This window comes from Cnephaeus nilssonii, assembly GCF_951640355.1.
Source record: "Cnephaeus nilssonii genome assembly, chromosome: 21".
Taxonomy (NCBI): domain Eukaryota; kingdom Metazoa; phylum Chordata; class Mammalia; order Chiroptera; family Vespertilionidae; genus Cnephaeus; species Cnephaeus nilssonii.
This window is the reverse complement of record NC_137092.1, coordinates 23,111,198-23,399,555: the sequence shown is the minus strand read 5'-3', so window position 1 is coordinate 23,399,555 and position 288,358 is coordinate 23,111,198. Positions and strand designations below refer to the sequence as shown.

The 288,358-nt window shown below is 43.3% G+C and overlaps 2 protein-coding genes across 3 annotated transcripts; one reads left to right on the top strand and one right to left on the bottom strand.

Moving 5' to 3' along the window:
• The first annotated feature begins 70,154 nt into the window (after positions 1 to 70,154).
• Positions 70,155 to 230,734, top strand: ACBD6 (acyl-CoA binding domain containing 6). 2 transcript variants are annotated; one of them, XR_013812924.1, is made up of 15 exons: positions 70,155 to 70,840; positions 77,327 to 77,391; positions 80,170 to 80,266; positions 118,703 to 118,785; positions 134,531 to 134,636; positions 147,585 to 147,674; positions 198,156 to 198,186; positions 212,759 to 219,144; positions 221,015 to 221,179; positions 224,795 to 224,872; positions 225,621 to 225,708; positions 226,269 to 226,361; positions 227,557 to 227,878; positions 228,823 to 228,983; positions 230,597 to 230,734. XR_013812924.1 is itself a non-coding variant. In XM_079760829.1 (8 exons), the coding sequence occupies exons 1-8, from the start codon at positions 70,619 to 70,621 to the stop codon at positions 212,911 to 212,913; spliced, it is 849 nt and encodes a 282-aa protein (XP_079616955.1). In that variant the 5' UTR covers positions 70,155 to 70,618; the 3' UTR covers positions 212,914 to 219,862. The 2 variants fall into 2 exon arrangements, 1 of the variants encoding a protein (XP_079616955.1); XM_079760829.1 differs by lacking the exons at positions 221,015 to 221,179; positions 224,795 to 224,872; positions 225,621 to 225,708; ... (2 more) ...; positions 228,823 to 228,983; positions 230,597 to 230,734 and having other exon boundaries at positions 212,759 to 219,862.
• On the bottom strand, positions 227,900 to 267,840 carry LHX4 (LIM homeobox 4; the record flags this gene model as incomplete). Its single annotated transcript, XM_079760827.1, has 6 exons — positions 227,900 to 228,752; positions 230,761 to 230,932; positions 231,275 to 231,429; positions 234,828 to 235,030; positions 251,193 to 251,364; positions 267,765 to 267,840. The coding sequence occupies 6 exons, from the start codon at positions 267,838 to 267,840 to the stop codon at positions 228,358 to 228,360; spliced, it is 1,173 nt and encodes a 390-aa protein (XP_079616953.1). The 3' UTR covers positions 227,900 to 228,357.
• Between the last annotated feature and the right edge of the window lie 20,518 nt (positions 267,841 to 288,358).

The window sequence follows — 288,358 nt, the reverse complement described above, 5'->3', positions numbered from 1 at the left end:
ACACAGTAGGCAATTAGTGAAAAACGTAATTGTTTTTCAACTTCCAATTTCTAAAAGTTTGGGGTGATGGCCTCGAGTTTTGCCCAAAGTAGGCCTGGAGGCCTGCTTCAAAAGGATTTGTTTCTGAGAGCAAGAGGACAGCCCACATTAAATCCACACTTGTGGATGTTAAGTAGACAGTCTGGGTGTTAACTTATAAATCTAGAACTTTGGTCTCTATCTCTCTCCAGGCCATCAGACTCACAGCTGAACTGTTGGGCTCTGGGGGTCCCTCAAATATTGTGTCAACATTGCTGGTCAGAAGAGTCATGAGGCAAATGAAAGAGTGGGAAAGGCTGCAGGATAAGGAAGAAAAAGTCATGAGTGGCTTCTACAAACAAGCCATCAGATCAAGTTATTTTTAAAGAACAGAGATTTTCCCTGGATCCGGGTGAGGCTGGTTCCCGGGTCCGGGTGAAGCTGGATCCCGGGTCCGGGTGAGGACGTGCGCCCCTGGATCCGGGTGAGGCTGGGTCCCGGGTCCGGGTGAGGCCGCGCCTCTGGGTCCGGGAGAGGACACGCGCCCCTGGGTCCGGGTGAGGCCACGCGCCCCTGGGTCCGGGTGAGGCTGGATCCTGGGACCGGGTGAGGCCATGCGCCCCGGGACCTGGGTGATGCTGGGTCCCAGGTCTGGGTGAGGCCGCGCGCCCCTGAGTCCAGGTGAGACCAAACCAGAGGGAGTCGGACCTGCATTACCACCATTTGTCCACCATCCAGAGCTGAGGGGTCAGTGCCGACATGTACACACAAGGAACTGGTGGACATTGAAATTGGGTCTCAAAAGAACTGTTGGTCCAGAAAGAAACTTACTACAGACTGATTCATTTGCCTGTCAGCATAACTATTATTGCTCGTCTCACATTCGGTTCTTATAAGTATATTTCTAGTAACACATGATCATCTAGGGGAAATGATGAACAACATAGACTGATGAACAAGAACAGACCCAGAAACAAGGAGGCATCGATTTGACTGTCGTGCCTCTGAGGGAGGGTAGGGGAGGGTGGGGGGAGGGGGGAGAGATAAACCAAAGGACTTGTGTGCATGCATACGAGCCTAACCAATGGTTAAGGACAACAGGGGGGTGGGGGCATCCGTGGGGAGGGGTGGGGGATGGGAATGGGGGGATGAGGACAAATATGTGACACCTTAATCAATAAAGAAATTTAAAAAAAAATAAAATAATAAAATAAAGAACAGAGATTTTAACCAGGGTCACCCCAATACATTTTAATTAATTATAAAAATAAATTAGATAAATACATAATAAATAAGAGAGCAGAGATGTTTCCATTTCTCTCTGAGGTGCTTACACTCTCCCAAGCTACCTGTTAGGATAACTAAGATAAAATGCCCTTGAGTATATGCCTGACTTCACCTCTGTCCTAACTGTGGGACCTAGAGTGGATTCAGGCCCTAGAACTGCCACTTTGGGGCACTTTCATTAAGGGACTCACATTGTACATGGGCTTCTTCTCTCCAACTAGCAAATTCTTTTGATTCTGTTCATTTTAATTCCTCTGAAAGAGGATCTTCTTGGCACATCTCATCTTGTCATGCCAGGCCCTCACTGGGAGGGAGTTTCTACCTCTGCCTTGGAAATCAGGAAAGGCCTCGAAAAGGCTGTGACATTTGAGATAGATTTAAAGGATGATAGGTGCTGCGTGTAGTGTGTGTGTGTGTGTGTGGGGGGGGAACTGCAGAATTTTGCTGCATTATTCTAAATCTAGGGGCTTCGTGAAACTATTGTTTACTTTTCTCCTTTTCTAAATCCAAGAGTCACTTTCATTCTTAAGAAACTCCACACCTGCCCTAGCTGGTTTGGCTCAGTGGATAGAGCGTTGGCCTGCGGACTAAAGGGTCCCAGGTTCGATTCCAATCAAGGGCACATGCCTGGGTTTCGGGCTCGATCCCCAGTGGGGGGCGTGCAGGAGGCAGCCGATCAATGATTCTCTTTCATCATTGATGTTTCTATCTCTCTCTCCCTTCCCCCTTCCTCTCTGAAATCAATAAAAATATATTTTTTTTAAAAAGAAACTCCACACCTGAGAGAACTAGAATGCATCTGTCTCTAAGTCTCTCTCTCTCTCTCTCTCTCTCTCTCTCTCTCTTTCTACCTCTCTAACCCCTCTTCCTCTCATTTTGATATGGACACTTAAGAAAATCTAGAATAATCTCTTATTCATTCATTCACTCAATATTCAGTGTCTGCTCTATGCAGAGCATTTTACAGGTTATAAAGTACATTTTACAGATCATGCTATACAGTAATTATTGTTACAAAATACACTTAACTCATAAAAACAAGGCTCAAGGGGGTTAAATAACTTATTCAAGATCAAATAGCAAGTATAGTGAGGAAGGAAAGTTTTTTATCCAGGCTGACTCTCCAAAACCTATGTACTTTCCACTACACCACACTGGGATGACACAAAATAGTATGTTAGATCTGATATAATTGACTTACATATCAATAATTTGCCATTAAGCACTAGCAACTAACATCTGACACACTCTAGCTAAACATTTTCCTAAACTGAGAGTTCAGATTATGTACCCAAAATGAATACCCATAAAATAATTCTATGAGTTTGCAAAAGTTCTCTAAGCAGATTTTTAAAAACAAGTTTATTTTTAATGTGTAATACCTATAGAAAATTCGGTCTCTCTGGCATCTGTCTTTTTCCTGAGAAGCATATATATTTATTCATTTATTAGAGGTCTAGTGCACGAAATTCGTGCATGGGTAGGGTCCCTAGGCCTGGCCGGCGATCAGGCTATCAGGGCCTTCTGGCTGCCAGCCGGGGCCTCCCTTTATTCCGCGCCGCCCCCCTGGTGGTCATTGATATCATAGCAAGTGATAGTACTCCCAGTCTCCTGGTCGAATTCCCATGGGGACACTTTGCATATTAGCCTTTTATATACTAGTATAAATAATTATGCTGCCTTCTACATCATGCACTGTTCATTCCCCGCTAAGCTCTTTATGTTTGCTTTTGGTTAGCTCAGCATAATTTATTGTAGGACTAAGAAATCAATTCAATTCTGAGTAACTTTATTTTTGCACCCAATCTTTAGGATTGGAAAAGCAACAGATGCTTATTGTATAAAAGACAAATCATACAGATGTCTTAGAAAGTTAAAAACCCTGACAATTCCACCCCCAGACATAACAACTATTAACAATGTAGTACATAGACTGTCAAATTTCCTCTATTCATATAACCAACACATATTATATTTATACATATTTTTACATAAATGGGATCTGCCGTACATACTGTTTGGTGATTTTGTTTCTTTTGGACAAACATCTTATTATCTTTCTTTGTCAGTATCTATAGCTTGATCTCAGCCTTTAGGTAGCTTTTGACAAAAGAGAAAACATCCCTTTCACAGAAATAGAATGAATTTCAAATGTTTTGCAATGCTCGCCTTAATCAAAACAAAGTCTATGTGATAAAGTGGGGATAGTGCTATATATTGAAAAAAAGTCAAAGTAGGTTAATAGTTGCTGCTAATAAACAGTATGTTGTTGTAACTAACTCAGCCTTTTAAAAAAAGCGGAGGCTGGGGTGGGGGGGGGGGGGGCTGTTACATCCACTTTTTGAATGAGCAGCCAATGGACAAGAGGGGAAATGAGGAATGTTTTGGAAAATACCCCTTAATGGGAGTTGCCTTCAGGTAGTGGATTGTAAACTCTGAGGCATTTTCAACAGCTTGACATTAGCTGGAAACACACTTCGCAACACCTCAGTGCTGATCTGTTAAAGCCTCTCATTTAGTGAGAAACACAAGACAGATGATTCAGTGTGGTGTGCAATTCATTAACCCATCAAGGACTTTCTTCCTGAGCCCAGGATAACAGGCAGAAAAAGAAATGTAATCCTTAATGAATAACAAAGGGCGCTGCTGGAGGGATGGGAACACACACATACAAGGCATGCGATGGGCTCTCCTTTTTCTTCTGGAGCAACCAGTTTTCTCCTGAACAAACAGATTTTCACCATAGATTGATCCTGCCTGGGAGCGAGATGAGTTTTTCCCCCCAGCTGTCTTAGAAATGGGAAGTGACACATGTGATAGATCACACGCACAGAAGGCCATATGTCTAGTATCCCAGGTCTTGCATGGTGGAGTGAACCAAAAAAGTGGTCAGAGCCTTGTCAGCATTTTATAGGACACCAAAGAGAATTTATGTGCTCAGGTCAAGACATAAAAGTTAGCCCTAACCGGTTTGGCTCAGTGGATAGAGTATCGGCCTAAGGACTGAAGGGTCCCAGGTTCGATTCCGGTCAAGGGCATGTACCTTGGTTGCGGGCACATCCCCTGTATGTGCAGGAGGCAGCTGATCGATGTTTCTCTCATTGATGATTCTAACTCTCTCTCCCTCTCCCTTCCTCTCTGTAAAAAAATCAATAAAATATATATTTTTTAAAAGTTAATATTAGTCCAGGGATTACCTGAAATTTGCCCTTCTGGAACCCAAATAATAGTCTTCAGAACACTGAATATGCTATGTTCTTTTTCATGTTTTTTACATGGTTTTTGGGCTTATCAGGGAACGCTGAGGCTAGATTTACAGGAAGCAAATGTTTTGTAATAATATTTTTATTTTTTAATCCTCACACGAGGATATGTTTTTACTGATATTTACAGAGAGGAAGTGTGGGGGAGAGAGAGAGAAACATCGATGTGAGAGAGAAACATCGATCAGTTGCCTCTCACACGCTCCCGGACGGGAAATCTAATCCACAACCTACATATGTGTACCCTGACTAGGAATCAAACCTGCAACCACCTCGTGTATGGGACGACGCTCCAACCAAGTGAACCACCTATACAGGGCTTGTGATAATATTTTATTGATTTTTTTTCAAAACACTTTTTTCTTTTCTCCATAGTATTTCTTTACTCCATGAGATATTTTGATATCCAACTATGATTCCTGGCTTGGGAATCTTCCTTTTTCAAATGAAAAGTTTAAAAGTGCAAAATATTTAGAATCTAATCCTTCCTTCTTTTCCCTAATCTTTTGGTTCGCTGTTATTAAGACAAGATCCAACAAGTAGGTTACTGGAAAATTCGTGTCCTTTCTCAGTGTAATACTGTGGGAGTTAAAAAGTAGGTTTGGGAAGGATAGAAGGAGGATAATTGAAATATCTTAAGCTATTTGCAGGGCTGTCTTACATTTTCTGCAATATTATTCTCATTAATAATCTTTATGTTAATAATTATTAGGGTGACCAAATGTTCCAGTTTGCTCAGGAGACTCCTAGTTTGTGCCTGTAGTCCAGTATAATAATTAGTAGCATCCACTTCCTCTTTCAAAAGGGTTCTGGTTTGGGCACAAAATTATATGATCACTCTATTAATCATGTAAGACAGTATTCTGCCATCACAATAGAAGTAGGGTCATGGAACAACTGTACATTGAACTGTATATTAAACAATGACAGTTTTCTGTCAAAATTTTAAGTGGACATATTTTTCATCCTAGAAATTTTTCTTCTATGAATTTATTCTATAGAAATTCTCATGCTATGAGCAGATACACACATACACACACAAGAATGCTTAATGAAAAACAGAAAATATGTAAATGTTTATCAATATTCTAATCAGATACAATGGAATCCTAGGTAACTATTATAAAAGAAGGTAGTATGTCTCTATGTGTTGAAGATATGGTGAAATGTCCAAGACATGTTTTCAAATTTAAAAAGCAAGTTGTGGAGGGATATATACGGCACTGCTTGTTATGGCTGGACCTGAGAAGCCTTTAAATTCTCCCATAATCTCCAGCTCCCGTCCCCACAACCCACAACAAATCAAAATCAACCTAAATACTGGTTACTATGCAAATGGAATTTCCTGTCTAACCAGATTGCCCCTCCCAAGGCTTTCCAATATAGAAATTTTGGAGATGCCATAACCTACAATATAGTCCTGTTGTAATATGTATATTGGACCAAGATTCTCAAAGCTCTTGACTGACTACTTCTGGGGAGTGACTGTTATTCCCTTCTGTACTTTTATTTTAACCCATAATCATATCTACACTAATACAAGAGAAACATGCTAATTGACCGTACCTTTGCAACACTCACCAGCCAATCAGGAGTGAGTATGCAAATTAACCCAACAAAGATGTAGGGTTAATTTGTATACATAGGCTCCGAGCGGTTGGGGGCGGGGCGGAGTGGGACGCTTGGGGCCTCTGGACAGCGTGGGAAGGCGGAAAGGTGGTTCCGGCCAGAGCAAAGGCAGTGCCGGCAGCCAGGGGAAGGAAGGCCCATTCTTGCACGAATCTTCATGCATTGGGCCTCTAGTATTGCTTATAATTTTTTTTAAAATTTGTTTAAAAGAAATACATGTCAAGTCAGTTTGCCAAGTAAGTTCAGAAGTGCATCTGGAGCATCTAGGACTCCTTTATTTACAGAGCAAGATTAGAGAGCCAGATCTTTGGTATCTTTCCTGTAAATATACTTGGGAGTACATGCTATAGTTATCTCCCAATTATCAGGATAATTGAGGAAATAAAAGTTGAAATCTAGCTTTTTGTTTCCAACCTTTTCACAATCATTTTAAATGGATCAGTTAAACAAATACATTAGTTGCTTCCTCTGAATCTCTTGTGGAAATAGATTATAAAATACAAACCAATTGTTTTTTAAAAATGGAGTTTCACTTTTTCCCCCGTCATTTCTCTGCTCTATCTTCTAGGACAAGTGTGACTCCAAAGGCTCACAGAAGATGAATGAAGGTTTGAAGAAACTTCACTGTGAAACTAACAGATCAAATTGCACCATTTCAATTTTCAAGGATTACAAAATGTTCCCACTCAGTTTTAATTTTGGAGTGAAATAAGAAACTAAAGAAAAATAAGCTAATACAAAAAAATCTAGAGTTGGAACTATCTTTCATAGATAAACATGCTCTAATTTTCATTTCTCCCTCCTCACTTGCACCTCCCTACCTTCTTGGTTAACAATCATCCTCAGAGTGAAGGTTTCCCTCCAGGGTCACCTGCTCTTCCCTGCCTCCCAGCCCCCCTCCCACCCACTAATCCCCATATCCACCTCCTCCTCCTCCTTCCTGGCAGGAGGACTCTTAAATTAAGCACTTCCTCTCTGTTCTCCTGTATTCTCTTATGGGGTCACATTTATTTTATTTCTGTTTGTTTCATCATTTGCTCCAATCCCCTCTGCCACCCCCTCACTAGATTGTGGCTTCCTTCGGAGCAGAGGCTGATTAATATTCATATTTGAAGCATCAGTGCCTGACACAATACTTGGCACATAGTAGGTACTTTAAAATGTTTTTTAATGCATAAAACCTTGATATAAATACAGAAAAGAAAAGAAAAAAAAAAGTCCCATCTCTACTCCACAGAAAGAAGCTACAGAAAACACTCCAAACCATTTCAAGGTCCCCCAGGGAGGGATTCTCTTGGGCAGGTACAGCTTTGTTTTCCGTTGACTCTTTGGCTGGAGTTCAGAAGCTTGTCTGCGTTTCTTCCCCTAGTGGATATTGGTTTGAAATGCTTTAATAACTACGCCCTTTGCAGTTTTCCTAACCATTTTTTTTTTTCTGGGGAATCAGAGTTCCATCCTTGGAACTAACCAAGTGAGACAACATGCATTCCCCATATACCTGTTGTTATTGGTTGTCTTAGCTGTGCACAATGTTCTGAATGAACTGACTCAGGAGACAAGTGACTCATGCCATTTTCCCTGCAAACAGCGGTGACCTAGAGCACTTTAGGCCGGGGAGAAATTAGTTCCTCGCACTCCAGCTCTGTAGCTCTGACTGTAGATGGAGTCTGGGTACCCTCTCGGCATCCATCAACATGACTGAATTAGTTGCTGCTCTATCTGATAGTAATGGCGATGGCGCCTGGCTACAGGAAACCTTCCTGGCTCGGCTAAAAGAGATTGTGACCTGCTTCCACATGGTAGAACGGAAGCATGAAAAGCTGCACTTAACTGAAGCTTTAGGTTAGAGACAATTAGAGACACAGCAGCATTAACTGGGCAACCTCTTTTAAAACCCAGGGAGTATGAAGCTATTAGCTATTCAAATGATGTGAATTAATTTAACATTTATTGACTGTTTCTAACATCAAACAGAGCTACCTGGGAAGTAGGCACTTGGATGGGAAAGTACAGGAAATGCCAGACAGAGAAGAGATTGGGGAGCACAGACATTGGTTACTGAAGACCACAGATGGGGCACTGTAGAGAAGATTGGAGCGCGGGGGGGGGGGGGGGGGGGGGCTGTCCTGAGCAATCAGAGAACAGTGTGAGTGTTACAGAAGGGTTTAGGAAAGAATTCTGAAAGGGAGAATCAAAAGGCTCCTAAACATTGTGTGTCAAGTAGTCCCTTGTTGTATTTGTGATCTCCTAGTCTAGTAAGCTAAAGAATAGGAGGTTGATCTAAGGTGGAACCAGGAGGAAATATTAGTATTGATAAGAATGGGCAAAATGGGATGAAATTGTCAAGGCCTGATGATTTTTAACTTAACAGTTGCTTTGTTCATTTTCAGAAGTAACATACATGCAAGAAACTTGGAAAACATAAAAAAGCACAAAGGACCCAACAAACAAACTAAACCAGAATTAATCCCTCCCTTCAGAGACAACCTTACCATTTTCGCATGTATGCTTCGGATCTCTTGTCTATGAACATATTTACTCCTGTGCATATCTTTTCTAGAATGTGAACTATACCTTACTGCACATACTGTTCTACAGGCTGTGGGGAAATTTTCTCTATCTTTCTATTGTTCTGTACACTCCATCTTTCCCACCCTGCCTCACTGCCCTGTTTCAGGGAGGTTAAATGCTGTAGATGGACCCGGCTCACCCAGGGGCCTCTTTGTTCACTGACAGGGCACAACGGCTCTGCTTAAGATGACAAGGCTCTGCTGATTTGTACATATCTTTGCATATATTTTCTTTCCAAGTATAAGAGGCTTTTAAGTGAGCATGTAAGATAAAACAAAATAGATTGATTAATGTAATCTATAGCCTAGCATTTAGGGCCTCCCATTTGTGGAACTAAACAGTGTAATTACAGCCTGGGATAAGCAGACTCTGCACACAGAGAAAAAAGCTGGGATATGCCAAAGGAGACATACACACACAGTGCACAGGGTTCCTGCCCTGCACCTTCTCCTCCCATCTCTAAGACTTAGGCTTCAGGCTCCCGATGCTGGCCAGTGGGGCAGAGTGCTGAGCCCTGTCTCTCCTTCCTACTACTGCTGTCTTAATTAAACACTTTTTCCACATGTGGATTACTGCAAAAGCCTTGTACGTTTTCTTTTTGCCCCTAACCTTGCCCTCTGCTACTCCATCCTTACCATGTGAAGATAAATGAACTTTCTAACACGAGGTGGAGCTTCATGGCCCTTTGTGGCTGAGTCTCCCAAGTCACATAGCTTCATTTCCACTGTATTCCATTGGTCAAAAGTCACAAGCCTGCCTCAATTCAAGGGAAGGCACATAAATTCTACCTCTAGATGGGAACAATGTCAAAAATTTTGGAGTTATGTTTTAAATCATCTACCTATCTATTTTCTAGATTTGTATATGCACAAATTAAAAAAGACACACCAAACTGCTAAAGATTAGAGGAGGGGAGGAGACATTCACTCTTTATTCTCCACACTTTCAAAGGAGGAGAAACTAGTGGGATTATAGGTGATTTTTATTTTTTATAGAAAATTGCTTCTCCTATTATCGCAAGCCCCACAAAAGCTAAAAACATGATGGTAGGTCCTAAGTGAACACATTCTAAAAGCAAGTGCCTGACCACCTAGCTATGCAGGGCATGCAAAGACAGTGCCAGCGTGTTATCCACCTTCAGGTCATGGAAGAGAAGCTAGAAGCAGCCTGTGGGGGTGCCAGAGGCCAGATCAGGACTTTGTAGAGCGTGGTCCTGGTGCTGTGTGCCACAACTCACCTCATCCCCCGCTCTGCCATTGGATACAGCCCCTCATCTTAAACCATGTGAGAGGGGTTCACAAAAACCATTTGGAGATCGTGACCTGTGTCTCCTGGAGTTTGAGGGACACAGGGACTGGAGACTGACTTTCTCCAGAGAAGCCTAAAGGTGAAAGGCCGGCTGGGGAAGAATGAAGAAAGAGGACTCAGTGGTAGAGAGCTGCACTTTCACTGATGGGTGGGCCATCGAATGGAGGAAGTCCATGGGCCACTGAATGGCATGAAGGATGCCACCCAAGAGAACCACCTGGGAGGTGAAGAGACCTGGAGGAAGTGCACTATAGCCAGGGGTCCCTGGTAGGTGGATCTGCACAAGGTGCAGGTGCCACACCAGATGACAACTGTATCAGTCACACAAGTCTGGGCCATTTGTCCCTAATCCTTCCTCAAGGGCCCAAGGAAAGAGCAGCCAGTGGTTACAAAAAGGAAAGATTAACCAAAGAACTTATATGCATAGCCCATGGACACAGACAATAGTGCGGTGGAGGCCTGGGGGTGGGGTGGAGGTGTGGTGGAAGGGTCAATGGAGGGAAAAAAATGGGACATCTGTAATATTTTCAACAATAAAAAAAAAATGTTTTTTAAAGGAAAGGAAAAGACAGACCATGCAGTCCTCCTCTACTCCAAGCTCCCCAGATTGAAGCAAGCCTAGCTGGAGGAATGAGAGGAGTTTTAAAATAAATAAAAGATTGGAGATGTAATACTGGGTTTGACATGACCTTTACAGTATTCAAATGAGAATATTCTTGTGATGGAATAGGGTCAGAAAAATTATGCATGGGTTTTCTAGAGCAGCAGGAGGAAGAGTAAAAAGTTGCTTCTTTCTAGAGCTATGTCTCTATATTGAATGTCCAGTACATTCAATAAATCTACTATGTGTTTTTTGTGCTTTTCTGATTTTCCAATTTTTATTTGGAACACACACTGCTTGCTATTATTTAAATGCACATCTAGTCATATCACTTCTATGCTTAAAACCCCTCAATGCCTTTGCATTGCCCTCACGATAAAGGTTAATTTTAAAACATGGCTTCCAAGGCTTTTCAGGATCTAGCCCCTGCCTACCTCTCCAGCCTCCTCTCTTAGCCTCCTCTCAGCCACACACAACCTATGGTCCAGCCATGCGGACATACAGGTTCCAAATGCATCATGGTCTCCTGTGTCTTTCCTCAGATCACATTGTGCATTTGGCCCCGATCATCCCTCACCACCACCCTTGTCTGAAGGATTGGCTCCGATCCACCCTTCAGCTCAGCTACCACTTCTGCAGGTTCCAAAAAATTTCAGTTGGCGAGTTCACTTAGGTCAGAAACTGGGCTTTCCAGTTGGTATTTCTAGTGCCTGTGACCAAGTAACACACAGCAGGCACTTGGTTTCTGATCCTATAAATAAACCGTCATAAACAAATGATGGCTGATGATCAGCCCAAGTTTCATAAGTGAGTGAAGTCAGGAGAGGCCAAGAAACATAGTCATTGGTCATCTTTCTGAGATGATGAAAGGATGTCAGTTGTCTGTGCCTCGCTGACATGAGGCAGAGGACACCATGGAAGGCTTTGGAGAGATGATGGCTCTCCAGTGTTGATGAAGTTCATCCTCTGCCCAGCTGCAGGTCTGGCCACTGACCTGCCCAAACAGTCACCACTTTTACTTGAACTAGACCTTGAAATCGGAAAGATTTGTCCTTGGTGTAGGCTGCTGCTCTGTTCTAATTTGGTCTTGGTAAACCACTCTTTAGGTTTCTGACTTGTGGGTCTTTCTCCTGAACCCTGCTAAGGGGATTTGATCATATTTGGGGTGATGGACTTGGGGTGCTAAGGCTCCTGTGGGACCTTTTCGATGAGCATGAAAGCTCTAGAAGTTATATGCAGACAAAATTGAATCACACCAAGTTCAAGTAACTGCTAATTTTGCTTCAGAACTTCTATCACTTTTTTTTTTTTTTGCATTTCAATCTAATGAAACACGTTTGTGGGTTTTGTTTTGCTTTCTTTTGTTTTGTTTTGCTGAAAGCCATATGTCTTTATTAAACAGGTGGTTGTTATCCTTCTAGAACCAGCCACTGAAGTTGCAGGCTTCATTTCTAACTTGATGTAGACCTGCCTGCTTCTTGGCACTCTCCACTGTTAATATTAATAGGTAGCCATGAGGTCCTCAGATTCTTAGATCAAAAGGACAATAATCCTTCATATTTATGCAAGGTTTAAAGGTTTGCAGATAGATAGTCTGGAGTTTTAAAATACATTATATCATCCAAATTTCACAAAAACCTCTGAAAGAAGTGCTATCATCATTTTAAAGGTTTTATAGATGAAGGACGTGAGAAGCAGCAAGATCAGGCGATTTGTCTGCGGTTACAGAGTTAATTAGTGCCAGAGTCAGGACTCTGTTAACTCTAAATCGAATGTTCCATCCTGCAGTGAGCACCATGGTTTTCTCTATCTTACTTAGTACATGGCCCTGTGTCAGTATGATAAGGCCATTAATAACAGACTTTATAGCCACTTGTGGTCGAGAGTTCAGCACAAAATCAACAATGACCATGCCTCTTGGATGACTGTTTCAAAATTCTTCCAGGAGGCAGCTGAGCCATCTGAAGTATCTAAGAAAGTAAAAATTATATCAAGAATTCACTTCACATGTTGATTTTCTTGAAGCGAGCAGAGTTTTTGGTTCAAGTCATTCTGATAATGACGTCGGAAGCGTGTCCTGTACCTTTAATAAATGGCCACACCCCCTTCCTTCCTGGGCGTAGAACTTGGCCAATGGCATATTGGAAAAAGAGTTATGCCTCCTTAGAGAGCTTCCAGCTTGTCCCCTGGGATAAATTTGCAGGATAAGTTGGGCATAATTTTCATTATGGAAAATTTGCCATTGATTCATTTACTCTAGTTACACATTCTTGGTTTTACTTCTTTAAAGACTAAACACATTTCTTCTGAATGAGTGGAACAACAAATATGGCTTGTTAAATATGAGAGACAGGATTCAAGTCTCTGCTCTGCCAATTCCTAGCAGTGACCCTGGGCAGGTTACTTAAACCTTTGAGCCTCAGTTTCCTCATTGATGAAACTGGAATGACCCTGGAGAGACTCTTTGTGGCCCCGGCTATGAGACCTACTTATGATGAGCATGTGATCCCATCTAATCCGAGTGCATCTGAGCATGCAGGAGAAAGGTCTCGATTTCCTGCTGAGAACAGAGACACTGGAAGACTGTCTGGTGCAGCTCCAGCCACCTGCCCCCACATTGAACCTGAGAATAAAGCCAAAATGCACAAAGGAAGATGGAGCCATCCCAGGAGTTGGAGGGAGACCAGGTTCTGATAACATTGTGTGAGTCCCGTCGTGTCTGAAGCCAGCCCTATACCTGGACTTCCCAGTCCGGTGAGCCCATAAAAACTCTTTGCATTTATACCTACTTGGTTCAGGTAAATCAAGAACATCCTAAATGATATTCTACCTAAATTTGAGGAGAAGATAATGTAAGGTGCTTAGCAACATACCTGGTACATAGTAAGTGCTCAATGAAAGTGAACTTGATTGTGCGTCTTCTGGAGTTCAGTTCAGAAAAGAAGAGACTTCATACTTTTATTTTGAATACCAAGCGACCTTTACCAGGAGAACAGTTGTGTCAATGAGTTCCTTAACTCCATTCCCGAGGACAGGTTTTCTTAGTGGCCCATAGAGGTAATGGAGGCCACTGGGTGCCCTGAGGGAGCACGGGGACACGGCTGCTGCCAAAGGCGACTGCAGGACCGGGAGTCCCGTTATTGCCCTGCGCAGTTTTGCTTTGGTTCCCTTGCTGAGCACCCTCAAGAAGCTCCCATCTAAGATTTTTAGAAGGCGAGTCCTTTTTCAGAACTTACACAAGAACATTTAGCTAAAATGGCCAGACAAACCTTTATTAAACAGAAAGCATCGCATGTGACCCGGTCCTCCTCTTCTGCCCACGTGGCCCCCAGAGCCAAGCCCTCAGCTGCGGACGTTCCAAGGGAACCAAGGACCACAGAGGACGAGGCAGATGAAAGCCCGGGGAGGCAGCCCAAGCTGGAGGGGCTGAGGAACGGCGGCGCGATGAGAGAATTAAAACGTTGCCCCTGTCAGGTGTGCATGCGCAGGTATCTTGATCATCTGTGATTCTTACCCACAAGGGAGATGGCTGGATACGAATAATGGAGAGGCTGCTGGACGGAATATGGAGTAAACAGTTTAAAGTTCTGTCAGAACAAGAACAGACATGCCCCGAGGGAAGAACCTGAGTCACATTTCAAAGAAATTAGGCAGAGATTCCAGGAAGTGACAATCTAAACAACTTAGACGTCTTATTTAACGCTCAAAGCTTCAATCCTTCTTCCTCCCGCCCTCTCCTCCTTTCTCCATTCTTCCTTTCCTTCCTTCTTTTCTTCCTTCATTTCTTCCCTCCTTCCTCCCTCCCTTCATTCCTTCCCTTTTTCTTTCCTTCCTTCCTTCCTTCCTTCCTTCCTTCCTTCCTTCCTTCCTTCCTTCCTTCCTTCTTTCCTTCCACCTTTCTTCATTCCATTTTTATTTTTTCTTACACTCTTCAACTTAGAACCTGTTTTCTTCCTGCTTTGGAGGATCAGGAAAAGGTGCTACAAAGCTGGCAACATTTCAGCTGAATTTTCTGAGAAGAATGAGAATTCAAAAGATTATCAAGGGGAGAAGGATATTCCAAGCAGGGGCAACAGCAAATGCAAAGTCATGGAGGACTGTTCTGGGAACTGTGAGTGGTTCCATATGGCTAGAGTGAAAGGCAGAATAAAGGCGAATGGCCGAAGATGAAGCTAACGGGGTAGGTGGAGGCTAGCTCATAAAGGCCTTAGGGGTTGGGATGCACATTGTAAGTGTGCCATTCTTTTTCCTTGCTAACAGAATTTTGATTTTGTTCTGGTGGTAAAATGCCTAGGGCCAGAACATAAATCACAATTAGCCTCCTAAGCCAAAGACAGCAGTCCCCCTTACATTTGATGATAACACTTGGTCTAGGACTGGGTATGGCACTCAGTTCTAGCCAGAAAAACAGAAGAAATCTGATGGAAGGTAGTGAGGAAAGAGTTTCATCCCTGATTTTAATTTATTTTTGTTAATCCTCATCTGAGAATATTTTTCCATTGATTTTTAGAGATAGTGGAAGGGTGGGAGAGAGACACAGAGAGAGAAACATCGATGTGAGAGAAACACATCAATTGGTTGCCTCCTGCATGCACCCCGACCAGGGCTGGGGATAGAGCTTACAACCAAAGTACGTGCCCTTGACTGGAATCGAACCTAAGACCATTCAGTCTGAAAGCTGATGCTCTAGCCACTGAGCAAATCAGCTAGGGCTATCCCTGATTTTAAGAAAGAAAGAAAGAAAAAAACTAATTCTGTACCAGGAAGAGTTTTCTTTTCCCTCCCTCCCTCCCACCATGTGGTTTGGATGTGATATCTAGAGTTGTCATCTGTGACCTTAGTGAGAAGCCTGAGGGTGGACACCACACACGGAGGATGGAAGAGAACGGACAGGAAGTCAGAAATTGGCCAAACCAATTGTAAGACTGCCTGCCTTAGGACTTTTTCAGGGGTGGGGAACCTTTTTTCTGCACGGGCCATTTGAATATATGTGTATAACATCATTCGTGGGCCATACAAAATTATCAACTTAAAAATTAGCCTGCTGTATTTGGTCAAGCATTTAATTAACTCACTCCTAATGCCTTGGCAGGGCCAGACCAAATGATTTCGAGGGCCTTATATGGCCCGCGGGCCAGACTTTCCCCGATCCCTGAGCTAAGGGAACACAAATATCCTATGGTGAAAGCCACCATTAATTGTGCTTGCCATCAAATTTGTCACAACTGCTGTCATGCCAAGGATGACATTTGTAGGTATGGCTAAGGAGTTTGGACTTTATCATGAAGACGAATGAGAGCTACAGAAAGCTTTAGGCAAGGGAATGAGTTGTTGGCTCTGTGCTTGTAAACCAGGACTCTGGCTGCGCTGTGCGGAATGGGCTGCAAAGGAAGAAACCAGGCAGAGACGGGTTAGGAAGCTACTGCAATTGTCCAAGAGATTAGAACCTACGCAAAAGAAGTAGCAATGACAACTCGGGAAAAGGGGATACGTCTGAGAGCTATTTTTAAGTCAAACTAACATAACTTAGTGACTAAGTGGATGTGAGAGGTTGGGGAAGGCAGGAGAATCAAGGCTAGCTCGAGGTTTCTGGCTCAGTTGACTTGAGAGAAAGGAGATCTGACTCTAATTCTGGCTTTGCCGCAAGTCAGTCCTAGGCTAGTTTCTGCATTTCAAGGAGGTCAGATTGAAAACATGAAAGCAGATAGGTCTCATGTCTCCTGACGGCTCTGACTTCCAGGAGCTCATTTGCTGAGAGGACTGAAAGGGACCAGGAGGACCACCGTGGGGAAGGAAAAACCTCTCTTTTCCTAGTGGATCCTCAGATTTACTTGCCAAGAGCTGGGTGGTGGGCGGCTTTGAGCTTTTGTCTGCCTTTTCCGGGTTTAGACTGACAACAATGTGAGAAGTGGGGTGGAGAGCTCCGTGGTGCATGAATGATGCCCAAGCATGTAAATTAAAAACAGCAAAACATCATTTCCCACACACCCTCAAGACTTATTCTTTATTAAAGTTCTCATAAAAAGCCTTGTCCGCATCCCCTAGGATTCAGGGAAGTCTTTCCCTTCTGCAGTTCCTTTAGCATCCAGACCTTGCCAGGTGCAAAGGGTAGCCATTTGCTTCAGGGGGAAAAAAAAATGGAACAGGTAACAGTGATGTCTTCACCCCAGTGGCGAATGATGCAAACCAGGCATAAAGCCCAGAGACTGTTGCCAGGATACATAGCTGCTAGGTTGCAGAGGTCACAGAACCATGGAAAGGGTTTCACAGATGACTAATTACTTTTGTTTTATTTCTCCTTATAGAATGACTAGTTTTGTTTTATTCTCCTTATAGAAGGATTGCCTTGGGCTCACCAAGACTTACTACAGTTCAAATACTTAATCTCTCTCACTCCTAGACCACATTTTAAATTTCACACATTATCTCACTTGATGGGGGAAGGGTTGAGGGACGCAAGGGTCCAGATGTTTCCCTGTCCTCAGGGCCATTCTGAAGGGCCGCCCCAGTTCCAGAGCTTCCCCATGGGATTAGCTGAGGCCTCCGTGGCAACTGCATCATAATTCAATGTCTCCCTCTGCTTATTTCACTCCCCGCTTAGAGCTGTTGTTTCTGGTAGACACCCCCCACGCTCCCCAAACCCAGTAAAATCCCTGTATGTGTCAAAGAAAAAACAGAGCTGGACAGTAGTTAAAGGGGTATTCAGGATTATTGCCATAGGAGAAAAGAGATCTCTGTATAAAACTGGGCTCAGCTCTGAATATAAAAAGGACAAGTGGGGTTTTATAGCCAAATAGCAGAGGGTTGGGGGTTATGGCATGGAAAATTACTAATAGGAAACATCAGAGGTAAGAGGGAGTTCTAACCAAACCAACCTAACAGAATTCTTGCTGAAGGCAGGTTAGGATGGTTACACATCACAAGGGAGATGCTAGGGGATGAAGAATTTGATCAGATATTGAGGGGAATCAGGTATTGGAGCCGGGGGGAGGTCTCTAAATTAACTTAACAGGATTCTTGCTAAAACTAAGTGCTGCCAACCTGACAAGGACAGACCAAAGTCAAAGGTCAACCCCTAGTTGAGAAGAGACCTTGGAGCAGACTCAGTAGGATTTGGTCAAGGAGAGATCTGTCACATGCAAATTTATGTCTGTCTCCTGGGGAACCTGACCTGTGACACCAACATAATATCATTAATCAACTCTATTTTTTCTAGGCACACACACACACACTTCTATCTATTCTTACTGTCATCATTTTATGATAGCATTTTCAAAAAGGTACTTTCATTCCAACAGAGAAGCAAAATCTCAGAATAAATTTAAAATGCTTTGAGTTACTAGTAAATAAATTTAGTTTAAACAAAAACTAAAACAACTGGTTGACAAACATTTCTTAGAAAGGATACAAAAAGCATAAACCATAAAAAAATTGGTAGATTGGACTTTATCAAAATTTAAAACTCTGCCCTTTTGAATGTCGATAAAAGACAGGCACAGGTTAGGAGTATTTGCCAAAAACATATGTGACAAATGGCTTGTTTCCAGGTTATATAAAGTACTCCCACAAATCAATAAGAACATAAACAACTCAATTTTTTAATGGGCAAAAGATCTTTTAATTAAAAAAAGATATAAATGGCAAATAAGCCAACAAAAAGATGCTCAACGCCATTAATTATTCAGGATAAGCAAATTAAAACTGCAATGAAATATCACTACAATCCCATTAGAATGGCAAAAAGCAAGCAAGCAAGCAGCCAATCAATCAACCAAAAAAAGAAAACAAACCCTGATAATAGGAAGCATTGACAAGAATGAAGAGTAACTTGAACTCTCATACATGCTAGTAGTAATGTAAAATAATATTTCCATTCTGGAAAAGCAGTTTTTTATAACATGAAGCATACATTTACCAAATGATGCAGCAATCCTACTCCTGAATATTTACTCAAGAGAAATGAAAACATATGTTCACACAAAGACCTTTACACAAATGTTTAAGCAGCTTATGTATAATTGCCAAGAACAGAAAACAATCTAAATGCCCATCAACTGATGAATGGATAAACAAATTGTGGTACCACCATATGATGGAATACTACTCAGCAATTAAAAGAATGAACTAATGGCAGCAATTCTACTCCTAGGAACATACTCAAGAGAAATGAAAACATATTTCCACACAAGAACTTATACGAAAATGTTTATAGTTATTTATAATAGCCAAAAAGTAGAAGAAAAAACAACAACAAATACCTACCAACTGATGAATGGATAAATAAAATCTGATATATGCACACAATGGAATATTATCCAGTAATAAAAAGGACTGAGGTGCTGATACAGGCTACAACATGGATAAATTTTTAAAATAGTAGGCTGGAAAGAAGTGAAAGAGGCCAGCCACAAAGGACCACATATTGTATGTTTCATTTATATGAAATGTCCATGAGACAGTTTGGTACTTGCCTAGGGCTGGGGTTTGGGGAGAATGGAAAGTAGCTGCTTTAGGATTTCTTTTTGGGGTGATAAAAAATGTTCTAAAATTGATTGTGCTATTGGTTGCACAATTCTGTAAATATACAAAAATAACCCTACTGAATTATATACTTTAAATGGGTGAATTGTATGGTATGTGAATAGCTATTTTAGAAAAGGAATAAATGGGGAAATAAGTAAAGCATAGGAAATATAGTCAATAATATTGTGATAACTATGTATGGTATCTATTGGGGTACTGGGAATATGGAGGGGAACACCATGTAAAGTATATGATTGTCTAACCACTAAGCTGTACACTCAAAACCAGTGCATAATAAATTAATATTTAATTAAATAATTAATAAATAAAGGAATAAAAATTATTCTACTATTCACCAGCATATCCTACCTAATAATAGACAAATATGCAAATTGACCGTACCTTCGCTATGCTCGCGATTGGCCAGGAGGCGCGAGGGGGCGGGACTCGGGGTGGCCGGGGTGGCCGATTGGGCCGGCGGGACACTGAACTCGCATCGCCAGCGGCGGCTCAAGCTCAGCGTCTGTGCCATGGCTGTGCTGCAGCACAGAAGGGGCCTCTGGGGCAGCGAGTTTACGTCCCACCACGGACCATCAAAAACGGGGGAGCTGGGTGCCTGTTTGCTCAGGCACCAGGCCTTTCAGAAGCCTTCGCCACGCCGGAGGCTTCTGAAAGGCCTGGTGCACCAGCGGACAGATACCCAGCTCCCCTGTGATCGAAAGCAAAAGCGTGGGAGCTGGGTGCCTGTCCGCTTGTGCACCAGGCCTTTCAGAAGCCTCCGGCGCGGCGTGCACCAGCGGACAGGCACCCAGCTCCCCCGTGATCGAAAGCGAAAGCATTTAGGGGACCCTACACGTGCATGATTCAATCATGCACTGGGCCTCTAGTATTAAGAATTTAAAAAATCACAGAGTAAAGAAAAATGAACAAATGAAACACACAATAACATGAATGAATCTCAAAATTATAATACTAAGTAAAAGAAGCCAGATGCAAAAGATAAATTACAGTATGATTCCATTTATCTGACATTCTGAAAAAGAAAACTGTAAGGACAGAAGTTAGATCAGTGTTGGCCAGGGCCTGGGGGAGAGGTTTACTTTAAAGGGGCAACAGAGAATTTGGGGGGGAAGGTGATGACAATCCTATATAATAATCCTATATAATAAAAGGCTAATATGCAAATTGACCACATGGCAGAATGACCAGGCACTATGATGTGCACTGACCACCAGGGGCAGACGCTCAACGCAGGAATTGCCCCTTGGTGGTCAGTGCGCTCCCACAGGGGGAACACCACTCAGCCAGAAGCCGGGCTCACCAGTGAGCTCACGGCTGGCAAGCACAGAGGCAGTGGCGGGAGCCTAAGGACCCCTGGGGATGCCTAAGCCAGCAGTCAGACATCCCCCGAGGGGTCCAGGACTGCGAAAGGGCACAGGTCGGGCTGAGGGGACCCCTCCCCTGCCCCCAGTGCATGATTGTCATGCACTGGACCTTTAATATACCATATTTAGATTATGGTAGTGGTTATACACTGTATTTCTCAATATTCATAGAACTATATATGTAAAAAGGTGAATTTTTAAAAATTAAATTTATTGGTAAAAGGGTGAATTTTATTGTATTAAATGGTACCCTGGTAAACCAACTTAAACCTCACAGCATTGTCCCCTCTCTTTTTTTTGCTGTTGTTTTGCCACAGATTAGTAACAACTTTGTCACCTGCCAAGCCAGGCTTGTGGACGTGAAGGGAAGCAGGAAGAGCAGGCAGTGGCTATAGGATCCAAAGAGAATTTTCCTGGGAGGTGGAGTCTGCAGCATGTGTATAGGCTGAGGTAAGGAATTTGTTTTGAAGGGAGAGACCAGAGTTACTGGAGGGAGGGGGAGCTGATTGATGGAGAAAGAAGACTACTTTCATCAGAATTCGTGATGGTAAACAACAGAAACCCAATTCAAACATCCTTAAGCAAAAAGGAAAGTATTTGGCATGCATAACTGAAAAATCCAAAAATTTCAAAGCAATGTTGTCAGCACTTGTCTTGGCTCAGGCTGTTAGAACAAAATGGCATAATCTGGGTGGCTTAAACAACAGACATTTGTTTCTCAATAGTCTGGAGGCTGGGAAGTCTGCGTTCAGGATGCCAGCATGGTCGTGGTCAAGTTCTGGTGAGAGCCCTCTTCATGGTTTGCAGATGGCTGCCTGCTCACTATATCCTAATAGGATAGAGAGGGGGGAAAGGACTTTGGTCTCTGCTCTTCTTATAAAGAACACTAATCCCATCATGAAGACCCTACCATGACCTCATTTAAACATAATTACCTCCCAAAGGCCCCACCTGCAAACATCATCAAATTGGAAGTTCAGGCTTTGACATAAATTTTGGGGGACAGCAACATTCATCCATAGGAAGGAAGGAAGGAAGGAAGGAAGGAAGGAAGGAAGGAAGGAAGGAAGGAAGGAAGGAAGGAAAGAAGGAAAGAAGGAAAGAAGGAAAGAAGGAAAGAAGGAAAGAAGGAAAGAAGGAAAGAAGGAAGGAAGGGAGGGAGGGAGGGAAGGAGGGAGAAAGCAAAGACAAGGGGGAAAACAAAACTGTGCTAGATGCTTATGATGGACCCACAGATTTGGGAGGGAATGAATTTAAAGGACAAATGATGAGGTCACTCTGCTAGGGGATTTCTTCCTTTGAGATGGATGGGAATAAGATCCAGATGGATGGAACATAGAAAGGGTGGGTGGATGGTTTTTATTGGACAGAGGAAAATACGGTCAGGAAAATGAAGTCATTTGCACCTGTGAGCCCCTCTCTTCTCTATGAAGTAAGAAGTAAGGTCAATTGCTGGAAGTGAATGAGTGGGGGGAGTAGCGGTAGAGACCTTGAAAGAGTGGCGAAAGGTTTAGAAGAACTGGTAGGGAGATTTGGAGAGGGAGTATGTAGGGACAAGTAAAAAGATTGCCAAGCAGCACTGAGGTTGGAGATAAGAAATTCTACCCATCTTTCAGGACTCGAAAATGTGTTCTCGACAAAATTGTGCTCCTGTTGGAAGATAGCACACACTCCTCCAAGCTCCCTGCTATTTGGGGCCATTCTTACAGCCCTTATTATGTCTCCACAGTACCAAGTATTCTGCTAGCTACATGGAACAGTTTCCTGGGTTTGGAGACTGGCAGTTTGCATAGGGAGGTTAAATACTGATTGCCTGAGGTTTATGAGTTTTGGAAAGTGAGTAGTAAAGTTTGGAAAGAGAAGAGTTTATTTTAAAATGTGTCTGAATCTATTCAGTTCCTGAATTTGGTTAGCAAAGAGTTTGAATACTGAGGTTAATACAAGCATGTGCATACATGTGTGCATGTATGCATGAGTGTGTGTGTGTGTGTGTGTGTGTGTGTTCACCTGTTAATTTGCCTGCTGTATTGTACTCTCTTGAAGGCAAAAGCCTTGTGTGAATAATTTTCATGTTTCCACAGGTCCTAATGTGGTGGGTCCTGAACATTTGTTAAATGAATAAATAAAAACCAGCTTTCTTTTCCCCACTTTTCCTTGTTCCTATTAAACCTGATTGCTCCGTTAAGATAATTTAGGTGAGACTAAAAGGACAACTTAAAAAAACTGCTCTTCTAATTGGGACTGCTTCCAACTGCAATTATAAGCACGTGCCTTTCTTTTTCATTACCCTTCCCTCCCTCCCCCTGCTCCTCCCCCCCACCCCATCATTGGGTAAAACTTGAATCAATTCCAGGAGATGGATTTTGCTGCCTGTGTAAAATGTTCTGGCTTCTAATCAAATGGACATTGCAGGAGTATATAAAAATAGTTCTGTTCTCCACACAAATGAATTCATTTAAGCAGCACACAGTTTCGATTTCTTATTACCTTTTGGGAGGGTAGAGCATTAGGGAATTTAAAGGTATCATTAATGTATGAAAACTGCTGAATAAGGAATACGTAAGTGGTAAACAACTGGCTGAACTGCTCAGGTACATCTGAGATAAGGGAGCACATTCTTTATTGTGCCTGAAACCTGTTTCCTATACGAGGACGGTCCACGCCTTGCTTACAGAGGAACAATAACATGTAACCTTGAACACACAGCACAGCTCTGCTGCTTGCTCTTCGTTTGCAGCTGTATCCTTAGACAAGGCCGATTCTCAGGGACTCCAACAAAAGGATTAAGATTCTGATGGCTGAAATGTCTTTGTTTCTGTGTGTTTGCATGTGAACGAGACTAACATTAACACATAGCTGGTGTTTAATAGTCACTGGGAGAGTGGATGAATAAAGAAGCAAACTCCCCTGCTAGAGATTCAAGCTTAATAAAGGCATTTTCCCAGAAGGAGGCAAAGAAACTGAGTCTCTAGACTCCATGCTTTGTAAGTACCCTAGAATTGTGTTCAGGGACCCAGGGATTTGGGGGAAGAGAAGAAATAGACATTCCTGACAGTGGACACAGGAAGGAGGTCAACCCATTCCAAAGTGGGTGCTTCCATATGTCAGTTCATAACAGCCACAAATGTGATTTGTCTAAATAGGAGCATGGGGAGGTAAGACATTGGATTTAATTTCCATTTGCACTTCTTACTAGCTCTGTGGCCTTTGCCATGTCTTGCTATTCTCCTCAGCCTCATTTCCCATTTGTAAAATGAATACATTCTAGGGCGTTATGAGAATTAAATACTATATATAAACATGTGTATTTACGTGCCAGGCACTAGGGATGTAAAGGCATAAGAGGCATCATCCCTTAAAGAGTTTATAGTCTAGTGGGAAAGACATACAAATAACGGAGATACTTATGGATGGTGCATTCTGGGAGCAAGAGGAAGAACGTCTAAATCAGATTGGGGAACCTAGGAACACTTCCTGGGGAGGCCGTGCTCCAGCTGAGTTTTGAAGAAGTAGGAGTTACATAGACAAAAATGGGAAGGTCATTCCAGACGGAGTGGACCGTCTGCGCACAGGCAGGGTGGTGTGAAACCGCTGACTGTTTAGGGAACAACAGATAGTTCAGTAAGACTGGAGCAAAGGTATGTGTGTGGGGGAGAGGCAGCAGATGGGGTGAGGCAGGCAGAGGTCAGATCATGAAGAACCTTGGGTGCCCTGCGTCAAGAAAGTGAACTTTACCACCCAAGGTATGGGCAGTGGAGGGGTGGGGCAAACAGTGAATGTTTATGCTGAGAAAGAGTACCCTGAATGGAATGTGGGGAACAGATTGTAGGGGTGCAGCTTGAAGGCATGGGGTACAATTTGAGATCCCTATAGTAATCCAGACCAGAAAAAAAAAAAAGAGAGTCTGAGTTCAAGTAATGGGAATGGGGAGGAGGAGATGGATATAAGAGCCACTGAGGAGGTAGAGCTTGCAGGGCAGGCATATGGGGAAGGCAGTGAAGGAAATGAAAGTGTCTAAGATGATTCACATCCAACCGGGTGGATGACATGGCCATTCCCTGAGACGGAGATCACAGGAGAAGGAGCAGGTCTGAGAGGGGGTGGAGTGGGTAAACACGGTGCTTTCCATTCAGGGCATGTTCAGTGTTACTGTCTGTGAGTCATCCGGGTAGAGGTGTCCAAGAGACAATCGGCTATACGCATCTGGATTAAAAGCGTGAATTGGAAAGAACGACAAAGTCCGCTAGTTGTTCCGGTGGTTCTTGCTAATAATTCTTCGGTACTAGAATTCCTCACCTTTCCCTACTCCTTCCTTCCTTCCTTCTGAATATTGTTGCTGATTACATGACCACCTAGAATAAAAACTACATTTCCCAGCATCTTTTGCAACCGGGTGTGATCATATGACTAAGATCTAGACAATGAAATGCAAGTGAAGTTTCATGTGAGAAGTTCTGAAAACCTTACTTTAGCTTCAGTCCATGTGTACCCTGTGCCCCTCCTTTTGCATACATCCCTTCCTCCTTTTTTCCTGCCTGGAAGACGATAGATGTTGCAATCTTGGACAGTGAGGTTGAGGCCATTTAAAGGAGAAAACAAGAGAGAAGGCTCCTGGGCAGGGCCACCCCTTTGCCCTCCTCCAGAAGGGATCCTTCATACTGGATATGCATAATGCTTGCTGTGAGGCTGTAAATGGAGGCCCAGGTCCTGGGTGTCTGATATCACGGAGCTTCCTAAAAGCTCTGGACTATTTACTCAACATTTATATGAGAAAGAAGAAAATCCAAAACTCTTTGGTGTAAGCTTTTAAACTAGTCGTATTTGAGTTTTCTCTCGCTTGCTGCAGCATCTAATCCTAAATCGCACAAAGAGTCAGTCAGCTATGGGAGAGAGTTGAAGCCACAGACATGGATCCTGTCACTCAGGGGCTGTGCACAGAGTGAGAGGAGCAGAGGATGAGGACAGAGCCTGGAAGGCAGGCACTTGGGGGTCCCTGGGACTGTGCCTTCTGAAAGATTCCTTTGCTGCTTGTTCTTTCCTTCCTGCCTCTGGGATAAGAGTGAGTCTTCTCTACTCATCCAGGTATTAAACCATCACCAATGGCATAGACGTGCCACTCTAGCCATAGAGTCACAGCTGGGAGTGGGGTGAGGAAAGGAGCAGCAATGGTTTTTTTAACAGCTTTATGTGAGAATTCACATATCATATAGTTCAGTCATCCAAAGTGCACAATTCAGTGTTTTTCATTATTGTCACAGCGTTAGTCAACCATCACCACATTCTCATTTTAACAACATTTTTACCCTGAAAAAAAGAAATGGTATTTGAGCCCTGGCTGGTGTTGCTCTGCGGTTAGAGCATCTGCCTGAGCACCGGAGGATCTCAGGTTCGATTCTGGGACATGGGCACATGCCTGGGTTGCAGGTTTGATTCCTGGCCTGGTTGGGCTGTGTGCAGAGGCAACTGATCCATGTGTCTCTCTCAGATCGATGGTTCTCTCTCTCTCCGCCTCCATCCCTCCCTTCCACTCTCTCTGAAAAATCAATGGAAAAAATATACTAGAATGAGGATTAACAAAAGAAGGAGAAAAAGGAGGAGGAGGAGGAGGAGGAGGAGAAAGAAATGGAATTTGATGCCCTTTAGCAGCTGCTCTCATTCCAGGCAATGATTTTTTAACATTGCCATTGGCTGTCCCTTTTAAAGCTGAAGTAAACCCATTAGTGATACCAATGCCGTAGAGAGGGAGAGAATGGTAAGCGGAGGACACCGAGGTTCACAGGTGACACACAGTGGCTGGACTAGATCCCTGCCTTTCCCTCCATTGCCCATTCACTTTCGTGAAGGATGCTGTGCACATAAAGACTCTCTGAATGGAAGTGACAAGGTAACATGATAGAACAATGACCTTCTTTTTTCTTTAGAAGTAATTTCAAATTTACAAAAATGGTGCAAGAACACTCTAAAGAACTCCTAGATGCCCTTCACCCAGACTCCCCAATTGTTAACACTTTACCTCAGTTGTCTTTCATTCTCTCTGAATAGTTATATAGTTTATTGTTTATTTTTCCTGAAAATTTTAAGAGAAAGTTGAAGACATAATGCCCTGGTATAACTTAATCCTTTAGTATGCATTTTCTAAAAACAAGGACATTTTCTGACACAACTACAGTACAAACATTGATACAGTGTTACCATCTAATCCACAAACAATATTCAAATTTTACCATCTGTCCCAACAATATCCTTTATGGGTCTAGAATCCCTTCCAGGATGATGCATTGCATTTTATTGTCATGTGTCTTTGGTCTCTTTTAATTTGGAATACTTTCTCAGCCTTTCTTTGTCCTGCATATATTTGATATTTTCAGGAAGTACAGCCAGTTATTATGTAGAATATTCCTCAATTTGGGTATGTCTGATATTTTCTCATGAAATATTTTTTAAAATATTTTTAAAATTGACTTCTAAAGAGAGAAAGAGAGAGCGAGAAACATCCATGTGATGGCAAAACATCTATTGGCTTCCTCCTGCACGTGCCAGGAACCCTGCAGCCCTGACACGTACCCTGGCCAGGAATTGAACCAAAAACGCTTCAGGGCTTGGGACAACACTCAACCAACCAAGCCACACCAGCCAGGGCAGTTATGCATTTTTGACAGAGCTGCCACAGAGTAATGCTTTGTTCTTCTCAGTGTATCATATCAGGGTACATGAGGTTGATTTGTTTCATTACTGGTTAACCCTTTGCACTCGCTTGCTTTTTTTCTCAATTCCTTTATTCTAATGCTAACCGTGTTGAGTCACACTCGACATCCAAGTGCAAAAGGTTAAATTTGGTCACTTAGTTAAGCTGGCTTTTGCCAAATTTCTCTACCGTAAACTCAATTAATAAGCATTTTGTACTTAAAAATAAGGAATTAACCAGTATTTTATTGGGAGATACTATGAGTTGTTGAAAATATTCAGTTTCCCATTAAATTTTCATCCACTAGCTTCAACATCCATTGATGATTCTTGCCTAAATCAATTTTTATTATGATGGTTGCCAAACAGTTTTATAATGTCATTATTCTATATTTATTAGTTGGCATTATACTATGAGGTAGAGTTTTCTCTTATTTACTTATTTATATCATTTTATATGGATTAATATGGACTCATTTTATTAAGAGTGGGTTGTAATAATTAGTCTTGCCATTTATTTTGCTTCTTAATTTTTATTTATTTTGATTCTTAATTGCCCGCAATTTGGCCAGTTGGGTACCCTTCAAGTTGGGTCCTTTTGATATGTCTTCATCATTCCTCAGCATTAACTCACTTTCTGGCACAACAAGATGTTCTGGATGCATTCACTGTCCTGGCCTTATCTATATATATAAAAGCCTAACCTACCGGCCGACCAGCTGACAGGCTGACCTGCCGTCTGGTAGCTATGACACACAATGACCACCAGGGGGAAGATGCTCAATGCGCAGGCATGGAAATATGGGACAGACTGATGAATCTCAGAGGGAAGGGGGGGGGGGAGAGGGAATAGCGGGAAGAGATTAACCAAAGATCTTATATGCATACTAGAGGCCCGGTGCACGGATTGGTGCATTGGTGGGGTCCCTCAGCCTGGCCTGCAGGGATCAGGTCGAAACCAGCTCTCCAACATCCTCTGAGGGGTCCCAGATTGCAAGAGGGTGCACCAATCCGCGCACCGGACCTCTACTATACTGTAAGTTCCTGTGGCTGCTGTAACAAATTATCACTGACTTTGTGGCTTCATCCAACAGAAATTTATTCTCTCACTGTTTGGAAGCCAGAAGTCTGAAATCGGGTCATTGGACTAAAATCTAGATGTCAGCAAGCCCACGCTTCCTTTGGAGACTCTAGGGAGAATCTTTTCCTTGTCTCTTCTAACTTCGGATGGCTGTCAGCATTCCTTGACAAATGGCCGCATACTTCAGTCTCTGCCCCTGTGGTCACACTGTCTCCTCCTCCTCTGCCAGCAATCTCTTTCTGCCTCTCCTGTAAGCATGCTTGTGATAGCTTTAGGGCCCACCCAGAGAACCCAGGGTAATCTCATCTTGAGGAGAAACATAGTCACATATGCAAACATCCCTTTTCCAAAAAAAAAAGTAACACTTACAGATTCCAGGGATTAGGATGTGAATATCAATTGCTGGACCATTTTTTAGCCTTCCATACTCTGGAATGAAGTCCTGCTATTCCTATTAATAGAGAATGATATTTCGTAGCCAACATGTGGATGCTAGGTATGCTCGTTGTTACTTGTGTGCTCTCTGTGCACCAACAACCAAGAAGTTACACAGACAGAAAGATAGATAGTATATATGTCTGTATATATGTGTATACCTATGTAAGTAAGTGTATATCTATTTATAGACACACATAAGTATACATAAATATAATTAATCTATTTACATCAAACCCAGGAGATCATACAGATACCTTCAATTCCAATCCAGCACCACAGTTTATCCTAGCCTCTTCCTTTCTGTATCTGTAACTCAAATATAGATCTGTCTAACCATGAGACCTGGCTCCCATTTTTCTCAATATGTTTACTTATTTGCTCAATTTCCCTGTAAACAATCTCCTGACCATGTCGGTTAAATCCATATAGCCAACCACACCGGCTATAGGAGATGAATCCCATCAGCCTAGGGAAGGGAAAGATGGATAGGATTGTCTAATGAAAATAGGCACACTATGATTTTAATTACAGAAATAGAATTGTCTTTGTTAAGGGTAAATCTTTCTTTCATTAGTCAAAGCACCTTTAGTTGTGATCTTGCATTTGTTATGCTCAGAGAGAGATCCTCAAATCCGAGAAATGAGAGAATGATTTTTATAATCCAACAGCCTCAAGAGCTTCTCTCCTAAAGACTTTAAGATGACAGTGAAGGGTTCAGAAGTTCCCTTACATAGCATACATATTCACATTTAGGACTGCATTTTCTCATCCTTTTGAAAAAAAAGAGTGAATTGCCAGACATGCTGAAGTTTAAATTGCTAATAGACATAAAATGTTTTCAGTTGGATGAACACCTTCATATTTTAAAACCCTAGAAGACCCTGGGGGAATCAATTTTAAAATCCACTCAGAGACACTAACAGCTGGTTTTGCCCCTCACTCCTCTTCTGATGTTGTTCACGGGAGGAAGGGTGGAGTTCTGCAGTGCCATTTAAATTCTAGACAAACACTGGGTTTATAGTTCTATTGTGTAGTATCATTGTCTAACACCTAAATGGTTTTCCTATCGGGAAACAGAGACTGAGTGGGGGGGGGGGGGGGGGGTGCCAAGCAAGGGGAAATTAGTGGATTAGAATGCATTTGGGTGACTCTTTCAGACAAAGTTCCTCACCCACAATTTTGCTCTTTACTCTCTGGATTAAAAGAAAAAAAGCGGGTGGCGGAGTGCTATCTTAGCTGTTGCAATTCCTGGACTGCATACACATTAATAATGTTCCAAAAATGCAACAGATTTTGTTTTTGCTGCTATCGCGTATGCCAGGCATCTGGGGTGAGACGAGGAAAATGGGACCTGAAATGAAAGCCTTCTGAAATTGTGGAATGATGACAGTAGCTTCTGATAGCAGGACTGAGTCTGATATCCCTTTCCAGTTACAAAGGTTCAAAAATTAAAAGGAGTGTATTAGAAAAGGGGGTGGGAGGACTGGTTACTACACACCATATTTTTAAAAAAGGAAGAACACAGGTCAGGAACTAGAGGAAATGACAAGGCAGATTTGCAATAATTCGGCCTTTAAAAAAAATTTTTTTAAACAGGGTCCAGCTATGTGGTGTGCTTTACTTAAACATTCAAAGGACTTGTATCCACTTCAAAGTGGCCACCCGGGGAGCCCATGCACAACTCCAAGGTGCCTGTGGGCTTTCAGAGCATTTTGGAAGCATCTTTTGGAATTAACTTCAGAGTCACTTAATAAGCCACATCAAATTTCGGGCTCGTGACTATAGCAACAACCATTCCTCCCCGCGTCAAACCCTCCCCCCGCCGCCCCGCTCCACCCCCAAAACTAGAATTTCCAGCCCCATTTTTTTTATCCACTTTTATTTTACTAATTTAACTTTAAAGACTTGGAAATTCCCCCAAAATATCACACTCAGAGGCCTTTTAATGCAATTCAAAAGCACGTGTCATTAGTGCTAATTCTGATATTAATACTTATTGGGCTTCCTGGGATGTGCCAACACTTTACATACATTTTTTTCTTATCCTTCTTCCCATTTTACCAATGAGGAAACTGAGGCTCAGAGAGAGAGAGGTTAAGCAACTCGGTCAAGGTCCCACAGTTAAAAAGTGGCAGAACTTGATTTGCAGCCAGGTCACCTGCCGCCAAAGCCCATGCCTTTGGCCCTGTGCTACGCATAAATGAGCACACCACAATTTTTTTATTTTTTTAAGCAATGGCTTTAGCCCTAGAAACAGGTATTAACCCACAAAGTGGGGCCATTTCAAAAGCACAATGCTCATTGGGTTGTACACATTCCTACTCACGTGTCTAACGTCTGTCACATTGTATTACTGGTCACGTCTCATCTTTTATGTTGCAGAGAAAATGTTTACAACTGAAAATGCCAATGGGATGTTACCCGTAAACAAATGCAATAATTGTTAATATTACCATTTAGAACAATGATTCTTAGGAACTGGCGGTGGGGGGGCGGGGGAAGGAGTTTGGACTCCCACGGGCGCCCCCATCAGCACCCAGCATCTCAAAGGGGCCGGGTTATGGGCCTGGTTCAGAAACAAAGCAGTGCTTTGTTCTCTAGCACATTTGTTCCCCCGGAAATTTACGATGAATTTCAGAAAATGAAAGGAGAGCACGCGATGTTTTCAAGTTTATCACAGGGCTTTTAAAACGCAGGGATTTTTAAACTAAGTTTGGAAAATACTCCAAGAAGGGAAGGCCTAAGCTGTTGCAAGTGTTCTAGAAATCTTTGCCTCCGCACAAAGAAAACGCTGACGGGTAAAAGTCAGAGGTAAGGTGGTCAAAGAAAACACATCTTCAGTGCCCATTGTTTAATAATTCAATGCAAACCCTCCTGCTTAAGCCTCTAAAAATCATTATTGTTCTGAGAGCGGAGCCCAGCAGCAGCCTCTGGGCACAGACGAAGACAGAACGTGTGAAGTTCCAGTAGCTGCGGATGCTCCAGCCTGCTCCCTCCTCTTCGCTGAAACCTGGGTGGTGAGAGACAATTGCTCTTGAGCATCTGTTCGATATAGACAGTTGTAAATGGCAGGGGTTCTTTCTCAGCAGATTTGTAGCCTCCGTGTGAACAGTTGGGTTTAAGAAATAGCTCCGTGGGCACGAGCCTATTGTTTGATGAGAGAATTTGAGTGCGTGGCTTTGGCGGCTGAAAAAGTCAGGGTGGTCCATTGTTTGCTGGGTGAAACGCTACATTTGAAAGCACTGTGTGTTGCAGGCACTTCATTTCCACCCTTATTCCGCTCCAGGATTTCCACCCCAGTTTTTCGCTGTATTCATCTTATTTTCAATTTATCCGTGACTAGATAATCAAATTCATAGGCTTCGAGGACCGGGTCTGTTTTATTCACCAGTGTATACTCGGCATATAGCATGGTATTTGGCACATGGTAGGAACTTAGTGAATGAATAATCCAAAAGTCTTGCTGTATCCTGCATGGGGCTTTGAGTTGGTCATGACCCAAAGATCATCTGGGTTCCTGGGGTCAAATTCCAGAGAGAGTGGGAGAGTCCCTCCTTGCTACCGCTTGGAAAGCACCGCTGTTACCCTGCCAGCTTATTGAAAGGAAACGGGCGCTTTGAGGGGTCCACTGATTCTTGTTCTGGAAACACGAAATCTGGGTTTTTCTCTACAGCTCAATCTGGGGCGTGGCCCCCTGAGGCAGAAGAGCCAGTGCCATCAACGTGGTCTGCAGGGATAGTTCCCAGAGGGGGTTCTTGGTCCGAGCCAAAAAAGCCAGCCCTTAGGTGGGCCCGAGAAAAGGAGACCAGCTGCAACGTGGGAAATGATGTGTTGTGAGTAGAGAAGCATGAGGCAGGGGATGCCAACGCTAAAGAGAAGCAGGAGCAGGTGTGCGGCCTGGACAGAGCCAGGAGTCAGCTCCAGACAGGTCCTGCCTGGGCCAAGAACCCTCCTGGGGAATCTCATCGCTGCCCCCATCCTGACATGGAACACGTGTTCTAGTCCTTGTTTTCCGGACTACAAAATAGCTGATACGACAGGGAGAGTGTTCAAAAAAGAGAAACCAAGTAAGCAGAACCGAGGCCACTGGGATCAGAGTGAGGGCATAGGACAATGGTTCTCATTAGAACATTGAAATCACCGGGGGAGCTTTTGCAATCCGGGGATGCTGGACTCCACCCCTCCAGGTTCTTATTTAATTGGTTGGAAGTGCGGCCCCGGCATGAGTGGGTTGTAAAAGCTCCCAAGCTGATTCTCAAGCACACCAGCCTCGGTCAAGCCAAAGGGAGCAGGAAGCAGGGAGAATGCGCTTACCCACTTAACTTCTGGTCCTGACCCAGGGCACTCTCGCCCCAGCTCCTCCCAGGCACTGCGACCTAGTCCCAGCCTATTCCTCGTCCAGAGATCGAAGGAAGCTGATTTCAGTAGCTCAGGTGACTGGGTTCATTGGGATGGTCCCTTCTACTTTCTCTTTTTTGGCAACCAGACTATGCCCTAAATCAGTCGAAGACTAAAAGCTTTACACATCATCATCAGTATGATGAAATTAGCACATCATACAGTAGTAGCAAATAATAATATAGAACCCCCGGTTTAGTTCTAATTTCAAATAAACAAGGAACAGTTTTAGTGTGATAAGAGTGCACTATGTAATATTTGGAACATATTTTATGCTAAACAAATTATTTGGTTATCTTAAAATCAAATTTAACAGGGCGTCTGGTCTATGATCTGGCAATCCTACTTTCGACTCAAACGTTATGTTTTGAATTTAAGAGTGTGACTGGCTTCTTATAACAAAATCGAAAACATTGGGTTACTGTGTATGCGTAGGGTAGCTTTAGGTCTTGATTTGCCAGAGACGTCCAACCGAAGTACTAGGCCCCCCTCTCATCCTAAAAGATATCTAGTTTAAATGATACATTTTGTGGTCATCTATGCATGGTGACCCAAATGGAGATACCTGGCTGTGTGCAGTAAGGTAATGATTATACTTGGTTAGTCCTATGAAGGAGCTCATCTCTGCTTTTCTTCCTGGAAGCCTACGATTTTAGCAGAACATGAACCCATCTGGGCTGCTCCTGGGAGAGCCCTCGTACCTTGCTGTCTCCCTGTTGCCCTTCTCTGACTGGGGTGCGGGGGGGGGGGGGGGCGCGTGCAGGCTGTGTGGGGGCCTGCAAGAAGCAGAGGTGATAAATTCTTCTGCTACCAGCATGCCCTGTACCCTGGGAGGAGTGGCAAGAGCTTCACACTTTATTCTTCCCCGGGCTAGAGAACTCTTACTTGCCCACCAGATGCAGAGACCAAGGGAAGTAGCCGTAAAGTTGCTTTTGTAGTTTCCTTTCACTTGTGTCTTTATCTGTCTGGAGAGGGTCACTGGTCTAGAACAGGGGTCGGCAAACTCATTAGTCAACAGAGCCAAATATCAACAGTACAACGATTGACATTTCTTCTGAGAGCCAAATTTTTTTAAACTTAAACTATATAGGTAGGTACATTGTTATTAACTTAATTAGGGTACTCCTAAGCTGGCCTTTGCTAAAAACTCAAGGGGCCAAAAAGCCGCACGTGGCTCACCGCGGTTTGCCGACCACTGGTCTAGAAGAGCAAGAATATATTCTCAATTCCATGTTTAGAACTAGGAAGTTAGTCTTTAACCAGATGGAAACACTCAGTACTAAACTGACTGCTGTTTATGTCATTCTGTCCCTCTGTCTCTGTCCCTCTAACTATAGTGTACTGGCCATCATCACATCTTTGTGACCCCTCAGCATAATCAGCCACGGCCATGGCCCTGATTCAGATATTCTCGGCCTGCCTCCTTGTGCGCACCCCATCCATCACGGGATGGCGTGTGTTCCCAGAACACCTCAGCTTCTGTGCCCAATATTAGCCTCACTTTGGCCTCTTGCTTGGATCATCAGACTTGCCCCTCCTTCCACCTGTCCCTCTGCTTGGCTTAGGGCTTTCTAAATCCCTAAGTTCCAGCATTCTTAAAGCTCTAAGATGCACAGGAGATACAACCTCTTTTATCTTTGGTCTCCTGGGACCCCTCAGCACATTATACCTGAGACTCTGAATTACCTATTGCCTATCTGTCACCTAACTGGGAGCAACATTCTGTCTGGTGACAGCGTTCACAGCACAACCATATTACTCGGTGTCCCAGACCTCACCAGCCTGGGAGGACCATTCATACTCCTATTTCTTCTCAGCCAAAATACCAGCCAGTCAGTCTTGTCTCCACTTTCTCTATCTCTCTCCAAGAATGCCTGGGTTGCTTACCTGGTCCACACGTCAGCCTCCTTACAGCTGCCTCCTGAAAAGAAATTAGAACTTTGATGAGTCCTTGCAGGCCACCCTCCACACCTGCCTCGCTGCCACGACTAACGCTGCCAGGCCTCCCTGTAGACACCTGAACAGGCTAAGAAGGCCAAAGAGGAAAAAAGGGAACTCTAATTTGCAAAATCATTTTAATTATATGACTGTACCCAGTTGCTGGTCTTGGATTTGCTGAAGCAACTTGTTTGGGTGTCATCCTTCCATGGAGCCTTTGGGGGCACTTACAGCTTCTCACATCTCAGAATGGACAATGACAGGGAGGGTCCTCCGGACACACCCCAGCCAGGCCGAATACCCAGCCATTTCATATGGCTGGCCCATGCAAAACACCTGCTCCGAGCTGCCAGACAATCCGCTGCTGAGAGCTATCTGCATATGTGGATCTCCATGGAGCCCCTGTTCTCTAAATCCCTGCTGCGTGCTCCGCCCACCTTCTGCACCACCACCTGTTCCCATGGCTGGATGGTCCTGACAGTGAATAACAGGTCCTGGTGCCACCCCAATGGATTCCCAGAGATTCCCTTGGCCCCACTTCTTGCCATACAGGTAGCTCGGCTGCCACTTAGCATCTGGCCACCACTGTGGTTTAGCTTGGCCTTTCCAATAACCCTCAGCTGAATGACTTCTGAGCTTCCATTCCAAAGGCATGATGGGGTGGGGGAGGCAGATGGAGAAGAGGAGTGTGTTCAGGCAAGAGTAACCACTGAGGAGTGCCAGGAGAGAGCAGAACAAATATACCAGATAACCCTGCTTCCTGATAACCTTTTTGTTTTCTTTCCTCTTATCGCTAATTCTTTGGGCCTGGAACATGGTGACTCAAATCCCATGGTAGACCTGAAAATAGAAAGGCCCATGCAGATTTTTCCCACCTTAAGATGACTGATAATATGAAACCTTAAAAAGTGTAAGCATAACGTTTTTGATTAATCTAAAAAGTTAGATTAAGCAGATATTTAAAACAATTTAATATACCAAAAAGATTAATTTGTCTACTGTTTACATTTTTTCTTGATTCATTCCTTTTACTTACCACTTTTCAAAATAATGCAATGCTTTATTTTATTTTTCAATTACAGTTTATAGTCAATATTATTTTGTGTTATTTTCAGGTGTATAATGTATACACTTTTTTTTTTTTTTAAAGAGCTTTACTACCATGTAAGGCCAGATACTAACCTAACTTGTTGGAGGACATGGTTACAAGTTCTTACAAAATATGTAAATGCTACTGAACATTTAGTGAACTGAGTGTTCCCCATGTCAACTTTGCCAGCAAACGCATAGGTTATACAAAGTCATTTCTGATGTACATCAACCATGTAAAACCATAACTCAATTTCAGTAGTTGCTGGCCCAGAGAAGAAACATTTCTTAGGGAATCTGAGGTGTAGCCCAAAACCCTAATGCCAAGTATCTCTAAATGCAGCTTCTAGTATTTCTTTAGTTATCGAGACCCCATAGGAGGCCATTATTATTATTTCATTGCGTAAGTATCACCAAAAATAATTTCATTGTAAAAAAGAGGGAAGTGTTGGGCATCAGGTGAGTTGATTATGTATATCGAAGGTCAGTGATAGGTACTGGGTTTTATTATACTACCTTTCTCTGTTTCTTTCCATCTCTCCCTGTCTGTCTCTATTTATACACCTATCTATACATGTATATAAATTTTTCCATAATAAAAAGTATTTTTTAAATTCTAGAGTCCAGATGTAAGATATGAAGTGCCTGAACCTTGGAGGGATTAGAGAGTTAGGATAGTAGCCAGCAGTGGAATCAAACCATAAACAGAGATTGGACCGGAATAAATTCCTGACATCCCTTCCTGTGCCTGCTTAAGTATAAGTGAGTGAGATGGTACTTACATTCAAAGGTTCAGAGATGGAGCAGACTCAGGAAAATAATTGTCAATATAACTTTGAAAACGACAAAAGTAGCTCTCAGATCCTTATTACTACTGTGCATACCCCCAGGGATTCTGGAGACCCCAGGATGAAAGAATCCACAATAGACAATATATTGTTCTGTTCCTTTGTGGATTATACCCAAAAAGCTAATTAGGATGAAGGGAGTAGCAATAAGTGAGGCCCACCAATAACATCAGGAACTAAAGAGTTCTGGTGGCAAATGGTCTTTCTCTGGAGCCTGCTTCAATGAACAAGATCCTTTATAGTGCAATATTCTTGGATCCCTAAAATTACAAGCAATGGACCCAGGGCTGTAGAGCCCAGAGTCAAAGTCAGCCCAGCAGCAGGGATGACTTCTGCTTCCTCGCTTCCTCTCTGAAAAATCTTGTCATGTGTAGTGATTTCCAAGAACTTGCATTTGTAGGGCTGCTTGCTAAATTCAGGGTTTGCCACTGAGAGCTACAGAAGTGCAGTTGTTTTGTTTGTTGAGAAAATGAGCTATTTGTAAATGGATTTCAATGCAATGACTTTGGAGTTGGTTCTTTGAACCAACTGCTTAACGTTATATTTTTTTACTTCATGGTAATCTTTCTTCCACACCACCCCCAATGAAAGGCTGTTGGATAGCACTTTTACTGAAAGCTAGGGTGATGTGGGAGAGAAGTAAAATTACACCATAGCCCAGCCAACTCCTTAGAACTGAACAGTAGCTATTAACACTCATGATGGAATCACAGAACTATAGAGGCTAAAAGGGTTCTACAGCTAATTTAATCCAAACCACTCAATTTAACAGATGAAGGAACAGAAATCCTGTAAGGTAGGGCAATTGGCTTGCGATATATCAGCCAGGCCAAAGGCAGAGCTGGGCCTAACAATGAGGTCTGCCTCCTCATCGGGGACTCTTGCACAAAACTATACTGTTGCCATGGTTCTGAAGCTAACAAGTCAGACGACTTGAGGTGCTTAGGGATGGATGAATGCACAGCATCAAACAATAGCTCTCTCTGGATGAAAAGAAAACCTGGTGGTAATTGAGACCTCGGAACCACAGCGAAGAAAGAAGTAAAAGGCTCAGCAGGCTGCTGCCCTGCCTGGGGGCGGGTGGGTGCAGAAGATGTGGAGAGGTGGTGGACAGAGACTTAGGTAAGGCCCTGGCTCCACTGTGTCCCAGATGGGTCATGGGGGACATCCTTCAGTTGCATGACACTGTTGTAGGCACCCTGTGGATTTTACATCACCCAAAGCTATAAATGGCTTTGCATTATATATATATAAAAAAAAAAATTACAGGTCTCCCACAGCCCACAAAAATATGCTCCACCCAAAAAGAAGCCCATAATTTGGCTGCATCCAGCTGGGTTAAACAAAATCGGAGCCAAGGTTGCCCTGTATTGTCCCGAGAGATGGCCTAGCATTAGCAAGAGGAAAGAAATGTAAAATTACTCACAATGGGCTAGATTTTTCTCCATAGGGAAAGCTCTCGGAGTTACACAGCAAGACCTTGGCATCAGCCAGGTAAGGTCTGCGTAGAAGCTGCAGGAAAATCACTTCCAAGCTATTATTTATAATTGTATAGCATCGCACATTTGCAAATTGCCTCGCCATGAATTGAGGCAATTTCTTATAACAATTCTGAGTGGGAGGTTGAGGATGTTAACCCTTCTTTTACTAAAACACCAAGATATTGAGACCAATATGCATCAACCATAAAAATACCTGAAGAGTCTGAACAGTCTATTTATTTTGACCAGGGCTTGTGGTCTATGACGTGGCTCCCATTAGGATGACCAATGTTCCAGTGTGTCTGGGATGGAGGGGTTTCCCGGGATGTGGGGCTTTTAGAGCTAAAACCAGGACAGTCCCAGGCAAACCAAGACAGTTAGTCACCTTCTACACTGAGTGAAGTTGCCTGTGCCTGGTGCTGATTCCTGGCCATTTCCATCAGCATTTCTTAAATGAATATGGCTCTATTTTTATTTATTTATTTTTACCTAATCTGTTTTATCTTGCTGTATCTCAGAAGGCAGAACCTGAAATTGAATTTTTGTTGCCTTCACCTGTTAGAAACCCTTACCAAAGCAGGTTTATTCCCTTTTTCACTAGCTGATTGTTCAGGAGTGTTCATTTAAGGTGTTCACATGCCTACCCCTGACCTCTGAAATGTTTTTATGTGTCCTAAAGAGGGCTTAAAGCAAAACGCACATGAGAGAATGTGATTTTATTTTTATATTAAGTAATCTGATTTGAACACCATTCTCTGTCTCCCTGGACACACAGGTCACACTTACTATCTGGGATATTTGCTTTGACAGGAGAACATGTAAAGTTATAAGATTCAGATGGCCCACCAACTGGAGCCACAGCCCATTTTTATCACCAGTCAGGAGGATAGCAAAGAGCCAGGCATGCCAACATTTTTAATAGTAGGATGTCATAGATTGGGTGAAGTTTTCTCTAGAATTACAACATTAAAAATCCAGAAAGGTCTAAGTGAGGCAATATAACACACTGGCAGGACCTCCTGATGTGAGGCCTCAGGAGACAGGTTGGCGGGAGAGTGGGCCCCAAACACTCTGTGAGTTACAGGGACAACCACAGATTAGCCTTTATCGGCAGAGCTCTGTTACTAATACTTTCCATTGCCCACAGTGGGAGATAGCATGACCTCTTTTAAGAAGGTCAGAGAAGCATAGAGGGTGCAAAAAAGAAACCACAGATACAGAACTGGATTGAGGGTCAGGTCAGACAGACAGCTGACTTAGGTCCCAATTTCTAATGAATACTTTCAAGAATAAAGCAGAAACAGGGTGCCAGGTAAGTTCTAACACCAGATTCCACATATAACTGGTAAAATGTCAACGGGACCTTACCCCAGGGAAGTAGACCACGTCCTCCAGTGAAAATAAAACACCACTCTTCCCCCGTGTCAGCCCCCACCAGCATAAGGCAACTTAAAGGCACTCAATTCTTAACCCACCTGGGATCCCTGCATTTCTTGGTTTGCCATATAGAAAGGCCTAGAGGACTTCTCATGCCAAGTACATGCTGGTCCACAGAAGGCCCTGCTTCCACCTCTTGGGTACCAGGTTGTCTCTGGACAATGTATTCTCCAAAGCATTCAGGTGTAAACGGTACGGAGTAACACTGTGGGCCTTGAGGAAGGTACTTAAAAGTTATAACGGTCTATTCTATGTCTGAGGTGACTTCAGATCACCTTGAAGTATTTTGTTTTCTCTCTTGCCTGGTCCTGGCATGGTCCCTGCCTTGTTAGCCAGGTGTAATTGTATGCAGACATCTGTTACCCTGGGGAAAAGGACAAAAGGGATCTTTCTGTGATCTGCAAAAGCCCATCCAGGTGCTCCTTTATCTTAAGGGCATTTAGGTCTTGGCACAGAACCCAGGTCACCAGTCCCAAGTCCTCCTTTTGTCCTGGTGAGTTTCTCTTTGGGGGCACCTGTCCTCTGGTGGATTGGTTCACCCTTACCTCAGCAGGTCCAAAAGTAGTGTTTGAGGCCTGGCTTTGACAGCCACAGGAGCTTCTGTGGCCCTGGAACCTTGACTATGCTCTGGTCAGCATACAGCCTACCCAGGAGGGGCCTCAGGATGTAGCTACCCTGGCTGGGCACCAAGAGTGTTACCTTATCATAGAACCAGGGAACCATTGCACCAGACCAATAAGGATATCACTGCAGAGCAGACAAGTACTGTTGGACTGTGTGGTGCCAGCCTTTGACAACCTCTATTGGCCTGCACTGGCCATTTGTCTACCTCCAAATTAATGAGAAGGGTTGGAATGATGATGTCCTTAGATTAGTCAGCTTGGGTCAGCATACTCGCCAGGATAGCTAGGAGAAGGATGGGGCACTGTGGTTGTGCAATTGACAGCCTGCCTAGGATCTCAGGGGATGGGGAAAGGTAAGTCCCCAAAGAAATGAAGGACTAAGTTATCAAAACATACGGGGAACCATTTCTGGGTGAACTATTCTCTCAGTGCTCTCTCACAAGCCCAGTGTTTTTACAAGACCCCAACTTCTTGTTTAAAACAAGAGAGAGATCGACAACGAGATAATATATTCCCCTTGCTCCATGTAAAAGATAAACATGATTTTACTACAGCTCACTTGGAACATTATTCTATTGACCTGCTAGTGGGAACACAACCTAGCTTTTCTTTAAAAGTATAGTTGAGTTAGATAATAATATAGTGGAAACTAAATTCCTTTATTTTTTTTAAAAATATATATTTTATTGATATTTTACAGAGAGGAAGGGAGAGGGAGAGAGAGTTAGAAACATCAATGAGAGAGAAACATCAATCAACTGCCTTCTGCACACCCCCTACTGGGGATGTGCCCGCAACCTAGGTACATGCCCTTGACCGGAATCGAACCTGGGACCCTTCAGTCCACAGGCCGACGCTCTATCCACTGAGCCAAACCGGTTAGGGCCTAAATTCCTTTATACTCCTCAAAATCAGGCTATTAATGGAAAGGACATCTAAAGAAGTACGTAAAGAAAATGGCACCATTTCCACTACACATAAGGTATCTTTCACCAGGGGGCCAGGTGCAGTCACTATTTTATTAATTTTTATAAAATCCCAGAGTGGGAAGAGGCAACTACAGAAGTATGGTATTCTCTTTCTCTCTCCTTCTCTCTGTCTCCATTTCAGAAATTCAAGAAAAGTGACTAAGCCATGGTGACACACAAGGAATGTCCCTGGTTGCTATGTATATGTCCAGCATCCTGGTGATTCAGACAACTGTGAGCTGGAAGAGGGAGAGTGTGAGGTAGGTTGGCTCTTTGAAGAAGTTCATAGTTCGAGTTCTAAGGAAAGGTCTTATCCGTGAGGCATGCAGGACAACTAAGGTTGTCCGACTGCTCTCTCTATCCCAACTTGTCTGGTCCCGCAGCAATAAGAACAACAACAATAATAAGTATGCTGAATAGGAGAACATCCCTCGGATGAGTGTGTTGATGAGAGAGAAGGACTGTGAAATCATTTCTAGCAAGGTCAGAACAGAACATATCATGGCCAAGCAGGAGGAGCTGGAGTTCATGAGAGCGTCTCAGGAATCCCTGGAATGGAATGAAATGCATTGCCGAGTTCCAGCTACAAAGAAGAGCTAAACGTTGCATCATCACGATGGGCTAGAGCATGTGATTGCTTGAGTAGAACGAATAAAGCATACCAACAAAGAAGTCAAGCCTTTGGATTTATAAGTTGTAAAAGTAAATAAACTGAATTGCATGTGAAAAAAATGTTTTTGTTCGAAACAGGGCTTGGGAGAGAAGAGGGCCTCACGGTTGCCTGAGTCACTCATAAAATACATGTCCTCTCACACAGTCCCCTGTAGCCTGTATCATTGGCGCTTTCTGAGAACAGGCAAGGCTGCACACTGTCCATCTACTTTCATTTGTCCAGTAGATTTAGGTAAACAGCGTTCAGCAATGCTGTGAAGCAGGTCATTTAAGTTTGTCTTTATCCTCCTAGGGCCCAGGGCCCTGCTATGTGCTGGTTTCTACCAGCCTGGGAGCGAAGGATGTGATCTTGGTCCTTTTTACTTTAGCGTGAATGAGCTACAGCCATAACCTAAGTAAGAATGTCAACACTGTAAACTTCACTCTAAATAGCAAATGAAAGACCTTGCCCCTTTAAAATAGAATTCTAGGTAAAGAGCAGAGACAGCTCTACCCAAGCCTCCCAGAATCACATCATACCTATTCCTAAAAGCACTCTTCAGAGAATCTTGTCATTTTAGGGCATGTGGACTCCAGGAAAAGTGGTAATTCCTATTTTTTACTCCCTCCAAGTTTCCACTATTCCCAGAGGAAAGAATAGCCAAGGACTAGACTATAGAAAGAGGCTAGAAGAAAAGGCTGAAGGAAAAATGGCCTTGAATGCCACTCCATAAACAGAGGTGGTCTCCCTCTGGTCTCTCTGTGTTGGATCTCTCTCTCCTCTTCCTCAATCCTGCCATGGTGCTGGTCTCAGTTTACTATGCTTCTCTGTCCCCCAGACTCCAAGGATCCAGAATTCAAAGTCACCCAAAGCTCTCACCACCCACAACCCTGGTACCGTCCCCTCTGGTCCAGATTTCAGCATCCCTCTGCGTCCATTATTATCAGCTGCTTAATTAGTTGGTCATAGCCCCACAGTGTTAAAAACTTAAAACTAAAGATTATTGACCAGCAACATTCTTTTTGCATAAGTAGAGAAATATCATTGATATTCAATAATTATTAAAGGTGTGCCATATTTACTTGATTTATCCCCATTTTTGTTTATTTTTTTTATTTGCTGAAATACTTTAAAGCAAATCCTAGACATCACATTATTTCACCTCTGACTCTCAAAATAGTGACTTTTGAAAACATAACCACAATGCCATTACCACACCTACCAAAATTAACAACAGTACTTAGGTATCACAAATACCCACTCTGTAATTAACTTTCTCTTACTATCTCTAACGTGTCTTTTTACAGTTTATTTGTTTGAGTCAGGACCCAAACAAGGTCTCCACATCACTTTTGGCTATTATTTATGCATCTAAAATTAATTTCCCCATCCTTGAATGGTTTTGCTTTAAGCTCATTTTGAAAAGGCAACCTAAGTAGTATACTGTGGCATATCTATACTAATAAAAGGGTAATATCTATACTAATAAAAGGCTAATTAGACTGGATAGACTGGACATCTTCCGGACGTCCTTCCGGACAAAGCCGCAGCAGCTGTGAGGGCTGAGGGCCGGCAGCCATGGCAGCTACACTGTGAGGGTTGAGGACCAAGGGCTGGTAGCCATGGCAGCTGGCAGTGGCAGCAGCAGCAGGGTGATGGGGGTGGCGCCTTCCCAATTGGCTCGATGGCCTCCTGTAGGACATCCCCTGAGGGCTCCCAGACTGTGAGAGGGGGCAGGCCAGGCTGAGGGACCGCCCCCCCACAGTGCACGAATTTTTGTGCACTGGGCCTCTAGTATGATTATAATGCTTAGGGCCATTGTTTCTGTTGCTGTTATGGTTGTTTGTTTTTTGCATCGAGATGAACCCTGGTGGTGTGTGTGGTGGTGGGAGGGAGCAGCTGGAGAAGAGGGTGCTCCCTCATATTGGCGTCTGAGGAGGCAAATGGCACTGGATTATCTGCAGAAGAGAGAAAAAAATAATAATTACAGCTAGCACCTAACTCGATGCTTAGTTCGTGCCAGCCATTGTTCTAAAGGCTTCATATGTAATTACCTCATTTTTTAAAAAGGTAACTGCATTGGGAGATTTGAGGATGCTGGCGAAACGGGAAGAAAGGGCTGTCTGTTGTGGTTGGGTGAAGGCTATCTAAATGGCTTGCAGAGCTAGTGAGTGTGTCAGGTGAGGGAGCATGGGTGGCTGCAAAAGACTCTGAAGACTGGCTGAATTTTTCTCTCCACGCCCAAATATAAAATAATATAAAGGGAATGTTTTTCTCTGCCAAAATGTATTCTTGGGAGGTCAGGGGAGAGGGAGGAGTAGGTTGCTAGTGGCCTTTAATCCTTTGTTCGGGACAAGTCTCATTCTTTCTCTCCCCCATCCCTGTCTTGTGTCTGAAGTCATATGTGCATGGTCCCGAAATGTCACGTCCCAGGCGGCCGCCACGGTGATTCATCACCGGTGGTGGTGGCAGGGGCTGGCTGGAATTACTTAGCCTGTGAGTAAGTGGGATTGTTATTCATCAATATAATAATTTTGGTTTCTTAGCCCTGTAATGGCCATATTGCAAAACTTGGAGGCCATGTGCTGTTTAAATACTGCTTTCTACACTTTAAGGTGCTCCAAAGTTTGACCTTGAAACGTGAGGATCAAAGCAACTGAAGGTGGTGCTAAGGACTCCAGGTAGAAGTGCTATGGGCGATGGCCCTAAGCATAGGGAAACCTCTGGACTTGAGGTAAGTCAGGGGTAAGGGTGTCTAGAGGACACTGTGGAGATAAAGTCAGGGACAGGCTGAGTTTGGTGCTGGGGAAAGCTGGGGCTAGACACTAGACTCCAGTCCATGAGATCAATGTACAGTTGAGGCAGTCCAAGGTCAGGTACCTGCTTACATTAGACTCCCAGGTAATAAACCCCAGGACTAATCTAGCAGAAGTTGTTAAAATGAGGCATAAAACTAGGGTGACACCAATCAACATAGAACAGTTCCTTTGGGTAAAATTGTCTGCCATCTGGCCTCCGCTGAAGATCAGATGTGACGGCAGGACTCAAAGGCATTGCTCTCTGAACCGAGTGCTGTCCCCTCAGGACCGTCCTTGTGGGCAGGCAGTCCTGCACCTTCCCCAGCCCACCTCCTCTTGCTGTACGTGTCCACACAGAGCTGAGCCCTGCTATGTGGCAGGCGGGTAAATACAAGGGGAGAATTGCTTCTCTTGAGCAGTTCCTGGTCATCTTTATTAACTGGGAAATAAAACAAGAAATCATTGTTGGATGCTAATATTTAGGTGTAAGCTTCCACCATTGATTGCAGTCCTGGTTACACTATTCATTGGACCTTTGAGGAAATACATGTTTAAGATGCATAAATGTCACTCTCTTATTTTCTGCCTTAGGGCCACAAATCTATACAGAGATCCACCACCAAAATAAGTAGGAATTTAAATCAAATGGGTTTGCACACCTAATGACCCCCTTCGGTGGTAGAAATGTTTAATGATAGTTTAGTTTCTGGAAGCCCCAGCGACCAGGTTCCAAACAGTCTCAGCTGGGAAACCCAAGTATTTTTCTTTTGGAAATTCTCAATGATATGTTTTCAAAGCAGCTGATAAAACAGTTAATTATAGTGAGGTGTTTGGGCTCCTCTGTAACATACACTTTCTCCTACTCTATGATTGGAGCTTCTTGTCACGTACCCTGAGCAGGATTAGCTAATGTTACCATATATTTTCCCCCCTTGGGAGAAAACCTCCTTAAATTACCACATAGGTAGAACTTCAGATAAAAAGGCAAAATCTAGCATGAGAGCATTCAGTTGGTTTTCACCAAAAGTCTGGAGAGCTATGTACCACACTACCTCCATTTTTCCAAAAGCCAGGAGCTTTCTGAGGTGGAAGTTGCTTGGACTGAGCTTGGAGAGCTCTTAGCTGGTCAAGAAGCGAAACCCCCCTTTTGGAAAGGTGGACCATAAAGAAATACGCAGTGAAAGGACTAAGAACTCTGACATCACCCTTGATTTGAAATGAATCAGTTCTTAGTGGTCTTGGTGGAAATTGGCTCTCCATCTTAACAGAGAATGATGAAAAGTTGATTCAATACAGGCTCATATATCCAACTGCTTACTCAACATCAACATGTGGAGGTTAAATGGACATCTCAAACATGTCCCAAACTAAACGTCCAATCTCTGGGCCACCCATCTCCCTGCTTCTCACCACCAACCTGCTTCCACGGCACTTTCCCCCATCTCACTTGATGGCAACTTAACCTTCCAGTGGCTCCGGCCAGACACGTCTTTGCTATCTCCAGGGCAGTGAATCTTACTGGCTGCTGCCTGACGTCCCTGCTCGCTTAGGCTTCTACATCTATAGGAAGTTAAAGCTGAAAAGGAACTTAAAGTCACGAGTCTTACCCTTTGTTTCCCAAATAAGAAAACTAAGGTCCAAAGAAGATAAGCAACTTGCTTAAAGCCAAGCTAGGGGCAGAGTGAAACCAAGGTATGTTCTGCTCTCTGTGAAGACCTTGCTTTTGCAGAGTGACTTTTTGAAAGGCTTTGTGACAAGCTGGATGGACCTCTAGGTCCTTGTGTGCATGTGAAGCTGGTGGGCAATGCTGGGGCTGTCCGGTGGCACCTTCAGTAGGCTGGCCCTTTCCTTCTAGCGGCTGTCATCATCGCTGCTTGATGCTGCATAGATCCAGATTTACATCATGTGGCAAAATTCACACGTGGGGAAAGGATGGATAGAAGCAGCCACAGCACACACTGGTGCAGCACCCAAAGGTTCCAGCTTAGAGGACCTGACCGGCTCCCAGCTGGTGTTTGCAGAGTGTGAGGTCACGGACACAAGTTTCTAGTCTCCAAGGCATTTTCATATAAAAGGGAGATTCCCAAGACCCTTTAAAATGTCCAAAGAGCAATTGCTGCTGCCATTCACTGGAAGCGGACAAGGACATGGAATGACCACAGTGCTGAGGTCATTTCTGTGAAGACAGTCACATGACGCTGACTATGCTGAAGGTTCATATTTGTAAGACACACTGAAACAAAGGGGGAAGAGGTTTCTCAGAGCAAGTCCTGGTATTGGGAACAGGGCTAAGGCCTGACTGGCCTAAATTTGATGGGCGTTTGCCCTTCTGCCCACTCCTTCTAAAAAATCCTGGAAAGGCTTCTAGCCAATTCCTCAAACTGTTCTCTGGTTGATTCACACTTTAAAAATGGACCACAATCTTGGAGTAGTTTTAAAAGCAATCCTATTCTGCACTTCTGTATGACATTGACCACGTCAATAAAGCGGGCTCTAAAGCTGCTTTTCTACATTTATAATGCAGCAATATTTCCATTTGGAGCCTTGAGGTTTGTCAGATACCCCCAATTGCACAGAGTAGATGCTCAATAGACATTTGTTAAGTAACTTCTTGAAAAAACTATTTCCTCATCTGAACTGGAAGCTTATCAAAAGCATAGGCATTTTTTGTTGTTGTTAATCCTTTAAAAGTTCATCTCTTGTGCTCACTTGTGCAAAGCTCTTAGCTCAGTGCTGAGCATGCAAGAGATACTCAGTACATATGTTGGCAGGAGCAGAGGCAGCAGGAATGATCTACAGTCTTATTCTCGTGGGTCTCTCAGTATTCCTCTGCTGTGTCCTCCTCCCCCCACCTCAGGATCTCACACCATCACACACACATTCAGTGCACACCCTCTGCCATCCACCCTGGCCCTGGCACCAGGGAGGGCCACCTGAGCACTTTTCCTATATCGATGCACCCAGAGCCAGAGCCTGCCAAACAACTACTTTCCAGGAACCATACGACTCTGCTCTGCTTTTGTAATGCAGCCAGAGTGCCGTGCCAACAAGCTTCATGCAAGGATGGATCTTACTCTTCGTGCCACTCGATCAGAAAACTCCGCCACCGGGCCATTTGCCATTAATTAAATTGCCTAGCGTGGATGCAAGGGTGGGGAAAGGGGCTGGACAAGCCGTCTGTTCCATGTTTAAGTGAATTTGTATTAAATTTTGAAGGGAGAGTGTGATTTTTTTTTCTTTCTTGAGGTTGAAATCATTTTGTAAGTAGACACCGGAAAAGAAATGTGATTATGTGCTTTTTCTTTTCCATTGTGTTATTCCTACTGCTGTTTATTATTCTGATGTCTTCATTTAAAAGAAGTTATCGTCCTTCAAAATAAATGTCGGAGCTTATTCCAGAATGATTCCTTGGAGGAAAGATCCCTGGCTTTACGGAACGACTCAAGGTTTCACCATTGGCCTAACCTCCCCAAGCCACGTTGTCTGGTCCAAAAACTGTGAACGTAAGACCTGCCCTGCCTCCCTCAGCAGGCCCCTTGGAATAATAATCCTCTTGAATGCTCCTTGAAAAGCTGCGTGCGTGGAATGTCTTATTTTCCAATATGTTAAGAATGTGGCCCTTTGATTCTTTTTAAGAAACTGCTGAGATTGGTAATGACCATTATATTGTAAGACAGCCCAGAAACTAGGTCAAGGACCTCAGCATCCTGTGTAGAGAAGACAAGTGGGAAAATGGCGATGGGCAGGGATGGAGGCATGAGAGTGCCCCCAAGTGGCAATTTGGGCACGAGGTGAGGGATGACCCTGCTGGTGCGACCTGTAGTGAAAAAAGGAAACAATCTAATACTCCTCTCTCCGAGGAACATTTAAGTAGCATAAAGAAAACAGGAAACTAACGTATTTCATGCGGTCAGATTGTGCCCCAACTTGCTGGCTTCCCTTCTCAGACCTGCCACTTTGTATTCCACGCGCTGCTCTGGTAACACAATGAAGTGTTTAGATTCCATTAAGGAACCTCAAAAAAAAACAAGCAAACCTTGGACCTTCAGAGATGGCAGGAAAGCTTTTAAAAGCTCCTCACAAGCTATCATTTGTGCATTCAGAAAACCATTAGGACTTCCTCCTTTGAAAATACGTGTGATTTTTTTTTTTTTTTTTTTTTTTTTTTAGCTTCTGATTTTAAACATTAATGTCTTCCTACAGTGACCCTTACGCTCAAGAGCACATTTCCCATGCCTCACCAGACCATGCAATCACTCTCTGAGGTGCTGAGATGTGGACTGGATTTTTAACAGTAACATGACATCTTTCTATATGGATGATATGCAGCGATGGGAGGAAATTTGGAGGCAGGAGCTGGATGAGTGAAAAAGTGGGACACATAAGCATCTTGAACACTTAGAAATGCAGTAGGAATCACGAGGGCTTTGGGAGAGCCTCGTGCCAGAGAAGGGTACTTGCCAGTTGGGTGGTGGGGATATCAGGGGACCAGATGGAATCGCAGGTGGAAAACATCTCTTCACTCCTAATGCTCTCAAGAAATGGGGACTTGGGCAGACACCCCAAGAGGCATCGTGCAGTGGCTGGCAAAGGCATGCAAAGGCCGGGTCAAGCTCCTTGGCTTGGCCCCAGCTCTGTCACTAGCTGTATGAACTAGGGCAGCCGCTGTTTTCAGTAGCCTTAAAGCAAAATTCCAGGTAATTCATATAAAATTCCACAATCTCTGCCCTAACCGGTTTGGCTCAGTGGATAGAGCGTCGGCCAGCAGACTGAAGGGTCCCAGGTTCGACTCTGGTCAGAGGCATGTACATTGGTTGCGGACACATCTCCGGTGCGGGGGAGTGCAGGAGGCGGCTGATTGATGTTTCTCATCGATGTTTCTAGCTCTCTGTCCCTCTCCCTTTCTCTCTGTAAAAAACCAATAATATATACATATTTTTTAAAAAAATAAAATTCCACGATCTCCTATTGAACAAGACTACTACCTCTTCTCTACACCACAAGCCTGATTTTACTAAATGTATTAATTGGATGGGCCTTCCAACTACTTTGCAAAGGAGAAAGTATATATGTGTAGATGTAAAAAGTATAGGCTTTGGAGCCAGACTGTCAGGGTTCAAATGGCAGCCTCACCTACTAGCGAGGTGGCCTCTTATTGTCTTTTTAAACCTCAGTTTCTTCATCTGTAAACTGGGAATAATAATAATTTCTGTCTCAAGAGGTACTTGTGAGGATTAAATGCAATGATACATATAAATGGTAGCTACAGTATAATAATAATAATAATTTTCACCTTGTTATTTGAGACATGATATTATAATTCCTGGTCAAGTTGAGGGAGACAGGGACATCAAAGACATCACCTGTATAAAGATTTAAATCAGGAGATCTTTCACAGAGCGTTTGACCTTCATCTCTCTCTTTTTTTTAAGTATAATTAGTTGCTTTTATTCCTAATCACTAAAGTATACATGAACGCAGTATAAAATTTGGATATTTTATAAAAGCACAGAAATAACCACTGTTAATTATTTGATACATAACAATTCTTAAATATAGAAGTAAATGTGTATATTTTAAACAAAACTGAACTCATTCTATGCACAGTCCTATAATCAGCTTTTTTTCACTCAACAATATGTTGTGAATATTGTGAAACTTGTACTTTGGAAACATGATGTTTATTGGTGAATATGCAATCATTTAATGCTGTATTGTCCAACATTTAGATTCTTTCTAGTTTGTTTTTTTTCCTTTTGTAAATTATAATGCTTATTTCTTAAAGATAAAAATTCCAGTGGAGAAAGAGAAATAGTTTAAGGCTTTTGATTCATACTGCCAGGTTTCCAATTAGAGACACAATACTAATTTATATTCCCCTAGTGGTTTTTGAATGCTACTTCTCTGAGTATTATAAAAACGTTTGCCAACTTGGTAGGTGAAAATGAGATGTCTTTAGTTATTTTGCTTTTTTTTTTTTACTTCTAGGAAGTCTGAATATTTAAAATGTATATGTATGTATATATATATATATATATATATATATATATATATATATATATATTTATAATCAATCACATATTTCTTTTTTGGTGACTTATCTATTCGTGAGTTCTTTGTCTACTTCATTGAAGCGTTTCATTTTCCCCTTAATTGCTAAGAGCCCTTATCTGTATGATGTGAACCCTTCATCACATACGTTGTAGAGTTGGGAGAGGGGGTTAAAACCTTCCTTTTCCAATTCTCATGATAAGTGAAAATACGTGGAAGAAGCAGAATACAAAACTGTATGCATAGTCTGATAGCAGTTTTATTTTGTTTAAAGCACATAAAAATGAAGTAAAATACTATAAGGAACCCCTTTTAAAAGTTAACAATTTCCTTTTTTTATACTTTTAAACATGTCCAACTTTTTTTCCAATCAACATATTTAAGTCACAATGATTGTGTACTTTTTCTCCAAATTAGATTGTTAAGTTCCTAGGGAACAGAGATACCTATGCCTCGTTTGTTCCCTACAGTGTTTGACAAGTATTGGTCAAATAAATAAATCAGTGAACGCATATATTTGTCTTATTTGATCATAAAAGCTTTATTCTCAGTGATACATTCCTATGTTACTTCCACTGTGGTCTTGGCTAGCTGACCTGGGAAGCAGAGGAATTAATTTGTTTAAGAAACTAATTTTAGAAGAGGCAGTTGGTGGTGCTCAGGTTATATCTACAGGAAGCAATCTTGGAAGCTTTCAGTAAACATCATCAATTCACTCCCTCCCCCTCAGGCCTTATCTGAGGCTTGCTCCTGGGGTGTAGGACTCCATTGACACCAACAAGCTACAGGGAGGTGTCATAATCTCACTCATATCCCACTGCTAGTCAAAATCCCACTCATAAAAGTTTTATTATCTGCCCTCTAATAAAAAATCAGTCTGAGAGCTGTCACTGTGTTCCCTAAGGATGAGAAGGAGCCAGGACGTTAGACCTGTGGATATGAAATCCCAGCAGCTGGAGAGGAGAGGGCGGTGGGTGGAGAAAGTGGTACTTGGGTAAAACACTGCCCTCCCTCCTGGCATCACATTGCAACATGGCACTTCCTTCACAATACACGGCAGGAAGGGAATTTTTGGGATTACTTTGAATCCAGGCTTGTTAGCAGTGCAGCAAATGGGATCCCATCACTGTGTGAAAGAGCTAGCATAGGGTGTGATCAGTGCTGCTTGCGTTTGAGTCTCCTGCCAATGGGCAAAGGTAACTGTTAAGGAATATTGAAAAGTATCTGAGACCTGGCTGGGTAGCTCGCTTAGATAGAGCGTCATCCCCATGCACCAAGGTTGTGGGTTCAATTCCCCGTCCGGGCACATACAAGAATCAACCAATGAATGCATAAATAAGTGAAACAACAAATCTCTGTCTCTCTCTCTCTCTCTCCCCCTCCCTCCCTTCCTTACTCTCTCCCTAAAATCAATCAATAAATTTAAACAAGTAGCTGAAAAAGGATATTTCACTTAGTACAGTTGGGGTCACAGTGCCTTGCCTCGAGTGAAAATAAGGTGGGGACAGAGAACTGTTGGGTGTTTAGTGTCGTCCTGCTTTAGGCAGCAAAGCCAGGCATCAGGAAATGGGTGCATCGATTTTGCCTGAAGGGCTGTCTCTCCTGAATAACAAGGCCCTCTTAGGAAAGTGCTCTGTGCCATTCTTATTGGTCAGCCTTCAGAAAAGAGCAGAGTGGTGGGGAGGAGAGGTGGGACCAGTTGAAGCCCAGACACCTGCACAGGCAGATGGAGGCTTGTCGAAATGCTTCATTCACCAAGCGGGGCCTTGTCTATCCCACCACAATTCTGAAGATGCCCAGGATGGTTGCCTGATACTTCTCCTGGTCAACTCCCCTCAATATTCTTTCTTCCTCCTTCCCCTGCACCCTCTCCTCAACACCTCCCTTCATGTGACTTGCTGGAATACCCTCTATTTCTTTACTCTATTTGAAAACAATATACTATATGGTCAAATAAATCAGTGTGCACTTGAGATACAGCAGGAAAGGCCTGTGTCTCTAAACAGAAGAACTTAGAAAAATCTCACCCCGTTGTTTTCCAGGTAATTGGTCTTTCAAATACTTTTCTTCCACGGAGAAAATTCCAAATGACAATAAAAAGAGAAATGGTTCATTTAGAAAATACAGTATTAGTATAACAGTATTTTCTTAAGGTGCTAATTAATGATCCTCTAATTGCTACATTTAAATCACATACAATGATAGATATTAAAATCACTTTTTAAAAAGGAAGCTTTGCACATATCTCATCTTCCCCCAAAGAGCGACCTCTATGATTCCTTTAAGTGTTCTAGAAAAAAAATCTGGTTTACAAAGTGCTTTTGCATATATTTTCTCATTTGGTCATTAAGTGGTAAGGCACAATTGCATTTCCCCCTTCCCCCCTCCCCCCACTCATTTTTTAAATGAGGATACCCAGACAGGTGAGGTGACCTGCTCAAGGTCATCCAGCTCCCTGCTGCTCAGGTTTGATCACCACCGGTTCCCTGCATGTTCTTAGCAGCTCTGTGCTGCCTTCTGATGTTTAAAACAAAATGGAAAACAACATATTACCCTTGGCACTATATTGTGACTAGATTATACTTGACTTAGCTTTGCACGTAGGCACCCTTTGAAATGTGATTCTGAGCTGGAAAAAGGGGCTATTTTAATACATCCAAGTGGTGGCTTAGTTGGATTTTTCCTAGTATGTGCCTATGACTAAGAGAACACAATGCCTCAAGTAGTTGTTCCTTCTGCACTCTGGTAACCTTTGCTTTGCTACCATCGTGAAGTGAGAATTAATTTCCTTTCTAAATACACTGGAAATGTATGGTAACCATTCGGGAGAGGTAGGTGGGTTCAAAATTATTTTTAAAAGATGATCAATCAAGGAGAATGTCCCATCAGTCTGGCATAATAGGCAGCTAATATTCCTCAATAGAAAATACTAGGAAAACAAAAACATCTCCTATATAAAAGGCCAAAAAAAGCAAAAAATCTTCCTGCTTATATCTTAGAGGTGGACATGCCTCAGCTTGGCTGGGGAGCCTAGATGACGACCCCCCCACCATGAACGCATACCCGGAAATTCAGAAACACAGGCTAGCATCCATCAGAAACAGCACTCCAAATCCTGAGGAAATGCACCTTAAAGCTCACACACCTCCCCCACAACAACTGCTGACGGGACAGCACTCAGACATTTGTAGGTAATGTTACCGGGATTAGTTTCCTCATGGAGACATTTCCTGGCTCCCGGCAGCTCTCAAGCACTTGAACACGGCGGAAAAGTTTGCGATCAATTGTGGCAAAGCCAAAATAATTGCTGGACACTGCGCTTAGGAATCAAGCTAAGGTGTGACCAGGTTATGTTTCAGATTTCCCAGAGAACAGTCTCCTGTCCAACAGCATGAAATGGAGTTTCCAGCCAAACAAGGGTGAGAATTTTGCCAGGGTTCAAATTCATATTGGGCTCAGGAATTCTCGCCTCCTCGGTGTCACTGGCCAGTGACGTCACAGGCATATACTTTCTATATTGAGAATCTGGATCTCGCTTTATTTGTGCGGTTTTTAAAAAAAAGGGGGGGAAAAATTATAACCTGTTACATGCCCACTCTGATGTGGCAACTGTAAAGAAAGCCCAGGGGGTGACTCATTGTCCCTTGAACACATCATTCGCATTCCTGCCCCCGCACCTTGGCTCAGGCCCTTCTCCTAGAGATGCCCTTGCGCCTTCTGGCCTGCCCAGAAAGGCTGCGTGCCTGCCAGCCTCCTCTCCAGCCAAACCTCTCATCCTCCTCCCCCACGTCAGTGCTGTCTCCCTCCCCTGAACTCCTGTAGCCCTCACTGTCTGCCTACCACATTTACCGCCTGACATATCCTCTCTAACATGGATAATTATCTTTTATATCCTGTCCCCGGAAATAGGCTGTGAGTCCCCTCCGTCCAGGCGCATCTTTCTTCCTTTCCTTAAAAATGAAATGTCCCCGAGCGTGTGCCTCAGTCCAAATAGGTCCTCAAAACCACCTCTGGATTGGTTCACGAATCCCAATCTCTTGGTGCTTGGAGACAGGACCATCGATTAGTGTGGGTAGCCGAGCTGTCATTTCTCAGCACTCCCTGGTTTAAGGAGGCGGTGGACTGTGGACTCTGTGCTGTTACAAGTGTCTCCGGGCAAGGTCAGGGAGGAGAAGCACGTGTTTACTTTAGAACTCCATTTGAATGTGCGCTCTCTCCGCCAGGGCTGTCAGCGCACCTGGTGGCAAGGACGTCATGAAGAATTATGAGGATGCAGGAGGGCTGAGAGTCCTAGCTTAGTGGAGTGCCAAGCTCCGCTCAGCTCCAAGAAGGCCAAGGAGTTGGAAGGAGGAAAAGACAGCTTCAGGGTGGGGAGGGTCCCTGCTTCTCTCCCTCCCCCTTCACCCCTCCTGCTACGGGAGAAGACACCTGGGAGATTCCGCAACATCCTGTTGCCTTTTCTATGGGGCTCGATTCACCTGCTTTTAAGAAGGAAGGGGCAAATGGATCCAAGTTCCTGGGATTCACGGAGACCTTTTCCACAGAAGAGCTGGCCAAGCAGAGGCATTGGGAGGAGTGGGGCAGAGAGAGCAGAAAGTTATCTGTGGGAGCAAGTGAGCAGAAACAATCCCGTGGAAATACCAGAGCGGATATGACAATTATCCCGGGAGACGGAGGGTCGTTTTTGAGTAAGAGGTCTTGGGGGAAAGATTCAGTTGCATGGAAGAAAGGTTAGGGAAATGTTTTTACCTGACTCTACAGAAAACTTTGCTGAGGTAAGGGATGAGTAATAGAGTTGAATTCTGATGACCTAAGGGGTATGTGAAGAATTTAACTACCCAAGGAGGCAGCAACTGTAGCAGTAAGAACATGAACCCGGAGCCGGGTTCAAATCTTAGCTGTGTGTCCTTGGTCAAGTTACTACTTCTGAGTCTCCGTTTTCTCGGGTGTAAAATAAGTGTGTCTACCACGGTGTTGTCGAGAGGATTAAGTGAAATAATACAAGCAGGAAGTGCAGTCTCTGGCCCTTAATAAAAGGTTGTTTCATCCATATGGAAGGATGGGATATTTCTTGGTTTCTTGGGGGCAACTCGAGCTTTGGGGTGCCCTGAGAGTACCAAGGAGGGACACAGACAGAGAGAAATGCCCCGTGGGGGGAAGGGCAATGCCCTTCTAGGACTGAGGATGCCCGATGTTGCATTTGAAAGAATTTCCTGCAGCAGGCCCTAATAGCACTGTCTGCTCCCATTAGCCACCTCTTCAGAAAAGTCTGTTTTGTGCAACTGCTTTGTGTCAGTGGTGTTTTGCAAGGGAAAGGAGACAGGCAGGTCTGTGCAGAGGCCGCCTGCAGTGGGAGAGCAGAGAGCAGACAGCAAGGTCTGAGCAGGAGATGGACTCCGGAGCTGGAGCCGCTGGGGGTGGGGGGTGCGGGGGACGTTAAGAAAGGCAGTAACCTTTTTACAGGGAATGTCAGAGGCAAGACGGGCAGTGCACTTGGTAACATCCAGGTTCACTAACACATGCACTGTCCCAGGTCAAAGAAGTAGGGAAATGTCCTAACTGGTTTAGCTAAGTGGATAGAGGGTCGGCCTACGGACTGAAAGGTCCCAGGTTTGATTCCAGTCAAGGGCACATGTCTGGGTTGCAGGCTCAACCCCTAGTAGGGGATGTGCAGGAGGCAGCCAATCAATGATTCTCTCTCATCATTGATGTTTCTATCTTTCTCGCCCTCTCCCTTCCTCTCTACAATCAATATATATATATATATAGGTGGTGTGGACTAAGAAAAATTCATATATATATATATATATATATATATATGAATTAGGGAAATAACCTCTAGTAATTGAACTAACCAACACAGAGCCCAGAGTCAATAGAAAGGCTCTCCTGGGCCCTCGGCCCAGAGGCAGTTTATCACTTACTGATTCAATTAGGTGGAACTGACTCACCTGGAGCAGCTCTAGCACATTCTACTGAGCAGGCACCGCTAAGTGTACACAGCCAGCATCTCTGAGCGCCAGCTGTGGCTCTGTGCACACAGCCTTCTCCTCTGTGCGACAGGAAGTCTCCCCCGGGGTCTCCAGCCTCAGGGACAGGCAGAATAGAAATTCATACTAGCACCACAATGACTTGCTCGAAATGGGGAAGGATTTCTAGGACGGTTTCCAACTGCCGTCCTGTGTGTGTACAGGGCTGCAGTGACTCTCCCCAACTCCCACATCCACCAAAGAAATAATTCATGAAACCCCTCGGATAATGCACCAGGCGCTGCCACTACCCCCACCACTGGCTTGCCTCTAGGGCAGGGCTCTCACCTGCACAAGCTTCCTTCTTTTTTCCTTTTATAAAAAAATATTTTTATTGATTTCAGAGAGGAAAGGGGAGGGAGAGAGAGATAGAAACATCAATGATGAGAGAGAATGATTGATCGGCTGCCTCCTGCACACCCCATACTGGGGATGGAGCCCGCAACCCGAGGATGTGCTCTGACCTGGAATCGAATGGTGACCTCCTGGTGTATAGGTCGATGCTCAACCATTGAGCCACACCGGCCGGGCCAAGCTCCCTTCTGAAGGCCGGGAGCAGGGCCCACCCTCATCACCAGGCTCCTACTTCCTCGCAGGTGCAGCTGAGTCTTTGAGAAGGTCAGCAGCTCATCAAGGGCACCAGCTAAACTGCTGTCATTCATTTCCTATCTCATTTGCTCACACACGTGGCTTGAAAGCCCTTGGCAGCATCTGGCCTAAATCTCCAGAATTTCTCCAGACCACCCGCTGCGTGCTCATTGGCTACTCATTTGTTATTCTTAGCTTTCCCATCAGTGACCTCCCCCTTCCTGCTCACTGCCTGCATCTCCCCAGTTTCCATTCCACACCTGAGCTTCTGTCCTTCATGTTGGAACAGATCCCCAGCTTCAACCCCTGAACTCGTTTGAACAGCATCCCAGCTTTCTACCATCTCAAACACCTGGGGCGGGACTAAAACCTTTAAAACTCCAAGCAATAATCATAATTAAAAAAAATAAATCAACAATCATTTTAAAATTATAAATCATAAAATAAATATAAACTTCAATACATTAAATGATGACCATTCAAATGCTTTTTTCTTTCTAACTGTCAAATGCTCCTCCCACCAGGGAGGCCTGATTTGCTAGTGCTCAAAGCCTACGGTTAGTCTGCCTAATTGTGAAGCAAGTATGCTCTCCCAGCCCCACATCTCCCCTCCCAGCTCCACCCCCATGCTCTGTTGACCTTAGGGCCTGTAAGGACTGACCAGCACAGCTGCCAGGCTCAACCCTTGCTTCTAGCTCTTTCCTTTCAGCAAAGCTGCCTTTAACCTCCCCATCCATCCGAGACAGTGTGTACCAGTATATCTGTTTTGTCTCTTTGACTCACTCTCACTGAATGGATGGCTATTCATTGCTATTTCAACCAAGATGACTAGAACACCAAGAGATAAGCATTACACTGGAGATATGTGTTGACTCTTTGTTTAATAGTCTTTTCTTCCTCCAGCCAGGCCTGTCCTCCTGGGTGATAATTGGGATCGGGAGAACAATTTAAGCAACAGGCTTCGACAATTGTTCTGACCCCAAGCGAATTTACCCGGGTCACCAGAACATCCATCATTTCCCACGGCAAGTGTTTTAATGCCAGTGGAGGTGGTTATGCATAATTTATTATCTAATTGACTTGACCAAAAGGCCATGAGAGAAATAACAGGCATGCTCAGAAGAACCCCCTCTCTTTCCTTCCCTCCCTCCATGCCGCGGCTTCTCTTCATCTATTTTTTAAATCAAAGTGCATGCGAACATGAGTTTACTTTTTATGTATAACTCAAATATTTATCTCATGCCTTCACTCTTTGTGGCACAACCTTCGCCCCCCATTGCACCCCCCCCCCATACACACTCTTTCTCAGACCATCCTTGAATCAAGTGGAACAATTGGACCATATCTAGCTCTGCCTTTAACCATTAGTTATTTCAATTGCAAGCAGTTTTCTCATAATAGTGTGTCATTAGCAAGGGGAAGAGGCCTCTTTGCCAGGGAAACCAGGGAATTGTGTCTGCTCACCTGGGCCATGCTGCCTAGAGCCTCAACTCTGCCTTCAAAAAATTTTTTTTTGAATAAGCTCTTTTTGTATTCCTGGCCTACACCTTTCTTTTCCTCCCAGGTCTTAATGACCAATATGCTTCTCCCCTAATTTACTCCCTCGTTTTCTTTCTTCTAAAGAACCCTGATACCTTTAGAGTCCTCTGTTCAGAATTCCCCACCTGCTCATCACTTCTGGCCCACAGTAGACGTAGATGCTACAGGAGGGAGGAAGAGTCAGCCGGTCTCATGTTTTGGAGATGATTTAGACATTCTACCGAAGAAGAGATATTAAAGACGAACCATGGGGTGAAGACCAGATAGAGGAGGCAAAGCCGATAGGCCTAAGGAGTGTGTGAGTTTCCCAGGGCAGCTGTAACAAAGGGCCACAAATTGGGTGGCTTAACACAACAGAAATTTACTGTCTCCGTTCTGGAGGCTCCAAGTCTGAAATCAATGTGTCCGTAGGACCGTTCTCCCTCTGAAACCAGGAGGAGAGAATCCTTTGCCTCTTCTAGCGTCTGGTCAGTTGCTGGCAGTATTTGGCATTGCTTGGCTTGTAGCTTCATTACTCTAGTGTCTGCCTTTGTTGTCACATGACATTCTCTCCCGTGTGTCTCGCCATCATATAAGGACACCCGTCATATTGAATTAGGGGTCAACCTACTCCGGTATGGTCTCCTCTTGACTAATTACATCTGCAACAACCCTTTTTTCCAAATAAGGTCCCATTTTGAATTGCTGGGGGCTAGGACTTCAACGTATCTTTTTTGGGGAGGACAACAATTCAACCCATAACAAGGAGCAGGCCCATTCTGATAACAGTTGGTGGTTCAGTTGGGCTGGAAAATTGGGTATGACAAGGGAGTAGGGGGACATAAAAACAATCTAGCAGTTAAAATAATGGAGAGAAAAACGAACTGGTTAGCTTAGTTGAATGTGGAAAAGGTCTCTGCATCTCTCATTCCAGTCCAGAAGCTTACAATTTTTTGGCCATTGGTCAAAGAGAAATCGAGAACTACCATGCAGGTGAGCCAATAATGTCTTCTCTATCTAGCTGTGATTTCTTCTTTTATTAATTCAACTAGAGGCCCGGTGCACGAAATTCATGCGCGGGGACGGTCCCTAGCCTGGCCTGTGATCAGGGCCATCTTCCTGAGCTGCCCACGGCCGGCCCCGCCCCCCTGCCTGACAGCTGGGGAAAGGGACCAAGAGGTGGTCAATGCGCCTCATAGTGACTGGCCCAGCGGTCGTTCTGGTTGTTCTGCTGCTAGGGTCAATTTGCATATTACCCTTTTATTATATAGGATACTATCTATTGAGCACCACGTACCAGGATCCATCCCAGGCGATGGGGATTCAGTGGCAAGCAAAACAGACCTGACTCCTGCCCTTCTGGGAAAACAACTCAAGTGTATTCTTACCGGTCTTTATCCATGACCTTCCGCATCAACAAGTAACAATGTTTAGAAGGAATTCCAAAGTAGAGAAATTTAAAACCAACAGGTGGCAAAATGAAAAACAAATCAGGAAATCACTTTAGTAGCAGGAAGTAAGTAAACATACATGGGTGGCAAGCCTGTGCAAAGCTCTTTCTATGTCAAGGCCAGTGCCCTTGACATACCATAAAGTATCGGATAACTAACTCCTCCTGACTGGGAAGACATGCTCCTCATTCCCATAATGAAAACAGAAAACCCTCAAGTGACCCTGCAGGAAGATGACAACATAACGCATTGCCCAAGGACTCAGCCAGCCGCTGAAGTTCAAGATGCGCAGTGGGAAACACAAAGCTATTTCTTCCACGCATTAGGGATAATTGGACTATGCCTGGACAAGCACAATGAGTTGGAAGCAAGTCTTCAACTCTAATCTGGCAGCACACTTGTTGATAAATTGCAAACTGTCCCCTGGTTTCCATGGCAAAGAGGAAGATGTTGCTGACATGTGACCCGGTGCCATTATGTTCGCGACCGTTAATATTTTCCATAAACTACAGATGGTCTCTGAATTGGCCGATATTTGCAGAAATTATATTCTAGTCCTATAAAATACTGTGTAGAATTACCTTTCAAAGGAGGCAGCTCATCTCTTATCATTCAGCAAGTGACCTACCTGGCAGGGAGTTTCCCATTAGATGATAGAATACGTTTTCACAAAAGGTAGGGAGGAAGGAAGGAAGGAAAAAAGAGTAAGATAGTGAATGTCATTGCAGCTGTTCACAAGGAGCCTGCTTGTCGCTCCTTCCAGGGACATAGACTGCATTTCTCTGCCCATTTGCAATTGGGTTTGTCCATGTGATTTACTCTGGCTGGTGAAATGTGTGCAGACGTGACTTACATCACTCCTGAGTAAAAGCTTTAAGACCCGGCGCACCATTTTGCTACATTCTCCTCTATTGAGCTGCTTTTAGAAATTGCGGAAGCAGGTATCAAGACTGGTTCTGTCAGCGTGGGTCCCTGATGACTCTGACGAGCCAAAGAGCACAGAGTGGGTGAAACCAAAGATGTGTGGTGTTAAGTCATTGAAGCTTGGGGCGTTTTGTTACTGATATATAACCTGTCCTGTTGTGGTCGACATCAGCTGTTTCAGTTCTTCATGTCAACTCCTACTAACCAACTAATGAACACCCTCAATGTTAATGGGGCAGAATTCTCAGATGGGTGAATGGTGTCCAATAAAGGGGGTTGATTCTCTTAGGTGTGCGCCTGCCAGGAGAGATCTGTCAGGGAAGTCAAGGTTGGGATTTTTAGATAGATTTTAAAGGCTTTAGAAGGAAGCTACTAGAATATGTTTATTTTTACCACTCAGTTGTAATATATGCTTTGGATATAACTATGAAATATTTCAATATGATAAAGGTTAATATAAATTTTTCTGGTCAATACTAAAGAATATTGTGAAGAATAAAGGAAAGGGATAAAGGATTAATATGAAGAACAATGGGATAAAGGAAAAAGGAAGAAGGAAAACCAAGTCAACCAAATGCTAATTTAATAGGTGGATTGTAGCCATTGAGTTAATATTATTTGTGAATTTAAAAATACTCAAGAAAAGAATAAACAAAACCAACCATCAAAAGGGGGTGATGATGTAAATGCAAAGCTAAGTTTATCTCACCCTACTTTGTATGGCCTCCATTTATTACTGTGACATTCAGAATAGTAAGTGGATAGTCAGAACATTTTTAAAAAAATAAGCACATCTTAACAAAGCCAGTTTCCCTCTTCATTCTCCGTTCTTGGGTTCCGAGTTTAAAGAAGAAACAGAATTAGGGTTTGGCTGCTGTTAAAAAAAAAAAAAGAGAGAGAGATAATTGTTCCGTTCACTGTGCCATACGACGTGCAAGGTCTGTGTTCTCCCTAAGCATGAAGACCCTAAGGACAAAGATAATCCTGCAAGTCTGGCTCACTGATGAAAAACAAACCTGGCTCTATGCCGCCATCATGTGGTCAATATGTATATTACGCTTCCACTCGGAGGGTGCCCAGCAAGATGATGGGCATCTGGAATCTTGAGCCACCCCAGAGAGGAGACTCAATCTCACAGGACTTATTTTTCATAAAAAGAAATTATATTTCACAAAGAAACAATATGTCAGTTATGTTTTTATTTTCTTGCTCCTTTATTCTGCAAACCAGTAACTGTCCCTCCCCAAAAGATTACAGAGATGGATAAGAAAATTTTTAGTTTCTTACTTTCAAGTTCAAAGATACTTTACTTAAACATCTTGACTTCTAATGCATATGCAAATAGTTCATTTTAGCTCTGCCAATCGACTAATAGCTCTCTTGCCATTTAATGAATTCTGAGCACAGTGTGTTTTAGTAGCTATGAAAGGCCCTGATGTTAGATGCCCTTGGTCCCTGGCCTAAAGGTAAAGCCTATAGCAAATCACGTAATGTTTAAAGGGCCTCAGCTGAGGATTTTTAGGGGAGGATAGCTAGCTAAAAACACCTATCATTCTTTCACTTCAATGTGCATCACAAGATTTAGCACTTAATTTTACTATCTTATTTGATTGTTTCATGAATCCTAATATTATTTCTCCAACTAAAATTTAAGTTACTTGATGACAAGGATGATATCCGTCTCCCCAGCCTGCGTACTTTTTTTACTGTGTTACATTACCTGAAAGATTAATGTCAGCATTTTTTGGATTAATTTTTAGCAGGTCAAAATAACAATATGAAATTTAGAAAATACATTTACAAATGAAGAATACTCACTAAACTCCATTAATGTACTAGCTGCTATACTAACAACAGCCACCCAAATGTTCTAAATGTGGGCCAGACGTCACCCAGAACTAAGCTCTTAATTGAGCCCACTGATTTTCTGTCCTGCTTTGTGATCCAGATTTACCAAGCAAAATGGAACCTCTTCTGAACTAACATCTAAGAGTATGCTAGGATTTGCTTATTTAGTGGTGTTTTTGTTTTGTGGCATGTGATTTGCCCTTATAATTGTATCCAGGTAATGATACATAGCATTACACAAGACTCTACTATAGAGTTAGTTTCTCAACCCACAAACCCATCCCCCAGAACTTTCTGTTATTCATGTTGGATCAAGGTCCATTATTATCAAACAACCTCTCTGAGATGGTCTCAAAATTAATCACAGTTTTTTCTTAATTTTTAGTAAGAAATATCTTGCTATTCCTGAGAACTTGAGGATGTAATTTTTAAAAATTAAACTTTGCTGATTATATAGATTTCACAGACTCCAAGATCAAGAGTCTGATTTTCCTGTTGTGATCCTTCCCCCCTTTTTTTGCACTTAGTAAAATCCTGCTGGTTATTTATTTGAAGGTGGTCAAATGAACTTCAAGATTATGTAAATTAGATAATACGGTCTAATCTCTCTCTCTCTACCTGCTTATCTGTCTATATGCTAGAGTCCCCCTAATGTGCTTAAAGCATTGGATTAAAGGCCATGGGTTTCCTAGAAGATTATGTCCTAGATAAATACTGTCAATTTGATTTAGTGACAAAATAAGTCACTGACCTATAAGAATGTTATTCTTTTAATATCTGCAAAAAGAATGTAGTCTTTGTTAAACAAGGTTTTTCCTCTTAGGACTAGGTTACATATATTCCAATTTTTAGTTTATGCTGGGTCAGAGAGAAAAACAGCTAACTATATTTCAGCTGTTTGCTTATTGAACTTTCTTATTATTAAGTGAAAACCAACAACATTGCTTGCTATTTTTATACCACTGTGCCTTTGCCCATGCTACTTCTTCTGCCTGGTGTGCCTTTTCCACATCACTTGTAATATTTTATTGCCAATATTAATTTTCCATTGGTAAGCCCTTAAAGAACTATTACTGAGTCTTTTATACATTCGCCCATTTATTGATTCAGTAAAGATTTAGCTATGTGTCAGGTCTGGGGGATACAGAAATGCTGAAAACAGACAAAAATCCCTGCCTTCATGGAACTTATATAAAAATCACATAATAACTGAGTAAAATATATTGTAAGTTAGGTGGAGAGAAATGTTAAAGAAGTGGGATAGACCGTGTTAGTGAGGAGGAGGTTGCAATTTTTAATAGGGCAGCCAAAGGAGATTTGACTAATGTGATATTTGAGCAAGACCTGAAGGAGCTGAGGATAAACCATGTAAATATCTGAGGACAGGGTGTACCAGAAAGAGGGACTAGCAAGTGAGAAGGCACTAAGACAGGAGTGTGCAGGATTACGCCTGGTTTGTAGAACCATAAGGAGGCCCAACTGGTTGGAGTAGTGGGAGAGAGAGGAAGAATAATCTTGTTCGTCCTGCTATCCTTAGGGCTTATCACTGTGTCTGAAACATTAGGAGTCAGCATAGCATTGATAAATTAATGAATATTTTGTCGTGATGTAAAAAATGTCAATAATTCATAAACCCAGAATCATACTAAATCCAGTCCAGTTACTTTTGAATGAAAATATCTTGTCTGCTTGCCCAAACTTGGTTTTGCACTGAAACGGATGCGTCTTTTGTTCATCCAGATTTCAGGTTAGTTCAGGATGTTGTGTTGGAGTATTTCACGTGGCCACTCACAGCTTCTTCTCTTTGCACTTGTCCTGTTAAAGTACTTCCAAAGAACTATAGCCGATAGTGAATACAAGCATTGGAAATGCCGGCAAACATTGCTGGATAGTAAGTAGTCTTATAACCTAACATTCAGATCGCTCAGCAAATTTGAACAGCACTATTCAGAATCACTTACAGAAATTTCCAGTTTAAGGACTTATTTTGTCTCCAAAACTTATTTCTCAGAACGTCACTCTGAGAATTTATATAAAGTATACTATACATATAATATTTATTTGATTTGCAGGAATGAGTCACTGGTAGCAGCAGATGGGGCTCTGAACATACATGCAACCTGGCAACACTTGCAAGTAAGACTGATGAGAACTTGACCGCTTTTCTCCTGCCTGCTCTTTCCCCTGGCTCACTTTGGACTCCAAGTGTTAGCATTTCCTGCTATTGCTTTCAATTTGTTAGTGGATCCCTTTGTGTTGTAGACCCTCTAGGTCAGTGGTCGGCAAACCGCGGCTTGTGAGCCACATGCGGCTCTTGGCCCCTTGAGTGTGGCTCTTCCACAAAATACCACGTGCTGGTGCCCACGTACAGTGCGATTGAAACTTCGTGGCCCATGCGCAGAAGTCGGTTTTTGGCCCTCAAAAGAAATTTCCATCGTTGTACTGTTTATATTTGGCTCTGTTGACTAATGAGTTTGCCGACCACTGCTCTAGGTTGATTGTTAAACTTTAATTCTAGCAGGATGGTAATACTTTCTCCTTTCGGATTTCTCAGGTGATTTTTCTTGAGATTCAGAAAAACATATACAATTCCCCACAGTTCCCAAGAAATGCTTGAATGGGAACACTGATTGTAAAAGATCTATTTCCTCCAAGTCACCAGATCCTGGTAGTTTGGGAGTTTTAATTGAATCTTCAAGAAATCAAAGGTTCTTAAGTAACGGCCCCCTAGCTGGAGACCCCCAGGAAGGCCCCTGCAGTAAACCAAGTTGTACTTATGACTTGTTGCAGCGAGAACCACAGGAAAGCATGGGCTGTCACAGTAAGAGGGTGCTCAGAAGGAAGCTGGTATAGGATTTGGGCTTTGGTTGGTGACAAAGGGGATTTGCTCTTGATTGGATGCTGTCAGGAAGCTGGGACAACACTACGATTGGGCATCTTAATAAACCTTACCTGTAGGGAGAAAAGTCTAGGAGGAGAATAAAGCTGGAAGAGTAAAGAGGTAGTAATCACGCATTTTGGCCAAAATAATGGTTGTTTGGTATTTCATGGTTGGCAGAGTGATTTTGTTTTTGTCTGTGCTTAGGCAAACTTGTGGAGTGCTCTGTTTTTCTAAAGCATAGTTTATTTATTTTTAGAGAGAGAGGAAGGAAGAGGGAGAGAGAAACACCGAGGTGAGAGCGCAATATCAATCTGCATGCTTTCAGAATGGCCTTGTTTGAACTTGGTATTTCATGAAATTATTTCCATCTGATAGGAGAATAATATGGCTTAGCTGTGAGTGCCAGGGCACCTTCTGAATATCAGAAGCTTCTCTGATTAGTTTTTTTCTACTTACTAGCTTCTCTTATCAGCCTCTGTCATTAGTTGTGCAGCCTTGGGCAAGTTACTTAACCATTCTGTGCTGATTTCCTACATCTAACTGGAAATGACTCTACTTACCTAAAGCAGTAGGAATGAAGTCCCCTAAACAGTAGAGGATTCAGTAAGTTATCACTTTTTAATTGCAAGAACTTGTTCATTAGTCATCCCTAGACTGGATTGTGAGTGCCTCGAGAACAGGGACTAAGAGTGGCACACCTGGATACTGTTAAAATTACCCTCAAATGGAGACCAGACTTGAAAATTCCCTGGGCAGACAAAACCAGTTTAGTCATAGAAGAAAAGCTAATTCAGCTTATTTTACAAGGCAAATGAGGCTAACTTGACCTGATTCACTCTTTGCTTACGCCTCTGAAAATCATAAGCAAAACTTAAATTGTTCCCCAAAATTGATGAGGTAGCCACTAAGCAATTCTCTTTCATTTAAGAAAATTTTAATTATGACCAATCACTGTGACAAATAAGCAGTCGCTGCCTCCACACTATGTAGACTACACTGAGTGGCCAGATTATTATGATCTCTGAATGCATAATAATCTGGCCACTCAGTGTATGTGTGTGTGTGTGTGTGTGTGTGTGTGTGTGTGTGTGTGTATTAGAGGCCCGGTGCATGAATTCGTGCATGAGTGGGGTCCAGACAGCCTGGCCAGGGGGAGGGGACATGGGCGGTTGGCTGGCCTGCCTGCTGGTTGAACTCCTGGTCAAGGGGACAATTTGCATATTAGCCTTTTATTATACAGGATATACATTGAGTGGCCAGATTATTATGTGTTCAGAGATCATAATAATCTGGCCACTCAGTGTAATTTATAACAATACTAGAGGCCTGGTGCACGGATTCGTGCATCGGTGGGGTCCCTCAGCCTGGCCTGAGCCCTCTCACAATCTGGGACCCCTCAGGGGATGTCGGACTGCCAGTTTCGGTCCAATTCCTGCAGGCCAGGCTGAGGGACTCCATGGGTGCACCGGGCCTCTAGTATGCATATAAGATCTTTGGTTAACCTCTTCCTGCCATCCCCCCTTCCCTCTGAGACTCATCTGTCTGTTCCATGTTTCCATGCCTATGCATTGAGTATCTTCCCCTGGTGGTCAGTGTGTGTCATAGCTACCGGTCAAACGGTTGAACGGTTGCTTAGGCTTTTATATATATACTAGGGGCCTGGTGCATGAAATTCGTGCACTGGGGAGGGGTCCCTCAGCCCAGCCTGCCCCTCTCACATACTGGGAGCCCTCAGGGAATGTCCTACTGATGGCTTAGGCCCACTCCCCATTGGGAGCAGACCTAAGCTGCAGTCTGGCCTCCCTTTGCGGGAGGCCACTGGGCTGATCAGGGGAAGGCGCCAGCCCCATCAACCTGCTGCTGCAGCCACTGCCAGTCACGGCAGCTGCCAAGGTATTTTCATCAACATGGACTCCAGTCTCTTCACCACGAAAAAATGAAAACTTTCTTTAAGCATTTTCAAGATGTGTCTTTCATAGGATATGACATTTCTTTATTTTTCTTTTCATCCTCACCTGAGGATATGTTTCCATTGATTTTTTCCCCCCTTCCCTTTGATCCCAGGCTCGGCCCCTTCCCAAGCCTAAAGCCTCTTCCCGGTGTCTGGCTGGGAGTGACCTGGGTGCCAAGGAGGTTCCCGGGACCCAGGTATTTATGCAAATTAACTGCCATCTTTGTTGGGTTAATTTGCATGCTCACTCTGATTGGCTGTGGGCATAGCAGAGGTACGGTCAATTTACATGTCTCTCTATTATTAGGTAAGACTAGAGGCCTGATGCACGAAAATTCGTGCAAGAGTTGGCCTTCCTTCCCCCGGCTGCCGGCATGGCTTCCCTCTGGCACCTAGGACCTGGGCTTCCTTCCTCCAGCCGTTGGCAGGCACCCGGGACCCGGGCTGGCTTCCCCCGGGCTGCCCACAGGCACCTGGGATCTGTCTGGCTTCCCTCCTGTCCCAGCTTCATCAGGAAGGATGTCTGGAATGACGTCCAGAAGGTGTCCAGTGTAATTAGCATATTACCCTTTTATTATTATAGATATAGATAACCTCTGAATCTCACTGTGTTTGAGAGCTCCAGGTTTTGGTGGGTGCATAATAAACTTTTATTGATTATTGCTTAAGTGATTCATTGATTTTACTCGTGTGTTTTTAATGAACTTTGACAATGTTTGTTGAATCCTGATCCAAACTTTCTCATCTGCCTGCCTTTTCTCATTGTTCTCTCATCCTGTCTACCCTTCCCCCTTGCCCACTTGTCTAAAGCCTAACCCCAAAGGATTAATAACCAGTCTTTAGAGCACTTTCTTTGTACCATTCTGATGGTGCTAATTACAGTGTTTTGAGTACTAAAGGAATATAGTGTGTGTGTGTTTTAGGACATAATAAGTACTCAGTAATGTTAACTATTATAATCATGTTATAGCTTTTGTATTTTTGTAAGTTCCTTTAGGACAGAACTCTATTTTACTTTTTTTGGTTTCATTTTACAGTGTCTGCAAAGCACAGTGGCAAAGTGCTGAGGGACTGGAGTCCCCATAAGGCCCTGAGAGCTGGGGGGTTCTGCAGGCATGCAAAGGAGCCCGGGGAGAGGAGCTGACTCAACCAATCAACCACACAGCGTGGGCCAGCGAAGGCCCCATCTCCCAACTTTCCATTCATTGCTCAAGTGAGAGCCTGTGGACTAAGTGTAAATGAAAGGAGGAGGCTTTGGCTAGATAGAATATACAGAGATTTATTCAGGTTTCAACCAGAAATACACCTGGGCAGGAGAAAACAGAAAAGCTGAGGGTTCTTACAGTAAAAAGTACATTTTTTGAGAAGAATCAGTCCTGCATCCTTAGCCTCTGGGTTGGTTCTAGATGGTGATCCTCGAACATTCTTTTGTTCACTCTTCAGGGAGTTATCAGACAGTATATCTGAAAGTCTGATGTATCTGCAGGCGTTTTCGCAGGACTGGGAAGTTCAAAAGTTTCCGTTTGCAGGCTAGTTAAAAACAACAGAATCACTTCCTCATAACTCAACCTACTTGATTTTAGTAGTTTAGCAGCTTGACTCTAGGCGCTCCATTTTATTTCTTCAAGCCAAACTCTCCGACAACAGATGCAGGGATCCCAGGCCTCTTTTGGGGGCGTCTGGGGCACAAAATCGGGGAGGCGGGCGCGCGGGCGGAACCTTAGTCCTCACCTCTGTTTCCCGCGACTCCACCCCTATGGCTACACTACCAAACCGAAGGCCTCCTCCCCCTACTCCCGTGGCCTATTCGGAGCACTGTTCCGGAGTTTGAGACTAACTTCAGCTAAGTGAGGAAGGACCATTTTCCCAAGCGGTGTCTCCCCAGCGCGGCCCCGCCAACCCCCAGAGAGGACGGTGCCGAGCCTGGAGCCGCGCACGTGACCCCCAGCTGCGCCGAGCGTAGCCGGGCGCGTGCTCGTGCGCATGCTCGTGCGCGTGCTCAGCGTGCACGCCGCCCGCGCTCACGTCGCCCCGCCCCCGCCGCACGCCGCTTCCACTCCCGGACCGGCTGGCCGCTCTGCTCCCGGGTCCCCGCGCCGCTGAAGGGGCCCCAGCCGCCCCAGCCCACAGTTAGTCCCAGGAAGCGGGAGGAGACGGGGTCTGCAGGGGAGAGCTGCAGAGAGTGGCGGAACCTGCCCCGAACGCCCCGGGAGAGAAGGGGAAGGAGGCAGAGTGAGGGGAGGGAGCGCGGAGGAAGTGAGCTGGGGTCCGACGCCAGCGCGGGCTCCGGCCGCGGACTGGGCGGCCAGGCCCCCGAGCCGGCGTGACTCCCGACCTAGAGAGGACCGAGCGGACACATGGCCTCTTCATTCCTGTCCGCGGGGACCACCACGGGCGACAGCGGTGGAGAGCTGAGCTCGGGGGACGACTCCGGTGACGTGGAGTCCCTCCCGAGCCCCGAGAGCGGGGCGTCGCGGAGCCTGGCCGAGCTGTTTGAGAAGGCGGCCGCGCACCTGCAGAGCTTGGTTCACGTGGCCAGCAGGGAGCAGCTCCTGTACCTGTACGCCAGGTACAAGCAGGTAAAGTCGCAGGGAAGGGGAGGATGCGGGAGAGCGACGAGAGGCCTTCTCTTTCCAACAAAAACTAATGGCAAACGAGCATGGTAAATGGCTAGTAATGAAGTGTGTGTGTGTGTTTTGTTTTTTCATCATCCCTTCAAGATTAGCGTCATTACGGACATGGAAAGGACCTGTCTGCTCTCCTAGGAGTGATGTTTAGCGGGACACTGAGTAACAGTTTTCCTAGGTCTTCTCTGACTTGCTCAGGGACTTTGCTGCACTCAAGCTTTTACCAGCTTTAGAACGGTTACAAAATGAGGATGACACAATAAGATTTGTCAGTCACTCTTGCCAAAGGGTCATATGGATGTAAGGTTAAAAAAATATTGTGAGACCCAAGAGAATAATATGATTGTAATAAAAAGGGTAATGCAATACAAAACAAAGTATTATTACTTTTATTATTGTGATTTTCTTAAAAACCCTAAATACCGTAGACATGTTTTGGCTGCATATGCTAAGAGAGTAGGTAACTTGCCTAAAGTCATACAGGTAAGTCAGTCAGAACTAGAACTAGCTTGTAGCGCCTGATCCTAAGACTCTGAACTTTACTTGGAAATAAAAATAATAATATCATTTAAGACATTTTTAATATGTCATTCAAAGAGATATTGGGTTAGGTACCAGAAGGAAAAATAATTGCTTTATCATAATCCACAAATACTTACTCAGCGTCTTTTATGTGCAAAACACTTGGGTATTATGCCTACAGGGAATGCAAAGAAGCAAGAGCATCATGATACTTACCTTCAAGAGACTTACTAATTTACTTGAGGAGTCTAGATTTAAACTTGCTGACAAGCATTAAATAACAGTTCAGGAAAACTCCAGTTCTTTAGAATACTGGAAGCAATGAAGTGCTGGATAATAGCCCATTTTATTTTATTAAAGTTTTAAAAACTTTTGCCTCTTGGTATCTATTTTTCCGTGTATTTTTTTTTAATAGTTGTGGGGTCCCTCTGTATTCTTCAACTGAATATATTGAATAGAGACGAATCCTTTTTTTTTTTTTTGAAGACTGGTGAATATTAGTTAAATTGACCTGTGAGATACAATTGTAGACACAGGTGGTATAAATCATAGTGTTGAATGAAAATTGCCCCTGAATTGGCCTTCGAATTTGCTTTCTTGTAGAAGTTCTTGATATCTCTTTTCTCTTTGGTCACTTACATTAAAGTAACATTAAAAGGAGATTTCCTATTATTTTAACAAGAATTTATTGAATATTGTGCTAGGATTGTAATATGTTTAACTGATGATTCTCTGGGCAGTATAAGACTAATTTTCTCCAAATTCCCCAGAGAACATTCTAGGATATACCTTTATTATTGATATTAGTGTCATCATTATTAAAGATTTTATTTCTAAGTCATCAGTGAGCTGCAGTCACCTGGCAGCCTGTCTGTCTCAGGTGTACTCACTCCATCCAGATAGCCTGGAAGAGGCATGTTCCTCACCCTTGCAAGAACTTGATGGTAGGGTGTCTAGAAATATTTTGTATCTGGAAAATAAAATTCTTCATTATTAGAGAATAAGATTATGCTTACTTAGATATGACATTGGGATAAAGCTTTCCTCAATATCCTCTAAATTTATTTTTAACGGAATTCTGAGACTGTGTTAAAAATAGCATCTTTGATAGAATAATAAAGTTGAAAGTCTACAGTATAATTCCTGCATGGTGGAAAATTTCTTGTAATGAGAAGTTTTAAAGTACTAAACATTTTGTACTTTGGGCTGAATGAGGTAAGGTTGTCAGCAGGAAGGTAATAAAAATGAGCAAAGATATGAAACTTTTTTTCTCAGGTATAGCTTTAAACTTACCTAATAGCTCTTTTAGTTCCAAATAAGCCTATGGCTGCAAAATCATCTTTTAGTGAAATTTCAAAAAGGTCACACCAATTAACAGGTTATTTTGTTTGTTTTTGTGTGCACTAGTCTACATTCTCCCAGCAAAAGATAACTAATTGACATCTATGAAAGCAATAGGACAATAAAAATTTCAAATTCCTTTTGGCTTCATTGTTCAGGAGCCTTTAGCACTAGTACAAGTCCTCCTACTTTAACCTGGGTATGCTTGATTCACTGGCATTCACCATTGGCAACCTTTGTTGAAATATTCTGTTTCAAGGGCACTGGATATGTCATACATATCAGAGAAAACAGTTTAGATGCTCTGTTAAAGTGGTATGTTTTATAACTCTACTTTATAGTTTATGACTCATTATCTAATGATTTGGAAACTGCTACTTAGGTCCTAAAATCCTATAGTTTTATTTTCTCAGTCTTTCCTGGATCCAGAACTGAATGTTGGGATACAAAAGCTCTGTATCAGATGGGATACAGGTCAGCTGCTGGACTTTTATTTTCAGTTCACATAATAGTCTGGAGGTAGATGATCTAGGACTGGTAGGGTGATTCTGCCTCATGAGATCATCCAGGGGCTTGGTCTTTTTCCATCTTGTAGCTCAGCCATTCCCCAAGGCAGCAGTTCTCAAATTACGGTCTGTGGACCCCAGAGAATGCCTGATATTTTCTCAGAGGATCTGTAAGATCATAATACTATTTTCATAATCATACTAAGACACTATTTACCTTCTTTCTGTGCTGTCATGGTGGATAAAATGAATGCATTAGAATGAATGAAGACACTGATGCATTAGAATGAATGAAGACACTGGCAGTAAATAGTACTAGTAGTCATATTTCTTTGCCACCATGCACTCAGAGTAAAAAAAAAAAGAAAAGAAAACCAGTTTCACTTAAAAATGTCTTTGTTGAAGCAGTAAAAATTATTGATTTTTATTAAATATGAACTCTTTGAGTATAAGTCTCTTTAATATTGTGTGTGATGAAAAAGGGGTACACACAAAGCTCTCTTGCTGCAGACTGAATTATGTTGGCTATTTCGAGGAAAATCACTTACGTAATTTTTGAGTTGCAAACAGCTATCCACTTTTTAATTAAACGTTTTTACTTACTAGAACAACTCACAAACTATGCTTACTCAGATGTGAGCATTTAGCAGAAAGTTTCTTGAAAATGATTGAAGTGAGTCTATCACTTTATGGAAAACAACTGACGGTATTTGTTGCCAATGAGAACATTTGAGCCTGCAAGTGAAAATTAGGAGTTTGGAAAAATCTGCTGCAGGAGCTTGACTTGACAGCTTCCTAATACTGAAACACTTTTCTTATTATATTAGTGGTGATTTTAATGATTGTGAACTTTTGCTATTGTATAGTGAAATGTGTCAGCATTTGGAAGGTCTGCATAACATAGTGACCATGTTTCCTAAATATTGCATGGAGTAATGTTACAAGTTATGTGTGGATATAAAAACCTTTCAAAGTGCAAGTTAGAACAATGGATTTTAATGTAACTGAAAAATTCATTCATATGACTTCAGATTCCAGATTGCAACTAACCTTAAAGAAACTGTCACTGAGTTTTGGTGTGGCATCAAAGAAGAATATTCACAATTATCTGAAAATGCTGCTAAAATACCTTTCTTTTCTAGCAGCATATCTGTGTGAAGCTGAATTTTCTTCAGATACTTCAATCTAAGCAACATGTTGCAGTATATTGAATGCAGAAGTAGATTTCTGAGAATATATTAAGGCAGACATTAAAGAGATTTGCAAAATGTAAAACAATGTCACCTTTATTATTTGTTTTGCTTTAGACTGGTGGTTATTTTTTTATAAAATTTTATTATGTTAACATATGAGTTTATTATATTTAAGTGAATTAATACATATTTTTTCCATGTCTTTTAAACAGGTGTTCAACAAAACACCTACTTTCCTTAATGCTAAATATCCAAACTGACCCCAGTCTACTTCTCAGGGATCTTCTAAGTAACAGTAGCTATAAACCACATAAACAAAAGCTCTTTGGGATCCTCAGTTTCTAAGAGTGTAAAGGGATCATGAGATTGAGAAGTTAGGGAACTGCTGCCCTAAGAGCCTCTGTCCGTGGCCAGAGATAGCTCACCGTCAGCACAGGCATGATTTAGCCCGGGCAAAGGGACAGGGAAGGACAAGCCTTTTCTTCTTTTCAAGAAAGATATTTATATAATTTTTACACACATTCAGTTCCCTGTGCCTGGGCAAGAGTTGCATGGCTGTATGTAATGTTTTGGTGGATGACCATGTGTCTGGCTGAGACTTCTATTACTGTAGGAGAAATGGAGAATAGATAGTAGTTTTTGTTTCTGCCTCTGGCTGAAGTCTGGTTAAAAAAACAACAATAATAATGATAACTATTTTTATAATGTCCAATAGTTAATCTCATTTAATATTTCTATCATTTCAGTAGTTCAGGTGGTTTTAGAGATGCCAGAACTGAAGCCTAGATTCTGTGTAACATATATAACAATGTTAATAGTAAAGGAATATTGGACTTTGGAGTCAAAACAGTCTTGGATTCAAATCCTGACTACTGATTAGCATTTACTAATGTGTAGACTGCAACAACCCTCCTCAGCTGCTCTGTGCTTATTTATAAAAGGTGTTTGTAATGGCAAACCTAACGGGGTTGTTGTGTGGCTCGTTTGATATAACATGGGAGGAGCTTTTCGCACACCAAATGCAGCTGCTGCTCTCTCACCTCTGTGTCCCTTCATAACAGGGCTGCTCCTGTGTAAGTGTACATTTTAGTAACAATCGGATTAATTGTGACAAATTGCTAAGCAAATGATAGGGCTGATAATTGTTATGATTTCAGAGATGGATGGGATCATTGTGGACTGAAAGGGTTCTTAGAATCTGAACCTTGAGTAGGAGGTGTAGCATTTTGGAAAGCTCAGGGAAGAAGGGAAGGCATTTGTGATGAGGGGAATCACATTGAGCAAAACTCAATAAAAATACATAAGGCAGTGAGTAGACCAGTCAGGTTAGCAAATAGACCATCATTTTGATTTTAGCAAAATTCAAGTGTAGAAGAGTAATAGGAGTTAGTGAGACGATCCCTGAGAAGTGAATTAGGATCAGATTGGATATTTAGCATTAGGGAAAGTAGGTGTTTTGTTCAACACCTGCTTAATACATTCACTCTATAGTCAACAAGCTTGTTTACCTTAAGTTAGGCACTATATTAGGTGCAATGATTGAGTTATATCAACACACATTCAGTCCCCTGTGCCTGGGTTTCTTGCAGGCTGTATTCTAATAGAAGGATGAGACTTTACACAAAACTTTCTAACACAAAATTAAAGTGAAAAGTACTGTCATAGATTGTATTATATAGAGTAAGTGCTATGAGAGTTTATCAGAAAGGGAGATCACTCTGGCAGTGGGAATCAGGGGCTGGATAGTGAATTCTGCTCTTGTGTGAATTTCATTTACGTTTATTCACAATAAAGCTAATTCCTGCATAGTTTAATTGGATTAAAAATAAGTATTGACCACAAACAGAAAAGATTATTGTGGAATAGATAGAATTTATATTGTTGAGAAACTCTTGAAATTTTTTGCACAGCTTCCAAAATAAATTTATATTAATTAGTTTCATAATAGGGCACTTTAAAAATAGTGTGTTTTATCCTGGAATTTGGGAGACATAAAATGCTATAGTGTTATGAGCATCAGTATACTAGTAAATAAACAATATTATGAATTGTGATAATTGTACTTTAAAGTTTGTTTATTGCAAACTTTAAAATTGTTCTGTATTATTAGTAATTAGGACTGCATAATCTATATTTATAGTTTGTCATATATAATTTGTCTATCAACTTAGGAATGCATCTGTTTTTCACCCATATTTTTTAACATATATTTTTATTGATTTCAGAGAGGAAGGGAGAGGGAGAAAGAGATAGAAACATCAATGATGAGAGAATCATTGATTGGCTGCCTCTGCATGCCCCCTACTGGAGATTGAGCCTGCAACCCGGGCATGTGCCTTTGACCAGAATTGAACCCGGGACCCTTCAGTCCACAGGCTGATGCTCTATCCACTGTACCAACCAGCTAGCGCTTTCACCCATATTTGTAAATGTATTATAGTATTAGATAAATTGTTTCATGCAGTAAGCAAAACCAGCCTATATTTAAAGTTTGTTTTTTGTTTGATTTTGCAAAAATGTTATATTTTGTTATCTTATATCTGTGGCCGGCAAACTGCGGCTCGCGAGCCACATGCGGCTCTTTGGCCCCTTGAGTGTGGCTCTTCCACAAAATACCATGGCCTGGGCGAGTCTATTTTGAAGAAGTGGCGTTAGAAGAAGTTTAAGTTTAAAAAATTTGGCTCTCAAAAGAGATTTCAATTGTGCTGTTGATATTTGGCTCTGTTGACTAATGAGTTTGCCAACCACTGTCCTATATAGATGCAAAGATTTTCTAACCAGTAGTTACTAAGTACACATAATAACTTTGAAAATAAAAAAGTTTCTCTGGCATTTCTTTGAAAAATAAGTTCTTGATTTTCTCCCTCTTCATTTAGGCCAAAGTTGGAAATTGCAATACTCCGAAACCAGGTTTCTTTGATTTTGAAGGAAAGCAAAAATGGTAAGAAATTATTGGACTTTATTGGGGTTGTTGGAAATGGTTTAGGTGTTTAGGAATTGGAAATGGATGAGCAGATTAAAGAATTATTTTTATATTAATCTCCCTGCCGTAGACTGCTAAGGGCAGGCAGTTGAGAGAGAGATTAAAAGAATCCGATTTTAGCTAAGTCTCCTAAAGGATTCTTATGCCATGATGTTGGTATGTAAGTAGTTCACAACAGAAATACATTCCTTACATAAGAATAGCTTCTTAGAGAGTGACCATGTGAGCTGTTGCTGGAGATTTCCCTTTCCTGTCATACAGGCCCCACTTCTTCCTCTGAGAAGAGCAGGTGAATCCCCAGTCCTTACTCCTCTCCCCCACCCTGTTTTATCTCATCTCTAGTGCTCTTCTGTTCCTTGCCCCATCCAACACAGGAAGGAAGTGCTGACCGTAATCTTTTGGGAAGAAGGGGGAAAAAACCAGATGCTTACTTAGTTCACTTCTTCACTGAATATGTAAAAGGATTATACCCTCCCCAGTTTTTTTGCTTGTAATTCAGAGGTTCCCTCTTAGCATTTGATGCCTTATTTCCTCTTACCTTGTCTAAATGAAAAAAGAGGAATTGCACACAATAGGGAACCTTAGTTATAGCAGGAAGAACTTTGAAGCATTAGCCCTGGAATTAAATGTATAGAGGGTAGGGTTTTTAAAAAAAGAAATATGGTTGTAGAGAGAAGTGCTAAACATGAATTGTAATTTTACTTTCTAGAGCAGTACTGCTCAAAATGTGGTCTCCTGGACAGGTTGCCTGTCTGAACTGTCTTGTTACCCAGCTGGAGAGGCCGAGCTTGAAGCCAAATTTTTTCTAATCACCTTCTCTCATGAGAGAAGGTGATTAGAAAAGATTGTGTAAAAGATTCCTTAGGTGTGGTGAGAAGATCTGTGTAGACTAATGTAAATATAAAAAGAGAGGCTCATTTATGGCTTATTATATCTGTATCCCCAGACCTGTAAAATGCGTATGCCAATTTTTTAAATAAAAATAAACATGCTATTTGTGCTACTTACATACTTAATGATGGGCATCAAGCACATTGCTTGGTTCCGCTGACGACCTGTTTGTGTGTGTAGGACATCTCAGTGAAGGACGCGGTGCTTTGATTTTCAATCTGGCCCAAGATTTCTTTGGTGATAACGAGTAGTTCTCTGATTGCGCTTTATTACTGTTGTAGAGAATACCTGACGTAACTTTTATTGTGAGGTGTGCTTTTTAAAAATGTTATGACAATTTATAACTTTATTATTTTTCTCTGTTTTAATTTTTTAAAATAATTTTACAAAGTTTAGATTTTATAACCACTCTAATATAATTCAGGCAAGAATCTAAATTGGATGCTAAAACCAAGAGATGAAAAACTATTGGGGAGCAGTTTTTATTCATACTTACCCACAATTTACTTATTAATTACAAAGAAGAAAACAGGAGATACTGCCTTTACCAAGTCCTCAGTCTTATCACCGATGATGGGACAATCTGATATTGTGCCCTCTGACGGAATGCATTGTAAAGAACATGTCACCCATGTATTGCTCTTGACAAAATATTTAACCTGATTCTAATCATGATTAATTGCTTTTGCCATGAACACTATTTGGTGAGGGAGCAATCAGATAAGTCCAAATGGAGGGATATTTTATAAAATAGCACATTAGGAGTCTTAAAAATATCAATATCATGGAAGACAGAAAAGGCTAAAGATACATGAAACTCAATGCTGTGTATGAATCTTGATTGGCTCCTGGTCTAGGAGAAGAAAGCTGTGAAGGAAATTATTGGCAAATCGGAAATTTTATTGTATTGGTGTTAAATTTCCTCAGTTTGATATATGCTGATATATTTATGGGTAAAGTGTTAGGATGTATACAAGGAACACTCAAGAGATTCGGTAAAAATAAATTTAGAAATCTCAGAAAGGTGTTATATTCATCAGAGGAGCAGGAAGGTGTTTACGAAAATGTGTGTCTGAGTTCTGGTTCACAGTGGATCAGTAGGTTTACTTCCTGGTGGAAGTAAAATCGGCAAGGAAAAACCAAGAAGGAGCCTGTTTTGGCAGCTTGCAGAAAAAATCCCCCAAATATTACTCTGGACTTAAATATTACTCTTGACATTAATACTTACGAAATCCCTACCTTCTTACCCATTTGTGTATTCTTAACTCTGTCCTCACCAGCCTTCACTTTTGAAGTTTCTGCGGAGGCCTCAGGATCCATAACTAGCAGATTAGATAACAGCAGAAGGGGGAGGTGTATTTTTTACATCTTAAATAAGAAGTTTGAGGCATTTTTCCAGGGAATGTTGTTTTGTGTGATGATTAGTTTCCATGTTACTGAAATGCTGTAAGCACAGTTAAGTTATAAGATGGGAACTACTTGTATTGATCTATATACTGATCAGACATTTTCAACAGGGGTGTGAAAGTTGGTTTTGGGGAGTTATAAAATCTTAGATATTACAGTGGTTTGTGGTCTTACAAAATCCAACAGATAAGCAATATATCTAGACTACTAAGATTTCATGGGAGAAGGTGATTAGAAAAAAATTGTGTAAAAGGTTCCTTAGGTGTGATGAGAAGATCTGTGTAGACTAATGTAAATATAGAAAGAGAGGCTCGTCTATGGCTTATTATATCTGTATCCCCAGACCTGTAAAATGTGTATGCCAATTTTTTAAATAAAAAGAAACATGCTATTTGTGCTACTTACATACTTAATGATGGGTTGTTTGGGATATTCTAGGGAAGCATGGAAAGCACTTGGTGATTCCAGCCCGAGTCAAGCAATGCAGGAGTATATTGCAGCAGTTAAAAAATTAGATCCAGGTTGGAATACTCAGGTAAGACTTAATGATTACAAAAACATATCATCTTTCTCTCAAATAAATGTTTAAATCTAAACTTATGCTTAAGGAACATTCTTAAAATTTTACTTTCTCAAATCAAAAGATTCTAAATTTATTGCAATATTTATCTGCCTAAAAATATGATTGCTTAAACATTAATATAACTAGCTACTGATACTGAGAACATCTCTGAATTGTAGAAACTTTTAAAAAAGTATAACAATAATTTCAACCATGTAAAAACTCAATTTATTTCAGAATTTAAAAGAGTTTAACATTAGTTCATCACTATTAAGAAATGGTAGGTATCTCTTGGGGTTTGTTTGCTTTTTGAGCCCCTTCTGTGCAAGTACAAAATGATTATTGATAGGAATAAACTATGAATATGCTTCTGCCTTTATGTGGTTTAAAGTATATTAGAGAAGATGAAACATACCAAAACATGATGAATCATATAAAACAATAACATCCAAGTGCTAGGGAATCCAGTGGAAGCAGAGATTACTTTGGACTTTGGGGCATTGGATATTGTTCACTTAAAAGACTCTTTTTCTAGTATACTTACTAGAGAACATCTATAAAGAATTTATTAAAGGTGGAGTTGCTACTTTATTTAAAATTTTTAAAACTATGGTTGGCAGGTGTTTCAGTGGGATAAAGGCTGGATCATTACCATGTCAAAAATACAAATAGAATGTATTTCTTTTCAATAGAAATATTTAGGCCAAACTTTTTAGCAGGGAATGAATTCAGCAATTTTCAGTGTATCTGATAAGTTAATTCATGGGTACATATTAATTACTAGTATGAAGGAATTTTGCTCCATTAATCACAAATTCTTAAAATGTCAGAGTTATGAGGAACCTTAAAGATTATGTATTATGACATGTAAAAGTATATCATAACTGTGAGTTCAAAGTGGGACAGATATCTTTGATAATGTGACTTGGGTGCCATTGAAACATTTCCTGATGTTTTCAATGTACATGAGTATTCATTCTCAGAAACATACCGTTTTATTAATATCTTTTATAAAACAAGTTTGCATACAAATATCCTATATAATAAAGAGCTAATATGCTTATTAGACCGGATGGCAGGACAACCTTCTGGGACGACCTTCCAGAATGACCAATGGTTGGGGGGGGGGGTGGAGCCATGATGCAGCAGGGGCTACAAGGGCCTACTCTTGCACGAATTTCGTGCACCAGGCCTCTAGTATATCACAACAGTCCTAAGAACTTAAAACCTGAAATTCAGAGGTCAAAACAGGTGCTCTCTGAGCTGAACTCAACCTAAACACATATGGCACAATGTTTAAAACAAAAAGAAACAAAACTTGAATGTCTTCAGATGGACTCTTCAGGTCCTGCCACTGTGGTCTCAGTTCTCTATTGATTTATGCTTGACTGTTTCCATTGCCTGGCCTATGTAGACATTTGAGTTTATAACTCCCTGATTAATGACAATTTATGATTTCTTACCTTCAATACCTTAATTACTAAATAAAATTCTGTTAACTATGACTCTTACAAATGTTTGCAGAGTCCATGCGTTTGGGTAGTTCTTCCTTATGGAAATCCAGACAGGCATTAAGGATGCTTTTAAACAATATCTGAATCTCACCTGTTGAACATAAACTTAATTTGTAAACCAAGCATAATCAAAGGTACTTTCATATAAAGAGCATTCTTTAATACATTGTTCTAAATATATCTTGACATCATAATCTTCTTGAAAAAGGAAATTTTGTTTCATTTACATTGAAATTTTTAGTTTAAACACTCTGAGCTGGTCCCCTTTGTCTCAGTTTTTTCTTTTTGTTTTTTACTGTTAAGGAACAGGGCATGACCTCAATCTCAAGAGATTTGGTATTCAGTTCATGACTCATTTTCTTTTAATGTTCATTTCTAAAAACAGTGAAATAATAACTCATATGCTAAATGTGCTGAGCTCTTTACACATGTATTCACCTTTGAAATCTTCACAAGAATCTTAAGAATTAGAAACTATTGTCTGCATTTTTAAAATGAGGGAATTTAGGTACGGAGAAGTTGAGCACCTTGTCTAAGATTAGACAGCTAACAAATGATGGTGCTGGAATTTGGGTCTATGCTTATGTGAGTGTAGAGCCCCACTCTTAATCACTTTGCTCCCTGTTCTATAACTTTATATATATGTGTGTTTATACATGATCTTGATTATGTAATGGCAGGATTTACTTTTTTTTCATCTTATCCATTCATAGATGGACACCTAAATTGTTTTCATATCTTGGCTATTGAAAACCATGCTGCAGTGAACATGGGAGTGCAGATATCTCTTTGAGATCCTGATTACATTTCCTTTAGATATATACCCAGAAGTGGTATTGCTGAATCATACAGGAGCTATGTTTTTAAGGTTCTGAGGAATCTACATACTGTTTCCTGTCATGGCTATACCAATTTATATTCCCACCAACAGTGTACAACAGTTCTTTCTCAAAGTCAGAAATGTTAACATTGATTAGGTATTATTGGCAAACTGATAGTTCGTTTTCAAATTTATCATCTAACTAAAGATGTCCTTTGTAATTATTTTTTAAAATTCTGATTCATCATACAATCTAGGATCATGCATATCTTCCAGTGGTCCTGTCTCTTTAATTTCCTTTAATCTAGAGCAATTTCTCAACTTTTCTTTTTTTTCTTGATTGTGATATTTTTGAAGAGTATAGGTCAGTCATTTTATAGAATGTCTCTTATTTTGGGTTTGTCTGATGTTTCTTCATAATTAGATTCAGATCATACATTTTTAGGGGGAATACCACAGAATTGTGTCCCTCTCAGTACATTATACCAAGAGAAACATGATGTCTCTTTGTCCCAGTGTTGGTTATGTTAACTTTGACCACTTGCCTAAGGTGGTGTCTGCCAGATCTCTCTACTATAAAGTCCCTGTTTTCCCTTTGTAATTAGAAAGTAATTTGTGGGGAGATAACTTTGAGACTGCTATGTAAGTATCCTTTTCCTAATCAGATTTCACCCGCTAGGTTTTCGTTATATATATTTTAAATTAATTTCAGAGAGGGAGAGGGAGAGAGAGAAACATCAATGATGAGAGAGAATCATTGATTGGCTGCCTCCTGCACGCCCCCTACTGGGGATCGAGTCTGCAACCCGGGCATGTGCCCTTGACTGGAATTGAACCCAGGACCCTTCAGTCTGCAAGCCAGTGCTCTATCCACTGAGCCAAACCAGCTAGGTCTCACCCACTAGTTTTAATATCCATTAATGATGTTCTAACTCCATCATTTCTTCTACATTTATTATTTGCCATCCCACTATAAGGATGGGCTTTCCCTTCTCCCCCATTTATTTATTTATTCATTGTCAAGAACTGTGAAAGGTCTAGGATTGTACCCTACTTGCAAGCTAATAAGTTAGCCTGTTACTGTTTCTTAGATGATGGCAGAGGTACAAGACTCTTGGGTCTGAGCCAAAGGACTTTATTATTCATGGCATGGCAAACTGCATGAGCTTCATTTGGTTTGCATTGGTTTCTCAAGTCCCCCAATTCCCCCAGGATGACGCAGGTGGGCCTAGATAGATTCCTGCATATGCAGTGGGTTGTGCTCTGGGGAAGGAAGGAGCACTGAGCTTTGGGAAGTCACCACTTTTATAGCAGGTGGAAGCAAGCCTGTTCTTTGTCAGAGGTTGGGAAGACATTACCTCATCCCTGAAGGTGGCTCACTGCACACAATCCTGAGAAATGGCTCAGGTAAAGAGTGGTCAGAGCCTGGCATACTAAACAAGAGTGCATAGGGACACTTAGGGTCCATGGTTTATTACCTCTCCCAACACTCATGTAGTATTTATATCAGTGTGTATTCATGGATTTTTATTTTATTCAGTGGGATATTATTTATTACCACCATTATTTATTTGGCCTCTAGGAACCCCTTCACAATGGCTCCTGTGTCCTTTTGATATATCCCCATCATTCTTTGAGTATTTTCTTTCTGGCACAAGATGTTTCAAGATGTATTAGTTTCCTACAGTTGCCATAGGAAAGAATTACAAACTGGTACTTTGTAGTTTAAAACAACAGAAATTTACTCTCTCACAGTTCTGGAGGCTAGAGGTCTGAAATCAAGGTCTAGCAGAGCCAGGCTTTCTTTGAGGGTTCTAGGGAAGAGTCCTTCCTTGCCTTGACCAGCTTCTGGTGACCTCGGGTATTCCTTAGCTTGTGGCAGTGTAACTCCAATCTCTGTCACTGTCTTCACATGGCCTTCTTCCCTGTGTGTCTGTATTTAATCTCCCTCTCCTTTCTCTCATGTAGACACCAGTCATTGGATTTAGGCCCCCCCCCCAGCCTTAGACCACATCTTAACTTTTTCTTCTTCAGCTTTATTGAGATATGTTTCATATTGAACCAAATATAAAATGAGGCCTTTGTCCTTTTTTTGGTCATTTGTTAAGGTATTATTGATCTTATTTACTCATTCATTCTATTCATTAATTGTACACTTGCGTGTGCAATTTATATCTCTAAGAGCTAGGGATACAGCAGTGAACAAAAGAGAACCTTCCCTGTTCTTAGGGAGCTTGTAGTCTGGCAGGCATGAGCAATTAAATAAGTAAGTAGGTGTTATAATGTATTAGAAGGTGATTAGTGCTATGGAAATAAAGCAAAAGAGAAGATTAGGGTGTATAAGAGGTGGGGTTTTAAATTAAATGGTCAAAGAAGGCTCATTGAAAAGATGACATTGAGCATGCATTTGAGATAGTGAAAGAGTGAACCATACAGTTATCTGGATATAGAAAAAAACAGCTAGTGCAAGTCACTCAAGCAGGCTCATGCCTGGTGTGCTCTGGAAACTGCAAGGTGGACTGAATGGTATATGGTGATGTGGCAGTGGGGCAGAGAAATACGAAATGAGGTAGGATGGAGCACATGGGATAGCCTATTATAAGGATTATGGCTTTTACTCTCAATGACAAGGGAAATACTCTGATTGTAAAGTTATAAAAGATACGGTATTCTACATTGTCCAGTAAATATTTTAATGAAAGTAATATAGGTATATGGAAATAATTCCAACAGAATGAAAGAGTATAAAATGAAACTATAAAGTTTCTTGCCCCATACGTTATTATATATTATTTTTAGAACTCTCTCTCCACTTGTGACTGTTTCTGTAATTCTGCATTGCTACATCTGTAACACTAAACTCTAAATTCTTGCTTTTAAAGGAATGCTTTTTGTAAATTGAACATTTGTCTGACATATAAATGAGGGTTAATTTGGGTAGTTCCTACAGTTTCATTTCTGTTTACCCTCTTCCTCAACGATTTTCAACTGGTGTCCCGCAAGAATTTTTAAAACATGCAATACCTGACTAGTCAGGGGCACTTGGACCTCTTTTCCCTTTTATTGTGAAATTAAAAAATGATAACAGCCAACATAACAATAGCCGTCTGGTATGAATGCCCTGTCTTGAACCATAAATATATCCTATATAATAAAAGCCTAATATGCTAAGTCCGTTCAACCAATCAAACTATAATTTAATAATGATATGCTAAGGCCGCTCACCTGCTTGCTATGACGTGCACTGACCACCAGGAGACAGATGCTTTGGTAGGTTAGCTTGCTGCTGGGGTCCGGCTGAACGGGACTAAATGAGATGGGCTGGACATGCCCTGGAGCCCTCCTGCGGTCCCTCCTTGGCCTCGATCATGCACCGGTGGGGTCTCTCAGACTGGCCCGTGCCCTCTTACAATCCGAGACCCCTCGGGGATGTCAGAGATCCAGTTTCAGCCTGATCCCACAGGCCAGGCCGAGGGACCCAACTGATGCACGAATTCGTGCACTGGGCCTCTAGTAAGTCATATGATAGAATTGCATCTTGGTCATGTTGTATAAGTTTGCATCTGATTGGTTAATTCTGAGTATCAGAAATTCTTATGTACAAGTATAGGCACCTGCTTTTTTAACAAGTCACTTTGGAGCCATAAGAGTGGGTAATTGCTATTATCTTTTTTTGGTAAATGAATCAAAATTATACCTATTATTTTGTGTCAGATTAGCAAATGTATGATATGTTTTTTGGTGTGCCACAGAATTTGAGTAATTTGTTTATGTATGCCATGAGATGAAAAAGGTTGAAAATCGCTGCTCTACCTCCATTTCTACTCACATCTGTAAAACCTCTTTTGACCACCAGAGGGAGCAAAGTTCATTATAAAAAAGAATGATTTTATTCTCAGGAATTCTAGGGCTTTCTGTGTGTTTCAATAGTATTGTTAATACCTTGGTTCTCACCGACTAGTCTCTTGCCCTTTTTTTTTTTAAATCCCTTAGATCTTTAAAATTTGTATATTTACATGGGATCTTATTAGTAACTTTATTTCTCTTCATTTTACTGATCTGATAACTCTTAGACCAGCATCATTGTATTATATTTGTGTATTGTTAGTGAAGATAAATAGTATAAATGGGAGAACTCACACTTTTGTTCTGATAGCCAAATAAGTGGTTATTAGCTATTCAGTAGCCATCTGGCCTTTTTGTAAAACTTGGGCTATTCATCATTGTCAGGTTATCTTTTACCTATAAAAAGCCATTGAATATCAGAGTAGATAAATTTATACATGTAGTGTACTTACCTATAAAGCTAGTCATACTTTTGAAATTTCTATTTTAAAAATAATTAGATAGGTTTTTTTTTTGCCCAGAAAATGATCTTCTTTGATATTGTTCTCATCATTCAGATTTAATGTTTGTCAACTATCAGGTATTAGTATTGAATTGGGTTTCTTTTCACTAGCTGCCTTATGCTAGAGAATTATTCTTTAAGGTACATTTTTTTCATGTATTGAACCTCTCATCTCAGAAAGAACCTCATGTAACCTGTAACCTTTATACTTGCTAGTACTACATGTAGCCTATAGGCTTCTCAAAGCCTAAGACCATGTTGGATTCATCTTTTGTGTCCTGGCTGTACTACCTACAAGGTGTAGCACAGGGCACAGGTGCCTACTAAATAATTCTTAGATTATTCTAATGTTCTTTTCAAATAACACTAACCCCTTTACATTTTTCTCTTATCAACTATTTCTAAACATCTCCTGGCTCCTTTCTTGTTTCTTCAAGATCCAGGGCATAACTTATGCTCAGTATTAGGGGGATTACTTTGTTTAATTCAGCTAGCATTTATAGAGCACATGCAGGATGCTTTTAATTTCTAAAAAAAGACCTACCTGGAAGTAAGTAGAAAATTAAGCATTTATGGTTAAAAGAGATTAAAATATACCCACATAGAGAAAGTGAATTTTGAATTAAGATTTGAATGTTCACCACTTTTAAGGTGATAAGAATATTATGAAGCAGAAGCCTGCATGATTAAATATTGTTTTTCCCAAGGATATAGCCTGTGTTGATGTTTCTCCCTACCATCTTACGGTTTTAACTACAGCCTATGTTGATTCTAAATTTCCTTTTTAGCCGTGACCTTTTTCTGTGTGATCAGGGCTCAGAGTTTTTAGACCAGGGTCACAAAAAAAAATTTTTTTTTTAAGTAAAATACCTCTAGGGACCAAGCCATTAAGATAAGATAAATGAGTGAAGTAGGCTGGAGTTTGTACACAGTCATAGCAGTTGTGGCTTACAGGGGAGTGCATGCTCTATTTAAACAGGGGAATTCAACTTAAGCTCCAGCCGCTTATTACTGTGAGTGCCCAGTAGTGCCAGATCGGATATGAAATCTAGTTTTTATGTGAAATCTCTTGGTTCTTAAATGTGAGCCATATCTACAGGCTACATTCAACTTGAGCGGCTCTGCCTGTTTTACTTTTAGTTTAACGTGTGTAAATATTTCCTGAGCATTTCTACATTAGCATTGCAGGTGGACTTCAAACTCAGGTTCAAGATAGAACTCATTAACTCTTTATTCCCTTCATCTGCTTTCAACTGTTTTCTTTTTTTTTTATTCCCTATCTTATTTAATGGTACTGCCATATACCTATTTAGTTCAAGTGAGAAACCTAGGAGTAATCCCTGAACTTTCCTTATTACTTCTTAGTGGCCTAGTTAGTTACCAAGTCTCACTAGTTTTACCTTGTAAATATTTTACACCAGTTTCTTTCCCTCCCTATTACTTTAATCTTCATACGTCATCATCTCTTGGCTAGGTGTTGCAATACTTCCTACATATTATCCTTATTTTGTATTGGTCCCACTCAATCCTGTCTTCAACATTGCTTATAAGTGGCTTATTTTAAATATACATGGAATCTTGGGTGAGCCAGAGGGAAGGAGATACTTTAAAAGAGGCTGAAGAATATTTGCAATAGAAATTTTCTCCAGAATAAATCTGTTTTTGAAAAAGATCTTTATGGAGCAGAAGGATTTTGAACAAAAGGCAGGAAAATCCAAAATTCCTAGTCTGGATTAATATTGTTGAGATTTATGTAAATTGAATTGTCTATAGAGGGCAGTGTTTCTCAGTTTAAAGTTACTGTAACTTCTTGTGAAGATAAAATACACTTATATTGTGTTTATTTTGTTTCCTTTATAGATACACATTATAGTAAGGTTAGAAATTAAAATTCTTAGCTGTAAGTAATAAATCAAAATGTAATGTTTTAATGAAAGATAACTATATAGTCTCAATATAAAGAACATTATTTTTTCTATCTAAAAATGTCTGGTCTTGGAATGTCTGATAGAAGAGAACTAAAAATGAGGAAATATTTTGTTTTATTCAAGTCATAAAAGTTTAAAAAAATAAGCAACATAAATTTCATTTGGTAATCCAAGTTTATTAGAAAATTTAAAGAAAATTGGTATCTTTTTTTTTAATATATTTTATTGATTTTTTACAGAGAGGAAGAGAGAGGGATAGAGAGTTAGAAACATCGATGAGAGAGAAACATCGACCAGCTGCCTCCTGCACACCCCCTATTGGGGATGTGCCCGCAACCAAGGTACATGCCCTTGACCGGAATCGAACCCGGGACCCTTGAGTCCGCAGGCCGACGCTCTATCCACTGAGCCAAACCGGTTTCGGCGTAAATTGGTATCTTGTATAACTAAAATTTTTTTTTTACAAAAGAAATCTTAAGTCTTTCCTATTTGTGCAGTAAAACAGGATGTATATTTTTGTAAGTGAAGCAATTACACATTTGAGTAGACTAATTGGATTATGTTAGCAAAGCCATAGGCAGAAGAGTAATCTTTTTGAAATGGGTTATTATTTCAGACTAGAGGCCTGATGCACGAAATTCGTGCAAGGGGCTCGGCCCTCCCAGCCCCGGCTGTCTCTGCCAGCCCTAACAGCACCGGCTTCATCCGGAAAGTTGTCTGGACAATCGTTCTGCTATCTGGTCTAATGCTCTTTATTATATAGGATTTGTTTTAGTTAAAAAACATTTTGGGTCAAATGTGTTAGCTTCCATATACAAGTAATATCTGATACAGAAAAGCATGATGAATTAGTAAAAACATAAAGTGGTTCTACTGACTTTATAAGGGTTGCCCACTATGGAACTATAGAATTTTGAATGGTTGTGTATATGTATGTGTTTGCCAATTTAACCCAGTGGCCCCTATTTGTGGTTTTAAAATGTGTAATGTTTTGTTAGCTTCAGAGGGGAATTGACAAATCGATATTATCTGAAAGATAGTATTTTCACATTTCTTCCATGCATTTATTTATTGATTTTGTTATATTTGTCACTTTATGAAAGGAAGCAGTATGTGCCTGTATGTGTGTTTATGCAAAAACTTAGAGTGACAACTTCATTCTTCATTAAAAAAAAAAATAGTGGCATAACTTAGCAAAACTTGTGAATGTTTTTAGGGCTCACATTTTATCTTTAAAATAACACCATAGTTTTGCACCAAAAATCTCATATAAAGTTAGTTCGGAATAAACATATTTGCATTGATAGTGGGATTAGGTTGTGCTGGAACCAGATTCTGAAATATGATAGGTGTTAGTTTTGATGTTTCTTCTAGCATTATCTAAGACATAATAAGTGTTGTCATCTTCCAGTTTTATAGTTTCTCTTCAGGTTAAACATTTCATATATTTCAAAAAAATTTGGTGAAACTCTTAGTAAATTGAATTGTCTATAGAGGGCAGTGTTTCTTAGGAAAGATATATATATATATATATATATTTTTTTTTCATCAAGATGTGCCCCGCCATGCTGAGTATGACTCAGTGGTTGAGTGTCTACCCAGCAACCAAGAGGTAATCAGTTCAATTCCCTGTCAGAGCATATGCCTGGGTTACGGGCTCGATCCCCAGTGGGGATTGTGCAGGAGGCAGCCAATCAGTGATTCTCTCTCATCATTGATGTTTCTATCTCTCTCTCCCTCTCCCTTCCTTTCTGAAATCAATAAAAATATATTAAAGAAAAAAAATATGTGTCCTACTTACTCTTTTAAACATATAATTAGGTTTTATTATAGCATTTTATCATGTAACAGCTATAACACTGGACCATTTTAAATGTAGGGCCTGAAAATCTAATCTAATATATTTCATTTCTATTCTAAAATATACCAAAAAAGAATTTATCTTTTATACAAATTCTTTTTGTATAAAAGATAAATTTTATCTTTTACACACACATACGCACAAACGACACGGAGTAAAAGATGTTCTTAGTCTCATGAGTTCTTTAATAATCCTGTAGGTAGGTACTATTATTCCCCTCTTGTAGATGAGGAAATTAAGGCTCAGAGAAGGTATTTTGACCAAAAGGTTAAGTAACCAACCCATAGCTAGAATATACAAAAACAAGAGGTCAGACCTGGGCTTGTCTAAGAGACATGCATTTTCCCCACCCCACATTGCTCAAAATGTGTTCATGGATGTGTTGTTTTATTTCTGCCTTTTTCTTAAATATTCATCAAATATTTGACCCTAATGTATTGGAGCCTGATAGTCTTTTCTAGTACTACCTACCCTTTTAAAAGTAAGTATAGATTTCACTGTATTTTAAGCCAGCCTAATATACTTTCCATTTTATAACTTTTTAAAGAGAAATATACATCAGATTTGTTTCAAGATGGCTTTATAGCTTTGTATTCTTCCTTGACAACATAGTATTCTTGTATTTCTCACTGGATATAAGTTCGTATTAATGGAATTATTAATAAACTAGAGGCCCGATGCACGAAATTCGTGCATGGGGGGGCGGGGTCCCCTCAGCCCAGCCTGCACCCTCTTCAACCCTCTCACAATCCTGGACCGCTGGCTCCTAATCCCTCACCTGCCTGCCTGCCTGGTTGCCCCTAACTGCCCCCCCCCCCCCCGCTGGCCTGGTCACCCCTAACTGCCCCCCTCCCCACTGGCCTGGTCACACCTTACTGCCCCCCCCCTGCCAGCCTGGTTGCCCCCAGCTGCCGCCCTCTGCCAGCCTGGTCGCCCCTAACTGCCCCCCCCCCCCGCCAGCCTGGTCGCCCCCAACTGCCCCCTTCTGCTGGCCTGGTCGCACCTAACTGCCCCCCCCCACCCCCGCCCCCGCCAGCCTGGTCACCCCACGCAGCCTGCTGTTCAGTCATTTGGTCATCCCTCACTAACCCCCCTGCCGGCCTGGTCGCCCCACGCAGCCTGCTTGTTCAGTCATTTGGTCATCCCTCACTACCCCCCCCTGCCGGCCTGGTCGTAGGCAGCCATCTTGTGAGGGTGCGAGGGTCAATTTGCATATTACCGCTTTATTATACAGGATTAGAAATTGTAAAATAATAGCAAAGTGGTCTTTTTCTTTATTCTGAAACAAAAGTCTCCATAATATTTTGGTGAGATTTTGGAAGTATTTGGAAATATTACATTTATCTGAAGATTTACAGTGAAAAATCTCAACACGGAGTAATATAATTTCAGAATTTTAATTTTATTATGTATAACTGTATATGTACATATAAACAGATATCAATATAGACATTAATTAACCTTTTAATGCAAGTATAAGATTATAAGAAATATTTTAATCATGTAAATCCAAAGCTTCTGTTTTGGTGGTGATGGTGTATTAATTTGTCATGTGCATGTATACATGTGTGTGTGTATTTTTAAATGTCCTTCATACTACGTACTATTATTTAGCATTAATATCAATAGTTTGATGATGTTATTAAGAAATTAAATAACATTTAAAACCTAAAAAATAGCAAAGTTGTGCCTGCATTTGGTATTAACATTGCATCTCAAATAATCCTCTCTATTGTGTACTTTACCAAAAAATGTTTGGAGAATTTAGTATATCACCATTTTAAAGTTTTTAAAATTCTTAACATTTTGGGATATTACAATTTTATATTATAAACCTAGATAGATAAGTTCTAAGTTTGATCTCCCTTCCTATCCCCCAAATTTGTATCATGTACAAAAGTTTTATATATTGAGAGATTGAATTTTTAAATGTCTAGTATTTTGTACAATAGTTGACTAATTTTTATTACTATTTTAATCCTTGTTTCCTTTCTACATGTTGATTTTTATAGTCCACGGAGCATTTCTCTTATGTTTTATTCTGTGGGATTACTCTATATTTTTGTTCTTTACTCAGTACTGCACTAGATTTCTAGATTTCCAAGTGCTATAGTCTTTGTTTTCTTTTTAGATCTATTTGTGTTGTAAAACTAGAGGTGACTATGTTAATTTGTCCTTTGAGATTCACTTGAGCTAAGATTTATTGAGCCTTTCAGGTTGCATTACTTAGCATAAAGTAATGCTGTAATCCTGCTGAAATCTTATAATAATAATGATTAATTATATGTCATCTGAAATTTTTAAAGAATTTATGCACTTTGAATGTGATTTTCCCAGTAAATTCAAGATTCCAAATCACTTAGTTTTTACTTCTTTTCTCTAACATTTCTGCTGATCAATGCAAAATAATGAAATCACGCAGTATCATTATTGTTATTGGGCTGTGACTTAAAAAAATACTGAATTAGATTTTATGATTTTCAAAAATTATTATTGGTGATGTATACACACACACACACACACACACACACACACATCTATACCTTTGTGTTTGTGGTATCTTCCAAAAAATTTTAAATTAGGATTGTTTTCCTTTAGACCAACAACTAACCTCCTTTGGCTTTATCCGGAGTTTCCAGGGATGCCTGATGGGGTGCTTCAGCTGACTCTTCCCTAAGTCATGATGCTGTTTTGTCATTTTCGGCTGCTCTGAGTCATTCTTGTCTATCATTAAGGTGTGCAGCAGCCTTTTTTCACAGTCTAGCTTTTTGTCAGGTGTCATCTAAGCATGTAAATCAACTCTGAGTAATGAAGTAATTGAAGAATTAACATATTTGGTACGTAACTATGTTATGTTATAGGATATGTTAACTTAACCTTTTGCACTCGGATGTCGAGTGTGACTCGACACGGTTAGCATTAGAATAAAGGAATCGAGAAAAAAGCAAGCGGAGTGCAAAGGGTTAAAGAACTGTTTGACACTGTCCTTGGAACCCCCTCAGGTCAGGCCTTGGTACGTGTATGTGTAAGTTCCTAAAGTTTCAGCACATCAGAAATAATATCATGAAAAGCATAACTTTAGAATTAGAAATGTAAACAGGTTTCTGTGTTTGAGAGTGTGTATGTGTCTCTGTGTGCATCTTTATGGTTTTTAAGGAAACACATTGGTATTTACCTCTACTAAGGCTAAAAACCATGTATTTTTAATAATTTGTTTTCATTTTTGTGCTGTAGTCTTTTTACTACCTTATGCTTGTTGGAAAAGAGTAAGTCAGTTATCTCCTTTTTTCCAAGATGACAGATTAATTTTAGATTATTTAAATAATTTAGGCTCAAGAAAATATACAGTTGCGAAGTGAACAAGACAGCAGTTGTAAGTTTCTATTATTTTCACAGGTTAATGCAAAATGCTCTAAAATTTTGGAAAACTTAGAATATACTTCTATTCAAATAACACATTTTTAAGAAATGGGTTTATTTTAACCAAAAAATGGTTAAGTATTTTAACCCACCTCCACACAATGGCATTTGGTTTAAATGCCATTTCAATCACATACTTTAAAAATCTATTCACCATAACTTTACATAGTCCTTTAAAAAATTTTTTATAGTAAGCACAAGCAGAGTGGTCTTTTAATGCTTGGATGTTGTAAGATGCTTTGGATAAAGCATTTGTTTGTATGAAAATAGTAAACGCTATGCTGCTCACTTCCCTAGGCCACTTGCTTTTTTTCCTGTGTATTGGAGTTCCTCGTCAGCTGTGTAAATATAGAATCATGGAGGCTTGAGAATTGCTAGGTATTCGAAATGTAATATATAACCTCGAATAAGTGTGTTTTATAGATAGCCCTCATTTCATGCAGAGGCCTGTATTTAAATAACTCATATCATTGCTATTCTAAGTAGTGCTTTTGCAGTCAAACATCTGAAAGGTGATTGACTTTTCCCCCAATAGCTCCATAATTTATAAGAAAACATAAAATGAAAAGACTAAACCAAGATGATTTTGGTGCATTGTTATAATCTTAATATCAGTATAGAGAGTAAAGACTAAGTCTGTTCAAAATAGATTGGTTAACTTACTGATCAACTTAAATTTCATAACATAACTCCTTTTTATTGTTTAGTTTGTGTTTTTTTGCATTTAATTTGTAGGTGTTGGGTGTCTTTGATTTTATGTCCTTTGAGAAATTTATGATCGGGTACTTTATTTATGACATCGTAGCCTCAGCTTAGGCAATTGATTGAAATACAATGTAGGGCAATTTAGTATGTATTTTTCTAAAAGCTTAAATTAGGAAAATGAACCAACAGTGCAAATGTGAGTTGTTTTGGAGCAAGGTAAGAAGGCAATGGCAGGTTAATTTCTTTATACTTCTTTTGGTCTTTTATTATTAGAATCTTATTTACAATATTTGATATAATTTGCTTTTAGAAATTTGTAGTGTATTGTCATATTTTAAAGTTGTTAAGGAAGATTATAATTCACTTGTTAAGGAGATTATATATGTAGAAAAGAGTTTGTAAACTATAGAGTGTAATGCCAATAAGTTATTTTTTTTATTATACCAACTATAATATTTAACAGGGGCAAGAATTTTATTAATATTCTACCAAAAATAAATGGGATATAATGTTAGTGTAACTGGGGAAGTTAGTGAGTGATAACATAGCACATGGTAGACTATGTTGGATAAATGACTAGGTTGAAATTATAGAGAAATTATTCAGAGGGAAAAGTTAATACATTTCCTTTTTTGTGGCTGCAAACCCTGAATCATAAAGAACTGATTTAGTTAAGTCTTAAGTCATATTCCTTTAATTTAGTGTTGGAAAATACAGTTTTTCTCCATATATATCGAATCTGTCAACTGTATGAATTAGATTTTGTTAACCAAGTTGAAAATAAATGTTCATTTAAAAGAAATATATTGCAAAGGTTTGGGTTTGAAACACTGAATGCTACAATGTTTTCAGTCTGTCTGTAGAGTAATCCTCTTGTGGATGCAATGCAGTTATTCCCATCACAATGCATGTGAAGTAAGACTCTCAGCTATTTGACACAATTTATAATTTGAGACCAAAAATATTAGTAACTTTGCAGCTTTACAGTTAGAGCTGCTAGTTGTTTATTGGTCTTTCAGTATTTAGAGTATGGCAGAGGTCAAAGAGAGTAGGTTGACTCTTGGGTACAATTAAAATACCAAATTTAAAAAATACATGCTCAGGGTAATTGAAAGGGAAAAAAGAGCATAAAAAGAAATAGATTTTTATAACAAATTTGGGGTTGACTTTCTAGGTGCCTGTCCTTGTATGGAAAGGTTCTGTGTTGAAGATGGCTATTTATTTATTTACTAGAGGCCCGTTGCACGAAGAGATTCTTGCAATAGGCCTTCCTTCCCTTGGCTTCCAGCACCGGTTTTCCTCCGGCACCCAGGACCCAGGCCTTCGCTCCGGCCAGAGTCTGCCTTCTTTGTCTTTGCTGCAGACTCAGGCCGGAGTCTGCCATCTTTGTCTTCGCTGCAGACTCAGGCCAGAGTCTGCAGTCTTGTCTTCGCTGCGGCACTCCGCTCCTGTAGATCCTTTCGCCCCCCACCCTCCCTCTCATAGTAGGCATCCTGCCCAGCCTGGCCACTCCGCGCCTGGAGCAGCTGGTCGGCTGTCATCTTTGGCCTTCTAATTTGCATACTCACTCTGATTGGCTGTGGGCGCAGAGGAGGTACAGTCAATTTACATGTTTGTCTATTATTAGGTAAGACTAGAGGCCCGTTGCACGAAGAGATTCGTGCAATAGACCTTCCTTCCCTTGGCTTCCAGCACCGGTTTTCCTCCGGCACCCGGGACCCAGGCCTTCACTCCGGCCGGAGTCTGCTGTCTTCGCTGCAGACTCTGGAGTCTGCATTCTTTGTCTTCGCTGCGGCCGGAGTGCCGCTCCTGTAGATCCCTTCGCCCCCAGCCCTCCCTCTCATAGCAGGCTTCCTGCCCTGCCCGGCCACTCTGCGCCTGGAACAGCTGGGCGGCCGCCATCTTTGCCCTTCTAATTTGCATATTCCCTCCTGATTGGCTGGTGGGTGTAGCGGAGTGATGGTCAATTTGCATGTTTCTCTTTTATTAGTGTATATTTATGATAGTATTACAGATGACTCCCTTTCCCCCTCCACCTAGCCCCTGGCCCACCCCATACCTTCCCCACACTATTGTCTATGTCCATGGGTTATGCATATATGCTCTTTGGTTGGAGATGGTTATCTTACGGTAAAAGACAATTTAAACTGGACACTGGCAGTGAGGCTAGATTGGCTTGGAGACAGGGGTTAGTGTTCTGACCGATACTGAAGCATACTGGATGGAAATGCCAACTTTTCTCATATGCCGAAGTTTCCCTAATCATGTGAAACCAGATATAAGGAAATTGTCATGTTCTTGCCTTGTCCTTTTCTGTTATAGCTGTGGACAGAATAACCAGTGAAGATTTTATGATGCTGTATTTAAGCTCACTAAATAGTTTTAAGTATATTGACTCATAGGTAACTTGAAGTAACTTTAGGAAATAGGGCAGACCTGAAAGTAACAGAATCCTGTAGTTTGATTAATTAAAACTCCTAATGGAAGGGTGAGAAATTACACCTGAAGTTTATAAGAATAAGCCAAGCACAGAAGAAATACAAATGCCAATGACTAGTGAAAGATGCAGAATCTCACTGCTAATCAAGAAATGTAAGATAGAATAGTGTATACTTTCTTTTCAGCTGATAGGTTGACTTAATAGGCTGCTGGCAAAGCATGAGGAAATCACAGGCATGTACTTTTATTGGAGTATGAATTGACAGCAGTCGTGTAGGAGATGGTTTCTTTGCCTTCTGAAACCACCTATTCATTTAGCCTCCTTTGGTGTGAGGACCAGCTTCAGCAGGGTCTCCTAACTGAGGAGAATCATGGAAGTTTTGATTCCTATCCCTTCCAGACTGGTGATGGGACGGGTTGTGTGTGGTAGAAGCTCTTATCTCCAGCAGCTGCTTGGAGGTGTTAGCTAGCAAGCCTCGTTGGGGTGGAGGTAGGTGGACAAACTTTGACCAAGGAAAGGCAGGAAATGGGAGGGAACTGGCAGTGAAATTGCTTTTCCTTTCTTCCTCTTCTGAGACATTGTGGTTCATTTATCCTGTGTGACCTAGCTCAGTGAAGCCAGCTCAGTAACCGTACTGTCTTTTACTTGCTTTTCCTCCTTACCTTCCTTACCTCCCTTTACCTCTCATTCTTCATATCCTGGTATTTCACCTCCTAAGATTTCCTGAGCTTGCAAGCTTTGCCTCAGGTTCTTTTCTTTAAGGAATATAGGCTAAGCAACTAACCATCCCACTTCTGAGCCTCTATTCCACAAAAGTATTTGGAAGTTCTAGAAGATATATGTATGTGGACATACACTGCAGTGTACCTTACTGAAAGGTTGGAAACCATCTAAATGGTCATCAATAGGGAAATGGTTAGATAATGATATATAATAGGATACTTTCTAGCAATAAAAAGAATGATATAGAAAGTTGTCCATGATATATTATGTGAGATAACGTGCAGTTCATTATGCTTAGTTTGACCCCATTTTGATAAATTCGGTCACTAGACAAATGAGGTGTGTTTGTGCCCTTAGGTGATTTCCAGAATTTTCCTCTGGGTAAATCTGTGACTGCAAACTGAGCCAGAGTTGCTTCATAATAAAGGATGAAAACAAAATATGAGAATATTACTCCATGGGATTTGGAGGGAAATAATGAACTATAACTTTAAAATATATGTAGATTATACTTTTCCTTTAATAGTATTTACTGACATTATAATTGACTGTGAATACTTACCTCTTCCTTCCTCTAAACTTGAAGCTCTAAAAGTTTAAGAAAACATATTCGTCTAGGTCACCATTGTACTCCTAGTTAGGAGGCAGTGACTGTAAGTTGAATTAATAGATAAATGAGAAATAATACATCTATATACAGTGAAGTAAAATATCTATTTCCTAGGTCATTTGTAGAACTATTGCTACTGAGCTTTTTGGACATATGTTATGATGCTAAAAATGTTTCAAAGCTATATAAGTGGAACCAACATTCTCAATTCATTTAATCAAACAATTTCATTTTATATGTTCGTACCATTCCATAAAGTGAGATAGTAAACCACCATTCTGTTTCCACATTATGCAGCTTAATTATAAACTCAGGGTCAGACCTATCCTGGGAGGCAGCAAACCAATAAATCAGTATTACAAATGATATGCCCCAAAGGAGTGTTTACCAGTTACTTTAGCCAACTTATAAATGCATAGCTTAAAACCACAAGTAATTAGATGGGGTCTGGAATAAAGTGAATGGCAAGTTTCTTGGTATTTGAGAGTTGTTACCTCCATTTTGCTGATTCTCAGTCTAAGTTGTCACTGATAGTCTCTGTGTAGGTGTTTCAGGTTTCACTTTTCAATAGTAAAAGCTACATAAACTTGATTATAACGACTAGGAAATAAAAATAAATCACTTAGAAGCAGCAAGTTTTCTGGACCATTAGAAAGAATTTCTTAAGCTTTTGGAATCTTAAGCTTTTTGGCCTATTATTTTTGGCATAAGTAAACTACTAATAAAGATACATCTTAATGAAGATTTCTCATAATTGTTTTAATAATAAAACAAGTATTTTATTTAAAATTTAAGTACACCCAAAAATACATCCTTAATTTCTTTCCCCACCAAGTCAGGAAAACCACAAATGTTGGGAAAATGCCAGGCTCTTGTTCAATGAGCATTATAATCAAACTGTGAAACCACTTACAGATCTCTTGATAGATTGCCAGTGACCACCAAAGCCTGTGAACTTAAAAACATTTAATTTAGAATACTTAAAATACTGTTTATATTCATCCAAATTAGGTAGTAGAACTATCATCTACAGCTAGACTTAGATAAAAGGATACTAGGATAGTTAGGTTGATGTACTTGATATTTTTCTTACTGTAATAAATATGATGATGCCTCGTCTTTGAAATATTTGAAAATGGTTAGCTGGAAAGACATCGTTTAAATTGTTTATTGATCATTGTTTCACTTTTATTATTTATTTTTTATTCATTATGTTAATAGTTTATTTCCTTTTTAAATGTTTTTAATGTTCTTCCTATGTTTTTTAATGTTCTTCCCAATCATGAGATTCTGTAATTTAGTAGATGTTAAGGTAGCGTGTAAAATATTGAATTCCTGTAACTTGCATTGTACTACTATGATATAGCTACTGAGTTACAAAGAAAGATTTAATAATATGTTCATTTGTTCATTTACTTGTTTTTCTTCAATCAACTTGCCTGGCATTAGTGTTAGATTTGGGGATACAAAAGTAAATAATCCTTTCTCTTGAGAGATCAAAATCTAATGAAAGAGAAAAACCATTTAAACTGGTCATTTCAGTGGAGTGTGAAGAATACTAATAACATTGTGAACAAAGGTCTGTGGAATCACAGGAATCACTATCTGCTTGTTGATAGCCATGGAGGAAACCTTTAGGCTGGGTCTTATGGTTTGAGTAAACTTATTAGTGGAAGAAGAGGATGGAACAGCATTTTGTATAGAGACGGCAGATAGAAGTATAAGGGAATCTATATATATAGAAGCCTAAGTGACCAAATGACCGGTCACTATGATGCGCACTGACCACCAGGGGCAGATGCTCAACGCAGGAGCTGCCCCCTGGTGGTCAGTGTGCTCCCACAGTGGGAACACCGCTCAGCTGACTGACGGGCGCCAGACGCTGGGCTCACAGTGAGCGCAGCTATGGTGGCGCAAGCCTCTCCCTCCCGCAGCAGTGCTACCAAGCTGTGGCAGTAGGTGCAGCAAGGCCAGGATGAGCAGAAGCAGTGCCCGGTCCAGGTCCTGGGCTCCTCCCCGGCCACCTGCCACTTCGCACACTACAACATCCCCCAAGGGGTCCTGGATTGCCAGAGGGCGCAGGCCAGGCTGAGAGACCCCACTGGTGCATGAATCTGTGCACCAGGCCTCTAGTAGAAGTATAAGAGAGTTTGACAAAGAAAATGGAGAGGAGCTTAATGTGTATCAGTAATTGCTTAGGAAAACATGGATGGGTAGATTAGGGTTAGACTGTTATTTTAGCAGCATTATGACGTTCTATGTGGAGTGAAGAGACACTACCCTTTATAGTTCTTTTAAAGGAAAAACATTATTTTGCTTTTAAATTTTATAATTCATTCATATATTAAAAAATATTTAAATGCCCACTACTTGGCAGACCTTATATTATTACTTGGGAATTATTAATGTAATGATTTACACTTAAATGTAAGAAGTATAGATATTGATCTAGAAAAATTCATATATAGAACTATATTATATGATATTTGAAAGAATAAAGGGAGTATAAATGGTGATGGAAGAGACTTGACTTGGAGTGGTGAACACACAATACAGTACACAGATGATGTATTATATAATTGTATATCTGAACCCTATATAATTTTATTAACCAATGTCACCCCAATAAATTCAATAAAAAAAGAAAACTTATGTACACACACACACAAAAGAGGTAGCTTAGAAAAGTGTGAATGTATCTATAGTGCTTAAAATTTTTAATGGTAGATTGTTACAGGAAAATTACAAGAGTGATATGTAGGTAATATCCTTAAAGAAAACTGTTAAATCTTTTTTGGAATTCTGAATGTGATATGTTAATATATACTCTTATAATAACAGTGTAAATAAAAGTGCATTCTTAAATAATCATAAAATATGTAAAATGTTCATTTTTCTTCCTATTGATTTTAGTGTGCTCATACTTATCAACATAGAGAAATAGAAAAAATTCTGTCAAGGATGTTTTCTCTTTTAAATTTGTAATGCCAACTGTGATATTTTTGTTTTACCAAGGTCTGAAGGATTCTCTTTCATAAACTTTTGGTATCCAATACAGTCTGTCTATTGCTCAGCTCTATTGTAAGATACACCTTATTTACTAGAGTCTATCATAATTCATCTTAGCCTAAATGGCATGTCAGAAGGAACAACTATCACTCTCATCTGTAAGGGAACAAGCAGCAGATCCAGGGAAAAGGAAAACCTACTAAGGGTAAAGATATTATGGAGTGGCTGGCAGTTCAAGTTACCAGTTTTAGCTCATGCCTTGAGTATTGACTATACTACACAAAATTCTTTCAGGTGTGTGTGTGTGTGTGTGTGTGTGTGTGTGTGTGTGTTATTTTTTAGGATTACAGAACTCTTAAGACATTATTCAACATAGCCTGGAAGTATCCTTCCTTCTGACAGTTTTGGAAGTGATAAAATAGATCCAGGTTAGGTTGTCAATTAATAATAACTTAAGAAATAACTTCATGAGTTTCCCTTTGGAATTTTGAAGTTTTGGCTAACGTAGTTTAAACGTCACTCTCTTATACTACCTTGCTTATTGTTTATATTTAATTTTGTAGTCTTTGTAACTTTATTTTAACTCACAAGATGTTATGGGTGTTTTGAAAATAAATGACTTCATATTTATTAATTGTTATAGAGGTTACAACCTCATTGCAAGAGACTGCTTCTAAATCACATGTGTAGTAAATATTTTTATAGAAATATGGTCATAAATAGTCCCAGGAAATCCCTATTGAATATGCTGTATTTATATTTCAATTTTATGTTGTTGATTTGCTGTTTTAAAATTGAATATAATTAGAATAAATAATATGCTAATGCCTTCATTTTGCACTTTGAGTCAAAGCTTACTAAATTAAACCTTTACTCCCAAAGTAACTTCTTGATGAAAAATATGCAGTTTACTGGGTTTAAATCTTTTCTTGCGATCACGTGTGTCTGATTTTTCCATTTGCAAAATTTAAGAACATTGCATAATACAACTAGATGCATAACAGTCTTTTCCTTGTACAAGCATCCCTCATTTAATAGAATCCTGAGTAAGAGGAATTTATGAATTAAATAACTAATTGACTTAAACTTTTCCTCTTCCACCTGGAACTTGAGATCTTGGCATTGTACATATATCACCAGGTGGGGAGTCAGGGTCCTCTCACTGTGAATGTTATAGTTGAATTAAAATGAATGTGTGAGAACATCTTTTAAATGTACTAACAGCTATTAGTGAGCTCCCTAGTCCCTAATAAACAGACCTTTATATTGGGACTAGAATAGTCACAAAGGACTAGTCTTCTCATTTGCCTGTCATCATCAGGATATTCATCTGCTATGAGTCCTAGTTATTATGAGCTGAATCTCCTTAGCTAAGCTAAGATTGAATACTGGAATCTCTGGCTTGATGAATTGCTGTTTCCTCACATGCAAAGATGGTAACAAACTGTAGAGCTATAATTGGGGGGAGATTTTAGGAAAGAGAATAGTAAATTATAGAAAAGTGCAAAAAAAGTTAAATTATTGAACATGGTTTCAAAATTAGAAATGTTAAGGTAGACTGGGGCCAAATTACTAAAATCCTATCTAATAAAGACGGAATATGCAAATTGACCGTAACTCTGCGACAAAGATGGCAGTGCCCACAGCCAATAAGGAGGAAATATGCAAATTGACGCAACAAGGCAGAGGCAGAAGGCGGCTCTGGCCGGAGCGAAGGTGGAAAGGTAGCTCCGGCCGGAGCGAAGGCAGTGCCAGCAGTCAGGGGAAGGAAGGCCTATTCTTGCACGAATCTTTGTTCATCGGGCCTCTAGTATTAGATATTTCTGTTGAATAACTGGACTATCTTAAGTATTCTGGTATGCTACTAAATTGCCTTCTCTACTGTTTCTACCTGTTTTTATTTAGACCTGGTCAATTCCTGTTCATTCCATGAAGCCCCCAATCTACACTAATTTCTCCTTTCTATAAATCTACCACATTTATTGTTTCTAGTATACATTTTAATATTTGATCTTATCTATTGTTTCTTATCTGTTTTATATGTTAACATCCTAAATCCCAGGTAATATTAAATGTCTTGATAACAGGTACCTTGATTTATATATTTTTCAGTGATAAGCTCAGTGTTTATTACTGTGTTGAATTGAGTGGAACTGAAAATGTTAGGGATATATGTTAACATAAATTATGCCTCTATGTGGACATATGCTCTTTGAATGTGGTTCTAACAATTATATTGTCTTTTTAAAAACATTCCAGTTACTGAATCATGCTTATTCACTGACTAGAGGCCCGGTGCACGAAATTCGTGCACTTTGGGGGGGGGGCCTCAGCCTGGCCTGTGCCCTCTTGCAGTCTGGGAGCCCTAAGGGGATGTCCGACTGACGGCTTAGTGGGTTTAAGTCGTCAGTCAGACATCCTTAGCATTGCCACGGAGGCGGGAGAGGCTCCCACCACTGTCGCTGTGCTTGCCAGCTGTGAGCCCGGCTTCTGGCTGAGCAGCGCTCCCCCTGTAGGCGCACACTGACCACCAGGGGGCAGCTTCTGCATTGATTGTCTGCCCCCTGGTGGTCAGCGCGCATCATAGTGACCAGTCATTCCACCATTTGGTCATTTGCATATTAGCCTTTTATTATGTAGGATACGCTGTAGATGAGGCCCCCTAGAACCATAAGAAATGCAAAAAATTCACTGTTAACTCATTCTCGAATTGCCCCCACTTAAAATCAAATTGCCCCCCCCCGTGGGGCGTGTGCTGCACCTTGGGAACCACTGGGCTTGGCACTTTTCCTCTCTGAGCTTCATTTCTGAATACATACGCATATACCATGGGAACTGTAATCTCTTCTCTGCCTACCTCACTGGGTTGTCATGAGGAGGTGCTGAGCTAATTAAACCTAGGAATGTTTCATCAAGTAAGTGATGTCTAAACAGGAAGTGATTGTTATTTTTAAGCTCACGGGTACCCTCTCAGGTAGCAGGTGCTGATTAGGGGAGGAGGGCATGATTGTTTCCTGGGGCTGTAGCTATGGAAGATATGTAGAGGGTTCCGCAGGCCTCAGAGGGGCAGGCTCTGGCCAGCAACCCTGTAGCGGTGGTTGTCCCTGGAGGCGCTGGCGGGGGGCAGGGCGTTAGGGGGGCGCTAGTGGGGCGGCGAGGCCGAAGGGGGAGTAACTGTCAAACCTTCTCGCTTGGTGCTATTCTTTAAATTGTATGTGGCTGTTTTGCAGCTGTACCTGCTCAGAGTGGGGTGGGGGCCAGGCTAGGGTAGAGTCAGGCGGGCTAGGAGGGCGGGTTTAGCCACGCCCCCAGCGCGGTTCAGCGCACTTCCGCTGCGGAGACAGCGCTGCTACTGTGGGGGGGGGGAAGGGTCTGACCCTGGGGGGGCGCTCAGGCCTGCTTCCACCCGGGTCTGGAGTTGTAGGGAGGAGAGGGTGTGCCCAGCCCCAGCGGAGGGGGCCTGGCAGCGGTGGGCCGTGAGCCCCGGGTGCCTCGGGGACACTGACGGGTAGTCACCGGCGTGCTATTGCTGTGGGCGCCCCTGGCGGGGGTGGCGGGGAAGAGATTGGGGGTTGGGGGTGCGGGCTGCAGCTCCCCCAAGGCTGGGTCTTCTCCCGTCCAGTAAGCCTCCCTGTCCCCCGGGGGTGCAGGGGCGGGGGTAGGGTGTCCATGCAGGGGGATTGGAAGAGCTCCCCGTGGCTGTTCCTCTTCCTTTTTTGCAGTCCGGGCTCCTGTCAGGCTCTCTCCTCAGACCCCGGGGAACTTGGCTCCAGCCAACCATCCTCTGCTGTGCTCCTCTGCTGTGCGCACAGCCTCCTGCTGGTCTGTCAGTATGCAAATTGGTCGTTACTGGGACACCATAACAGACAATTAGCATATTACCTCTTTATATGTATAGATGGGCTATCTTGAGCCATGCTGTAGGAGAGAAATATTAAATTAGGATGTATATTATCAACATTGATAAGAAGCTAATGTTTATAGTACAGCAGATTTTTATGGAATAATATATTTAGTGTATATGTATGTCTATATATCTTTACATTTTATTGTATAAAACTCTCTTCTGTTTTTTCAATTAATTTTTGTCTCCTTCAAGAGAAGCCACTCATCTGAATCATCTGAAGTGATTATAATTTTTCTCTGACTACTGATTGTAAGCTTTCTTAGCACTGATCTGATTATTGAGGTCTTTTAAGTAATAATCGACTGGCAAAGGAAAATGTAATTTTTTCCTAATCTAGTGGGCCAATGAACTAGTAACTTTTGATCTCTCACTGAGACAAGGTGAGATGGAATAAGAGACCTTTTCTTTCCTTAGGAGTCTGTAGGGGAATGATAAGAAAAGGTAGGTCCCTCTTGAACAAAGAGATTGGGGACAGTTCAGCCCACCAGGATGGTTTAGGACTGAAAGAGCAAGCAGGATTCAACATGTAAAGGACCTGCATATGGCTTTAGTTGGTGCAACTCAGTTGATTGAGTGTGTCCTCCAGTGCACCAAGAGGTCACTGTTTGATTCCTGGTCAGAGGCAGATTCTCTCTCACCGATGTTTCTATCTCTCACCCTCTACCATCCTCTCTCTAAAATCAATAAAAACATATTTAAAGAATAATAAATAAATGAAGGACCTGCATGTGGCAGGTGTAACTCCTCTCTACTTGCAAAGGAATATATCTTCCGAATTAGGTAGGTCCTGACCATCCTCTCTAGATGTACTCATAATTTCTTCCAGGCTTATTTTAGTTGTTGAATTATTCCAGTATGCTTTGTGTAGGAAGAGGGAGCCAATGATCTGTGTTTAGTCTGTCATCTTCCTATTGTTTTAGGATAAGCTTGCTGTTTATGCTGTTTTTCTGATGTTTCCAGAGTTTTCAGGTTTTCTATTTAATACAATTTTCACATACTCACTAAGCTTTTGTTATAGTGTGATGTTATGAAAGATAATTTATTTGATCTCTTGCTAAATAAAGGTCAGCATTTGATCATACACATGATCCCCTACTTACGATATTTTGATTTTATGATGTGTAAAAGTGATACACATTCAGTAGAAACTATACTTCAAATTATGAACTTTTATCTTTCTTGGGCTAGTTGGAACAATACTGTCTCTTGTGATGCTGGGCAGCAGTAGTGAGCCACAGCCCCCCGTCAGCCACCAATCACGAGGGTAAACAAACAATACTCTTCGGTGTAGTGTTGCCAGAGTTTATTGGATATGATATTGTGTTTAGTGTTTTCACATCCCATCATGTCTTCAAAATGCTCATCTGTGTCCCCTGCTTCTGGTGAGAAGAAGAGGAAGGCAATCACTCTTGAGATGAAACTCAAAATAATTGCCCAACTGTAGGCAGTTGTAAGTGTTCTGAGCATGTTTAAGGTAGGGTAGGCTAAGCTATTATGTTTGGTATGTTAGGTGTATTAAATGCATTTTCAACTGGTGATACTTTCAACTTGTGATGGGTTTATCAGGATATTAACCCCATCATAATTTGAGGAGCCTGTGTATTCATTGTGTGAATTTTTCGGATATTCTTCACAATGAATTGAAAGGTATAATGGAAATACCTTTTAATGTTTCATGTTAGTAGTTTATTCATGCTTTATCAGTCTCTTATCAAAGGAATGTTCTGCATGCCTGCTGTTCCTATAACCAGTGTTTTCACATGTTCTTGGACCAACTGCATCCAAGGTGAAGTTTGCCGTGAATTCTCTTCAAGCTGACCCTCAATAGTAACAGAAAATACCACACCAATTACTGCCCACACATTAATGGTCTTCTCATCTCCAACCTTGCATGTAATTGCTGCCGTCAAATACAATTACTGTCTACACAAGTTTCTTACCCTGGGAGCAATCATGCGTGCCATGGCTTGATGTAGAGTTAGAAAATGAGAAGAGCAATTTTGAAACTTTTTGAAGGCTTTGCTTATAAACTTATCTACTTTGAAAATTTAAAACTATGAAATTACCATAGCCTTTTTGTTTTTAGAAGACTGATCTGAATATGTCTGACAGTGACAGGAAAATAACAAAAAAGATTTGAAGGTTCATTGATTGTAATTATATTTCTGAATAATTAATTATGAATACATTTCCTTTATGGATTAGTACCATATTGGCTGCGGTTCAGGAAACTTAATTCTAAGCTGGTGTAAAGTATATATACTAGTTAAATCCAGAATTAATTTGATTTTGTGATTATAGTGATAGGGGCAAGATCATAATCGATCCAGTGGCTCTAGATTGGAGATTGCTTATTATGGTAATACCTCCTTGATTCCAGATCTGGAGAATGAACTTACAGTCTACAGCAGGGACTGACTTTGCCACTGGAAACTTAATTGGATAACTTTGATTTACTTGAAATTTTTTATGACATTAATTAATACTCTCCTGTGTACTTAAAATGAGAATTCATATGATAAGTTTTATTTAATTGCTTGAATTTTGCTTACAGTTGACCCTTGAACAACACAGGGGCTAGGGGTTGTGACCCCTTGCACAGTTGAAAACCCATGTACAACTTATGACTCCCCAAGAACTTACCTACTAATAGCCTACTGTTGACTGGAAGCTTTACTGATACCATAAACAGCTGATTAACACATAATTTGTATGTTATATTAATACTGTATTCTTACAATAAAGTAAGCTAGAGAAAAGAAAATGTTATTGAGAAAATTCATTTATAGTATTTACTGAAAAAAATCCACATGTAAGCGGACCTGTGCAGTTCAAACTGTGCTCAAGGGTCAACTGCTTTTATTAGTGAGATTATTTCAACCAAATTTTGAGCTGTGAGTCCAAGAAGTGTGATTTGCCGTAGGTCAGTGATATATCCAAGTGGCTTGTTTGTGCATCTGATTAGTGGAATTTAGGTCATTGGCCTGCATATTCCAGCTGCAAGGGAATTTGAGAAATGAAGTTTTGAGGATTCTCTTGTAAAGTTGGGATGCAAAATATTGAAACCTATGAAAACATTGAGATAGTGTTCCAAAGACTTTGATAAGCCACGGCAATCATCAACAAATCAACAAACGACAAGTGCTGGCGAGGATGCAGAGAAAAAGGAACCCTCATGCACTGCTGGTGGGAATGCAGACTGGTGCAGCCACTGTGGAGGAACAGTATGGAATTTCCTCAAAAAACTAAAAATGGAACTCCCATTTGACCCAGTAATCCCACTTCTAAGAATATATCCCAAGAAACTCGAAACACCAATCAGAAAGGATATATGCACCCCTATGTTCATAGCAGCACAATTCGCCATAGCTGGGATTTGGAAACAGCCTAAATGCCCTTCAGCAGATGAGTGGATTAGAAAACTGTGGTGCATCTACACAATGGAATACTACACTGCTATAAAAAAGAAGGAATTCTTACCATTTGCAGCAGCATAGATGAACCTGGAGAGCATTATGTTAAGTGAAATAAGCCAGGCAATGAAAGAAAAATACCACATGATCTCACTCATTTATGAAAAATGAAGAACATTATAACCTGATGAACAAAAAGATAGACACAGAGGCAGTAAAGCATGGAACAGACTGTCAAATTACAGCGGGAAGGCTGGGGAGTGTTGGGGAGAGGGGGAAAGAGATCAACCAAAGGACATGTATGCATGCATATAAGCACAACCAATGGACACAAGACACTGGGGGGGGGGGTGTGGGATGAGGGCATGTGACAGGGGGTAGGGGCGGCTGGGGGAAGGTCTATGGGGGAAAAAACATGATATATATGTACTACTATATGTAATACTTTAAACAATAAAATAAAATTTTTATAAAAAGACTTTGAAAAGCCACAAATAAGATATCCATTAGACTTGTTTTTCTTTATTAATCTCTGAACCTCTCTTTCATGAACTCATCCATCTTATTAAGATAGTTGGTTGAATGGAGGCAAATGTAATGGAAAAGGGTATGGAATGAAAATACATCTAGTTTAGCAATATTAATCTATTGCTTTGTGTATTCCCATTCATGCATTTCATAAAAAATCACTCATAGTTATTGGAATTTATTTTAATTTTAAAGTTTCCTTTTGAACTAATGAAGTACTTTACTTAAATTTTAAAAATGTTCACCTAAGAAACAGAACAAAATTTTAATTCAGAATATTGTAAATATGTGATAATGGTTCCTAAAGTAGCTTGGAGAGGTGGCATAATTTAATAAAAACACCACAGGCTTTGGATATCAGAAGATCTCAATTCTGCCAATTGCTGTGTGGCATTGGGTACTTCTCTTATCTTAACTTTATAATCTGTAAAATAAAGATATGTTTTATCACATATAAGGCAGACAGTTACTCAGTTTTTAACATTTAAAAAATTCTGGATGTGTCTTAAAATAGATGATTATATATTATATTTAATTGGCTGTATTTTTTCCTTAGCATTACATAAAATAATGCTGCTCTTTATAATTTGATGTGTTAATTAAATGAAATACAGTATAAATGCCATCTTTATAGAATTGTTTTGAAGTTGGAATTGGAAAATATATGTAAAGTGTGAAGCATATGGAAGATATTCATTAAGTCCTAGTTTGCTTTCCTTTTTTTTTCTAATAACAGTTATTTTGTTAGGTTTTCTGGTTGTTTTGGAGTTTTGTTTTATCAGGAAAATATTAGATAAAGACTCGTGGTTTAATATTGTAATTTTCTACCTCAAAACATTTTGTATCCGTCTTGCTGAGACACTTTATCTTTGGAGAAATGGCAATATTTTGGAAAAATTGCTGAACACTTATATAGTGTTCACTTTGTGCTGAGCAATGTTTTTTATCCTATCTAATCCTATATAATAAAAGCCTAATATACTAAGTGTCTGGTCAACCAGTCGGTCGTTCAGCCAATCAAAGCATAATATGCTAATGACATGCTAAGGCCACTCAACCACTCGCTATGACGTGCACTGACCACCAGGGGGCAGACACTCCGACCAGTTGACCAGTCGCTGTGATGTGCACTGACCACCAGGGGGCATACGCTCCAACTGGTAGGTTAGCTTGCTGCTGGGGTCTGGCCGATCGGGACTGAGCGAGATGGGCCGGACATGCCCTGGAGCCCTCCCGCAGTCCCTCCTCAGCGAGCCAACCTCCCGCATCCCTCCCCGGCCCTGATCATGCACTGGTGGGGTCCCTCAGCCTGTCCTGCACCCTCTCGCAATCTGGGACCCCTCAGAGGATGTTGGAGAGCCGGTTTCAGCCCAATTCCCCAGGCCACGCCGAGGGACCCCACGGGTGCACGAATTCGTGCACCGGGCCTCTAGTAAAAGAGTAATATGCAAATTGACCATCACACCAAGACACAAGATGGCAGCCCCCATGTGGTCAAAGATGGCTGCCCCCATGTGGACACAAGATGGCCACCACAAGATGGCCTGCAGGGGAGGGCAGTTGTGGGCAGTTAGGGGTGACCAGGCCAGCAGAGGAGGGCAGTTGGGGGTGACCAGGCCAGCAGAGGAGGGCAGTTGGGGGGGACCAGGCCAGCAAGGGGGGGCAGTTTTGGGCGATCAGGCCAACAAGGAGGGCAGTTAGGGTTGACGGGGCCAGCAGAGGAGGGCAGTTGGGGGAGACCAGGTCAATAGGAGAGGGCAGTTGGGGGGGACCAGGCCTGCAGGGAGGGCAGTTAGGGGTGACCAGGCCCACAGAGGAGGGCAGTTGGGGGAGACCAGGTCAACAGTAGAGGGCAATTTGGGGGGACCAGGCCTGCAGGAGAGGGCAGTTGGGGGGGGGGACCAGGCCTGCAGGGGAGGGCAGTTGGGGGGGGACCAGGCCTGTAGGTGAGGGCAGTTAGGGGGGGACAAGGCCTTCACGGGAGGGCAGTTGGGGGGACCAGGCCTGCAGGGAGGGCAGTTAGGGGTGACTGGGCCAGCAGAGGAGGGCAGTTGGGGGGGACCAGGCCTGCAGGGGAAGGCAGTTGGGGGGGTACCAGGCCTGCAGAGGAGGGCTGTTGGGAGCCAGCAGTCCTGGATTGTGAGAGGGATGTCTGACTGCCCCAATGGCATCGGGCCTAAATGGGCAGTCGGACATCCTTCAAGGGGTCCCAGATTGGAGAGGGTGCAGGCTCGGCTGAGGGACACCCCCCGCCCTTGTGCACAAATTTCGTGCACCGGGCCTCTAGTATATATATATAGAGAGAGAGATATAGATATAGATATAAATATATATACATATATATATTTAAAATACTTTAAACACTCAGATGAGATAGCAACTAACCCTATTTTTACAAATGAGGAATCTGAAGCAGAGAGATTTATTTACCCTGTCGTACAGGTAAACCTATAAACAAATTAAGTAAACAAACCAATAAAACAGAAGCCCAAAAGGTAGTATGTGGAAACAAACTCAACCCCCTCCTTGCATATATTAGCCCGATAACATATGGAATAGTTATTTTTCAGATGGAAAGAAAGTTTCACAAGGTTTTAAGTCTTGACCCTGCAACTGACTAATGTGGAATCTGAATCCAAATGGTAAAGATTCAGCCAACAACTTATCCTTTCCCCTCTGAGTGAAGGAACATTTCAGTGTCTCAAATAATATAGGCTGAGGCAATGTAAGAATTGGCAAATTTTATCCTATTGGCTGCCAAACTGTAGTCTCTTTCTTTAACTGCTGATGCAACATAAAAATAACTTAATGGATTTTGAGTAGAGAGAAATGGAATAAACTTCTTAAGCCTCTGTGAGAAACATTTCATTGGAGTGGAAATCTAGAGGCTAGAGTAGCCAAAGTTTACCCCTTCTTGTAGATGAAGTGGATGGAGACGAAAACTAATGCATCTTTGGCAGCTTTATTCTGAATTCAATCTGATAATGGCAGATTATTTTTGAAATATTATTTCTGCTTACGATATAATTTTCCCCACCCACCAGGAATAAAAAAGTTAACAGCAGCATTCTAATATGCTTTGTGCTATTGCTTCAGAATAAGAAATTAATCCTAGGAAGAAGAAATATATTTAGAATACACTATATTCAAATTAAAGAGTCATATTGGCCCTAAAATTTTTATTACAACTGTATTATGCTTTATGTACAGAGATATCCATCATATGTTTGAGGGGAAAAGTGAAAAAAACCTAAATAGGTAACTATCAGATAATGGTTAAGTAAGTTATAGTGCATTTTTACTACATGGAATGTTAAGCTGGTTTTTTAATTAATGTTTGTGGGACTCCTGCTCCTAGGCATGGAGTAATAGGAATGAGATTTACTGTTTGTCAAAACAAGAAGAAAACTGGACATAATAGATAAAACAATAGTTTTTAGAAATGGCACTAAAAGTTATATACAACTAGGAGAGAAGGGAAACAAAGGAGCTCTACAATCGCCTCAGCTTATTGCCTGGAAGCAATTTGCAGGCTACAGTGAAGGGAGGACGATCCAGTTGAGCTAGAAAATGCAGGACCAAATACTAGAGAAGATGTTCCTGCAGAGGGAGAGAGAGTTCCAAAGATCTGCAGAGGTGTCCCTTTGACTGAATACTAATCTGTGTGTGTGTGAAAGGGAACTAACAGGCTGGGAAAAGAATTACAAGAAAGCAGTAGGCCAAACCATTCTTGGAGCTGACATAGGACTGAGAATATTTCATTTCCTACTAGTAAGAGTGGAAAGAAAATGTAATATATGGGTCATATGGTAGAGGCCTCAAAAGGATTTCATCTCAGTAGTGAGGCTAAATTAGGCTCTAGATTGAAGGCTGCTCTGCCCCTACCTTAACACGGCTTTAAAGTGAGCCTTGAAAGGATCAGATTGATTCCACATAATTGAATTCATGCCAAAACAAAGTCTTAACATATTTTAAAGGCACACAACAAAACCAGCAAACAAGAGTGTAAAATTTACAATGTCTGGTTTAAGCATTTGAGGACAGCAGCAAAATATCACCCGTAGCCGCAGAAATTATAGAGATGAAAACAGCTATTATAAATATATTCTATATATTCACGAAAGTAGAGGAAAACATGAACATAATGGACAGAGAAATGGAAGATACAAAAAGCCCAAATGGAACTTGTAGAGAAGAAAATAATATCTGATATAACACACTGGATAGGATTAACGGAAGCTTAGATATTGCATAAGAAAAGATTAGTGAACTTGAAGATGTAGCAAGTGAAACTAAGAAAAATCAAGCACAGAGCATAAAAAGACTGAACAAAAATGAACAGAATCCTAATGAGCTATGGGAAAATATCAAGCAATGTAGCATATTGGAGTCCCAGAAAGAAGACAAAAAGCAAGAGAGAAAAAAACAATTTAATAAATGATAGCTGATATTTTAAACATTTTATGAAAATTATAAATCAGAGTATTTCATCCTTTGCAGCATTAACATTTGAGGCTGGATAATTCTTTGTTGTAGAAGGCTGAACTATGTATTGCAGGATGTTTAGCAGCAACTCCAATCTCTACTTATTAGATGCCAATAGGACCATTCACTTGCAACAATCAAAAATTGCCCTAGACATTGCTAGAGATCCTTGGAGGAAAAGAGGGTGGGGGGAATCTCCCCCAGTTGAGAATCACTGCCATAAACCCATAGATCCAAGAAGCTCAATGAACCCCAAGCAGAAGAAGCACCAAGACACATCATAATCAAATTGGTGAAAACCAGTGAAAAAATCTTAAAAGCATCCAGATTAAAAAAAAAAAAAAGATATAGAGGAACAAAGGTAAGAACTACAGCAAGAAGGAGAACCAAGATGGCAGCATAGGTAAACACCTATACTTGCTGCCTCTCACAACCACATCAAAATTACAACTAAAAGGCAGAACAACTACCACCCAGAACTGCGGGAAAGCTGGCTGAGTGGAAGTTCCACAACTAGAGAGGTGAAGAAAGCACATTGAGACTGGTAAGAGGTGTGGAGGCGCGTAAAGTGCTCTGCTCTTTTAATCAGGAGGGAGATACAAGCTCCCACTTGCTCTGAACTCCAGTTCCAGGCAAGATTCTGGGGGACCCAGACACATACGGGGAGAAACTGGACTGTCTGGCATCGGGACAGGAATGTGAGGGTGGCTTTCTCTCAGAGGTGCTCGCAGCAATCATTGTTCCTGCACAGGGGCGCGGGACACAGAGACCCAGGGACCTCTCCGATGCAGGGCTGACTGGCAGCCATTGCTGTTTGCTCCGCCCTGGTGATTCCCAGAGACCCTGCCCCACCCAATTTACAACCCCATCCAAGCTGTGCGTATTGGCTTTTGCATATGAATGGCCTGTCCTTTCTCCGCCTAAAACTTATCAAACTGCAGCTGGGTCAGAGAGCCCCAGAGCTTCCAAAAGAAGGCCCAAGGCCCGGCAGCAGCAGCCTGCCTTCACACCTGGGCCTCGTCTGGACACTTCCAAACCCCATACAAAGAGGAAGAATCTGCAGATGTCTCTGTAGCTCCTGCTGGGTGGCTCCATACAGTGGCTGACCTTGCACCTCCTTTGAGATCCAAAAGCCAGTGTACCCAATGGTCAGAGTGAGACCATACCGAGTTACAACTCTTCACATCCATAAGAGACACACTCAAGGGGCAGACTCAGTGAGCACCAAAGCCCCACTGAAGCAAGTCCTGCCCCATAAGGGTGTCTCCTGCACAACAGATCTTCCAGTGTAGACACAGCTGGTCATCACAGCCAATTGGCCTGGAGGTCAATTCCTCCCAGTGATACCAACAGCCATTCAAGGGTTAACTACAACAAGACTGTGCACACCACCCACAAAGGGGTGCACCAAGAGCGTCCACCTGAGGTGACTGGGGAGGCTGAGCCACTGGGCCCTACAGGACATCTACCACACAAGGCCACTCTATCAACTCAAGGAGACTTAGCAGCTACCTAGTACATAGGAACTCACAGGGAAGCAGCCAGAATGCGGAGACAAAGAAACAAGTCACAAATGAAAGAAATGGATGAAAGCAAAATACTGGTTATAGAGTTCAAAACCACGGTTATAATGTTACGCAATCTTCTAGAAACCTCCGAGACATATAGTGAGACCTTCAAGGATATGGAAAAGGACCAATCAGAAATTAAGCATACACTGACTGAAATAAAGAATAATATACAGAGATTCAACAGCAGACTAGAGGATCCCAAGAATCAAGTCAAAGATTTGAAATACAAAGAAGCAAAAAACACCCAACCGGAAAAACAAAAAGAAAAAAAGAATCCAAAAATATGAAGGTAGTATAAGGAGCCTCTGGGATAACTTCAAGCGTATCCATATCCGAATTATCAGGGTGCCAGAAGAAGAGAGAGAGCAAGATATTGAAAACCTATTTGAAGAAATAATGACAGAAAACTTCCCCTACCTGGTGAAAGAAATAGACTTACAAGTCCAGGAAGCTCAGAGAACTGCAAACAAAAGGAATCCAAAGAGGACCACATCAAGACACATACATCATAATTAAAATGCCAAGGGCAAAAGACAGAGAACCTTAAAAGCAGCAAGAGAAAAACAGTTAGTTACCTACAAGGGAGTACCCATAACACTGTCAGCTGATTTCTCAACAGAAACTATGCAGGCCAGAAGGGAGTGGCAGGAACTATTCAAAGTGATGAATAGCAAGAACCTACAGCCAAGATTACTCTACCCAGCAAAGCTGTCATTTAGAATGATAGCTTTGCTGGGTAGAGTAATCTAATGATAGCTTTGAAGGGCAGATAAAGAGCTTCACAGATAAGAAAAAGCTAAAGGAGTTCATCACCACCAAACCAGTATTATATGAAATGCTGAAGGTTATTCTCTAAGAAGAGGAAGAAGAAGAAAAAGGTAAAGATAAAAAAAAATTATGAACAACAAAGTGACAACAAATACATATCTATCAACAAGTGAATCTAAAAATCAAATGAACAAAAAACCTGATGAACAGAACAAACTGGTGAATGTAATAGAATCAGGGGCATAGAAAGGGAGCAGACTGATAATTCTCAGGGGGAAGGGGTTGTGGGGGGTGCGGGAAGAGATTGGACAAAGAGCTTACACCTATGGATGAGGTCAGTGGGGCGGGGTGGGAACCAGGTGGGGGGAAAAAAAGAGGAACATCTGTAATAATCTGAACAATAAAGATTAAAAAAAAACACTACAGCAAACTTTGCAGAAGTCTGAAATCAGTAGGGGCAACATCGAAAGGAAAAAACCATTAACTCATAATTGTATACCATTTAAGACAGCTTTAAAAATGAAGGTGAAATTTACTTACCATGACAATAGAGATTTATGAGAAAGCCACAGGTAACATTACATTCAATGGTGAAAGACAGGAAGCTTTCCATTTAAAATCAGGAATAAGACAAGGATACCTGCTTTTACCACTACTATTCATTGTACTGTAAATTACATTGTACTGTAAATTCTAGCCAGAGCCATAACACAAGTAAAAGAAATAGCATTCATATTGGAAAGGAGCAAGCAGAAGTAGCTCTGTTGACAGGTAACATGATTCTTACATACAGAAAATCCAAAGACTCTCCCAAAAAACTACTGGAGCTAATAAGTTAATTCAGCAAATTTGTGAGATACAAAAGCAACATACAAAAATCAGTTGTGTTTCTATACACCAGCAATGAAAACCCCAAAATGAAAACTAAAAAAAAAAAAAAAAAATTCATTTACAATAACATCCAAAAGAATAAAATGTCTAGGAATAATTTTTACCAAGGAGGTGAAAGGTTTTACACTGAAAACTATAAACGATTGTTGAAACAAATTAAAGAAGACCCAAATAAGTGGAAAGATTCATAGATTGGCAGGTTTTATATTGTTAAGATGACAGTACTACCCAAGTGACCTACAGATTCAATGCAGTCTCTTACCAAAATTCTAAATGCCATTTTTGCAGAAATGAAAAAGCCAGTTCTCAGCTTTAGATGGATTTGCAAAGGACTCAAATAGTAAAACAATATTGAAAAAGAACAAAATTGGAGGATTCACACTTGCTATTTCAAACACACTATAAAGCTGCAGTAATTATAACATTGGTACTGGCATAAGGATAGACTAGTAGAATAGAACCGAGTCTAAAAATAAAACCTAATTTTATGGCCAATTGATTTTCAATAAGGGTGTCAAGACTCAGTATTGCAGAAGTGGGCTTTTGCAGAAGTTGCAATTTAAGCCTTTCAGACAGTAATAACATCCAAGTTCACTGCTTCCACATTACATGTTTTGGAAGAATCTTATTTCTAAATTTAATCTTCATCTTTTGTTTTTTAAGAATATCAAGGGACAGAGTATTGAATATTTGATTTTGGAACGTGTTTCCATAAGAGTTTATTTGGCTCTTTTTCATTTTAGTTTAGATTTCATTTCCTCTCTCCCTTCCACCTTCTTCCTTTCCGCCACCTAAAAATATTTTCTTTATGGTTGAATTTAGGTTTTACTATGTAGTTTAGGTTCTTTCTTTTGGGGGGATTTAAATTTTGTTAATGTAGATATGATTTTCCTGATCAATTTTATTTCATATTTTATTTTTTTAATATTCACCTGAGGATATTTTTTCCATTAATTTTTTTAGAGCGTGGAAAGAAGGGAGGGAGAGAGGAAGGGAAAAAGAGAGAGAGAGAAACATCGATGTGAGAGAGAGACATCAATTGGTTGCCTCCCACACAAGCCCCAACTGGGGCCAGGGATCAAACCCACGACCCTTCAGTCTGGGGGCCGATGCTCTAACCACTGAGCCAAGCCGGCCAGGGCCTCATTTTTCCACATGGAACATCCATATTTTCTACTTTGAACTTAGCTAACATTTTATAATCAGTTAGGGGAATGGCTTTTAGGTGACTTCACAGGCACTAATGGAATGAACATAGCTTGCTAGTGGGTACTCATTCCACTGCTGTGATGACCTGAAAGTCCACTTGCTTTTTGATACCATCTTGAAATTGTTACTAGTACCTTCGAGAAATGGTAGATGGTCAAACTTTCAGTAATCCTTTGCAAAGTAGTATTTTGTAACCAGTTTAAATACACATTGCTTTAACCCTTGTGTCTTTTTTTTCTACCTTTTATCCCCCCCTCAGTCACCAGAGAAGAAAGGAAAAGAAGCAAATACTGGTTTTGGTGGACCAGTTGTTAGTTCTCTGTATCATGAAGAAATCATCAGGTAATTTTTTTTCTGGTCTTTGAAAATAGGGATATCTATCTATCTGGATATATATTGTGTGTGTATTTATATATTTTTTATCCTGAAAACTTTCATTTGTGAAGAACTTTTTTTTAACCTGAAACTGATTTGGTGGAATATCTAATAAGATAATAAATGACAGGAAAGGATTTTTAAGATGTATAATCATTAAAATCAGTGTGTCTGAATCAATGCCAGATAGTAACCCTTCCCACTATATAAATATTTGGTAGGGCAAGGGTTTGTGTCTCAGAGAATCTAAAGCTTTGGATTTTTGTTGTTAGTTTTCCTCAAAATGCCATTATTTTAGAGATTTTAACTTTCATAGTTCATTCATTCTAGCTACAAATTAAAGACCACTTTGGAATATAAAATGATACACTAAGAAAAACGTTGTGGAGGTTCCTCAAAAAATTAAGCAGAGAATTACTCTGTGACCCAGCAATTCTAATTCTAGTTCTGTATTCCAAAGAATTGAAAGATAATCTGAAAGACATATTTGACACACTATGTTCATAGAGCACTATTCATAATAGCCAAGAGATAGAACCACCCAAGTGTCCATTGACGGGTGAATAAACAAAATATCCTCTCTAATAAAATGGTAATATGCAAATTAACCATCACTCCGCTACATAAGCCACGCCCACCAGCCAAGCCACGCCCACCAGCCAATCAGGGCGTGTATGCAAATTAACCCCATCCAAGATGACTACAGCCACAGAGAGCAAGGTTTCCCAGGTAACAGAGCAAACCAAGCTTTCCATAGCCGTTGCAGGCCTAAGCCTCCACTCAAGCTACAAAGTTTCAATTATAGAAGGTAAACAAACTCAAACAAATGGTGGCAAAATGGAGCTTGAGAGACCAGGCCAGGGTTGCCGGTGGCAACAGGGGAAGCAAAGCTTTCCGCACACCCTGGCCAGGCTCACCCGCTTAAGGCTACAAAGTTTCAATTGTAGAAGGTGAATTAACTGCCACAGAAATGGCTGCCGCCCCGGAGGGAGCAGCAGGCTTGGCTCCACTCCAGGCTACAAAGTTTCAATTGTAGAAGGAAAATAAATTCCAGATACCAGGGCTTCCGCTTGGGTTGCCAGGGGGCGTGGCCGGCCTGCAAACCACCACAGGCCCCTCGCTCAGGCTGCCCCACGCCCCAAGGGAACCCCACCCTGATCTGGGACACCCTTCAGGGCAAACCAGCTGGCCCCCACCCATGCACCAGGCCTCTATTCTATCTAATAAAAGAGTAATATACAGATTGATCATCACTGCAACACACAATATAGCTGCCCCCATGTGGTCAAAGATCCTGCCCCCATGTGGACACAAGATGGCCACTACAAGATGGCCAGCAGGAGAGGGCAGTTGGGAGGCACCCGGCCTGCAAGGGAGGGCAGTTGAGAAGGACCAGGCCTGCAAGGGAGGGCAGTTGAGAGGGACCAGGCTTGCAAGGGAGGGCAGTTGGAGGTGATCAACCCTGCAGGGGAGGGCAGTTAGGGGTGACCAGGCTGGCAGAGGAGGAAAGTTGGGGGCAAACAGGCTGGCAGGAGAGTAGTTAAGCATCAACCAGGCTGGCAGCGGAGTGGTTAGGGGGTGATCAGGCTGGCAGGCAGAAGCGGTTAGGGGCAATCAGGAAGGCAGGCAGGCAAGCAGTTGGGAGCCAGCAGTCCTGGATTGTGAGAGGGATGTCCAACTGCCCTCCAGGAGTCCCAGATTGGAGAGGGTACAGGCTGGGCTGAGGGACAACCCCCCGCCGTGCACGAATTTCGTGCACCGGGCTTCTAGTGGTATGTATAATGGAATATTATTCAGCTTTGAAAAGGAAGGAAAATTCTGAAACATAGCTAGAACATGGGTGAACCTTCAGGACATTATGTTAAGTGAAATGAGCCAGTCACAAAAAAATAAATACTATATGATTCCACTTATATGAGGTATAAAGAATAGTCAAATAACAGAAATAGAAAGTAGAATGGTGGTTGTCAGGAGCTGGAGGAAGAGAGAAGTTGTTATTTAATGGGCACAGTTTCAGTTTTGCAAGATGGAAAAGTTCTGGAGATTCGTTGCACAACAATGTGAATTTACTTAGCTCTACTGAACTGTACACTTAGAAATGGTTAATATAGTAAATTTTATGTTTGTTTTTTAAACAAAAAAATTTTAAAGGTCATTTTGTATTTAATAAAGGTCTTAAATTTTATGTTATATATAAAATTTATTGGATAATCTTTTTCTTTCAGCACTGTTTGTGTAAAGCAGGAAAAGAATTCTGTCCTGCTTTAAAGTCATGTGACACATTCTTCTAAGATTGCTCCCTTACAGATAAAAACAAAATAGGAATCTCTGATATTCTTACTCTTTTTGAGTTATCTGAACTTTCTTTTTCTTACTCATTAACGTGAAGTAAAGGAGCTCTAATCTTTAAGTGGAAAATTGGGATTACCTAAATTTATTGAAGGGAAATACCTATCTTCATAGAATGAAGAGGAAATTGTACCAAACTGTTATGCTTCACTCTTGCAAAAGAGTTTGATCACATTATCCATCACATAAGGAAGTGATGATGAGAACTCCCAGGTAGCATTCTGGGAGGGAAGTTACTGATAACACTGTGAATCAAAAACTTGAAATGCTCATAGTTTCCAGTTAATGATCAGTCAGTTAATACTAGGAGTCCTTTCTTGAATCTATTTGCATAGCAAGCACACCATTTTTTGTTAAGATTAAATGTTTATTTGGGTTATGAAAGGGAAAGGCTGATGGAGAATTAAGGAGAATAAAGATACCCTTTAAGGCTGATACTGGCCTGGAGTACATTTGCCATCCTGATGCCTATTTGGGTCTCTGAGAACTCCTGAGGAGCCCATACAGTTTTGAGGAAGCATAGTTTAAAAAACATTTTCAGAACTTAATCCTCCTGCCCCTTAACTCTTATATATTCAGAAAATGTTTTGGGGTTCTTAATTTATATATTCCATCTTTAGAGTCTACTTAAAAATGGCATCTTAGAACTCTAACCCTACCAAAGTTTATTAATGTTCAAATCTGCTTCCCCAAGGAACTGACAGTTTAGTTAAGAAAATAAATTGAGATAGTTTCTTGACTTTGCTTTTTAAAAATCACCATATATACTTTCTAATAATAGCAATTGCTTATCTATAAGTAGTAATGATCCTTATTTTGTGTGCTGATTTCTTTAAGGGCTCCCACACTCTAGTATTTTTCAAAACGACATGCTGAGCACTATTCTTTTGGAATGTCCAGTGACCTGACTAATTACAGTGCCTCTACAAAACAGAAAGCAAATCACATGTACTCTAACTGAAGTGAGAATAAATGTCTAGATACTTGGAGTATTCCCAATAGAGAGCTAAGCTACACTGGAAGAGTTAACCTACCTGATTACCCTCCATCCAATTCCCAAAGAAATGACTCTTACATTTAAATCAATACCTGTATTTAGAATTGGATCATAAGAAATATAACAAAATATCACATTTTTATATAAAGTAGAGATTTTAATTCAACTCACATTTATTGTAAATCTATGAGACAAAACATTGTGGATATTTGTGCTACTAAGCTTCTTCACCTTTTAATAGTATGTTCTCTGTATTTTTTACATCTACATGCATGTTTAATAAACATTATTGGTTAATGGAATGAAATATGAACCTCTGCTATGGCAAAACTGGTTAGTCTTGGCCTTATTTCATTAAGTCATCGAAATATTAGTCTTCTTATGATATGATCTAAGTGTTTGTGTTCCGGAACATATTGTTAAGATATGAAACAATAAGAAACATGAATATAAGAGCCATAGAAAGCCTTTTAACTATTACAGTAATTTTATTACTACTAGGGGCCCAGTGCACGAATTCGTACACCTTGAAAGGAATTGCAGGCTGCGGTGGGCACAAGGGCAGTTCTCAGCCCATCCTCTGCGCCCCCGCCCGGCCCCTCCCGCCGTGGCCCCTGGTCCCCTGTCTGCAGGTAGCCCTGCTCCCGCTGCTTCCACGTGCAGACTGTGCTGGCCCCACTTGCACCTGCTGACGACCGATTGGGGCTGGCGCCAGCAGCGGGTGCAAGTGGGGCCGGTGCTGGCAGTGGGTACGAGAGATGGCTGTCGGCCTCAGTTGCCCCTCAGGAGTAGGGGGAGGTGGAAAATCCCTGAGGGGCGATCGGGGCCGGCACCGGGTGCCTGCAGCGGGTGCCCACAGTGGCTCTGGCACTGGCAGCAGGTGCAAGTGGGGCTGGCGCCAGCAGCAGGTGGAAGCGCCCGGTGGGACTGCGGCATGTGGGAGCAAAGAATTTTCAGTAACCACCAGAGGCTCACCCCGATGACAGCGACTGGCCGGGCATTCCCGCTCACCTGCTCCACCCATCCCACTGCAGCCGACGCCCGCCATGTTCTGCTCACACCTCCTGGTGGTCAGCACACATCATAGCGACTGGTTGTTCGGTTTTTCCGCCATTCGGTCTGTTTGCATATTAAGGTTTTATATACTACTATATAGATAGCAGATCAGAAATTACAGCAACTACTGATTTTCTTATATTAGATAATCCATTTTATAATTGAACAGAATTCCAGCATAACAAACTAGATCACAATAAAAATTATTCTACATTGAAATTTTGGGTTACTCCAGTAAAGGACCCGATGTAATCCTTATTGTTTCTTAAAACACATTGCAGAACAGTAGTTTTATTGCTAGCTTTACCCAGTGGCCAAATAAGTTTCTATTGAACAAGTACAAAAAACGTTTTATATAAATGTTAAAGGCATGTTTAAAATTAAATACCCATTGCATTTTAAAGTTATTTATTACATGTTCTTACAAGCTAATGTCTTTTTAAAGTATGATACTTTGTAAAACACTGTGTAATATGAAGCAAGAATTCTTGTGATCTGTCTGCAAGCTATTAAGTATAAGACTATAGTTGCAACATTGGAAACAGTATTGTTAGCTTTTATGTAATCAAATACTGCTTGTATTTTGGTGAAATATAGTAGCTGGTGTTTTCTTTTGCCGAGAGAATGTGGTGCTGTAACTGAAGTTAATTGCAGTCTTGGTAGTGTTATGTTCAACCGAGGTGAAAGTGACAGTAGGATCTAGAGTTTTAGAAACATGGTTAAAATGCTAAACTTGAAGGGAAGGAAAAGTTTTTCTATACAGAACCATTATTTTTTAAAAGAACATTAAAAATGTATTTTGGAGTTCTTAACTATAAATCTCTAAATTTGTTCACATTGTTAAAGATCAGGAAAACCAGTTTCTAATAAACCCATTTCTTATGGCTCCGTTGTCCTGGCAGCTTTTCTGACTAATGTGCACTGTAGCTGATAAGTTAAGGGCCCACTTGAGTTTTATTGTAAATGTTTTTGAGCCATGGACCACTGGGGCCAATTCTGAGCTTGCTCCCTGCCTGTTTTGGTTCTGGCCTTTATTTCCATTCTGTCAGAGAAAGTGATAATATAATTTCATAGGTACAGATCTCTGTTAACATTCCAGAGCCCTGACCCAGTTCCTCCTGAAGCTAGTTAATGGTTCTGTAGTATAACAGAGGGGACATAGTGTGAGGCTAATGAAGTACAAAAACTTATGGAGTCAAACAGCCAGCATTCAAATGTTGGTTCCACCACTTATTAGTTCTGTGATCTTGGACAAGTTATTTATCTGTAAAGTGGGGTAAATAACTGCAGTACCTTTCTCATGTAGTACTTATGTGGATTATAGGAATACACACATACAGGCATCCTAGAACAGTATCGGGCACAAAATAAGTTACTATGTCACTGTTAGCTTTAATAGTATTGTTACTCAGAGTCTCCACAGTTAATACCCAGGACATAGGACTTATGTAGGAGCTAAGAATCACATGTCAGTCTGGTTATAGAATGTGGTACAGGTTGTTTGCTTTTACAGAAGAAATTGGAAAACAGGGAAGGGAGAGTCGATGCTATTAGATCTGTGTTTGGAACTATAGAAGCAAGAGAGTCAGAAATCTTGTTGCTCACAGTTACTCTAGTCTTGAGATCAGTTGTGTTTCATTTATACTGAGGACTGACAGAAAAAGCTCTGGTGAATAAGCTTAGGAATTTGCAAAGAGTCATTTGGTTCTGTACTACATACTATAGTGACTTAATAAACACTTGGGTGAGTTGTATACATGGAAGGTTTTATCTAGAAGTTGGCACACAAAGTTTTATCTAGAATTAGGACAAGAATTAAAAATACAATACATGAAACCTGTAAATATCCATCTCACCCTGCAATAAGATTTGATCTTCCCTGTTATATTTTGTAGTTTGATGCTATGTAATCTATCAGAATTTTATTAATCCCACTTACACAGGCAGCCATCTGGACCTTCTCTAAGCAAGACCAGAGCAGTATACAGCTAAAATGATTGATGGGCTCTAGAATTGATTAGTTGTTCTGTGAGACAAATGAACTGTTTTGGCAGAAAATACCAGAGGTCACTGCTGTGGTCAGACACAAAGGCCTGTAGAATTTTAAAGAGATTCTTTCATTTTTGACTTACAAAGTTAAAAATTTTAAACAATAATGGATTTCAAAAATACTTTAGAAATACCTCTTCATTGGCTGCTCTTTAGTTCTGATTATAAAATGGAGGATTATAAAAAGTATTAAAAATGAAAGTGAATGTGATTATTTTATGCTTTAATTTTATAATTTTTGGTAAAAATACAAACTGAATAAAAGTAGTATAAAAGCCTGCCACTTATACAATATTGTACTCTAAAAGAGTATGATTGGAGAAAAAGCTACAATGAATATTATTTTAGTGTAAGTGACTTATAAAATGAAATGGTATAAAATTCCATGTAGTTATTTATTCAGAGCCTTATAGCAATCTCTTTTGTGGGAGTTTCTGACAAATCTGTAAGATTCTTAGGCTTCAGTAGTATTTTTTTTTTAATTGAAAATTTGGATTTTTATGCTTCCAATAAGTTAAGTCACTCTGGGATACCACTGTCCCATTAATACCACTGCCCTTAGCACCAAAAAGATTATCCTGCTTCCTTTCATCTGTTTGGCTGGTAATAGTGAAATCCTTCCCTATTTCACTGTGTTGCCCATGATCAACATTGTGTTAACACTTTGGTGATAGGTGATAAATTGGATGACATATGTCTTGTTACATTCTGGTTTTTCTTTGAGGACTACACAAGTGTGGATAGGCAAGTGGAAAACTCCCCCTTGAGAATCTGACTGCTTAGAATGAACTTGAGTTATGGATTTATTCAGCCTGTAAAACCTCAGCTGGCATAAATAATTGAGAAAGCAAAGGTTTGTCTGTGGTGCATACCTCAGGGACTCATGGCTCCCTTCCTCCTCTCTACCTCCCTTTCTTATGAAAATGATCCCAGTTGCACTCCTAGATAATAACACACCAAGCAATTAAAAGCCATGGGTGGCTGGAGAGAGGAGAAAAGGTTTAGTTAATGAGCTTTTCCTCTTCCAGTGCCCATGAGAGCCTCAGGAATGACAAGGCGATTAAAGCGAAGAGATAATTATAGATTATGTGAAAATGGGTCCCTTGAGACAAATGGGTCTTGACATAAACAGTAACTGTTGTGAGAGTCTCCTGGCTCTCATATTCACCCTTTTCTTACGCGCTTTATTTAGCTCCTGTGTCCTCAGTGTCATGATGTCAAACAAGCATATAGGCAAATCTACCTGTTTGCAGATCTTTTCTGAGCAAGAGAATCGCTCAACAACTGAAACCAATCCTTAACTTTCTCTTCTTCTCTCCTTTATTTTTTCTTCCCCCTTTTCATTTTCTCTACTTTGTTCTCTCTTTTCTGTCTACCCTTTCTTCTAATATTTTTCTTCTTTTTCTATAAGTGGTACCTGTGAAATACTAAGCACCTGGACTTGTTTACATAGTTTAGTGTATGTATGTGTGTGTACACATATAAAGATGTATATACTTATGGATATGTTGTTTCTAGGTCTTTGTCATATTGTTCTACTCTCTAATCCCCTAACATATTAGAAATTCTGTTTCTTCAGGTTGAAAAATAATTCACATTCTTCTACTTTTTATTACTGCCACTATCATGCCCTTTGCATGATCATTGCTACTCTTAAACAATCTTCGTCTCTTGGCCAGGACACTACAGACAGTTTGAAACTGTATTTCTCTCTTCCTGTGCTGTCTCTTCCCCGGATTTATAACTCGGATCTCATCATATCACTCTCCTGCTTAAAACCTTTTAATGATTTCCTATAGCACTTAGGATAAAATTTTAAATCCTTAGCATGTCTTACAGGGCCCCTCATCATCTTCATCTAATGCCAATTTTCCTCTCTGCACCACCTCTTTGTTCACTCTGCTCCAACTACATTGGCTTATTTTTTTCCTTGAAGGTCAAATTAATCTTTGTTAGATGAATTGATTGTTAGTGTTATATAAGGATATATGATACGTGACCCCAGCTTACAGAATATGTTTAAACCTTATGGTAAAATTGCTAACATTTATTGACTACTTCTTGTAAGCTAGTAACCAGAATGATCCTATAAGATGTAGGTTTTATTAATACTGTATCTGTATTTTATAGATGAGGAAACTGAGACTCAGAGAAATTAGGTTACTTGCCTAAGGTCACATGGTTGTAACTCTGCTCTTAACTGCTACAGTTGTAATCTCCAACTGATGAAATCGAATTTGACAGTTGTTATTATACTAATGTAGTAAATATCTTCAGTTTAAATTTTGAATTAAATCTCATTCTACTTAGTGTTTTCAAAAATGTGCCTTACTGGTAAAATTAGAGACTTTAGTCTTTCATTTATCAGTGTACTGATGATGATGATGATGATGATGATGATGATGATGATGATGATGATGTTTTCTTTGGATTAATTGTTTCTATTGATTTTAGACTTACCTTAATGGTTGAGACTATAACTCAGCTCTGCAGAGCCTGTTAGTCAAGGGATTCTATAGATTTTTCTGATGTGGCCACTGGTTTTGCAAGAATTGATCAGAATTGAACTTTTTTTTTTCTTATAGGCATTGAAAGTATCAGAAATTTTCAGTCAACTTTTTTAGAGTTAAGCAGATTTTAAGAGGTGAAAATTTATTTTCAGTAACTGGTGTCTTTATAAATCATGGCTAAATAACTTTTCTAGTATGAGTTATCTATAAGAAGTATACATTGATCTTCCCTTTGTCATTGCTTGATTGAGAAAAATGTTAATAACATATAAACAACATAAAATAATAAGTAGAACTTGGTATTTGAGGCTTTTCGAATTTTCTAGTCCTTTGGGTACACTACTTATATATCGCAGTCTGAAAATAGTTATTACTTGGTGAAAGAAGATGTTGCCATGTCACGTAACAGGCGGGGGGGAACTAACTGGTTATTTCCCATAACTGATACTAATTGCAGATCTAGTAGCAAGCATTCTGAGTTGGAGGATTGTGATTCAGTATACCCTGTATGAATTCTTTCAATCATAGTTCACTTGTCCATTTGGCACTGTGTGGTTTGAACCTATCCTATTATTTCTTTGACTCTGAAGCACTATTGGTTTTAGAACATCATTTTTTTAAAGCCACTAATCAATTATAAGATGTCACACATTGTAAGATCTATCAGAAACGTTAAAATATGAAAAAAACACATTATTTTAGAATCAATGTAATCTGGCAACTTATGAACAATTTCTAAATGACTTTGTCATCCAGGATTTTAAGAACAACAACAACAAAAAAAACCACTTTCTTAAATGCCTTGGTCTGAATTCTAGGCTTCTTGAGCATAGTTACTGCCCAAGTGTTTTGCCTCCTTCAGGGCTTAGGATCAAGGTATTTCAGAAAGAATACTGTATTATTTGCAAGATTTTACCTGGGGATCATAGTATAGACTCTCATTTGTGGTCTTTGGTAATTTTACCTGGTGATCATAGTATAGGCTTTTGGTAAGATTGGATGGGTATGTTGGTAAGATTTACGGTCTTTGGTAAGATTGAATGTTTTGCAAAGGTGAAATTAACATCTAAAATTTGAATTAAATGTTAATTAAAAATGGGGACTTTTCATGTGCTAAATATGACAGCTATGACTACTGTTTAATCCCTGAGTTAGGAATTGACTTTATCTATTTTGCTCCTCCCAGATAAGCCTTACACACCAGCTTCACCAAGGTTCTAATGAGGCCTCCTGAGCAAACCATCTCCCAGCAGAGAAATACTTCAGAATGCTCTTTTCTTTAGATTGTTTCTTTTGGTCTGTGTTTAAATTGGCATCACTAACTTTCCCCCCCTTAGTTGTCTTTGTTTTTTTAGATGTGTTTAGTGTCTGAATCAAGTAGCTCTTCAAGTCTGTCTGGGAGACATTCCTTTTTCCTCTCATTAGTAGCTTATTTAGTTTAAGAGGGCAATTTTATTTCCCTTTATTCAGGTTTTAGAAGGTGAATAACTGTTTTGTTCTCCAGCTAACTCATTACCTACATTTGTTCCTTACCTTATATGCAGTGAGTGTGCCAAGGCGCTCTTTGGGATCTATGTTCAGCGTATCCCTCTAACCTTATCTCCCAATACCCGACCATAACCAAGTGCTTGAGATTCCCCTGAACACTTCATTTTGGTGATACTTTTCTTTCTTTTCTTCGGAATCCTTCAGTTACCTACCTGCGTTGTCATCTCATCCTTCAAAGCTAGGCTGTCATGTCAACTCTCCTATAGAGCTTTCTTTGATCATCCTTGATTAGCCTGCTCCTTGCTTTGGGCCTCTGCTTTCTAAAATATTGGGTTAGACACGTGGTACTCAAAAAAACCTTCTTGCTGATGTAGTCCCTAAGAGAATTTTGAAAGACTATGTTCCCTTTTACATTTTTAAGATATCTAAAAAAATTACTTAAAAACTTAAATAATTTTCAAGGGCGAAATCTCTGGCATTTTGTAAATAATGAAAACGTAAAATAAACATCATTTTTTAGATATATCCAATGGAATCTAAGTGCTGTAATGATAATCCTTTTTTTTTTTAAATAAAAGAACATGTTACCATTGAGAGAAACTGGGAAAATGGTCCAAAAGATCTATTATTTCTTACAACTGCATACGAATCTTCAACAGTCTCAAAATAAAGTTTAATTAAATAAAATTCTGATCTTGACTTAAAAATACATGAACAAGTTCTTTAACAGAAATTGAACATCATTTTTTTCTACTTCTCTCACATAATTTTATTTCAAATATATTTCGTGTAACCTTATCACACTCATAATTCTTCTCTGCAACAAAAATATGTATATGAGTTAGACTTTTAAAAAATTTAAATTTTTGTTACCCCAAAGCTTTAAAGCATTAACTGTTTTTCTCATTTGAGTTACAGTTATTTCTATACAGTTGATCAACATACATAATAAATCTTGTTAAATAATTATTAAACATAAGGTAATCTTTATTGCAAATGCGTCAATGAGATAAGTTTTTAAAAATAACAGATGAATATTTCTATTAGAAAGAGACAGGGTTTAACATCAAGTCAATTTTTTGTTTTGTGTATTTCACTTTTTTCATCCTCTAATGTTAGTTATAAAGGGCTTCCCAACACCAAAGTTTTACCTAAGTTGTCCCTTTATTTGGTACCATGGAAGATTTTATATCCTGAGGCAGTACAACCTAGGGTTGATATTTCCCCATAAACCGTTCCTAGTATGTTAAACAATATTTTTATGCAAAAGAGTACCAAGTTTAATTAATAGTAGTTTTCTAATTCTTAGTACAGTCTTTTGGTTATACTTCCTAAAAGTAGACCATAGTAAGGAGAGAGGTATGTGCCTTTCTTTTATAAACTAGGGGTGAGGAATAGTGACTAAGCAGAGGGAATGTTGAAAGGAGAATGGTGATGAAATATTTACCTCAATAGCCTTTTTAGGTAGATCAGTTTAGGAAAGAGTGCATTTATATAGAAATGGAGCTGAAAATAGATTCACACAAAATTTTCCATACCTACATATCTCTTTAAAGGTCTTTCTATACCTCCAGAGCCCACAGGTATACATCCCTTAGTTTGAGGAATTGGGAGCATTTGTCTATACCTATTTGTGTGGGTATTGGCTTACTCTTCTTTGTGTTTTTATTCAACAAATAATTTTCCATTGTCTGTTTACTGGAATACTGTGGTACAGATAGCATATTTAGGAATGGGCAAGGTTTTAGTCTTCCTGTGGTAGATGAAAGATGGCCATACTTAAACACTATCCCTCTTTCTCATAAGGGTGTGCCTTTATTTTTCAAAGAAAGCCAGTGATTTTTTTTCCTTCAAATATACAAATATATTTTCTGTCATTTTCGGGAACTTTGGAGTAATCTAAATTGAGACATTCTGTCTTGTGCTAGGGATAATGTGGGAGGGACTACATCCTTGAAAGTAGTCACAAACATAACTCATACTCATCCATAAAGAACAGATATGATAATTTTATCTCTTATATTGAGGAAAGAGGGAGAACGATAACTGAGTAAGAAACATAAGAGAAAGGAAGATAAGTTGAGAACATGTAGAAGGGCACTAACATGTATTAAGGCTCTACTGTATTTGGTAATGGTTGGAATCACTTGCACATGTTTCCTTTAAGTATGGATCCAGAAGGGGTGATTGCCTCTGGGAGATTGTATTGACAGGGAAATGTAGAGGGGAAAGAGAGAATTTGATTTGTATATTGTACATAATCTTGTTAGGGGCAAGAAAGGAGATGTGGAAAAATAGTGCTCCCGATGTTTCTCCATTTTGGCCACTAGGTGGTGACATTGTATTGACAGCTTGGTTGCTGGCAAGTAAGATAAGTCAGACTTGGAGTGAGGATAGAGAACTATTCAACAACTAAGCCCAAGCGTTATCACTTAATTTTTTTAATATTAGTCATTCAACTTTGTATCATATTATTGGTGATTTTATTGAATTTCTTTTTGATACTTAATTTACATTGTATACTCTACCCTGAAGTATTTTTTACATACTTCTGTGTGCCTGACATATTTAGCAATGATAAAGTGCAGACAATAAGCAGGTATTCAGATGAAAAACTGCCTCTGCCCTCCAAAAACTCTTATACCAAATCAGAATATTTGATGCACATAAGGAACATTGACAATATATTAAGCAAAATAAAAATGTGAATATGTTTGTACTGTATTTACTCTTTTACACTGTTTAAGCATAAGTATACATGCACATTTGGGATTCAGGAAGAGAGACCATGCAGAAGGTCCTCTTATCTATGAATAGCCCTTACATGTTATTGGGTATGAGTAACTGACATCCCAAAGGTCCTCCTTACTTTCCTTTCTGTGCCCCACCATCAACTCCCCATTATTTTAAAATTCAAAACAATTGGTAAGTAGTATATTTTATATGATGACTTAAAATGACTCAGCTCTTTCTCTCACAGTTGAAGTTGCTGCCTCTTGAATTAGAGGGGTCTCTGTTACTGGACTGGAGAAAAATAGGTCCCTATTATTACCAAGTTGGTATTCTGAACACACGTTTTCATAGAAACTGTTTTTTTGTTGTAGTTCAATATAGCTAAAGTGGTACTATTTGCAACCTTAATTTTTAAAATCAGACTTCTACTTTCAGACTTCTCTATTTTCTTTCAGAGTAGGTAATCTGGAAAAGCATTTTTGTCTTCTGCAAAATGGACATTTTCGAGAGACCATAAAAGTAGGTTTGCAGTTGTGAATATGTGAAACACAAGTGTATTCTTGCATTATTTATTAATTATTGTGTTATTTTCCATATGAGCAACTATAAACCTATTTCTGCTCACCCCTGTATTGCTTTTAAACATGATTTCTTCCTGCACATGTACCTCATTTTTTCCAGCTTGAGGCAGACTGTTTCTCCTCTGTACATTTTTAGGCCTTTCTAAAGATCCAGTTACACCCAATGTTACTGATGTATCGATATTATCATCTCAACTCTACTGTGCATATATTGAATGCAAAGCTTTTTGCTTATCCTTGTTACCTGTTATCAACAGAATCTTGCCCAGTGCCTTGCATGTAGTAAGTGCTCAATTGAGTACAACAAATGCATAAGGAAAACTTAGTTGAATAAGGCCAAAGTAGTGTATTTTAATGTAATTACCTCTGACTGAAAATAATTTTTATAGGGTATAAAGTATTTAAATTGGCTTTTAAAATAGGAGGACTCCTATGGCTAGGTGCTTTAATTTCTGATGAATGGAAACGTGGTCTTGAGATTATGAAACACTAGTTTTTAGAGCTCAAATTGCATTCTTTTAAGCCTGTCCAGAAAATGCAGTCCACATAGGAAACAGTTTCATTGTTAATATTCCAAAGGACTTAATCCTTTTGAGAATCTCATTGAAGCTACCCTTCTCTCGACACACACCCCCAACACACACACAGAAACACACAACACACACATTCAGAAAAATGCACATGCATTTACACAGATAGTTCTGTATCCTATTTTAGAGAACTCAAAGACCTCATGTTAGAAACTGCTTTCGTGTCTAGAATAGATTACAGTTGAATAGTCAAGATGTAGCTAGATATAATAGAAAAACGTACTATATTTAAGATCAGTTGATCTGAGTGAGTTCTAGCTCTCTTGTTCTACCTTTGATAAATTCGATGCCATTTGGAAGATCATGTAATCTCTCCTTACTTGTTCTTTCTGAAGTTGTTGGATAAGAGTAAATGAATTCAGTACATCAACATACTTAGAATGGTGTTGGGTACCTAGTATGCTTCTCAGATTTTGTTCCCAGTTTTGGTTTCTATTAACTCATGTAGGATTTCTGAATTTTGTGATGCTCTAATTATCTTTCCCTTAAGAAAATTATTTGTGTGTGTGTGTGTGTGTGTGTGTATATATATATATATATATATATATATATATATATATATATATATAAAATTTGAGTAACAATCAACTTGTCATTCTATTGTCCTATAAGACAAGCAGTAAGCTGTATTCTGATCTTTTGGTGCCTCCGTACAGAGATTACAGTGCTTCTTATCTCAGTGCTACAATGGAAAATTCTGAGACAAAGGAAGTATGTGCCTGTCAGTGTGTGAAAGTAACTGGGGGAGGAAAAGAACACTGAGATAATCTACTGAAGTTGTTACGTTATTGTGCTGGTGTGACTTGTTAAAGCAGTGAAGCTTTTCCTTACATTTCTAGTTGACTAGAGGCCTGGTGCATGGATTCGTGCACCGGTGGGGTCCCTCAGCCTGGCCTGTGCCCTCTCGCAATCGGGGACCCCTTGGGGGATGTAATAGTGCGCGAACTGGCAGGTGGCCAGGGAGGAGCCCGAGCCCAGGCAGGGCACAGCACCACTCCCACACATCCGGGCCCTGCTGCGCCTGCCACTACTGGCGCTCAGTAAGCTCGCTGAGCATCACTCCCACTGTGGGAGTGCCCTGACTACCAGGGGGAAGCTCCTGCATTGAGTATCTGCCCCCTGGTGGTCAGTGCACGTCATAGTGACCGGTCAAATGGTCGAATGGTTGACCAGTCACTTAGGGTTTTATATATATAGATAAGAGTTTCCATCTTTTTCAGAGGTTGGATGTATTATGTCTTATTGAAAATCCATTATTGTTCATGTAAAATCCTTTATAAAAACAGATTTTATTAATGTTTGTCAGCAGCAATCAGGTTGTGTTAAAAATATGTGACTTTTTATTTTTACTCTCATTAGGGAAGAAGACAAAAACATATTTGATTACTGCAGAGAAAACAACATTGATCATATATCCAAAGTCATCAAATCAAAAAATGTGGATGTGAATATGAAAGATGAAGAGGTATGAAAAACATGCCCTGTAATTACATTCTTATGCTTTCTTGTTCTGCCCCAGTGCTTTTTTCTAAATGCAGGCCTGTGAACTACAACTCAAAGTACAGTATGGTTAAGAGAATGTCAGAATATCTAAATGAGATGGTTGACACCAGTGAATATACTTCTTGTGTTTGTACTCATCGTATTTCTGTCCATGGCTCAGAAGTTACTAGGTGAAACTTGTACTCAAATAATTCATATTTGTTTATTATAAAGGGAAAGACTATTAACATAACTAAGATCTATAGGAAATCTATAATAAAAGCATAATATGCTAATTAAACCGGACATCCTTCTGGACGACCTTCCAGATGAAGCCGGGGCTACGAGGGAAGCCCAGGTCCCAGGTGTCTGTCTGCCAGAGGCCATAGGGAAGCCGGTGCCAGCAGCCGGGAGAAGGAAGGCCTACTCTTGCATGAATTTCATACATCAGACCTCTAGTGTAAAAATATTTAGCCCAGCTGGTGTGGCTCAGTGGTTGAACATCAACCTATGAACTAGGAGGTTAGGGTTCAGTTCTCGGTCGGGGCACATGCGGACTGCTTGCTCAATCCCTGGTGTGGGGTGTGCAGGAGGCGGCCAATCAGTGACCCTCTCTCATTGATGTTTCTGTCTCCCCCTCTCGCTCCTCTCTAAAATCAATAAAAAATGTGTGTGTGTATAGAAATATAAATAGCTTAATGTTCTCTATCATTATATCTTTTTTTTTTTAATATTTTTTATTGATTTCTTACAGAGAGGAAGGGAGAGGGATAGAGACCTAGAAACATCGATGAGAGAGAAACATCGACCAGCTGCCTCCTGCACACCCCCTACCGGGGATGTGCCCGCAACCAATGTACATGCCCTTGACCGGAATTGAACCCGGGACCTTTCAGTCCACAGGCCGACGCTCTATCCACTGAGCCAAACCGGTTTCGGCTCTGTCATTATATCTTAAATGATATATTGTCCTTTACTCAATAAGTATATTTCTAGAAAACTCAGAATTTTGGTAAATCCAGTCATTTAAATGTGAGCCCACTATTTAAATGTATTTTGTAAAATATATTACTTGTTAAGTTTATTTGCTTTGTGAATAATACTATTTATTGAGCTTAAATTGTCCCTGAATTTTAGTCGTTAAAAAAGAAGCAACCTTTAATTCACTTTTAATTACTTTTCTCATTCTTTGGTAATACAGTGAAAGCTGATTGAAATTACCAGCAGGTGGCAATTGTTAGGAAAAGGGCATGCAGTGATGATAGATAATGTGTAGAGTAGATAAATGATCAACTATGTATTAATTGAGAGCTCTCTGTATAGGTTAGCCCTTAATACTGGGTGGGGCAAAAGTAGGTTTACAGTTGTGATTACGCAAAACAGAGTTTATTCTTTTTAAATTATTTTATTATTTTCCATATGAACAACTGTAAACCTACTTTTGTCCCACTCGGTATTATCTCACTTTAGGCAACATCTTTCCTGTAACATATTGTCAATGATATCTAGAACTGAAAATTAAGGCTATAATTCTACAATAAAGGGGAACCAGTAATACTGTTTGTTTTCTCTTAAGTATTGAAACAGTCAGGAAAAATGTAGCTGGAGAAAAGTAGATGCCAGATTGTGAACTAATAAAACTAGGTCATGATTCCAGCTAAGGGTCTTTTGCCTTTCAGGATCAGAATACTTTTTCTTAGGGAATCGGGTATGATTATTTCCCTTGATTTTATTGTCTTTTCTTATTTTTGTGCTCCTGAGTTAGGAATTTTTTATAAAATTAATATATGCGAATAGTTCAAAGAATATCAAATTATGTCTTAAACAAAAAAAAAAGTACTCCCTTACCTGCATCCTTCTCACATTTGATTCTAGCTCCCTTGAGGCAAAAATTTTTCATTCTTTTAGTTGTTTCTTTTGCAGCTTACCTAAATAATCCTATATAATAAAAGGGTAATATGCAAATTGACCCTAACAACGGAACAATCCAGGAACGACTGGTCGATATAACATGCACTGCTCAATGCATGAGCTGCCCCCTGGTGGTCAGTGCGCTCCCACAGGGGGAGCTCCGCTCAGCCACAAGCCGGGCTGACAGCTGCAAGCACAGCAGCAGTGGCGGTGGCCTCTCACATCTCCTCAGCAGCGCTAAGGATGTCTGACTGCAGCTTAGGCTCGCTCCCCGCTGCCGGGGGCTCCCAGGCTGCCAGAGGGATGTCTGATTGCCAGCTTAGGCCCAGTCCCCCTGGGAGCGGGCCTAAGCCAGCAGGTGGACATCCCCCGAGGGGTCCCAGACTGCGAGAGGGTGCAGGCCAGGCTGAGGGACCCCCTCCCCCCGAGTGCACGAATTTTTCTGCACCAGGCCTCTAGTGTAATATAATTAATTACATTATAACTACGTAAATATTGTCCATTGTTGAGCTATGGATTGTACTATATGTGTTAGCTTTTGCTATAGCAAAAACAACCCCAAATTTCATTGGCTAACAAAAACATTTCTTTCTTTTTTTTCTATTTCAAAAGGGTTTTTGGGGTCACTTGAGGCTCTGCTGGGTTCTGCCAGCCTTGTTTGGGATCAGTTCATCTTGATTTTGTATATTTTCTCATTCTGAGATCCAATCTTAATAGGGGCAGAAACTAAAAGCAGAAAGACCAGATCCCACAAATACATTGAAAGATTTTGCTTGGATGAGGCATGTGTCACATGTACTCAAATTCCTTTGGTCAAAACTAGATACAAGGGCAAGCCCCAGGGCGGTATGGTGGGAAGTCTGCTTTGATTATAGAGAAGAAAGGCGAGGGTGGGAAGAGAATGAATAATTATATAGTTGTGAAAAATACAGTCTGCATGCCAGGTACAACATTTTGTTTTACTCTCAAGGTTAATAATTGCCTCTTTTCTTTGTTTTTTATATTTTCTATGTTTCTGCCATTAATTTTTTCCTCAGATTGCCCAACAGAGGTCTTCTCTGTACAAACACATTAGGTACTCAATCCCATATTTTTTTTAATTTTTTTTATTTTCCCAATTATTTTTATTAAGGTATTATATCTGTACATATCTTACCATTGCCCCCCCACCCACTCCCATATATGCCCCCACCCCCCAGAGTTTTGCGTCCATTGGTTATGCTTATATGCATGCATACAAGTCCTTCGGTTGATCCCTTATCTTCTCCACCTCTCCCTAACCTTCCTGCTGTAATTTGACAGACTGTTTGATGCTTTACTGCCTCTGTATCTATCTTTTTGTTCAACAGTTTATAATGTTCTTTATTATCCATAAATGAGTGAAATCATGTGGTATTTTTCTTTCATTGACTGGCTTATTTCACTCAGCATAATGTTCTCCAATTCCATCCAGGTTGCTGCAAATGGTAAGAATTCCTTTTTTATGGCAGCATAGTATTCCATTGTGTAGATGTACCATAGTTTTCTGATCCAGTCATCTGCTGATGGACACCTAGGCTGTTTCCAGATCTTAGCTATGGTGAATTGTGCTGCTATAAACATAGGGGTACATATATCCTTTCTTATTGGTGTTCCCAGTTTCTTAGGATATATTCCTAGGAGTGGGATTACTGGGTCAAATGGGAGTTCCATTTTCAGTTTTTTGAGGAAACTCCATACTGTTCTCCACAGTGGCTGCACCAGTCTGCATTCCCATCAGCAGTGCACGAGGGTTCCTTTTTCTCTGCATCCTCGCCTACACTTGTTGTTTGTTGATTTGTTGATGATAGCCATTCTGACAGGTGTGAGATGGTACCGCATTGTTGTTTTGATTCAGGAACATACAATGGAATCAAGACAGTCTCTTCAATAAATGGTGTTGGGAAAATTGGACAGATACATGCAAAAAAATGAAGCTAGATCACCAACTTACACCATACACAAAAATAAACTCAAAATGGATACAGGACTTAAACATAAGACGGGAAACCATAAAAATACTAGAGGAATCCACAGGCAGCAAAATCTCAGACATTTGCCAAAAGAACTTCTTCACCGATACTGCCCCTAGGGCAATGGAAGCTAAAGAGAAAATAAACAAATGGGACTACATCAAAATAAAAAGCTTTTTTACAGCAAAAGAAACTATCAACAAAACAACAAGAAAGCCCATTGTATGGGAGAACATATTTGCAAATGGTATCACTTGATAAAGGTTTAATCTCCAACATATACAGGCAGCTTATACAATTTAATGAAAGGAAGATAAATGATCCAATAAAAAAATGGGCAACGGACCTAAATAGAATTTTTTCAAAAGGAGACAGAAGGAAGGCCAAGAGACGCATGAAAACATGCTCAACGTCACTAATTATCCCATATATTTTTTAGCAATGTTCCTTCTGAAAACCTCTTTCCTCTTCATGTATAATCCGGACTGGCTACTCTCCAGACCTGTTGCATAGATGTCATCCTGTCCTGGGAATTCTCTTCTCCTTTCTTCTGGATTCTCCTGTTTTCTGATCCCAGGTCTTCATTTCTTACTGTTTATTTCCCTGTTTTGATGGAGTATCTCCCTCCCTTATTCATTTCCTGGCTTTGATGTAGTATTTCCTCCAATAACTGCCTGAGAAAGTAAATGTTTTGAGATATTCCTTGTTGAAAATGTTTCCATCAGAGTTTTGGCATGTTCCAAATGCTCAAAAAAAAAAAGATGAATTGCCCTGGCCGGTGGAGCAATGCACCGAAGAGTCTCGGGTTTGATTCTAGGGCACATGCCTAGGTTGCAGGTTTGATCCCTGGCCCTGGTTGGGGTGTGTGCAGGAGGCAACCAATTGGTGTGTCTCTCTCACATTGGTGTTTCTGTATCTTTCTCTTCCTCCTTTCCCCTTCCCCTCCCTCCCCCACTGGCTATCTCTCCTCCCTCCCTCCCTCCCTCTCTCCCTCCCTCTAAATGTCAATGGAAAAATATCCTCAGGTGAGGATTAACAAAAACAAAAATAAAATAAAAGGAGGGAGCAAGGATAAAACTTAAAAAAAGATGAATTAATGGATATTTGAAAGAATGAGTAACTAGAAGCAGTGTAATATAATGGTGATGAGCTGGACTACATAGGTTCAAGTCTTAGCACTGTTACTTTCTAGCTGTATGGCCTTTCAAGTTCATTCTGTGATTTAGTTTCCTAATGTGTAAAATGGTGATGATAATAGCACCCGTGACAGGGTGATTTTGAGGGTTAAATGAGTTAATATATATAAAGCAGGTAAATAGTATCTGACACATACATAGTAAGCACTCAATAAATTTTAGTTATCTTGGTTATTCTTAATGAATAATATGCATAAAGAATGAGACTATAATGAAGAGATGAATGAAGAAGCCACTTACCTCTTTTTTTTTTTTAAACTTAATTTTTTAGAGCAGTTTTAGGTTTACAATAAAATCAAGAGGAAGGTACAAAGATTTCCCACATACCTCCATTCCCCACACATGTAGAGCCTCCTCCATTATTAATATCACTCATCAGAATGGTAAATTTTTTTTTTTTTTTCATTTTAACCAAGGATGAACCTACATTGAGGTATCAGAACCACTCGAGTTCCTAGTTTACCTCAGGGTTGACTTTAGGTGTTGTACATTCTCTGAGTTTGGATAAATGTATGAAAATAGTACTGAAAATCAGATTCACACATGACCTTTGCAAAGATTATTGGACCGCAGTGAAAGGGATAACATAAGTGTCTAGAACACAAACAGCATACACTAATAACACTTTTTTTGGTGAAAATAAAAGGAAAACTTGTAAATGTATTGCTTCTGTATCATTTAGTTACTTTGATATAGTAGCTTCCCAGGTTTTCCAGTTTGTTACCCATGCAGTTACCTTTATCCCAGCCTGCCAGAACATTCGATGAAGTGCTTACACATTCATAGACTGAGGCGCCAAGAATTCAGTTGGGTTCTCTCATTGCTCCGAGCAGATTTCTGCCCTCTCAGCCATGACAGCTCAGGCTGAGCTTTGAATACTGATGGCAAGCCCTTCTATTATTAATCAGGGATTTGTATGAATTAATTTAAGAACATGAGGGAGATGAGAGCTTAAAATGAGAATTAATCTTAACATCCTAAATAAGGTAAATGATATTGCTTAATGATATTTAAAGCTCTAGCAAATAAAACAGCAACTTGGTAAGCCTTGGTGATGGACTAAAAGTAGATAACTTCAAAGTTAAGTTGCTAACTAAATATTTTTAACCCCTTTATCAGAAAAATGACATCTCTCTATAATAGGTTGGGGAACAATTACAGTTTTGAGAGGACATCCCATTCTTTGTGTTTATCTATGTGATATATGAACTTGAGATATTTCACTACTGATTGCCTAAGATTTTTTGGGATGGTGTAGAACTGTATTTAAAATGTTTATCCAGCAGATTCAACTCAATTTTAGTCTTGCCCTTAGATGACTAAAAATTATTACACTTAAAATTTGCTATGAGCACATAAATAAATTTAATTATAGTCATGAAATATGCTACATTTGCATTCCCACATATTTGAAATAAGCACAATTATTATATTGCCTGAAATGCATATTTGGATCTATAACTATTATAGCACATGAACATATGTAAGATGCCTTTTAAATAAAATATTAATATTTTATAATGAAGTTATTTTATTATGTATAAGTATAGTTCCTGATATATATCATTTATTTATTCAAGTTGTAATTGTAACTACTAGAGTGGGGCATATATTTCTAATTTGAGAAAGTTACATGGTGTTTCCTACTGATACAGTAATTAGGACATTGTCTATATGATATATATAATGGAAAAAGTTTTGTAGTTATATTTATTCAGGAAGCTATCCTCATATCAGATGTTTAAAGTCAGAGCTTATAGCATCATGGTGCTATGTGTACTCATTTCTTATTTAAATTATAACTTTTATTACATTTTTTAACCATTTGCAGAAATATGTGGAAATTGAGGTAGGCAATATGAAGAGAAATGTAGAAAAGTACATCTGAAAGCCTAATAATTTTTTAATGGTGATTCAGTTTGTATCATTGAGCCAAATATTTACAGTTTTTCAAAAATATATTTCTTTTAAGGGTAAAGAATTATTTAAATAATTTTTAAAGTATGTGTGATGTGAGCAGAATATTTTTTATCAGTCGTCAGATACAAATTACATCTGCATAATTCTTGTCACGCACATTATTTCTCAGATCAGTGCCATAGAGAATATACATTAAATACATGCTTATTGATTATATTTAAATAATATTTTAAATCTTTATATTAATTTAAATTTTTAGGATCAATGTAGCAATGTACCAATACTTGAACAAAATAGATTACAGTATTCCAATGCTAGCTACCATTGGTTCCCCCAAAAGCATTCATACAATTCATTAGCTTTCCATAGATTCTTATCTAATGCACCCCTAATATCCCCTTTATTGAGCTACATTTTTAGTTAAGTTCTTTCCTTTCTGTCCTTTTGAAGGTATAATTGTTACACCATTTTCCATATATGTTTATTGATCCTTTCAAATATTTTGAGGGAGATATCTTTCTCTTGACTCCATTTCTTTCCCTTCTCACTTTGTTTTAAATCTGTGCACATGTCAGAATGCTATTTACATGCTTTTGTCTTGAGAAACTGCTGGAAAATCTGGAAAAACTGTTAGTATTAACCTAACAAAGAAGCACAAGGTTTAGTAAACAGAGTCAGTATACTAAGGCTAACTTTATGCTTTTATTTAAGATTTGAGAAAGAAAAAAAATGCATCCTCTTAAATAACTTCTTACATTTGAGTATATGTTACTTTGGTTGTGTAATTTATTAAAATATTAATTTGAAGGAACTTTGCTATTCATAATAACAATTGATAAATGTTGAATTATTCTCATTTGCATTTAAAAATCGAGCATATGGTAATATTTTACATCAGAAATGCATATTTAATGCAAGATCAGAAAACAGTGAAAGTAGTTACATTCTTATGAGCTTTTGCAACTTGTATTTTTATTGTGATAAAATATACATAACATAAAATTACCATTTTAACCATTTTTAAGTATACAGTTCTGTGACACTAAATTCATTCACATTGTTTTGCAACCATCACCAACATTTATCTCCAGAACTTTCTCATCGTCTTCAAATGAAACTCTGTATTCATAAACACTAACTCCCCATTTCCTCCTTCCCCCATTCCCTGGCAACCACACTTTCTATCTCCATGAATGTGACTACTCTAGATACCTCATGTAAATAGAATCACACAATATTTGTTCTTTTGTGGCTGGCTCATTTCACTTAGTACAATGTCTTCAGTGTTGTAGCCTGTGTCAGAATTACCTACCTTTTTAAGTGAATAATATTCCATTGTGTGTATATATTGTATTTTATTTATCCAAAGTCATCATAGACACTTGTGTTGCTTTCTTAATTTGGCTGTGGTGAATAATGCTGCTATTATCGTGGAAGTACAAATTTTTGTTTGATTTTTTTTCCTAACAATTATGAAACATTTTAAACGTACAGAAAAGTTGAAAGAATTTTACAATGAATGTCTATATTCCTACTACCTAGATTCTACCACTAATGTGCTTGTTTTATCAGTATTTACCTATCTCTCTATTCAGCCATCAATCTTATATTTTGCTGCATTTTTATCAGAGTATTTTGCAGACAATATACTTCCTTCTAAATGCTTCAGCATGCATATCATTAATTAGAATTTTGTATTTAGTTTTTCTTTAAAGATAACATTTATATATGATGAAATGCATAACTCTTAAGTGTCCATTCCATTATTTTTGACAAATGCATGTACCTGTATAACTGAAACTCCCATCAACATAAGACCCTCAGTGTCACCTCAGAAAATTCCCTCATGCTCCTTCCCAGGTGGTTCCTCAAAGGTAACTGCTGTTCTGATCATTGTTCTACTATAGTTTGGTTCTGCTCTTCTCAAACTATATAAATGGAATTCTAATATTGTACTTTTTTTGTATGAGGCTACTTTTATTTATCATAATGCTTTTGGATTTCATCCATATTGTTGTATGGATCAGTACTTCCTTCACTATATTGCTGAGCAATATTCCATCATATGAATATAATTTATCTGTTGTTTTATAATGGACATCTGAGCTGTTTTCATGGCAACTTATTTTTGCTGTTATTACTTATTTTACACAGGATGAAGTTATATCTCCCTTGCTTATTCCTTCACTCTTACATCACTAACATTATGGTGGTTTGGGTTGGGAGTTCTCACTGTAGCAACTTCTATACAGTAGCAGCAGAAAAGGGGAGAAGTTAGGGATGGGGTAGAAGACACAGAGTCATTACAAGTTATTGGTACTAAAGTCAATCTCTACCACAATTGTACATTGAAATTCAGTTTTTCAAGTCGACCTGTTTGCAGTATTTCATTTGCTAATTAGACGGTACTCTATTATACCATCTTTGATACAGTGGCTAGGTGACACTTCTTACAAATTTAAACATGTTTTTGTCTATGTATGGTGTACATACTTTGTATCTGTTCTCCAAATACCATAAAAACATCAAGACTTGTTTTATAATACTGTCTCTTCATTTAATTTGTGATATCCCAAAGAAAATATAATTTTTAAAATATTATGTGGTTTGAGGACAAGTAACTAAGGATATCAAAGAAGCATTTAAAATATTAAAACCCACTCAGTATTTTCCAGAAGATGTGAAAGTAATACCACTTAATAGGTTAGCTGCCACCCTGTACTTTTGAAGCACTTTAGAGTCATTCATCTGTCTGAGGTAGGACAGTATTAGTACCTTTGCTTGGTTAATAATGAGAACTCCCTCCTTCCTCTCCCTCCCGCACCCCCCCCCCCCCCGCCACCATCCTCCCTGGGTTTTACTATATTTGAATTCCAGAATTTATCCAGAGTACCCCAAACAGTGCTTGTGTGGTCTTCTGGTGTCCTAACAAAGATTCCTTTTAAAAATGGCTTTCCTCCCTTATCTCCTGAATACTTCTGGGATGTCTTTTTGCAGAAGAGTTGTTAAAACTAGATACAAAGAGTTGTTTGTTTTTGTGGTAGCAGTAAAAATAAATTTAACTTGAAAATTTGTCAGAGATTCTATCATTCATAGAAGATAAAACAGTTATATATAAAAATAGGTGAAATGCTTCATAAATGTGGATAAAGTCTTTAAACAGATATAACTTTAATGTGCACCTAATTCATGTTTTTCTTGAGAAAAGGGAAAGAAACCATGGGTGTTTAGTTTCTGATTTTGTCATAAATGGCTATGAGGATGGTGTCTCTGCAGATTATTGCTTATCTTATTACTTGAACTGATAATCTTAAATTAGAGCATGTTTATGGGAACTTTATTATTTGAATAAGTAAAGTGTCATCCCATTCAGACACCTGGCTTTGCTAATTTTTGTTCATTTAAATACAAAACATTTTTTATTGATTTTTTTCTTGTTTTTACAGAGAGGAAGGGAGAGGGAGAGAGAGTTAGAAACATTTATGAGAGAAAAACATAAATCAGCTGCCTCCTGCATACCCCCTACTGGGGATGTGCCCACAACCAAGGTACATGCCCTTGACCAGAATCAAACCTGGGACCCTTGAGTCCGCAGGCCGACGCTCTATCCACTGAGCCAATCCGGTTAGGGCTAAATACAAAACATTTTTAAAGCAAAAATTTCAAAGCCTGATTATTTTATCTAATGCTTATTTACAAGTATATTTGATCCGGTTCTTGTTTTTGAGCTTAATACTGCATAAAAATATTAATCATTAGTAGTCTTAATGTAGATATCTTCCGCACTTCTACAGAAAGTCATTGTCAGAATTCATTCCAATTCAAGGTTAATTAGTGTACCATTAAAATAATGTGTTACCAAAATTAATTACATTGCAGGTCAAGCAATGTGTTGAAAAGGATAGTGTAAGTGTCTGAGAGCACATCATCCTCCTTAAAACATTGCTGTACAGTGCCGCCCTGCTGGAAAATATATCCAAAGTGGAAATCACTACTGAGGTCCAGTCATAGGTGTTCCCCCTAAAGTAAATTTTTGGCACCACATATGGGAAATTTAAAATATAACTCTCATTAACAGTAAAATGTGTTCCTTGTCTGCTTTCCCATCGGAACAGCTAAGGACTTATATTTTATTATTAATCGATGTAACCCTACTGGGTTATTTCTAAGGAGAAACTAGGAACCTGGTGGAGAGTAGAAATTATCTTGTGGTAAAAGTACTAGATATATTAATATTTTGTTTTCTTAACTGGTAGGTAGTTCTGGTAGGTGCCCTGTGAAAGTGTATCACACATCATTTTAACTATGTAGTAATTCTTGTTAATAGTTTAACTTAATAGCCATAAAATGCACATTTAAAGTTAGAACTAAATATGATAGAGACTTTGAAATGTTATATGATTCTTTTAATGTAAAAGCTGTAAAACAATTACATTGAGCTATAGGATATTTTTTATATTGGTATTTGTTCTGAGGCTCTTATTAGGATATCTAGTTATTCATACGGAGAGTTTTGAAATTAGTGCCTTGCTAACAGCAGGTCATTAGAGTTACAGAAATTTTAACATAGGAAACTCTGTTCTCTATTTGACAGAACATTTTTTACTTGGCTTGCAGAATTGTCTCCATTTAAAAAAATTCCCAGTGGGCTCTGAACAAAATAGTTTTGCTACTACAACAAATTTTGAGTGATTTGCCCATATGTTTTAATTTTATGCTTCCCTTCCTGTTTGGATTTTGAGTAAGCCTATTGGAAAACATATTGACAGGTAAATAAAAATAAGTTGAGCAAAAGAAAGAAAAGGCAAAGAACAATTTGTAGGAAAGAAGTTGTCTTTATTTTTTGTTGTTTTTTTAAGAATGGATCCTAGTTTAATTAGTTGAACTAATAGGTGCTTGAATAGGTGCTGGAAGATAGAGTGTAAGTGGGTTTAGAAAAGCTTTCTTGAAAGGTGCTTTTTCCTTTAAAGCCATCTTTATCCCACTTTGTCCTACTTAAAATCTTTTCTAAAATGACATAAAGCAGGGATTTCAACTTAATGTGGAAACACATTCCAGTTCTTAAAAATGACAACATCACTACCACCCTCAGAAGGTAGTGTTAAGCCATACATCACTCACTGCTTCCAAGAAGCCCTTAGTTGTTGGGGTTTTGTTTATTCATTGGACCAAGTAGCTTCTTTCATTGACTAAACCAAGATTTTCTGATGGTGCAGAATAGAATTAACACATTGGTAGTAACTTTGAGTCTTTGGTAGATAACAGTTAATGTTTTATATTTAGTACTTTCTCTGCTAACAGTTAATCATCTGTTCTCTTTTACAAATGGCTTTCACAGTCAACATTGGAAGCTAGAGAACCAAGTAAACAATACTAGTGTTTTTGAGATATTTAAGAGTGTAAATTTGGAATATTAAGAGGAAATACTTACTTTCAAACTGATTAAATTTTCTTACATTTTAAAGAATAAACTAACATATTTAGATATACTACACTTAGATTATATTTTCTGCCTATGTTTAAGTGCCCATATTTTTTATCCAACAGATTTCTTTCACCAGAAGTGGTGAATGTGATAATTTAAGAAAACTATCTTTTACATTTGTAAAGTAGTACTTTAAAATTTTCAAAGAATTATCTTGCAGCTCACTCATTCAACAAATATTATCCTTATTTTCATTCTATAGGGAGGAAATTGATCAGACTGACGTAAGTCATTGGGCTAAAAGTAGAATTCAGGATTTCCCATCGATTTAGAAAAGTTTACTGCTTTTCCCATAGAGCATTTTATATCATCATTCTTAGAATAATTAACCCAGTTTTACTTATTACTTTGTCTTTCTTAAAACATTATATCTTTTATATGGCCTCACAGTTGTATTAACAATTTATTTCTCTTTTTCTGTGTTTTAGGGCAGAGCTCTACTCCATTGGGCATGTGATCGAGGACATAAGGAACTAGTCACAGTCTTGCTACAATATAGAGCTGATATTAACTCTCAGGTAAGAGTGAATGATGAATGTGGAGCTTGTGTAAAAATGAGGTCAAATCCACATAACATAGAATTTACCATTAACTATTGTACAGTGTACAGTTCAGTGGCATTAGTTAATTTAACAGTGTTATAAAACCATCACTACTCTCTTATTCCACTACATTTTCATCACCCAAAAGGAAACCTTGTACCCATTAAACAGTCACTACCTACATCCCATCAGTGTATTTCTGGGCTGTTCAGTACCATTGCTCTGTTTTTCTGTTCATGTACTTGGGCTGTGCTTTTTAAAGTATTATAGCTTTGAAATATGTTTTCATATCTTTTAGGATAAATTCCTTCCCTACTTGTTCAGAATTTTTCCTGGTATTTTTGCTTTATTTTTCTGTGAACTTTGAAATCATCTTTCCAACCCTTGCTTCTCCCCCCAAGCAACACCACCATCACTAAGTTGAAAAAACACACAAAAGAAATAAATTTTTGGTGCACTTGTGTCTTTTATTTGGTTTGGATTGTAAGGATATATTTTTAAAATTATTTTCGTTTTTCAATTACAGTTGACATTCAGTATTTATATTTGTTTCAGATGTACAGCATAGTGGTTAAAACAATTATATAATTTATGAAGTGATCTTCCTGATAACTCTCCTTCCCACCTGGCACCATAGGTGGTTATTATATTATTATTATTGACTATTTTCCCTATGCTATACTTTGCATCCTGTGACTATTTTGTAACTTCTTACTCCCTTTACCTTTTTTACCCATCCCCACACCTCCCTCCCATTTGACAACCTTCAGTTTGTTTGTTTCTGTTTTGTTTATTCATTTATTTTATTCTTTAGATTCCACTTATAAGTGAAATTATATGGTATTTTGTCTTCCTCTGTCTGACTTATTTCACTTAGCACAATACCCTGTAGGTCTATCCATATTGTTGCAAATGGCAAGATTTCATTCTTTTTTTATGGCTGAGTAATATTTCATTGTATATATGTACCAAATTTTCTTTATTTTTTTTAATTACTTTATTGATTAAGGTATCACATATTTGTCATCAACCCCCTCCCCCCGTTCCCTTCCCAAACCCCCCCACACGCAAGGCCCCCTTCCCCTGTTGTCCGTGATCACTGGTTAGGCTCATATGCAAGCACACAAGTCCTTTGGTTGATCTATCTCCCTTGTCCCCACCCTCCCCTACCTTCCCTCTGAGGTCTGACAGTCTGATCAATGCTGTTCTTGTTCTTCAGTCTATGTTGTTCATCTTTTCCCCTAGATGAGTGAGCTCATGTGATACTAGGAATACACTTATAGGAACCGAAAATGAGACAAGCAATAATAGTTATGCTGAGAGGCAAATGAATCAGTCTATAGTGAGTTTCTTTCTGGGCCAACAGTTCTTTTGAGTCCCGGTTTCTATGTCCAACAGTTGTTAATGTGTTCATAACAGCAATGATATTTCAGTTCTGGATGGTGGACAAATGGTGGTATTGCAGGTCCGACCCTCTCTGGTTTGGTCCTGGGCAATCTGCAGTGACGCATATCTGATTTTCTTTATCCAATCATCTGTTGATGGACACTTGGGTTGCTTCCGTATCTTAACTATTGTAAATAATGCTACAAAATGAGGATAGGGGTACATTTATCTTTTGACTTAGTATTTTTAATTTCTTCAGAGTATTTGGAGGGAAATGTCCCCAAGTTAGGCAGAGCCTGAGGTTTTTGCTTGTGGGTTTCCTGTATTCTATTTGTTTGGGTAATATAAGGCAGATAAGCCAAAAACTACCTTATGTGGCTTTATAGAACACTCTTTACTGAATATCAATTTTAATGTAAAGTAAAAGTTTCATGTAGGTTTTTAGAATGGATCAGTTAGGACTATATACCTAGCCATTGTTTTCTTTTTTCTCTTTGTATTCTCATGACCACTTTATATTGATCCTAGTTTTGATTTTCTTTTGTTATTGACAATCCTAAGTCATGTGATCGAGTTTCAGTTAGGGGATGCTCTGCTTTTGTCATTTTGGGTTGCAAACATGCTTCCAAGTCACGGGGGACTTTTGGAAATTAGCTCTCAGAATAGCTTTTTCCCCTTGTAATTTCTTCTTTGGTTTCAATATTGAAAACTCTTTGAAAATATAGATAATACAAACATAATAAATGGAAGTAAAGGTTCATCTCTCTCATGACTCAGTCTTTCTTAAACAACATTATTATTGACTGGCCTACTGGCTGCCAAAAAAGAAAGTCAAATTTTGTTAGAAATATTGGCTTGACCACAGATCTTGGTTACTAACCACCTGAGACAGGCTGATGTTACCAACTATCTGAAGACTAATTTTTACTATTTGGCTGAAACCGAGTAGTAATTAGAGATATGTCACAGTCTACTCTGTGTTTTCCTGTCATTTTTTACCCTTCAGTATATCTCATATACTTTATTGCCCTGCAGTTTCTATATTCTGATGGAATTGGAACTTCTAATTTTATTTCTAAGAAAGATCCTTTATAGATTTCAATTTTTATCTAGCAATATTGTGGACACTGTTTTGTCTTTTCCTCTGCTTGATACTGATTTTTAGTTCAACTCTGGAAGCTAAGTTCTTAACCACATTTGAGATTAAGACATAAGTTAAATACACACACATACACCCTGCAGACCTCTTGAGTAACTTGGATCTTTCAAGCCCTGGAGAAAGACTGAAGCTACTCCCAAAGCACATTAAAAAGTATTTGAATGTTGAAGACTTATTGCTACGTTTTCTCAGATTTACTATAAAGTAACATTAAGGAAATAAGCAGGATAGAGGGAGGAGTAGAAACATTGGTCATGAGATGTCTATACTATGCACTGGGTGTTATGAAATGCAAAAGGAAGTTATTTTGTTTGGTACTGAAACATTTAAGGACTCTGTGATTTATAAATTACATAAACTTATGGTTAGTATAATGGCATAGAGCAACACAGCCCCTCTGTGAATACCTTGGTGACCATCTGTGTGTTGTAAAAGATTTCGAAAACATGAGATGTTAACTAGACTTGTAGTGATTATTTTGTAATATATACAGATATCATTATGTTGTACACCTGAAGCTAATATAATGTTATATGTCAATTATACCTCTATAAAAAAAGAATACTTGTGGAATGAAAGAATAAATGAATGAATCTGAGAAAAAAAAGAAATTCCGTATAGTTTTATGAAATGAATAGAAAATATTTTAAAAATTAAAAAATGGGGGATAATGACAATTCTAGATTTTACCTGGCTATTGTGGGGCTTAAAATGATGACATGAGATCCTCACTTCAAGGCTGTCCTGCTGCTCCTGCCAAATCTACTCCTCCCCAAGTCCACCAAGCATGTTGCTGCCAACAGCCTTCCCAATACTGCTCTTTACTGTGTCACTGACCTTGTCAAAACTCTCTAATGACTGCACAGCCTGTAGGATAACTTCCAAATTCTATGGATTTGGCATCAGAGTTCTCCATCATCTGAAGAAAATAAATCATAAGAATGGTATAAAGTAGTAAATAAAACAATCTGTAACCTATTACGAGAGGGGATTGTTGACATAAAACAGTTCTTTAATATTTACTAGGTATCAAGTATTTTATGTGTACTAGCATTGTCTCTTTTAGCCATCACATTCATCCAACTTAGGTATATTATTTTCTGTGTTTTACTGATGAAGAAACAGGAGCTTTGAGAAGTCATGGAGCTATTAAGTGACGAAATCTAAATTTGAACATGCCATTCTGATTCCAAAGCCCAAGCTCTTAACCTCTCCACTGTGAAATTTTAGTACATTTTGTCTCATTTTTATCTTTTCTACTAACACATATATAACATTTTAAAGATACTGTATTTGGTACAATATTGTATATAGAGTAGTTTTCCTTCATTACTTAAAACTAGAGGCCTGGTGCACAAATTTGTGCACGGGTGGGGTCCCTTGGCCTGGCCGGCAATCAGGGGCCTTGGGGCCATCTTGCCCAGTCTCAATCAGGGCCAATCAGGGCCGGCTGGCTAGGGGGAGGGACCACGGGAGGTTGACTGTGGGAGCGCACTGACCACCAGGGGGCAGCTCCTATGTTTAGTGTCTGCCCTCTGGTGGTCAATGCGCATCATAGCGACCGGTCGTATTAGTCACTTAGGCTTTTATATATATAGATAATGGAGCTATAAAACACATTCTTTGAAGTACATATAGTACAAAAATCTTAAGGATATAACTTAATGTATTTATGTATAATTTTATTTGCCACAGCTTTAATGCAAAATAATATATACATGGGATCATTTTATGTATATGTATATGCAACTACCACCCATATCAAATTAGAATATTTCCAAAACACCGAGAATGTTTGTTTTCTTAACCTATTTCCTATCAACATCAATCTTTCCACCCCCCCACCCCCCCCACTCTGAGGTGACTATTCTGATTTCTCTCACCACCAATTAGTTCTACCTCCTCTTAAAATTCAAATATTTGGAATCATATAATGCATATTCTTTTGGATCAGGCTTATTATGCTCAATATAACATTTGTGACAGTCATCCATGTTGTTACATATATCATTTGTTTCTTTATTTTTGACTGCTGTGTAACATTTCATTGCAAGCATACACTGAGTGGCCAGATTTTTATGATCTCTGAATGCATAATAATCTGGCCACTCAGTGTATATCCTATATAATAAATAGCTAATATGCAAATTATCCCCTCGACCAGGAGTTCGACCAGCAGGCATGCCAGCCAACTGCCCATGTCCCCTTCCCCTGGCCAGGCTGGCTGGACCCCACCCATGCACAAATTCATGCACCAGCCTTCTGATATATATATATATATATATATATATATATATATATATATATATATATATATATATATATAATATACATACACACACACACACACTGAGTGGCCAGATTATTATGCGTTCAGAGATCATAATAATATGGCCACTCCGTGTATACCACAATTTATCCATTCTCCTGTTGATAGACATTTCATTTTTAAGGTTTTTTTTCCCACTTGCTTATAATGAATAAAGTACCTGTGAACATTCTTCAGTACAGACATATACACATATATTTTTGTTTCTTTTGCGTTTTGCTCAGGAGTAGAATTGCTGGGTCATATGGTAACTGTGTGTTTAACCTTTTGAGGACCTGCTCATGGTTTTTCAAAGAGACAGCCCATTTTACATTCTCACCGGCAATATACGAGAGTTACTGTTTCTCCACGTCCTTATCATCACTGTTATTTGTCTTTTGATTATAGCCATGCCAGTGTATCACATGCTATCTCATTGTGTTTTGATTTTCATTTCCCTGATAGTCGATGATGTTGAATGTCTTTTATGTGTTTATTGGCCATTTTTACATGTTCTTTGGGGAAATGTCTATTCAGATCCTGAGCCCCTTTTTTTATTTTTTTATTGATTTTTTACAGAGAGGAAGGGAGAGGGATAGAGAGTTAGAAACATCGATGAGAGAGAAACATCGATCAGCTGCCTCCTGCACACCTCCTACTGGAGATGTGCCTGCAACCAAGGTACATGCCCTTGACCAGAATTGAACCTGGGACCTTTTAGTCTGCAGGCCGACGCTCTATCCACTGAGCCAAACCAGTTAGGGCCTGAGCCCTTGTTTTTTTAATTGGGGGTAAGGAGACAAAGAACATTGTACATTTGGTGTCTGTTGTTGATTTCTGCTCTTTATTATTTTCCTCTACTTTCCTTGGATGTAATTTGCTGTTCTTTTTCTGGCTTCTTCAGATGGAAGCTTAGATCATTGATTTTCAACGATTCTTCTCTAATAGGTATACTCAGAGGTATAAATTTCTTTTTATGCACCACTTTAAATGCATTTAGCAGATTTTGATGTATTTTTATTATCCTCTAGTCAAAATATTTTTTAAATTTTTACTGTGATTTCTCTCTTTGAATCATGGGTTATCCAGATGTATGTTGTTTAATTGCCGACATTTGGGGATTTTACAGTTCTCTTTTCTATATTCATTTTTAGTTTGATTCTATTATGATGAGAGAACCTACTCTGGAGAGTTTCAATATTTTTTAAATTAACACATGCTTTTTGGCCCATTATATGATGTACTAGAGGCCTGGTGCACGAAATTCCTGCACGGGGTGGGTCCCCTCAGCCCAGCCTGCACCCTCTCCAATACGGGACTGCTGGCTCCTAATCGCTCATGTGCCTACCTGCCTGATCGCCCCTAACTGCCCCCTTTACCAGCCTGATCGCCCCTCACTGCCTCTGCGTGCCCGCCTGATTGCCCCTAATTGCCCCCCCCTGCTGGCCTGATCACCCCTCACTGCCTCTGCATGCTGGCCTGATCACCCCTAACTGCCCCCCCCATCGGCCTGGTCTCCCCTAATGGCCACCGCTGCCGGCCAGGTCGCCCCCAACTGCCCCCTCCCTGCCAGCCTGGTCGCTCCTAACTGCCCCCCTCTGCCAGCCTACTCGCCCCCAACTGCCCCCCCTGCCGGCCTGGTCGCCCCCAACTGCACACACCCCCGCCAACCTGTTTGCCCCTAACTGCTCCCCCGCCGACCTCTTTGCCCCTAACTGCTCCCCCCGCCACTGGCCTGGTCGCCTCTTACTGCCCCCCACCCCTGCCGGCCTGGTCGCTCCCAACTGCTCCCCTCTGCCAGCCTGGTCACCCCCAACTGTCCTCCCTGCTGGCCTGGTCACCCCCAACTGCCCCCCCTGCTGGCCTGGTCACCCCTCATGGCCCCCCCAATGGCCTGGTCACCCCACACAGTCTGCTGTTCAGTCGTTTGGTTGTCCCTCACTAACCCCCCTGCCAGCCTGGTTGTCCCACACAGCCTGCTGTTCAGTCTTTTGGTCGTCTCTCACTAACACCCCTGCCAGCCTGGTCGTAGCCAGCCATCTTGTGAGGGTGTGAAGGTTAATTTGCATATTACCTCCTTATTATATAGGATTTTGGGGAATGTTGCATGTTCACTTGAAAAGACTATATTTTGAAATTGTTTGGTGTAGTCTTCCACAAATATTGTTTAGGTGAAGTTAGTTAATAGTATTAGGTGTTCTATATTTATTGATTTATCTATTTGTTTATCAGTTACTGAGAGAATTGTGTTAAAATCTCTTATGATTTATCTGCTTTTCCTTTTAGTTATGTTCATTTTTTATATCTTGAAACTATGACATTCGATACAAATTTAAAATTGTTTTATCTTCCTGTTGAATTGATCCTTTTACCACTGAGAGGTGGCCATTTAAAAATTCTATTAATCTTCTTGCCTGAAAGTGTACTTTGTTCAGAGTTATATAGCCACATGAGCTTTCCTTTGTATAGTGTTTACCTTATATATTTTTCTATCCTTTAACTGTTATTTCTCTATCTTACTAGCTGTACCAGTTAATAATGCGGATTTTTTACAATACATGGAATTACACATATGTTGATATATATGCAACTTGATATGTATGCTATTTTGTTGTATTGACAACCAGCTTCAAAACTTCATATGCCAAATTTGCTGAAGATGTTAACATCATAGATATTTTTACGCTTAAAAATGTTGACTTTCATGCCCCAAAAAAGAGCATTCACAGGAAGTTTTAATTCAATACTTTATTTTGAAGAAAAAGTTATCATATACTTTGGGAAGCTTATGGTGAACATGCTCCATCTCAAGATACTTATGAACACTGGTTTAAATGCTTTAAAAGTGATGATTTCGATGTGAAAGACAAAGAACATCCAGGTCAGCCAAAAAAGTTTAAAGGCCAACAATTACAAGCATTATTGGATGAAGATGTGTGTCAAACTCAAAAACAATTTGCAGAAAGATTAAACGTTGTTCAGCAAACAATTTCCGATCATTTACAAGGAATGGGAAAGATTTTAAAGGAAGGAAAATGGGTGCCACATCAACTGAATGAAAGACAAATGGAAAACTGAAAAGTCATCAGTAAAATGTTGCTTCAACAGCACGAAAGAAAGTCTTTTTTGCATCGAATTGTGACTGGTGATGAAAAGTGGATTTATTTTGAGAATCCCAATCATGGGTTGATCCAGGTCAACCATCAACATTGACTGCAAGGCCAAATCGCTTCGGAAAGAAGACAATGTTCTGCCTTTGGTGGGATCAGGAAGGTGTGGTATATTATGAGCTTTTAAAACCAGGTGAAACTGTTAATACTGATCGCTACCAACAACAAATAATCAATTTGAACCACACTTTGATTGTGAAATGACCATAATGTTCCAGAAGACATGGCAAAGTAATTTTGCTTCATGATGACGCACCATCACACTCTTCAAAATCAGTTAAAGACACATTAAAAGATCTTGCCTGGGAAGTATTAACCCACCCATTGTATTCACCAGACCTTGCTCCTTCAGGTTACCACTTGTTCCGATCAATGGCACACGCACTTTCTGAGCAACACTTCAAAATGTAAGAAGTGGAAAATTGGGTCTCTGAATGGTTTGCCTCAAAACAAGAAAAGTTCTATTGGAATGGTATTCACAAATTACCTAAAGATGGGGGAAATGTATAGCTAGTGATGGACATTACTTTAAATAAAGCACTTTTGATGTTTCTCTTGAAATTAATCGTGTTTTATTACAAAATCCGCATTATTAACTGGTACACCTAGTAGTTTGCTTGGGCTGCCATAACAAAATACCACAGAAACTGGGTGGCTTACACACTTTCTATTTTCTTAAGCTCTGGGGGCTTCTAGTCCATGAGCAAGGTGCTGGTAGGGTTGGTTTCTGATGAGACCTCTCAGTGGCTTGCAGACAGCTGCCTTCTCACTTTCCTCACATGCCTGTGCACTTGTGGAGAGAGCTCTTTGATATCTCTTCCTCTTGTTATAGGACACCAGGCCTATTAGATCAGAGCCACACCATTATGACCTTATTTAACCTTGATTAACTCCTTTAAGGCCCTGTCTCCACATACAGTTCATATATGGGGTTAGGGCTTCCACATATGAATTTGAGTTTGCGAGGGGCGCAATTCAATTTGCTAACACTATGTCTTTATACTTAAAAGTGCGCTTTTTGTAAATAGCATGTAGTTGAATCTTGGTTTTTATCCAGTCTAGTCTTTGTCCTATAATTGTAGTGTTTCGTTTATTGAATTCATTTGATGTAATTACTGGTACAGATCTGTTTAATTTTACCATCTTTCTACTTCTTTTCTGTTTGTCCCACCTGCTTTTTGTTTCTTTGTTTTTCCTTTGCCATCTTATTTTGTATTTATCAAATATTTTTTATTCTATTTTACCTTCTTTATTGGGTATTTGCTATTCCTTTTAGAATTATTCTTTTAATGGTTATGATAAAAATTACAATAGTCCCTTAACTTATTACAGTCTTCCTTAAATTAATACTTTTGTCATATCCTGAACAGTGTAAAAATCCTAAGTGCTATAATTTTGTTTGTTTTCCTGCTTCTAGTGCTATACTTGTGATATATTTTTATTTATGTTTTCTTGCTTCTATTGCTGTAATTGTGATATATTTTTACTTACATATTTTGTAAATACCTCACAAGGTACTGTTTTTGCATTAAGCAGTCAGTGGTCTTTTATCTTTATTTATATACTAGTAGCCCATCGCGCGATATCGCGTGCAGTAGGCAGCCTGCCGCTTCTGTGGGAGCCAGCGGGAACCGCAGCACGCCACCAGGAGCCGCGCTGCTTCCACGGGAGGCGGGAGGGACCCGCGTTCATTCTGTGGGAGCCAGGAGGGACCCACGCTGCTTCTCCAGGCCTGCGCTCGGCTGCAGAGGCTGCAGGCCGGCCCCCCTGTCCTTGTCCACATCCGCTCCAGCTCCGGGGGGCAGGCCCAAGCTGGGAGCGGCAATGAAGCAAGCATTCCGCTAGGCCATTCATGCTGCCCGCTCTCAGCGGCCGCCCCCCTGGGACTGGGGGACTCCGGCAAGGCTGAGTGGACTGGGCGCCGCCATCTTGTGGCTATGGGTGCTGCCATCTTTGTGATGGAGTGACGGTTAATTTGCATATTACCCTTTTATTAGATAGGGTTTACCCTTTCTGATGTTTTCATTGCTTCTTGTACTTTCCTGATTCTGATACCATTTTTCTTTTCCTAAGGAACTTACTTTGATATTTCCTATAGAATTGATTTCTAGTGATGAATCATCTCAACTTTTAATTGTTTGAGTATATTCTGTTTCACTTATAGTATAGAAAGATAATTTTGCTTGATAGAAAATTCTTTGTTGGTTGATTTATTCTTTCTGCCCTGTAAAAACTATCATTCTATTGTCTTCTAGCTCTTATATTTTCTTTTGAGAAGTTAGCTGTTATTCTTACTATTCTTCCTCTGAAGATCATGTATCTTTTTTGCTCTGACTGCATTTAAGACTTTCCCTCTATGTTTCAGCAGTGGCTAGGTGTTTTTGTTTTAAAAATCTGCTTTGGGTTTGCTGAACCTTTTCACATAGCTTTTGTTGATTTTGCAAAAATTTTAGCTTTATTTTCTCAGATATTGCTTCTGCTCCATTTTCTTCTGTCATCTGGAATTACAGTTTTTCATATATTAGACCATAACAGTATTCTACATGTCATATACTCTGTTTTATTTGTTTTGTTATTTGTCTGTTTTGATTACCGTTCAGTTCTTTTCTCTATACTTCAGTTTGGATTTTTGTTGACCCGCCTTTGTCTTTGTTAGTCTTACCTTCTGTTTAAGACTCTGCATTGAGTTCTTAATTACAGACATTGTAATTTTTTAGTTCTAGAATAACTGTTTGATTAACTTTTACCTCATCCTTTTCTATTGAAATTTCTATCTTTTCCTCTATTTTGTTTCACAGATTTGTAATGATTATAGTTCTTGTCTCTTAATTGAAATAGCTGAATTATCTCTGAGTTGCTTTTTTGGCTGTTTTCTCTTGTTCATCTATCACTATTTCCTACTGGTTCATATGTCTCAATTTAAAATTTTTTATTTTGAAATAAATTAGCATTTATATAAGCAGTAAGAGTATATTTGAACTTTAAACCTTGAACTAGAACAATATTTTGTCAACGTTATATCCTCTTACCCCTATACATCCCCTATATGACCACAATTCAGTGACCATAACAGGATATTATTACAGATATTTACTACTATATAACCTTTATACACCATTTAAGTTTTCCCAGTTGTCCTTCAAATGCCTTTTATAACAAAAGGATTCAGTTTAGAATCACATTGCATTTAGTTACCATGTCTAAAAGAACTTAAAGGAGCAAACTAAAAATCTCCTTCAGTTTTCAGCAGTTACTGTTTATCCTTGACCTTTATAACTTTTATACCTTTAAAGATTACAGACCAATTATTTTATAGAATGTTTCTCAATTTGAGTTTGTCTGATGTTTCCTTCTGATTATGTTTATTTTGCACATATTTAGAAGGGATATAATAGAAGTGATACTGTATTCTCATTGGAACCTATCTGATGGCAAAAACGTTCAGTTGGCTCCATTACTGATATTGTTAACTTTTATCACTTGGTTAAGGTTGTGTCTGCCAGGATCTTCACAGTAAAATTACTTTTGTCCCTTTGTAATTCATAACTATTTTGCATGGAGATTATGTAAATTACCTTTGTCAAAATTTCAGTTTATTCATGCTCTTATTTACATTAATTTGGATTCATAGTTCCCTATTTTTATTCAGTGTTATAATGCATAATTAACATTATTTAATTTTGTGCTCAAATTATTCCAGCTATGACCAATGGGCACCACTTTAATCTGGCTCCTGTTTCCTTTTGACATATGTCCATAATTCTTTGAGAATTTTCATTCTTTCTGGCATAACAGTAATTTCCAGGTTCATCTTGAACTTTTCTCTTTCCCAGCTCTGGAAACGGTAGTTTCTCCAAAGAGTTCTGGTTCAATTTAATAGAGAAGGGTATTTAGAAACCAATATCTGAGCACTGTGTGTGCTCATTGCTATTGGGCTATCACTCTTCCCATATCCTCTCACATGTATATATACACACAAACACACACACACACACACACACACATTTACATCTATGTTCATTTTCCTCTGTGTGTGTGTGCGCGCACACACACGCCGTAAGTTCACACAATACCTCTACTTCCAGTTCAATACCACAGGATTCATTTAGTTTTCTCTTTGTATATTTGTAACTCTCTTCTCTGATGACAATGAGAAATGTGGCTCCCATTATCTTACATATTTACTTATTTGATCAGTCTCCCAGTATGTAACCATCTTTCATGTTGCTGTCACCCCTTCTCCTGCATGGAAGCTCTGACAGTTTGCTCAGACATATTTTCTGGAGGGTGACCTCCTCACTCCTCTTGGTCTCTGTCACCTTGAGTCAAGTCGCTTTCCCATGTGAGTGCCTTCCTCACTCAGCTTAGGCTTTAGCATCCAGTACAATGCCAGCCTTTTGTGGGGATATCTTCTTTACCCCACTTGGTCTCTGACACTTTGTACTGGCCCATCTTTCTGTGTGAACATCCTCCTCCTCACCCTGCATGAGCTCAGACACCTCACACTAGGCTGCCACGACTCCAGATGGATATCTTCCTCATCCCAGTTAGGCTCTATTACCTTCTCTGGACCTTTACAGCTCTCCTCTTCTCCACCCTTCCACTCCCACAAGGACACCTACCTAATTCGGCATTAGCTAATGGGTTTAAAATTGAGATGTTCGAGAAAGGAAGAGGAAGAGCTGTAGGTCATAATTTCTTATGTTATACTAGAGGCCCGGTGCATGAAAATTCATGCACTGGAGGGGGGGTCCCTCAGCCCGGCCTGCCCCTTCTCACAGTCCGGGAGCCCTCAGGGGCGGGAGGCAACCTGGCAATCAGGGGAAGGCGACGCCCCATCACACCTTTGCTGCTGCCACTGCCGGCAGCGCAAGCCTCGGCCAGCCCTGGTTACCTTGTGTGCTTTTTTTAGAAACGCTTGCCTGTGCCTCAGGCCGGCCCTGGGCAGTTGGGGGACTGGAGGACTCCAGAGGCAGGCGCGCAGCGAGGCTGAGGGTACTGGGTGCTGCCATCTTTGAGGGCTGGCAGTCAATTAGCATATTTCCTCCTTATTGGCTGTGGGTGCCACCATCTTTGAGGGCGGGGCAGTCAATTAGCATATTCCCTCCTTATTGGCTGTGGGTGCCAACATCTTTGCAACATCATGAGGGTCAATTAGCATATTCCCTCTTTATTAGATAGGATTACACATTATGTATAAAGGGCCAGAAACTGAAGTGAGTGTTATTTTCCCCAAAAGAGGGCACCTCTTATTCTGTCAGATATATAGGTTGAGGGGCTGGCACCTCAGGCCAATGAGGAATTGAGCTGGTTGGGGTTCGGTTGAAGCTTTAGTTGGACCTAGTCTACCTTTGCTTTCCTACATATCTTGGGGGAGATTCATTAGGGCTTTTGTTTGTGAGCCTATGGGGTCTCTGCCTCCCTGTCCCGAAAGACTGGTGAAGATTCAGTCTGAATTTTTCTGCTTTGAGCTTTGTTCTCCAGTTTCCTGCCTCTTTTTGGCAAATGTGTTCAGGCTGAGATTTGTTGTTTGAGGACGGCCCTCTTCCTCAGATAGGACTTTGTCTTTGAAACATTGCAAAACAACAGGAAAGTTTTGTGTGTGCCCTTCCTTGCTTCCTTCCTTCCTTCCTTCCTTCCTTCCTTCCTTCCTTCCTTCCTTCCACTCGAGGATATGTTTTTCATTTATTTTAAAGAGATGGAAAGCGAGAGAGAGCGACAGATTAATGTGAGAGAGAAGCATTGATCAGTTGCTTCTCATATGTGCCCCAAACTAGGATCGAACCCACAATCTAGGTATGTGCCCTGACTGGGAATGGAACCCACCCCCTTCTGGTATATGGGATAATGCTCTAACTCAGTGGTCGGCAAACTCATTAGTCAACAGAGCCAAATATCAACAGAACAACGATTGAAATTTCTTTTGAGAGCCAAATTTTTTAAACTTAAACTTCTTCTAACGCCACTTCTTCAAAATAGACTTGCCCAGGCCATGGTATTTTGTGGAAGAGCCACACTCAAGGGGCCAAAATGCCGCATGTGGCTCGCGAGCCGCAGTTTGCCGACCACGGCTCTAACCAACTGAGCCATACCAGCTAGGGCTTGTATGCTTTTTTAGAAACTCTGGCTTCCCACACAGCCCCTGGCTCATAAAATAAATCATGTAGCAAAGCAGCCCTTTGTGTTTGGAACTTCTAAAATTTTTGAATTGCTGAGCCAACCCCACACAACCTCCAAAAGTTTTGCTGATTTTATTTCCTCCAGTATCATCATTCATTTGAGCCACTCTCAATCCTCAGCCTGTGTACAGAAACAGCAAATGCCTCAGCTACAAAAGCAGCAGGAGAGGGCCTGACTATTCTTGAGTGTTTGTTTATTTTATGTGAACTTTAATATCAGTTTGTGTAACTCCATAAAATAGCTTGTTGGTATTTTGGAGGGGAGTGCATTGAATTTTTAAATTAAGAAGAACTGTCATATTCATAATATTAGTCATCCTATCCACGTATAGGCAATATCTTTCCTTTTGATCAAGTCTACTTTTGTGTCTTACAGTATTTAATTTTTTTTCCTCATATAGGTTTTGCACATTTCTTGTTAATTCGTTTTTAAATACTTAATATTTGTTGCTATAAACTGTTTGCTGTTTATTAGTTTCTCAAATAATGTTTGCAATTTTAGATATATAATTTCTCTAATGTAGTTCCCATATATAAGTCATTGTCTACATTTCAGATATTCCAATTGTAAGTGAAGGTGTAAATAGGTTAAATTCTACTGTTTTCCCTCACATCTTGTCCTTGTGACTCTAATTAAAGGGTCATTTGGAAAGACTGGGCTTAATGTGTTAAATCACCTGTGTGATTTGCTGGATAATTGCTTTAATTCCACTTAAGAATATGCAATAATGAAAGTCAGGTGTGAAAACAGAGACACTCTGCCAAAACACAATACATTTTGTCATCTGATCTTTTTTCCTGTTGGAAATAGCCTTAGCCTTCAAATTATTTCTTTAATCCTTGATTCTCTCACACATTGTAAAGTCCAGCCCTCTTACAGTTTTACTTTCTTCCTAGATTACTAATGTGGTTTGGATACTGAGAAAGAAATGTTTACTAGTACTTGAGCTTAGAACCTTTCCATGGGAAAATATAAAACTCCTCTTTAAAATAAATGAAGTATCACATAATCTACAGAACTCAAGTGAGTGTGCATGTGGTAGTAAGAGGGATGTGGGAGTATGGAGATTAAATCCAATAGCTATACTTTTAAAATATATAATTGTTTTCTTTTTATCATATGCCTTTCAAATACATTTCAGTTCTTGGTATTTTGAAGGCGACTTGATTTTGCATTGTTTTTAATATTGAAATTACTATGCACTTAGGCATGCTAGTTAAATATTTTCTTAATAGTCCCTAGAGCCAATCAAAACTCAAAATTTTAATAATCAAAGAAAGGGTTTTTGTCAAAAACATCAGTTGATACAGCAAATAGTTTTTAGGATTCTCTTTATACATTCTTAAAATATTACAATTTTAGTATCAAATACCAAGTACTACATCCCAGAATGTGCACACTCTTATATAATATTCTTTGTTGTTGCTATTGTTAATCTTCACCCAAGGATATTTTCCATTGATTTTTTTTTTAATATATTTTACTGATTTTTCACAGAGAGGAAGGGAGAGGGATAGAGAGCTAGAAACATCGATGAGAGAGAGACATCGACCAGCTGCCTCCTGCACACCCCCCACCAGGGGATGTGCCCACAACCAATGTACATGCCCTTGACCGGAATCGAACCTGGGACCTTCCAGTCCGCAGACCGACGCTCTATCCACTGAGCCAAACCGGTTTCGGCTCCATTGATTTTTAAGGAGAGTTGAAAAGAGAGGGAAAGACAGAGAGAAACATGGATGTGAGAGAAACACATTGATTGGTTGCTTCCTGCACAAGCCCTAACCAGGGCCTGGGCCAGGGAGGAGCCTACAGCCAAGGTATTTGCCCTTGACCAAAATCAAACCTGGGACCCTTTGGTCTGCTCTATCTACTGAGCCAAATTGGCTAGGGCTATAATATTCTTTGCATTTTAAAATAATTTTTATATTTAGGGGGTAAGTCATAGAGTTAGAACAGTGTGTATTTATCAAATCCTGATCCCACCATTTATTCTTGATATCAACAAGATTTAGAATTCTCATTGGTCAATATATAATCTGTCCCAATAGGTTAGGAATTAGAAATAAATATATTTGTACATTTTTATGCTTTGCAAGCTTGGATATTGCCTTTTCAGTGACATTCTAATTTGTCTGTTTTCAACCCATTAATCAGCTTTAGGAAAAGTGCATTTATCTAAAGACTGCAATTTTTCCTAAATAATGGTATTTTTTTTTCTTGATGCTCTGAAATTATTAAATGTTTTAAGTTACATTTTTGCAAATGCTTATTTTGATAAGTTACTCTCTAATGAAACCCTAAAATAGCAGCAAAGTGCTAAAATGACAAGTAGGACTTTGATTTCTCTGTGCAAAGAACATGTTTAGAAAGCTGAAATAAAGGGAAATTCCAGTGAAGGAAGAGAAATAAAAAGTAAATGAGGTAATCAAAGTCTGAGAAATTGATATTGGCAGGCCCTGAATGATGTTTCTAGATGAGCAATCTTTCAAAATACTTCTTGTACATTGCAGCTATTCCTTTATTTATTATTAAAATAACATGATCCATGAGGAGCTTGGGGTGACTCTGGGCCTAGCTAATTCTAATTAATCCAGTCAGGGAGAGCAGTAGGGTAAGTGGAACAGTCTATCGGATTGAAATTCATAACTTAATTGAGGTCAAAGTCCCGGTCTGGGAGAACAAAAGTCTTTTGCTAGGACCAGGCAGATCAATAGCAATAAATATCTGGCTTGGATACAAGTAGCTTATAGTGACAGATTATCTGACAGTGGCCAGAGGTCTTGGTTCTGTTAAGGGCAGTCTTGAGCATGCCATGGTTCTTGCTGATGTTCAATCCATACCCATGACACTTGGAAAGAAGTAAGTAGTACTCTCGAGAACTCTTAAAAGTCTTATGGAAACACTATGTATGAAACTCCAGTGACTTCTGTGTTGTTATTGTCAAATGAACATTCCCTAATGACACATTTTTTAAGGGATACAGGAGATTCTATCATATTGCCAGTAAGATTCAAAGGATTTGCAAAGCTGATTAATCTATTTTTAAATATATTTTTGTTGATTTCAGAGAGGAAGGGAGAGGGAAAGAGAGAGATAGAAACATCAATGATGAGAGAGAATCATCAATAGGCTGCCTCCTGTATGCCCCCTCCTGGGGATCAAGCACAACCCAGGCATGTGCCCCTGACTGGAATCGAACCCGGGACCCTTCAGTCTGCAGGCCGACGCTCTATCCCCTGAGCTAAACCAGCTAGGGCAAAGTTGATTAATCTTGAGAGCTAACTTTCCCATTAATAATTCAAAGAGTGTGGTATAGAATTGCTTTGGGGGAGGAACAACACAAGACCTTGTTGTCTTGATTTGTATATAACTGTAAAAATTAAGAGGGCCATCCTATATAATAAAGAGCTAATATGCTAATTAGACCAGACGGTGGAACGACCTTCCAGAACGACTAGTGGGCAGGGGGCGGGCCCATGGGGCCACAAGGCAGCCGGGGCCACGAGGGCCGAGAGGCAGCTGAGGCGGCCAGGGCTGCGAAGGTCTACCCTTGTACAAATTTTGTGCATTGGGCCTCTAGTGTTATGAGAGCATAAAGGAGTTAGTGTTAACTCTTAAGTTTGAGTGGTATGTGTTGTGTAGGAATTTTCCTTGTTTTTAGGTGCACACTGATATATTTAGGGACAAGATGTTATGATGTCTTATTTCTTTAACCAACTTCAACAAAATAGATAAAGGTTAAAAAAAAGAAGAAAACATGGCAAAATGTTATCAATTGTTAAATATGAGTAATAGGTCTCTACTTGCCTATACATATAAATATTTTCATTTAAAAAAATAACAAAAAAGACCCCTATATAATAAAACAATTAGCTAATGTGTTACCAGGAAAGGTTTCCCTCTGTTCCATTCTGTTCATACTTTTAATTTCTACTTAGTTCTCAGAAGCTTAGCTGTTCTTTTATGCATTATATTATTGTTTATCCATAGTAATACTTAATTAGTATAAAACTTTGCATTCTCCTCATCATCTACACTAATAAAAGAGAAAGATACAAATTGACCGTACCTTCACAACGCCCACCAGCCAATCAGGAGTGAGTATGCAAATTAACCCAACAAAGATGGCGGGTTAATTTGCATACACAGGCGCCAAGCGCCCCAGCAGCTCCAGGCCTCTGGGTATTGTGGGAAGGCGGCTCCCAGCCGGAGCGAAGGCGGTGCCAGCAGCCAGGGGAAGGAAGGCCCATTCTTGCACGAACCTTCGTGCATTGGGCCTCTAGTTTAATAATATTATTGCAACTGAGTGTCAACTACCTTCTGACTGTGGGAAAGGAGCTCTTGAGATTTGTGGTCGTTGGTCTTATAAAAGGTATGGAGAGCTTCATAGTATGTATTCCATCTCCACTGATACTTATCTGATTCAAACTGTCATTCCTTCATTCATACATGGAAACTTATTAACGTGACTTTTTTGTCCTATGTAATTATGACATATTAGTCTTCCTTAAATGTCATGATCTAAATTCTACTTCAATGTCTACATGATTCTATTATCAAAAACCTTTAGTAGTTTCTTATTTACAATTCAATTCTCAACTTTTATGATTGACTCTAAGTCCCATCTCCATGACCAAACTGTTTTACCTAGTGTTCCTCACTTCATGAATTTGGTGAGCTCACTTTGTATATCCCAGAAGCTCCCAAATCTGGATTACCAGCATTAACTAGATCTTTTTAAAAATAAGCTTCAGCTCCAGAAATTATGACTCAGTAGATAAGTCAGGTTTGGAGGGTGTTGGGAAGATGAGAATCTCAAAATTATAAAACATGTATACGTAATTCTATAGTGCCAGGTTTGTAATTCTGAACCCTCTATTCACCTGCTAGTTTTTCAGTGCTACCTACCTTAACTGGAGTTAGGATAAAAACAATCAGATGAAGCTAATTCATTCCTATCTGAATCAACAACTGTTTAGAATTATCAGATATGGTTTCACTTTTAAAGGAGGGATACAAATTTTCATGTTGTCCTATTGGCTGAGCACTTGTTATTTTTCTAAGAATTGTGCAAGATGGTCTCTTTTTTTCCTTATAATAACCCTGTGAAATGAATTTTTTCACATAATAATCCAAAGTCTCACAGCTACTGCAATGTTAAAATTCAAATCCAAGTTTTCCAAAAACAAATGACCTCTAATTGGTAATTTTCTCGTTAGTTTATCAAAATAAAGTGGGAACATCAAGGCTTTTTAGAGAAGATATTTTTAAGTAGAACAAAAAATAAGGCAGTCTAGGCTTTGCAGACGCCACTGCCCTAGAGAGCCATCATCCACAAGAGACAGCAGAAAACTTCATGCTCTGAGCACTGGGGAGAAAGGGTTTGGTTATAAAACTTCCAACTTTCACAGAATTATTCTGGGATTTATGTGCCAGGGTGATAAATTCACATGCCATAATGGCACAGGTGATAAGTCCATCAATGGGGAGAAATTTGATGATGAGAATTTCACCCTGAAGCACACGGGTCCTGGCATCTTGTCCATGGCAAATGCTGGACACAACATAAACGGTTTCCAGTTTTTCATCTGCACTGCTCAGACTGAGTGGTTGGATGGTAAGACTGTGGTCTTCAGATACATGAAAGATGGCATGGATATTGTATTAGCCATGGAGTGCTTTGGGTTTAAGAATGGCAAGACCAGCAAGATCACCATTGCTGACTGTGGACAGCTCTAATAAATTTGACTTGTGTTTCATCTTAACCTCCAAAGCATTCCTTCTGTAGCTCAAAAGAATACCCCTTCACCTCCATTTCCTTGGAATGTTTTGTAATCATCATGCTCTTGCTGTAGTCCACTGGGTTCCATGTTTTTCTCACCCCTTCCAAGTCTAGCTGGATTGCAGAGTTAAGTTTATGATTATGAAATAAAAACTAAACAACGACAAAAAAAAAACAAGGCAATCCAACATGAGGTCCTTTTCCAGCATGTTTCTGTAGGTTGTGACCTTTGTTCGTTTGGAACTCACCTTATCCTCCTATATAATAAAAGCCTAATATGCTAAATGTCCGTTCGTCCGTTCAACCAATCAAAGGTTAATATGCTAATGATATGCTAAGGCTGCTCAACCACTTGCTATGATGTACACTGACCACCAGGGGGCAGATGCTCCAACTGGTCGGTTAGCTTGCTGCTGGGGTCCGGCCGATTGGGACTGAACGAGACGGGCCAGACATGCCCTGGAGCCCTCCTGCAGTCCCTCTCTGGCTGGCCAACCTCCCGTGTCCCTCCCCAACCCCGATCGTGCACCGGTGGGATTCCTCAGCCTGTCCTGCGCCCTCTCTCAATCCAGGATCCATTGAGGGATGTCAGAGAGCCGGTTTCGGCCCAATCCTGCAGGCCAGGCCAAGGGACCCCACTGTGCATGAATTTGTGCACTGGGCCTTTAGTTTTCTATAAGTTCGTGTAACACACCAAAATAATAAAACAAAAACTCCTTTCTGATGGCAAATTGGTAGTTTTTTTAAATGGGTCACTTGGAATCTAAATATAGTCAGAGACTACTCTGAGTTCAAGAAAGCATGGTAGAAAAATTCCTATCCAAGAAACATAAAATTAAAGAAGAGGAACTGAGGTTCCTCAAGAAACTCCACTAAATTTATAGACTGTTCTCCAACAGTTTTATTTAGTGTTACTATATTATTTGTATTTACTTTATTGTCTACTGTGGTTTCTCTCCAGTTGGATTGTGAATTCTTTAAGTACAGAAACCATGTTTTCTATTTCTTTAATATTCCTACTGGTCTCTTGCATAATGTTTGAGATATAGTATACATTCAGTAAATACTATAAAATATTGAAAAATTATTGTTCCTTTGTAGATAAATACTCCCCAGCCTGAAACACAGATACACATACACACAAAATCTTTTTCCCTATATTTTCTTTATTAAAGCATCATCTCTTCTTGGAGGACCTAGTCCTGTCCTTTCCTTCCAACTACAACCTCCCTTTGGATACCTCTTTTGCACTCCTATCATATACTTTGTTCACATCTTTTCATAGAATTGTTTATTCTTTATTATAAATATTGCCATTCATAAGACTCTAGGCTCCTTGAGAGTAGGAACTTTGATATTTTTCTATTCCCAAATCTTTATGCATTACTGGGCATGTCAATAATATGTGTTTGATATGAACAAAGGTTAAAATTTAGAATAGAAATAATACCTCCATAAAACTGTTTTATAGAAAGAAAAAAGGAAAGGAATTAGATTAGTAAAACTTGATCTTAATGAGGTTATCTGAATACTTCATGACTTTGTTGACATCTGGTCAATATGCTTATTTATTCTGTAGAGAATTGTTTGAGAGGGGCAGGCCTAAACAAATATGCTTTGGCACATATATCAGATAGACATTCTTAAGCAGTGGATGCTAAAGACTTTGTTCTAAAGATAAATTAGATGTACTCTTAAATGAAGGTCATGCATTATGAGACCACAATGCCCATATTCAAGTGACTTATTGCTCTTGACAAATATGGCAATGGGCTGGCTTTGTTTCATGTGTCTTATTTTTTCAAGCAGTTCTTTATTTATTAGAAATGCCGTTTCTTATTTAGCATACTTTTAAAACTGTGAATGGTTGAAAGAAATATAGAGAATCTTGTAAAACTGGTAGAAGATACTAATTTATGACGAGAGTAGAAAAAAAGAGCTGAGGTATAAGATAATCATGTCTCTTATTTTTCCCTTCTAGGATATAAAATTTATACCCACTTTGTGCTTTTTTTCTTTTTAAAATTTTATTTTATTTTATTGATTTTTAGAGAGAGAGGAAGGGAGAGGGAGAAAGAGAAACATCAGTTGGCTGCCTCCCCCAACCAGGGATCAAACCCAAAACCTGAGTAAGTGTCCTGACCAGGAATCAAACTGCAGCCCTTCAGTGCACGTGAGGACGCTCCAACCAACTGAGCCACACCAGCCAGGGCTCTACTTTGTACTTTTAAACCACATCTTCACCTGGAATTCAGTTGGCTTGTATAGAGACCAGTCCAAATGGCCCAGTGCACTTCCCGTATCCACCCTGAGGGTAGATCATGCTGCTGGGGCAAGTGAATGGCAATTGGGAAAATTGATTGAGCTTGGACATGGGAGCTAAGGTGTCTGTGCTCATGTATGTGAGGCCATTTGTGATGCAGATGGATCCAGAGAGTGGGAAAAGAAGGCTCTGGAGATGTCCATTTGTACTCTTGTCCTGGGGACATAGAATTTTCAAAGTGCTCTTTGAATCCCCACAGAGGTACCTAGAAGTTCCCCTTCCCACTTCAACTTTTACCTCTTTAGGCTTCTGAATAAGATTTTGTTTTAAGAACAAGTCCTCCTGTAATGGATTATGAAGGTAGAGATTAAGTCTAGTCCTCGCTGTGTACCAAACTTTTAGTATTATTTAATACTAAATTAAATATTTAGCATTTTGTAAATAATTTATTAATAAAACAAATGTATTCAGCCCCTTACACAAAGAAATCTCTGCATCTCTAAAAAATGTAGGCAGTTTTCCAGTTAATAGACAAATGTCAATGAAAAGGAAGTCTGAAAATTGTTGACAAAGATTATGAAATCAGATTTGAAGATGAAATACTTTTATCATTTTTGTGCCATAAAATAAGTTTATATATATTAGCTCATTTTATCTTTATAGGAGTCCTGTGTGGTGGTATATCCTCATTTCACAGTTGAGGAAACTAAAGCTCAGAGAGGTTATGTGAATTGCTTGAGGATACAAAGCTAGTAAGTAGAAAACAGAGTTCACACCTCAGTGCTTTGATGATCCCATGCTTTTTCCTGCACCGTGCTGCCATCACACTCTGTCACACTGACTCCTGCTTTTAGAATTCACAGCCATCTGATGCATTTTATGAGGGTTACAGTAAGAAATTCTGCATGTCCTTAATAGTTTCTTATCTATACATATGAAAGCCTGAGTGACCATTATGACTGAACGACCGGAACAACTGCTCACTATGACATGCACTAACCACCAGGGGCAGACACTTAACGCAGGAGCTGCCCCTGATGGTCAGTGCGCTCCCACAGTGGGAGTGCCGCTCAGCTGACAGACCCTTTCTGGCCCACCAGCCTGGCGGCAGCCACTCACCCCCTAAGTAATCCTGCAGGTCCAGTCTCCAGAAAACTGGAGAACTGGCCAGTCACTGTTGGACCAGCGCCGCCAGCACTATCCCAACAGTGCCACTGGCCTCCTGGAAGTCAGCCTTGGGCACTGCAGCCACTTCCCCTCTCTAGACGCTCTGCAAGGAAGAAACAATATAAAAGCGGCCAGCCACCAGGTGGCTCCCGACAATTGGCACAAATGTCGGGGACAGATCCGGATCTCGGTCCAACAAGGGCATCCCACCACCTGCCTGGAGGGCCAATGGCGTCCTGGCCTCCCACCCCCACCCCCTCGGGACCCCACTCGTGCACGAATTCACGCACTGGACCTCTAGTTTATAATGAAATTCTTCTACGTAAACAGTATTTTGTTTACCAGGTTTTCCCCTTCAGCATGATTTTTAATACATGTTCCTATTCTCAGAGCTCATAATTTTCTTTAATACGTTATGTTTTTCTGTCATTTTTATATTGAATACTCCTTTTGCTAAGTTTGTATCTGAGAATGAACAACTAGCTCACAGTGCAGTGTGAATCAAGTTCAAATTACTTTGAGTTTACAGAACACCCAGTGTCATCTTATTTTTACATCTAACTGAATTATAGGACACTGTCAAAGTGTTATGTCCTGGTATGGTAAATTGCTCCTTCTTAATGGTCCCCTGGCTACATTCTCTCTTGCTATTGCTATAAACCAGAAATTGTTGACATCTTACATTATCGTGAGCTTGAAAACAAAAGAACTGTTCTTTATCCCCCTTCTTCACCATAAAGGTTTCTGAACATCTTAGCTACCTCATAACATTTATATACTTGAAAGTTGTGCCTTCACAATTGGGTTAATTCTATAATTCTTTAACATTTTAAAAAGGCAGGCAATTCTTTCTCATTGACTGAAGGAATGGATCTTCATCTTCTTAAAACTTGTTTGAATTTGAAGTGGTGGTTCATTGATGATTTCGGAGATTTATTATTTAAATGTATGCATGTTATAAAGTATGTTTGGCTGTGCTTAGTGTTGCTGAGTCTAAAATGTTCTTCTAAATGTCACATTATGAGGATGAATTAAAGATGAAAGAATTACACAAAATAACAAATGAATCAACAGAGTAAGGTCTAGAAATGGTCAAGCTTGCTTTTTTGATGGTCAAACTGATATACTCATAGAGTGGTTAATAGTGCCTGAAAGATGGGAATAAGATAACGCAGGAAAAAATGATTCTTCAAGGAAAGGGTGATTTTTTTGTAAAACAAGTGCTATAGAATATTTATGGACCATGTTCATATGCACATATATTGAGATTGATTATGCACAAATATCATCTGTAGAAAATTTGATGTTTTTTGTGGACCGTCAGTGAACAATGAGACTACAGTGTTGTGTTGATCTTACAAAAAGCCAACTTAATTCTGCCACTAAGAAACAAATATAACCTGTAAAAGCCAGAGCAAAATACTATTATATACATAGGAGATTGTAATTAATATAAAGCATAAAGTTTAGATTTTTATATTTTTAAAAGGATGTTGATAAATTTGAAGACTCTAGAGGGGATTTTTAAAAATCAGTAGTTTGGAAATAGAGTTTTTAAAGAAAATGTCATGATCACAAACTGGTATGGGTCATATGTAGCCCAGAGATCTATTTTTGTTCGGCATTCATAGTATTACCCACTGTTTATTTGTAATTTACTGCCAGTTAATTTCTCATAAAAATACAGATTTTAGGATTCTCTTGAGAAATCTGAAAATCTGGCAGTCCTGGGCACATTCCCATGTGGCAGCAGTCAGATAGAGCCTAGTAGCTACTGCCCTCTATTGACAGACAGTCCCAGAGCTTTCTAGTTCCCCATGACCCTCTATTGCTTCCTGACCCAATTAACCTCACCCTTTGATATTTACTGTCTGAAGTCATTTGAAGGAATTATAACCTTGTATGTAGAAAGACTAGGCTTTGAGTCAAGTTGCCTAGATTCCAGTTTCTATTCTACCACTGAGTCTGTGACCTTGACTAAAGTGTAATTGTTAAATCTTAAAAGTAGAAAGGAATTCAAGGATCATCTGGTCAACTTCCCACCTAAGGCAGGAATTCTCTCTACTAAACTTCCAAAAGAGGGGTAAGCCAGTTAGCCTCTGTTTAGAACATTAGTCTTTGCTTTACAAAGTAGCCTGTTCCATTTTAGAAAGCTCTCATTATTAGACATTTCTCTTACATGTTGAGTATATGTCTGTCTACATTTAATACTAAAACTGTACAATTATATAAGGTATCTTCTCCTTATTACAGAACAGAGGAGAACTTAATAGTTGTGACATAAAAGACAAGGTATCTACCTTCATATTTTATTTAAAAGTGTAACTTGTGTGTACAATGTGCTAAGCCATCAAATGAGTGAATGCTTTTATGGCAAAGCACTGTAGAGTTACAAACATTATAATATTAGTCAGATTTTAATCAGACCAGTTAAGAGCTTTATTGTAGACTTAGTAACCAGTCTTCGTTGTATCATTGTTTTAAATATTTGCCATCTCATTGTGGGGGGAGGTGGAAGAGGGGGAGAAAGGAAAGATTTAAAGATACATTGTGTTCTTGTTGATATAATGGCATTTGTCAGTGTGTTCATACTTTTTAATTTTCCAGGATTTGCAGACTTAATCCCATGAGCTCACTTCTAATATCAGTAAAGGGTGTGAGCCGTCTTTGTGGTTCAAGCTGCCACTTGAGGTTTCTCCTTCCTGTGGAGCTTTGTAATGGAATTCAAGGTTCTCTCTAAGGGTGAGCATTACGAAGCCTTCTCAGGCTGCTTGAGAGCAAAAAGTGCACCATAGATTCAAGGACACACTAAGTTTAATGGGCAAAACATGCTTCTGCTCCTGCTCCTGCTCCTTCTTCCTCTGATTGGCAAGGTTAACTCTGAGAGGCTGAGCTTTTTAAATGATTTGATTAGACCCACCACTTTATTCCTTTCACTTTGCCCCCTCCCCTTCAAGCACCAGTCGGCCACCTTCTTTGTCTTTGTAGTCTTTGCTTTGCCATTACCTTTTCTCTCCTCCTTTTTCCTGATTTCATGTCAAATTTTGACATTTTGTGAAACAGAATAAGGAATTCAGAAGTAAAGTAATTTGCATCAAAATCTTTTGTGCAAAAGATTTCCATACTTGTGAATGGTTTCTACACTTATGATTTATAAAACTCCATATCCCTTACCTTCATTTTGACTTACCTTATGAGATAAGGAAAGAGAGAATTGTCACCTACATTAGCAATTCACTTAGATTGACGTATATAATTCTACAGTCCTCTATCAGGAACTGGTTTGTATATAATGAATTCCTTTTATAGCAGTTTTTAAGAAATAACCTTTTAATTACAAAAACTTCAACCACGTGCAAAATTAGTATAGCAAGTATAATGAACTTCCATGTACTCATCACCCAGCAATTAACAATTGGTGGCCAATCTTATTTAATCTATACTGGTACCCCACAACTGGTTTGTAACCTTTTTAGGAGGGATAGAGGAAAGCTATGCACACCAGAGAGAAAGGACGTGCATGTAGAATTTTTGCAAACAGTTTTAATAGGTTTATATACTTGCTGAAGCCCTTCCATGTATCTCCTAGGAATCTAAGAATCTAGAATTAGAATTCCTGCATTCCAGCAAAGAATGCTACGTATTCTCACCTTTTCTGTTCACCTGAATGTCAGGATTTGGAATCGGCTTAAGTTCTCCTACGAAAAAAGCAGCGTTAAGCTAATGGCAGGATCTTTTAATGATGATTAAGTATTTATTATGGAATCTCTTAATATGCTCCCTTTCTCCCTTGTTCAGCTTCTTTTCCCTTTAGTTCTTATTAGTTTGTTATAATTGATATATCTTTTACCAATGTTGACTGATTAAGAAGGCTTTCAGTGATTCAACTTTTAAGGCCTAATAACTTAGAATTTCATCTAGAACTTCTGAGTTGTTGCTAACAGCTAAAAGAGGAAAACAGCCTCTCCAGAGAGAGAGCAGAATGACTGGTAATGAAATGCATTAAGTTGTTAGGAACTTAAGTAATAAAGCTGAAATTTCCATTAAAAAAGGATACTAGTTTTTAAACACTAATTTTAATTAACAAAGCATATTTATTGAAAGTATAGGGATAGCTGATTGTACATGACAAAAGGGTGATTTTTCTTTTTCCCAACCTTGTTTCATGTCCTCCTTTCTCAGCTGGCACTTCACTAAGGCTCCCTCTGGACCAGCAATGGTCACAAGGTAGACACAGGACGCAAGCAGTTAGTAAAGGGACACTAGCAGCCAGCAGGACTCCCCTATAGAACTGTCTCATTGTTGAATCCCATCTGCCACCATCTGCCCTGATGTGAGCTAAAACTATTTTTAAAAGGCAAATAATAAAAGAGAAGTAATTGGCATAATTTAATTGTTAAATTATTTCATTTCAGAATGCTAGGATTATTATCATTTATGTTTGGCATAGTTTCCTCTATCTACGTATCTCAGTGTGGGGAGATAGGACGTAGAATAAGGTACACAATTCTCATTTGAGTATGGTTAAAAATACTTCTGTTAAGTTGATAATTCAGGAAAGGAACCATCCTCATTTGTAGCTAGCCATTAAAAAGAAAAAAGTCCTCAGCCCTGGTCAGTGTGGCTCAGTTGGTTGGTTGTCATCTCATTCACTGAAGGGTTACTGGTTCAATTCTGGGTCAGGTCACATGCCTGGGTTGCGGTCTTGATCCCTGGTGGTGGGTATGCGGGAGGCAGGCGGTTGATGTTTCTTTCTCCAAAAATCAGTTTAAAAAAATAAAGTACTCCATTCTGGTATTCCCCCTATAACATTTTGTTTTGTTTGGAAGTACTTTTTTAGTATTCTATTGAAAAGGGGAAAATTCAACAACAACAAAAACCCAGAATGTTTAATAGTTATATCTACTCAACAAATATATCAAAATAAATATATGATCTTAGGAAGAAAATATATACCAATTTATTGTATGTCTCTAAAGATATATGCAATCCATATAACATATAAATCGGCTAGTTTTTGTTAATTGGTGTTTCTGTAGTATTCGAAAAGTTGTAAAATGGGGGAACACACAGTGTATCTTTGCTGTGTGGTGCCTCTTTCTATGGGAAGACTGTTGATTGAGCTCCCCTTTGAGGTTAGCTTTCTTCAAGGCCAAATTCTTTTTAAGAAAATTTTCAAGAAGCTCAGTATAAAAATACACTTATAAAAAGATTAACCATCACTTTAAATACATTTTAAAATATATCTTTTTTAAAAGTGTCCTTAAAATTTGTTTCAGCTATTTTACAGATTCCATTTATGGTTCATTTGTTTGTTGTTTGGATTGAAGTTGGGCTGCTGTTTGAGTTAGTGCCCTGACCTCTCTCGATAGAGAGAAGCCTAAGCATGTCTAAGCACCTGTTTAAAAAAAAAAAAAAGTTGCCTGCAACGAAAACTATCCCCACCTACAATTTATTAAACCTTGACATACTGCATTACTTAAAGAGTTCTCAGAGAAAATTAAAACCCTTTTGACTGGGTTTTGCAATGCAGGGAAAATTTTAGTGACATTTAAAAGGTTTCTCTTGTGTTCCTCTAATAGGATAAATAAAAAAGGCTTGTTTTAGCCCAGCAAATGGGGGGACAATCCAATTTCCTTGATTCCATCAAGACACTCTTAAAGCATTAGCCTGTGCAGTAAAAAAATTCAACTGACCCCCTTTGCCTGATGGCTTTGAAAAGTGTCCTGATGTGTAGGTATTTGCCCAACACAGCATACTTGGTTATTGCTCTTCCAACACATCCGTTGATGGAAAGATCTTATGTGAAGCTCCAATAAATGTCAGTTTGTGTTACAGAACTATAAAAACAGTGCACCAGACCGTAATGGTCTCTCTGATGGGCAGCCTTTCACTGGAAGATGAAAAGAAATCCTGTCAAGTATGTTTAATAGTTAGGAAAATATAAATTGTTTAATATTTTAGAGAATTTTTTATTACATTTAATTATTTTGCTGTGGCTGATATTTCTGTTGTCCAAAAGATCATGCTCATTTACGGAGAATATACACTGAGTGGCCCGGTTATTATGATCTCTGAACACATAATAATCTGGCCACTCAGTGTGTGTGTGTGTGTGTGTGTGTGTGTGTGTGTGTGTGTGTGTGTGTGTGTATCCTACCTTATAAAAGAGAAACATGCAAATTGACCGCACCTTCGCTACGCCCACAGCCAATCAGAGCGAACAAGATGGCGGTTAATTTGCATATGCAGGCACTGAGCGGCCTGGGTCCAGGAAACATCCTCTGGACCCAGGCCGCTCTTAGCCTGTAGGCCTGTGCTTAGGTCCTGAGCGGCAGGGGTCCCAGAATGCCCCCTGGCCACTCGAAGCCTATGGATGTAGGCGCCAAGCTACCTGGCAGATGTTCCCACCCCACCCCCAGCCACTTGCAAAGGCTCCCACAGGAAGTGACGGTTTGGGGCCACACCCCCAGCCAGGCGCCCAGGACCAGGGGGCTGGCTGCTGGCCTCTGGGGTGTGCCAAGACCCTGGCGGCCACCGCTGCGTGCTGCCCAGGGTCCCTGCATGCCCCGAGCCTCAGGCCCATGGTCAAGCTGGCTGCTGGCCTACCCCAGCCGCTTGCAAAGGCTCGCTCACGAAGCGGCGGTTTGGGGCCACGCCCTCAGCCAGGCGCCCAGGACCGGGGGCTGGCTGCTGGCCTCTGGGGTGTGCCGAGACCCTGGCGGCCATCACTGCGTGCTGCCCAGGGTCCCTGCAAACCCCGAGCCTGGGGCCCATGGGGCTGGCTGCTGGCCTTGGGGCGTTTGGAGATGGGGATGTTCCCGCCCTGCCCCAGAGGCTTTCCAAGCTCCAGCACCAAGTGGCGGTTTGTGTCCACGCCCCCAGCCTAGTGCCCTCCACAGGGGGATGGCTGCTGGCCTCTGGGGTGTGCGGAGACCCCAGCAGCCACCACCAGGTGGCAGGGACACGCCCCTAGCCCAGTGGACACAACCCAGGGGCTGCATGAGCTGCAGAGGATACACCTTTTTTTAAAAAAAATTTTATTGATTTTTTTTTTTTTACAGAGAAAAGGGGAGAGGGATAGACAGTCAGAAATATCATTTGAGAGAGAAACATCCATTAGCTGCCTCCTGCACACTCCCCACTGGGAATATGCCTCCAACCAAGGTACATGCCCTTAACAGGAATCAAACCTGGGACCCTTCAGTCTGCAGGCCCACGGTCTATCCACTGAGCCAAACCAGTTTGAGAGTAAATACCTTTTCTGACAACTCATTGGCTAAGCTCCCTGTAGGCCACCACTTGAAGTGTTCTTGGTAATTTGGGTTATAAGAATCCAAGAAGGTGATCTAGGGTTTTTCCACCACACTCCTGAAGGAAAAAATTAAGGTCCCTTGAGGGTTCCCAGATTGGAGAGACTGCAGGCTAGGCTGAGGGACAACACCCCCCGCTGCCCCCCTGCCTGCCGTGCACGAATTTCGTGCACCGGGCCTCTAGTATATATATATTAGAGGCCCGGTGCATGAATTCGTGCATGAGTGGGATCCAGCCAGCCTGGCCAGGGGGAGGGGACATGGGCGGTGGCGGGCCTGCCTGCTGGTCGAACTCCTGGTTGAGGGGACAATTTGCATATTAGCCTTTTATTATATAGGATATACACTGAGTGGCCAGATTATTATGTGTTCAGATATCATAATAATCTAGCCACTCTGTGTACTAGCATAGGGCAGTGGTCCTCAAATGTTCGCTTGTTAAAACAAGTTGCTGGACCCACCCCCAGAGTCTCTGGTTCAGTGGGTCTGGGGTGGAGCCTAATATTTGCATTTTTAACAAGTTTTCAGATGAAACTGATGCTGTTGCCCTTGGAGAACCACTGGCCTAAGGGATCTGTGAAAAGAGATACTCACCTCTGGATCAGTGGTTCCAAATTTAAATCAGATCATTTCATCTGGAAGTTATTAATATCTGAGAGCACTCTAATGTGTGAAAAATGTCTTGATGCATATCATTCTAATCAAATGGACAGGCATTTATTTGACGTTTGGCTTCCTTATTGGAAGTCTTTAAAAACCATTCTGAAGGTGGGGCAGGAGGGACATGAAGACAGAGCTTTCATTTTAAAGAGAAAAGTATGGGTGCCTGTGTGTTATTTAAAAGAATAGAAACTGATCATATGTTTCCTATGACTTGCTGAATAATAGTAGAATGAAGCTGTCTTTTATGGTATCCTGATATTTAAAATTTCTTTTTAACAAGATCTTCAGCCCTTTAATTATGTAAAAACCCAAAGCATCGTCTTACTCATTGAAAAGAATCCTACATAATAAAAGGCTAATATGCACATCGACCAAACGGCTGAACGACCGGTTGCTATGACGCACATAGTCCACCAGGGGGCAGACACTCAGCGCAATAGTTGCCCCCTAGTGGTCAATGTGTTCCCATAGGGCAGTGGTCGGCGAACTCATTAGTCAACAGAGCCAAATATCAACAGTATAACGATTGAAATTTCTTTTGAGAGCTGAAAACCGACTTCTGTGCATGGGCCACGAAGTTTCAATCGCACTGTATGTGCACACCCGCACGTGGTATTTTGTGGAAGAGCCACACTCAAGGGGCCAAAGAGCCGCATGTGGTTCGCGAGCCACAGTTTGCCGACCACTGCCATAGGTGGAGCGCCGCTCAGCCAGAAGCCAGGCTCACGGCTGGCAAGCATAGCGGCAGTGGCAGGAGCCTCCACAGCAGTGCTAAGGATGTCTGATTGCCGGCTTAGGCCCGCTGAGTGGGCCTAAGCCAGCAGTCTAACATCCCCCGAGGGCTCCCAGACTGCGAGAGGGCAGGGGACCCCCCCCTCCCGAGTGCACGAATTTTGTGCACCAGGCCTCTAGTAAATTATATTTGATATTCTGATTCCCATTTTGTTTAAGAATTGTATTATCCAGAATATTTCACTCTAGCTATATTAGAAATATTTCCTTTGAAATACTTAGAATTGTGGTAATAGCCCACTTTTATTTTAGAGTCTGGAAGTTAGATACTATTTATTTACTTGTCCTTAAAATGACCCTGTGTAGTAAATAGGAGACCCCCAAAAAATGTATTTTTGACAAGGAGTTGTCACAGTGAGAGGTTTGTTGACATCCAAAAATCACAGAAGCAAAATTAGAATAAAAGAGGCTCTGGAACCTTGGATAAACTTTGTTTAAAGAAGGTGGTCTAGTACCCAGTCTCATTTTCTTCTGGTGGAAGAATACATATGATAATAAGTACATTATATATGTTCTTACAGTGTTTGAATGCTTTGTAGTCAAAATGTTCTTCTGTTCCACATTTCTTTTTTCTTCTTAAGAATATTTGTTGAGCCCTGACCGGTTTGGCTCAGTGGATAGAGCGTCGGCCTGCGGACTCAAGGGTCCCAGGTTCGATTCCGGTCCAGGGCATGTACCTTGGTTGCGGGCACATCCCCAGTAGGGAGTGTGCAAGAGGCAGCTGATCGATGTTTCTCTCTCATCGATGTTTCTAACTCTCTATCCCTGTCCCTTCCTCTCTGTAAAAAATCAATAAAATATATTTTTTAAAAAAGAATATTTGTTGAATCATAGCTAATGTTGAAGCAATGTAAATGTTAGTTACTGTTTTTAATTAGTTATCAGTTGCTTGTGCTTCCTTTGGGAGTAAGGGTATTATCTCCATTATTTAAAACTCAATTTGAAAATAATTAAAGGTGACTTTGAAATTGCCATGAGTTAAATGAATGGAATCCGGTAATCAGCTCTTTTCTGGAGCCCTCCTGCATGTCCCTAAAGTTCTCTGAGCCCTACATTTTGTGATTCCCTTCTGGCACCAACTTTCTTGTTTTGGTTTGGTTGTTTTCCTCACCTAAGGATAGGTACTCAGTCAAATGGTAATGCTCCACCTATCCCAGGCATTATTCTGCTGACCTTTCCCTGTGGGGCAGTGGATATTGCAGGTGGAGCCCAGTGAAGACTGTGTAGAGGAGGTCAGTGCAGGAGTGGTAGCCGTTCATTTCTGCTGCTCTGATGTCCGACAGCTGGTCTCAGGTGGCCTGCTGCCAGCAGTGTCTTTACAGGCTTTGTGGCAGAGATTATTTAAAGGAGATTAACCCCTTTAAACCCCTTATATTTTAATTATTTCTGTATGTATTTATAAAACCTGCAGTCTGCTTGTTTCAGGGCACAACTGTCCAAGGCCTTGTCTTTAACCTGGTTTTTACTGTCAGACAAGTATATCTCTGTTACCACAAAGGAGGCACCATTGATTTTTATCTTCCTTGTTATTAAAATTGTTTGGGTTCGTGATGTTTTGGGGTTTGGGTTTCTGCTTGATGTTGTTATTACTGTTTTTTGAAAGGATAACTAAAATTAATGTGATTTATTTTAGAATACTGTTAAAATGCTATTTTTGTGTTATATGATAGAAATCTAAACCTGTAGACATGTAGAATGTGAAAACTTTAGGGTATTATTAAAAAACAAAAGGCCTTTCAGGGTATTATTTTTAATGATGGGTTAGTAGGCATGCTTCCTATGGTTTCCAGCATTGTCTCGTAACTGTATGCCTGATGAGGGCATCCAGAACAAAGATTTCTACCTCCCCGATTTATGTTATTGAGGGCTATAAAAAATTTCCTCTGGATTTAAGAGATCACACATATGAAGGAACCAAAAAAATACCATAAGCGCTTACGAACTGTCCTCTGCCATTAGAGCATCACATCTCAGCCACCATGGAGTGCTTCCAATACAAGGAGGCAGTTCTGTCTCTTCATGCACAGACTGCCCTCCTCCACATGCTGAGGAAGGGATCGTCCTCTTGAGGGTCTTCCAGTTTCTAGGGAACCTCTAATGGGGCCTGTCTTGATTCAAAATCTGTTCATGATATTTGTTTCTTCTAAAATCTTGTTTTAGATTGTTTCATGTTAGTATAAAGTTAACCACTTCCAGTTACTGAGACTGTCCTTTTCCCTCTTAGTTTGATTTCTTCATGCTTAACTGAATGAATATTGACAGTATTTGAGGGATGGAGGAGGAATGTTGGTTAGCCAAAATGTTAGTAACTAATGTTTATTATCTGAATTCAACGATAACCGTTGCTTATGTTCTAAAAGTGGGAATTAGACATTGAAATTACAAAACTTGCCATTTCTTTGCTTCATTTGTGTAGAGGACATAAGTTTAAGCTCTAGGTCAGTTGTTTGGCTTACTATATCACTTTGGGCAAGTAATTTAACATGCTGAATTTCAGTTTTCTTATTTATAAAATGGAGCTACTACCTACTCCAGGATGTTAGTTTCAGATAAGTTGGTATCTGTGAGTGTTCTGTATAATGGTATACAAGTGTAAATTTTTATTTTCTTAAAAAAAGAATAGCATGTCTGAATTAAGAAAAACTTGATCAAGTTAGATAGTAGAGTTAAAGATCTTTACACCATCCATGTTTTGTGAAGGGTTTAATTGGTGTTAGTTGAGCTCTTTCCTTGTTTCTTCCCAAAACAAAATGTTTTCTCTTTCCTATAACTATTATTTTTCAAAAATGTCCTTTAATGTAATGGCTATTATGGAAGTACATATTACCATAAAAAATTATATTGTAACCTAATGTAATATTACAACATAAACAGTAATATATTCATTATATAATATGTTATCATATTTGATCTAAACTTCCTATATGTACAATGTCAATTTTTAAAACCAGAACAAATATGCTAAATTCTATTCAAAGCTAAGGAAATTCCAAGTTAGAAATACTTATCTGGCTTTAAGACAATTAGAATATGCTTCAAAGTTTTAAATAAAAGAATAACAGGACAATGCTTGCAAAAGAGACTGGAGACCAGATTAATTATAAAGGAGGCTCTTAGAAGAATTAGTGGCTTAGGATGTTAGGACCTGGATAGGGTCCATTACTGTCTAAAAGAAAGAATTAGAGATACAGGACAGAGGAAAATTCAATCAACCTTACTTAATGGGAGATAAGAGATAAAGAAAAGGGATATAAGTTGAATATTACTCCAAAGCCTTGGACAAAAATGATTTTTATTTTTGACATGGCTAATTTAGGAAAAATGTCCTAAAGAAAAAGAAAAGCCAATAGAAGACATTCGTACACATAGAGATGTTTTCCAAAAAGAATAATAGCAAATTCTGAGAGAAGGCTGAATCTTAATTTTAATACCTCAGAATACTGAAAAATCTCCATGTTAATATGAAGATATACGGGGGCGGGGGGGGGGGGGGACAACAACAACACAAAATCACAGTAGTGTTTAAGAGCATAAGCTTTGGAGCCAGATTCTGAAAAGTTCTGGCTCTGCCACTTGTAAATTAAACTTCAGTTTCTTCATTTGTGAAATGAGATCATTTATTGCCTACTTCATAAGGTTATTGGGTGGTTAAGTAAGAGAACTTGCTTGGTGCAGTAAACAGATTAGCCACTACCATCATTGTTTTTACTCACAACCTACTAAAATCAGTCTTTCTTGTTACGTTGACAGGTTATAGGCAGAATGAGATAGAAAATTAAGTATCATGAAAGTTGCCTGGAATGCTCATCTTTGTCTCTTTTACTACTCATAGAAAACTTGCTTGTATCTTTATTATGGAATTCTAATGGATAGGTGACTGGATGAAGTCTTTTGTTCTTATTTCTAAACTTGTATCAGAAGTAAGACCTTTTTATTTGATTCTCAGTTGTATAGCCATACACAACTTATTAAATTATAGTAGGACTGGGAGGAAGAGATGGAGCAGGGGAATGAACTAAAGCTAACATTTATTGAGACTCTATTCCCCTTAATACAATCATTCATTCCCCTTAATAAAATTAGTCCCTTATGCCAGAAAAATAGCTCAAAAATAGTTTTACCTTTGAATATATGGAATTTATTTTATTTTATTTTTTTACTTCCCATAGGCTATGTCCTATTTTATTGGGTCCCCAAAGAAAGCAGATTATTAAATATTTTTTTGGGAAACCCAGGAAAGAATTTACACAGTGGGACTAATGTGGACAGTAAAAACTGAAGTAAAAATCTTTCCCTGTATTTAAACATTTTTTATAATTACCATAAAAGAGGGTGAAAGAGTATGGACCACCATTTGATAACATCTATAAACAAATAGTTCTGAAGAAATTACAGTACTAAAAATCTGAAATTGTAGCTTCAGGGCAAATAGAGGGTTAAATCTCTGAGCTGTAGAAGCAGATTGTGTTTTCCTTTTGTGATCTGGGCTGACAAGACATCAGTATTCTATTCATCTGCTGGGAATTAGGCTGTTAATCCAATCAATGACTCTTGAGTGAGCTGTGGCCTGCCTCCCCCACTGGGGAACAATCGGATCAAACTGCAGATTGTTTAAGAGCACAGTGCTGTCCTCGTGTCAGGTGGAATTCTCAAACGTTCCCTGGTGAATTGGGGATAGGAAAAGCTGTCTTGGCCCATTTATCCTTCTCCTTAAATAACCAGGTATCTGTCTCATCCATAGGAAAGCATTTGGCAATAGTGACAACAGGAATGTGATAGAAATCCATTACCTTGAACTCACAAATGTGTGGGTGAAAAGAAGAAATGTTTTCAAACACCCCACAAAACAACTTATATAAAAGTTTTTATACTTTATTCATATTTTTTTCATATTCCTTAAACCCTAAGTCATTTTTTCTGCAGGGCTTTTTTGGGGGGGTTGTTGTTAACTGTTTTATGTCATGAGTTTTGTTAACCACTATGAGCTCTTTCTGTAAATCTACCCTGCCCTGCCTATATTTTTATAAGTCAGCAGGATACAAATAAATTTTAATGTAGATTATGAGAACACTAATTAAATAAAATTTTAATTTTAAAATACCTTTCTCTGAGGAATGCTAATTAAATAAAATTTTAATTTTAAAATATCTCAGTCTGAGCATACATAATTTTGACATCTTTTGCAGCGTAGCAAAATTAGATTTCTAATTACTGATTTAATAGTCCATTAAGTACATTTGGAAATTATTATTGAATTGATTACAAAGATGTTCAGAGTTGCAGTTCTCTTCTATAAAATGCCGTCCCAAATTTTTCTTTTTAAACAGTAAGGTGACATGAGCTATTATAAAGCGAAATATCCAAAATGACAAAGAGAAATTCTCAAAGAAGATACTTACTATTCCAATCTTAGTGGAGACAAGCTTAAAGGGTAATTTTATTGTTTCCTGTCTACATTACATAAGAGTGGTCCAAAAAGGATTTCCTAAATCTGCCAAATTTATCCATTCATTCTGTGACTATTTTGGCATACCTTTTATATACCCAGGCCTCTACTAAGCATTGGAATTATCAGAGTGAACAAGACAGACAAGCTCCGCACTTTGAGGGAGCATAAATTCTAGAGAGGAAAATATAACAAAAACAAGTAAGTAAACAAGTAAGACAATATCAGATAAGTGCTAAGAAATAAAGCAGATTGTTTCCTATGAACAGAGTGATCAAATGAGTCTTTACCAAGAAGGTAATAGTTAAACTGAGGCTTCAATGGAGAAAAGTTGCTGTAAGTCATGCCCCGAATTCCTGAAACAGGAGGAACGAGCTTGACATACCAAGAACAGACTACGTACATGCACACTATACTCCAGGCCAGGGAGTTTGAGACTTGGCAAAGCCTCTGAATGTCCTTAGGAACTTTGTGAAAATAGAGATTGCTGAGCCTGTCCCTGGAAATGCTGATTCAGCAGAGCTGATGAGGTAGATAGAACCTGTGTGTGCAGCGCCGTGAACAGTATTGAAAACCTATCTCTAGCTAGTATCATTTCTTTCCTTGAACACATCACATACTTAGCTACTTATATCTATGCCTTTGCTCATGTTGTTCTTTTAGCCTATAATGTTCACAGAGTGATGATCATGTAAATGACATCAAAATAAAGTAGATGGCATATCTGGTCTCTGGGACGTTCTGCTGAATAACTGACTCTATTTCTATAAGTCTTCGACATTAAAGTAAGGGGGTTGGCTCTAGATGGAATGTTACCTAAGAGGTCTACCAATCAAATGTAACATATAAACCTTGTTTGGATCCTCAGACATACAAATCAAGTATATGAAGACATTTTAAAAACAATCAGGAAAATTTGGTGCTGTGGTTATATAAGTAAATTTCCATGTTTTTTAAAGTTTCATACAGAGATGGGGGGGATGACATAATGTCTGGAATTTGCTTTAATTTATTTCAGTAAGAAAAAAAGGAATAAATGAAGAAAACAGCAAGATTATTATAGTGTTGAATCTGGGAAATGGGTATATGGAAGTTCATATTTTCTATTTTTGTGTGTGTGTGAAATCTTTCATGTAAAATGTTTAAAGGGCATGAGGTTTTTTATGTTTATCTGAAGGGAGCATGAATATTTAAAGGTTGAGAAATAGAGTACTGCACCATTTTGCCTTACCAGACTGATAAAGTTAAGGATACTTGGTGGTCATGGTATAAAAAAACACTACTATTGCCTCTTGACCTTTTGGCAAAGATTAAGTGTAAAATGATACTGCTTAAAAGGATTTATCAATGAGTGCTGAAATTCCCCATCGAGTTCAGAGTATGATTTGATACGTGCCTGACTTTTCAGGAATAAATCTTTTGCATGAAAGGAGGCAAATCTCTAATCCCCAAGGCACCTTCTCACAGTTTAAATGTTGTGCTCTGTTGAAGGAAGTCTGTGCTTAATCATTAGGATTCTTCTAGCACAGAGAATATTCACATTTTTAGAAAAGTACTGATCATCTGGTCTCTTAATACAGTGAAGTTTAAAGCAGCCTTTACTTTAATGTTTAGTAGAACAGGGAAAGGTGTGTGTGTGTGTGTGTGTGTGTGTGTGTGTGTGTGTGTGTGTGTGTGTGTGTTTGTGTGTGTTTATAGAGGGTGGAGTCCATCCAAGTTCTCTATGGAAAAAACTTTGGCCTGCCATGAGGTCTAGAAACATAATAGCTATTGTATAGTTAAATATGAATAATTTAAAATGGAAATATCCATAGTATTATGTTTATAATAAAAATCAGTAGAGCTCAATAAAGCTGGGTTTTATTACCAAGTACATATTACATGTAATGTACATGTATATATGAGGGGAAAGGGCGGTATCATTCTGGTAAAATAAATAAAGCGCTCTTGTCACAGTTACAGTAATATTTGCTGTCATTTTCACAATGACTTGTTTTCTGTTAATAGAATTTTAAGAGCACCCAATATTAATCTTGGAATGTTTAGCACTTCTTTGTAACATTCAAAACTGCAGGTAAAATAGGGCAAACCTGGCCATGAAGGCCAAACCCAGGAAGCCAGCTAGGAAGAAATGTTTCTTTCAGATAAGTGACGTTCTGGAAGACGAAGAGTTAACTAAAGCAGAGCCTCACATTCAGGAGTATGGACTGTCAACCAGAGTAATAACCTCAGAGCTGGGACTCTGCTTCTGTCCTGTTACCACACAGGATTAAGTAGCCGTGGGCCCATTCGTTGAGTGAGCATTTGCGCATTTGCTATGGCTAGGCTGTGAACTAGACCAGGTAGACAGAACAGGTAAGACTGAGCTCTTGCCAAGGCGTAACTTCACCTCATCCAAGAATGATAGACACGCATCATGTTGACTCAGTGGGATGGTTGCTTAGATGGAAATGCATATGAAATCATTGAGCTGTCATCCACATTGCTAGTAGGAATGTAAAATGATTGTTTCTGGCTTGGGCTTCACAGAGGAGGTGGACTTTGCCTTGACTACTTGACCTTTTTACAGGACTGGCCACTCTTTCCTTGACACTCTTCCCTCAGCTTCAGGTTTGGTTCTTGCCCCACTTTTTTGGATTATTCCTTACCAGGCTTGCTTTCTTCTGTTCTCTTTTTCACAACAGATTCCACCTTAACCCCATCTCTCCCCATATACTTTCTTTAGATTACCTCATTTATACCTATGCTTTCAATTATTTCCTCTGGCCTAATATTTTTCAAATCTTTATCTCTAGTTCAGACCTCTCTCTAAGCTACAGACCCATATTTCTAATAGACTATGGATGTTTTCGCATGTGTTTGGGGGTCAGAAAGATGCAGATTCAAATGAGGATTGTACTGCTTACTAATTGTGTGACTCAGCCAAATTACATGACCTCTCTGAGTCTCATTTCCACTTGTAAAATTAGGATAATATCTACTTCAAATGGCTTCTGTGAGAATTTAATTATATGTGAAAATGCCTAGCATAGTTCCTGGTACATATAAAAGGTATAAAAATAAGTTTTGGTTTCATATGTCTCTCCTCCTACCCCTGGCAAGCCACCATCCCACTCTCTGTCTCTGTGAATTTGACAACTCTCAAGTACCTCATATAAGTAGGATCATTCCATATTTGTCCTTTTATGCCTGGCTTATGTCATTTCGCATTATATCTTCAAGATTAATCCATGATGTAGCATGTGTCAATTTCATTCTTTTTAAGGCTGAATAGTAATTCATTGTATGTACATACCACATTTTGTTTATTCTTTCATTTGTTGATGGACATTTAGGTTATTTCTGCCTTTGGACAATTGTGAATAATGCTGCTATGAATACCTGCTTTCATTTTATTGGGGTATTTAGCCAGAAGTGGAATTGCTGGATCATATAGTAATTCTATGGTTGTTGTTTTTTAGGAACTGCCATATTGTTTTCTACAGCAGCTTCACCATTTTACATTCCCACAAGCAATTCACAAATGTTCCAATTTGTCCACATCATCACCAGCACTTATTTTCAGTATTCTTGATAATAACCATCTTGATGTGAAGTGTTGTCTCATTGTATTTTCAGAAAATTTTAATATATAGCTGATAACTGACAGGGCGCTCAGATTAAATGAATGCCTAACAAATAATGTAAGCCATAAAATACTTAGTAATTATTAGATACTAGAGGCCCAAAATTCATGCAAGAGTAGGCCTTCCTTCCCCCGGCTGCCGGCATTGGCTTCCCTCTGGCACCTGGGATCTGGGCTTCCCTCGCAGCCCCGGCTTCGTCTGGAGAGATGTCCGGTCTAATTAACATATTACTCTTTTATTATTATAGATAACACACAGACTACCATAGGAAGAAAATCAGCAGTACAGACTGATAAGTAAACTAACACCTGAGGTTATTAAATTTATCTCACATATTTTTATTAAATACTACTCCATGACCTATATGCTATAAGACACTAGGGGACACAAAAGAAGTGTCAGCCATGGTCCCCTGCCCTCAGGTTGCTTACTGTCAAGACAATAAGAAACTCATTGAATAACAAGAACAGTTGTGAGATAGAATGTAATCAAGTGCTATGATGAGTTATACTGTGAAAGTGCTTTGGGAGAAGTAATGGAGGAAAAGGGAGGCCACAGTAGTCAAGAGACATCTTCAGCAGGTAATTGTGGCCTATTATGAACTGTAAAGACTAAGTGATCAGTGATGACCTCTGAGGTTGGGATAGGGATAGGTAGCAGAAACAGCTCAGTCTAAGATAGGTGTTTGTAATGAAGAATAGTTATATTGTAATAGAATAAAGTGAAATCAGACCATGGAAGCTATGATGCTCAGTAAGGAGTGGACTACTGTGTGTGTGTTAAAAAGGAGTACATAATGGATTTTTTTAGTGTTTAATCTACATATGTAGTAGGTTTTTAAAATCTTTTCAATGTACCATTGTTTTGTTTCTTTGCTTGTTTTACATAATTGAGAGCTTATAAAAACACTAGAGGCCCGGTGCACGAATTCATGCACTGGTGGGGTCCAGCTGGCCCACCCCAATGGGGGCCATTGGGGGCGGGCCGGGGGCCATTGGAGGCAGGCCGGCTGGGGCGAGAGTCCGTGGGCGGAGCCGGCCAGGGCAAGGGCCACAGGCGTTCCAGTCGTTCCGCCGTTTGGTCGATTTGCATATTACCCTTTTATTATATAGGATTCTGATTATTTTTTATTACACTAACAATATTGTGATTTTCTAAGTTATAAATACTTTATGACTATTGTTTTAATTTGCTGCATGCTAATATGCTCAACTGACATATTAACTTTTCCTGTATTGTATTGTTGGACTTTAAATTGTTTCTAATTTCTTGCTAATCTGGATAATGCTAGAATTAACTCAAATTTTTTGTAAGTTTTTTGAAATATATAAAGTATTTTTTTAAATATATTTTATTGGTTTTTTACAGAGAGGAAGGGAGAAGGATAGAGAGTTAGAAACATTGATGAGAGAGACACCAATCAGCTGCCTCCTGCACATCTCCCACTGGGGATGTGCCCTCAACCAAAGTACATGCCCTTGACCGGAATCGAACCTGGGACCCTTCAGTCCGCAGGCTGACACTCTATCCACTGAGCCAAACCAGTCAGGGCTGTATGAAGTATTTTAAAAAATAGATGCTAGCCCTGGCCGGCGTGGCTCAGTGTTTGAACATCGACCTATGAACCAGGAGGTCATGGTTTGGTTACCAGTCAGGGCACATGCCCGATTTGTGGGCTCCATCCCCAATAGGGGCATGCAGGAGGCAGCCGATCAATAATACTCTCTCATCATTTATGTTTCTATCTCTCCCTCTCCCTTCCTCTCTGAAATCAATACAAATATATTTTTAAAATATATATATTTAAAAAATAGATTCTAGAAACGCAAAACCATAGGCGGTAAACATTTTCTAGATATTATGCTAATTTATGTTCCTACCAACAACAAATAAAAGCGTCTATTTCATAGCACCCTCTGTGGTTGGAGAACTGTTGTGTGGACCTACACACTCTGAAAATTTTCATTGTGAAAGTAAAGAGTGAATGAGTATGAATGGAAAGAATCATTTCTTGGATTTCTCCACTAGATGTCTGCTTATTTACCATGCAAAGGACATAGAATAGAGTAGATTGAGATATGTTGAATTTTTACTGCACAGTATTATAGAAACAGCAATGCAGTAAGCAAAACACCCTTCCGAAGAGAAAGCAGTTTGGCTCTCTTTTCTTATGTACCTAACTTTGAATGCTAGACCAGCTTAGCAAGTTAATTTTTTAAAATTTATAGATTTAGCTACAGCTTCTTGATATAAGCATACTTGGAAAAGTACAGCAATCAGCCAAGGAGAAGTAAAGATGAGTGCATGGTCCTAAAGAGTAAGAATATTCACTCGCTGAATGTGACATATCAATTTGGAGATTATGATTAATAATCTGACGTGAGATTATAGTTTAGGCCAGCGGTTGCCAACCTTTCGGGGACCTCGCAGACCACCGGTTGTCGCCTGCTGGTTTAGGGTACCTATTGTCTTTATCCTGCAAAAATAAAAGTTTAACCACATTTCTCCTTACTTTGTCTTGATTCCCCTGGCTCCTTTTCAGCAGCATAGTACAGTTGAGAAAGCATGTATTTTGATGATGAAAGGCCTAGGACCTTGGGCAAGTTATATATAATCTTTCTGAGCCTCATTTTACCCCTCTCAAAAATGACAATAATGTTTATGTAATAGGCTTGTTGTGAGGATTAAAGAAACAATGTTTGTAAAACTTTCAGCACACATAGGAATTAGCCAATGTTTGTTCCTTTTACTTCCCTCACTCGAATAAAATCTCAACTATTCAGTTCCCTTTGGAAAGTTAAACATTCTAGACTAGTGTTGGTTTCAGATAGCTGAAAAATTACTTTCTGCTTTTTATTTTTTAAATGTTTTTCTATAAAATACTTTTTCTAAAATATATCCAATACTTCATTGCTTCCTTCTTAAGTCATTGTACTTATACCATGGGTATTTATAGACGGTGTGAAGCATGGGGCCAGAGCTTCTCTTTCTCTCTTGAGATTGCTAAAATCTACTGGTTGGCATGCAGCCCAGCCCTCTTTATGGCTGGCTGTTCTCTGTGGTCTAAAATGTCTGCAACTTGCCACTGCTGTCACAGCTTTTAATTTCTGCTGGCTGCTACTATTGCTGCCTCTATTCTTTCTTCTAATTGCCATTAGGCTTTGCTGGCCCTCTTTTTACCATTTCTGCTCTACTCCTTGCTTTCCTTCACTGTTCCCTTTCCATGTCTTCTGCCTCCCATAGCATCTCATATTTCATTGGTAAAGACTGGCCTTGCTTTGCTTTCTCAAACCATCAAGAAAAATCCTTCTCTGCAGTGAGCCAACTAATCACAACATGTTTAATATGACCCTTATCAGCATTTCCCCCCAGAATCTGGGCCCTATTCCAGGTACTTGAGAATGCCAGAAATCGAGTCCCTGGGTTAGTGAGGTATAACTCTGCAAGTAGTTTATTTTATTTTTTTTTTTGGTCTTATTTAACTTTTATTTTTATGCAAAGTTTTGTGCTAGATGCAAGGGATAAAGGAAATAGGGGTCTATAAAGTTAAACTGTGCCATGATCCTTACCTTCAGAACAGCAGGAAAACACAGACATATTCATATGATAACAAAGTAAAGGATGAAGGTGGTTGAGAGAAAGCTTAAGTAAGGGTTATGAAGGCTCATGGTTCTCTAACCAATTGATGTTTCTCTCTCACATCGGTGCTTCTCTTTCTCCTTTCCTCTCTCCCTAATAAGCAGTGAAAACATATCCTTAGGTGAGGATAAAAAAATTTTTGGGTTAAGTTATGAAGAAGAGTGGCTGCTTTTAAACCAATTTCAGAGAAGTGGGTGGTGGTTCCATTTGTAAGTTAAATGGAATTTGTATTAAAGAAGGGAGGACCAAGCCAGGTAGAGAGGAGCTGCCATGGCTCTCTGACGTTTTTAAATGTAATGGGAGAAAAAATAAACTTTTGAAAAAAATTAATGGGAAAGAATCACATAGGGGGGTCATGGGTGCATTTTTTCTTTTCTTATTTGAGAGTCTGAGTTTAAATTTTCTATATTATTTTGTCATTTGTGTTTCTTACAAACTTTTATTTACTTGGACAGAAAGGATATGGAGGGTATAGTGTAGGGATTGCACGTTTATTTCTTTTGTACTTGGAATTATTTTTATTGTTGACTTGATTACAGTTGTTCCCCCATTTCTCCTCCCTTTGCCTTCCCCCAACCTGCCCCCAGCGCCCCTAGTCCTTCACCACATTATCGTCTATGTCCATGGGCTATGCATATATGCATATATATTCTTTGGTTGATCTCTTCCCATCCACCTCACTCCCCTCCCCTCTGAGATCTGTCTGTACTTTGAATTTTAAACACAGTTGAATTTGTCTACATTTTAACTTGATTATGTGATTTTGTTTATTTTTAATTCAACTGAGTATTTTTATTTTACCCTAGTGTATAATCCCTTGCAAAGATTTCAAATGTATGACCGATTTTAATTTATTGGAATTGTTTTTGCTGCTGTTTATAACAACTCCATACTTATTAAATTTGAACATTTCTTTTAAGCTAAAACAGAAAGGAAAAGCATAAATAACCATGACAAACAACCCTCTTCTGGTGTGGTCATTCGAAATGAAACAACCAAAAAAAATTAATCAACTTAAATTTAGAAAAATTAGCTGATATAAGTTGTAAACCAGATGAGTAAAAGCTTTCACTTACTCATTCTTGACATTCAATTCCATTTATTCTTTGTAATATATTTTAAAACAGAATGTTTATAAAGACTAAGGTTTGGGTTCCTATTCTATTTTGAGGTTACTGAGAAAAAATGTTTGGAGTCATATTCCTTCTTTAATACAAATTCCATTTAACATACAAAGAGGAATAACAGAGGTAAAGATTTTGTAGATACAAGATGATGTGTTTTATTAAAGCTTCATAATCGTAATAGTATTGTAATGTTGCTTTAAAATAATTATTAATAATGATTAAAAACTAAACAGGATTTATATTAGTTATAATCATCGAGTTCATTGATCAAACATTTTGTGAGTACTTATTATGTGCTAGGCATACAAAAGATGAATGAAAGAAGAATTTTAAATTTAGGTCTCTAAAGACGACAATTTGATTAGAGAGTAATTTAAAATAATCATCCTTTCTCTGTTTCTCTCAAATACCTATTTAGACATATCAAGGTAGTTAGATATATAAACAGATCAGAATTGAGGAAAATTCTTGATGTCTTTTTAAAGTACTCCCTTTCTCTAGTACTTTTGGAAGACAGAAAAGATAATAAAATTAGAAGGCAACTTGGTTGTCCTTCTGTCTTTCTATTCTCGGCTTGCCAATCAATTCTGTGATTGGAGTCATGGTTCTTATGTTCATATCCCTGCTCTAATTGATTTCTAGGTGGACATGCTCGAAGTTGAAAGATCAAAAATCTCAGTATTTCACATTAAATACTATACACTTCAGCTCCCAGCATCTGATCTCAAAAGCCACAAATTAGGCATGGTGATCTGAAGAACATAGCAAACAAGAAGTGGATGGTGCCAGGTGGGGTAACCCTGTCATGCTTGTAACTGTAAAGAGCCATGTATAAGTAACCATGATTTAAATTGGTTTGATAAATTTTTATTGGAAATAGCTAATAATTGTACTCGCTGAGAAACGTTTACAAACATATAGATGGTATTCCAATTCAGAGAAAGTACAAGTGAATAGTAATTTTTTCCTATTACATGCATGCTCAAAGGGTAATGTTCCAATTATTTGAAAAACCTGCATGTTTTTCACTCTCCAAAGATGCCAGTTAAATGAGGTGGTACTATACTTCCCTTTTTGTTGTTGTTGTTCAAGTAAGGAGTATGCCTGTAACCTTCAACTGAAGGCTTACTCATATATCTAGGAAAATTCTTTAAAAAGTAATCACAAAATATATTTGCAAACTTCCAAATTGTCAATTTAGTTTAATTTATTAGAGTCACAGATCTCATAGAGAAAGAGGCAGTACATTCTAAGCTTAGAAATAATATTAAAAATTATCCCAAATCATATTACTAACTCATCATTTTTATCACTACTTCCAATACCTCATAACCAATTTTCTTTAGTGCCTCCTTGTATACTCACTTGAAATACTATTTTTAAAATAAAATTTAAAATCAAATAATTTTTAAAAATTAAAAATAAAATAAAATAAAATAATTTATCAAATTATTGGGTAAGAACAAAACCTCTCTTTAGGCACATGAGAAAATATATCTTCTCTGTGCAGCTCTGCTATTACTCTTAATGGTTCATGCTGCCTTACTACTGTACCTTTAGAACCTAACATTGGCAGAGATGATAGGTCAAGTCTGAACTAAATTAGAGTATCAGTATCACTATGATCACACAAAAAAAGAAATCCAGTAACATTCAGCAAAATTTTCTGCTCATAGAGAACATCTAGGAAGCACATTATTCCCATGACTGCAATATATATATGAAACCTTGACTTGGAAATGTAGCTTTTGATTCAGATTGATAAAATGTAGTTAACAGGGAAGAAATCAGGACTTGGCTATAGTGTTTTAATGCACAGAAAACAGTGTTATTAGTGGCTTAATGTTAAAAGGATAAAATAGTGTTTCCTCTATATCTGTTCTGAGCAAAATATTAATATTTTCATCAATACTTCATATGATAGAATAAGAAAACAAACTTCTTGTATTTGATAGGGTACCCAATCTGGACACAGAAGAAAGCTAAGTCCTTAAAAAAATAATCCTATATAATAAAGATGTAATATGCAAATTGACCATCACTCCAACACACAATGTGGCCACACCCATGTGGTCAAAGATGGCCACCACAAGATGGCCAGCAGGGGAGGGCAGTTGTGGGCGATCAGGCCAGCAGGGGAGGGCAGTTAGGGGTGACTGGGCTGGCAGAGGAGGGCAGTTGGGGGGGACCAGCCCTGCAGAGGAGGGCAGTTGGGGGGAACCAGGCCGGCAGGGAAGGGCAGTTAGGGGCAATCGGGTCGGCAGGGGAGCAGTTAGGTCAGGCTGGCAGGGGAGTGGTTAGGGGGTGATCAGGCTGGCAGGCAGAAGCGGTTAGGGGCAATCAGGAAGGCAGGCAGGTGAGCGGTTGGGAGCCAGCAGTCCTGGATTGTGAGAGGAATGTCCCAGATTGGAGAGGGTGCGGGCTGGGCTGAGGGACACCCCCCCGCCGCCCCTGTGCACGAATTTCATGCACCAGGCCTCTAGTTATGAATAAAATGTGGACATGATAAAAATAATAGAAGTACAAAAGGGTCAATGCAGAAGACATGTGGGGAGAGAATCAAGAGTGAACAACTCATTCTGTGCACATAGGGAAGAAAAAAGGACTAGAAGTCAACCTGAATATAGTAGTGATTTTGCACCTAGTTAACTATAAACTACATATCCTGTTCATTATTGTTTAGGCCCACATTGGATTATTACAGCTAGTATTATACTCCACACTATAGGAAATATGTGGGACTTTAAAAAAAAAATGTTCAAGTAAATGAAAAAAGGTAGTCAAGAGATTAAGTAATAAATCAATGGGGAAAGATAAATATATTCATTGTTTCATTTCATGGAAGCACACACTGTATGCAAGACACTGTGATAGGCCCTGGGTGAAAGCCATAATACTTGCCTATAGGAAGCTTACAGCCTCAATAGAAAAGAAAGACTAATACACAGCGTGTATGCTATGCACAGTGCTGGAAAGCAGGACCACCTAACTCTGCCTGAGGACTCAGGAGGGTTCCTGAAGAAGATGAACTGAGTCATAAAGGTTGTAAAATAAGTGTTTTTTTAAAAACCCAAAGCTTAAAAAAAAAAAAAAGTAGTGAGTTTAAACCCACATTGGGCTGCCCTGCAAAAATAGGCCAGTCTCAGTACCCATGGTAGAGATCTCAACACCAACCACCATCAGGAAAGTATACTTAAAAATAATCTGCCCACCAACATGTGGACAAGGAGAGTTTGTCTTGGTCTGTGCTCCAAGCCTAGTAGTGGGAAGGGAGAGAGATTTGCCCTTTTAAAATTTGCACTACTTAAGGGTTCAAAAATTTACAAGCTAAGAAATCAACACAAGGATCTCAGTTTGATAATATCTCAGGTGCCTGGCAGATAGAAAAGCAAAAATCATTGTGGAGGGAAAGACTTTCAATCCAGAATTTTTCAGATAAAACCCCATTTAAAATGAATTTACAGTCCTAAATTATAAAGCACACAGGAAGCTATCAAAAAGAGAACCTCAGGCAGCCCAACAAGCATCATGTGTATTGTCACCCAGCCTCCTCTTTCTGAACTCAAAGAACTAGAGGAACTATTAGAGACTACAAAATAAGTCTACACTTGCTCTTTTCTCCTGTTTTAAAATTTGTCTACCTAAAGACACTATCTTTAAAGACACAACCATCAATATTTAAATCAGATAAAAGAGCAAGACACTATCTTTTCCAGCAGAGTGAAGAACAGTTACAGATGTGGGAGTCCCAATTGATTAGTAATTGGCAGTCACAAAATTGGGAGGAGAAGGAATTGGGAGGAAGATGACCAAGGTTTGGGTCATAAATTGTCTTGCATACTGTATTAGTGAGGACACTTGTTTGCAGTGACAAAACTATCACATTTGTCTAGGGAGTATTTTGTTGTTGGCTCATCTAAACAAAAAAGGCAATGGTATAGTCAGAATGACAAGAACCAGAGACTCTCAATCCCTCTCCATCTCTCACTGCTATTTCTTTATCAGTACTTCTTCCTTCTTTTCTCCTACTGCAGACTTTTCTCCAAAAGTGGAGAACATTGCCTCTTGCAGTTCTTGGCTCATACCTTTTACTTTTCTATTTTTTAAATGGTTGTGAAATATACATTTTTAAGTGTGCAGGTTAGTGGCGTTAAGAACATTCACATTGTCATGCGTCCATCACCACTATTCATCACCAGAACTTTTTCACCATCCCAACCTGAAATGCTGTACCCATTACCCAATAATTCCCCATTCTTCTCTCCCCACAGCCCCTGGTAACCACAGAAGTTACTGAGGCTCAAAGAACTAACTTCTTCATTTTATGTATCTGATAAACCTATAGAACTTTGTAATATCAGATATTTGCTATAGCTTATGTACTTCCATACTTTTGCAATAACTTCTAAATGTATTTTTTGTTTCTTTTATAGGACAATGAAGGTCAAACAGCTCTACATTATGGTAAGATGTTTCATAACTACTAATAATCATTTGAAACTTTTCTCTATATGTTTATCTCAACTTTGTCCAGCACTATTTAGTGCTTAGAAAAATGCCTGGCCACTAGCAAAGATACAGTAACTTTTTGTTTAAAAAAATAGATTAATCTCTAAAGTTGAAGATATATTAAAATTATTTTTTTTATTTTAATCTTTATTGTTGAAAGTATTACATAGGTCCTCCTTTTTCCTCCATTAACCTCTTCCAGCCCTCTCCTATCTTCTCCTCCCTACCCCAGGCCCTCACCACCCCATTGTCTGTGTCCACAGTATATTAAAATTCGTATGGGCACATTCATAGTGAATTGAGCATTTCTGTACTATCAGCAGGAATGAAGGCTCCTCCAATCTCCCTTTGAAAATTTATTATTTTATTCTTTTACTGTCAGTGACAACTAAGATGCTAATCACTGTTACTGTAGGAGCTGGAATCTATCCTGCAAACAATAATTTCTTGATGTAATTGAAGAAAAATAGATTTTATTTTTTAACTCATTTCCCCTACTAACTTATTAGCATAGTTAAATAATCTTTATTTATGTCACCTATAAAATAGAGGATAATGGCTTTAAAGAGCTACTGGGTAAATTCAATGAGGTAAAAGATATTGAAGTATTTTGTAAAGTGTAAAGTACAAGTATTCCTATTTTTTTTCTATTTGGATGTGAATATGGTTGAATAAGAGACAACCATCAATATTTAAATCAGATAAAGGATCAACCACCTTCAGACCTTTTGGGAGAGAATATATTAGGCTATTTTACTAGTTTTGGCAATCCCAGATCACCATTCAGTAGTAAGTATCCCGGGTGCCCCTGAGCACTTTTGTCCACTGCTTAGTATTTGCTTGGATGTCAAGCACCTCACTGGGTTGTCTAGGAGTCTAAACTATTGGACTAGCTGTTATGGTAACTTGGCCTGATAAAAAGGATTGAAATGTCACCAAATGCATGCCCCAACTCATTTATGACTGTAGCTAGTATCACCTGGGTACCCAAAACCAGCTGGAAGTCTCCTTCTAGATACATACCCTAGAAATACTACTGGACATGTATATAATGAGACATGATTAAGAACATTTATTGCAGCATTATTTATAACAACCAAAATTTTGTTTTATTAATCTTTCTAGTCCTCTCTGTACTGTACTTAAAGTATTTGTTAATTAAAATTACATATATATAATATACATACACACATTCCCGACATTTGCAAATGAAAATCTCAAGTCCAGAGAGGGTAACACGAGCTGTAGGTAGCAGAGACCAGAAACTTCTCCAGGTCTCCTGGTTAAACTTCCAGTGCTCTTTTCATAATTACAGTCCTAATATCCTTTTAAAACAGACATTATTTTGTGGAAGATGATCTCTTCTAGAAATAAAATAAATGGAAATCCTTTACCATTGGTCACCTCAGTCAGTGAGTCAACGCTATTTTTCAAAACCGTATTTGTGAGTAAACATATATATCAATATCTGTGTCTGTCTTTGCACTTTTATAGTCTTATTTCTGTTCACTGAGAGTTTAAAACATTAATAAAAATTATCCCTGATTCAGGAATCCTGGCCAAAATTGATCTTGTAAAACCTCTATTTCTATCTCATTATATTATTTATTGTAGAAGGAACAAAATAAATATCATATATGTTATAATCAAGATAATTAAGCATAAAAATAATACCATTAGTTAGAGGTTTTTGGCATTACAAATATATAAAACTAAAATATTCTGACAACCAGGAATGTTTCATGAAATTAATATTTTAAGTTAATAATCAGTTGTAGGAGTGATTCATTTTTAATTTAGATTTCTTTTTTAACCAGGTCACTAGACTTTTGCCAGTTTTTAAGCTCATCAAAACAAAGTCTGGCATACAATAATAATAGTAATACCATTTATTAAATACCTACCAAATGCCAGGGAATCTGCTGGGCATAGTTTATCTTTTTAGTCACTTAATGTTATTTAACCTTTTTTTATTTAATAGGCACTCAATAGCTATTTGTTGATTTGGTTTGATTTTAGGACCCTTAACCTATTTTTGAGACTTTCATAAAACTAAAAGTATAGTTAAATCCAGGGAGTGCAAAGACAATGTTGGGGATGTCTTAGGTGCTTAGCTACTATTTTTTATGAATTACAGTTTGGCTTGACAGCTGTCCTTGTGTTGACAGCTCTTCTGATTATACCAGTTGTCAAACTCCATCCTTAAGCAGGTTGTAAATCCTGGCTTCTTCTGATTAAAACTGGGTCAGAGCCAATGGCAGGTTAACTAGAGGCCAGTATTCTACTACTGTACGTCCATACTGGTTCTTTCCAAATGGGCTTTGCATAGCAGCATACTAAAACCCTTATTTGCCTCAATTTTACTTTGGTGTTTTTGAATCTTCAGATATTGGTCCTCCTGTTATTTTGTAATTAAACATGATCCTTGCTGAAGAGTATATTAGTATAAGTGTGGTCTTCCTTGTAAATGGCCTGTTAGCCTTCCCCTCCTCTCCCTCCACTGGGAATACTAACATCATTGCATCTGTGTCTCCCAGGGGAAATCAAGGCTTTTCCTTGCACGTGCAGTCATGTGATTTCAGAGTGGGCAGGCTTTGTATCCTCATGAGCCCTTGGTCTTCCACGTAAAGCACCATCTGTTCTGTTCCTTCCACGCTGTTACAGGGCAGTGGGAGGAGGCATTCGAGTGAAAATAAATAAAATAAAAAAAGAAAGAAATTCATCATCAAAACCCTGAGGATTAATGGAGTCAGAAGGCTCACTGCTCTGAATGAAATTCATCTTCACCTGTGCCAGTGTCAGGGCTGCCTCTATGGCACTTGACAAATAGAGGTTCCCAGGGTACCATAAATTCAGCAACTGTTCTTCTCCCTGTGGACTTGCTCAAGCTTTTCTGAGATGGGCTTATGACTGTTTTTCTATTTCCTAGCACATTGTGGGCACCAATATATCCCCTCATTAAGTGGGTAAAATGTTAGCCCCCTTTCCTTCTCACCCCCTCTCTCATCTTCTTTGCCTTTGTCCATTTTGAGGGAGTGGGCAGCTCACACGTCTCTAAAAGATGACTCTGCCTCATGAATTGTGCTTCACTGAAGATGCCAAAGGCAAAGAAATCAATTAACTAATGAATTTTGAGCAAACACTAGGTTCCCAGCACAGTGCTAGAGGGAGGAGAAAGAATAAAAAAGCATGAAATCAAGTAACTCACCATCTAATTGGGGGTTCAACGCCTATTAAAAAAAAACAAAACTATTTGTTGGGCACTTATCTGTGCCAGGAGGCTCTGCTAACCATAAACAGTTCATGCCTATCAACAGTGAATCTCCAAGAGGTGGTGCTGCAATGCCCACCTTATACTGGGTATGATTCACCTGTGTGATTTCCCTGTCCTGTAAACCAATCTTTCTCTTCACTTCCTTTTTGTCTCTCTACTACAGCTTCCTGATTCCTTATGCTCTCATGTCGGTCTGCCTTTGCATAAACTCCTGGCACTTGTTAATCAAAGTCCTTTCCTTATGGATAGCATATCCCTTACTCACAGCACTGTTTTATAATCCTTAAATTCCAAACTTAAATCTCATTTTATAGTTAGACTTGAGCTAAAATTGTATTCACATTTGTTAGGTTAAGGGGATTGTTATACAGCCTCGTTAGCCTTTTCTCAACTGGTTAGCTATCATCCTCTAGCTATGGAACTTAAAATTTTAAGCTCCATTCCTGTGTTAGTACTCACAGATTATATCATCTCTCCCTTCCTCTTACAGCATCTATGAAATCAGTGCCCCTTTGTCTGAGATGGCCAGCTTAGTGTTTTCAGCCAGAGTGCACATCTACTTAGACTGGATCTTCATGCTTAGTATCTCAAGTGTTGGGTTAGATTTGAGCCAATAGTGGTCTGACAGAACATGTTTGTTATTATCCTGTGTTATAGATTTATACACTGGGAAATTTATTCCTCTGATACTGCTTTAAAAGTTCCAATTTTAAAACCTAACCAAGTGTTTCTCACAATAAGTTGAGACTGATAGCTGCGGCAAAAAGGTTAAATGATTATTTCTCAAAATACAAATGTCATGCAATTAGTTCTGTGCAGGAGAAATATCCTCCTCTCACAGCTACTTAATATTAGGCAATGTGTCTTTAACTTTGTTATATTTTGTAAGAAACTGTCTTCCATTGGAATCTAATTTGGTATACAGTGATTCATGATATAATGTTCATTATATTATTTTGGGAGATATTTTTAAATTCTCGATGGGATGTTATAATTCTAAATACTTTCTGTTGAATCCTGGGCCTTGGTAAATATATCCAGTCTTCACCTTCTTCCCCATCTGTGCCATACCCCAAAATATGATCTCAACCCTCCAATACCTGCCCCAAGTATAGAATAGGCAATTCTTGCCTTTCTCTGTTTTACTCCTCCTCTATTTATTCAGTTATCAAATATGTAGTTTTAGTGGCCGTCTAAGAAACCTACCCCACTGAAGGCAGAGATAGGGTTCCCAATTGGTCTGATTTTAGTTCAGAAAAAATTCTGCCCTCTACCTCTGTTCACTTAGAACCATCTCTGACCTTGTGCTATTATGGATTAGAATTTGGTGCCTAAGTTTGTCCCAAGTTCACAACTCATCCCAACCTGGTTTGGACTGTTGACTCTGTGCCTACTTCACCTCGTACAGCCAGGAAGCCCTGAGCTCCACCAGAGGAGTGAGAGCAGTTAAGGGAGCCAGAGAAACCATTTTACTTGAGTACCAACAGAGAGCAAAAGAAGAAATGTTACACTAAGTCATTTAAAACCAAACTTCCAGAGAGTTCTGCTTCCATATAAGATCCAGCAAAGAGAACTGGCTTCCATGTAAGATCCAGCAAAGAGTGACAAGCCCCTACAAGACACACAGACCATTTCACTTTGGTGGAGCAACTGAGGAAGAGGCAACCACCATAAAACAGATAAGAAAAAAACCTTCTTCAAGTGAGCTAGAATGACATTTTAGAATAATTCAGACCCAAGTAGAGTCCTCACTCCAGTGCTCTTTATCATTAACTGATGCTCTTAAGAGAAATTGAGAACAGAGAGAGCCCTCTTCTGTGGCATACAGTCGTGAAACTCTGCCACTTCCCTGGACCCTTAGTTCATATGAAACAAAATCCTTAAACCACTGGTGGTAAATCAGAAAACTTTTCTGTCCTCCTCCTGTCTCTGGGCCCAGGCAGATATCCACTGCTTTTGGAGGCGGAATAAAAGCAAAATCTGCTGCCAAGGAGGAACAGGAAACCCCTAGGCTCTGAACCCTGCACCAACATAAAGCAGAGAAATCTCACCACTGGGGCAGGGCAGGAGACTCTCTCCCACTCAGGACATGTTCTCCCTCATACAAGGCAGAGTTGGGTTGACATTTCTGGGAGGGGGTACAAGAACACTGAGGAATCATCACCCCTGAGGGTTTGCCTGAGACTGAGACAGACCAGGCCAAGAGGACAAAGAACTCCATCCCACTCCCACCATGAGCTTTATCCTGAATAATAAGCAATGGCAGTCTTAGAACCAGAGTAGAAAGAGAGAGACTCCCTTTGTGGTAGACATGCAGAGACTCCTGAAAGCTGAAGGTGGAGCAAGAATACTGAAAAAACCCTCTTGCACCCTGGACTGCACACGAAGTATAAGGAAGCAGCAGCCCACACCTGGAGGAATTGAAATGGGTGATATACTGAAGTTACCTATTGAACCCACAAACCTCAAATCCAGTTCAACTGCTGACTAGATTTAACCAACACCCATACTAATGGCATGACAGAAGAAGAGGAATCATTTCTTGGGGTAAATAGTATTATTTACTGCAGCCTCCACTGTCCTTCTACACACAGTGTTCTGCGTTCAATCAAAAATTATGAGACACAAAAAAGCAAGGGAAAAAAACAACCCTTTGTCAAGCAATAAATCAGTAATTGATAGAGCAAGTAGATAATAATTCAGCGAGGATATGAAAGATTTGAACAGTACTGTCAATCAACTTGACTTAATTGATATCTATAGACCTTTTCATCTAATAAATAGAATAAACATTATTTCAAGTACACATGGAATACTTTGCCAAGATCGACCATATTCTAGGTGATACAACAAATTTCAACAAATGTAAAAGAAATTGTACAAAGTTTGCTCTATGACCACCTCAGAATTAAATTAGAAATTAATAACAGACACACATCTGGAAAATCCCCAATTCTAAAACATTTAAATACACTTCTAAATAATTCATAGGTCAAAGAAGAAATATCAAGGGAAATTAGAAAATATTTTGAACTAAATGAAAATATCCTATCAAAAGTGTGTGGAATGCAGCTGAAAGCAGTGTTTAGAGGGAAATTAAATACTTTTACTAGAAAAGAATAAAGGTCTCAAAGCAATGATATAAGATTCTACCTTTAAAAAAATTAGAGCTGAAACCGGTTTGGCTCAGTGGATGGAGCGTTGACCTGCGGACTGAAAGGTCCCAGGTTCAATTCCGGTCAAGGGCATGTACCTTGGTTGCAGGCACATCCCCAGTAGGGGGTGTGCAAGAGGCAGCTGATTGATGTTTCTCTTTCATCGATGTTTCTAACTCTCTATCCCTCTCTCTTCCTCTCTGTAAAAAATCAATAAAATATATTTTTTTTTAAATTAGAAAAAGAGCAAATTAAGTCCAAGATAAGCATAGGAATCTATATATATATAAAAGCCTAATATGCTAAGTGTCCAACTGATCAGTTGACCACTTGACCAGCCGCTATGATGCATACTGACCACCAGGGGGCAGATACTCCAACCAGTAGGTTAGCTTGCTGCTGGGGTCTGGCTGATCAGGACTGGGGGAGACGGGCCGGACACAACCTGGAGCCCTCTTGCAGTCCCTCCCCAGCCAGCCAACCTCCCGCGGTCCCTCCCCAGCTGGCCAGCCCCCATCGGGCCTGATCGGGACTGGGGGAGATGGCCCCAATCGGCCCCGATCACTGGCCAGGCCAAGGGAGCCCACCATGTATGAATTCATGCATCAGGCCTCTAGTATAATAATAAAGATCAGAGCAGAAATTATTAAAATAGAAAACCAAAATAAATCCATGAGAAAATCAATGAAACCTTTAAAAAGTTCAATAAAACTGAAAGGTCTTTAAAAAAAAAAAAAGGAAAAACAAATTACCAATTTAAGGAATGAAAGGAAGATATCAACATAGATTCTACAGATATTATGAAGCAAATAAGGGAACATTATGAACAATTTTATGCCAATAAATTAGATAACTTAAATGGACAAATTTCTGAAAAGACCCAAACTACCAAAAGATACAAACTATTTCTCTCAAAAAGAAATAGGTACCCTAGATAGCCCTACATTTATTAAAGAAATTGAATTTGTAGCCAGAAACTTTCCCACATCAAGATCTTCAGAACCTGATTGCTTCATTGATGAATTCTACTAAATGTTTAAGGAAGAAATAATACCAATTCTACACACAAACTGTCCAGAAAATAAAAAGTGAGGGAACACTGCCCAACTCATTCTAGGAGGCCAACATTACCCTAATACCAAGATCAGAAAAAGAACCTAGAGGAAAAGAAAACTATAGGTCAGTATCACTCATGAATATAGATGCAAAGTCTTTAATAAAATGTTAGCAAATCAAACCCAGCAATATACAAAAAGAATAATCTATACCTATAAAACCCTAATATGCAAATAGACCAAATGGTGGAACAACCAGTCGCTATGACGTGCGCTGACCACCAGAGGGCATGCGGGGAACATGGCATCAGCCACGGCAGGATGGTGGAGCAGGTGAGCAGGGGCACCAGACCAAGGTGGGGTGCCGGTTGCTGTCATCGGGGCGAGACTCTGGTGGTTACTAAAAATTCTTTACTCCCACGCACCGCGGTTCTGCCCGGCACTCGCACCTGCTGACGGCACCGGCACCAGCCCCGCTCACAACCATAGCCGGTGCCAAAGTCCGGTGCTGCCCCTGATTGCTCAGCACCATTAGCAGGTGCGAGCGGGGCTGCCGGGCCCCGATCGCCCCTCAGGGCTTCTCCACCTCCCTCTGCTCCTGAGGGGTGATCGGGGCCAGCAGCCACCTCTCACACCTGCTGCCGATGGCCTCGCTCGCACCCGTTGCCAGCACCGGAGCCGCCACTCCACCCACTGCTGGCACCAGCCCCGCTCGCACCTGTTGCTGGCGCCTGATGCTGGTCCCAATCGCTCAGCACTGTCAGTGGGTGCAAGCGGTGGCTGTTGGCCCCGATCGCCCCTCAGGGCTTCTCCACCTCCCCCTGCTCCTGAGGGGCGATTGGGGCAGCAGCTGCTGCTCACACCCGCTGAAGGTGCCAGCCCCGCTCACATCTACTGTTGGTGCCGGCCCCTATTGCTCTGCGCCGTCAGCGGGTGCAAGCGGGGCCAGCGCCGTCAGTGCATGGGAGCGGTGGCAGCGGGAGCGGGGCTGCCGGCAGATGGGACTAGGAGCCGGGCAAGGACATGGAGGATGGGCCAAGACCTGCCCCTGTGCCTGCCGCAGCCTCGTGGCCTACAGTTCCTTTCAAGGTGCACGAGTTTGTGCACTGGGCCCCTAGTAAATTAGAGGCCCGGTGCACGGATTCGCGCACAGATGTGGTCCCTCAGCCTGGCCTGCGGGGATTGGGCTGAAACCAGCTCTCCGACATCTCCCGAGGGGGTCCCAGATTTCGAGAGGGCGGTTCTCAGGTGACATACCCCGGAATCGGGCTCCCTCCTCTCTGGCTCCGGGTGCGTCACCCGAGAACTGTAGCTGCCAAGTTACCACAGCTTGGCAGCTCCTGCTTTGAGCATTTGCCCCCTGGTGGTCACTGCGCATCATAGCTACCGGTCAGATAGTCGCTTAGGCTTTTATATATATAAATTGTAATCCTATATAATAAAAGCCTAATATGCTACATGTCCAACCATTCATTTGACCAGTCGCTATGATGCACACTGATCACCAGGGGGAAGATGCTCCGACTGGTAGGTTAGCTTGCTGCTTGGGTCTGGCCGATTGGGACTGGGCAAGACAGGCCAGACACGTCCTGGAGCCCTCCCACGGTCCCTTCCCAGTTTACCTATATGTATAGTGTTTTTGTGTGTATGGTATAGATGTTTTAAATTTTTATGTGTTCAAATTTATCAATTTTAGGTTTTCATGCATTCAGATTTATCATTTATTTTCTTTATGGTATCTGGGTTTCATATCAAGTGTAGAAATACTCAGGCCTTTATATATATATATATATATATATAGTTTATTGATTTTTACAGAGAGGAAGGGAGAGAGATAGAGAGTTAGAAACATCGATGAGAGAGAAACATCCATCAGCTGCCTCCTGCACACCCCCTACTAGGAATGTGCCCACAACCAAGGTACATGCCCTTGACTGGAATCGAACCTGGGACCCTTGAGTCCGCAGGCCGATGCTCTATCCACTGAGCCAAACCAGTTAGGGCTACTCGGGCCATTTTATGCAGTAAACATTATAATCATAGGCCTTGAGCCTATGAACATTTCAAAAACCTATAAACACATTAGAAATAAAATGTTTTTTTGTCCCACAAAACAAAAGGAAAATTACAAAATATAAATAAATGTTTAAGGGTCTATAAACATAACATGTCAGCTTTGTTAATTATTAAATTTAGTGTACACTGACATTTTTTAACTACGTTGCTATGTCCTTCTTGACTTTCATTGGCTCTCTTATTCAGTCCCTTTTATTTGTGCTAACACTGGCTAATTTTAAGCCCCTTAAAGAACTACCACAATCTCCTAATTGGTCTGCTGTCACACATTTCTAGACTTTCAGGTCACTCTTTATAGAATGATCATCCTAATGCAGAAGCCAAATTATGCCACTCCCCAGCTTATTAACTCCAAATTTCTTAGTATGGCTTTCAAGGCACCCTGTCCAGTGCGATTGAAACCCAGCCTCTCTGTGTTTGACCCTCTGTTGTTTGTGTGCAACAGCAGCCAGTTCTCAGCGTTCCTGTGCTCTCATGTCTCTGGCGGTGGTGTTTTCTCACTCTGCAATGCCTTTCCTTCTGAGTTTAGCTGGAATTTTACTCTGTCTTCAAAGCTCAACTTAAATACTACCTACTGGTGATGTTTTTCCTGAGTCCTCAACCTTCTCCTCTCCCGCCTTTGCATGTGTGTATGTGTGCATATGCACGCATCATAGAACTTACTCATTCTTTTGTGGTAGAGTTGCTGAATTACGTATTCCTCTCCCAGCTGTTTTATAATACATTCCCAGAGCAGTAATGTGTTTTTTTATTGTTTAAGGTATTACAAGTAGTACATATGTCTTCTTTTTCCCCCATTGACCTCCCCCCGGCTTCCCCTACCCCCTGGCACATGCCTTAACCGCCCCCCCCCAATTGTCTGTGTCCATTGGTTATCCTTATATACATGCATATAAGTCCTTCGGTTGATCCCCAGAACAGTAATCTTAACTGTATCCTTGATAGGAATGATATAGTATGTATTCAATAAAATACTCATTGAATCTAGCTCTTTATCCTCTTTATTTCCTTTTTTTCTAACCTTTTGTTGTTGCTGTTGTGTAATATATCATACTACAAAAGAGTAATAAAATGTATATGAATAGTTTAAAATGTAGCTTTTTAAAAATGTACCCAACACCTAGCTTAAGAAATAGAACTTCACCAATATCTGTGTGTGTCTACCCAAGCACATAACCTTCCTACACCACCCCCCCCGCACTGATTAGCACTATTCCAAATTTTATATTAATGATTATAGTTTCACTACATATTTGTGTCTCTGAACAGTGCTGTTTAGTTTCGTCTACTTTATTTTAATTTTGTTTAAATGCAATCAAACTGTATATATTCTTTTGACTTTTTTCCTTCAACTTTACATTCTGGAGATACTCATGTTGTATGAAGCTAGAGTTCATTAGTTTTCAGTGTTTTGTGGGGTTTCATTTATAAGTAAATAGTACTTTATTTTTACATATTATTCTAAATGGCCATTTGGGTGGTTTACATTTGGGGTCTACTATGAATAGTGCTGCTATGTACATTCTTGCTAATATCTCCTGGAGAAGCCATGCAGAAGTTCCTATAGAGTACATACTGGGAGCAGAGTTGCTGGGTCAGAGCATGTGCACTTTTGTCTAGGGTCAGTGGGTAATGCCAAATTGTTCTCCAAAGTGCCCTCGCCAGTGTGCCCTCCCACAGTCTCGAGGGGAGTGTCCCTTGTCCTAGTCCCTCTTAAAGCTTGGTGTTGTCTAAGTTTTTCATTTCACCTACCTATTGGGTATGAAATGGTACCTCCTGATTTTAATTTTCATTTCCCTGGTTACTAATGTGGTTGCTCATCTTTTCATGTTTATTGCCATTTATGGTGTGAAATGCCTGTTTTTTACTTTAGCCCACTTGTCTCAACGCCATCTAATTAATGGGTCTTTGTTTCCTCACTGATCTGTGATGCCAGCATACTCATAAATCAAGTCTCCATATATGTACAAAGGAACCATCAGCTCTGTGTTCTAGTCCTTCAGTCTGTTTGTCCAACCTGGGGGCCATATCACACCATCTTCATAATCAGTCTTGATATCTATAGGTCCTTTTCCCTTCTTGCACCTTTGATTGGTACCATTTATTATTTGCGGGGGGATGGAAGGGGGAGAAGATCATGCAAAGGTATGGTCTAATTACTAAGCCAGCTTTTATTTTTTCATTTACAAATTTTAAAGTTCAGTTACCCCCTGTTCAAAGACAAAGCAAAATCTTTTCTTTGACATTTACAATATTTTTAGCCTTTTGAGAACCTATCTTTGTTCTGATCAAAGTATAATAGATACTTAAACATTCTTTTTGTTCATTCCCTTCATTCCATCTTTTTTTAAAATTTAATAAGTCTTTATTGTTCAGATTATTACAATTGTTTCTCCTTTTTCCCCCCATAGCTCCCCTTCACCCGGTTCCCACCCCACCCTCTGCCCTTACCTCCCCACATTGTCCTCATCCATAGGTGTATGATTTTAGTCCAGTCTCTTCCGGCACACCCCTATCCCCCTGATAATTATCAATCCACTCCCTTTTTTTGCCCCTGATTCTATTATATTCACCACTTTATTCTGTTCCTCAGATTTTTAATTCACTTGATTTTTAGGTTCACTTGATAGATATGTATTTGTTGTTCATAATTTTTATCTTTTTTCTTCTTCCTCTTCTTAAAGAATATCTTTCAGCATTTCATATAATACTGGTTTAGTGGTGATGAACTCCTTTAGCTTTTTCTTATCTGTGAAGCTCTTTATCTGACCTTCCATTCTGAATGATAATTTTGCTGGGTAGAGTAATCTTGGTTGTAGGTTCTTGTTATTCATCACTTTGAATATTTCTTGCCACTCTCGTCTGGCCTGCATAGTTTCTGTTGAGAAATCAGCTGACAATCGTATGGGTGCTCCCTTGTAGGTAATTAACTGTTTTTCTCTTGCTGCTTTTAATATTCTCTCTTTGTCTTTTGCCCTTGGCATTTTAATTATGATGTGTCTTGGTGTGGTCCTCTTTGGATTCCTTTTGTTTGGGGTTCTGTGCGCTTCCTGGACTTGTAAGTTTATTTCTTTCACCAGGTGGGGGAAGTTTTCAGTCATTATTTCTTCAAATAGGTTTTCAGAATCTTGCTCTCTCTCTTCTTCTGGCACCCCCATAATTCTGATGTTGGTACGCTTGAAGTTGTCCCAGAGGCTTCTTACACTATCTTCAACTTTTTGGATTCTTTTTGCTTTTTGCTTTTCCGGTTGAGTGTTTTTTGCTTCTTTGTATTTCAAATCTTTGACTTGATTCTTGCATTCCTCTAGTCTGCTGTTGGGTCTCTGTATAATATTTTTTATTTCAGTCAGTGTATGTTTAATTTCTAGTTGGTCCTTTTTCATATCCTCGAGGGTCTCGTTAAATTTATCGGCCTTTTCTAGGAAATTCTTGAAAAACCTTATAACTGTGGTTTTGAATTCTATATCCAGTCGTTTGTTCTCCTCCATTTATTTCATTTGTGGTCTGTTTCTTTGACTCCACATTTTTGCTGCTTCCCTGAGTTGGTAGGGTAGCTTTGTGTGCTAGGTTTCCTATATGGCCTGGTGGCTCAGCCTCCCCAGTTACCTGAGGTGGACACTCTTGGTGCTCCCCTTTGTGAACTGTGTGTACAGCCTTGTTGTAGTTAAGTCTTGATTGTTGTTGGTATCACTGGGAGGAATTGACCTCCAGGCCAATTGGCTGTGAGTATCAGCTGTGTCTAGGCCAGGATACCTTCTGTATTGGAGACAGCCTTATAGGACCAGACTTGCAAAATTGCAAAAGCCTCTGCACTCAGCTTGGATGGGGCGGAGTCTCAGGGCTGAGCAGATAGTGTTGGCTTCCTGTCAGCCCTGCCCTTGCGCACGCGCCTCCAGACCTCTGCCTTCCGTGGCTCCCCTGAGCTTCTGCCTGACAGTCCAGATTCCCCCCGTAAGAGCATGGGTCCCCCAGGGGCTCGCCCAGAACTGGGTTTCAGTGCAGTTGGAACTGGAATTCAGAGCAGTCAGGAGCTTCCGACTCCTTCCTCTATGGAAAGCCTGCGGCAACCTCCGCAGTCAGACCTCAGTGCGCGCAGAGAGGACTCCGTGTGCCTTTCTCTACAGTCCAGACTCCACCCGTATGAGCCTGGGTCCACGGGGTTTCGGCCGGAGCTGGGGTTCAGTGCAGTCGGGGGCTTCCTTTTCCCCTCCTGCCAGCCAGGCACTCGGCCGCCCTTCCTCTCTGCGCACGTGTCTCCGTACCTCAGCGCTTTGCGGCTCCTCTGATCCGTGAGCTTTTCTCTTTCCTTCTAGTTGTAGAATTTCCACTCAGCCAGCTTTCCTGTGGTTTTGGATGATGTCCATTCTGTCTTTTAGTTGTTGTTTTGAAATTGTTGTGCAAGGCAGCAGTTTAGGTGCTTACCTAGGCCACCATCTTGGTTTCTCCATTCCATCTTTAAGAATAGAATAAAAAAGCCTCACAATTAAAAAATGTATTTTGCCCTGGCCAGTGTGGCTCAGTTGGTTCAGCATCCTTCTGTACACCAAGAGGTTGCTGGTTGATTCCAGGTCAGGGCACATGTCCGGTTTGCAAGCTCAGTCCCAAGTAGGGGCCATGCAAGAGGCAGCTGATCAGTTTCTCTCTCTCATCTATCTTTGTCTATCTCCCTTCTCCTTTCCTTTCTCTCTTAAAAAAAATCAAAAGATTTTTTAAACATCATAATAAAATAAAAATTGCATTTGTTTGCTTGCTTTTGGGCAACCAAAAAAGTAAATTTGATTTTCCTAACATTCACAAGTCCACTGTACCGTCACAGTTCTGCTTCTGAGGCCTGATCCCCCTACCGCCACTGTAAGGGTTCTCGTCGTTCTGGATTCCTCACAGCTCAGCACGTGGCCCTCCTGCTGAAGTCTGGTCTCTCTGTCTCCGAGTAACCTTGTTTTCATGTCTGTCACTTTCCCTGTCAGCTGCTGCCTGTGAGTTTCTGGACATCGTGGAGCTGCTGCTCCAGTCTGGCGCGGACCCCACTCTGCGAGACCAGGATGGCTGCCTACCGGAAGAGGTGACAGGTTGCAAAGCTGTGTCTCTGGTGTTACAGCAGCACACGGCTGGCAAGGCTTAAGCAAAGACTGGAAAGCTACAGTCTTAACAGCATAGGGCTTCACTGATGCGAAAAAACAATACTTCTTTTACCACCCATCTTTGGTGTACATTGGCTAATAAAATCAGTTCTGAGGAACGGGGATTTTGAAGTCTCAGCAATTCATTCTGCTTGCATACATTCCGGCGAGTACAGTTTTGGCAATGAACATCTGTACTGTGCATAATGCAATCCAGTTCTGCTGAGCATGCTCTGAAATTTATCACTGTTCTTGAGGATGGGGAGAGGAGGAGTCACATCATAGTTCACAATATTAAACATGGCTGCTCTTTTAGGAAACATACAGAAGCAAAACATGACTGACAGTGAGGGAAACGTTCATGAAATCCCGGTGTGGTGGGGATCACACAACCTTGTGGCATTTTGTACAGCGGGTCTGAATAGGGAGCTAAAATGTCTAGCCTCTTGGCAGACTGAATTGGGAAGATAAGAAAGAAAAGGGGTGTTAAGAAAAAGAAAAGGCAAAAGGGCAGCATTTTGTCACACTGGGGTGTAGAAGTCACAGGAAGTACCAGAATAAGATTTAGTGACCTCACTCTAAGATTGAGACACAGGTTCTGGAGAATTCACTGGTTAGGTCAGGATATCTTAAAGTCCCCTTCACATAATAGGGAGCAATTTCCCTAGGGCCCTTTTAATTGACTATATTGTCCCTGTCACATGACAGCAGCCTCTGCATAAGGGCTCAGGCCTGAACTGTTAGGCCTGTGTGGGAATGTGAAATAGCCATACTGCCCCAGTACTCAGTGTAATTAAAGTTACTTCAAGATACCAGGAGAGCATCTGCTTTTTGTTAAAAACACAGACAAGTATGCCACGGTTTTTATGTAAAGGATAGATAAGTAGAACACTGTTGAAACTGGCTTCCTACATTTTCCCCTTTAAGCCTAAAGAACTCCCATCTGGGGAATTCCTTGACTTTTCTTATTATGTAAGGAAAGTAGACAGTTTTAATATGAAGAGAAATGAAGTAAGAAACAGGTTGAGATGCAAAGGTGACAATTTAAAAATAATGTTTCTAATGTGTTATTTAGATAACAAGCAATAAACGTGCTTAGTGGAGCCTTCAACAATGGACAGGATTTCCAGTAGCTTAGGCTAACCTGTCCTGAAACAAGCCCCTTCAGAAATGGGACATATTAATGCTGCTCACTTTGTGACTTATTACTTATTTTCTGAGATGTAAGCCAAGCCATTCCCAAGGCTATTCAGTTTTCAATTATCTGTGGAAGAAATATGCATGTTAGTACGTGCTGAAATGGTACTATCATTCTAGTAAAGCTTTCTCTTCATTATCTGCTTTTCCCACAATCCAGCTACATTGCAACCTACTGTTTAGCTAAACACTCTCATGGTCCACATTAATTGAATGTGTTTTAAGAGACATTATGCATTAGTTACAGCAAACACAACCAAGGTGTATGCAGCTTTTATTTTAGTATTTTTTTTATTATTAAAAAAAATTTTAGTGACATAATTTCAGGAGTCCCCATTCCCCCTCACTTTTGCTCACCTCCACCCTTCCCCACCTACTCCTTTCTTGGCCTTTACCAAATTATTGTTTGTATCCATGTATGCATATATGTTCTTTAGCTATTTCTTTCACCTTCTTTATTCAGTCATGCCCACTCCCCTTCCCTTGGGCACTGGCCAGTCTGTTCCATGTATTCATGCATCTGGTTCCATTTTGTTCATTTTATTTTGTTCATTATATTCCATGTATTAGTGAGATTACATGGTATTTGTCTTTTTCTGACTGGCTTATTTCACTTAGCATAATACTCTCCAGGTCCATCCATGCTGTCACAAACGGTAAGAGATCCTTCTTTTTTTTTACAGCCGTATAGTATTCCATTGTGTAAATGTACCACAGCGTTTTTATTCGCTCATCTGCTGATGGGCACTTGGGCTATTTCCAGGTCTTAGCTATTATAAAAAATGCTGCTATAAACATAGGGTTACATATATTCTGATTGGTATTTCAGGATTCTTAGGATATATTCTCAGAAATGGGGTCACTGGGTCAAAGGCAGTTCCTATTTTAATTTTTTGAGGAAACTTCATACTGTTTTCCACAGTGGCTGCACCAGACTACATTCCCACCAGCAGTGCACGAGGATTTTCTTTCTCCACATCCTCGCCAGCATTTGTTGTTTATTGATTTATTGATAGTAGTCATTCTGGCAGATGTGAGGTATAGTTTTATTTGCATCTCTCTGATAATTAATGACCTTGAGCATTTTTGCATGTCTATTGACCATTTGTATGTCCTGTATGGAGAAGCGTCTATTCAGGTCCTTCGCCCATTTTTAATTGGATTGTTTGTCTTCCTGGTGTTGAACTACATATTTATATATTTTGGAAATTAACCCCTTATTGGATATATCATTGGCGAATATGTTCTCCCATTCAGTGAGTTCTCTTTTCATTTTGTTGATGTTTTTTGCTGTGCAAAAGCTTTTTAACTTGATGTTGTTGCATTTGTATGTTTCCAGAGTTTCTCTTGCCCTCAGAGACATATCGGCAAAAATGTTGCTAAAAGAGATGTCTAAGATTTTACTGCCTATGTTTTCTTCTAGAATTTTTATGGTTTTGCAACTTATATTTAAGTCTTTTGTCCATTTTGAATTCAGTTTTGTGTAGGTGTAAGTTGGTGGTCTGGTTCCTTTTTTTTTTTTTTTTTTTTTTTTGCATGTGCCTGTCTAGTTTTCCCAGCACGATTTATTGAAGAGACTGTCTTTACTCCATTGTAGTCTCTTGCCTTCTTTGTTAAATATTAATTGACCATGGAAGCATGGGTTGATTTCTGGACTCTCTGTTGTGTCCCATTGATCTATATGCCTGTTCTTATGCCCATAGCAGGCTGTTTTGATTACAATGGCCTTGAAGTATAGTTCACAGGGGTCTGCGGGTCCCATCTAGAATCCTTTTTCCTGGCTCCTTGTAAGAGTATTTCAAAAACGAGAATTCTTTTGTTGACTGGCCCAATTTCCATGGTTTTAAGTGCTCTTACTAGATCATATCTGAGGTGTTGCCATGCCTATTTGAAAGATTGGGAGATGTGCTTAATTTTAAACAATTGATCAAGATTTTAACAATATAGATTATAGTTTTATCACTAACTACCACACTGGGAAATTTTTAAAGAGAACTGGCCAAAAAGTTGGCCCTTGACTTCTCATTCTGCTACAGGGCAGAAATGAGCCCACCTGTTAATTCTGTGTCACTCACTAATGATTCCTGTTTATATGTTTAGCTTTTGCAACTTTTCAGAATGCTTTCATAGCATTATTTAAACTGCCCCTCCACAGTAGCCCTATAAATTAGGTAGTGCAGCTGCTATTAAGGCCACTTAAACAAGGATGAATCTGAGACATTGAACAGATTACTTCAGTTGCCCAAGGTTAGAGAATAGCAGTAGAGCCACAATTAGAACCAAGTCTGCTGGATTGCAGTCCTTTCTATTAGAGCACAAAACTCCTGTGAAGTGTTCAAGCTCTGCCACCAAATACGTCTTGAGAGTTTACTAAATGGCAGGTACTGTCATTCCCTCCTCTCATTATCGTGTACATTTACAATTACTCATGTTATTTCAAGGTATTGCATGAGATATCTTGAAAAGGCTCATAGAAATTCATAAATTGCTAATCAAAAACTCACTAAATCTTTTAAACCTACTTTAACTGTGTCTCTAATAAAGATGTAAGAAGTCAGCCAACTGGCCACGTATTGTTATCTCTTATGCTTGTCAGGTAGAAGGGTAACAACCAAAGTATAATATCTGGAAGCATATCTATTATATCTTTTTTTTAATGTTTCAGCATTTTCCAGCTAAAAGGTTGCTATAATCCAGTGAACCTTTCTATTAAATAGGTATTTCTTAGCTTCCTGCCAGGTTTAACTACTTGGCCATGGGTTATTATTCCGTGTACATGGCATCTCTGAGGATTAATGAACAAGGCGTGTGACTATAGCAAAGCTGAGTTTGGATTGCAGGAGGGATTAGTGCCCAGGCTAATATATGCTTCAGTTGAACATGAAGACTTTTAAATGTTTATTAAACGTTTATCAGTTGAAACATGAAGGCTTTTCTCAAACTTCAAGTCCCTAACAGATCCCTTTATAAATAAATGTTTATCACAGAATAAATGTGTACCCACCAGCCACAATTTAGTAATGAAAATACTGCATTTAAATATTTATAAGTGAATTTCAAATTCCAATTCCTATGGTATTTTGGGTCAAATGCTTTAATAGAATTTATAATACTATTATCTGATCAATTCTTTTTTTTTTTATTTAACGTTTCCAAAATTGTTTCTTTTACAAACAATGGCATGTCAAAGTTGAATTGACAGCATTTTTTTTCTAGTGATTCATACATAAGCTAACGTACGTACCTTACAGTCAATACATCTCAACTTCAGTGACATGACAGTAATTACACCTTACTTTTTTTTATTGTCTAAAGTTTTACATATGTCTTCTTTTTCCCCAATTGACCCCTCCACACCAGCCACTCCCACCCCAGGCAAGCCCCCACCACCCCAGTGTCCGTGCCCATTGGTTATGCTAACATGCATGCATACAAGTACTTTGGTTGCTCTCTAGCTCTCCCCCGCCCCCCATCATTTGTCTCTGTATCTATTCTTGTTCATCAAATTACGTTGATCAGTATATCCCACATATGAGTGAGATCATGTGATATTTTTTAAATATATATTTTATTGATTTTTTTTTTTTTTTTTACAGAGAGGAAGGGAGAAGGCTAGAGAGCTAGAAACATCAATGAGAGAGAAACATTGATCAGCTGCCTCTTGCACACCTCCTACTGGAGATGTGCCTGCAACCAAGGTACATGCCCTTGACCGGAATCGAACCTGGAACCTTTCAGTCCGCAGGCCGACGCTCTATCCACTGAGCCAAACCAGTTAGGGCGATATTTATCTTTCTCCAACTGGCTTATTTCGCTTAGCATAATGCTCTCCAGTTCCATCCATGCTGTTGCAAATGGTAAAAGTTCCTTTTTTTATAGTGGCATAGTGTTCCATTGTGTAGATGTACCACAGTTTTTTAATCCACTCATCTGCTGATGGGCACTTAGGCTGTTTCCAAATCTTAGCTATTGTAAATTGTGCTGCTGTGAACATAGGGGTGCGTATATCCTTTCTGATTGGTGATTCTGGTTTCTTGGGATATAGTCCTAGAAGTGGGATTACTGGGTCAAATGGGAATTTCATTTTTAATTACACCTTACTTTTATACAGGACTTTATATGCAAGCGTGTTAATTGAACCTCACAATAATTATAAAAGTAGAAATAATTGGTATTTTCTCTATTTTGCAATGACAAAGTTGAAACTCAGAACTGGTAGGAAAATGCCCATCTTTATATATACTTTTACACAGAATTGAGGTGATCTCCCAAGCCTAGTGATACCAAGTTCAAAAGTTTTACACCATGTTTCAGGATAAGCTAAAGTGCAAACAAAAGCAACCACACTCAAAGGTGCATTGTTAAGCCTCTTAATGGATTTTATATATGTACATTGGATTTTCTTCTTAAAACATAAAAAGCCTTCAATGCAGTCTTCTGTAATCATGTGGTTTGAAAAATTATGACAGTCATTACTGGGGCTTTACCTTGAGCAGCTTTAATTATTTTAATAACCATCCACAGTTCCTTCTTCAGAGAGATTTTGGGCCAAAGTATAGTGATTATCAGACTGATGGGGAAAAGCTTCCTTGTTATACTTATCACCTAACGTTTATTATGTGCCGAGTGTGATCAATTTTTTACATATGCGTTAATTGCATTAAAGGACTGAACAGGAAAAGCTATTTAACCTCATCTTTATTCACTTATCCTTGAAATAGTCCTGTCATGCTCCTCCTCGAAAAGCAGAGCATAATGGCTTGAACCTTGTATGGATCACCATAGTTACTGGGCATTCATGACATTTTATTCCTTACTATTTTTACTTTTACATATAAATTCTTCAAAACTTTCTTTCCTGTGTTTTATTATATCATTTTTCCCTTGGCACAGTTATAAAAATGAATGTCATTATTTTACATCTTTTACTCTCCTTTTGGGACCTGTGTGTACTGGAGTCATTTCCGAGGGTGCTGTTCCTTCCTGTCGCAATAGGAAGCTTCCAGCCCTGGGAGCCAGAGCGGGGCGTTCCCAAGGTATGTGCCAGTGTATACCCAGCACAGACTCTTCCTTGCTGATATTCCTACACATTTAGAAGGAATGAAGATGAGTTTGCAATAGAACAATGAGGTTAAAAACCCAATGGAACCATCCAGTGATGGCCCCATTAACTGCGTTTGCCTCATGGTGGAACTCCGGGCACTCAGGATGGGTTTCTCTCACATGTGGGAACAGGACCATTTGAACCTGACACTACTGAAGGCCGAGGCTGAACATGGGGGCAGTGAGGGCCTGAAGGAACAGAGGGGTGACTTTCAGTGGGCTGCCCTGGGCTGCAACAGCCAATTCATCACCCACACTGCAGTCAGGATTTATTTTTCCTCTCGCTTGTGTAGCAGTCCCGGTTTCCATTTTAATACTTAGAAGGTAAGTTCAATTGATGGACACTTTGTGTAATAAAAAACTCCTTTAAAGTACGTGCCCACATACACACACGGGATAAAAAGTGGCACCACCAGGGCCGGTGGCTTTCACGGAGTACATTTGTAGAGCCCAAAGCTTAGTCCTGGATATGTTTATAGCACTTTAGCTCCGTTTGTGAGTTTGGAACCCTTCCAAAAAAAGAAGAGAAAGACATATATTATTGTTTATAATCTGCTTTATTCCGCCAAACCTTGACTGAACAGACCTGTGGATTGCTGTTTAAATCCCTCAGTGCCTTTAACTACCGATGGGGAAAGTGGTTAATGCGCATTCTAAACGAAGCTTGGCATCCACTCCGGGAAACCACTTTAATTGAGAAGCATTAAATGTTAAAATGATTCTAAAAAAATAATAAAGCCAGCACACATATTGAGTATAAAAGTCCAGGCCCATCAGTAATATAGTTCTTGGTTCTCATATTCCTCTAGCCTGAGTGAGCTTTAAGCCCTGCAGTTGACAGGTGTCGAAAAAGCGACTCTCAATTCCCGAGGTGGCTGTCTGCGGGCGGCCACCCATACGCTGGCAGTGAGCAGGCAGTGGTCAAGGGCTCCACATTAGAGGAGGGGAGCTGGCAACTTTACAGATGTTTGTTTTTCTGGAATAATAAGCTAGTCCCAGGTGACTAAAATATGAGATTTAACCCCAAAGTCCTTGCCTGGGCTTTCCATTGCTGTGCTGGAGCCATCTGTTGAAACCTATTTACCATTTTAATGGCCTTTTTTTTTTTTTTAACTGCTTTATTTCCAACTTCAAGTGTGTGTGCCAAGACTACTCTTTGGGGTCTGTATTTTATCTTTCAGGCAGCAATTCCCAGCCTTTCCAAAATCCCCAAACCCCTCCCAGGCAATAGGAGATCCTGGTCCAGAGTTAGCAAGCAAGTGAGAGAAAGATAAATCTTTAAAAAACAGAAAACAAAACCTCTCCCCTAGCTTCAGAGTTAGCCATCCCTGAAAGTTCTGGCCGATTCGGTGGTTATTAAATAACCCAAGGTGTGCGTAAGTCACGTGGCAACTTTTCTGCCCGTGGGAGCAAGTGTGAACTGTCGGGGACAGCCAGTGACTTGTCCATTTAATTACAGAATAACATCCCAGTGAATAACATGCCTAAATTCAATGTCTGTGTTTAATGGGGGAGAGGCCAAAGGAAAGGGTTCTAAAGGAAAGTCCTGAAATCACATTGGACAAAAAGAAGAAGAGGAATGAAAAATTTATAAAGAAGTGTTACAATCAATAGCCCACTCCCTCTGAAAGGGTGTGATGTACTCTCCCAGGGCAGGTGCAGATAGATGACTTGAAGACCTCTGTTTAATAGTTTGGATGGATTCTTTTTATCACTCCTTTTAGAAAGATGATAAGTTTCCTGTTTCTAATGATTTGGCCCCATTTTATAAACATTGTGTGTTTTTTCTCCCTACTAACACAGTATTTCCTCAGCAGCAGTGGCTAACCATTGCTTACTGCTCTGGGGCAGCCATGACCCACACCAGCACCTGACCGAGTGCCACTGCTCACTGCACATCCAGCAGAGGACCAGAGGAAAGGCGAGGATTTCCAAATGACCAAACTGAAATAGCATCCATCTAAAGAGGTATGGCAAAGGGATGCAACCATTTTCTGTTTAGACTGTAAAGGACAATTTTTAAACTATGTCTCAAATAGCACATCTAAGGAAATACATTCAGAAACATTGAGGATCACCTTTTAGGATTTTTACTTCTAGTTTGACAATTGGTTAAAATTTACAACACACTGACTTACCTTTGATCTTTTTTTCATCCTTTTCTGACTTTGGCTGAGTGGAATCCTGGGCCCAAGGAGAAAGAAGGCAGGGCAAGCAGTGCAGACACTGACTGTTGTGCCTTCCTCAATTCTCCTGAGTTTGAGTTTTATTTCATTCTTTCTGGCCAGTGATTTCTTTCCTTTATTCTTCTTTAACACATTGCGGATGGATCAGGAGAATTCTGCTTCATATTACACAGTGTTTTACAGAATATCGTACTTTAAAAAGATATTAGCTTGTAAGAACATGTAATAAATAACTTCAAAATGCAATGGTTATTTAATTTTAAAGTGTGCCTTTAACATTTATGTAAAACATTTTTTGTACTCGTTCAATAGAAACTTATCTGGCCACTGGGTAAAGCTAGCAAAAAAAACTACTGGTCCGCAATGTGTTAAGCAGCTGTCCTTCTGAAAAGGCTCTGTCAGAGAATCATGCTCAGGAGCTGGTCTCCAGTGACCGAGTCAGAAAGAAGGACCCAATCCTCCTTTGATAATTCCAAAACGTTGCTACTAGATTAGTGTGGTGGTGGGATCAGAGTGCACTAGAGCACAAAGTAGAAACATTCCAATGAATCTTCAGCCTGATACACTCAAAGCAACTGATAGAGTATGGAAAGCAAAGACTCAGTAGAGTCAGCTGGTGACGAGGGTTTGAGAATAGACTACAGGCATGGTATACAGTGTTACAATCAATAGCCCACTGCATACACTGGCAGAACTTTCGAGCCCCATTGTGAGTTCCTCAGGAATACCCAGATAAGTAATCAAATTTAGTATCAACAGAGTCCTTCATAGCCACTTGGCAAATTTCCCTAACCACCACCCAAGCGACTGAGCAAGGGAAGAAACAAAAGTCCTCATGTGCAGCACCTCCTTATTGCTCTACCTAAACTCCCCACTCCCATTGGGTGCTCTCATCTTCACCCTCGCTTGCACCCAGTAAGGTCCTTCTGATCCTCAGTCTTCCTTGGTACATACCCCAGTAAGGCCTTTGCCTTTCTCAGCCTTGTATTTACCACAGGAGGTGACTCCGCCAGGGACCATAAATCCCTTCCCTCCAGAGCAGAGATTTGGGTCTCCACGAAAAGACCTTTAAGCCCTCCCAAGAATCTCAGTGGAGGTCCTGCCTGGGAAGGTACTACCTTTCCTGTTTAACTGGGTTGCCTGTGGGGCACAAAGTAAGTCTAAAACTTAGGAAGAGTCCCGACAACCTGGTGGCATCCTTAGACTGAGAACTGAGGCCCAGAGCCCAGCCTCATGCTTTGTACCTAAACAAGCCACACAAGATGGGACAGTTGTCACTACCACTGTCTGAGGCATCTCAGAATACGTCCCCAAGTGCTCCAGGTTAACTAGTGGCTAAAGAGGTGATGAATGAGTTTTCTCTGTCCCTTCTCCTGAGCCAGATGCCATCAGCACTAACCAGTAGAACTTTCTGCAGTGATATAAATGTTTTATATTTGTGTCCAAATACCATAGCCACTAGCCACACGTAGCTCTTGAGCGCTGGAAATATGGCTAGTGTGAGAAACTGAAATGAACTTCGTTTCACTTCATACTGAGCAATTTAAATGTAAGTAGCCATGCGTGATTAGTAACTACCATATTGGACCATACACCTCTGCTTGGATCTTCTCTTCAACCAAACAAAACTACTAATCACTAATGGAAAAGGCATTCTCTGGTTTTTCCGAGTTGGGACCCCAGCCCTAAAGAATCTCTGTTGCTCTTTCCATCCTCACTATACTTCAGGTCCTGCACACGAATAAAACCTCCTGTGGAGAAAAAGTCTGAATGGAGATTTTCCTAGAAAAGCTTATCTAAGAGCCCTGATGACTCTGATGAGGTGTTTCTATCCCTCGGTCCACCTCTCACCCAAATGTAGACATTTGCACATAGTTTCTCAAGGGAGAAAATGTGTGAAGTGTGAAGGACAAACTAAAAAGTATGTAGTCAACAGGTTTCTCTGCCTATTCCCTAAGTCTAGGAGCAGAGGATTGGGCCCTAGAACATTGCTATGAGAGAAATCAGAGAACTCTAACCAACCCTTCACTGAGCAGTTCTGGTATTTATGGTTGTAAATAGTTCTGGCATTTGGAGTTGTACTTCGGGTTTTCTTCTGGCGATGAAAGGGTCCCGTGTCAGCACAGCTTTGCATTTGATTTAGGTCAAGAGAAAAAAAATTCCAGAAAACTAAATGAAAAGCAGGACACACCAGCTTCTAAAGAACATCCATATTTATTTAACATAGTTTTACCATACACATCTCATGCCAACACACAGGAGGCATATACAAACAAACGCACCAGCTTCTGTTCCAAAGTCACATGGCAATAAATAAGGATGGGTGGGTCTTTTTTTTTCTTTTTTCCTTTTTTTCCAGCAAATGAGACTTCATTTCTTTTCACTGTACAAAATTTACACTGGGAAGGGTGAGGGCAACAATCCAGAGCTTAGGGGAGCAGGTGCTTTGAGGTCTGAATGCAAGTTCAGAGCAGCATCTGGGATCCTGCAGCCCCGAACCTGCCCATTTGGCTGCACACAGTCCTCAAGTGAGGGGGTACAAATGATTTTGTCTCCAGGTGGGCAGCAGATGAGAGTGGGGATGTCCTTCTCTGTCCACCTGAGCTCTGCCTCCCTAAGCAAAGGAACGCTTGGCACACCTCCAAACCTGCAGCTGTCTCCCCCCCAGAGCTAGCAGCATGAAACTGTGCTTTCGTGGGCCTACCAAGCAGAGTGAGGGTGGGATGACTTTGCTGAACTCTCTCTTTTTGGCTCCTGTCACTGTGGGAGACAGTTGGAGCAACTACTGCAAAAAGGGCCAATTGACCAATCCAAGAAAGAGAGAGCCAGTGATGTGCTTTTTATTTCGCTTTCAGCGTGCCCAGAGCCCTTCAGCAGCAGGCAATAAAACAGAACTCATTTCCGCTTAATTGAATTTTTCTTCATCTCATGGGTTCCAATTTTTAAAGTGCAATGTTTAAAAATGAGCCTCCTCAGTCCTTCCAGACCCTGCTGGCTAAAGAGGTATGGTCATTATTTCCACAGTTAGAACCAAGTTGTCAGTCGTGGCATGTGGGAGGGGTTGGAAAGGAGAGTGGGTGCTGGACGCACAGTCACCCATTACACAGCTTCTGCTCAGCTGAAGCCTTCAACCCACTCCAGCAAGGAGGCAGTTATTTCAAAATAACCAGCTTGAGCCTCAAGAGGTGGTCGTATCTTTTGTTCTACAGATTACTTCTTGCAAAGCGAACTTAATTATGAAGATCGAATGGCCCCCAATTATCTTATTAGATTTCATGTTTTATATTGGCAAAAAAAAAAAAAATAGAACTTAAAAACACAGCTAAATGCTTTTCTTTTTGTTGTTTGTTGTTGTTGTTAATCCTCACCCAAGAATATTTTTTCCATTGATTTTTAGTGGAAAGGAGAGGGGAGAGACAGAGAAACATCAATGTGAGAGAGAGACATCCTGCATGCAACCAAGCCTGCAACCAAGGTACGTGCCCTTGACCGGAATCAAACCCAGACCCTTCAGTCCGCAGGCCAGCACTCTATCCACTGAGCCAAACTGACTAGGGCTAAATGCTTTTCTTATGTCTTAATTTTGTCCTCTTTCCCTGACGTTTCACTGTGTTAATTTGCAGGAATAATATCAATATGGTAGTTGATTTGCACTTTCTATTATATTCATAACTATTAGCTGAAGCGAGAAAAAGAAAGCACAGAGACAGAAAGGAGTTTGCCTCAGGTGGCACAGTAAGTCCCTGAAAAGGGCCAGGACCAGTCTTCCCAACAATGTGATTTAACAGGTGGGCTGGCTTAGCCTTGCATTGGGTATTTCTTCTGTGGTTTTATTACTCTTTGAAAATAGAGATTCTTCCATAGCCCCATGTGTCCCATTTTTGCTTATACCAGCTACTACTGGAACCTTAGGTGTTGCTGGGTTTTTAATTATTATTTTGCTCCTGAATTCAGAAACCTCTTATCCCAAGGTCTATCAGCCAACAGGTGTCCTCAAACTACGGCCCGCAGGCCACATGCGGGTATTTTTGCCATTTTGTTTTTTTACTTCAAAATAAGATATGTGCAGTGTGCATAGGAATTTGTTCATAGTTTTTTTTTTAACTATAGTCCGGCCCTCCAACGGTCTGAGGACAGTTTACTGGCCCCCTGTTTAAAAAGTTTGAGGACCCCTGCTCTAGAAGGTCTCATTTTGTGTTTAAAATTTGTCCATGTCATTTTAGCAAGGGAGAAAGCAGCTCCCAGGAGGCACCTTATACTTCAGTCACAGACCGCTGAGCAACGGAGGAGTGCCTGGAGGAGGAGCTCAAGGTACGTTGTGTGCTCACCACCTCCAAGCCACAGGAGAGCCAAGGAACAGTCTTGGCATGCAGTGGCTCACTGGTGGCACCAGTCCTCTAGAATGCTAACTGCACTTGCAAGGAGAGCCACTTAAAATCTGAGGCCTGGCATGGCTGTGCTTCCCCATGGAGCGCCAGTGTTTGCTGCTCTCTGGGAGGAGGCTCTGGGGAACTCAACTATCCCAGCTTTGTGGCCAGTATAGCTAGCCAACCCCACCAACACCAGCTGCCCTGCTCACTGAGTTCTCGGGAGACTGTTTTAGCACGATGGAAGAAGAAGAAGGCCTCCCGTTCTCCAACCATTGAATAAGGCATGAGCTTGATTAACTTGCATACAAAACAAAAACTGCTCAACTGATCTTAAAGGAACAGTGCTACATAGAGGGGCATGTTCCTTTAGAGAGTCTGCTGCCCCTGTTAACCACCAAAAGCTGGCAATACCTTGAGATCCCAGGAGCTCCTACACCAGTCAACGAGCTGTGACAGTGGTCTGGGTGGGACAGTCTTTAACTGGTTCATTGCCCAACACAGTCTTTCTCCTGTGCACTGAGAGCTGCCTGCTGAGAACAGTATGTTCAAGAACCTGTCCTCCCAGAAGACTGCAGCACGTGTCTTTCCTTGCTTGTGAGTATTCATCGCCATCCCCACTGTTCACTGTATTGGGAATTGTCTGGGCTTCACCCTCTGTCATCCCTACTCCTGGAGCCTCATGAAGAAATCCTGCATCTGTAAGACTCCCCAAGCAAAAATCACAATTGCAGCCTGTCGAAAAATAAGGGTCCACTACAGAATTGATCAGAGAAAGGTGGCCTGAAGGCTGACCCCAGGAATTTACTGGCTATACAATTTGAAGAAGCTTAACTGCCCATAGTTTAGTCCTCAGAGGCATTTGCAGAAGATGCAGAAGCCAAAGAGGAAGGTTTATTTCTTCCTTGAGTCTACCTAGCACACTCTTAAATCTTTGCGGCCTTCAAAACGTGACAGACATGAAAGAAAGGGTGGTTAGGGTCTTGGGCCCCATTACTTCACTTGAAAGAAAGGCAATGCCTTTCTTACCCCTCCCTACTGTGCTGATCGCCTTTCTTACCCCTCCCTACTGTGCTGATCTTAAGAAAACAGGAGGCCGGGAGAAGTAAACCACCATTTCCCAGGGGACGAATAAATTTCCCTGGCTAATTTCCAGTGTGCACATGGAGAACCTCCTGACAGGTTGAGAGGTGGTGTATTAAGTAGGAGCCACGGCACCTTCACCACGGTATGTCCTACCGAAGTGCGGTCTGTCGCAGGGCTGGCAGCTCACAAAGCAGGGGTTGGCCTTGCCCTTGCCTCAGGCTTGGTGATGTGCTGTTAAAACCCATAAGCTGAGTCTGCACTGCCACTGGCCAGAGAGCTCCCCTTTCTGAGCAAGTGCAGGGCTGGAGCACCACAGGGCCTGGTGTGAGGCCAGCCAGCAACCCAGAGAGATGCAGCCCAAGGACCACTTGGAACTCTGACAACTTCAGGGCTGCTCCCTAAATGATTCCTACCAGCCAAAAAGCAATGCTAGTACTTGGAAGAGGCCAAGACTCTCCTCCAACTGAGTCAGCTAGCACAGCAGAGAAAGCTCTCATTTGTAAAGGGCCAGGGAGGGTGGGCGTGGACTTGCAAACTCATCTAAACCAACTACCTCAAAACAAACTCACAATATCATTTCCCCTGCAGGAGGGGGACTCTGGGAGACTGGCATCTGCTGATTTGGCTAAACGGACTACACGCTTGGAATCCAAATGGGTCTGCAAATGTTTTCACTGATTGTCTTTCTGGTCTCTCCATATTTTAGCTTTGATCGTTGTGTAACCCACAGCCTGTCTAGTGAAATAAGTGATATGAGCAAATTAAAAAGGCACATTGTGCTCCAAGGGGACTCATCGGGCAGTCGCTGTGATGGTCCAGGGCAACTCAACTCCAGCCTTAGAGTCACCTGCAACGAAAACCACTTCTTGCCATAAGGGATGGATTCAGTGATGTTGATGGGACTGCTCACAAACCCAAACTGACAGATATTCTCTGGAGAGGGAAGAAGTCATTCTTCACAGCGGAAGAAGAAGGAGGGGCATGTTTCTATATCAAACTGTGGCCATCAAAGTTTCTACTGACCTTTAGTAAGTGATCTTTTTTTATTTTGAAAATTAGGGTTTGATAAGGGTGGTTCAGAAATCACTTATATGTAAGGGCTGTGACGTCACAGGAATCTCAGTTCTGGTGAGAGCACTGGTGTGGGAGGCATCTCATGAGACATGCCAGTTGGAGCCGAGTTCCCTAAGGCCAGGGTGGCCTCACAGTCACCTCCTGCTGCCCAGCACTGAGCAGCCACAGCCTGTAAGCAGGGTGGGGGAGGGAGCATAAGCCAGCACCCTAGCGCTCTAGGCTCTGCACTGTTCTGAGAGGAGGCTGCTCCCCCGCCATTTCTCCAGGAGAGCAGCACCCTAGTGCGGTGGCTTCCTAGGGATCGGTAGAGGACTTCCATTGAAAATAATGGAAATTCACATTGGTGCGCATTTGATCCTAAAAAGGTAAGTCTCTCTTGATCCTTGAAGATATTCTCTCAAGCCAGGACAGGTAGGGTGGGGAGGACAGATGTTTAAAAAGGAGGATGATCCATTTCATCGAGCCAAGAGGCTGGGCTAGTTGGAAAGTCGGGATAGCCTACACTGCTTCCTGTGGAGATGTCAGAGGTGGGTCCCCCAGCCATGGCTCTCAACGTCTGGCTCACTCCCTGCCCTGCATGCGCAATGATGCCCAAATTACTGTCCACCGTGTAATCCAGCCCATTGAGCAGAGGAGCGTGGGACGGCAGGGACGATATGGAGGATGGAGACTGGGGGATTCCATAGGGGCTCCCATCCCTCAAGTCCTGATAGGATTGTCCTGTCCCGTCCATGGAGAAGCTCCCATTCATTAACTGTCCGCCTGTAACGTCCCCCACGTTGCCATAAATCCTATTGGTGTGGCCAAGTTCTGAGAGAATTTGATCCTCTGTGGACAAAAGAACGGAGATTTATTGTCAGCCAACAGGATTGCAATGTTCCTGTTCTTTACAACCTAGGTAGGAATACACATGACCAGGAAAGAAGCCCAAGGATGACAGCTGCCAAGCAGGGTCAAACACCACCATGTCAGCCCGAGACTGACCCACATCAAGGCGGGGAATAGAGAAACACCTGCAGAGACTAAATTCCTAGGACCCAGAAGTCTGGACAGTGTTGGGTGAGTGCATTGGTCCCCTGTCACTCATGAACTAAGATACTCTGGCTCCACTGAGGACTACGAATGCCTCACATCATGGTGGAAATTCTGTGCTGACAAGATTTAATCTGAAAGCTTTCAGGCTAAGTAGTGTGCTTGGGTTGGCTGGTTGGGAAACAAGCAGGCCCATATGGTAAGGGTAGCTGAGGACCACTCTTAGACTGTGTGCACTGCTCTTCTGGTCTACTTGGGAGAGATTCAATAGCAAATGACTTGGTTTGTCTAATGCAGTCTTCACTGGGGACAGTGTTGACTTGATTAAGACAAATGGACCTTGTTTCTTAGAGAATTTCACTAAGGGGATCTAATAGGATCTTTGCCACCTGGAAGAAGTCATCTCTCCAACAGAGGTGGCTGTTTTAATCTTAATACATAATTACCCAGAGAGAGTAATGATATGTCACTCTGGGGACCCACCTGCACCCAAAAGAAAGGAGCTACAAGATGAGACCTGGCAATCCTGTATGTTCCCAACATGGATTCTAGCAGCTCAAATGAGATGAAGTGGCTTTCCCAACCCTGCCAAGAGGGCTAGGATGTGAGCATGAGGCCCTTGAGCCATCTCCGGGGTCCCAGGACAGACCTCTAGGCTGAGCTACCAGCCCCTCAGGTGAGCAGCTTGTTCTATCCTCTGCCCCATAGACTTTTCTATTCCCCTCCTGGGCCTGTGCATCAGTTCCTATCCAGGCCTCCCCAGACTAGACTTCAACACCCACCTTCTGACAACCTGCCCCATTCCGCCCACGCTCTTTAAAGGGACAGGAAGGTGAAGGCTCAGCTTCACCGTAAAATGGCCAGTGTTTGGCCTTTTGCATATACCTGTCATCCCATAGAACCAGGGCCCTCTGAGGGAGCCACAGGTTCCCCGTGGGGACAATTGTCCCTTCCAAGTGTAAATATCTGCTGGGCTTTCCCCAAACACATCCAGAGTCATTTGTGTTCATTGATTCCCTACACCACCACTGTGAGATGGGCAAGGATGTGGTTATTCCCTAATTATAGGTGGGGAAACTGAAGCTCAAGAAGTGAATCCATGTGACAGAGCCATAACTGGAAACCCAATTTCTGACCCCAGCTCAGTACTTTTCCCTCCCCACAACATAAGGCCTTTCACATTTGAGGACTCAGGCTAGGAGAATAGTTACGACTATTTGCAAACAACCTAAGGACTCAACACTGTCATTTGCAATTTTGCTGATGCACCAATTTGAACTTAGCGCGTGCTCCAAAGCATTTGTGCGGGGGCAGGATGAAGTGCGCAGAGGGGGAAGGGATTCAGAAGTGAGGCTGTTCCCCGTCTCACATGCACTCACAGTAGTGATTTCCCAGGGCAGAGGGCCCGAGGAGCATGTCCTCCCCATCAGGAGTGGAGAAAGGGGTCACTAGGGAATCCTGAGGGAGCCAGGGCCCCTGCAGAGGGGCTGAGGGCACAGACTGAGACCCGGCTCTGTTCACAGCTGCACGGGTGGTGAGGGAGCCCCAGTCAGCAGGAAAGGAGGGGAGGCCTTGGGGCTCACAGAGCTAGGGAACCAGCTTGCACATCTCAGCAGCAGAGCTCTCTCGTTTCCTTACAGGGCCACTCCATGTTCCCCCACCCATTACTGCCAGGGGCAGCGGGAAGCCTGTGTGCAGGAGGGAGTTGTCAAGGCCTCAAGAAGATCCCTCCTGAATGTCAAGGATCACTGCTTCCCAGGGGCCTTTCCCAAGGCCTGGGCCTCGCCCCTCCAGCCCTGCTCACCTCGGAAGCTCAGCTCACTGTCACTAACCCCACAGTCCTCTGCAGAGCTCTCCTTCTCCTGCTTGCTGCCGCCCCGGCTCCTCTTGACACTCTTATAGAACTGTCCCCAGCGGTGCCGTCCCGCGTCCTTCTTCAGGCGCTTCTCCTTGGCCCTTCTGTTCTGAAACCAAACCTGAAACCAAACACAAGGCACACATTCGGAGGATGCCCACCCTAACCCCACGGCCCCCAGGTGGCTGGAGACAGGGACTGGAGTTCAAGGCCAGGAGTACAATGTGCCCAGGACTCCCTCTGCCTGAGCCTCAGAAATCTCCAATTTGGCAAATTCCCCAGGATCATGGCCCCGAGCCCCAAGTCCCCAAGAGGATCAGTGACACGGTATGTATACCACTCCCATGCCTTCCCATGTAGAGGCCACAGACACACAGACTGGCCCTGGGCCTCCCAGGAGTGTCACTGGGCCCCAGATCCCAAGGCGGCAAATGAGTACTTGGCCAGGTAGCTGGTGTCTCACCTGTACAACCCTCATGTCCAGGCCCGTCTCTGAGGACAGCTGCTCCCTCACGTGCCGGGCAGGCTTGGGGGAGTTCTTGTAGGCATTCTTCAAGGTCTCCAGCTGCTTGGCTGTGATGGTGGTCCGGGGCCGCTTAGCTCCTGCCTCTGAGTCATCTGCAATAAAAACCTTACTGGTTGAGTTCAGCCCACCTGAAGCTCCTGGGTCTCGTCCCACCTCCTTTCCTCACGTGTGATCTTGCCTGCTATGGGCAGAACAGTGGGGAGGCAGAGTGGCGGGGGCCACTGCTGCACCACAGGCTTTCCGAAGTGACTTAAAAGTAAGGACACCATCGTCCCCCGTCCGGCCTCCTTGTCCCCTCCCATCAGACTGAAGGTGTTTCATTCCACGCCTCTCCTGTCATGCCCAGCACTGATGGCCATCCTTGTATTACCAGTTCTGTGAAGGTGAAGGAGCTAAAGTCTGGGTTCAGGGCTGTCCCACATGCCCCTGTCCCTCCAGCAGGAACCTCCATCTCCTCAGGGCCCCTCGCAGGGTGGCCCACGCATTCACCAGTCATCTACAAAATGTTCATAAATTATGAGCCAGGGCCCACCACCCAATCCCCTCCCTGGAGTCCTGAACCCAAAGTGGAAGGATTCCAGAGCCACTGTGGCAGACAGGAAAACCTCCAAAACTCTACTGAATTCTGTTTTAGGGAATCAATCCTTTTGCTCGTATTTATAGAGATGCCAACATGATAGCAAATATCAAATAGTGCACTTTTAAAATACCTATAGTCTTTATATATAAAATTTGAAATAGACTAAAAAATTTTAATTGAGAATTGCTTAATGTCAAAGTAGGCTGCCCTAGTGAATTAGAAATTGCTCTCACCACAACCAGATGGCAGTGCCTCCGGGATACACCCCCGTCATCCTGGCTGGTGGGCATGGCTTCCGCACTGCTGTCCACCTGCACAGGACCTTCTTCTTGCGATTATGGGGACTATTATGCTGTTATTTTAACATTCACTGTTATTATAATTTAAAATCTTCTTTATATCCTATAATAATGTCATCCAAGTATTCATTAAGTAGTGGTGGCCGTGCTCATGCTGAAAAATGTACCCAAAAATCAATAACTTTGGTACGGAAGTTAAATGTGATAAAACGCTACGAAGAAGGCCAAGCAAGACCATGATACCCTGGGCTGTTAATTTAGGAGAGAGCATTCTGCGAGGTATTAGAGATAGTGCTGAGAAAATAAAAAGTAGCATTAAGGCTAAGATACATCTCACTGATTATGGATTTATGTGCTCCCAGAATACATCCCTCCCCTTACTTCTTACATTAATTCCTATGGGAAAATTAGCCTTAAAATAGGTTAGTTTTGAATTATTCAGATTCTCTTAGCACTTGTCCCTGGCACAAAACACAACCTCATTATATTGAAAATGCAAATACCTAGGGAGGTGTAACAAATGAACAAAATCATTCACACTAAGGTACAAACAGCTGATACCAGATCCTTTGTGTAGCACAAGGGAGGGAACTGTAAGCCTGAAAGAGCGTGTAGCTTAGCAAGGAGGAATTAAAACATACAAATAGAGCCAAACGTCCCAGAGCAGACAAAGGTCCCCTGCTGCCCTCAGCATCGCCCCAAATTCACAGGATAGAGTGGCCCCAGCTTCACTGCCGGCGAAGACAGAGGAACCCATCAGAACGATGCAGCCTTCAGCTCCTTGAAAACCTAACGCAGATCGCACCTCCCTGTTCGCATTTCTCCTCCGTGCTGGTCTCACCCTCACTTATCATCCCATTCCACATGCTTTCTCCTATTTAAGCCTCAGGAAACAGCCCTACGTGGCAGGTGCTATTGTCCCCCATGGAGAGCTGAGAAGGGACCCTGACTTGTGAGTGACCCAGCAGCGAGGCCCACCAGGTTCTGAGGCTAAATCGTGAGTCTCTCCATGGCCCTACAGGTCTGCTGCGGCACAAACAACCCCCGCCCAGTGTAAGCCCCGCTGCCTCCCCTTCCCTGCACCTCGGCAGTGGAGGACGCCAGGCCAGGTGTGCTCAGGGCCCAAACAAGGCCCCTGACAACAAGCCGGCCCCGGGGGAGGCCATGCAGTCTCAGTATCTGCTGAAGGGCATCAGAGCGCCAAAGCAGCTTGGGACCTCGCAGTCCATCTGCTTTGATGGTTTATCCCTGACAAGACGCCCTAATCTTCTGTGACATCATAATTGACTTCAAAGCAACAGCATCAAGTGAATTTTTAAGGAACCAGAGCAGATAAATACATTAAAGCAAAGAGCCTAGAATGGGTTTACAGAGGCCCCAGAAAGAGACTGAAGGCCTGTACACCCCAAAAGGCCGAGCTGGGGGTGGTGGGAGGAGAGAGACAGGAGGCCACTGGCTCAGCACCCCTTCCCACCTTCCACCAAAGCCAGGCTCGGCTCCAGCTGGCTAGCCCCGAGATTACCTCTGCCTCCTCACCACCGCAAACCCTTAAACTGCATATATTGAGCAAAACACTAATTTCCCCGTGTAGTGATCAGGTCTCTGTGACATGTGGGGGGCCCAGGAAAGCTCTGGAAGGAGATACAGGACACTTGTTGCTGTTTTTTTTCTCCATCAAGCCCAGAGCTGTCAACAGGAGCTGCTTTCCACAGTGCTACCCTGAGCTGATAAAAATCCTAGTCAAAGGCAAACAACCCTGGTGTTTTGTGAGTTTGTGCATCTGAGATGCCCAGGTTGGGTTTGGCCAAATGCCATATTTGGAGCCAGTGTGTGAGGAGCCCAAGGAGGGCTGCAGGAGGGGAGCGCTGGGCTTGGCCTTCCTGAGGGGCGCTCGGAGGAATGGGGTCCAAGCCCAGTCTAGGCCCTGGAAGGACTCGGGCTGCCCAAGAACATGGCATTGGAGGGCAGAAGCAGCTGCTGCCCATCTGCCCAAGTGAAGGCAGGTTTTCCAGGTGTGAAATGCTGGGCCTGACATCAGTGTCAGCCTGGGCTTCTGCTGCAGACCCTGGACCATGGCTCTGAGGAGGTTGGGAAGGTGGCGGGGGTTGGAGTTCCTTGGCTGAGTGTGGACACTGGCTCAGTAAGCACTTTGCTCCTGCATCGGGGCTTCAGGAGACATGAGGGGTCCTCACCCCTAAGTCCTTACCTCACGCGGGGAAATGGAGCACAGCTGACTGGAGTCCAAAGTGATAGGCCAATAGGTGCTGAGGTAAGTGTGCCCCCCAATATACAAGAGCAAGGAGTAAGCCCAAGTGTCCACTGTAGGCAGAACACCCTCTCAGCCCTGCCCCAGGCAGGAGCCACCCCGATAATGACACACGGCCCCTGGCTGCTCCTGAGCCCAGTGTGGACGACAGGTGCGCTCACTAACCATACTTGCTTAAGCTGCCATGAACCAGCAAGCGCTGAAGGACTAGGGGTGTTGAGAACTCCCTGTTGAGATGTGGGCCGGATCTCAGGAGGCAGGTGTGAGCAGGGCTCTGAGGGACTCAGGCAGAGGGCCTGGCCTGAACAAATGCCTGGCGGGGGACTGCAGGGCAGTGCCACCTACCATTCTGCTTGGCCGTCTCGTAGTCTTCCTTGCACACCAGCCGCCCGTCCTCCATGAGGTAGAACTCGTCCCCCGTGGCCAGCTGCCGGTTACAGATGATGCAGGCGAAGCAGTGCAGGTGGTAGACGAAGTCCTGTGCCTTGCGGACCACCTGGGTCGGGGGGATGCCCTGCTGGCAGGCCGTGCATTTTGTGCCGAAGCGCCTGTCAGGACGGCATGAAAGGATTAGGGCACAGGGGGCTAATGGTTTCCTCCCGTTTCCCACCGGCCCCTCTCCCACCCCACCACTCCAGGTGCCCATGGGCATCAACCCCTGGACCACCCAGTGCTTACCATCTGGTCCCCCAGCTTCTGGCCTCTTGCTTTGTGTCTGAGCTCTTTAACCACAAAATAAAGGGGCTGGATCAGAACTAGTCTCTCCAGTGCCTTTCAGAGCCTGACATGACACCACAGGGCTCCAAACTGTCCAGGTAACACCCATCAGTTCACCCAACCGAGGAGTGTATGTGCCCTGTGGGCAGGCCGCTTCCCCCTCCACCTCCTGGTTTCTCCAACTCTGGTGAGGCCTAGAAGACCCGCCCAGGGACGACTGCTGTGCCCATACTGGTGAGCATCAGGCAGATTGCAAAGTTCCTCTTCCCACGCTCCCACAGGAGGAGCCCGTGTGGCAGGGAGAGAGCACGTACATGCCGTGTCCACCATGGAGTGCCAGGCACTGCACTTGGGCAGCAGAGTAGGGCCCGGCCCTCCCCTCCCTCTCCTGCCTCGCCCCTCCATCCGGCACAACCAACCCTCCTCGCCCCGTGCCAGCCTCCATCCCCTTCCCATGCACAGCCCCTGAGATGTGGTGGTCCAGGGTGGGCCCAGGAGCTGCATTTTCATATCCCTGTGCCACTCAGGGCAGGAAGTCTGCAGACCTGGTTGGCAAATGCCACTTCTGACCCCTCCCTGGACCAGCACTGAGGCAAGAGGAAGGCACCTGCAGCCACCCTGGGCCGAGTTGGGAAGGGAGGAGACATACACATCTCGCAAACAGCCCAGTGGGGTCCTTTAAGCTCCTTTGCCCATTCTAGCCACAGACACACAGGCCACACGAGCAGCCACAGAGGTCAGCAGGGAATTGGGGTCCAGTATAGATATGGGCGATGGAGGGGGGGCCACTGTTGCAGGTGAGCCTTCCCCGATTCAGGAGGGAGGCGGGAGGGGTAGGGAGGCAGGGGCAGAGTTTAAAACAGCAATCAACCTAATTATTCATGACATTTCACACAGCACAACTTTATCTTCTTCAGGATGAAAGACTTCGCCTAATGGATCTGGGGAAGGTTTGATTTTAATGGTCCTTTTAACTAATGCTTATAGGCAGCCTGATTTCCCCTGAAAGGACAGTACATATTTCATCCACATTAATACCAAATAAATTAATTATGGTCATGGCTATCATGATGAATCCCAGATTAATGCAGAATGATGGGTCTCTTATGCAGTAATGATACCTGCTGGGGGCTGCAGGGCCTGGAGCAGGCGAGCCAGCTGTGGCTTCAGAAGTCCCCCTCCCAGGACATGCCACAGAGAGAAAAGGGTCTCTAAGTCTAGATGGGTAGCCCTGAAAGAGCCAGCAGTGTGGCCCAGGGGACAGCTCTTCTGAGACGAGATCTGAGAAGGTGCTGGGGTGTGAGGGGCTAAGGCGTTTGGCTTGGAAGGACTGCAGAGCTCAGAGCTCCTGGAATGGCTCAGGGTTTGGTTGGGGGCAGGGGGGTGGGGCGGCATGGAGCAGGTCTCTACTGCGGGCAGGATGGGGCTCTTCAAACCACCCCCAAGTTTTTCAAAACTGTGCATCCAGAGGGGGACTTTGGCTTCCAACAGATTCTCAAAGGGGTCCAATCCCGAAAAATAGAGTAAGCATTTGTTGAATCATAAATCTGAGAATAAACAAGCATATTTTCAGAGGATATGCACAGAACTGGCTAAACGTGAGCATGGAGAACAAGGTATGCTAGCAGTTCTAGACAGTTCTGTACCTTCCAGGACACAGGTGAGAACCAGGCTTCTTCAACACCTGCCATGGAGCCACACTGCGTGCATTCACAAGGGAAACAGGCAGGCACCAGCTCTATCCTGTGTGTGTGTGTGTGTGTGTGTGTGTGTGAGAGAGAGAGAGAGAGAGAGAGAGAGAGAGAGAGAGAGAGAGAGAGAGAGATTGGGGGAACAGAGAGGAATGAAGCCCGTATGGTATGTGTTCTCAGAGCATGTTTTCAAAATGCCTACCGTGTTCGTATCCAGTCCAGGCCAATGCTCAAAGCAGGTGTTCAAAACAAAAGGAGCCCTTGCACCACGCTCACTGCAAAACCCCTAAGTAAACCCCCAAACCCAGGTGCAAACGCCGCAGCAGAGCAGCTCCTGAGGAGAACTGGAGTTTCCAAAAGCAAGTCTTACCTTGCAGCCAAAAGATGGAGGGGCAGGGACTGAAGGGGGGCTGTGGGGAGACTCCAGGAGAGAGGAGACCCCCCCCGCCAGTGGCCACCCACAGAGCGAGCCACCACAAGGCAGACAGTGGCTTTTAGTAACCAGAAACCCAGTTGACACCAGCGCCCCAGAGACGTGAAAGATAACGGGGGTATAAATTTAATCTGCATACCGACAGTGATTCATGCGTGAGGGTGGCAAGTGCACAAGAAAAATGAAAAATAAATGGACTTTTCCACCAGCGTTTTTTAGCAATTGAAGCAATTTTCCTGATTGTGGGATTTATACCGACGGTAAGTGGAAGTTGCTCCTTATTACCTTGCTCCTCTGGAGCACAGCCAATGGGACCCTCGGCGAGGGGACTGCATGCGCTCCCTCGGCCCACAGGGCTCCCCGCACAGTCCACCCTGAGGGGCACCCGCCCCCGCTCAGCCACTGGACCCGGAATAAGGTGCCGTCCTGTGGGGCTGTGTGTGCGATGGAGACACTGCCTCTGAGTCTCCAGCTCTAGGACCAGCCAGTCAGCCACAGCCGGGAGAGGCTACACAACCTCTGGGATGGGCATGAGGCGGCCAAGGTTAAACTCCCTGGTCCAACTGTGAACTTGGCTGCTACACAGAGAAGCAATAGTCTAACCGACCCAACAAAGCTGAAGGGAGCTGGACACTGGCCAAGCAAGAGGCTTCCCGGGGATTTCCCAGGCAATCCCCCTGCGTACTGTCACTGAGCACCTACTGTGTGCAGCGCCCTGCCTACTCAGGTGCAAACCGCACTGGCCTCGCTCAGCAGGACCATCACCCTGGTCAGTCCTGCCTGGCCAGGTGTCAGGGAGCCCAGGGGAAGCCGCTGGAGCTGCTGTCACTTCTCCAACCAGCATCACTGGCAATTCTGATGGCCCTGCCCAGCGTGGAGTAGGCAGCAAAGACCCACTGACCGGGAGAATGGATGCATGTATGTGTGAATGAATGCCTGAACTCATAAAACACACATCCGACGCACTCAGAAGGATCGACACTCAACATAACCGTAGCTCCTAGCAAAAGCTTTCCTAAGAAGGGACTTGAACCCCGGGTTGAAATGGGGCCCACGGCGTCCTAACACATAAACTTTCCAGGCACTTTGCTGTCATCCACGTTCCTGAGTGCTCTGTCTGGAAGGCAATGCCTTCCAACAGCTGAGGAACAGGCTCAGCGGGGGCGGCGGGGGGGGGGGGGGGGCGGGGGGGCGGGGTCGGTGCCGGCCGCAGCTCACACGGGCAATAAGGGAGAGAACCAGGGTTTGAGCTTGGTGCTTCTAACAGGATGGCTAGCACACAGCGGGCAGCAAAGGCAGCAAGCATCCACTGAGAAGACGGCTGTGGCAGGCACCCGAGTGGAGGGCCCTGTTCCCCTCAAGTGTCCCCAGCTGCTCAGAGCCACTGAGCAGGAAGTTCCCAGGCCTGAAATTTAGGGGCTGCCCTGGGAGCCTTCACCTCTGGGGTGTCCACCCCAACCCACCCACAGTCACACCCCACTCACCACCTTCATGCTCCTACCACCCAGTCAGGAGTGAGGGACCTGGGCCTGCTGGCTCAGGCAACGCACCAGACATCACTGTGACATCCAGGGGCTGCTCCTGACCCCAGGACAGGGCCAGGCCCGTGTCCCTGTGCTCAGCCCAAACTCCCCATTTGTCTGTCCCCCCACTTCCTGCTCTTGAGAGGCCTGGTGGGACCACGCCCGAGAGCAGGGATTTATACCGACGGTAAGTGGAAGTTGCTCCTTATTACCTTGAGAGCAGGGTGTCTGGATCCTGCAGAAAGAGGCTAAGCAGGCCCTGCCGGCACCACACCTGCTAGAAACGGGCATGTAAATCCTGCACCACATGTTCTGGCACATTCCTGGTTTTAGGGTCTGTCCTGTGACCAGGCCAGGAACCATGTGAACGTCACCGTAACGGAATTCATGAAAGCAGCTCCCATTCGCTAAGCACTTACTGTGAGCCCCTGTGGGTGCATAATACCACTCCTCACCACCGGCCCTCAGACCACACCCCACTGCCCACCTTGTGACGGTCACTGCCCCCTCATCCCTCAGCAGGTTTAGCACCACCACCATCACTGTCACTGTCCTTCCTGCCATCATTTCCTTCCTGCCCCTGCCCTCTCAATTATTTGACCTCTTCTGAAGGTCATGGCCTTCTCACTCCCATGGTCTATCGCAGACCACGTTGCTACTAGAAACTGCAGTATCTCCAAGAGTACCCTCCAACCACCCCAGGGCCAGCCATCACCTCCTGTCCTGTGAGCTCACTCCCTGCAGCACCCCGACGCCCAGGGTTCTGCAACCTGCGGGCCTAGTCCATCTTCTCACATCCCTCACTCCCCTCCTGGCCTCGCTCACCTCCTCCAGCAAAGATGCAGAGGTCCCCCTTACCAACCCCTCCCCTTACACACACACTCAACTCCCCACCCTGCTGCAACCCTCCACTTTCTCCACCCAGCCCTGGGGGTCGGCACAGAGCTGAAGGACACATGCCACGTCTCTGACTGGCTCACTTTAAATCCACACTCTGCTCCGGACCTCAGGAGCCCTGGGAAACCACAAACGCTTCCCTGTCCATTCGCCGTCCCTCCCTCCCACCTCCTGTCTCAAGCCCCCCATCCTCCATCTCAACTGGTGGCCCACTTCCTATTCCCCTGGAAAACAGAGAACTCTCAGCCTGCTCCCACGATCCTGGCCACAAGACCTGCCACCTGCTCCCACGATCCTGGCCACACACCCGCCTGCCCACCTGCCCTCTGCTTCCTGCAGCTGGGCTGTCCACGCTCCTGTGCAAAGCCGGCCACCCACCCTGGCACAGAGTCCACCCCTTTGCGCCTAATCAGATGATTCTTCCAGCAACGGTCCCCTTTGCCTCCCACATCGTTAATTTTTCCTTTTCTAGATCCTACCCAGCAGCGTACAGCATGCTATTATTCCTGCCACTTTAAAAAATCCCTCTTCCGACCCCCATCTCCCTCCATCTACCATCCAGACCTCTACTCTCTCTAGAGCAACACTCTTCAAAAGAAGGGTCTACAGGCAGGGTCTCGAACACCCCTGCTCCTGCTCTTCTCTTGAATCCACTCTGGTGGTTAATTTTGTGTGTCCAGTTGACAGCCACGGGGTACCCAAATATTTGGTCAAACATGGTCCTGAGTGTGCCTGCGAGGGTGTTTCTGGATGAGACATTTGATTGGTGGACGAGGAAAGCAGATCGCCCGCCCCAATGCAGTGGGCCTCACCCAGTCAAGTGAACTGAATAGCACAGAAAGGCAGACCCTCCCAGAGTAAGAGGAACTGCGCCTGCCTGACTGCCTTGAGCTGGCACATTGGTCTTTTCCTGTCTTCAGACGCGAACGGAAACATCAGCTCGTGGGGCTCAAGCCTGCTGGCTTTTGGACCGGAACTTACACCCTCAGCTCTGCTGGGTCTTGCCGACTGCAGATCTTGGGCTTCTCAGCCTCCTGAATCACCCGAGCCGATCCTTACAATAAATATCTTCACACGCGCACACACCTCCCCTGACCTCTCAGCAGCGCTGGCTCCCTGCCTGCCTCCCTGAGAACACCGCACTCAGGGCCTCAGCACTGGCGCTGCTGGCTCTGCTCTTCCCCGCTGGCAGCCTCTCCACCCTCTCCCACACCCCGTCTCCGCCTACTCTGCTCCCCTGGGGACTTCACACCCCTCTCCAGTCAGACCTCTCGCCTCCAGGCCCGTGTGTCCCACCGCCTGCTCAGCATCCCTACTTGGATGCCCCAAACCAGACTCCTGATCTGCCCCAGTACCTGCTCCGGGGTCTTCCCATCTCCCAGAGGGTGATTTCACTCTTCCAATCACTCAGGCCAAAAGCTTTGGACGCCCTCATCTGATTTGTCAGCAAATCCTGTTGGCTGTACCCAGAATTACATCAAGAATTGGACCACTTACTTCTCACCATCTCCACGGCTGCCTCCCTACTTCGGACCCCATCACCCTTCACCCGGAACTGCCCCTGCACGGGCCTCCTGCTTCAGGACTTGCCCCACGTCCATTCTCCACACAACAGCCACCAGGAGCCCGAGTCAGACCATCTCACGCCCCCGCTCAAAGCCTTCCAGGGGCTGCCACCTCACCTACAGTCAAAGGTCAAGGTTCCTAAGACCAGAAGCAGGGAGGCGGGGAACAGACTGATAGGCCTCGATGTGGGTGGGGTTGGGGGAACGAGAAGAGAGAAACCAAAGAACGTATATGCTTATATGCACAGCCCTGCCCTGCTTCCTCGGCTTGGAACACGCTTCCCAGACTCCTGCGTGGTCCCTCCTGGATGGCTCCCCTCCAATGCGGCCCTCCCTGGGGCATTCCTTGGCCATCTCCTCACCCCCAGCACTTCCTTCTCTCTCCCCAAAGCACTCATCTCCAACGGATAGAGTGTGCATTTCTTGTTTACTGTCTTCCTCCCTCTCTAGACGGCCAGCGCGGGCTGCATCTGTTTTGTTCCTGCGCCTAGAGAAGTGCCTGGCCCAAGCTATGTGTTTGGTGAATATTTGGTGAATAAATACTGAATGACCCACGTCTGTGGCATGTGCTAGTATAGCTTCCCCTGTTTGCAGATGAGGAAACAAGTTCAGAGAAGGTAGGTAACGTGCCAGAGGCCTCACGGCCATGAACGGTGGAGCTGGGGTTTGAACCCAATGCTCTTCGTTGCTCTTGACCGTTGGGAGCAGTGGGGGTCAGGCCAGGCCCACGCCAGCCTCCATATGTGGGAGTTGCCGCAGCCCAGTACACTGTCCCGAGGAAACAAAGTAGTGCATAACTTAATTTTATGCTTTAATTGCTTGGCGGTGATTTACTGCAGGCCGTATATTTTTCCCCCAGCTGACACTTCCCTCCATGTATTTCTTTTCTCTATCAGCACACTTGACAGGTAAGCTGCTGATATTTACTGTTACTGTATGGACTAATTTTTCCAGCATATATCAGCACCTCCGCCATGTCACGGGCACATAAAGTTCTGCCCTAGAATGGTCAGCCTTCGCCAGACATGGACGGGGCCATATTTGGAGAAGGCCTGGCACCAGAGAACGTGAGAGCCTTGGGGCGTGGGAACACAGCCTCCCGGCCCCACCCCCCATGCACACCCTCACTCACATACCTCCCAGGCCCACCAGAACCGCCCCACAGGGCGCTGCTTTTTATTTGGGGTTTTAAATATGTTTTTCCTTTTCACGAGCGTTCAATATTATTTTGAGATAAACGCTATTGGAAAGGCTTTAGAACCAGTGACCTAGTCCAACCCCCTCACTTACCAGGAGGGAGCTCGGGCTCAGAAAGAGGTAGTGACTTGCCCAAGACCACACCGCTCAGTGAGTAGCAGAAAAGAAGCTAGAGCCCAATTCTCCTCGTCCCTCAGCCATGCTTCCCTCCTCTCCCGCTCGGGGCAGGTAGGAGCCAACCCTCTTCTAGAAGAGTCCAGCTCCCTCCCTTAACTCCTGTAAGCACGCAGTAAGCATGCAGCACGCCCCAGGCAGTGCCAGGTGAGCTCTCTCTTACCCACACAGCAGCCCTCCCACAGCGGGACAGGCTGGGAGCTGTGGCCTGACCGGCCACAACACTGTCCCTCCTCCCGTGCTTGCCTCCAGGCACCCAACCTGCCCCCCTTACTTCAGGCTCAATTCTCTGCCAAGGCCTTAGTTTAGCGGTTACCAGATTACCTGCCCCCACTCCTAGCCGAAGAGCCACCTGGGAGGTTTGCTTAAAAGCAGAATCCACACTTTTAACAGGCCCCCCACGGTGCCCCTGATGCAGGGTTCCAAGGACCGCTCTTTGAGAAACACTGTGTGACAGATGCTCTTGGCCCTCATGTGGCATCTGCAGATTCTCGGTCCCTCGGGACGGAAGGACTCCCCCTCAGTGGCCGTGTGGCAGGCGCTGTGACAGGCAGTGGCAAGGATGTTTAGGGGCAGAGGCCCCATCCAACCCTTCACTCCACACCCCAGGCTCACCCACTGTGCTGACCCATCATGCCACCACGGAGCTCAGCCTCCTCAAGTGGGATTTCTGGAGGACAGATAGATCCCAAGATGCTCAGCGACAAGCCAGAGACTGGCTCTCACAGTCCAAGCCGGCTCCCCCCCCCCCGCCCCCCATCTGCCCCTTGTGACCTTGGCCAGAGAGTCAGAAGGAAATGGGGTCAGGCAGATCATTGCAGGCCCTTGAGTGCTGAGCTTGGAAGCCTCAGGAGGCCGTGGGGGCCATGTGGCCAGGGCCAGACCTGGCTGAGGGGGAACAGGGGCAGCCAATTGGGGAAGATTCCAGTGGTGCAGAGGTTTGGTGAGGGGGGCCTGCCTCAGAGGGGACAGAGACAGCAGGGATAGAAAGAGAGAGCATTTTAGCCCTAGCTGGTTTGGCTCAGTGGATAGAGTATTGGCCTGCGGACTGAAGGGTTCCAGGTTCGATTCCAGTCAAGGGCACATGCTCCGGTTGCGGGCTGGATCCCCAGTGGGGGGTGTGCAGGAGGTGACTGATCAATGATTCTCTCTCATCATTGATGTTTCTACCTCTCTCTCCCTCTCCCTTCCTCTCTGAAATCAATAAAAATATATTTTAAAATATATATTTATATTTTTTAAAGAAAGGGCATTTTGGAGGCGGGACCCCATGACTTGGTACCTGAATGGCGGGGGTGGGAGGTGAAGGAGAGAAAAGGAGGTTGAGCCTCAGCGATGAGGAGAACGGGACTACACCTCCACGCCCATGTCACCTGGACCCCCTCTCTGCTTGGGGACCCCATCTCCACAGCCCAGCTGCCAGCTGACTCTCGGGCTGATTTGCAACTCTTTGGTTCCAAACAGATTCCCCCAAGCAGCAAAGTCTCTGGGATGCAGGTTGCACAGATGTCATGAGGATGGGCTCCGGGAGGGCGGGCAGACAGATAATCCGCGGACTCATCACCCCTGATATACAGCCTCGGGTCCCAGGGGGGGCCGCTCTGCTAAGTAATTGCTTCTGCCTTGATTACAGGCCTTCGCAAATGACTGTGGGCCTGGTCCCACCAGTGTATTTGAATCTTACAAATGTCCACACGCGCAGCCACTCTCTGCACCATCTGATCATTACCTTAAAAGGTTTAATTTGCTTAGTGAGGAAATTAGACTATAAACTATTCGGAAATTATGGAAAGCCACACGTCAAAGAGACCCGCCCCCTGTGAGTTCCTAAGCACATTTGCTAGCGTGTGTGTGTGTGTGTGTGTGTGTGTGTGGCCTCTCAGGTGTGCAGTTAACGGAAATTAGTGGCTGGGCAAGAACCTGGCCCCAGATTAGACCCACAAACAACCCAGAACTAACGGGGCCTCTTCCTGGAGCAACAGGGTACCCGCTAGAGGCCCCTCCAGCCAGAGCGGGGACCCCACCCTGGGAAGGAAGGTGAGGACTGCAGTCACTGCCACCGAGCTCTGGGCCCCCCCGGGAGAGACTGCTCCCACACACTGAAAGGGGGCAGTGGCTCCAATCACCTACCTGCCATTGCCACTGGCCACAGGCCCGCCTCCCATGCCAGGACCCCTATCTGGCCTGAGGCCTTTCGCAGCCTGAGCCCCTCCTTCTCTCTCTCTCCTCCTACCTGGATACAGCATCACGACCTTAATAAGCACAGTTACTGATATAACTAGGTACTTGCTTCCTTCTATCATACTCAGTCCCCATAGTGACTCAAAAAAGGAGATATTTCTATTCCATCCCTTTTCCGAGATGGGACAGAGAGGCTCAGAGAGGTCTACACCGAGCCTGGATTCAAACCTCGCTCCCACTTCCTCTACGAAATCCACCCGCTCAGAGGTCGTTAGCCCATATCCTGTGCGCATCTGCCCAGCCGAGCCAGGGAGGCCCAGGTCCCCGGAGCGATGGGGCCAAGGTCACTAGTGAAGACTTGACAGGAGCCAGAGAAACCACCCTGCAGCCGGGCCAAAGGCAGAGTGTGCCGGAGCGGAAACAGGCTGTTCTGAACCGCGGGGATAAATCAGCGGCTCCCGGGCTCCCAAGGACGCCGCTCACCTGCCCTTGGCGGACAGCCCCGCTGACTGCCTGGAGATTGACTGGCTGGGGGAGGAGTGGAACTGCGGCTGGCACAGCTCCCCCCTGACAAGCGACACAGAGGCCCTCTCTCCCTCCGGGTCCCCGACAGTGCCCGTCTCTGCCCACCAGGCAGGTGAAGGCCTCGGGGGCAGGGAGACACCCCCAGAGAAGCATGACATTTTAGACAGGAACCCCTTGGAATGGCAATCACCCCCAGAGTGCCTCCGACTCTTCCCCATGACCCCTCAGGCAGGCAGGGGGGCTAGGGGTGCAGCCTGGAATGTTCTTGAAAGCTTTACTTTAAGTATTTGTGTGACTGATACCCTTTCTTTGATTCTATAGCTGTCTGTCTTATCATCATCGCTGGTTTATTTCCTAAGCCTTCATGCAGATCCACCTGGCATCTGTACCCTGTGCTTTACCCCAGCACACTGCTGTGTGCCCTCCCCACTCTGCCAGGCTTCCCCCACCTCTGTCTGAGGGCTTCTAGGTCATTAAAAGTCACCTGAATGGGAAGGTCTCAAGCCTGGGGGAGGAGGAAGAGGTCAGAAGCCAGCGCAGGCCCAGCACTGCGGGCAGACTCCGACAGCCAGGCCTTCCAGGGCTGTGGGTCCAGCGGCCATTCAGGGCCCAGAGATACAGATAAAGCACCTAGCCTGTGCTGGGCACGGTTTCCTCACTATCCTCTCACTTCACAGCAACTCTGTGGGTTAGAATGAGTGCCTCTTAACAGATAAGGGAATAGGTTCAGAAAGGCCTACTCACTGGTTTATATGACAAACAGCTAGCAAAAGTCAGGACAGGGATTCAGCAAGCAGAGTGGTTCCCCAAACTACTCTGCTGGTAAAGCACCTCCCTTTTGAGAAGTGCTCCAGTGTGCCAGGTTTCCCAAAGCAGCCACCATGAGCATTCCCACCTTTCCTGAAGAAGGCACTGGAGCTCAGAGATGTCAAGGAAGTTGCCTAAAGGCACCCAGCACTTGAACCAGTTCCCGCAGCACAGAGCCTGTCCCGTCTTCACTGCACTTCAGAGCAAGGGAGCTGCCGGGCTCCTCCCAGGACCCAGTCATTGACTGGGAGGGGACCCAGAAGCCCTACTCTCAGACCCCTGTCCTCCCCAGACCCTCTGCAAGGAGACAGGGGACCCACGACATGCTGGGCACACAGTCCAGAAAGGACCTGCTTAGCAAATGCAGTACAAGGAGCTGGCGCGTGGGCTTGCGACTGAAATGCATGGCCTTGAAACCACACTGCTCTCCTCTTGGGCTCACAATCTTATTCCCGTTGGAGAAAGGGGAGCCAAGAACCCGGGGAGTGACAACAGCAAACAACAGCACAAATCAGCCAGTGTTACTGAACAAGAGAGAGTTCAACGCCCCCACCCCCCAAAGAAAAATGCAACAACCACAGAGTACAACCTTCCACGATACTTCTTTGTCTGTGACACATCAACATCGCCCTCTGCTGCCAGGCGTCAGTATTACCCCATCTCCCAGAGGTGAAAGCCAATCTCCGGCTTTCCCCTTGGCCCTCCCCCATTTCTGAGATATGACACACATCCAGGGGGCCACTCTTCACATTACAGTCGTGATTCTTTTCTTCTTTGACTTTAAGGAGCACAGAGAAGGAATCTCCCTGGCTCTGGCCAGGCATCTTCCAAACCCACAGCTGAAAGCTGTCTGAGACTCAAGGTGCAGAGTTTGGGTTCCCCAAACCACTCTGATGATTCAATAAAAAAAATAAACTCACTTTAGTGAGATGCTCCAGCATGCCAAGTTTTCTAAAGCAGACACCATTAGCATTTCCCTTTTTCCTGAAGAAGGCAGTGGAGCTCAGAGATGTCAAGGAAGTTGCCTAAGGGCACCCAGCACTTGAACCAGTTCCTGCAGCCAGTATGAGATGAGGGAGGGATCTGAGGTCCCAGAGACTGCCCTGCTCCTCCTCCCCGCCTCATGTTCTCTCTGCTCACAGAGTCCCACTGCACATGTGCCCCAGTGTGCCATGTGAAAGCAGGGGCCTGGGGACATTTAATGAGCTGTCATGAGGAGCAGAGCACCCAGCTCTGTGGCCAAGTCACAGCCTGAGCCCCAAGTGGGAAGTGGGTCCCCAGACCCTTGGGGTGAAGCCACTCCGACCCTGAGCAACTCCTTTCCTCCCTGTCCTCACCGAGGACTGTGACTGCCTGCAGCTGTGCCTCCCTGTACCAAACAGGGTGGGGCCCAACTGCCTATTAATCCACGTGTCCTCTCTGGGGGGCCTCAGAGCTGCCCAATCTTCATATCAGATTGACCCTCCATTGGCAGTGGGGATAACCACTTCCCTCCGCACAGCACCCCATCACAGGGTTAATGACCTGGAATCAGCACTGACTCTGTGGACAGCTCCCCCACTTTACAAAAGGCTCTACCCCTGAGACTGGGCCACTTTAAGAAGCAGGGTGGTCCCGTGGCACAAGGACAAGAACTGTGCTAAATACGGGGTCTGTGCATTTCCCAGGCGGCCTGGGCCTCCAACACTCACAGGACACCATGCAGGGGACAGAAAAAAAAAACTGGTTGTAAATTCACTGTGTAATCTACTCTTAGACAGCCGATGGGCAAGGTTTGGGGCCAGCTGCCTATATGAGGGACAGAAAAATGATGGACTAGCAAGCCTTTCCTCAAGTCAACAGGAAGCTCGAACAGGTGCATAAGGAATGAGCAAAACAAGGCAGCTCCCGCTGAGTCACCAGGAGGGAGGAGGGACAGGGTGGCCATGCCTCCCAGGGGCCCCCACCCACTCTCGGCCATGGAAGATGGGGAGACCTTGAAAGGATGAACATCATTCCCGGGTGATGAAACAGCCTGAGCCAGGGTGTGGAGGTGGGAAAATGCAGAGCGTGCCTGGGTGGGGGGCATCCTGCTTGGGGGGGGGGGGGGGTCCCGTACCTAGGAAAGCAGTGAGCTAAGGACTGGGAGGGAGGGTGAGCACAGGGCAGAAGGCTCTGATGGTGCAATGCATCTGGAATACTCTGTAGGCAGAGGAGGCCCTGAGGAGCTGGGGGAGAGGGGTCAGGACCTGAGCTGTGAGGTAGGATGCTAGTCTGTGGGGTAGAGGCAGTGGGGGATCAGTCAGGAGGTTGCTGCTGAGCAAGGCCCGGGAAAACTCCAAACGAGGGCCACGGCATGGGGAGGCCATGGAGGCAGGGAGGCAGGGTGCCAGCTGGGTGCCATTGTTACTTTTGGTCAAGAGCCTGTGGCACGTAAACCGGTGCTAATCCCTCCCCAGCCTTCACTCTGAGCCTCTCCTGGGTCTAGGGGGACCCTCTCTCCTCATCACTACTTCTCCCAAACCCAAAACTGCCCCCAAGCTGCTACCGCCCTTTCCCAAACCCGGAACCAGCCAGTCAAGGTTGAAACATCAGATGGTGCCCCCGGGTGGTTCTGGGGCTCAAAAGAGCTTCTCCAGGGACAGAGCCCTAGTTCTGTGGCCCTGACAGGCGTTGCCTGCACCCCATGGCTGCCCTGCCAAGCTGGACCTGCCAGAGGTCTGACCCAGGGCCACCTCAGTACCACCAACCCTGTCCCCAGATGAACAGGAAGGTGGCGGGGCCTCTTGCCTCCCTCAGAGCTCACTGGGCTTCCCGAAAGGAAAGGGGAAAACTGGAGGATGGTGCCCTGGCTATGGGAGCGGAGACAACTCACCCCACGCCCTGCTTCCTCAATTAGATACCCTCTCCCACACGTTCTTGTTCACAGGTGCACACAGGTACATGGCACACACGCGCGCGCGCACACACACACACACACACACGGTGAAATCCACCCCATCAGGGGTCCGCAAGAACAGCCATGATGCTTGGCCAGGACACACTGAGGGAGGAGGACAGGAAGGTGCTTGCTGCCCCCCGAGAAAGGTGTGGGTAGAGGGGATGGGACTGCGTCAATGCCAGAACAACGGAAGCAAGGGGAGGGCCACAGGCGGGGAAGGAGAGGGAAGAAAGGCTTAGATGAAGAACCAGAGGCCCATCTCTCAGCTGGAGGATCTGTAGGGTGTGCCAGCTACTGCCCCCACACTCAGATACACACACGTGTGCACACACAGAGACAGCAGTGCGTACCTGACCAAAGTGTGATGCTGATCGACAATGAGTGCTGCCTTCTGAACACAGGCCATGCGGGCCGCCTCAGTAGTTATCAAGATGATCTTTAATGTACCTTTCAGCGCATGTTGCACAAAAGTCACTGGAATCCTCAGACATTCAAATGACTTACTCCCCACAGTTACAGCTTTGGGCGGATTTGGGAGAAATCGTGTTTTGCTCCCAGTACCGGCGTTTCCCTCCCTGTCTCCAGACGCACGATCTCTGAAGGATGCACACCGCCCCTGGGGCTTGCTCACCTGGCAGCCTCCCCACAGTCCCAGTCCCGTCCACGGGCCCACCCCCACACTGGGCCCCATGCCGCTGATGGACAATCCCCGCCTCCTGTTCTTGTTTGCTGTTATCAGCTGGTCCATGTCCACGGAGGCACCCGCCTAGGTGCCTCAGGTAACAGATCCTGGGACAGAAGTTCCAGACTAAATGCCATGGAAATAAATTCCAGGAGGTCCCTCACCCTGACCCAAAGCTCCAACAGGAATTTTTCTGATGGACCCAACATCAGAATGAAAAATCAAGGCAGTCTTAAGAGCTAGCACCCAGGGGCCAGACACGGTCCCAAGGCTTCACACAGACTGACTCGTTCAAAGCTAAGAACAACTCTAAGAGGTAGGAACTATCAGCCCCGCTTTACAGGTAAGCAAACGGAGGCACAGAGACAGGAAGTAATTTGCCCGAAAGCACACAACTAGTAAGTGGGTTCAAACCCAGGCAGGGTCTGGGCTCTTACCCATCACATGAAACTGCCTCTCCCAAAGGAGCCTGCCGGGCCCTGGACAGACAGCTCTTCTAGGCCCGAGGCCCGTGAAGCAGCCTCGTCCAGAACCGGGACAGGACGCACCGCCACCGGGCTCATCCAGAACCGGGACAGGACGCACAGCCGCCGGGCTCATCCAGAACCGGGACAGGACACACAGCCACCGGGCTCATCCAGAACCGGGACAGGACACACAGCCACCGGGCTCATCCAGAACCGGGACAGGACGCACAGCCACCGGGCTCATCCAGAACCGGGACAGGACGCACCGCCACCGGGCTCATCCAGAACCGGGACAGGATGCACAGCCACCGGGCTCATCCAGAACCGGGACAGGATGCACAGCCACCGGGCTCATCCAGAACCGGGACAGGATGCACAGCCTCACCGGGCTCATCCAGAACCGGGACAGGACGCACAGCCGCCGGGCTCATCCAGAACCGGGACAGGACGCACAGCCGCCGGGCTCATCCAGAACCGGGACAGGACGCACAGAATTGGGACAGGAAGCACCGGGCTCATCCAGAACCGGGACAGGACTCTCAACGCACCTGCTCTGAAAGCTGCAGGAATGATACAGCCAAGAGCCCTGAAGCACCAACTCCCCGGGCAGAGAGAGCGTTTTAGGATCTGCAGGAACCCGCTGTCAGCCACCCTGGGGCATGCTCCCGGGCAGCTCAAGTGAGGTGGAGACCCTGGGGTTTCCGGCAGTGAGGGGCTGGTGACCCAAAGGGGGACCGCGGAGGAGCAGCCTCTCAACAGGAGGGTTCACACCCCCCCAGGATGGACCCACTGCCCTCCCCACCCCGCCCCACTGCCAGCTCCTCCCTCCTCCCCACCCTGCCCCACAGCCAGCTCCTGCCCCCTCCACGGACGGCACAGTGCGAGGCAGACAGGCCAGGCAAGGACGGGGCTGCGCCCGGGTCTGACTCACTTGAAGAAGTCCTCCTTGCAGTAGACGCTCCCGGCCCTGGAGAAGCACCTGTCCGCCAGCTGCATCTGGCAGTCCGCACACTTGAGGCAGGAGCTGTGCCAGTGTCTGTCCAGGACCTTCAGGATGAACTTGTCCAGGATGTGCTGGTTGCAGCCAGCGCACTGGGGGATCTCTGTGGGGAGAGGAGAGAGGCAGCGTGAGCCTTCCGCACAGCACCGCTCACCAGACGGGCCCTGACGCCTTCCCATCCCTCATCCCTCCCTGCCCACCGCCCCCCCCAGCCCCCCCGTGGTCGGGGAGGACAGAACCCAGCCTCCAAGGCGTGCAGGCTGTACCCTGCACAGAGACCTCTGGTCAAGGGGGCTGAAATGCAACCCATGCTTTGCTGGTCTTGCTTTGGGTGTCTTTGGCCCAAAGGCGTCGTCTGTGTTTCTAAGCCCCCCCCCCCCCCACAAGGCCAGCAGCATCGGCTCACCCCGTTTACGCCAGCTGCAATTCCACAGCCACCGGGCCAGGAAGACCCGGCAACATCCTCCTCTATGTCCACGACATGTTCACTACTGGGCGGAATCTGGGTTAAAAACATCGTCGCCAAAGCGAGCCCTGCCTAGGCACAGACTGAGAGACCAGCTGGCGGAAAAAGCAAATGACTTGTGCAGGGTGAGTAGAGAGCGAGGTCCAGGTCTGAGGGTTTGTGGAGGCGGAATCTGTGTCTCGAGAGGATCTCCTGAGAGCATTTTAATGAGCTGCAACCGATACCGTGGCCTGGCTCCAACAGCGTCCCTCCTCACGTGCCTTCCCGTGCTGCAGACCACACACCAGAAACTGGGTTTCCAGGCTCCCTTGCTGCTCAGGTTCCAATTGTGACTTAAAGTCTGCCAGTCAGATGTACTTAAAAGATACCTGGCCCTAGCCGGTTTGGCTCAGTGGATAGAGCATCGGCCCATGGGCTGAAGGGTCCCGGGTTCGATTCTGGTCAAGGCACAAAAGAGAGGCAACCGATCGATGTTTCTGTCTCTCTCCCTCCCTTCCACTCTTTCTAAGATGTAACGGGAAAATATCCTTGGGTGAGGATTAACCAAAAAAAAAGGGGGGGGGCGGGACCTGAATTGCGAACGAAGTTAAATGGAGGCACAGCCTTCGGGCAGGCTCCCCTGGTGTGGGCGTGGAGCATGCAGAGGCTATGGGGGTCGGGGGCCGTGATGTCCTGCTCAGTCATGGCAGAGGCAGGGGAATTCTGGGGGCTGGGAGTTCCTCCGGGAAGCCTGGCCCACACAGGGCTCCACTGAGTTGAAAGCTACCTAATACCAGGTAACTGACCATTTCCACTTAAATAGCGCAAATGGATTCCGTTGTCTGCAACTCAACCCCAACCACTGCCCAACCACTCTGCTTCCCGCTCTGGGTGCCTTTCTATCCAAGGTCTGTTTTGCTGCCATTTCATCTTTACTAAGGGATTTCGAGTCAATAAAGCAGTTTCAAAATAGACAAGATGGTCAGGCTTCCATGGTTGGATGAATAAATGGACGCCCCCCCCCCCCCCCAAAAAAAGGGAAGGCAACAAATTAACAACAAAACACATAAAAGTGCAAGCATTTGGCTGGTGTTTCTCACCTCTATTATAAACAGGACTTGTGCTAATTGTTTGTTTACACAGTGTCTTCCCCATTAGAAGGTGGGATTCTCAGGGGGCAGCGCCAGTGTTTCTCAGCCTTGTAAACTCACTGCCTAGCCCCGTGCCTGGCACACAAGGTGCCACCACAGATGTTAATGGCTGGATAAATCACTGATCAAATCCTCTCTCAGAAGCTCACCTGGGAACACTTCTCCACTAGTTTCTCCGGCACATTCCAAAACGTCAACAAACCTCATAAAACCAAATCTCTCATGAATCACACGGGTTTCTCGGTTCATATCATGTTTGTTGGCTGTGACATAAAGTGTTAACATACGGGAATTAGCCTCAATGCAGTGGGAGAAAATTGAAAACATCTAAACTATGGCAGGAGAACGCTTTCTCAAGTATAAAGTCATTTGTACCTAAAACTTATACACAGGCTGTGGGACAGTCACTAAATTGTCACCATTAGCCCTGTCCACACGTGTCGACCTTGGACCCCCATTACACCCACCCCGACCCCAGCCTGTTCCCTTCAAGGCTTTGGCAGCCACCAACATTTGCCTGAAAGTCAGACCCCTTTGATGCCTTGCCCTTTGACCCCATTCTCAGACCAAAATACACCATGAAAACTACCAGGAGTCACACTTGGTAAAATACATGAAAACTGGACACTTGCTACTGGTCCAAGGTTGTATAGGGATTTTTTTTTTCTATCTCAAAAGGTTTCCTCTGTGACAAAGAAATTGTTCAACCAACAACTGCTTACCAAGGAGTTCCGATGTACCCAGCAAAGTGCTAAGCACGTGATGACTACAGGAACCTCCATCGGAGAAGAGGGGAGAGAGCGAGCGTAGGGTAAGACCACGGATTCTGGAGTTGGACGCCTGCGTTTGATTCCTGGCCCTGCTTTATAACCTTCAACAAATTACTTTGCCTCCGTTTTCTCGCCTGTAAAAGCGATGGGTGCGGGGGGGGGGGGGGGGGCGGGGAGGGTGTGATGATGAACTAGTACCCCATAGGATTATTGTGAAGACGAAACAAATCACCGTGTATACAGCTGGTGCTCAGTAAAGGCTTGCTATCATTAGGAGGTAACTGCAGTAATCAGGTGGTAGATGTGGTGCTGCTGGGGCCAAGGGGAAAGGAAAGTTAGAAACCACATTCGCTGGCTTGATCTCATTGAATCTTCCCAGGGACCCCTGCTTGGAGGTCATGACCCTCACCTGGAGCCTCAGAGAGTGCCCACAGCACACAGCAGCTCTGCAAGGCTGGGGGGCTGCTCACTCAACCACACCCCTGCCTCTCTCCCGGAATTATCAGGATCCCGAGTGGCCAGGGAGGCTGTGGGCGAGGCCGTGGGAGCGGAGAGATTTGGATACACACAGGTGAGACCATGGAGTGACAGCTGCATAACCGGCAGCTCCTGTGGTGCAGCAAGTCCTGGGAGGGGGCGGGCAGACATCCCAGGCAAAGAGCATCTTAAAGGCTTGGGCCGGAGGGTGGGGTCCCTCCTGCCAGCGTTTGCTTCCAGTCCCTGAAGCTGCTGGGCCGGGGCTTGAGGAAGGGAGTGTCAGGAAGATTGCTCTGGCCTCATTTTGCGGGAGAGGGGAGGAAAATTCTAACCAAGAAGCCCTCCGGGCTCAGGGAAGTGGTGTCGGACAAACGGGTGCAGAGCCAGAGCGCAGGGACCTGGGAGCACCAGCCCCTTGTGCCTGGCAATCGCCCCAGGGCACACCGCCTGCTGCTGGATCTGGGGAGCCAGGGGCTGGGCCATCAGAGGCAAATTCACCCTTGGAGAACAGCCCTCCGGGTGCTGGGCGAGCCCTGGAGGGGGGGCGGCGTGCCTGCTCCCTCCCCGCACCTCGTGGGTCTGGGGCCAGAGGCCCCCAATTCCCACCTAATTGTTGTTTGGCCTTGCCTGGGAGGAAAGATGCGGCTATATTTCTCCTCCAGGCTGCAAATGCACGGGGATGAGGGCGAGGATGTATGCCCATAAAATTTATTTCGAGCAAGGTATCTAGCGGGGACCCTTAATATGATGAGTATTCAAGAGAGAATACATTAAGGCTAATGTATGCAGGGGAGGGCGGCCGGGAGTTGTAGAGGCTTGCAAGCCCAGACAACATCACGTTCAGGAACAACACTAAAAGCAGACAAGCCCCATTGCAGCCGCCAGCTTGCAGGGAGGCGTCCGGCTGGGTGGGGCTGGGCTGCCCAAACTTGGGGTTCTCAGAGGGAGGCCTTGGGACCAAACCGGGGTCCTCGGGCTCGGCAAAAAAAATGTAAGGGACGTACTAAGGGTGTTTTTAAATGAAATAAATAAATAAATAAAACCTTCCCCACTGTAGATTTTGAGAGGAGAGAGGATTTTTAAAACAAAGATAATGTAGAAATGCTTTAAGAGATCCATAATAATAGTAAAACTGGGCGTCAAGAGCGTGTTATGGGCTGTGCCAGGTCCTGAATGCACATCACCTCAATAATCCACACAACAGGGTGAGGGAGGTATAATTATCCCCATTTTACAGGAGAGGAAACTGAGCCTGGGAGAGGGTAAGCCAAGTGCCCAAGGTCTCGCGGTGGGGGAGCCAGGATTTGAACCAAGCCTGTGTAAGGCGGGCTAACCTGACCCGAGAGCTGGAGTCTGAGGCATCAGCCTGGCTGGCTCTACCCCATCACGTTATGGAGAGGAGGAGGCAAAGAGAGAGCCTCCAAGCTGCTCGGCGCACAGTGACAGGGGCAAATGGGAACACTGACCATTTCCTTAGCAATCACGCTCCCTAACAACTGGGGAAAGGGAAATGGGGAAATGTTTGGAGCACAGATTTGGGTCCTTTGCACCGAGGATGCAGGTGTGTATGGGACAACCCAGTGCCCTGGGGAGGCCTGGAAAAGGCGCCCCTGTGGGGCGGATCCCCTCCACCCAGGTAGCCAGCTTGTTGAAGGCATCTGTCAAGGTCAGATTCGTCCCTGTGCATGAGGGGGTGCAGCCCTGTGAACTCAGATCCCACACTTCAGGTGACGCTGCTCCCTCCAAGTAATTCTTTAGATTGTTGTGAAACGCAAGCTATCTAGAAAAACTTCAAAGAGCAACAACACTCGCCTTTTCAAAAACTTGCAATAAATTATGATTTGAATTTTTTTTTTTTACAGTTGAGAATGAGCAGGACAGCGGTTATATGGGTCTCCTACCAAAGTAAAGTTGTAGCCAACATTTCTAAGGAGCGAGAGGCTTTCCCAATCCCCAGTAAAGTCAACTTATTTCCTGCAGTACTTACTACCCCAAAATTCTACCGTACAAACTGGGATAGAAGCAGACCCTGGGAGTCACTAAGACCGAATTTCATCTATAAACTCAGTTCCTGATAGAAGGAGTCATTTCATTTCAGGTGAAAATGTTTATCTTATCTGCACGCAAGTGGTGTGTGGTGATGCTCCTTCCTGGGACTCTGGGGAGGGAAGCTCAGGCATGACGAGACCTCGATGCCCCTGGGACAGCCAGCACATCTGCAGGGATGCTGGGCCACACAGTGAACACACTCCCCCCTGGCAGGTCCCTCCACCAGCCTCTGTGTCCTGCAAAGTGACCTAACCTCACACGGTGAGAGCTGTGTGTGTGCCTGCAGACACCCTCCCAGGCACACATTCACACATACAGTTCACACACAGGCACACCATAGAGAGAAACACACACAAGCCCAAAGGTTACCCTATACACAAGACACACACACATAGCACACTTAGCACACATACATACACATACCCATATGTGCACAAACATGTATTACTGACACATACACACACACCCTCACACACAGGCCAGGCATCGCCTTTCTGGAAACAAAGCTCCGTCTGTCTGTGGCGGGGACGCCATCACTGAATGAGGGAGGCGTCCCACCTGGAGCAGAGGGGGGAGGGGGCAGTGAGTGAAGTAGAAAGCGAAGCGGAAGTAGAAACATTCTGTTCAAATTCTCCTTTGGAAAACCACTGGGGGAATTTGAAAGTTTTCAGTTCTGTGCGTTTAGACCTTCAAATCTTTAGGTTTGCCAAACTGTTTATAATAAACCCCAGATCAGACTGTCTGCCAGACCTGGGATCAGGTCCTGTCTCTACCAGCGTCACCTCTTTGAGCCTCCCTTTTCTTATCTGTAAAACGGAGATACCACCACCAGCCCCTCAGCGCTGCTGTGTGATCACATCAGATAACGAGACACCTGGCCCCGTAATCCCACTGTCCCAGCTCCACGGTCAGCTCCTTTCTCCACTCTCCAACAAGGTGAATTTATATATTCAAAGTCTGTCAAAATTATTTCATGCTTTATTGTTTTCCAATAGACTATCTTTCCCTCTCTCACCCTGCCATCCCTTTAGTTCTAAAGCATCTGGAAGGAAGGGGCACAACCCCTTTCTAACCAGCATTAGTCGAGGGTGTGAACAGATCATGCAGCATTACAAGGACTCAGGTGTTCTTAGGATAAAGAAGTCTGGCAGGTTCTTTCCGCCACAGAAGAAGGGCAAAGTCGCCAGACCTGGGTCCCCTCCCCACCCGTGAATGGTGAGAACCGGGGTGTTGGGGCCACCAACTGCCTGGCCTCACTTCACTTGTGCTGTAATGTATTCAAGCAAGAATGGGTTGAGTTCAAATTGCCATGTAAGGCTTCTAGAGTTTTTCTTGGAACATCTAAATGCCCAATGAAAAAGTGCCTGTTCCTACGGGGTGAGGAACGGCGAGAAGCCCTTTGCCTGTAGCTGGAATCTCCTTCATCAGGAAGCTTATGAAACCCACAACAGAACGCCCAGCCCCTGAGGCACCCAAAGTGCCGCTGTGGGGGCACAGAGGGCCTATTTTTTCCGAGTGGCCCATCAGAAAGTGGGTTCCATTTTAAATCCCCCAATTCCTCCATGAGTGAAGTTCCAGAAAGCTGGTAAGTGGGAGAGATAAAAAGGTCTGATGTGGTCCGTGGGAGACCAAATCGCCCATACCCCTCCGGTGAGGAGTAATAACTGCTGTGCCTCTCTATTCCCCGCTGCATCTCTTCATTTCCAAGGAAGTGCTCTCCAGGCACGGCGAGGCGTGGGGGGGGGGGTGCCGGGGGGCACCGTGAAGCATTTCAGAAATGGCCTGTGTGTTCATGTGACCGATTTTAATTCTTTGAAAAATAGTGTTTTCTATCTCTCTGGTCACAGATCAACAAGGTGAGGGGGGACATTTTTTCTTTTTTTTCACTAAAGAGACTGAAATTAGAATCAACACACTTGACCAGAACTTCTAAAATATATTTAAGAAAGTGCACCTTCCTGGGAAAATAGAATTTCAGGTATTTCCATTGGAATTATAATGCTGATGAATATTGTAATATCCGTAAAAAATGGTTTTTTTCTCTACTGAGTGGAACCATGTGCATTTAACCGTACTGTGAGATCAGAGTAGTATTTTGTCAAATTTGGACCGTGATGGGCCATTTTGGAGTCCTGCAGGGCACTGCTTTTTAAACTGCCTTTTGGGTCAACAGAATTCCTTTTGGTCTCACAAACAGTTTCCCCGGGCAGCCTCCCGCCCAGGACGGGGCTGACCTTGCTTCTCTCAGGGTGTGAGGTCTGCTTCCCGGTCTCCCTCTTCCCGGAGCTCACAACACTGGGTGCCAGCTGGGCCATCTCTCGGACCCGGAGCACTTCAGCCCGCTGAGGGCGGCTCCATCCGCAAAATGGGAACCCAAACTCTGGCCCGTAAGATGGCCAGCGCTCCCAACTTTGTCAGGTAAACCTGCAAGCCCATGGACTCTTCCCAGAGAACCTGTGCAGAGTCAACATCTCCGTTTTCCCTAAGGGCACCCAGCTGGGGGCCACGCTGGGCTGGAACCTTCTTTTTCTCTGGGACGGATTGTGGGGCTGAGGGAAGACCGAGACTTCCAACAGTGCTCACCCAAGCCACCTCTACCTGGCGGCTTTGGCCCCACATCCTTTGGCTGGTGACTTCACTCCAGGAACAGATCGTTGTTGTTGTTGTTGTTGTTTTTAGCTCTGTCTCAAATAACATTTGGTTCCAAAAATACACAATTTTATTTATTTCTTAGGTTTCTTGACTGACTACAGATGGGAAGGAGAGGCCCAATGGGGCTTCATGGAGACACACATGCAATTAAAATATTATGCAAATGTTGTTCTTGGGATTCTCCATGCCTCCCCCAATTATGAGAAAACAACAGTCCATGGCAGACTTCCTTGCTCCCATACCTAAGGTTCCCCGAGTCCTGAAGAAGGAAGACGCTTTTTAAAAGGCATGCTGGGAAAACACTCAGGGGGCTTATTGATTTGGTCTGGGAATGACCAATTCTAAGGTGCATCAGCGTAAGGCCACAGGGACACACCTTGTGAGGCACCTGCCTAAACTCAGACCTAAATTCTCGAATATCCCAGTCTAAGGATTATACCAGAGGCATAGCTAGACCGAAATTCAATTAATTGAAAGTTCTACTACTGGATATATATTTCAAAAATAAAACTTTCCAATTCAAAGTTGCCACCACCACTACAGACAATAAAATCCTGTCGTCTGATCACAATATCCCTTTCAAATCACCTGGCAATTGTGCCGGAGGGAACCCAGGACTCATTCGTCTATGCAGTCCACATACGCGGTAAACCTGAGACGGAGGATGCAGTTCTACAGGGCACATCACGACTCGCTGCGTGTGTCCTCCCCCACCCCCTCCTGGCTCTTTATTTGCCATTTCCCTATTAAAGACAATTCGTTTTTCTTGGACAATTTATGACTTCCTTGTTTATATTTCCCTTATTCTAAACCAATGTATCTTAAAGAGACCAAAATGTTTGATAAATTTTCCTTTAAGGGATCTTCATGCCCTAGTCCGCATAAGCTCAGAAACATCACAGCTGAAGCACAAAATTCCAAAGTTAATTCTTTAAAACTTAAGGCGAAAAGGTGCGTTGAACATCGTGGTATTTTGGGGGACAGGGAAAACAATTCAACAGAGATCTGGGCCAGCCACAAAACAATGGGAAAGTCTAATTTTAAAAAAAATCAGCATTCCACTTAAGGTAAATCATATTCTCTATTATAATCATATTCACTCACATACTTTAAAAACACACCATCCTACACATGTCTTATCCAATTTCTAGTGCTTGCTATTTGTCTTGACAAATGATTAACAACCAGAAACAAAGTCAGAGAAGTCCTCCTCTTATCAGAAAGGATCACCCGAACACTGTCTTTCCCTCGGCTTCTCCGGAACCCTTCTCACCACCGTGCCTGTTTGTTTCCCTCTGTAGTTCGGGGTCCCTAGGGAACTCTCCTTTGTTCTTCTTCTGCTTAGACAGCTCCAACATAGTAACCTCTTCAAGGAAAGATCAAATTCAAAAGTATCCTGGGGCAATTTCAATGTGACCAATTTAAGAATGAATTTGGATAATGAGCCTGGTAGTAAATGAAATACACAATGTACATATGGAGTTGCAGGTGGAGGATTATCTTCCAGGTTACACAAAATTCCGTAATCTTCAGTAGGCTACATATTCTCAGTAATTCCAAATAAAACAGAGAATCACATCACACAAATCCAGGGCCATCTATGGAAATGTCCCAGACACAGCTCTACTTCCACTGCATCGACACGTTTAATCACCGCTACGTCTCCACAGTGTGTTTTCCTGATGTCTCATTCTGTGGTTATATTCCATATGTTTGGCAACCTCCCCCTCATAGGAAGAAACTTTCAATTAATTTGGCTGCAAGTTTTGTCTCTATTAAGCTATTCCCAGAACCAATCCCTTCACCCCCTAACATTATCATTAAAGCAAATTATACGTTAAAGACATCTGAGGGTGAGATACCACAGTAAAACATCTGTGGCTAGACCCAGACTGACAGAGCGAAGGGGGTGGGGAGAGCCGAAACAAGAAATCCACCAAAACAACAACAGAAGTTAGGACCTGCCCCCCAAGTCGATTCTCCAGTCCTCCCCTGATACAGTTTACCCCACGAACGAACATTTTCCGAGGGCGAATCCATCTAATTTGCCAATTAAACCCAACCTGTCCGCCTACCCCCAGCAGCAGTGGCTCAAAATGGTTGATTTGTGCTCCATTTTGATCAGGGCGCCTGTAAAAATGTTTAGCTTATTCTGTCTTGAACCCAGAAACTGCCTTATCCTCCCAGGCCTCCCACAAAGAGGGCGGCAGGTGGACCTCGCCACCCTGCAGCCTGCTGGGTGCTCAACCCCCAAGGAAACCTCTTTGCTGTGAATTCAGGCACAAACACAGGTTCCTCCCGGCACGGATTTCACGGAGGAAAGAGGGTAAGAAGGGAGGGAGGGAGCGTGAGAGAAGGAAGACATTCAGGCCACCGTGGAATTTTACTAAAAGCAGTAGCCCACCGTTTGCTCACATCTGTGTTATGGCATTGTTCACACTCACGCCGGCGAAAAGGCGAAAATACCACAAAACCCCACTCCCCAGCGCTCTCCCAACCCTAATGCCAACAGCTGCTCCGGTCTGCCTCCAGCCTGGGGGTTCCCAGAGAGGGGACCCGTATCCCTTCCTCCCTCCCATCAGCTAAAGTGGTTCCAAGCCTCCATGCATTCCCAGGTTCTCCAGCTCTAACCCTGATAAATTCCCCTAATTGAAAGAAATGACAGAGGTCCTCCATCCCCCTCCACCAGCCTCCCCCTCCCCACAAATCTCCCGTTTGGAGGAGGAAATTAATGTCCCCGCCAGAGATCCACCACCCGTGAGTCCAACAAGAGGCTCAAAGGAGCTGTCCTCCCCACGTGCGGGCGGTCAGTCCCCGGTAACTCATTTCCCCTCCTGGCCCGCAGGTGCCACTCGCCGGCCCCCTCCCCGCCCGGCGTCTCCCCGAGCTCCGCCTGCTAATTCCGCGCTAAGTAGTCACTAATTGACTGCGGCTCGGAGTCAAAGGGCACGGCCACCCGAGGCCAGGGGGGAAGTTACCACAATAGAAATATTTGGGGCTGGAGGGCTGTCTACACCTGGCCCGCGGGGTCACCGGGTCACTGTTCCATACGCAGGCCGGTCCTGGGGGCCGCGTGCCGTCTCCTCGGCGGAAAGAAATTCCTTGGCCGGTTCCCTCCTGCCTCCTCCCCCAGCCCACCTCCAGGAGGGCTCGGTTCTTAAAAATTCACCCTGGAATTTGCAGTCGCGGGGGCGGGTCTCCGAGACGAATTGGGGACTCGCGTCGCTCTAATCCCCAGCGCAGCCCGCGCACATTCCTGCCGGAACTCCGCTTTGTACCTGGGTGTCCGGCGGGGACCCCTCCTTCCGCTGACCCCCTGCTGCTCTCCGGTCACCCTGCCCAGGATTTGCGAGTAATTCCCGATTAGTCTCCCCGGCAGATCCTTGTCGAGACATTCGCCCTGCCTCTTAAGAAGTAGTAGTAACAGCAATTGAATAATAATAATAATAATAATAATAATAATAATAATAATAATAAATAATAGCGACCCATCCTGGGTGAAGCCGACCTCTGAGCCCGGAGTGGAGCCGGCGCCGGGTCCCAGGTCAGCCGCGGCCTGGCCTCCTCCGGGACCCTCGGGGCACCTGCGGCCGCGCCGGTTCGCCTTCCCCGGTGCCCTCTCCAGGGCGACTTTAATTCACACCGTCGGCCGCCCGGGTCCAGACCTGGTCTCTCCGGGGCCTGCCGCGCTCTTCGAGGCCCGCTAAGCGCGGGGAGCAGGGCGGGGAGCCCCCCAGGCTCGAACTCGGGCGGGGCGCTCGCACCCCACGTCCCCGCTGGCCACCTCCGGGCTCCGAGCAGGAGGAGCCGCTCCCAGCCAAGGGGAACCGCTTTCCAAGGGTTAAAAAGGGACCGAAAGACCCCTGCCGCCGGCGCAGGCGCTCAGTTCCGAGTTCCCCGAGGCCTGGTGTGCAGTGGGTCTGAGGAGGAAGAGGGGGCTCGCCGGGCTCCCCTCGCTGGAGCGCAGCCTGCCGCCCCGCCTTCCTCCCAAGTTTCTGCCGCCGCTCCTACCCCAGGCGGCCCAGGCGTGGCCAACCCCAACCCGCTGGGGGCCGCCCCGAGAGTAAGAAGGAAAGGAACGGGCGAGGTGGCTGGAGAGAAAGGGCCGAGGCGCGGGGGTGCCGAATGCGGCCCGCGGTGGGCGCAGCCTCTTGCCCCATTCGCAGCCGCGGCCTCTTATCTCCTCCGGGCTGCGGGGCACGGCGCCCGCAAACCCGGCTCTTCCGGGACAGCACCCTGTCTGCACCCACCTCTCCTGGCGCCTGGCGGGCCTTCCAAAACTCTGGGCGGTGGTGACAGCGCTCGGGCCCGGCGCCGCGCGGTGCGCAGCAAGTGCTCGGAGAGGGAACCCGGGGTCCGGCCCCGGCCACCCGGCGGCACCTGCCCTCGGGGCGAGGCGTTCGGCCCCGGTCGCGGCGAGGCCACTCGGGTCGCGCCCCCGGACCTGAGGACGCCGCTCCCGCTCCGCCCCGCCAGGCTCTGGTTTCCCGCGAGCCCGCACCGAGCGCGGGAGCACCTGGGGCTTTTCTCTCCGCTCAGCCCGACTCCGCCTCCCCCGGGGCCGCTCACCCGCCGCACCTGCGGGCCCGGGCCCAGGTGAAGGCGCTCCCGCCGCTCCCGGGGGCGCTGGGACCGCGGCCGCGGGGAGGGCTCCCTGCGCCCTGGCGCCCGCTCCGACGGAGGCAGAGGCCCGGAGGGGGCCGGAGCCCTCTCGCCCTCGGCGCCCTCCGCCATCCTCCGCCTCCAGCCGCGGCCACCTCCTTTCTCCCAAAGCCCTCGGGTGGCGCGCGGCTCTGGCCCGGGGCTGGGGTGGGACAACCCGAACCCTAACCCGCGAGGCCCGAACCTGCGGGCGGGGACGCCTCGTGGGCGCGCACCTGGAGGTGTTTGTGGCGCGGGAGGGCGGTTTGCGGTGTGGGAGGCCGCTGTTTGAGCGTCTGTACCGGAGTCTGAGAGAACATCTGCTGATGTTTTTGTCTCCCCTCCTTCCCCGCACCGCGAGAAAGGCAGGGGTGGAAGAGAGCGCATCGCTGCTTGGAGTGGGAGAACGCGCCCGGCGGGAACTGAGGCCGTCCCGCCCCTCCCCGAAGGGCCTGCGAGGTGCTGGGGGGTCGCCGCCGCAGGAGCCCGGGGGGAGAAGGAGGGGAGCGGGGCGCCCGGATCCTCCCGAACACAAAGTCCAATACCCTTCCCCACAGCTTCGGGGCCACAGGAGCTGCAGGAAGTAGGTCTTTTAGGAGCCGAGGAAGGACGGGAGACGCCGGGCTGCTCCCCACTTCCCACCCCAGCCCGGACCAAGCGGGAGCTCCTTCCTCCGGGCGCCCCGTCCCCGGCCGGCAATGCGGGGCAGCAGGTGCCCCGGGACAACGTGGGCCAGGGGTGGACGAGACGCCCACCTCCACTCCTGTCCAGAGCCGCCTCGGCCGGCAAGGGGGCCGGCAGGACGCAGGTGCTGGGGGGGGGGGGGCTGTTTTATTCGGGAGGTGAGAGGTGAGAGGTGAGAGGTGAGAGGAGGCGCGGGCGCGCTCACAGCAGCCAATGCTGCGGGGCGGGCGGCGCGGTGAGGACGCTCCTACCCTCCGCGGGAGGCAGAGGGGACCGCCGGACGCAGGCCGGATGTGCCTGGGCCAGGAGGGACCTGCGACCCTACACCGGAGTCCAGGGGCCCGAGAAGGAAAAAACACTGAACCCTTTCAAACGGGCCAAAGGGCCTTGGGCTCCGACTGGACGTGACCCGACGGTGCCGCCTCCCGCACCCAGAGCCTCCCGCACCCGGAGCCAGGAATGGAGTTCGGAGTTCCTTAGGAAACTCTAATGGGAGGCGGGATGGGGCTGCCCAGCCACCGGCTGGGATTTAGGGGGCTGGGGCTCTGCTTCTCCACCCCAGGCTGCTCCTGGATGATTCCCAGCGGCCTCCGCGCGATTCTTCCCGAGCTTCTTGTCCCAGAGGCCACCCCCTCAAACCGATGGATCCGCCCCCCACACACCCAGTTTGTCTGGTAAAGTCCCCCACACACACACCCAGCCTGTCTGAGTGGTCCCCCCACACACACACCCAGCCTGTCTGAGTGATCCCCCCCACCCCGACACACACACCCAGTTTGTCTGGTAAAGTCCCCCCCACACACACCCAGCCTGTCTGAGTGATCCCCCCCACACACACACACCCAGCCTGTCTGAGTGATCCCCCCCACACACACACACCCAGCCTGTCTGAGTGATCCCCCCCACACACACCCAGTTTGTCTGGTAAAGTCCCAGAGCCGTGGGGCCTGATCCGGAGCCCCAGGGCTGTGGGGCTCGAGGCTCCAACGCCCAGCCACCTCTGCGCCTGGAAGCAGGAGGGCCACCTCATCTAGCAGATCCTCCAGGAGCCCGCAGCGGCGGGAGGCCGGACACAGTGTAAGGAAGAGGACCGTGTGGAGAGGAGAAATTATTACATTACTTGGCAAGGGAAAGTGCATGCACCTCACCCATCCCCAAAGAAGCAGAAGAATATTCTGGAGTCCAGAGCACCAGAGGCACCAAGGTTGGGGATCCCTAAGCCTGTGCCTCAGGGTGAAGGAGTAGGGCATGTGTATGTATGTGTGTGTGTGTGTGGGGGGGGGGCGCAACCCAAACCTTCCAGTGGGTGGGATGGAGGGACCCTAGTTGAGAGCCTATCTGGGGTCTCCTCTCCCCAGACCCAGGTCTAAACACCCACAGGCTGGGATTACCCTCCCTCCTTGAGGCCCAAGAACCTCACCCCCACGTGAAGTTCTTAGGCCATAGGCCGCCTGTCCCAGAAAAGAGAATTGTTGTGTAGGTGTGTGAGGGGACCCTGCCCCACCTATGCCCAGTTCCCAGCACCAACAGCTTAACTAACAGGCAGCGGCCAGATTTGCTGCAATGGGGTTGGGTAGGAGGCACACATATCCGAAAAGAAAAAAGGAAAGAAAAAGCTGCATCCCAAAGTCTGCCAGGCCAACCCAGGCCACAGCCTCAGGCCCTGGGCAAGACAAAAGGAAAGAGAGACCACCCCTCCTGGTCGGGCACTGCCTCCCTGGGCCGCCCTGGAGGAGTCCCCCTTTTCTACCCCATGGTCTCCCACCGTTCCAACCCAGACCAGGAGCCCTGGCCAACGGTAGCGTTGAAGGCAAGTTCTAGGCATTTCAGGAAATGGAGTTCCTGACGTGGAAATCACAGCTGTCTCTGGATAAGAGAAACAAAAAGTGAGACCATCTGAGAAAGGCGGTCAGGGCCTCGCCTACCCATCCTGCGCTCCAGCCCTAACCGACAGGCCCCCTACGGGTCACAGCGGTGAGAGCGCAGAGTGCTGGGGCACACACACTCTCCGGGCTGGCGCAGAGCTCAAGAACTTGCCATCAGCTCAGGGACTTGAAGCACTTTTGCCAGGGTTTGTGTTTGTGCAGGGGCTGAGGACCCGCTCCTTCCCTGCCGGTGGTGGGGTGGGGACAGTAAGGGGGCAGTGAACCCCCAAACCTTCTACAGACACACCTTAGCAAGCTCCGCAAGGCACCGCGCAGACGTGAACCTGCCAACACTTGACAAGATGAGGCACAATGGCTAACTGTAGGATATTAGAGAAGAAGCAACCTAAGTAGGTTTGGGTGAAACTATGCTCTTCTAGTCCTTCCTCAGAAACTTCCGGGAAGCCCAGAACACACGCTAGCTAGTCAGCCTGCCTTTTGAGGTTTGGCCGGGACAGAAGCCCTGCCTTGGTGACCCCGGGCGCAGGAGGGCGCGCTGGTGCGCCCTAGTGCATAGGTGGGCAGCATCCTTGGATGAGCCGGTCCTTAAGTTAAAAGAAATTTGCACTAAAGAAGTCGAGGGCGGAAGCACAGCCCATTGGCAAGCAGAGTGAAAGAACCTCTCTCTCCCCCCGTGGTGCCCAGGGGCGTCCCGAAAAGCCCTCCAGCCTGCGGAGCAGGACTCGCGCTGCCCCCGCTACGAGCTCGACGCTTCAGGACCTGCTCCGGGTTCCACACATTTTCTACCGCAGATTCTCGGTTCCGGAGTGGGGGACAGAGACTGATTCCCTCCGGGAAAATCCCTGCGCGCGCACACCTATCCACACACAGGCAGGAGGTAAACATGCCCGGAGCTGGAGCTCCCGCTGCCTTGCTCATTTCAGGCGCGGGAAAGAAAGCAGAGCGCGAGCAAAGCGCCTATACACCCTGATCTCTCCTTTCCGAGTCCCAGACCTCCTGAGAGCCTACCCTCGCCTGCACACGAGCTGTTCCCTGAGTTCACAACTTCGTCTCGGTGCTTCTCCCTCTTCGCATTCCTTGCTAGATGGAACATGGCGAGTGGACTCCCCCTCTAGGAGCAGGCGGCCTGGGCGGCGCAGGCGGCACCAGCGGCACCAGCGGCACCAGCGGCACCAGCGGCACCAGCGGCACCAGCGGCGGGCGCCGCGAGCGGCAGCGGCAGGGACGCACCAGGCGCGCGTGCTCTGCGCGCGGGGACAGAACGTGCGACCTGGGCTTCGGCGCTGCCAGCCCCCGGGGCGGGGAGGTGGGGGGCGAGGGAAGCGCTCTCCAACGTCCCGCCAGCGAGGGTGAAGTTGCTGTGCCTACACTGGGATCTTTGACAGTAGCCCCCGGCGGGGTGGGGGCGAGGATGATTTGGGGAGACCACCCAGCCCTCAGGCCTGCCCTGCAGCTGGTTCCCCTGGTGTCCCCAGACAGCACTCTCCCCGATGGTCCTAGAAAAGCCATGGGCTGGGGATGCCGGGTTCGGTACTCTCGGATCTGGAAGGCTTTCACTTTCTGCCCCAAAAGCCAAGAGCCAGGCCCTTCGCCCCTGCCCTGTGACCGCCTCTGCGCCCGGGCTGCCCCTCGCCCCGCCCGGCCCCTTCGGTCCAGGCTGCGCGCCGCGTCCGGCCCGCCCCGCACCAGCCAGGGCTGCCGGCTGTCTTGTTATTAAATTAAATCAGCGAGAAAGGGGGGTGTCTTACGTTGCATCGGCACACCAAGCATCTCCGGGAGCCCCTTGACAGCCCCCTCCGCGGGGACAGCTGCGCTCTGCATCATCTCGGAGCGAGAGCCAGCGAGTCGCAGTCTACGAAGATCTCTCGCTCGCTCTCTCAAGCTGGATTCAGGAATTTGAAAATAATAATAAAAAGCCCAGCCAGGCCGCCGGAGTCACGGCGGAAGCAGGACCCTCCGCCTCTCCCGGAGGATTCCACAGGCTGGCTGCCCCCCTCCCCCCGCCAGTCCTCAGTCTGTTTCAAATCCCTTTGATCTCGCTCTCCCGGGTTGGTGCACATCCCGGTTGAGACGCTGGTGCTGCAGCCCTGGCTCTTTTCCCCTCCTCCCTCCCCCGCCCGCCTCTCTCCCCCTCCCCCTCCACCCTTCGCGTGCCGGACGCCGGGGAGGCCGCGGTCGCCCAGGCGTTGTGATTCATTCACACTGCAGGAACGGCCATGACGTCGCTTTCCGCAGGGAGGCCCGCCCTTCAGCCAATTCCCCGGCACCGGGCAGTGAGCGGCGGACACCGGTCAGAGTGGGGGGTCCCGGCGCCCCAAGGGGGGCCGACGGTGCGGGAGGGCGGGGCCGCACGGAGTAGGGAGGGGCCTCTCGGGCAGTCCCCCACCCCCACCCCGGCTCCGGCCGCGCGGCGGGCTCCCCGAGTATAAATACTGCGGCGTTCTGGGCAGCGGCAGCAGGTGGTCCGGGCCGCGGCGCTCAGGGCTGGCAGGTTTCTGCGGGTCCTCCGGGGGCTCCGGCTCCGGCCGGCGGTTCTCCCAGCCCCTCCATTCTGACCCAGGGGCGAGGAGGGGCGGGGCAGACCCTCCGGCGGCCCGGGCTGCGCCGCGACGTCTTCCCCCTCGTGCGCTCTCGGTCCCAGGCTTCTCTCTCTCCGCCGGACTGAGCGCACTCCGTAGTCAGCTGGCTCCACCATCCTCTTCCTTTTTCTTCGCTGGCCAGTTCCCTTCCCTCCGGCGCTCCCCAGGCTTTGCTCTCTTCTCCCCCCTCCCCGCGGCTGGTTGAGGCTGGGCCAGGGACAGCCGGTCCTCCGCCCGGAACGCGCGTCACGCAGCCGGCGGCGACGGGCCGGGGAAGGGGGCCGGGGACCGTGCGCGGAGGTCGCGGGGGAGCGCAGGCCACAGTGCGCGCCCCCTCGTGCCGCGGCCTGCACAGTCCGCTCTACCCTCTTTCCCCACCCGTCGGGGCCCCTGGCTTTTGGGCGACAGGGCCTCCCTGGCCGCTCAGCCCGGGGCCACTCAGCTCGGTCCTGCCCTCGGTCCCTGGAGACCGCTCTGCGTAGCCCGCTGCCACCGCGGGCGCTTTGAAAACATGTCGACCTCGCGCCTACGAGCAGGACACCCGGGCGAAGCAGCGAGGGGACGTGTGCTGCTTATTGTAATTACAAGACACACATAAACGCTTCATTTCCCAACGCAGGTTCCTGGAGGAGAGGGAACAGAGGCCCGCTGCTGGCGCAGGTCTCCGTGGAGGTTCTCTGAGGCTTGATCAGACACTCGACGCCGCCTGACTGCAGGCCGCCTCGGATGCCGCAGGAAACGAGCGCGGCGCTCCGGATCCCAGCCCGTGCGTCACCCCGGATCCCAGCCCGTGCGTCACCCCCTTGTGCGTTTTCGTCCCAGAGATTGCAGGCAGATGTGTCCTCCCGGCGCAGTGAGGTCCAGCTCGCGTGGGAAGAGGGACTGTGCACCCTCTCCAGCCTTCCCGCACGTCCCCGTTTTTTGTTGTTGTTGTTGTTTGTTTTTGTTGTTGTTTTTTTGTTTGTTTCCTGGTGTTGTCCCCAAACAGGGGACCCTGGGGTTGGGGAGGAACGAGCATGAGGGTGGGGGTAGATGGCGTGACCACCTGCACTTAGCATTTGTCTTCAGTGGTTTCACCATGGCTTCTATGGCACTGGCTTAGCATAATTTCTTCCCGGTTTACCTGCGAGGTGACTCCAGTCCCCAAGAAAAAAAAAAAGCAAAGAATCGGGTGACATTTTCAGTGTTTTCTGCAAAAATATAACTAGTAAACAAACACGAGGAAGTGCCAGCCTCTGTCAGCAATCACAGACAAGCAGAATAAAACACCACAGTACACACCTCCTTCCATCTGTTAAATGGCCCTCTGGCACTCTCACAGATATGGCTGGTGTGCGTTACAAACTCTTAAATCCAGGTGGAAAGCAAGTTGGCAATTTGTATCAAATCCACAAAACTTTCTCATACCCTTTAGCTCATGTAATTCCACTAGTACACACAATAACATTGAAAAAAAGTTTCATACATGAAGGTATTATTACAGCCATTATGTTTTGGAGAAAAATAACCTATTAAATACCCCCACAAAATAAAAGATGTTTAGTGAAATATGTTAAATTTGTTTGGTAATGCGTTATACAATTATTGAAACTAATTATGAAATCTAGCAACGTGGAAATGAAGACTTGAGTTTTAAAAAATCAGGATGCAATATTGTATGATTTTAAGTATAGAAAAACGTTAGCAGTGATAATACCCACTGTGGATGAGGATGTTCAGAAATTAGAAAATAATTTCCTGATGGGAATTCAAAAAGGGACAGTGTCTTCTGAGGGCATTTTGGCGATATGTTTTGTAGCCTAAAAATTTGACCCAATTCATGTAGAAAATTATCCGCAGAAAATTATCAAGAATATTTATAAGGATAGAGTTGCAAGGAAGTTCATAACATTTTAAAAAGAGAATAACCCACATATCCAACAATAGGGGATTATTAAATAAATTTGAGTAAATAAAATGCAATGCCATGTAGTCGTTAGAAAATATATCAGAAGGATATTATTAATGTAGAAAAGTGTTTGAGATTTATTAGGAGGGAAAAAGAGAATATGAAGCAATATGAATTTTGAGATATTTTAAAAAGAGAAGCATAGATGAAAATATGCTGAAATATAAAAGTGATTATCTGTACAGTGGATATTTTTCTTTGTTTTTGAGTTTTTTTCAGTTTCCTCAATAAGCACATTATTTTATAAAACAAAAAAAAACTGATAAAATACTGTTTTCAAAAACATTGGGGGAAAACTGAAAGGAAAGATATCGAAATGCTACTTAAAACTACGTTAGGGCAAAAAGTATATTATATTACGGAGCTTTTTTTCTCGTTCCCAGATTTCCTGTAAAGTGGTTATATTTTTTTCAGTACTATTATTGAAAGCTAAAATATTTATATGCAGTGAAATGTGGAGCCTGTGTGGTGATTACTTTTATAATTTAGAATTATGTTTTTCAAATGTCCTCTCTGCTCCTGCTCCCCTGGCATGAACCTGCCCAGGTCCTCCCCTCTTCTCATTACATGCCACCAGCCGGCCGCTGGGGGCGGGGCAGCATTACTGTGGGGGGCCGCTCCTGTGCCAGCCCTGATGGGGGGGGGCGGGGGGGCGCGGGCACTGTCACCTCTACTGGACGGCAGAAGAGCCTGAGGAGGCCCACGTGGCCCTCGGTCCTGGACCTTGTGGTCAGCAGCTCAGCCAGCAGACGCCTGTTCCACATTATAAGACTCCTCCAGAGGGACCATTCCCACGGTCTTCTACCACCATCTGCATCTGCCAAGGCACTTCCCCTCCCTCCAGGGTTCTCCACTTTCCTAGCTAATGATGAAACCCCCCAAAAAAGCTTCCTTAAATAGGTTGTTAGTGCCTGCTGCTGCTGCTAGTAATAATAATAACAATACAATAGTACACCATGGTAATAAAAACAACCAACACTTACTGAAGGTTTAAAATTGTGCCAGGTGCCCTAACCGGGTTGGCTCAGTGGATAGAGCGTCGGCCTGCGAACGGAAAGGTCCCAGGTTCGATTCAGGTCAAGGGCATGTACCTTGGTTGCGGGCACAACCCCAGTAGGAGGTGTGCAGGAGGCCGCTGATGGATGTTTCTCTCTCAACAATGTTTCTAACTCTCTATCCCTCTCCCTTCCTCTCTGTAAAAAATCAATTAGATATATTTAAAAAAAAACTGTGCTAGGCCCCAAGGTAAGTGCTTCTACCTGCATAATTCTATTCCTCGCAACGATTCAATAAGTGGTTTTATTATACCTACTTTGTGGATGAAAAAACTGAGGCTAGCTAAGCTAGTCTCTATCCCCAGAGAATGGGGAATAGCTGAATCCCACAGATAGACCCTCAGGTGGTGTGTATCACCGCTAACAGTTTCCTGTGCTTAACATCACACCATATTGCATCCTGTTGTTTGGGCTTAAACCTCTGAGCTGACTCAGTGGGGCTTTTCTCACGAAAAGATGCCCAGGGCTGGCAGGTGACCTCCAAGGAGCAGCAGTCCTTGGAGCGCCCCTCAGACTGTGCCTTCGGGATAGGGCGTCCCCCAGGTCTCAGTTCTGTCAGGGCGGTCAGTCAATACGTCGGTAAGCGTATCCAGTACCTTCTGGACATTTACACATTACGTTTCTGGGAACCAAACCCAACATGTCAGTGGTTCCAATTCCGAGGGAAGGATTTCCAGAAACTGAATTTAGGAAAATGGTTGTAGCTTGCATTGGTCTAGCACTTCACATTTTTTTCAAAGTTCTTCCACATGTTTTAGCTCATTTGATCTTCACGATCAGGCCTGGGCTTGGGTATGAGGATCAGGAAACAGGTTAAGTGGTTTGCCTAAGGTCACACGACTAATAAGTTGCAAAGCCCACTGGAAATTAAATCCAGCCTTTGACTCCCAATCTGGTGCCCTTTCCGCTCCACACAGCTGACTTGGGAGTCTTCTGACCTTGACATTTTAGGAGCTTCACCGAGTGGGGGGGTTCACCCTCAGACACTAGCAATCCTGAGCCCCAGCCCCTTTCTCCACTGGGGAGCGGACTCACCCGCCCCTGCTCCCCATCACCCTATCTCCATCATCTCCTCCTTGTCCTCATTCCTCCTAAACCCTCTTTTATCATTTACATTTTGAAACTGTTTCCTTAATTATTCTCCTGCCGTTGGAAACCTGCTCTCCCAGTCTCTGAGGCATCCTTTGATTTATCTTTGTCTGGATAACAGCTCCCCGATTCTCCTTGGGGAATTCAATTTTCATTCATTTTTCTGCTGGGTTAGATTGATATAGACCCTCTGCCCTGGTCCATATTACTCATCCCAGCAGAGAGAGCCAGGGAGACCAACCCTCAGCCCAGCCCCGGGGGAGCCACTGTCTTGTTCAGGGAGCCACAAGGAGTTCTCCAATAAAAGGACAGGGACCTTCGCTCCTCTCCATCTGTCCACCCGGTCCTTCCAGTCATTTGTCACAGGTCCCTTTCGTGAGCCCACCACTTTGTCATTTGTCTCCTTCTCTTCCCAGAACCTTGCAGGGGTCTCTCCCCCCATACGATGCTGATCAGAAGGCGGTTGCTGCTCATCTTAAACCTGCCCTGTGTCCTTGACACAGAATTGAAGGGACACGGGGAAGGGATGGCCCTACACTTGGGCATCTAACTCTCAAGATAAGATTCTGAGTCTGTACGTGACTGAGAGACAGAGGGCCCTGGGATCCTCAGAAAAGAAGGAACGTGACAACAGCTGACACAGATGGCCAGCTCTGCGCTAAGTGCTCCATGTGTATTAACGCATTCGGTCCTCCCAAAGCCTTCGAGGCAGGCACTATTACTATCCCCACTTTACAGATGAGGAAACTGAGGCACAGAGAGGCCAAGAGATATGCCCAAGTTTGCACAGGTAGTAAGCAGTGGAACCAGGATGTGGTTACAGGTAGACTAGCTCTATCTTTGTCAGCACCACAAGCATCACCAAATCACTCTTATTTGAAGGTTCCTGGGCATGACCAAGTGGTGGGTCCATGCAGAGTACATTACCGGGCAAGGCCAAGTCCTTCAAGATCCATCTGTGCAGCCATCCCACCCCATGGCCTGTGTGCGTGGGGAGCTGGAGAATGAATCGGAGAATTTGGTCTTGTTCTAATCTCAGGTGTATTCTCTTTATTTCCCATTAAAAATCTAGTGTATTTTAGATCATGCCTTCCTTCATACATTTATTGAGCCTCTATTGTATGCCAGCTCCTTGCTCGACCCTGGAAGACAATGCCCTGGGGTGCCACGTACAGACTGCCCACCACTCGCTTTGTTCCAGGACTCCCAGCATGCCTGTGAAATAGCGTCAGCAAAATGCCCCACGCGCATCTGCCTTCCTTGTGCTGACGGGAGAATGGGTTCTGGGCTCAGAGTACTTGCATTTAAATCTCAACTTGGGCCTGGCCGGCGTGGCTCAGTGGCTGAGTGTCCACCTATGAACCAGGAGGTCATGGTTTGATTCGTGGTCAGGACACATGCCTGGGTTCTGGGCTGGATCCCCAGTGTGGGGTGTGCAGGAGGCAACCGATCAATGATTCTCTCTCATCATTGATGTTTCTATCTCTCCCTTCCTCTCCCTTCCTCTCTGAAATCAATAAAAAAAAATATATATATATTTTTTTAAATCTCAATTTGGAGACACCCTCATTGGGGTCACCTCTGGTGGGTTCTTTACTGTGCCTTCTCACTGGCCACAGGGTCAAAACAGTAAGTCCTCTCCTCACAGATGGCAGCAGAAGCACCTGGAGCTTTCCCTAGAAAAGGTGACTGGCATCATTATTGTTCACACACCACCACCCCGCTCCCCGCCTCGGTAATATTTTGCCTGTTCTCCTTTTTCTGGTTTTGTTTTTATGGAAGAAACCAGGGGACAAGAAACTCTCTTGAACGTTTTCAAGCAAAGACAAGAACTTGGGAGCTCTTCGCTCCTAAAAACGTTCACTGGAGAGAGAAGCCAGTGATCCTGGGGCCACTGTGGTGTTTTCCCTTTGGGGGCAGGGGGTGGGGAGACCTGCGTTTGGTCACAAGCTGAGGTCAAGGTGCCGACATTGTTCCTTGGGCGGAAGTTTAGCTCTTGTGAAAAACATGGAAACAGGCACCTTTTGTGCCAGGCCAAGGGGGCAGAAAGGTCCCTGAGAGAGGGCTGGGGGAGGGTTTCCCGTTTCCCCGAAGAGAAGCTTCCGGTGTATTGAGTCAGACCCCCAGGGCTCAAACCCTGATACCTAGCGCAAGTTACTTAACCTTACCAACTTCGTTTTTCTCATCTGTGAAATGGGGATAACCCACCCCACTTCATTATAGGGTGCTTGTCGGATTAGAGATAATGTGCATAAGCCCCAGAGCCCAGTGTTTAACCCCCAGAAGACACTCACACGCCCCAGTGTTCAACCCACGGAAATACTCACATGTCCCAGTGTTCAACCCACGGAAGTACTCACATGTCCCAGTGTTCAACCCACGGGAGCACTCACACGCCCCAGTGTTCAACCCACGGAAATACTCACATGTCCCAGTGTTCAACCCACGGAAGTACTCACATGTCCCAGTGTTCAACCCACGGAAATACTCATATGTCCCAGTGTTCAACCCACGGGAGCACTCACACGTCCCAGTGCTCAACCCACGGGAGCACTCACACGTCCCAGTGCTCAACCCACGGGAGCACTCACACGTCCCAGTGCTCAACCCACGGGAGACACATGTCCCAGTGTTCAACCCACGGAAATACTCACACGCCCCAGTGTTCAACCCACGGGAGCACTCACATGTCCCAGTGCTCAACCCATGGGAGACACATGTCCCAGTGTTCAACCCACGGGAGCACTCACACGTCCCAGTGCTCAACCCACGGGAGCACTCACACGTCCCAGTGTTCAACCCACGGGAGCACTCACATGTCCCAGTGCTCAACCCACGGGAGCACTCACATGTCCCAGTGTTCAACCCACGGGAGCACTCACACGTCCCAGTGTTCAACCCACGGAAGCACTCACATGTCCCAGTGTTCAACCCACGGGAGCACTCACATGTCCCAGTGCTCAACCCACGGGAGCACTCACATGTCCCAGTGCTCAACCCACGGGAGACACTCACACGTCCCAGTGTTCAACCCACGGGAGCACTCACATGTCCCAGTGCTCAACCCACGGAAGTACTCACATGTCCCAGTGTTCAACCCACGGGAGACACTCACATGTCCCAGTGCTCAACCCACGGGAGACACTCACACGTCCCAGTGTTCAACCCACGGGAGCACTCACATGTCCCAGTGCTCAACCCACGGGAGCACTCACATGTCCCAGTGCTCAACCCACGGAAGTACTCACACGCCCCTGTGTTTAACCCACAGAAACACTCGAATGTCATGGCTGTCGTTAATGAGTGACCGCAGTAGTAACAAGATGACCCGGTTCCTTCCCCTGCTTCCCCGCAGCCTCCGTCCCCCACCAAGGTGTTCTGTCTTTAGAAGCTGCTCTGCGCACACACCTGCAAGCACACTCTTTGTTTCCGTTTGTTTTTAAAGCTGACTCGCTGTGCAAGTTTATTTAACGGAAGAACTTGGATTCCAGAGGCTGTCAATCGCCAAGGCTCAGAGGCATCCTCTGTCCAAGAACGGTCTTGGGACCAACATTTCGTGGAGCTCTGCAGTCTGTAAGGGCCTCACGACCTTGGCTCACCCGCGCCTCACCAGGTAGGCAGGCACCTCATTTATGGCCACGTTACAGATGAGGAAACAAGGCAGGATGGCGGAGCTCAGTCCCAGAGCTGCTAAAGGGGAGGTTATAGCCCAGCTGGTGCGGCTCAGTGGTTGAGTGTCAACCTATGAACCAGGAGGTCACGGTTTGATTCCCAGTCAGGGCACATGCCCAGGTTACAGGCTCAATCCCCATTAGGGGGCGTGCAGGAGGCAGCCGATCCATGATTCTCTCTCCTCATTGATGTTTCTCTCTCTCTCTCTCTCCCTCTCCCTTCCTCTCTGAAATAAATTTAAAAAATTTTTTTTTTATTTTAAAGAGAAGGCTATATAAGCATGCAGAAGCAGGGGTGGAAAGTCCAGCCTGGCTCCATTTAAAAATAGCTGCAGGTGTCAAGGTTAATCTATTAAAAACCCCATCATCCTGTCGAAAGATTTTTACTCGAGGAGCTTAACTCAGCAATTTCCTCGCGGGAAGTGACTTACAACCCAAAGATGTGGGTGTGTTCGGTGTGGGCAGAGGTGGCAGGAGAGCGGCCCCCGCCCCCCCAAGGAGGGTCGTGCGAGGAGAAAAGGAGCAGGGAGGCAGGTCGGACTCCGGAACCAGAGGGGCTTCTGTGCTCGGGGAGAGTGTGAGCACCGGGGCTTCAATGACCGAGGCGCACAGTGGGGCGAGTGACGGTACCTGCCTGGTTGTGTGGTCACAGGCAGGCTGTGAGCACAGGGCCTGGCACAGAGAGACCCCCACATTGTCAACTCGCTTTAGTGGGGAAGGACAGGAACCCAGCACCTTTTCCATCTCTTCACACCCTGGCTCGCTCTGAGGGGGCTCGCCCTTGGTCACCAAGGTCTTCTGCTTTGAACACATTGGCCCACCGAGAGGGGACCAGGGCACTGTGACTATGGCCACTTTTGTTGTTGTTAATCCTCACCTGAGGATATTTTTTCCATTGATTTTTAGACAGAGAGTGGAAGGGAAGGAGGGAGGGACAGGGAGAGAGAGAAAGAGAGAGAGAGAAACATCGATGTGAGAGAGACATATAGATCTGTTGCTTCCAGCGTGTGCCCCAACCGGGGCCTAGGATTGAACCTGCAACCCAAGTACGTGCCCTTGACCAGGGAATCGAACTCTCGACCCTTCAGTCTGTGGGCCAACACTCTAACCCCTGAACCACACCGGCGAGGGCAACGATGGCCCCTTTTGATGATCAAGGAAGAAATACTTGAAGATCTTTGGGGGGGCAAAGACACAAATCCTGGATCTCTCTACCTCCAATTTGTGTGGCTGTGAGAATGCAGACTCTGTGCAGGCGGCTCTAGAGGGAAGTCAGAGGGTGTCTGTCCCATCTAGGGAAGGAGCTGGGGAAGGGGTGTGGTGGGTGGGGGATGTTCCAAGGAGGAGGGCTGGGGCCGGCTGTTCTGTGTCGGTAAGGGGATGATACCCTTTTAAGATGGCGATACCCAGATGGTTCCCCGGACAAGGGCTGTGTGAGAGCCACTGTGGGGAGCCGCTGGGGCAAGCACTCTGCCTGCTCGTCCAACCCCCTGGCCCTGCACACGGCGCCCCTCAGACTGACTGCACCTGGGCCTGCGGATAATTACAGATTCGGATCCAGCGGGCCTGGGGCCTAAGAGCCTGCCTTTCTAACAAGTTGCCTGGCGACGCTGCTGGCCTGTGGCCACACTGGGTGTGAGCACATGCTCGGCCTTCACTGTCCCAGACAGTAGCCCCTTGTCACAGGTGGCTGCTGAGGACCGAAACGTGGCCACTCAGAAATGAGATGTGTTATAAAAGTAAACCACGTGTTAGGCTTTAAAGACTTGGTCCAAAGGAAAGGATGTAACATATCTCATTAAGGGTTGTTGGAAGGATAATATTTTGGATATATTGGGTTAAATAAAATCCATTATTAATTTCACTTCTTTCTTCTGTTCGCATGGCTACCAGAAAATCTTAAATTACGCACATGGCCGGCGTCGCACTTCTATTGGGTGCTGCTGTGGGTGTCCGCATTGTGTGCTCTGTGCACCCCCGTACCCAGCAGTCCCTTTCCTCCCAGCGCCCACACCGTTTCTGGCACCACGTAGAGGACCGATAAGCATTGGCTGAGTGATCGAGGGGGAGGATGCTCCCCAGTGGAGCCCCCGGAGAGAGGGGCCTCACAGGCTGATGAAGAGACCTCAGCTGCACGACACAGCCCCAGACACAGAGCAGGTGGCTGTGCCTGAAGAATGACCATCTCCCCCTTGCAGTTGACCCTGACCTGCCACCCATCCATTCTCCTTCCCGCTCAGCCCCGCCCTCTGCTCTTTTCAAGGCTTTGATGGCCAAGCAAATAGGAATTCTGGTGCTCCCTCCCCAGGGGCCGGATAAAGAGCACAGCCGGGGCCTGTCTGACGTCCAGGGACCAGGCTTCCTGCCTTCCCTGAAGCCACCTCAGCTACCGCAGGGGTGCCACCCTTTTCCTCTGCTCCCGTCCCCCGGTTCTCTGTGTGGGTGATCCTCACCCCATTCCTGCTGGGGGTGGGGTAGGGGTGGGGGGAAGCCCATGACCAGGCGCACAGGCCGGCCAAGAGCCTGCACTGACCTCCCTGAGCCCCCGTCCCCGCGGGAGGGGTTCTCAGAGAATGAGATGGAAGGCGGTTCCTGAAGATGCTCCCCGTCTCCCACCAGGAAGTTGCCAGGGAGAGAGAAAGGGCCGCCGGGAGCCAGGGCCTCGCCCCCTCCGACACTCCCGGTGACCAGTCAGGTTTCGGGGCACCGCAGCCCGGGGCCTGGGAGCACCAGCAGCGGCTCTGGTGAGCCAGGAGGGCCGGCCCCCGGGGTGCTCGGGAGCTGGGCTCCGGGCTGAGTTCTGGGGCCTGGAGTGTGCGCACGGGGACCCATACCCTCCCATTTCAGTATCTCCCTCACTCTCCTCCCCACTGTGTCCCCTCCCGGCCTGGGACACTGAGCAGGACAAAGAGAATTCTTGGCGCCTGGGAACTTACCAGAGGCCCAGGGAGGACTCTGCCTTCATGGTGAGGACGCGGAGGCTGGGACGCTGCGGTCGGTCGCTGCGTGCTGGTGGCTCTAGAGGAAAGTCAGAGTGTCTGTCCCACGCAGGGTGGGCGCTGGGGAAGGGGCGGGGCGGGGGGGGGTGTTCCAAGGAGGAGGACTGGGCAGAACCAGAGGAGCCCTCTCCTCTGTCCGCGGAAACGGGGAAATGAGGGCGTGTCTGGGGGAGGGCAGCAGAGGGGCTGGAGGCCGCCTCAGAGGAAATTAAATTGCACTTGAGGGCAAATTCTATTAGGGAATAGAGCCCGTCTCTCAACAGCCTGCGTCCATTTAGGTGATTAGCTCAGCCCAGCACCTCCACCCCAGAGCCTGGCGGGCTCTGTCCCTCAGCTGGGGAGCCCGGCTCCTGGCCTCTGGCCCCTGCTCCCTCTCCTGCCCCCCAGCTCCCCGCTCCTGCCCCCCAGCTCCCCGCTCCTGCCCCCCAGCCTGCCCTGGGAGGACCCTCATCTGACCACTCACAGACCCCCAGGCTCTTTGAAAGTGGCCAGGAGGGTATGAGGACCCCGTGGCTCACAGAGACGGGGATCTACCCTGCTTAACTCCAGGGCAGGGCCAGGGAGGTCAGGGGTCAGATGCGGGAGAGACCGATGGGCACAGAGTGGTCAGCTGGCTGGAAGACAGGAGGGATCTGGACAGGGGGAGAAGGGGGAGGAGAGAAGGTGACCTGTGAGTGCAGGGGCAAGAACAAAAGTGCAGAGCTGGATAAGAGGCAGGGTTTGAACCAGCACCATTTAGAACCGGGGGGTGGGAGGGAGGTACAGAAAAACAGGAGTGGCTGCCGGTGGGAGGATGTCCAATGCCATGATAAACCGATGCCATGTCGTGGTCAGTGGTCACAGAGCCGTGGTGGGACTTTCACGCTGTATCCAGGCTCTGGCAGAAGGATCTAGATCTGGGGCCCACTCACCAGCACCCACGGCACCCAAGTCCCTGATTGACAGGCCAGTCTCAGCCCCTAGACTCTCCTCTGGACCCTGCCACTCATCTCCACCAGCGGAAGAGTTTGTCTTATTCCTTCCGTTTCTGGCTGTAACATGACTTCATTTGCTGAACAAAACGTCTTAGCCGCAGAAGCGGGTCCTGAAGAGAGCAGCGCGCAGTCCCCAGAACGAGGAGAAAACCCAGAGCCGGTGAGACACAAAGTGAGGCCTGTGTACAGCCGTCACGGACCCAGGACATGAATGTTCTAGAGTAAGCGACCCTCCTCTCACAGGCGCCCCCCAGGCCCCCCAAGTGCCCCGGGGACACGGAATTGCAGCCCCTGGTGAGCTTAACCCTTAAACCAAGGGTTTAACGGGGTGTTGACACGGCTCGTGTGGTTGCCCTCGTCCACGTGGCAAGGGCTTTGTGTTCCGTGGGGCAGGCAGAAGGCCCGAGGAAGGAAGGTGTGGGGTGCTGGGGACCGGGATGTTCCCGTCTCCCCGCGGCCTGCCAGTGTGTCGTGTGGCTTGTTGAGGCGGAGGGAGAAGCCCAGGTCTCCCTCAGCAGGGCTCCTGCTCGGAGTGGGCTCCAGGGAGTCTCTGACCACCCCCGGGCCCCTGCCTCATGGTCAGGGCGCAGGTTCAGCGTCTGAAGATGCCTGGTGAGTCCTGGGATCTGCGTGGGGTTGTGGATGGCCTGCCCCACCCCCTCCAGTCTGCCAGGCCTCAGACACACCAAACAGCACTGGCCCTGCCCCCACGACCCCCTTGCTAACAAGGGACAGGGCCCTCCTTGGGGTTCCAGCGGTCTTCATGACAAGAACATCCCGGGTAGCACATGCTCCTGCTCTTGACAGGACCTGGGTGCACCCGCCCTGTTCCAGCCACCCCGTGCCGGGGCCTCTCCGGCGAGTCTGAGAAGCCCAAGGTCAGTCAAGGAGGGTTGACTTTCATTAGCTTCCTGTCCCAACGCATCCTTCCTATAGGAGGCCTCGGCGGAGACCTTGGGCAGCGAGTGCTCACCCACAGGCCAGGGAGAGCCGCACCTGCCTCCCGGGACGCCACGGGAAGTCGCTGTGCCCTTGAGCAGCGCTCCGCAGACGGGGATAAATGTGGCTCTGAGTCCTGGCCCTCCTCTTCCCACACCTCTCTCCTGGCAGCAAGGAAGCTGTCTTGTTCACGGTGACATTGCCAGCTCCAAGGACGAGGCCCGGCATGATGGCGTCTCAGTTATTTGCTCCATGAATGGATGGAGGAGGGAGGGAGTTTCTGATTAATCCGCCGCCGCGGCCCCGGAATGGGGAGGAGCCCGAGCGCATCCTCCCCGGGCAGCGGAGTGGCCGGCGGTGGCCTGTCAGGCCTGGTTAGGCTGTCGGCCCAGTTATTGGTGTGGTCGCTGGTTAGAGACTCAAGGTTGTGGCTGTCAGGACCCTGCTTCCCTCTCACCCCTAATGGTCCCTGGCTTTTTATGGACTTCCTGCTCTCCCGGGGCGCTCTGCAGACTTTATTACACAAGCCACGTGGTCCCTGTGATGAGAGCTGAAGAAGAAAGGGAAAGCCTGGGATCATGACCGAGACGCGAGGCACAGGAAACGCCACACGGGCCTCCTGCTCCGGCCGCTCCGGCCGGAATGAGGCTGGGGGTCCCTGCCTGTGAGCCCCCAGTGCGCTGGCCCAGGCCTCGGATGCTGCTTCTCCCCTGGCCCTCCTACCCCTCCTCCGGCTCCCCGGGCACCTCAGGACCTGATCCTCAGGCTGGAAGCATCTGAGAGGCCTCCTAGCCGGCCCCTTCCTGCAGATTCACACCTGGGCACCCCGGACAGCAAGCCGCTGGCCTGTGTGTGAAACAGCAGCTCGCCAACAAGGGTCCCCAAGGCACACGCCCTATGGCGCTTCTGAGAAACTATATGTTTTTAACACTTTTCAGTATCTCTCCTCTCCCTAGGATGCTGAGTGCCTCCGGGGCAGAGAGAGCCGCGTCAGCCTAGGACAGAGCAGGTGAGTCTGGCAAAGTCAGGAGGTGTTTTACTTGCTGGTGAGCGTGGAGGCCATTCATTCATTCATCAGCCACTCAGGGAGCAGCCAGGGTGACAGACAGAGAGATTCAGGGCTGGACAGGACGCAGCTCTTGCCTGCCCAGAGTTCACAGTCTGATGGGGGAGGCCCAGTGGTCCGCACACACCTTCAGCAATGTGATGGGAGCAGCAAGAGGGGGACGGGATGGGGCTTGCTGTGGCCTACAGAGGGGGGAGGGGCCTGGGCCCCGGGGGGGCGGGGCGTGGAGGAGGGTCAGAGATGTTTTCTCAGAGGAGGTGACATTTAATGCAGACAGGAGTTTGGCGGGGAAGAATTTTGAGTGGGGAGCAGGGCACACACAAAGGCCCATGGAGTGGGAGAGCCTGAGACCCGGGGACCCACAAGTCCTACTTATATGTGACTGGCCGAGGAGAACTTGCCCTCAGGCCTGGACCTCTCACCCCAGGGATATCTTTTTAAAAGATACCTGAGCCCTGGGCAGGGTTGTTGAATGGTTAGAGCATCAGTGATGCACCAAAGGGTCACAGGTTCAATCCTGGCCCAGGTCAGGATGCATGGGGGAGGCAACCGATTGATGGGTCGCTCTCTCATGGATGGTTCTCTCTCTCTCTCTCTCTCTCACTCTCTCTCCATCCTCCCTCTCTTCCACTCTCTCTGAAAACCAAGGGGAAAAAATATCCTCCAGTGAGGATTAACACCAACAACAATACGAGACTGTGTCCTCTCTGTTAAAACCCCCTACAAGCCCCTCCTGCCGGCAGGATCTAGTCTAGACTTCCAGGCTGTTCCTTGGTCCCCTGTTCAGGCCTTGTCAGTGCTTTTCCCACCCCTTTCCTTCCCCCCACCCCTGCCCCTCGTGCTAATCCCGGTGAACCCCTGCTCCTCTTGCATGTCCCCACCTTCCCCGCCTGAAGAGGAGGTGACTGCTGGGGCCCCACAGCACCTCAGCCCTTCGGGGCATCTATCCACAGGCTGAACTGCAATGGAGCTCCTTACAGGGGTGGGGGGGTCTCCCGCTCTAGGCTCCACGCTCCTTGAGGGCAGGACACACAGAACTCTGCTCGGAGTGTTACTGCCCCTCAGGACAGGCCCACCCAAAGCTCTCCTCTGGAGGGGACGACGTGTGAGGACAGGCACTCACTCCCATAGATGTTCCCCAGTCTGATCACCTGTGACTGTGGCCTGCTGTAGCTAGTCCCCCCCCCCCCCAAAAAAAAAAAAAAAAACATACACACAACACTGATTCTGTCTTCACGGTCACGGAAGCAGGACAGTGGTGACAGCGAGCGTTGCTCAGGCCACAGGCCCAGGGACAGAGCGTGCCCCACTCTCGCCAGCGCCTGGAGCTGACAGCTCCCTTTTGCCAGTAATTCACCGTGAAGGCCACATTTCACACTTGTCGCTCTGGAACAGGCCCCTGGGGAACGGCTCCTGGAGGGTGGAAATTGGAACTTGTCACGGTCATTTGCCCGTTTTACCACACACGCTTCAGGGCTGATGCGCGTGGTCTGACCTGTGGTGGCCGTGAAGGAAACTGACCTCAGAGCCTTCGGGGGCTGGACCCCTCTCCCTCCCTTGGCTGGGGGACGCCGGGCTGCGGGCCTGACACAGCCGTTTGTCGGCGTGCCATCCGATTTATCCACCTGACAGCCCTGCCCCTCCCTGGCCCCCGGAGGACGACCGCCTGCCAGGCCTCCCCACAGGGCTGCTGTTGGGTCCACACCGGATGGTGACAAGGGCCGTTCCGGACACTGCGGGTGTCTCCTCCCAGCCTGCACCTCCCTGCTCACTCGCCCATGGAATTCTCCGGAACAGAAGCTCTTCATTCGGATGCTTGTGCACTTGGGGTCCTGGGTAAGAAGGGCTCGCCCACTGCTGTGTTGCAGTGATAGTCTCCCACCTTTTGTTTTATCGGCTTTGTAATGTTTCTCTCTCACGTTTAGGTTTCTCGTCCATCTCGAGTCCATCTCTGGGTCAGGCGGAGGCCCAGTGTCTTGTTTGTTCCCTGTATAGTGAGCCCGTGTCCCATCACTATCGACGGTCCCATCGGTGCGCGATGCCACCTTTATCAGGTCTCACATCTCCACATATTCATGGCTCTTCCTTTGGACGTCCCTATGATCCATGGGTCCATTTATCTGTTCCTATGGTAAAATCACACTTAGAAGGAATTCTTGCCTGGCCAGTGTGGCCTGGTGGTTGAGTGTTGACCTATGAACCAGGAGATCACGGTTTGATTGCCTGTCAGGGCATATGCCCCAGTTTTGGGCTCGATCCCTAGTAGGGGCTGTGCAGGAGGCAGCCGATCAATGATTCTCTCTCATCATTGATGTTTCTCTCTCTCCCTCTCTGAAATAAAATATATATATTAAAGATTCTTATAGTGCAAGCCCCCTACTTTGCTCTTTCCCCCCGAAAACTGACGTAGCCATTGATGAAAGGGTCTTCAAGGTGTAGCATTCAGTGTAGAAAACACCGTGCGGAATGGTGTTGAGAGTATGTCTTTCTTCGTATTTGCATAGAACGGGTCTGAAAGGACACACAGGAAGCTAGCAGCACCACAGGCTGCCAGGGAGGGAGACTGAGTGGCTGGGGGACAGAGCAAGGAGAAAGACATGTCACTCTCTGTCCTTTGGAATTTTTTTAATACTTAAGCATGTGTTGCCTGTTGGAAACAATAAGCAAAATTAATTTTTTAAAAAGAGCCACGTATGCAAAAGGACTTCGAGAAGAACAGAGGCCTTTGAAAGCACAGCGGTTTGCCTTTGAGGGATGGTACGAAGTCCCCCCATGGGAGGGCACCCTCCCCGCCGAGGACGCCAGGCCGCTTCCAGTGCGTGGTCGCCTGCCCGGTGCAGTGGCTCACACCCCTCCCTCCCGGGGTGTCGGCTGCCTGGGTGTCCTTGGCTGCTTGGGTCTCCGAAGTCCATCCCTATCCCAATCCCTGGCCCGTGGCGAATCACAACATACAGTGCAGTCCTGTGAGTGCTGGTGCTGTTAGCCACACCTTACCTTCTTTACAGACAAGAAACTCGGGCTCAGAGAAGCTCTTGCCAAGGTCACGTGACTGCCCCTGCCCTCAGGGAGCTCAGAGGAGCTGGGGGAGGAGACAACAGCCCGGGCACCACACTGCCATGTGCTCAAGTTGCAAGATCAATGACTGTTGTCGTTTCAAACACAGCAGTGAACAGCGTACATTCATTTCCCCTCACTCTAGCTCAGTGATGGCGAACCTCTGACACGCGTGTCAGCACTAAATATTTAGTTTTTGGTTTATTAAATACAATTATATATAACAATTATACATTTATGTTGTTTAAACTATAAATATCGTGAAATAATGTTTTTTCCTCAAAGTGACACACTGCCTGAGTTATGCTCAGTTTTTTGGCGAAGTTTGACACACCAAGCTCAAAAGGTTGCCCATCACTGCTCTAGCTAATACTTGTTGCCTTTCATTTTTGCCAGTAGGATAGACAAAAGGTGGCATTTCTCCCGGGGTTTTCCTGCGTTGGCCCGTTCTTTCCAATAGGGCGTTAGTCCTTGTCTTATTTACAATGGAACTTTAAAATCCTATTTCTTTTCCCTGTTACTTTTTTTCTAAAGAAATGTTTGTTGCAAAGATTCAAAAATGTGCCTAAGTACTCCAGTCAGAGCCAGGCCTGGGGTGGGCTGTGAGGTATCCGGGCACCAAGTTCACTGTCCGGTGCTGCCCCTGAGGGTGTCTCCTTCAATTTTGCGCCCTCGGCACCTCCCTTGCCTCATTCTAGTCCCAGCCCTGATTTAAGTCCCCCCCAACCTCACAGTGTAGCTATCCCTCTGGGCACAGTTTGGGGTCTGTTCCAGGCTTTTTCTAGACAAGCATTAACATACATACAGTTGGCCCTTAGACGACATGGGTTGGAACTGCGCGGTGCACTTATACATGGATTTTTTTCCCCCAGTAAATACCGTAAATATGTTTTTTATTCTTTATGATTTTCTTTATGATATTCTTTGTTTTCTCTAGCTTGCTTTATGGTAAGAATACAGTATATAATACATATAAGATACAAAATACGTGTTAATTAACTGTGTTATTGGTAAGGCTTCCTGTCAACAGTAGGCTATGAGTAGTTATGTTTTGGGGAAGCGTCAAAAGTTATATGTGGATTTTCAACTGCGTGGGGGTTTGGCTCCCCAACCCGTGTGTTGTTCAAGGGTCAACCATATAACAATGCTACAAATTAGATATTAATATATTACATTTGTATTTATGTACATTAACATATTACATTTAATAATGTACATTTTAATAGGGCCCTCGGATCTGCCTCTTGCTTCAACAGTGTTTGGACGAACAGACCCAGGGACGCCCCTTTTCCCAGCCTCCGACCACCCTCCATCTCTTATCCAGTCACCCCCTTCAGCACCACCTGCGGGACCAGCCAACACACCGGCTTCTTCTACGTTAACCCCTTATCGCCGAACAACCATGAGCTCCCAAATTCGTCAGAATTGGAGGCTGCCGCCAACCGCCTGGCCCCTGCCTCTGCGGGCCGCCCACACCTACCTCTCTCTGGGCGAGTTGGCGGAGAAGAGGCGCGAGGGCACTGAGTGTCTCTTAAAGCTGCAAACCCAGCGCGGTGGCCGCCCTCTCCCCCAGGACGCTGAGGCCTCCCCCAGGTGAGCGGGCAGAACTCAGGGCGCCAGGGAGGCCGCCCTGGCCTTGGGGAGGAACCTGAACCAGGCCCTTGTGGACCTGCGTGCCTGGTTCTGCCCACTGACCCTCAGCCCTGACTTCCTGCAGAACCACTTCCGGTTGAGGAGGTGAAACTCATCAGGAAGATGGGCCACACCTGGCTCCCCTCCGCAGGCTGCCGGCCCCCAGGCTGGGAGGGGCGAGTGTCTCTTGGAAAGGCTCCCCCTCCAGCACCACTAGGAGCCCGTGGAGCCCGGAGGCCTTTGAGGGGCCCCTCTGCATCCCCCGGTGTCTGCCTTTTGCCTGAGCCTCTCCCCGAAACTACTGGCCATTCTTTTAACCACCCTGAAGCCCTCTCCCATGCATTGGACCAAATGAAACAATAAAGCTTTTTACAGGGGAAAAATAAAAGCACACTTAAAGCATTTTTAATTACATTTAATAATTACATTATTAAAATACATTTAGCAATAAATATTGTAATAAAAATAGATTTTTGTTTATAGAAATGTATCCTTGGACATCTTATATCAATACTTGCAAACTCCTCTCATGATAAGATTGCATATTTTGTAATAGTCGGATCCCTTTGTCATATTTATGGCATATACATATATATTTTCCCAGTTTTTAAATGTAGCTTGGTTTTATTTTTAACTTATTTTGAAAGTTGGCATTAAGTAGATCAAACTCTCACCTGAGCTAGACTTTCCATTGCTTTTATACTTACAAAAAGAATGAAATAGTTATATTTTTCTATGCCTTATTTTTTTTACATCACTGGGATTTATTTGGGTGAAGGCAGGATCCTAGCTGAAATTTCCGGAAATAATCCATATTCCCAGCATCCATTGCCAAACAATTCCTCCTGCTCCGAAGCAGAACTCTGGCCACCAGCAGCAAGGAGGTCTGAGAACTTGGTGGGGACCCGGCAGAGCAGATCCAGGCTAGACGAGGTGGTCCCCTCACCACAGCGGCAGGAGCTTCCAGGCCGACCCGGGGCAGAGGCGAGCCATGCCTGCAGGTGACGGAGGACGGCCGACCAGAGCCCCGAGGCCCCTTTCTCCTGGCGGGTCACAGCCCCGAGAAGGCTGGGCTCTCCCCATAGAAGCACCTGGGCACCGGCCAGCCCTGCCAGGGAGATCTCACCCCACAGGCTGAACAGGTGCTCCCTGAGTCGTCCTCAGTGACCCCCAAGGCCAGGGCCCCATGGACTGTCCCCTTAGCTTTGTCTCCTCATGTTGGCAGCGGTCCCCGCCTTTGCCTTGTGACTTCGAGACTCTCCTCCCTGTCTGTGACCCTCGCCTGCACACACACACACACACACACACACACACACACACACACACACGGGCAGAG

What these genes read in the sequence shown, in the direction of transcription:
- ACBD6 (XM_079760829.1), top strand. Translation starts at nt 70,619, where the DNA reads ATGGCCTCTTCATTCCTGTCCGCGGGGACCACCACGGGCGACAGCGGT. An exon ending in TATCATGAAGAAATCATCAG is followed by an intron (nt 118,786 to 134,530) that starts GTAATTTTTTTT and finishes TACTCTCATTAG; the next exon opens with GGAAGAAGACAAAAACATAT. An exon ending in GAGCTGATATTAACTCTCAG is followed by an intron (nt 147,675 to 198,155) that starts GTAAGAGTGAAT and finishes TTTCTTTTATAG; the next exon opens with GACAATGAAGGTCAAACAGC.